This window comes from Eleutherodactylus coqui, chromosome 6 (assembly GCF_035609145.1).
Source record: "Eleutherodactylus coqui strain aEleCoq1 chromosome 6, aEleCoq1.hap1, whole genome shotgun sequence".
Classification (NCBI taxonomy): Eukaryota; Metazoa; Chordata; class Amphibia; order Anura; family Eleutherodactylidae; genus Eleutherodactylus; species Eleutherodactylus coqui.
The window spans coordinates 163,868,207-164,112,335 of NC_089842.1; the positions used below are offsets into that span (position 1 = coordinate 163,868,207).

General features: G+C 44.8%; 4 protein-coding genes across 12 annotated transcripts; 3 read left to right on the forward strand and 1 right to left on the reverse strand.

Moving 5' to 3' along the window:
* The first annotated feature begins 17,050 nt into the window (after nt 1–17,050).
* LOC136571785 (cytochrome c oxidase assembly factor 8-like) lies at nt 17,051–39,811 on the forward strand. The gene is made up of 5 exons (XM_066572414.1): nt 17,051–17,143; nt 22,939–23,154; nt 29,171–29,234; nt 30,785–30,875; nt 39,660–39,811. Exons 1-5 carry the CDS (start codon nt 17,051–17,053, stop codon nt 39,754–39,756), a joined length of 561 nt encoding a protein of 186 aa, XP_066428511.1. The 3' UTR covers nt 39,757–39,811.
* Nucleotides 39,812–71,269: 31,458 nt separating this feature from the next.
* KLC1 (kinesin light chain 1) lies at nt 71,270–168,732 on the forward strand. Of its 8 annotated transcripts, none has more exons than XM_066608122.1 (17): nt 71,270–71,448; nt 107,842–108,103; nt 111,275–111,505; nt 115,180–115,258; nt 117,293–117,518; nt 123,162–123,249; nt 124,529–124,630; nt 126,213–126,386; nt 126,467–126,566; nt 127,720–127,769; nt 132,109–132,173; nt 133,092–133,200; nt 136,195–136,365; nt 146,635–146,765; nt 154,648–154,714; nt 163,165–167,756; nt 168,250–168,732. In XM_066608122.1, exons 2-16 carry the CDS (start codon nt 107,843–107,845, stop codon nt 163,228–163,230), a joined length of 1,920 nt encoding a protein of 639 aa, XP_066464219.1. In that variant the 5' UTR covers nt 71,270–71,448; nt 107,842; the 3' UTR covers nt 163,231–167,756; nt 168,250–168,732. The 8 variants fall into 8 exon arrangements, with proteins under 8 accessions (XP_066464219.1, XP_066464222.1, XP_066464221.1 ...); XM_066608125.1 differs by having other exon boundaries at nt 136,195–136,338; XM_066608124.1 differs by having other exon boundaries at nt 136,210–136,365.
* Nucleotides 168,733–180,889: 12,157 nt separating this feature from the next.
* On the reverse strand, nt 180,890–191,209 carry XRCC3 (X-ray repair cross complementing 3). The gene is made up of 8 exons (XM_066608131.1): nt 191,090–191,209; nt 188,971–189,038; nt 187,778–187,918; nt 185,605–185,817; nt 185,372–185,526; nt 183,600–183,812; nt 183,236–183,282; nt 180,890–181,424 (listed from the first exon to the last, which is right to left on the reverse strand). The coding sequence occupies exons 2-8, from the start codon at nt 189,023–189,025 to the stop codon at nt 181,190–181,192; spliced, it is 1,059 nt and encodes a 352-aa protein (XP_066464228.1). The 5' UTR covers nt 189,026–189,038; nt 191,090–191,209; the 3' UTR covers nt 180,890–181,189.
* A 247-nt stretch (nt 191,210–191,456) lies between these two features.
* On the forward strand, nt 191,457–242,984 carry ZFYVE21 (zinc finger FYVE-type containing 21). Of its 2 annotated transcripts, XM_066608132.1 has the most exons (8): nt 191,457–191,685; nt 216,846–216,896; nt 218,047–218,215; nt 228,828–228,903; nt 231,825–231,916; nt 233,276–233,323; nt 237,579–237,721; nt 239,341–242,984. In XM_066608132.1, the coding sequence occupies exons 1-8, from the start codon at nt 191,503–191,505 to the stop codon at nt 239,374–239,376; spliced, it is 798 nt and encodes a 265-aa protein (XP_066464229.1). In that variant the 5' UTR covers nt 191,457–191,502; the 3' UTR covers nt 239,377–242,984. The 2 variants fall into 2 exon arrangements, with proteins under 2 accessions (XP_066464229.1, XP_066464230.1); XM_066608133.1 differs by lacking the exon at nt 233,276–233,323 and having other exon boundaries at nt 191,465–191,685.
* The last annotated feature ends 1,145 nt before the right edge of the window (nt 242,985–244,129 follow it).

Consider the following 244,129-nt stretch of genomic DNA (forward strand, 5'->3'; position numbering starts at 1 on the left):
GTTCCACAGGTTGATCTGGATCATATTTTCCTCCAGCAGGTTTCAGGGTATTCTGTAGCTTCCTAATTGTATAGTGTGCACGCATAAGGAAAGAAACCAATCGGACACAAGTCATCAGCCTTGAATCTCAACCAGCTCTCTCTGAGTTATAATCCTCAGAGCCCTGATTTATTGAAACACATAATACCTGCCCTTTATGGGCGTGCAACAGATCACATCAGTAACGTATACATTGTCTTATTCGCTGGGTCATATAGAATTCCCTGCTTCCCTGCCCACCTTCTCTTAAGTCCAGTGTAGTGTGGACTTTGTCCCCTCAGCATGTGATCAAGCTGAAGAAATTTCAGTGTACGTGGCAGTCTTTGTTTAAGAAGTTTCAGTGTTATTTAAGAAGTTTCTGTGTGGGGGCAAGGCTGGGGAAACATCCAAGATGAATACAAGCAATACATATAGTATTGTGATTTAACTCTTAGAGGCTGCTGTGAAACTTTGTATCAGTCTAAAGTTATGAAACACACATCTTTCACCATGCCATTGTCCAGCAATTACCATAATGAAATTATGCAGCCGTTAGCCTCTATAGAGTTAAAGTCACTACAGCTGCGTAATACACCTAGTTTATTACAAATCAATAGACATAGTACGCTAACTAATCATCATGTCTACTACAATCCCCCCTTAAAATGTCTATCCTCTAACTCTCCCCGTCAAATTTTCCCAGTTCTCTGCGCGTGAGCCTATAACTGGAGCGCGTTGAAGGTTCGATTTAGGGTCTTCAAGGGGGTGTAGGACTTGTCCACTCCTTCTGGGGATGCATCCAGCAAACTCATTGTGGGAGCGGCTTTTTCCAGCGGCAGTTTCACAGGTCTCTCTGACACGGGATAACACAGCAGACTAGAACGGAAAAGATAATCAGTGCACATACAACAGCGACTCCCATCTGAGCCAGGATCCTTTGCCACCTGCTCATCCATGGCAAGTACTGGTCCCAAAGGTTAGCTCTTTTTAGTTAGTGCGGTCAGCTTCTTAACGGCAACTGCGTGTTTACCCGCGGGTCACGTGTTGTGTGGTATGTAGGTACAGTTTCCCCTATCATCTTACAGACACCAGCCTTTTAACCTAAAATCATATCTAAGGCCATTCTATTTTGAAAAGTCATAGTCAAGGTAGGTCCTATTGGTCGACTAGTCCCTATAAGGCATCTCTAGTATTATTTATAAACCGCTGCTAATTATAATAAACATAATTAATCCAGTCAACATTTTATTTACCATAATGATCAGAAAAATGGACTTGAATCTAGCTTTAACTTGGTCTCTAATTTTTTTAACTCGTCAGGTACCCCCCTTGGCTGTCCTATGACGTCAATGTACACGTGTGGATCAAATCTACTACCAGGAGTCTCTCTTCTCGCTCTAGTATAATGTTACAATACTAGTAGTGTGCACAGGTACACACACCGTGGGACTCCCTGATCTTCACCCACACCAATGTCCCTACTGGAGATAGCCCTGAAGGTGGACAGGTCCAGGTCGCCAACACTGACCCTACACTGCCTAGTGACAAGACTGGAAGGAACCACTGTACCTATGCAGAAAACAAGAATAGACCAACATGACAGGATAACCACAGAACACAGCAGAGTTGGATCAAGATAAAGTAACTATAGGGGGTAACCTCATTATCCTCAATGCTGTCTGACAGGATGTGGAGGAGCATAAGGGCTTTACTAAGGCACACTCCCCTGTCCAATTACCCTCCAGGCGGGTCCTCCACCTCATGTCTCCACAATGCCAGTAAATGTCTCCTAAGGACTGGACCTGATTCTGCATCCATTCCCCTCCTATCATACCATAGGAGGAGCAATACCCGTTGGTGAGTTCCCCAAAAGTCTCCCTCCTCCCTGCCCGTTTGCATGGCAGGTGTAGTTTCCAGGGTAGTCAGTAATACTCTCTCCGGTGCAAAACACTTAAGTAGTTATAGAGTATTCCTTTTTCCACTTCTCACAAACAGTGTAATTGGTGGAAGTGTTAACGATGAAACTAAAGAAACACTCTTCAGCATCTACAGTGAGATTCAGAGGGACCGTCCCCAAGTGCGGTCGGGCACTACCGCACACGCAACAGTTAGACTTGTTGCTCTTGTTAGCATTGTACCTCATCAACTCCAACCAGGGATTCTGGTCAGAGTAGCCAGTCTCTACTGTCAAGGTGTCCTCAAAGGTAGAGTCGGCTATGATCATCATGTTCGTCAAGGTCTTTATTTTAGGGCGGAGGGGGTTACCGTATTTTTCGCTTTATAAGACGCATCGGATGATAAGACGCACCTGGGTTTTAGAGGAGGAAAATAGGAGAAAAATATTTTGAACTCCCCAGACCAGGCAGTGAGGGAGGTATTACAGGAGAAATAAACAGCAGTAGTACCGCCTCGGAATGAAGTATATACCACTAGGTCAACCTGTCATTCAGGATCCAGGAAAGCTGAATATAAATGTAATGGTGATCTCATTACTTGTCATCCAGCTTTCCAGGAGCCCTGTATCCCACGTTGAATAGTTATGGCAATGCATGTGGTATGCATGCTTGCATAACTCTGCAGTTGGCATTCAGGATCCTGGAAGAGCTGAGTGACAATGTAATGATTCCATTAGTTGTCACCCAACTTTCCAGGAACCCTGCATTGCATGTATCATTATGATTCTGGATAACTAGGCACAAATATATACACAATACAGACAGCTCTTTCTCCCTCTGCCCCTCCCTCTCCTATGTAGCTTGCAGATGTGAGAGTGTCTGTACATACAGCTGACTGCTGAGGCAGGGGGGAGCAGCAGCTCCCTCTCACTAATCAGCTGTTGTATGGGCGCTCTGCTTTCTTCTCCTCCCCCGCCCCCAGCAATCAGCTGTTGTGTGGCTGCTCTGCTTCCTGCTTCTCCCCCGCCCCCAGCAATCAGCTGTTGTGCGGCCACTCTGCTCCCTGCTCCTCCCCCATGGATTTTTCCATGGTTAGTGTAAGAACTATATTAAAACCAAGCAACATACTAAGTTCAGCCTTCCAATACCTGCTGTCCTTATTATTCTCAAGGAGGGTTATACAACTAATTAGAGATTTCCCGCTCTTATCTTTCTTATTTAAGGCACTTCGCGGTTTATAGGACCAGTCTGTACCTCTGCTCCATCCCACTGATCCCCAATAACGGCAGTCTTCTCCCTAGACATTATCAGTGGCGCAAACATATTGTATTCCCCGGGTATATAAGTCATATAACCAGCTGGACTGAGCTAAATCTGGTCCGCGGTGGGATTTTGCGCCTAGACACGGGACCGCAGTACAATAGTCGAAGGAATATGTGGCTATTTGAGTGTTGGACGAGTTATACCAAAAGGTAACCATACCCTCATATTCTTCCGACTAAGGATTCCAGTTGCCACCCTCCTCTCTCACTAGCCCCAACCAGAGTAATGTCCTCGGCACAACTAAGACTGGTCTCCCGGATCTGAAGCTTTCTTACAGTAGCGTGGATCCATGTAAGTCTTTCGGCTAGTTTCACAGCTGTGGCAGTAGTCAGAAGCACCTGGTAGGGACCATCAAATCGGGGCTCAAGAGGGTGCTTCCTGAGGAACCTCTTGACACACACCCAATCCCCAGGCTTCAAGATATGTGTCCCAGTGTCTGCCTCTGAGTCTGGAAGAGAACATTGTAACTACTGAAGATAGTAGCAACCTAGCCTTGGGGCTAGCCCAAACAATCTCGGATCCCCCCCGGGTTCATATCTAACACTGAATAGGGCTATTGGATGACAGTCTTTTCAAAGTAGCCCCATTTTCGGCGTCATTTTAAATATCTTACTTTTTAGCGTGCCACTAAGTCTCTCCACCTTTCCACTACTCTAATGGTGGTAGAGTGTGTAAAAAGCCTGGGATACACCCAGAGCAGACATGACATGTTACATTCACCTGCGAAGTTTTTACCTCTGTCTGCCTCTGAATCACTTCTGGTACCCCAACAAGAACTTTACTAATACTAAAATCATAAATTTTATTAATATTCGTTAAAAGAAGGGGGAAAGGGGGGGGGGGGGGGACCATACACAAACATACACAAACGAAAAGAATTCTTTATAGATATTGGTCCGTCTTTAAAGTGACTAGACCTTCATTACACTCGCTGCTCTGTTATTTTTTGAGTGTAAACGTTACTTCTTTTCTTATTTCACTACCCACATAACTCGCAAGTGCTATAGAAAGTTGATACCTGTCGCACCATGTTATGTTGGGAAGGATAATCTCAGACGTTGAAGGTGGTAGAAATCTGACTCTGTCACCAACATGTTATATTTATACGTCTTTTGTCCGATGAAATCAAGAGCATTTGCTACTATAATACCCCTAGATCGTATCAGCAAAAAGATCAGCACTTTTAATGTGCTTTCTATATCTGTACACACTGTCACATGAGCAACCTCAGATTGAATAAGAAGAGATCGATGTTTATCAGCACTTTATATTGTACTTTCTTTGTACTTTCTTATCTATACACATTGTCACATCGACGCGTTTCTATGACACTATTTTAGCGTGTCACTTCATCAGGATGGACTGGCTGCGTACATTACAAATCATATGTTTGCTTAATTAGGGTTAATACTTATAAATGACTCACTCTCTGAAAAACCCGACGACTGTACTGATAACGACAGGTCGTGGCTTTCTGCGTCGGCGACACGAGGATCACTAATGCATTATTGAAAGCAATAAATGATCCGTCATAGCTTGACGCTGACTACTCCTCTTTAAACCACGCTCATATATGGTGGCAAATAAATCCAAACTCCTCAAGATGGATATATATGTCCGCAAAAAGATCTTAGCGGACAATAGATGAAAAAGTACTGGCTCACTCTGAGTACTGCATATAACACCTCTCAAAATGAATACACAATTTCTATCATGCCAGGACCCACATTTACGGGGTTAATATAATGACGCATAACCTGCCTATGCACAATTAAACTGATAGTAGTGGACATTCATGCATCAGCTTTAATTATTGAGGTCACATTACTTCTGACCTCTCATATTGTACACCTAATTTATGCGATAAACACCCACATTTATAGGGTAAATACGCTTAGGTGATCAATTTTAGTGAGGATAGGCACTTAGTGCATCAGCTTCAGATTATTGCAGTTCATATATCCAAGAAGCTTCTGAGACTAGGCACATAATTCAGCTGATAAAAGGATCCAAATTTAGCAAATTAGTGCATAGAAGCGGATCCTGCATGGATATAGTCAGATTTGTAATTGTGCATCAAAGAGAGTTAGTAAAGCCCACATTTACGGGGCAGAGGAGTGAAGGAAGCCCACATTTACGGGGCAGAGGAGTAAAGGAGCCCACATTTACGGGGCAGAGAGTTTAGAAAACCCACATTAGTGGGACAAGAGAATAGATAAGAGCCACGTTGACTGCATTAGATAGCAGGCAGCCAGCGTGACCATAGGGAGACAGAGCTCTGCAATAATCTGAAGCTGATGCACTAAGTGCCTATCCTCACTAAAATTGATCACCTAAGCGTATTTACCCTATAAATGTGGGTGTTTATCGCATAAATTAGGTGTACAATATGAGAGGTCAGAAGTAATGTGACCTCAATAATTAAAGCTGATGCATGAATGTCCACTACTATCAGTTTAATTGTGCATAGGCAGGTTATGCGTCATTATATTAACCCCGTAAATGTGGGTCCTGGCATGATAGAAATTGTGTATTCATTTTGAGAGGTGTTATATGCAGTACTCAGAGTGAGCCAGTACTTTTTCATCTATTGTCCACTAAGATCTTTTTGCGGACATATATATCCATCTTGAGGAGTTTGGATTTATTTGCCACCATATATGAGCGTGGTTTAAAGAGGAGTAGTCAGCGTCAAGCTATGACGGATCATTTATTGCTTTCAATAAAGCATTAGTGATCCTCGTGTCGCCGACGCAGAAAGCCACGACCTGTCGTTATCAGTACAGTCGTCGGGTTTTTCAGAGAGTGAGTCATTTATAAGTATTAACCCTAATTAAGCAAACATATGATTTGTAATGTACGCAGCCAGTCCATCCTGATGAAGTGACACGCTAAAATAGTGTCATAGAAACGCGTCGATGTGACAATGTGTATAGATAAGAAAGTACAAAGAAAGTACAATATAAAGTGCTGATAAACATCGATCTCTTCTTATTCAATCTGAGGTTGCTCATGTGACAGTGTGTACAGATATAGAAAGCACATTAAAAGTGCTGATCTTTTTGCTGATACGATCTAGGGGTATTATAGTAGCAAATGCTCTTGATTTCATCGGACAAAAGACGTATAAATATAACATGTTGGTGACAGAGTCAGATTTCTACCACCTTCAACGTCTGAGATTATCCTTCCCAACATAACATGGTGCGACAGGTATCAACTTTCTATAGCACTTGCGAGTTATGTGGGTAGTGAAATAAGAAAAGAAGTAACGTTTACACTCAAAAAATAACAGAGCAGCGAGTGTAATGAAGGTCTAGTCACTTTAAAGACGGACCAATATCTATAAAGAATTCTTTTCGTTTGTGTATGTTTGTGTATGGTCCCCCCCCCCTTTCCCCCTTCTTTTAACGAATATTAATAAAATTTATGATTTTAGTATTAGTAAAGTTCTTGTCGGTGAATCATTACTACTGAGTCTTATAAGGACTTATAGGCCACTGTGACTTCTGGTACCCCATATTCACAGTTTACCTCGTTCATGAGCTTCTTTGCGGTTACCTACTTGTTTGCCTTGGTAACAGGGTAGGCCTCCAACCTGCAAAAACATCAACAACAACAAGCATATATTCATATTTCCCAACAAGTGGGAGCTGAATGTAGTCAATTTGCAACCCCTGAAATGGGTAGAGTGGTCCCAACAAGTGTGATGTGGCAAATTTACTTCTGCCCTGTCTCACCCATGGCATAGATCATGCTAAACTGGACAAATGATGCAGCAGCTACAGAGAACCCAGGAGTCGCCCATCCTCTTTCAAGCGTCGACGTCATTGCTGCTTTACTAGGTGGGTCTTTCCGTGCGTCAGCTGGGCCATCATGGCATACAGGAACTGTGGTAGGCAAGTGCTGTTGACTGTTCACCATACACGGTCCTGTTTCTGCTGCTCCCATTTTAGTCCATTTATCCTTTCCTTCCTTGCTGGCTTGTAACTGTAAAGTCTTTAGCATGTCAAAGTCCAAATTCTGTCAATGTCCAAAGTTTTTGCCATTGACTCATGCTGTCAGTATCTTTCTTCCACGGCTTAAGGGCTGCTGCCTTTTCTGTGCTGTCGGCGAGGGTGTCGTCTCTCGCTTCTCCAGTGTAGGAATCGGTGCGAACTCTCCATTGTCGGGTAGTATTAGGGCCTCCATGAGACTCTGCACCGCAGCACCATTCTTAACTGGTTGTCCTGCTAAGGTAAAAAACTGTCTGGCCTTCCATATTGGGCTGTAATCATGAGCTATGCCAAATGCATACCAGGAGTCAGTGTAAATGGTTGCCGTCTTACCTTTCGCCACTCTACACGCCTCAGTGAGGGCCTTCAGTTCCGCTTCTTGTGCTGAGACATACGGAGGCAGAGCTTCTGCTTCTAGGACATCTTGTTGTGTGACCACTGCATATCCGATGTGGAGTCATCAATCCTCACCCTGGTACGATCTGCAAAAAGCTCAACATATGCATTGTCAACAGAGGTTCCAGTAACTGTTTGCACACCTGCAGTTTCTTACTGTATCAGTACTAAATAATCATGTTGATGTTCTATTTCACATGGATCAGAATCTCGTAGCACGAAATCATTTATTTCCTTTTTATTTTATTTCATTTACTTTTTTTTTTAAACCCAATAGCTAATCTACAACACCTAGATCACCTATGATCTAGATCACCTATGCCTCCCCCCTTTTGTACCGGAATACTCAATTGAAAAAAGAGTAGTCGCGTTCAAACTAGTACAACGTTGAAAAAGGAAACCAAGAGGCACAAAAACAAGCACTTTGTATGTCAAGGTGACATTGTATGCAGCAAAATCTGAGCGAAAATTACCTTTAGATTTTTTTTTTCCCCTCTTTTTTCAGGTCACAGTTAGCATTTTTAACACAAGGGGCCGCAATACAAGCAAAATTTACAGTCACCCAGTGAAATACCATTCAGGTACGCTAACTAATCATCATGTCTACTACAAGGTTAGCTTGGACAATCTCCTGTGGATCATCGCTCTCGGAATCTGTGATTACAATAGTGGTGAACGCTCTGTTGATGACAGGTACTTCTGCCACGGGACCCCCTGAAGAGCTGCTCTGAGGTAACTGATTGACATCCTCGTTGCACTCATCTGGGTCTTCCAATATGGTGTAGCTCACTGTGGATAGTGATATAAGCTGTCACTTGTCACAGCGGGTCTCACCAGTCTCCTTCCCTGAGGGCTACACGTGACCTCGAACCAAATACCACTAGGCCCCTTCTGGACACCCCTAGGATAGGGATGGCCAATAAACATTTGGTGGCATTGTAGGTTGTCACATGTGATGCCACCATTCCCTCATTATCGGAATAAGGCTTTGGCTGTAATAAACAGAGTCCACATACTGTGTAATGATTAAGTACCTCAGTTCCCGGGAACAGTCAGGGCCTGGTCAAACTTTTAGTGTAGATAACTGGAACACTTTACAAAAGCACAACGATACACCGATGCAGGCAACACAGAGAAAGAAGGTTTGAGAGGAACTCAGGATGATGCTCACGCTACAGCACCTGATACTTGCACAGGACCACTCCTGGAAGGGGATATACTCAGGATGACAGCGGCCCGACAGTCCTTGTTATCTATCCGGGACCGCTCCTGGAATAGGGAAGAGATAGACTCTCCACAGATACACTCCAAACACAATACCTCTGCACAGTGATCAGGTTCTTCTGTTGCTGACTCTCTTTCTTTCTCTCTACTCCTCAGTGGTCCCTGGCATAGCAGGCTCCATTATTCACCACATGGAAGTTGATGGTACCCCCATGTGGCTGGCACTCTACACCAAGGCAACACCAGATCAGATCAGACACAGAACCCTACTCTCTGGTGGATCTCTGACTTTGGCTGACTCTGTGATGGACTCACTACCACACCCAAATCACTTATACTTATAGTCTCAGGCATACCACATGACATGAATTGTTACATTTGTAAACATATCCCAGCATCATGCAGACATTAACTCTTCATTTGCTGTAGCTATGCAATACACATAACAAATGACTAGACAGTTTCTGCACAGTGCATCTACACAAGACATTACATGCATGACATTTATGGAGGGGCCAGGAATATATGTTCTGGGCCACTACAGTTCCATCCTACTTAAAATAAGCTGACACTGCCGCCTCTAAAGGCTCTTTCCCATGGACGGATTTCCGCCGCGTAATTCGAGGCGGAAATCCGCTGCGTTGCCCGCAGCTATTAGATTCTATTGAACCTAATAGCTCAGGGCTCACGGTGCGGAATTCCACCGCGGAATTCCGCACCGTGAAATCACCCACGGCATGCTCTATTTGCCACAGGTATACGTGCGGACAGCTTTCATTGCAGTCAATGGAAGCCGTCCGTCACACTATCTTCCGCTGTAGCACAGCGGAAGATAGCGTGAAACTGCTTCCCCGCCTACCGCCGCATCATATGACGCGGCCGGCGCGTCATATGGCACAGCCGGCCGTGTCATGGGACGCGGTGGGCGTGTCATGTGACGTGGCTGGCGTGTCACATGACGCTGCGGTGCGTCACGCCGAAGCATCATGCGGGAGCAAGGACGCCGGATCAGCAGGTAAGTTTGGGGTGCCTGGGGGGCGCCGTGACGGGCTTCGCCGCAGGTGTACGTGCGGACGGCTTCCATTGCAGTCCGAAACTGCTTCCCCGCCTACCGCCGCATCATGTGATGTGCTGGGCGTGTCATGTGACACTCACTTCCTGAGTATCGCTTTGGTTTATGACAGCGCATATGAAATTATGACTTGCAAGTACATTTGAAGTAGTTTCTACTAGGCTGAACAGAATTCAGGACACACTAGTATAGCTATGGGGCAATTACATAACTATTTTCCCCAAAGACAAAAGAAACGAGGAAAGTGGAATGAACATCACTTCCTCTAAAAAAGAGACTAAACTACAGAATAGAGAAAGGGTAACTGGCAGGAAAAATAAAGAGACGAGTGGAATGATCATCACTTTCTCTGAAAAACTAGACTAGCCTCCAGAACAGGTGGTAGCTTAAGTCAATACCCCTGTCAGGAACTAAAAAGAAGGTAAAAGGGATGCCCTGCCTACTGTGACAGACTAGGACGGTGGACTGACACTGGCACGCAACATGGGGAACATAAACCTCCAGTCATACACATAAATCATTTACACCATTCATACATGCACATACAAGTGAGAACAGCTGTTATTAACCTTTGATTTACTTACAAATGTTAAGCGTATTTAACTCACTTTCTCCTGAACATTTCTTGAACTATAAACGTGTAATAAAATATAACTTTTCAATGTGAAAAACAAGAAATATGGCATATAACTATGTAACGGGAAATAACCTTGCAGGCCTTTTTATAAATAGGAGCTTAACGGGAAATACAGCAATCGTCTCTTATGTAAAGAGTTCTGGATTCAGCATTGGAGACAGTTCCGCAGGTTAGCTCGGACAATCTCCTGTGGATCATCGCTCTCGGAATCTGTGATCACAATAGTGGTGGACGCTCTGTTGCTGACAGGTACTAGACATTACTTTCACTATATTTGTTCTCCTATTGCACAGTATCTTAAACTAACGTTGCATAAAGATTTCAATATAAAACAGAATAAACATAGCATAAGAAATTAGCAGTATAATCAATGGACAGGAGTAGCTGTCGCTAGCGGGGTATCACAGGGTTCAGTATTCGTCCCCTTTCTGTTCAATATATTTATCAACGGCCTGATAGAGGGGCTGCACAGTAAAATATCAATATTTGCAGATGACACAAAATTATACAATATAATCAATGCAACGGAGGACAAGGTACGGCTACAAACGGACCTGGATAAACTGGGGGCTTGGGCAGAAAAATGGCAAATGAAGTTCAATGTTGATAAATGTAAGGTTATACACATGGGCAGGAGAAACGGATGTCACCAATATACACTATATACTGCTAGGGAAAAGTGATGTGGAAAAAGACCTGGGAGTACTAGTGGATTGTAAATTAAACTGGAGTAACCAATGCCTGTCAGCTGCTGCAAAAGCTAATAAAGTCTTGGGGTGCATTAAAAGAGGTATAGGGGCGAAGGATGAGAACATTATTCTACCACTATATAAGGCACTTGTCAGGCCTCACATGGAATACTGCGTACAATTCTGGCCCCAGTGCTCAGGAAAGATGTTGCAGTGCTTGAGGGGCTTCAAAGAAGGGCAACTAAACTAAAACATGGAATGAAGGGAATGGAATACCCAGAGAGGCTATCCAAATTGGGATTATTTACCCTGAGGGGACAATACAAGGATCTCTCCCACGATCTGTTCATACCCAGGACTGCGACGGTAACAAGAGGGCATCTGCTACGTCTAGAAGAAAGCAGGTTTCTTCGCCAACGCAGAAAAGGGTTCTTTACTGTAAGAGCAGTGAGACTGTGGAACTCTGCCTGAGGATGTGGTGATGGCAAAATCCATAGAGAAGTTGAAGAGGGGACTAGATGTCTTTATAGAGTGGAAGGATATTACAGTATATAAATTTTAGGTGACCAGCGGGTTGTTGATCCGGGTTTACAGACAGGTAGGAACTATTAGAGGTTGATCCAGGGATTAATCTGACTGTCATTAGAGAGTCGGGAAGGAATTTTTCCCCCAAAAGGGCTAATTGGCTTCTGCCTCTTGTTTTTTTTTTTTTTTTGCCTTCCTCTGGATCAACAAGGAAGTTAACAGGCTGAACTAGATGGACATTGTCTTCATTTGGCCTTACATACTATGTTACTATGTTAGGCTATGCAAAGGGAGAAATATATAATTTTTGGAGTCCTTAAATATTAAGGGGCTTAGCAACGGGACTATAAAATGTCTCTTACGTAAAGAGTCTGCCTTTTAGAACTTAAAACAGTTCCTTGGTGGAACCACACTTCCTGCAGGAATCAGTTCATCCAGCTCTGAGTCAGTGGAGAAACTGATCGGTATAGGGTGACTTTCCCAAGAACTGATTTCGATAAAAGAACTTTCAGAAGGGCTGGCTTGCGTGAAACTATGCACCTTCTCATCACATTCGTCCATTGAATGAGAAAATAAAAATAGGGAGAAAAGCGATAAATGGAATAGGTTTCACTATCTGGTTTTTCTTAGTGAAAAGAATACAGATGATACATTTCCTTTAAGGCTTCCCTAAGCCATCAATTTTGGTGTTGTGTTTTTTTTTTATCCCCCCCAAAAATGGATTTAAAAAATGTCAACTTTTTTTAGCAGATGCAAGAGTTTTTCACAGGTGTTTTTTGGGTGGGGACTATTTGTTTACTTATGTTTAGCATGCATTTTTTTCTGCCATTATTCATGGAGAAGTCTAAGCAAAAATATCTAAAAAACAGCCAAAAAATAGACACTGACCGAAAAAACGCAAGTGAAAAATGCGCTATTTGTATCATGCTTACTGTTTCCATGCTGACTTGTAGCTAAGCTCTCGATCCTCTGCTGCGGCTGTCACAGCCGTGGTGGGGATTTCCTCCTTCCCTGCAGTGATGTGAATCTGTTTTCACATGAAAACTCCTCGCATCCACGGGGCGTTCACATAGTGGGGAGCGCAATACCGGGCCGTGATTCACATTTTGCGCTCGCCCTGGTGAAGAAGCCCTAACCTGGTTATACCAGCATGCTCCATATCACTATATACAGTGTATGTCTAGCTTATACCAGCTGTACATGTATAATTATATACAGGAGATACCCAGGTTATCCCAGCATGCTCCATATCACTATATACAGGTGATATATATCCCCTGTATACTGTGAGGCCGACGTAACCTCGATATGTCCTGTGAAAGATTACATGCAGTACATGGTACATACCTTGTTGTACCGCATTTACTGCTCCTCTGCTCTTGTCCTCGGGTCCCGACATTGTCAATGCGGGGCTGGTCGGATATCCATCCTGACCCCCACACATTACACACACAACTCCGCTACATCCATCTTCCCCCCCACACACTGCACACACAACTCCGCTACATCCATCCTGACCCCCACACATTACACACACAGCTCTGCTACATCCATCCTGATCCCCACACATTACACACACAACTCCACTACATCCATCCTGATCCCCACACATTACACACACAGCTCTGCTACATGCATTCTGATCCCCACACATCACACACACAGCTCTGCTACATCCATTCTGATTCCCACACATCACACACACAGCTCTGCTACATCCATTCTGATCCCCATACATCACACACACAGCTCTGCTACATCCATTCTGATCCCCACACATACCACACACAGCTCCGATATATCCATCCTGACCCCCACAGCTCCACTCACCCACTCACTCACTCACTGACTCACTCCATCCAACCATCCATGCAGACCCCCACAGCTCCAACACACACACAGAACACAGCAGAGTCCTACATTTTCTGAACTGGTCATGTGATCCCTGATCCCTCCCACACAGGGGATCACATGACGTGATCAGAGATCCTGGAAGCCGTCGGCTCTGCAGGTCTGTGTGCCCCCTCATGACAGGACTGCTGTGGGAGGGTTAACTGGCGCTAGGGGGCAGTGCAGGCTCTGTGAGGGGCTTATGGCGGACTCCAATAGTAGCTCCTCTACCCGCCGCTGCCAGTTTGTTGTTGCAGGCTAGGACCACAGCTGACTGGTTGAGGTGTCACCTCCCTCACTGATAGCACCCAGGGCCGGCTGCCACTCCCGCACCCACTTTGCTACGCCACTGCTCCCAGCACTTCTCTAGTAGAGGGGAGGTTGGTGAGTCCATAGGCAACATTAGCAATAATTGTGGATCCTCTCCCTAGTAGTATTGGGCTTGATGTGGAGGCATTCCCTCAGTTGCTCCTTGGATTGGGCGTAGCCGGAGATACCTGCACAGGGGAAACATCTTGCTTCTTGAATAGCTGGGGGCGTTCTGAAGTGAGAGGTCCAGTGGCTTTTCAACAATACATGACTCCACCTCCTGGGACAATCCTGATCTTCACGCCTTTGGTGGGTGTAATCCTCCCCACTACTTTTCTGATAGCCAAAGCGGGAACTTTTTGGCAGTTAACCTTTCGTGGCAATTCTGGGGCAGGAGACCTGATTAAGAAGAAGGAAAACAAGGTGGCTGGCCGCCATTTTGGGTGTCCATGTTGGAACTCACATGGGCCTCTGTAACAAATTCCAGCAATTGTACATGGTCCAACAGCATAATTACAGCATCTCTCATGGCATAATACTTTCTGGATAATGCAGCTTGAGAGGAATTTTCTTGTAAAATAGTTGAGTTTACCTGCAAACTCAGTCCCGACTCGTCCGAGTCCTCTTGGGTACTGAATGAAGATATGGCGGAAATTTGACATGGAGATTTGAATTTTCTCCAAACACACCAGATGAAAAATTTAAACTTTGCGGTAACGCAAGTATGTAGATGCAGCACAAAGGCGTTTGATCGTGTTCATGATGCCAAAAGAAGAGGGGGCTCCTGTGGTGACCGAGACCCAAGGCACACGCTGAGGAGCTGGCGGGATAGAGATGGCACTCATCACAGTGGCTCTACCAGACTCCTTTCCAGAGGGACGCATGCAACCTTGGCCAAGGTACCACTAGGCCTCTTCCAGGCAATGCTGGGACAGCGGTTACCTGTATAGATGTGTAGTGGACTGAAGAAATTGTCACTCGCGACCCCACCGTTCCTTTACACCGTTGTTTTTCCAGCAGTAGAAATAATACAGTCTACACACGATAAAAATTGAATAGCTCAATCACTGGGAACAGACAGCGACTGGAACTTTACTTCTACAGATATACACTACCGTTCAAAAGTTTGGGGTCACATTGAAATGTCCTAATTTTTGAAGGAAAAGCACTGTACTTTTCAATGAAGATAACTTTAAACTAGTCCTAACTTTAAACAAATGCACTCTATACATTGCTAATGTGGTAAATGACTGTTCTAGCTGCAAATGCCTGTTTTTTTGTGCAAAATCTACAAAGGTGAATAGAGGCCCATTTCCAGCAACTATCACTCCAGTGTTCTAATGGTACAATGTGTTTGCTCATTGGCTCAGAAGGCTAATTGATGATTAGAAAACCCTTGTGCAATCATGTTCACACATCTGAAAACAGTCTAGCTCGTTACAGAAGCTACAAAACTGACCTTCCTGTGAGCAGATTGAGTTTCTGGAGCATCACATTTGTGGGGTCAATTAAACGCTCAAAATGGCCAGAAAAAGAGAACTTTCATCTGAAACTCGACAGTCTATTCTTGTTCTTAGAAATGAAGGCTATTCCATGCGAGAAATTGCTAAGAAATTGAAGATTTCCTACAACGGTGTGTACTACTCCCTTCAGAGGACAGCACAAACAGGCTCTAACCAGAGTAGAAAAAGAAGTGGGAGGCCGCGTTGCACAACTAAGCAAGAAGATAAGCACATTAGAGTCTCTAGTTTGAGAAACAGACGCCTCACAGGTACCCAACTGGCATCTTCATTAAATAGTACCCACAAAACACCAGTGTCAACATCTACAGTGAAGAGGCGGCAGCAGGATTTTGGGCTTCAGGGCAGAGTGGCAAAGAAAAAGCCATATCTGAGACTGGCCAATAAAAGAAAAAGATTACGATGGGCAAAAGAACACAGACATTGGACAGAGGAAGACTGGAAAAAAGTGTTGTGGACGGATGAATCCAAGTTTGAGGTGTTTGGATCACAAAGAAGAACGTTTGTGAGATGCAGAACAAATGAAAAGATGCTGGAAGAATGCCTGACGCCATCTGTTAAGCATGGTGGAGGTAATGTGATGGTCTGGGGTTGCTTTGGTGCTGGTAAGGTGGGAGATTTGTACAGGGTAAAAGGGATTCTGAATAAGGAAGGCTATCACTCCATTTTGCAACGCCATGCCATACCCAGTGGACAGCGCTTGATTGGAACCAATTTCATCCTACAACAGGACAATGACCCTAAACACACCTCCAAATTGTGCAAGAACTATTTACAGCAGAAGCAGGCAGCTGGTATTCTATGGGTAATGGAGTGGCCAGCGCAGTCACCAGATCTGAACCCCATTGAGCTGTTGTGGGAGCAGCTTGACCGTATGGTACGCCAGAAGTGCCCATCCAACCAATCCAACTTGTGGGAGATGCTTCTAGAAGCGTGGGGTGCAATTTCACAAGCTTACCTCAACAAATTAACAGCTAGAATGTCAAAGGTGTGCAATGCTGTAATTGCTGCAAAAGGAGGATTCTTTGACGAAAGCAAAGTTTGATGTAAAAACAATGTTATTTCAGATACAAATCATTATTTCTAACCTTGTCAATGTCTTGACTCTATTTTCTATTCATTTCACAACGCATTGGGGGTGAATAAGTGTGACTTTTCATGGAAAACACAAAATTGTTTGGGTGACCCCAAACTTTTGAACGGTAGTGTAAATTTCACACACCAGTGCAGGAATAACAGTTGAGCAAGGTCAGGGAGGAGAACTCAGGATGATACCGGGCCTATAGTCCTAGTTATCTACATGACACCACTCCTGGGCAGACACTCACACTCTGAGACACAGGATGATACCAGGCCTACAGGCTTCGTTAACTGTAAAGCTCCTGGACAGACACTATGGAGGGAGAAAGAACACTCCGCTGACACTCAATTGTAGGCTAAACTTTGCACGGCAGGCTCCTTTCTTCCACTCACTCAAGGTAGGGGTCCTGGGATGAAAACTTCTCAACTTCCATCTCTTCACCACATGAGGGTTTAAGGTACCCCCATGTGGCCGGAATGCTCAATCCACTCTCAACCATTGAGTGGCTTTTGCTTACACAGCCCAACATTCCCTTGGTTTTTAGTTCTCCGGAAAAGCAAGTGATTCCGGTAAGTGAGCGATTTGTCATTCAGTGCCCTCTTGGCAGCCACTTGTATACTGGACAACTATCACTTGAATTCGGGTAATAATCACCCTGTGTAAAAGTGCCTTAACTCTGTGGCAAACTACTCCACCCAGTTTATCAGACCATTCAATCCTTAACTATACATGTGTCACTTTACTCCATTATTTATTCTGTTTTTCTCTGTGTCAGACTACTCCCTCCTCAAGAATGTAACTTAGAGGCCCGTGTTGCATATGGGTGGCTTTACAAGGGACAGCTATCAGCCAAAAAAATCGCTCAAATGAGCGATTTTCTGCAATAGACCCGAAAGGGCACTGATTGAGAAATCACTCAGGAGTTGCCAGTCATTTTCAGTTCTCTGAGAACAATGTGACTAGTGAGTGACTTTTTGTGCAGATTAAAGAGGCAGTCTTTCATCTTTAAGTGACTGCCTGTTCACACTGAATCAGTGAGGGGAGGCATGCGGGCGGAAGACATCTCCGGCACATTTTGTCTCCATTCCCTCAATGATTATCACCCGTGTGTGAAAGAATGGGTGCAATAGCCATTGGGATGACTGTCAGTGCCGTGTAAAGTAAGCCTTGCTTCTTTTAATATCAGCTTTGTCCTCTGAACTGAACAATAGAAGATCTTGGTATATGCTGGACAAGGTCAATTGATCCCATTGACTTTAGTAGGATCTGTATGGCTTTGGGGATGTGATCCTGCCTTTTTCTGAATGAAATAGTGCAGCATGCTGTACTATTTCATCTGAATTTTATGTGCAGAAGCTCCGAGCAAAGCTTCTAGTGCAGATATTTGCATGGCCTAACAGGTAGCAGAGTATAGGACTAATATTTGGTTCATGAAGTTTTGACCCGGAGCTGAGCTTCACCAGCCTCTCCTCACCCACAGCATACAAAGTGGCAGGGAGAGAGCTGTCAATCTGTATGATGGGGGCGGGGAACAGCCGGCAAGGCCGCCTCTGTGCCTCTGTGACTTGGAGCTTGGCTCTGAGTCAAACTTCATAAACCTGATGACGGTATCCCTTTAAAGAAGAAGCACAATTAGTAATAACTATGGATGGTGGAAGGGGCAGTGGAAAATTTAACAGACGCTATACTAAGGAAAGGAGAAAAGAACAGTTGAGACAGAATGGAGACTAAGATTATCTTAACTTTTTCTTACCAAGAACTGTCTCGTAGCTGAAGGTGGTTGTAGCATAGCCATGCCGTGGGCCCTGACGACTTGTGCCCCGGCCCCACCATCAGACCTTAATGTGTTTGTTTCTGTTCTGTGAATACCAATGACGTTCACAAATATAACAGGTTATTTTTTTTGCCACCCTTCTATAGGTAATATATGTCTAGATTGTTATAAAAATGCTGGATATTTCTAGGGATTTTAATTTTAATGAAGACCTTACCGTTTTGAGGAATCTTGGCAGTGAGGCAGCTATTACATAATTTATAGAACACCCTCAAACCAGGTGGATTTAATATCTGGCAGCACTGCATTGGAAGAAAATACACAGAAAATTTGTATTTATTATACCTAGTTTTATTTTCCCTGTTTATTCCAGAGAATGGTACAAGAGGAATTTTAAGATCACATTTCTTATGGGACAAGTCACTTTACAGAGAGCATTGAGGAAATTAAGGAAAACTGGATGAAATAGACTAAATTGGGAAAAGAAAGAGATTTTAATTTAAAAAAATAAAAAATGTACAAAAATTCTGAAATCTGTCTGTTATTATCTTGCTAGTTTGAAGAGTATTTTTATGTAGTGGTGCAGATTGCTACATGTTTTTTGATGCACTGTATTTTCCACTAGAAAGAATGCTTTCATGGTTAAAAGAAAATTGCATAATATGCAGACAATGGTACTTGTCATAGTTTTTTCTGTTTTTTTTTTTAATTATTTTTATTAGTTCTCACTGAATCCATGAGAAACAAAATCGTCTGTGCAAGATCGGAAGTAGAAAAAGTTCAGTATGGACCCATACAGTAAGCTCCCATGGGCATAATAATGGTGGTTGCAGGGAATGCAACTGGGCGTGGAGGGAGGGGCTGCGTGGTACATAATGATCAAGCCGGCAAATACAGCAGTCTTCGCACCTCACTCATATCTAGTCTAGCTTAGCTCTGTGCTTGTGAAGCAGCTGCTCAGGTGGGAGGGGTACAAGTCGTCCCACCAACACAGGACTTCTCGATTAAGGCCTCTCTCACACAGGCGTTTTTGTACAGCGTTTAGCTCTGCTTTTTCAGCACAGCGCTAAACGCTGTACAACGCTCCTATTCATTTCAATGGGGCTGCTCACACAAGCATTGCTTTCACAGCGTTGCATGTTCTATTTTTGGCAGTTTTCAGCCCTGTATTGCCCATTGAAAAGAATGGGCAGCGGTTTCAGCGCTGCCGAAAACGCGGCACAACTTGGTAAAAAAAAAAATCTATAATCTCCTAACAGGTGATATCGCTGTCCCGGTGTCTCTCTCTCGGGACTTGTCAGCCGGTAGGGGAACATTTTCTCTGGTGACGGAGATTTGAAATCCCTGATTCCAACGAGAGATTGCTCTGATTGGCTGAACGCCGCTGATTGACAGTCCACTCAGCCAATCACAGCCAGCACTGGATGCGTCCAATCAGAGCCATTCATTCATTAAATGGTTGTGATTGGACGCATCCAGTGCTGGCTCTGATTGGCTTAGTTAGCTGTCACTCAGCGGCGTTTTGCCAATCAGAGCAATCGGCCTGTTTCACAAGGTCCTGACAGCGACTTCACCAGCTAGGTGAGTATTGATTTTTTTTTTCTTTTATCAGCAGCCTTGACTGCGCTTTCAGCTGTACTGAAAACGCAGCCATAACGCATGCCAGTGCTGCTGAAACCGGGCGGAATCTGCAGTAAACACAGCAGTGAAAAACGCTGCGTTTCTGCAAACGCCTGTGTGAGGGAGGCGTTTTGCTACGTGCACATGGACTGATAAAAAGTTGCACCCAATAAATTCGAGTGCAACTTTTTATCCATCTGTGTGCGTGTATCGGGACAGCACACGGACATCTTGTCAGTGTGCTGTCTGATGTGCGGGACACCACACGTTGACGTGTACTACTTTTCAAATGAATGGGTGCTATTTCCGTATGGGGTTCGAAAGTCAGATGGAAAACTTGTCCATCCGTGTGCATGTAGCCTACACCGGAGAAGCTTTTACACTCTGTCACCTCGCTCATGTGTAAACACTGCGCTGGTGTGCAGCACTATGCATGTAATCAAAGCAGCTATTCAGTGAGTGGCTGGCTCATTCTGGATGCTACTGTATAGAGTATACTTGCTGACAGAATACTGTAACCATGGGTAAAGTATGCGGTGGACTCTGAAATGAGTATTTGTATCTGATCTAGGCTGTGCAGGGCAGCGTATTAGAGAAACATATACTACCGTGTCAAAAACAACGAAATATAACTGTGGCATCTCCTGGGCAGGCTCTTTAACCCTTCCAAGACTGGCTATTCTGCAATCCACTCTCTTGTCGTTAGGTATAGAGCTTCTGTAGTAATAAACACAGGGATATTTCCTTAGTAACAGGGGGAGGAGCTATCTTCACAGGTTGTTTCCATGCACTCAGAGGCTGCAGGCTGGCAGATCTGCAGACACTGTGATAACTATCTCCAAAATCTCTTCCTATCCTGCTGTTACACCTTCTGTCTCTGTGTCAGCTTGCCAACTGTAAGTATCTGCTATAACAAGCTTAAACCACTTGAATAAGGAGGCCTAGCTAGCTTTACAACCTTTCCCAAAAATAAGACAGTGATTTATATTTATTTTAGTCCCAAAATATGTGCTAGGGCTTATTTTCAGGGGATGTATTATTTTGAATTGGCTGAGCGGTGGTGAGCGATGGCTGCGGCTCAACCAATTCAAAGATCCCTTCCCACCACAGCGATGGCTATGATAGGCTGAGCGGCTGAAATTCCACAATAAACTTACAGTAATGAACAGACCTCATTCACACACAGTGGACGAAATCTGCAGTGGAGTCTAGTCCTGCTCTAGAACCCTTCTACATACCGCTAGGAACTGGTGTTTGGAGCTGCCGGTGGACCTCTATATCAGTACATATCGTCATATCCTTGATTTACCTGTTATTTTGGTCCAGATTTTTTATCTTATTAAATTGGAAACAATACAATTACTAAAAACAGATAAAACTAAAATGGTAGAACTTTTATTTAACATGTGTTGTTTAATTAGAGAATATTCAGAGGGTTGTAGAGGCAAAGTTATCTACAGGAACATAATTCCAGTGGCTGGATGTAGGACACCGTTTAAGCCTAAGGGACACTTCGAGCTGCTCTGTTCTTCTATCTAGTGGAACATGTATTCGGTATCCTTGTATCTTGTCACCACCAGGCTGATGGGTGGAGATGGGCTGAGGTAAGGGAAATGCCCAGAGCTTCTTATTGGCAGCCACGTACACACCCCCACTGCTGTGCCCGGAGCTCTGTGCTAGCTGCTTATTGGCTGCTTTATACACACGTTCAGCCACCTTCAGGGAGCTGCAGAGACCAGCAGCTCGGTGAAGAGGCTTCACAGAGGGAGGATTGGAAAGGCTTCACAGAGGGAGGGAGCTCCCTCTGTGTCGCTGGGTTGTCATGGCAACAGGACGGCAGATACAGGGGAACGCAGTGAACGCTTTCCATACACTACTATGGAAAGCGCATCCCCACTGTCCACGGGTGGAGAATCATAGCGATTCCACATCAAATACCACCCAAAGCACGCTATGGCAAAACTCGATTTCCTCTACACAAGCAAAAATGTATTGCGATTTTAAGCTCGCGGAGGAGAAATCGCAGCAAGCTGCGATACTGTTTGGCTTCCATGCAGACGGCTTCCATCGATGTCAATGGAGCCGTCCGCCTCGTGACCATTCGACAATTATCATTGTGGAAAGGTCACGGGATCCACGTCATTACTTAGCAACGGCGCGGCATAATCAGTACTGCACATATGCGCCGGCCGGCTCATCCACAGCACAGATTATGATGACTTCGGATAGGGTTGCCGGCCAGGCACAGGGTCAGATTCCTCTGTGGGATCCGACTTGGCCATGTGCAGGTGGCCTAAATGTTCAGTGGTGGTATATAGGGCACAAGACCACTAGGGCCAGTAATTGGCTTCAGTGGTCATCGTCACCGTCGCAGTACTGTGAACAAAGCCCCGCAGGACATGAACCGCTGAGTATATCGTCCGTAGTAAAGGTATGAAATATTATAAAATAAAGTAAAAATTACCTTGGATGGCCTTTTAATGTTTCAGGTTGGTTTCTGTAGCCCGCAGCAAACATTGACACTGAATGTAACTCCACTATCACTGGAAAGCTGCTAGAATAGATGCTAATGTAATGCCTGGCTGGACCAAGTGGGACCTGTCTGCTTTTTGCAGTGTCACAGAAGTCCTCGCAAGAATTGTATTCAAAGTACATGTTTGGTGGAGTTGGTGAAATATTTTACACATGGCTTTTCCCTTTGTTATAACATTCCTTCCCCAGCAGGTGGCAGTGTTGCTATAGACGTTTATGAGGAACTTTACACAGTAAAATGCAATTATTTCAACAACAAATGGACTTGATCAGTCTCATTCTAGATTACCAAAGAGCCATAGGAAAAAGATCTTTACTAGTAAGGGAAACGGAAAATTCTTAACAGTTTTATAGGCAATGTAAAATCTAAACGTTTTGTACTTTTAATAAACAGTCATCTGTTGGCTTAAAATGAGTCGTATTTGTATCTCCAAATAGTTGGTTTTCTCTTTGTACGTTGTCAGCTTCTGCCCACCTGTAGACTCTAAATATGACTGGGTTGGTCCTCCTGATAGATGTTCCAATCTTCGCCCAATCAAATACTTTATCCCAGTAGATGAGTCTCCTTTGGAAAGAAAACTCAGGGAATTGCGTCAGGAAACACAAGACTGGAATCAAAAGTTTTGGGCAAAACAGAATCTGACTTTCATTAAGGTAAAAACCCTCTTTGTGAAACAGCCTATTGACCCCTTGCTGCCAAGCCACTTTTCATTGTCCCTTTTATATCCTCTCCTTCTTAGAGCAATAACGGTCTATATCTCACTTTAGTTAAATGTTTTGTTTTTTTTAACCAGTTTAAGTTGTGGCATACAACCTAAAACTGCGAGGCCTCCCAGAAGACATACCCCCAGACGCCCTGCATGACTGTGTAACTGCCATCTTCAATAAACTGATGCAGCGTCCGGAGGACAGAATAATAGAACTGGACAGGGTCCACAGGATGCTAGGGGGCAGAACACGGAACGCCAACCTGCCTAGGGATGTAATATGTCGGGTGCATTTTTATAGGCAAAAAGAGGAAATCCAACGGCTGGAATGGGAAAGAGGCCCAGTCAAATTCAATGGAGCGGAGATCACTATCTTGCCCGACGTCTCTAGGCTGACTCTCAACAGTAGGAGAATGATTCGCCCCTTGCTCGAGGCAGCGCGCAGAGCAGATGCCACATATAAATGGGGTCATCCTTTCCACCTGATCCTCCGGAAAAGAGGGCGCATCTTTACGGTTAGATCCCCGTCAGACCTGGAAGGAGCATTCAGGTTCCTGGAGGTCCCAGCGGTGCCGATACCGGATTGGACTGAACCCATGGATTTTGCCCCCACAATCCCCTGAGCAAAAGAGTCTCCCAAGAAGAGGACACCAACACCCCAACCTTGGAATGAGATTTACATAACATACACACTTAACATGGGACTCACTGACTTTGTTCTCGTTTGTTTTCACCGTTGAAAGTTCGTCAGAAAGTGCCCTCAGGCGAAAATGGACACACAAACAGCAGACTATACAGTAACAGTCCCGCACTTGACTCCCCATACAATAGATCCCTCATTGGCGGCGGCCTGGAGCTCCCAGGCAGGATTGTAAAAGAAAGGAACTTACACAAGAAAAGAAAACGGTTCCATCTCTACCAGATAGATACAGTTAACAGATTTGAGAGCCCGGAGGTGGCCTTGCTGATTCGGTGCACTTCCACGTTTTCCCCCAGTAGGGTATCAGGGGACCTGGTCTGGCCTCACGGTTTGGAGGCATCAGGCTCCCTGATTAAGTTGCAGTTGCTAACCACTAGGTTGGTTAGAGGTTAACCTTCTTGTTATTGTGTTCTCCCTAGTGTGTCGTGTGTTCCCCCAACTGACCCCCACCTCCCTGCCTCTTCCTTCTCCACCTATTCCCTCTGCATACCACGTCCTCCCTCCTTTCCCGGAGCTAATCTTCTAGTAACGACCCCAAAGGTCACAGGTAACCATGTCACCGGATCCTAATAACCTTTCGATAATTTCAATTAACGCACAGGGCCTAAATGTCCCAGAGAAAAGGTCCTCCATCCTCCATCTACTCTGGAAGAAGAGAGCACAGGTGGCCTTCATCCTGGAAACCCACTTCCGTACGAACGCCTGCCTGAGGTTCGCGGACACCAGATTCCCAAAAGCATACCACAGTACGAATGCTGAGTCCAAGTCCAAAGGGGTCTCAATCCTCCTGGCCAACTCCGTTCCATGGGAGCACGGGGAGACGCGTTACGACCCGGGAGGCAGGTACCTGTTCCTCAAAGGTAAGCTCGCCAGCACACCAATCACATTTGCCGCGATTTATTCCCCCAACTCCGACCAGGTGTCCTTTCTCGAGAGGCTCCTGGAGGACTTGGAAGAATTCAGAAAGGGCACCCTGGTGCTAGGAGGAGACGTTAATGTCCCCCTGGACCCATGGATAGATACAGCTAAGGGATCTGACAGCCTCTCCGCCTCCGTACACCGCAGGATCAAGAGAACACTCCACAGTCACCAATTGGTAGATGCATGGAGAATATTGCACCCCATGACCAAAGATTACACATTTTTCTCCCACCCACACAACACGTATTCCAGAATTGACTACTTCCTCCTCCAACATTCCACACTATCGTCCCTAGTCTCGGCAACAATAGACAACATTACCTTCTCAGACCATGCCATGATCACATTAACAGTAAAATTACCCTCCCTACACAACAGAACATGGTATTGGCGGTTCAATGAGTCCTTCCTCCAAGACCCGGTAATCGCGGACGAAATCCACAAAACGATAAAAGACTATTTCACTCATAACACAACGCCAGATGTAGATCCACTAACGATCTGGGAGGCACACAAATGCGTAATCCGCGGACAGTGCGTCAACATAGGCTCTCGCATTAAAAAGGAATGATCCGCACGCCTTAAAAAACTACTGGACCAGATCCAAGAGCTAGAGACCACCCATAAATCTACCCACGACAGCGCTAGAGGGGCAGAACTGTTCCATCTTAGGGAAAAGGTCCGCTCTTATTGCCTGGGGAGGGCCAAAGCAGGCTTAGCAAAATGCAGGCGGCATTTCTATGAGTTTGGAGATAAACCTAGTCGCACACTGGAACGAGCACTGCGGTCCATAAGAGCCAGAACATACGTCCCGCACATCAACAACTCCAAAGGCCACGTACAACACTCACCGCAACAAATAGCCGGTGCCTTTCGGGAATATTACCACTCTCTTTACAACCTATCTCCCCCACAGTCATCGCAGGCGAGAGAGCAAAAGAGAGCCACAATTCGAGAATACCTGCAGCAGGCGAACCTATGCAAATTCCCGCAGGAGGCAATAGACACGATGGAAGCACCCATCTCACCAAGCGAGCTAGCAGAAGCACTCACAACCTCCCAGCCCGGAAAAGCCCCGGGACCAGACGGGATCACTTTAACAAACTACAAGAAATGCACGGAAACTCTGGCCCCCCATTTTATCCAGGCATTTAATTCCATAACCACCGGGAACGAAATTCCCAGAGACACCCTAACAGCTAATATCTCGGTTATCCCTAAAGAGGGTAAAGACCCCTCACAGTGCCAAAGCTACCGCCCAATTTCCCTGCTAAATGCTGACCTGAAATTATTCGCCAAAATTCTTGCAAACAGGATCTCCCCCTACCTACAAACCATAATCCACATAGACCAGGTGGGCTTCGTCCCAATGAGAGAGGCAAGGGACAATACAACTAAAGCCATTAACCTAATCCATGCAGCGCGCAAACTCCTCTTGCCAATATGCCTACTGTCCACAGGCGCAGATAAAGCTTTCGACAGGGTGGAGTGGGACTTCCTGTTTGCAACTATGACACACATGGGTATGGGACCTAACATGCTGCAGTGGATCACGAGCCTATACTCTCACCCAACAGCATCAGTAAGAGTAAATGGCCAGCTCTCAGAGCCTTTCCCCATCACGAACGGTACGAGACAGGGGTGCCCTCTGTCACCCTTGATTTTCATTCTATGCCTTGAGCCATTGCTGACAAAAATCCGCGCTAACCCAAATATACACGGGATCACAGCAGGCGACATGGAACACAAGATAGCGGCCTATGCAGACGATCTCCTATTCTTTATCTCCGACCCACAAATCACTCTACCAAACTTTTGGCCGAGATCAAGCACTACTCAACACTATCTAATTTCAAAATCAACTACCATAAGTCGGCAGCGCTCAATGTTTTACTCACACAATCCCTAGTAGAAGAACTCAAGGACTTCTTCTCTTTCACATGGGCAAGGGAGCATATTAACTATCTAGGAACAAACTTAACGCCGAGAAGTGAGGACTTATACACGGCTAACTTCCCAGCGCTCCTAAACAGGGTCAGACAAGACCTCAGTCAGTGGACCAAAGGCACATTCTCTTGGTTTGGTAGAGGATCAATTATTAAAATGAATATCCTTCCCAGAGTCCTTTATCTAATCCAAGCCCTCCCCATACATGTTCCAAAGAGCTTTTTCCAACACATTCTCTCTCTTACCACCACATTTATCTGGGCAGGAAAGACATCCCGGATAGCATGTAACACGCTGACAAGGCCAAAAAAAGAGAGCGGCCTGGGGTTACCGGACTTTGTGAGATACCACCAAGCGGCTCACTTGGTACGCATAATAGACTGGCATCGGCACTCTGCACTCAAGCAGTGGATAGCCATCGAACAAGCTGCGTCACATTCACCGTTGGTGGCCCTCCCTTGGTCGGACGGCCCCAGCCTAGGAGAATTGACGCGACACCCCACCATCGGCCCCACACTGTCAATTGCTGCCAAAATATTAGAGATGATAGACTTATCCCCCAGGCCATCCCCACTGTTCCCTATCCTGGGTAACCCAGACTTCCGCCCGGGAGGGGAGAAGGGAGTATTCCGCACATGGCTCACAGAAGGTAGATATAGGGCGGAACACTTCTTACAAAATGGCCAGTGGCTTTCAGTGGACACGTTGAGAGGGCCCACCGTTCCAGCCCTCTCCCACTCTGGCAGACACTACAGCTAAGACATTTCTTACAGTCCCTACCTCAGCCAAACAGGTTCTCCCGCCCAAAAACACAATTTGAAGCAATATGCACTGAAGAGGGCCCCTCTAGACACACTCTATCCAGAATTTACAATATCCTTATTTCACAACCGGAAACCGCCCCCCCCCCCCCCCCCCCCAAGATACATTGAAAAATGGGAAGAGGAAATGGGAATCAATCTCACCACAGAGGAAACAGACAAAATATTCACTATCACACACTCTGCATCCATCTCCAGCAGAATACAAGAATCCGGCTTTAAGATCCTCTCCAGATGGTACAGGGTGCCCTCCCACCTGAATAAGATATTCCCGTCGGTCTCCCCCATGTGCTGGAGATGCGGATCGGAGCAAGGGACCATACTGCATGTCTTTTGGGACTGCCCGGTGCTGGCGGGCTATTGGTCAGAGGTCTGGCGGATCTCCTCTAAGTTTACCCAATACACCCTACCAAGGACACCTGCGTTCTTCCTCCTACATCATAGTGATATCCCGCTGGCTGCTTACAAAAAAATCGGTAGTCTGCTTCTTGGTGAACGTGGCGAGGTCATGTATAGCCAGACGCTGGAGACAGACAGCCCCGCCATCGCTGGCATTATGGCTAAACACAGTTAACTGGATTAAGGAGATGGAGGACCTCTCTGCAGCACTAAAGGGTACGCAAGAAAGGTTCCGCAAAACATGGTACCACTGGATAGACTTCCAAGACTCGGAAGAATACCGCCAGCTACTTAACCCCCAAACTAACTAAACTACCCCCCCTACCCAGCCACACCCCCCTCCGCCCTAATCCCATCAACTATACACCCAACCGCAACCCTTGTGCGCACCCTTCATGTGCCTTGTCTGTCTCATTAGACACCTTTGAACATGTTATACAGTGCATAAAGCTATGAAGTTCGGCATAGTGTACTGTGGAAAGAGCTACAGATGGAGCCAGGAAGTTAAGCAAGATTTGATTTATTATATCATACCATTTGACACGTTTTTACGTTTACATGAAAATTTTCTCTATCTAACCATCTTTCTAATACTGAGACACATTGGCAATGTGAATGAGGTTGAACCTTAAAGTTGTAACTCAGTTGTCATTGAATAACTACCTGCAATAAATAAAGAATTTATTTAAAAAAAAAAGAATCAAAGATCTATCGTCCATGAATGAGCTTCTTGTGAAATGTTTCTAGAAAGATAATTTGTCCTGCACCCGGTGTCATTAAGGTTGCATAGCTAGTTGAATAACTGTAATGGCCAAAATGGCCTAATAAATCTGTATGACCGTGTTGTAAAATGATGATCGTTCGTTGAACGATTGTCCAACCACTAACCTACTTCATTACCTTTATTTGATAAAACCTATAGAGCCCATTTAAATCATGTGGTTTGCCAAGACTTCCATAGACAGAGATGCAGTATTACTTACTGATGCACTCCTTGAGATTTGTTCACATCCTTCACAATGTCTTAGCTTAGTCTCACTAATCTGGGCATAATCTATAGCAAAGTTCATCCTACTCAAGGAGTGTGCAGACTATACTGCAGACTGTAATCTGCCAAGACTAGACTGCAGACTCTAATCCCATCCACAATTTTTAATGCATTTATGTATTTTTAGGACAAAGAAGAATTTATCATCTCAAAATTTCATGCCTTGGGTTTGGGGCAGAGAGATGAAGAAGGTGAGACTACCTGGAAGTATATAGGTTCCTTTATCCTTGTGAACAATAGAATTTAATTGATGTAACTAACAATTTTATTATTCTGCCTTAAGGCCCCTTTACACGCAACAATTATCTCTCAAAATTTGTTCAAACGGCCGAAAGTGAGTGATAATCATTACGTGTAAACGTGGGCTGTCGTGCACTATTTGTCCACTTGTTGTTAGCCAAGGCTTTTAAGCCAGCATAAAAACCATTGTTTGGCCACTGGAAAATTTTTTCAATTGACTGCAGTTCGTTCAGTTTTACAGCGTTTTAGCGATAGCTTTGTTTGCTATGCATATTAAATTACTACAGTGCCAGGAGGAGAACAATGGAATCTGCTGGCCAGATGTTTGCTCAGCTGGGCGAAGTGTTTATGTGATAACCATTACATAAACACATGCCCAGCTGAGCAAACAACTCGTGGAGGAAAATGAGAATGATTAAAGCCATTAATCTGCACACGTATTTTATTAAAAAATGTGGGCAGTTCATTCAGTCATGGGGTTGTTGAAGCGATAATCGTAGCGTGTACAAGGGCTTTTAGGGGGAGACAAAATGGATTGATTGCGAATTGGCAAGATGGATTGATTGCTTCCCATGTTTTTTTATTTTAAAGTAGTTGTCTAATTATGTAAATCCACTGAAGTCAGCCCAGTGATCAGCTATTATCACAGAGGAAGATCCAGCCAGCTATATGCTCTAATAGGGTAAATATACATGGATTATAGTAATGAGGGAACAAAGGGTGGCTTTACATTGGATGACTGTTGGGTACTTGAACATCTATCAGATGTCCCAATGATTTTCTCTCCTCTGCTTTCACATGGGAGTAAAAATCGCTCACTGAATGGAGGCAGTGCATTCTGGCAATCTCTTAAGGTTGCCCCATCCCCATTCAGAGTAAACAGGCAGTTGTTCATAGAGGATCGACTGCCTGTTTGCATGGACCAATAGTTGTTTGGTTTTTAGGTGAGCTAAAAACTAAGTGACTCCAATAAGTAGGCCATTCTCACTTACTTGCCCTGTCACCCATAATCGCTCTTTTGAGCATTTACTTCGGAGACTATCTGCCCATATAAAGCCACCCTGATAAGTGGTAATTTCTATACTCTACTATAATGTCACTAACTTAACGAGTGGGACTGCACTTATAATCGCCTTCAAAGCAAGGAGCATGAAGTATACTGAAGGCTTATATTTTTGTATTCCCTCTATGCAGTGCCACACAAGCTCGATCACTAATAGCATCACATGGTAGTTCTGCAAGCGGCAGCTCCAAAACCACTAAGTTACACCATGCAAAGTTACACTTCCTAGCATGCTGGGAGTTGTAGTTTTGCAATAGCTGTACAGCCACAGGTTGGAGATTGCTGATTCATGTAACACTGATGTGTTTGTCTCCAGCTGGATCATAAGGTCGATAAATTCTGCTCTTTATTCTCACATTGCTGTCTCATCATATTGATCAATGCATGCTATACAGGAAATGTATTGTTCTTGCCAAAAATCTTCTTTGTCCTTCACAGGACATAAAAGGACATTAGATGCAGAAGTGATGGCGGATTTTTATAAGGATTTCCTTAGCAAGAACTATGCAAAACATGCACAATATAACAGGTATTTTTATTATCCCTTAAGCCCACCATAGGTCTGCAGTACACAGATTGCAGTGTATTATGGGATGTCCATATGTTGGTTGGGTGAATGATATACACAACAATACACCAGCCAATCCTCCCTAAAGGCACCTTTACACAGTACGACTATCGGGTGCAATAGCCGTACCAGCAACAATCCTGTGCTTTACACTGGAGTGACATTCGTTCAAGGGAATGAAGGTGATGTGATCGCCTACATTCACAGTAAACAGGCCAATAATCACCCCGTGTAAAAGTGCAAATTACTCCACCCAGTTTATCAGAATATTTAATCCTCAACTATCCATGTGTCAGTTTACTCTATTCCATCACCATTATTTATTCAGTTTTTTTGTGTATAAGACCACTCCCTCTTGAAGAATGTAACTAAGACGCTGTTCACATAATTGTGCCACTTAAAGCCACCCATGTCTGCCAGAAAATGGCGACTTTCAGCAAGAGAAATCACTCAGTAGTCGCTAGTCATTTTCAGCTCTCTGACTTCTTGCATAAAGTAAAGAGGCAGTCTTTCATCTTTAAGCGACTGCCTGTTCACACTGAATCAGTAAGTGGAGGTATTCGGTCACAGAGATCTCTGAAACGTTTTACCTCCTTTTACTGAATGATTATCACCCCTGTGTGAAGTATGGGAGCAATAGCCATTGGGACGACTGTCAGTGCCATGTAAAGTAAGCCTTGCTTGTTTTAATTTCAGCTTTGTCCTACCGAACCGAACAATGGAAGATCTTGGTATATGTTGGACAAAGTCAATGGATCCTATTGACTTTAATAGGATCTGTATGCCTTCTGGAATGTCACCGTGCTTTTTTTCTGGATGAAGTAGTGCAGCATTTCATCCTGAATTTTATTCCTGACTTCTGCCAGAGGCTCTAAACAAAGCCTCTAGCGCAGATATGAGCATAGCCTAATGGGTAGCAGACTATAGGACTAATATCTTGGTTCATCATGAAGTTTGACTCGGGGCTGGGCTGCTCCAGCGTCGCCTCGCCTACAGCATGCAAAGTGACAGCTTTAGAGATGAGCGAACGTACTCGTCCGAGCTTAATACTCGTTCAAGTATTAGCATGTTCGAGATGCTCGTTACTAGAGGCGAGTACCACGCGATGTTCGAGTTACTTTCACTTTCATCTCTGAGACGTTAGCGCGCTTTTCTGGCCAATAGAAAGACAGGGAAGGCATTACAACTTCCCCCTGCGACGTTCAAGCCCTATACCACCCCCCTGCAGTGAGTGGCTGGCGAGATCAGGTGTCACCCGAGTATATAAATCGGCCCCTCCCGCGGCTCGCCACAGATGCATTCTGACAGAGATCAGGGAAAGTGCTGCTGGTGCCGGAGCTGCTATAGGGAGAGCGTTAGGAGTTATTTTAGGCTTCAAGAACCCCAACGGTCCTTCTTAGGGCCACATCTGACCGTGTGCAGTACTGCTGAGGCTGCTTTTAGCAGTGTTGCACAATTTTTTTTTTTGTATATCGGCCGTGCAGAGCATTGCGTCCGCAGTCTGCAGTCATTGTACAGAGTATAGGGCCAGTACTGGTGAGGCAGGGAAAGAGATATTCAGGCTATATAGGCAAAGGGCTTTTTCCAAAAAATTGGGGAAAATACTATATTTGGGCTGCCTGTGACCATCTTCAGTTTACTGCGTGTCTGCTGGGGGTAGTAGTCCTAATTAATACGCAGCTAAACGTTACAGCAGGCTTGCGCAAAATTGTTTCCTGGATCTGCTGTCTCTGTTACATCAGCTCTGTCATCCCACCAGAGGGAAAGAGTATACATAATATTATACGCTGCCTACAGTATCTATCTGCTGGGGGTAGTAGTCCTAATTAATACGCAGCTAAGCGTTACAGCAGGCTTGCGCAAAATTGTTTCCTGGATCTGCTGTCTCTGTTACATGATCGCCGTCATCCCGCCAGAGGGAAAGAGTATACATAATATTATACGCTGCCTAAAGTATCTATCTGCTGGGGGTAGTAGTCCTAATTAATACGCAGCTAAGCGTTACAGCAGGCTTGCGAAAAATTGTTTCCTGGATCTGCTGTCTCTGTTACACGATCGCCGTCATCCCGCCAGAGGGAAAAAGTATACATAATATTATACGCTGCCTACAGTATCTATCTGCTGGGGGTAGTAGTCCTAATTAATACGCAGCTAAGCGTTACAGCAGGCTTGCGCAAAATTGTTTCCTGGATCTGCTGTCTCTGTTACATGATCGCCGTCATCCCGCCAGAGGGAAAGAGTATACATAATATTATACGCTGCCTACAGTATCTATCTGCTGGGGGTAGTAGTCCTAATTAATACGCAGCTAAGCGTTACAGCAGGCTTGCGCAAAATTGTTTCCTGGATCTGCTGTCTCTGTTACATGATCGCCGTCATCCCGCCAGAGGGAAAGAGTATACATAATATTATACGCTGCCTACAGTATCTATCTGCTGGGGGTAGTAGTCCTAATTAATACGCAGCTAAGCGTTACAGCAGGCTTGCGCAAAATTGTTTCCTGGATCTGCTGTCTCTGTTACATGATCGCCGTCATTCCGCCAGAGGGAAAGAGTATACATAATATTATACGCTGCCTACAGTATCTATCTGCTGGGGGTAGTAGTCCTAATTAATACGCAGCTAAGCATTACAGCAGGCTTGCGCAAAATTGTTTCCTGGATCTGCTGTGCGTTCCGTAAGCGAAGTCAGCCTCCAACCACAGGCCAATAAGCGGCACGTTTAATTACAGTGTTCTGTTTCTGCACTACTGGTAATACAGCATGCTGAGGGGTAGGGGTAGGCCTAGAGGACGTGGACACAGGCGAGGACGCGGAGGCCCAATCAGGGTGTGGGCACAGGCCGAGCTCCTGATCCAGGTGTATCACAGCCGACTGCTGCGGGATTAGGAGAGAGGCACGTTTTTGGCGTCCCCACATTCATCTCACAATTAATGGGTCCACGTGGTAGACCTTTATTAGAAAATGAGCAGTGTGAGCAGGTCCTGTCGTGGATGGCAGAAAGTGCATCCAGCAATCTATCGACCACCCAGAGTTCTACGCCGTCCACTGCTGCAACTCTGAATCCTCTGGCTGCTGCTGCTCCTCCTTCCTCCCAGCCTCCTCACTCCATTACAATGACACATTCTGAGGAGCAGGCAGACTCCCAGAAACTGTTCTCGGGCCCCTGCCCAGAATGGGCAGCAATGGTTCCGAATCCTCTCCCACTGGAGGAGTTTGTCGCGACCGATGCCCAAGCTTTGGAAAGTTCCCGGGGTCCGGAGGATGAGGCTGGGGACTTCCGGCAACTGTCTCAAGAGCTTTCAGTGGGTGAGGAGGACGATGACGATGAGACACAGTTGTCTATCACTCAGGTAGTAGTAATTGGAGTAAGTATGAGGGAGGAGCGCACAGAGGATTCGGAGGAAGAGCAGCAGGACGATGAGGTGACTGACCCCACCTGGTTTGCTAGGCCTACTGAGGACAGGTCTTCAGAGGGGGAGGCAAGTGCAGCAGCAGGGCAGGTTGGAAGAGGCAGTGCGGTGGCCAGGGGTAGAGGCAGGGCCAGACCCAATAATCCACCAACTGTTTCCCAAAGCGCCCCCTCGCGCCATGCCACCCTGCAGAGGCCGAGGTGCTCAAAGGTCTGGCAGTTTTTCACTGAGAGTGCAAACGACCGACGAACAGTGGTGTGCAACCTTTGTCGCGCCAAGATCAGCCGGGGAGCCACCACCACCAGCCTCACCACCAGCAGCATGCGCAGACATATGATGGCCAAGCACCCCACAAGGTGGGACGAAGGCCATTCACCGCCTGTGGTTTGCACCACTGCCTCTCCCCCTGTGCCCCAACCTGCCACTGACATCCAACCCCCCTCTCAGGACACAGGCACTACCGTCTCCTGGCCTGCACCCACACCCTCACCTCCGCTGTGCTCGGCCCCATCCACCAATGTCTCTCAGTGCACCGTCCAGCCGTCGCTAGCGCAAGTGTTGGAGCGCAAGCGCAAGTACGCCGCCACGCACCCGCACGCCCAAGCGTTAAATGTGCACATAGCCAAATTTATCAGCCTGGAGATGCTGCCGTATAGGGTTGTGGAAACGGAGGCTTTCAGAGGTATGATGGCGGCGGCGGCGGCCCCGCGCTACTCAGTTCCCAGTCGCCACTACTTTTCCTGATGTGCCGTCCCAGCCCTGCACGACCACGTCTCCCGCAACATTGTACGCACCCTCACCAACGCGGTTACTGCCAAGGTCCACTTAACAACAGACACGTGGACAAGCACAGGCGGGCAGGGCCACTATATCTCCCTGACGGCACATTGGGTGAATTTAGTGGACGCTGGGACAGAGTCAGAGCCTGGGACCGCTCACGTCCTACCCACCCCCAGAATTGCGGGCCCCAGCTCGGTGCTGGTATCTGCGGCGGTGTATGCTTCCTCCACTAAACCACCCTCCTCCTCCTCCTCCTCCTACGCAACCTCTGTCTCGCAATCAAGATGTGTCAGCAGCAGCACGTCGCCAGCAGTCGGTGTCGCGCGGCACGGCAGCACAGCGGTGGGCAAGCGTCAGCAGGCCGTGCTGAAACTACTCAGCTTAGGAGAGAAGAGGCACACGGCCCACGAACTGCTGCAGGGTCGGACAGAGCAGACCGACCGCTGGCTTGCGCCGCTGAGCCTCCAACCGGGCATGGTCATGTGTGACAACGGCCGTAACCTGGTGGCGGCTCTGCAGCTTGGCAGCCTCACGCACGTGCCATGCCTGGCCCACGTCTTTAATTTGGTGGTTCAGCGCTTTCTGAAAAGCTACCCACGCTTGTCAGACCTGCTCGGAAAGGTGCGCCGGCTCTGCGCACATTTCCGCAAGTCCCACACGGACGCTGCCACCCTGCACAGCCTGCAACATCGGTTTCATCTGCCAGTGCACCGACTGCTGTGCGACGTGCCCACACGGTGGAACTCTACGCTCCACATGTTGGCCAGGCTCTATGAGCAGCGTAGAGCTATAGTGGAATACCAACTCCAACATGGGCGGCGCAGTGGGAGTCAGCCTCCTCAATTCTTTACAGAAGAGTGGGCCTGGTTGGCAGACATCTGCCAGGTCCTTGGAAACTTTGAGGAGTCTACCCAGATGGTGAGCGGCGATGCTGCAATCATTAGCGTCACCATTCCTCTGCTATGCCTCTTGAGAAGTTCCCTGCAAAGCATAAAGGCAGACGCTTTGCGTTCGGAAACAGAGGCGGGGGAAGACAGTATGTCGCTGGATAGTCAGAGCACCCTACTGTCTATATCTCAGCGCGTTGAGGAGGAGGAGGAGCATGAGGAGGATGAGGAGGAGGGGGAAGAGACAGCTTGGCCCACTGCTGAGGGTACCCATGCTGCTTGCCTGTCATCCTTTCAGCGTGTATGGCCTGAGGAGGAGGAGGAGGATCCTGAAAGTGATCTTCCTAGTACGGACAGCCATGTGTTGCGTACAGGTACCCTGGCACACATGGCTGACTTCATGTTAGGATGCCTTTCTCGTGACCCTCGCGTTACACGCATTCTGGCCACTACCGATTACTGGGTGTACACACTGCTCGACCCACGGTATAAGGAGAACCTTTCCACTCTCATACCCGAAGAGGAAAGGGGTTCGAGAGTGATGCTATACCACAGGACCCTGGCGGACAAACTGGTGGTAAAATTCCCATCCGACAGCGCTAGTGGCCGAAGGCGCAGTTCCGAGGGCCAGGTAGCAGGGGAGGCGCAGAGATCAGGCAGCATGTACACTACAGGCAGGGGAACACTCTCTAAGGCCTTTGACAGCTTTCTGGCTCCCCAGCAAGACTGTGTCACCGCTCCCCAGTCAAGGCTGAGTCGGCAGGAGCACTGTAAAAGGATGGTGAGGGAGTACGTAGCTGATCGCACGACCGTCCTCCGTGACGCCTCTGCCCCCTACAACTACTGGGTGTCGAAGCTGGACACGTGGCCTGAACTCGCGCTGTATGCCCTGGAGGTGCTTGCTTGTCCTGCGGCTAGCGTCTTGTCAGAGAGGGTGTTTAGTGCGGCTGGGGGAATCATCACAGATAAGCGTACCGCCTGTCAACCGACAGTGCCGACAGGCTTACACTCATCAAGATGAACAAAGCCTGGATTTCCCCAGACTTCTCTTCTCCACCAGCGGACAGCAGCGATACCTAAACAATACGTAGGCTGCACCCGCGGATGGAAGCATTGTTCTCTATCACCATCAAAAACGTGGACCTTTTAGCTTCATCAATCTGTGTATAATATTCATCCTCCTCCTCCTGCTCCTCCTCCTGAAACTTGACGTAATCACGCCGAACGGGCAATTTTTCTTAGGCCCACAAGGCTCAGTCATATAATTTTTGTAAACAATTTTTATACGTTTCAATGCTCATTAAAGCATTGAAACTTTCACCTGAACCAAGTTTTATTTTAACTGGGCTGCCTCCAGGCCTAGTTACCAATTAAGCCACATTAACCAAAGCGATTAATGGGTTTCACCTGCCCTCTTGGTTGGGCATGGGCAATTTTTCTGATGTACATTAGTACTGTTGGTACACCAATCTTTTGGGGCCCTCGCCTACAGTGTAATCCAATAAATTTTTTGCCCACCTGCATTAAAGCTGACGTTACATCAGCTGTGTTGGGCACTGCAATGGGATATATTTATGTACCGCCGGTGGGTTCCAGGGAGCCACCCATGCTGTGGGTCCACAGGGAGTTGTAACTGCATGTGTCCACTTCTAAAGAACCCCAGTCTGACTGGGGCATGCAGTGTGGGCCGAAGCCCACCTGCATTTAATCGGACGTTACCTCAGCTGTGCTGGGCACTGCAATGGGATATATTTATGTACCGCCGGTGGGTTCCAGGGAGCCACCCATGCTGTGGGTCCACAGGGAGTTGTAACTGCATGTGTCCACTTCTAAAGAACCCCAGTCTGACTGGGACATGCAGTGTGGGCCGAAGCCCACCTGCATTAAACATGACATTACCTGAGCTGTGATGGGCAATGCAATGGGATATATTTATGTACTGCCAGTGGCTTCCTGGCACCCACCCATGCTGTGGGTCCACACGGACTTCACAATAGAGAGTTGTACCTGCCTGTGTCTATGAATTAAAAACCCCGGTCAGGTTGGGGCATGCAGTGTGGGCCGAAGCCCACCTGCATTTAATCGGACGTTACCTCAGCTGTGATGGGCACTGCAATGGGATACATTAATGTACAGCCGGTGGGTTCCAGGGAGCCACCCATGCTGTGGGTGCACACGGAATTCCCATTGCGGAGTTGTACTTGCCTGTGACTATTTATAAAAAACCGCGGTCTGACTGGGGCATGCAGACACCTTGACAGAATGAATAGTGCGTGGCACATAGGTTCCCCATTGCTATGCCCACGTGTGCAGCTCCTGATTGCGGTGGCACAGGATTATATTTCTCATAGCCCACAATGCTGTACAGAAGCAATCGCCCCGCCCCTTTTAAAGAGGGTCGCTGCCTAGCCGTGCCAACCCTCTGCAGTGTGTGCCTGCGGTTCCTCCTCATGGCAGATGCACTTATAAATAGACATGAGGGTGGCGTGGCATGAGGGCAGCTGAAGGCTGGGCAGGGACAGTTTGGTGTGTGCTGTGGACACTGCGTTGTGCGGGGGGGGGTTGGGCAGCATGTAACCCAGGAGAAGTGGCAGCGGAGTGTCATGCAGGCAGTGATTGTGCTTTGTTGGAGGTAGTGTGGTGCTTATCTAAGGTATGCATTGCTAATGAGGGCTTTTCAGAAGTAAAAGTTGTTGGGAGGGGGGGGGGCACTCTTGCCGCTATTGTGGCTTAATAGTGGGACCTGGGAACTTGAGATGCAGCCCAACATGTAGCCCCTCGCCTGCCCTATCCGTTGCTGTGTCGTTCCCATCACTTTCTTGAATTGCCCAGATTTTCACAGATGGAAACCTTAGCGAGCATCGGCGATATACAAAAATGCTCGAGTCGCACATTGACTTCAATGGGGTTCGTTACTCGAAACGAACCCTCGAGCATTGCGATAATTTCGTCCCGAGTAACGAGCACCCAAGCATTTCGGTGCTCGCTCATCTCTAGACAGCTTCCTATACACAAAAAAGGAGAGAGCTGTCAATCTGCGTGATGCTGGCGGGGAGAAACCAGGCAAGACCCGCCTTTGTGACTTGGAGTTTGGCTCTGAGTCAAACTTCATAAACCTGGTGACAGAACCCCCTTAAAGAAGAAGTGCAATTAGTAATCACTTTGGAGGGTGGAGGAGGCAGTGGCAAATTTAATAGACGCTATACTAAGGAAAGGAAAAAAAAGGACACTTGAGACAGAATGGACACTAAGATTATCTTAAGATTTTCTTACCAAGAACTGTCCCGTACCTGAAGGTGGTTGTAGCATAGCCATGCCGTGGGCCCTGACGACTTTTGCCCCGGCCCCACCATCAGACCTTAATGTGTTTATTTCTGTTCTGTGAATACCAATGGCGTTCACAAATATAACAGGTTATTTTTTGCCACCCTTCTATAGGTAATATATGTCTAGATTGTTATAAAAATGCTGGATATTTCTAGGGATTTTAATTTTAATGAAGACCTTACCGTTTTGAGAAATCTTGGCAGTGAGGCAGCTATTACATAATTTATAGAACACCCTCAAACCAGGTGGATTTAATATCTGGCAGTACTGCATTGTAAGAAAATACACAGACGGTTTAGTATTTATTATACCTAGTTTTATTTTCCCTGTTTATTCCAGAGAATGGTACAAGAGGAATTTTAAGATCACATTTCTTATGGGACAAGTCACTTTACAGAGAGCATTGAAGAAGTTAAAGAAAACTGGATGGAAATAGACTAAATTGGAAAAAAAAGAGATTTTAATTTAAAAAAAAAAAAAATTTACAAAAATTCTGAAATCTGTCTGTTGTTATTATCTTGCTTGTTTGAAGAGTATTTTTATGTAGTGGTGCAGATTACTACATTACAGCACACAGGCATGTTGTCTGCAGCGGTATGATACCTCCTTGATGCACTGTATGTTCCACTAGAAAGAACGCTTTCATGGTTAAAAAAAACTTGTATAATATGCAGACAATGGTACTTTTCACAGTTTTTTTTAAATTATTTTTATTAATTCTCATTGAATCCATGAGAAACAAAATCGTCTGTGCAAGATCGGAAGTACAAAAAGTTCAGTATGGACCCATACAGTAAGCGCCCATGGGCATAATAATGGTGGTTGCAGGGAATGCAACTGGGCGTGAAGGGAGGGGCTGCTTGGTACATAATGATCAAGCCGGCAAATACAGCAGTCTTCGCACCTCACTCATATCTAGTCTAGCTTAGCTCTGTGCTTGAGAAGCAGCTGCTCAGGTGGGAGGGGTATAAGTCGTCCCACCAACACACAGGACTTCTCGATTAAAGGGGTTGTCCCGCGCCGAAACGGGTTTTTTTTTTTTTTCAACCCCCCCCCCGTTCGGCGCGAGACAACCCCGATGCAGGGACGTACAGACAGCTTACCGGAGCGCTTACCTTAATCCCCGCGCTCCGGTGACTTCTATACTTACCTGTGAAGATGGCCGCCGGGAACCTCTTGCTCCGTGGACCGCAGCTCTTCTGTGCGGTCCACTGCCGATTCCAGCCTCCTGATTGGCTGGAATCGGCACGTGACGGGGCGGAGCTACACGGAGCCGCTCTCTGGCACGAGCGGCTCCATAGAAGATTACAGAAGACCCGGACTGCGCAAGCGCGGCTAATTTGGCCATCGGAGGCCGAAAATTAGTCGGGCTCCATGGGAACGAGGACGCCAGCAACGGAGCAGGTAAGTATAAAACTTTTTATAACTTCTGTATGGCTCATAATTAATGCACAATGTATATTACAAAGTGCATTATTATGGCCATACAGAAGTGTATAGACCCACTTGCTGCCTCGGGACAACCCCTCCCTCACACAGGCGTTTTTGTACAGCATTTAGCGCTGCTTTTTCAGCGCTGCGCTAAATGCTGTACAACGCTCCCATTCATTTCAATGGGGCTGCTCACACAAGCATTGCTTTCACAGCGTTGCATGTTCTATTTTTGGCAGTTTTCAGCCCTGTGTTGCCTATTGAAAAGAATGGGCAGCGGTTTCAGCGCTGCCGAAAACGCGGCACAACTTGGTAAAAAAAAAAATCTAGACTCTGCTTACAGGTGATATCGCTGTCCCCGGTGGCTCTCTCTCGGGACTTGTCAGCTGGCAGGGGAACATTTTCTCTGGTGACGGGGATTTGAAATCCCTGATTCCAACGAGAGATTGCTCTGATTGGCTGAACGCCGCTGATTGACAGCCCACTCAGCCAATCACAGCCAGCACTGGATGCGTCCAATCAGAGCCATTCATTCATTAAATGGTTGTGATTGGACGCATCCAGTGCTGGCTCTGATTGACTTAGTTAGCTGTCACTCAGCGGCGTTTTGCCAATCAGAGCTATCGGCCTGTTTCACAAGGTCCTGACAGCGGCGCAGGGGACAGCGACTTCACCAGCTAGGTGAGTATTGATTTTTTTTTTCTTTTATCAGCAGCCTTGAGTGCGCTTTCAGCTGTACTGAAAACGCAGCCATAACGCATGCCAGTGCTGCTGAAACCGGGCGGAATCTGCAGTAAACACAGCAGTGAAAAACGCTGCGTTTCTGCAAACGCCTGTGTGAGGGAGGCCTTTTGCTACGTGCACATGGACTGATAAAAAGTTGCACCCAATAAATTCGAGTGCAACTTTTTATCCATCTGTGTGCGTGTATCGGGACAGCACACGGACATCTCGTCAGTGTGCTGTCTGATGTGCGGAACACCACACGTTGACGTGTACTACTTTTCAAATGAATGGGTGCTATTTCCGTATGGGGTTCGAAAGTCAGATGGAAAACTTCTCCATCCGTGTGCACGTAGCCTACACCGGAGAAGCTTTAACACTCTGTCACCTTGCTCATGTGTAAACACTGCGCTGGTGTGCAGCACTATGCATGTAATCAAAGCAGCTATTCAGTGAGTGGCTGGTTCATTCTGGATGCTACTGTATAGAGTATACTTGCTGACAGAATACTGTAACCATGGGCAAAGTATGCGGTGGACTCTGAAATGAGTATTTGTATCTGATCTAGGCTGTGCAGGGCAGCGTATTAGAGAAACATATACTACCGTGTCAAAAACAACGTAATATAACTGTGGCATCTCCTGGGCAGGCTCTTTAACCCTTCCAAGATTGGCTTTTCTGCAATCCACTCTCTTGTCGTTAGGTATAGAGCTTCTGTAGTAATAAACACAGGGATATTTTCTTAGTAACAGGGGGAGGAGCTATCTTCACAGGTTGTTTCCATGCACTCAGAGGCTGCAGGCTGGCAGATCTGCAGACACTGTGATAACTATCTCCAAAATCTCTTCCTATCCTGCTGTTACACCTTCTGTCTCTGTGTCAGCTTGCCAACTGTAAGTATCTGCTATAACAAGCTTAAACCACTTGAATAAGGAGGCCTAGCTAGCTTTACAACCTTTCCTGGAACCCTGAAACTGCAGGAATAAGGATTTATATTTGCATATGGACTGTGTTTTTCCAGGTAAGTGAGGACAGACTGCCTGACATCCAGTAGTTGATGTTCCCATCTACAATCATCCTTAGAATCCGGACAAATCTCATTAATATAGAGGTCTTTGAACCTTCCCAAAGTCACTCAGATCCTGATATTTGTCCATTTTCAACTTAAAGCTGACCTGCTATTGTAATGAGATAATCTAATTCACTCTACCTGTCAGTGGTTATAATTTTTAAGGCTGTTCTACACAGAATGGCTCTTTTATTCTAGACAACAAGGCCGGGAGGAGAGACACAGGTGAGGATAAGGCCCCCTCTCCACAGCAGTGATTTCGCCGGCAGTAAACCGCCAGCGAATCACGCCGGCCGACGCTTCCTATAGCATTGCTATGGAAAGCGCCGCCACCTGTCCACGAGCGGAGAATCATTGCGATTCTCCGCTCGCAGCGGGCAATTCGCAGCATGCTGCGAATTGCCCCGATTCTCCGTGGTCAGCCTATCTATTAGATAGGGCTGACTGGCAGAGATTCGGCTGCGGATACCGCATCGCCCGTGGGCAGCCAGCCTAAAGGTTTTTTTACGAATATTATGCAGTCCCAGAAGGGGCAGAAGTGGGGGCATTATTGTTTTTAAAAAAGGGGATAGGAGGCGAATTTATGACCAACGGTGCTAGAAAAGGCATTGTTACTAAAAGGGGTCCTGGGGGACATTATTACTAAACGGGTCAGGAGCAACAATGTTATTAGCAGGAGGGGCATTATTACTAAAAGGGGGCCAGGATGGGGCATTATAACTGAAAGGGGCATTATTATTACTAAATGCAGGCTAGGAGGGGTGTTATTTTACTAAATGGGGTCTGGAGGAGCATTGTTACTTAGAGGCATAAAAATATGCACCATTATTGTGTAGGGAGCAGTATAAGTGGCACTTACTGTGTGGGGCCTACAGGGAGCACAAAAAACAGATACTATTACTATATGGGGCACATGGCATTTTTACTGTTTGGGGCATCATGGATGGGGAGATTGTGCAGAGGTGACTGGAAAATTGAGGAGTTGAAGATGCCTGTGTGTCAAATTCTGCAGAGACAGGTTGTGACCAGGAGAAGTCATGATGGAGGTCTGGACCGGATGGAGTTTTCTTGGGAGAGTGAAGGACCCCAGTAAGAGGGGACATTGGCAGTGATTACTGGAGGTAACTGTACTGTAATCACGTATACAGTCTGTAGAGGGCTTGTGTACTAATACTGTGAACTGGTATCTACCGCTGTTTGGGGTAACATTGTTTTTTGTATAATTTTTTCAGTATTGCGGTATTCTGTGGCAACAGTTCATAGGTATTATTTGGCTCTCACATATTGTTATTATTGGTAATGTTAATCTTTGTAGTGCTTTTTATTCAGTAGTAGTATGGTGGTATTTCGTCACTCTACCATGGTAATATGTGGTATATCATGGTGTGCGGTATAATCTGGTTCTCTAAGGCTGGGTTCACAAGGGGCGGATTTGCTGCAGTTTGCCATTGCATATCCACAGCTTCACAAAACCGCAACATTTACAGTACAAGGCAAAGTCAATGTGTTTGGCAAAAAGCTGCTCTCACAAGATGGAATCTTTCCGCACTGCTGCAGTGCGGAAATGCTGCTGCGGCGCGGTTTTTGAAGACGCAGCATGTCAATTCTTTGGACTTTTCCACAGCGTTTTTTTATCCATGGACCTTTATGGATGCAGCAAAATCCGCACTAAAATATGCTGCAAAAAGTAAAAAGCACCGCGAAAAAAAACGCTTGCAGATTTTCAGAGCCAAAAAAGCGCCCAAAATACGCACGACAAAAATGAGCTTAAAGCAGTTTTGTCGCAGAAGTGTTTTTTTTCTGCAGCAAAACCGCAACGGAAAAACTGCGGCAAATCCACCCTGTGTGAACCCAGGCTCAGGCCTCAGTCACACGGGCGCATCGGCACCCGTACACCGTCGCCGATGCGCCCGTGAGACTGCAGGAAGGAGACAGACGTACCTGCAGACGGCCGTCTCTCTGCAGTGCCGGAGGAAAGAACACATGACCGGCAATGAAGCCGGTCACATGTTCTTTCCTCCAGCGCTGCAGAGAGACGGCCGTCTGCAGGTACGTCCGTCTGCTGGTGTCAGTCACACGGGCACATCGGCGCCGGTGTACGGGTGCCGATGCGCCCGTGTGACTGAGGCCTTATAGTGTTGTTTTTCATAATATTGATGTTTGTAATGGTCTTTATTCAGTAACATTATTGGTGGTCTGTGGTAGTAATATGTTATCATAATGTGGTGGTATTTAATTATTTGACCCTTATATACTGTTATTACTGGTAATGTTGGTCTTTTTATAGTGGGTTTTGTACTATGACAGCATGATAATAATACGGGCATGATGATTTCGGTGATATTGTGCGTATGTGTTTTTCACTTTTACATAATCAAACTAAAAATGGTTACATTTTTTTAACGCTACATATTTTTCAATTATTTTGTCCAATCAGCGCTGGGGAAAGTGATCCTCAGTCAGTTATGGGTAATATGCTAAGCACCCTTAAAAATGTATGGGTCATGCTCTCCTGCCCCATACACTGTTTCCAACCTACAGTTCACATAAGACTATTTAATGACATTTACAAAATTGTCTCCCCCTCATTTCAGCAGTTCTGCTTATGGACAGGCGACAAGGCATGAGTCACAGCAGCTAGCAGAGGCACTGAGCCAACCAGTGTCATGCATAATTTTAGCTCACTTGGGTGGTTAACCAATAACCTGAACCCTGAGAGCAGTGAATGCAGGGGGCAAGCCGGCAGGATAGCTTCTAGGTCAATGCCACTGCTGGGTTAGGTCAGGTGAACTCCAAGTCCCAGCTATACAGGCTACATGTTTTTTTTTCTGCTCCCACCCAACCTTCACCAGATCACTGTTACTATTACAACGTTGTCTCCATCAACCCAGGACGTGCCATGCTTGGTGCTATAGAAAAGCATTGGTTCATCCTGAGTTACTTGATGTATTCAAAAGTTGCTACTAAGCCTGAACATGTCACTGCACTCCGACCACTGCACTGCTCCTCTTTCCCACAAGACGGTGCCACCTGAGGCGAGTGGCTCAACTTGTCTCATGCTAGGTGCATCTCTGAAGAAGGGGCAGGAATGAATGGAATAGACCATGTTCAGGCAAGGTGGACTTGTGGTACATCGATTCCAAAACCCATCCACATTTACAGGGAAATAATATTTTGGGATATAATGCACGATTGGCAGCCCGTAGTGTGCTCTGGGGCCCATATGGTTTGTAAGTGGAGTCATGGACAGTGAAGATAATGGCTGATCATATCCAGAATAACTTATTTAAAACTTTCACTGTCTGAGATTGCTATGTTGCTGTCAGTAAACTGCTCCTAATGTGCTATTTCTTTACTACATGTTTTTTCATTGCCTGTCATGTTTGCTGTGCTGTAACTAATTAGTCATTTCCTCCTCCTGAATAATTCTGAACAGCAGGGAAGCTGCTAACCGAGGTTTGCCAGTAAATTCCCTCAACCATGTTTTGTACAAAAATATTTTAAGTAATCTTCCTCTCAGGTCCGAATTTTAAGTCTAAATTTGTCTATCAATGAGGTAGAGCATCATAGTTCTGCTTGTGGCTATGTGTTTTGTTTTCCTTAATATAATTACATCTGATTCTGCCATAGTTATCGTTTGCCATTTTACTTATGAGTTCATCTTGCTTAGAAAACCGCCTTCAAATGCCCTATTAAAGAAGATGGCCCATAATACAACTTATTACCTACTCGCAGGATACTGGCTAAGCATCTCACCAGTGGGGGTCCAACTGCTAGGACCTGAACAAGAACGGGAGTAGCAAGCGTTTCCAAATAAATGAGACCGTAGTCCCACGTGTACTAGAATTCAGTTATGTGGACTTGTGTTGAAATGAATGGAGCAGTATTGGGGAACTTCTAGACAATCCATGTCAGATTTTTTTGATGCAAATTCTGTCCTATGAATATAGCCTTACAGTAAAGCCAGATTCATACTCTGTACGGTTGGGGTTTTTTGTTTTTTCTCCCTCAAACTGGGTTTATTATTATAAAGGAAATATTTAGAATTTTCCTTTCGTTTTTTCTTATTTCCTGTGTTTAAGGTCCACTCTTGGCTCTACTTAAAAAAAAACAAGCAGTGGATCAAAAATGGCACCAAACAGAAACTATCACCTTGATGAACCAGACATATGGATCTGAAAAAACTTCTGCATGTAGCAGTTCTACAGGCTCGAAATTTCAATGTACACTCATTGTAAAAAAAAAATACATCCCCTAGCATGAGTTGTTGGAATGGAACGAAACCTTGTGTAATTGTAACCTTGATATGAGTAAGTGATTACAATATCAGAGCAACAGGATTATTCAGTACAGAAAACTAAACACTTGAAGGGAGCCTCTAGCAACCTGTTGTACCGCCTCTAGCATAGATACAAGATGTGATACAGGCAGGCATGGAGGCTCTAGCATCCTGTTGTACCGCCTCTAGCGTGGATACAAGATGTGATACAGGCAGGCATGGAGGCTCTAGTATCCTGTTGTACCACCTCTAGCGTGGATACAAGATGTAATATAGGCAGGCATGGAGGCTCTAGTATCCTGTTGTACCGCCTCTAGCTTGGATACATGATGCGATATGGGCAGGCATGGAGGATCTAGTACCCTGTTGTACCGCCTCTAGCTTGAATACAAGATGTGATACAGGCAGGCATGGAGGCTCTAGTATCCTGTTGTACCGCCTCTAGCGTGGATACAAGATGTGATACAGGCAGGCATGGAGGCTCTAGTATCCTGTTGTACCGCCTCTAGCGTGGATACAAGATGTGATACAGGCAGGCATGGAGGCTCTAGTATCCTGTTGTACCACCTCTAGCGTGGATACAAGATGTGATACAGGCAGGCATGGAGGCTCTAGTATCCTGTTGTACCGCCTCTAGCTTGGATACATGATGCGATATGGGCAGGCATGGAGGATCTAGTACCCTGTTGTACCGCCTCTAGCTTGAATACAAGATGTGATACCGATGGGCATGGAGACTCAAGTATCCTGTTGTACCGCCTCTAGCTTGGATACAAGATGTGATACGGGGGGCATGGAGGCTCTAGCACCCTGTTGTACTGCCTTTAGCTAGGATACAAGATGTGATACAGGCAGGCATGGAGGCTTTAGTACCCTGTTGTACCACCTCTAGCTTGGATGCAAGATGTGATACAGGTGGGCATGGAGGCTCTAGTACCCTTTTGTACCGCCTCTAGCTTGGATGCAAGCTGTGATACGGGCGGGCATGGAGGCTCTAGTACCCTGTTGTACCGCTTCTAGCTTGGATACATGATGTGATATGGGCAGGCATGAAGACTCTAGTACCCTGTTATACCGCCTCTAGCTTGGATACATGCTGTGATATCAGCGGGCATGGAGGATCTAGTACCCTGTTGTACCGCCTCTAGCTGGGATACAAGATGTGATACAGGTGGGCATGGAGGCTCTAGTATCCTGTTGTACTGCCTCTAGCTTTGATACAAGATGTGCTATAGGCAGGCATGGAGGCTCTAGTATCCTGTTGTACCGCCTCTAGCGTGGATACAAGATGTGATACAGGCAGGCATGGAGGCTCTAGTATCCTGTTGTACCACCTCTAGCGTGGATACAAGATGTGATACAGGCAGGCATGGAGGCTCTAGTATCCTGTTGTACCGCCTCTAGCTTGGATACATGATGCGATATGGGCAGGCATGGAGGATCTAGTACCCTGTTGTACCGCCTCTAGCTTGAATACAAGATGTGATACCGATGGGCATGGAGACTCAAGTATCCTGTTGTACCGCCTCTAGCTTGGATACAAGATGTGATACGGGGGGCATGGAGGCTCTAGCACCCTGTTGTACTGCCTTTAGCTAGGATACAAGATGTGATACAGGCAGGCATGGAGGCTTTAGTACCCTGTTGTACCACCTCTAGCTTGGATGCAAGATGTGATACAGGTGGGCATGGAGGCTCTAGTACCCTTTTGTACCGCCTCTAGCTTGGATGCAAGCTGTGATACGGGCGGGCATGGAGGCTCTAGTACCCTGTTGTACCGCTTCTAGCTTGGATACATGATGTGATATGGGCAGGCATGAAGACTCTAGTACCCTGTTATACCGCCTCTAGCTTGGATACATGCTGTGATATCAGCGGGCATGGAGGCTCTAGTACCCTGTTGTACTGCCTCTAGCTGGGATACAAGATGTGATACAGGTGGGCATGGAGGCTCTAGTATCCTGTTGTACTGCCTCTAGCTTTGATACAAGATGTGCTACAGGCAGGCATGGAGGCTCTAGTATCCTGTTGTACCGCCTCTAGTGTGGATACAAGATGTGATACAGGCAGGCATGGAGGCTCTAGTATCCTGTTGTACCGCCTCTAGCGCGGATACAAGATGTGATACAGGCAGGCATGGAGGCTCTAGTATCCTGTTGTACCGCCTCTAGCTTGGATACATGATGCGATATGGGCAGGCATGGAGGATCTAGTACCCTGTTGTACCGCCTCTAGCTTGAATACAAGATGTGATACCGATGGGCATGGAGACTCAAGTATCCTGTTGTACCGCCTCTAGCTTGGATACAAGATGTGATACGGGGGGCATGGAGGCTCTAGCACCCTGTTGTACTGCCTTTAGCTAGGATACAAGATGTGATACAGGCAGGCATGGAGGCTTTAGTACCCTGTTGTACCACCTCTAGCTTGGATGCAAGATGTGATACAGGTGGGCATGGAGGCTCTAGTACCCTTTTGTACCGCCTCTAGCTTGGATGCAAGCTGTGATACAGGCGGGCATGGAGGCTCTAGTACCCTGTTGTACCGCTTCTAGCTTGGATACATGATGTGATATGGGCAGGCATGAAGACTCTAGTACCCTGTTATACCGCCTCTAGCTTGGATACATGCTGTGATATCAGCGGGCATGGAGGCTCTAGTACCCTGTTGTACTGCCTCTAGCTGGGATACAAGATGTGATACAGGTGGGCATGGAGGCTCTAGTACCCTGTTGTACTGCCTCTAGCGTGGATACAAGATGTGATACAGGCAGGCATGGAGGCTCTAGTATCCTGTTGTACTGCCTCTAGCTTTGATACAAGATGTGCTACAGGCAGGCATGGAGGCTCTAGTATCCTGTTGTACCGCCTCTAGTGTGGATACAAGATGTGATACAGGCAGGCATGGAGGCTCTAGTATCCTATTGTACCGCCTCTAGCGCGGATACAAGATGTGATACAGGCAGGCATGGAGGCTCTAGTATCCTGTTGTACCGCCTCTAGCTTGGATACATGATGCGATATGGGCAGGCATGGAGGATCTAGTACCCTGTTGTACCGCCTTTAGCTTGAATACAAGATGTGATACCGACGGGCATGGAGACTCCAGTATCCTGTTGTACCACCTCTAGCTTGGATACAAGATGTGATACAGGGGGCATGGAGGCTCTATCACCATGTTGTACCACCTCTAGCTTGGATACAAGATGTGATACAGGTGGGCATGGAGGCTCTAGTACCCTTTTGTACCGCCTCTAGCTTGGATGCAAGCTGTGATACGGGTGGGCATGGAGGCTCTAGTACCCTGTTGTATCACCTCTAGCTTGGATACAAGATGTTATATGGGCAGGCATGGAGGCTCTAGTATCCTGTTGTACCGCTTCTAGCTTGGATACAAGATGTGATACGGCGGGCATGGAGGTTCTAGCACCCTGTTGTACTGTCTCTAGCTGGGATACAAGATGTGATACAGGCAGGTATGGAGGCTTTAGTACCCTGTTGTACCACCTCTAGCTTGGATACAAGATGTGATACAGGTGGGCATGGAGGCTCTAGTACCCTTTTGTACCGCTTCTAGCTTGGATGCAAGCTGTGATACGGGCGGGCATGGAGGTTCTAGTACTCTGTTGTATCACCTCTAGCTTGGATACAAGATGTGATATGGGCAGGCATGGAGGCTCTAGTATCCTGTCGTACCGCTTCTAGCTTGGATACATGATGTGATATGGGCAGGCATGAAGACTCTAGTACCCTGTTGTACCGCCTCTAGCTTGGATACAAGCTGTGATATCGGCGGGCATGGAGGCTCTAGTACCCTGTTGTACTTCCTCTAGCTGGGATACAAGATGTGATACGGGCGGGCATTGAGGCTCTAGTACCCTGTTGTACTGCCTCTAGCTTCGATACAAGATGCAAGATGTGATACAGGCGGGCATGGAAGCTGTAGTACTCTGTTGTATCGCCTCTAGCTTCGATACAAGATGCGATATGGGTGGGCAATTTGGCTTACAGTTTCTATATGGTATTCTTTAGCATTATGTTGAAGTTGGCATCTCAGATGTCCCATATATGTTCTATTGGCAATAAGTCTGAAAACTGGGTAGGCCACGGAAGTGTGACAATGTTGTGGAGGCATTCCTATTACATGCTTGTTGTGTGTGGCTGAGCATTATCCTTCTCGTAAGTGCCTCTTGGAAGCCCTGCCATGAGAAGCTATACACATGGCTGCAGGATGTACTGAGCTGTCATCATCTTTTGTACCACTACTAGATGTGACCGACTGTCGCATTTGATGATCTCCAGACCATCCCACCAGCAGTGGGGGAAATGTACCGCTCCACAAAAAAGGCAGGATTGAGGCGCTCAAAACTAGGTCTCCAGACATGGACATGGCCGTTGTCAGTGCCCAAACTAAACCTGCATTAGTCGCTGAAGACAACCCATTCCACTTCACAGCAGTCTATTTTCGTCATTCACAACACCACTGCATATGGAGGTGATTATGGGTGGGTGTCAAAGACAGTACACATAAGACACCATGAGACTAAATGTCTTTCAGCCAAGCAGGTAGAAATGTTTCCGACAGACTAAGGGGCCTATAATGATAATGCCACCTGTCTCTGGATGGCAGACAATGAAGCAGTTGGAGCTGCCCATGCTTACCAAATGATCTGATGATCCTCTCTACTGGTTGTCTGTCGGGGGCATCCTTAGCCCGGTCGCCTTGTGTGCCCTCACGCATCCACTGGTTTTAACAGTCTGGTCAGAATAGCCCAGGTGGTGGTCATCCAGGTTCTTGCATCCAATAATGCGACCCCTCTCAAACTCTGTTAACTGGGCGAAATATCTTCAGTTGCATCATAGTGAGATGTCTAGTGGCCAACAAGCTCTTCATAAGCAGAAAAAAGGTCCACTACACAAGTAGTCTGTGAGAGCCTTTTTACAGGCTAAGGGTGCATTCACACGAACGTATATCGGCTTGGTTTTCACGCCGAGCCGATATACGTCGTCCTCATGTGCAGGGGGGGGGGAGGATGGAAGAGCCAGGAGCAGGAGCTCAGCTCCCGCCCCCTCTCCACCCCTCTGCACTATTTGCAATGAAAGGAGGTGGGGCGGGGCTAACTTCTGAGAATTAGCCCCGTCCCGCCTCTCCCCTTTGCAAATAGTGCAGAGGGGTGGAGAGGGGGGGCAGAGAGGGGGCGGGAGCTCAGTTCCTGTTCCTGGCTCTTCCATCCTCCCCCCCCCCCACCCCCCGCACATGAGGATGACGTATATCGGCTCGGCGTGAAAACCGAGCCGATATACGTTTGTGTGAATGCAGCCTAAGGGTGGAACCACTTTCAGGGCCTCAGGTGATCATCTAATCATGCCAAAACTAGCCATTTACATATCTACTGAGATGCAACTGCATGCAGAGTTTTGCAGCAAAACAACCACTCCTTCTCGGGGCTTGATTTCTTTTGACAATGTGTGTATGAAGAGCCTGGATATCTTGTAATCAGTGCATATCTGGATGATTGCCATAATTTTCTATTTCTGTAGACTCTTGTGCTTCTATCTATCCTTTCTTTTTTACGTATTTGTCTAAGCCTTTGGATGTTATTTTTATCCCATAACTTACTTAATTCATGACTCGAGTTAAATGGTTATTGGAATGTTAGAATTGTATTTCCTTTTTTATTGTATGTGATAGCTTATTATTGATTATGTACTTTATTTTGTTATGGAAAAACCCAATGAATAATAGTCTTGTAATAATAATAATCTTTATTTGTATAGCGGCAACATATTCCGCAGCACTTACATTGACAGACAACAAATAGAAAAAAATTACAGTTACATAGTATTCAGTTGATTGATACAATAGGGGTGAGGGTCCTGCCCTAACGAGCTTACATACTACAAGTAATGGGGAGACACAGAAGGTAAAGGGCTGGAGATGTGCACGGTATGGCGAGGTGGAGAGTGAGGGATTCTATACACATAGACAATGGTGAGACATTTGGCCATGCGACGGCAGAATCGGTATGACTGCAGGAGCGGTTTATGATGGCTAGCAGGGATTGCAGTCAATAGGTCAGGGAGCATGTTATCAGGCGGCGTACAGAGGGGTTTATTTAGGGAATTCGGTATGCCTCCCTGAAGAGGTGCGTTTTTAGAGCACGCCTGAACTTCTGTGTGTCCTGGATTGCTCGGGTAGCCTTTGGTAGTGCGTTCCAGAGGACCGGTGCTGCTCTGGAGAAGTCTTGGAGGCGGGAATGAGAAGTTCGAATTAAAGTGGCGTTCAGTCTGGTTTCGTTAGCAGAGCGGAGAGCCCGGGCTGGGTGATGGATTGAGATGAGGGAGGCAATATAGGGGGCGATGCGCTGTGGAGGGCTTTGTGGATGAAGGTAGTGAGTTTAAATTGAATTCTGTATTTAACAGGCAGCCAGTGCAGTGACCGGCACAGGGCAGAGGAGTCAGAGTAGCGGCTGGACAGGAAGATGAGCCTGACTGCTGCATTTAGGAAGGATTGGAGAGGGTAGAGTCTGGTACAGGGGAGGCCGATCAGCAACGAGTTGCAATAATCGAACAGAGAGTGGATAAGGGCAACAATAAGTGTTTTTAGCGTGTCTGCGGTGAGAAAAGAGCAGATTCTTGCAATGTTCTTGAGGTGCAGCTGACATGTTCGGGCCAGAGATTGAATGTAGGGGCTAAAGGAGAGATCAGAGTCGAATATGACCCCAAGACAGCGGGCATGTTGTCCAGGAGTTATGGTGGTGCCATACACTGAGATGGAGATGTCAGGATGAGGTCGGTTAGTGGAGGGCGGAAATACCAGTAGGTCAGTTTTAGAGAGGTTTAGTTTTAGGTAGAGAGAGGACATAGTGTTAGAGACAGCGGACAGACAGTCGGTGATGTTTTGGAGGAAAGGTGTAGAGATGTCACGGGAAGAGGTGTATAGCTGAGTGTCGTCAGCTTAGAGGTGGTATTGGAGGCCAAATCTCCTGATAGTTTAAATAAATGAAATAAACCTTAACCAAACTGTTCTTTTTAGACATATGGCATGTAGATGTCACAGAAATGGGTCCGCAGTTCTTGCCCCTCCTGTATGAGCTAAACTAGAATGGACCTGGATTGTCCATGTATTGCTTGGACAGCTATTCATTTCCATGATCTCACGCATACTACATTTTCCCTTCATAGGTTGCTGCAGAACATCTGAGTGGCCAGCAGCATTTTCACCAGGGAAGCAGATCTGCAGAGATCCTCATTAGAGATGAGCGAGCATACTCGATAAGGCAAACTCCTCGAGCGAGTAGTGCCTTATTCGAGTATCTGCCTGCTCGTCTCTAAAGATTCGGCTGCCAGCGCAGGTGACAGGTGAGTTGCAGCGGTGAGCGGGGGGGAGAGAGGGAGAGAGGGTGCCTTATATTTGGGACTTCTGCAAATTTCAGGGGGTGCCTTATTTTCAGGGGGTGTCTTATTTTCGGGGAAACACGGTAGGTCATTTAAACTGAGACTAGACAATCTTAAAACTTGACAGATTTGTCATTCAATAAAGCTACTGTGATAAATCTGGTGCAATTTAAAACTGTCTAGTCTGAGTTTGCATTGTCTAATTCTTAGACAATATTAGTAAATATGCCCCTATATGTTTAAAGGAGTATTCCAACCTTTGACAGTGGCATATCTGTCTGACCATAGTGGTTGAGAAGAGGGGAGCAGGCAGGGCATATGCTCTGCTCTCTTAATCCCGTAAGCCCCATTTAGACACAACGATTATTGCTCAAAATTCACTCAAAAGCCATCGTTTGAGCAATAATCGTTGTGTCTCTCTCACGCCCGTCGTGCAGTTTTCGTTAAAGATTCGCTCACCATTCATCTTTCAGTCCGCTTAAAATCTGTCGTTCGGCTGTTTGCTTCTCGTTTGGTTAAAACCGTGATAGCGAACCTATGACACGCGTGTCAGCACTGACACGTGTAGTCATTTTCGCTGACACACGGCCGAATACAGAGAAGTATAGGGCTGCATGGCGAGGAGGTTTCAGGTGCAGTAGCCGAGAATGGAATATTGCGGTAGAGACTCTGTGCCGGAGGTCTGTAGGCCAAAACAACAGAACTCCGGCACATAACGTCTAGTTCTGGGACTTCCGGCTAGGCCACTGACCTCACTTCCGGAGCAGGGAGCAGCGGAGTGCCGTGGGGGACACATCTCTGGGGGCCCTCTGATCCAGCACCAGCATCGCCATTACCAGCCAGAAACCACCAGCATCGCCCTGCCATTACCAGCAACCAACAGCATCGTCATTGCCAGCAGCACCAGCAACCACCATTACTAAGATAAGTGGGGGAGGCTGGAAGAGGCGAGGGCCTGTGCTGAAGCCATCTTAATTTACATGAGGAACACCATCTTGCAGCATAGTGCAGATTCCATTTCACCACTATTACTGCCCTTTCCTAAAAGACAGTTACATGTGCCTTGTGGTCAGTTAGGCTAGTTAACCCCTAATTGCCTGCAGGGCTAACAGGCTATCTATAATTCTATCTTCTGTCACTGTCCTCCTGATGGAGAACCCAAAAAATAAAAAAACAAGGTTAAGTAAAGGAAGTGGTAGTATAGCAGTAGTCAACCCTTTCAAGAGACGTGGACCGAGCTGTATGGCATTTTAGAAAGAAATGGCTGATCATTTTGCGTTCTATGTACTGAAACGGTAGTAAGCAGAACATGGAATGTAAATAGACACTTTGAAACTAATCATTCCCAGCTCCTGAAAAAAAGTGAGTCTGAAAAGTGAGTCTGTCCATGGGCAGTGCGGTATCCCGCGGCGAAGCCGCTGCCCGGGAGCAGGAGCCGGCAGGATCTCTGCTGTCAGCCTATCTGAGAATCGCAATGACTCTCCGCTCGTGGACAGGGGGCCGGCCCTTTTCAATAGCAACGCTATAGAAAGCTTCAGAAAGTGTCAATTTACCGCCAGAAGAATCACGCCCGTGGACAGGGGGCCTTAATCTTGTGCCAATACGCCATATATTTCAATAATTAAAGTAGAAGGTTTACCAAAGTTAAGAAGCTAGTCTCAGATGCCTCTATAGAGGTCATTATATTGTGTCAGACTCAGGGGCGTAACTAAAGGCTCAGGGGCCCTGATGCAAAAGGTGAGCTGGGGCCCCCCCCTCTATCTGTATCTGTACCCATACCTTAACCATGCTGCACAGAGGCATAACTTGAAGCTTCTGGGCCCCAATGCAAAACCTGTTACAGGGCCCCCAACTATAATGCTTTCTTCATAGTACTGGGCTCCCTATATAGAGAAGAGAGGCCTTATGAGCCACCTAAGGCTCCTGGGCTTGGGTGCAACCGCATCCCCTGCACCCTCTATAGTTACGCCCCTGGTCAGACTACTTTCTTAAGATTTCAGTTAAAGGGGTTGTCTCGCGGCAGCAAGTGGGGTCATACACTTCTGTATGGCCATATTAATGCACTTTGTAATATACATCGTGCATTAAAGGGGTTGTCCCGCGGCAGCAAGTGGGTCTATACACTTCTGTATGGCCATATTAATGCACTTTGTAATGTACATTGTGCATTAATTATGAGCCATACAGAAGTTATAAAAAGTTTTTCACTTACCTGCTCCGTTGCTGGCGTCCTCGTCTCCATGGTGCCGACTAATTTTCGCCCTCCGATGGCCAAATTAGCCGCGCTTGCGCAGTCCTGGTCTTCTGCTCTCTTCAATGGAGCCGCTCGTGCAGAATGCAGGCTCCGTGTAGCTCCGCCCCGTCACGTGCCGATTCCAGCCAATCAGGAGGCTGGAATCGGCAATGGACCGCACAGAAGAGCTGCGGTCCACGGAGGAAGAGGAATCCGGCGGCCATCTTCACAGGTAAGTATAGAAGTCACCGGAGCGCGGGGATTAAGGTAAGCGCTCCGGTAAGCTTTCTGTACGTCCCTGCATCGGGGTTGTCTCGCGCCGAACGGGGGGGGGGGTTGAAAAAAAAAAAAACCCGTTTCGGCGCGGGACAACCCCTTTAATTATGAGCCATACAAAAGTTATTCACTTACCTGCTCCGTTGCTAGCGTCCCCGTCGCCATGGATCCGTCTAAATTCGCTGTCTTCTGGCGTTTTTAGACACGCTTGCGCAGTCCGGTCTTCTGCCTTGTGAATGGGGCCGCTCGTGCCGGAGAGCTGGTCCCGCGTCGTCATCGTAGCTCCGCCCCGTCACATGTGCCGATTCCAGCCAATCAGGAGGCTGGAATCGGCAATGGACCGCACAGAGCCCACGGTGCACCATGGGAGAAGACCCGTGGTGCATCGTGGGTGAAGATCCCGGCGGCCATCTTGGAGAAGGAAGAAAGAAGTCGTCGCAGAGCGGGGATTCGGGTAAGTAATATATATATATATTTTTTTTTTTAACCCATCCTTTGGGTTTGTCTCGCGCCGAACGGGGGGCCTATTGAAAAAAAAAAAAACGTTTCGGCGCAAGACAACCCCTTTAATGTAAATAGTTAATGCTTAAACAAAGTGAGCATGTAAATGAGGCTTTTTGGTGAATGACCTTTACTGCATGCAGTATCCTTCTGCCACTGAAACTGATTAAAATAGCCCAAAGTCTATTTCAGTCATCCTAAGATTGAATGTAGACTGTGAAGCTCGCATCCTTATCGTTAAACTACTGCTTCTATAATCTTAAATAGGACTTTCCAGAAGCTTTGATTAATGCGTTAATTAATGCACTCGGCATATCCTTCCAGCAACAGAGCACTTCCTGGAGATGGGAACAAGATATGGAATACGAAATTGTAGGATTTAATATCATCCATCTAGGTTTAAGCACTGTATTGATTGTTCATAAGACCAAGCAGCATCAGAAGACTTTTCTTCATGTAGATTTAATATTGTCACTTAAAGGGGTATTCCATTTTCAGGAGATTTTTTGTTTTCTCATAATAGAACTCCCTTTAAGGAAACCTTCATGGCCTAAAGGATGAGAATCTGTGCTGGTATGCTCACACTGGTGTGCACTACATGAATAGGTATACAGTAGCATACAGAACCTACTACTATTAAAGCTTGTGTAATAGTGCTAATTGCTTGACTGCATTCGCATGTGCCGCCAGGCAATTCTGAGGAAACCGCGTGCATTAGCGCATGTGTAGTAGCACCCTGAGAGAACTTCATATACATTATAAATTGGACCTAGATCGTCAATTATGATTGTGATTTGCTTGCTCTAGTGTTTTCCAACCAGGGCAGGAAACTTGTCATAGCAAGAACTATCATCTTTTTTAGTAGGGTGTGAAGTTATAAATGATGGGGAACATTTTTCTCAAGGATTCTTCTGCGGCAAAAGGGTTGTGAATTTTTGGGTTATATGCTGTGTTCACATTGCACTTGGTGTGGAGATTAGGAGCATATGGTGGGAAGTGCTCCTGATGTACACGGTGATTCAAAAGTTAGGGGCACCCAGAATATCTTCTGAATGGAGAGAGATAAAAGTAGGAAACTTTATAGAACACTTATATAGGTGGGATAAAGTTTTTGGCACTAGGGTGGTGCCTGTCAGCCACCTTAGTGGCAGCCATCTTGGATTTAACCCAAGAAGCTTCAATGGAAAGCATCCACATAAGAGTACAGCTGACGACACCTGAGGGGCAGAATCACAGTTCAGACCACCAGTTCCGGGATACTACTAGTTTCCATAAACTTCTGAATCCGTTTCTGGACGGTTCATGCACTCACTGGGTGTCTCCCTAAATGCTCTTAATTGGAAGCCTCAGCCACATTATGTGAACTTCTGTTACCAACCATCAGGATGATCTCAATTCTATCCTGGATTATAATAATTATTAATTGTATCAACTAACCTAAAAAGACATGGCATTAGTGGTTTCCATACCACATAATTTGGAATAACTTTATTAATATTCAACATGACATCATCCATAGATTGACAATGGTTGCATCTATCAATGTCTGATGAAATTCTACACTTAACCCCTTAACGACCAGCCCATAGTGTTTTTACATCCTCCCGAAGTGGGCTTTATTCTCTGAGGACGTAAAAACATGTGTCCTGCAGAGAATAAAGCCCCTCGGGCTGTGGACGTGACAGCTCCATGCTGTCGGTGTCCGCAGGTAGCCGACAGCATGGAGCTGTCATCCCGGGCTGTTCGGATCCCCCCAGCATTGCGACCGGCGCTGATCGCAAAAAAGTAAACAAAAGTTGAAAAAAGTTACATATTCAGCTGCCCTGATGGATCGGATCCATCGGAGCAGCTGAAATTACTCACCCGGGTCCGGCACGCTGCTCCCCGCTCTCCTGATGCTCCGGGCCCCGTAGCCGTCCTTCTGCGCATGCGCGCCAGGCGGCATTACGTCAGCCCCATGCGCAGAAGGCCCGGTGGCGCGGGAAATTTAAAATCTCCTGGCTCCCGGTTCCTGTAGGTAGCCGGAAGGCAGGAGATGTTATCCAATGGATAACGGCAATCGCGGAAAAGTAAAGAAAAGATCGGATCCATGAGGGGAGGTGAAAATACTCACCCCGCTTCCTCCATGTCCTCCGGCCGGTCTCCGGACTCCCCGCTGGCCTCTGCGATGTGCCGATGTGGCGCGCATGCGCAGAAGGCCGGCGAGCCCGGCAAATTCAAAATCTCCCTGCACCCGGCTGTCACAGTTAGCCGAGTGCAGGGAGATATGACTGGGGACCGCTGTATACGGTTTCCAGTCATATGATCATCGTTATCCATCGTATAACGGTGATCATATAAAGTCAAAAAGTAAAAAAAAAAGTTAAAAGTTTAAAAAGTTAAAGTTTCAGCTCCCCTTACGGATCATATCCGTAAGGGGAGATGAAATTACGTACCCAAGGTCCCCGGATTTGTTACTTGATGGGATGTTCATCCGCGGACCTTACCCCAGCTTCTGCGCATGCGCTCGTCAGCATGATGGCGGACGCATGCGCAAAAGTGAAATATTGCCCAAGAAATTTAAAATCTCCCTGCTGCTGGCTACCAAAGGTAGCCAAGAGCCTGGAGATGTCATGTGGAGCCGCGGTATGCGGTTACTGGTCACGTGATCGCCGTTATCCAATGCATAATGGCGATCACGTAAAAGATCTTTAAAAAGTGGAAGTTTCATCTCCCCTCACCGATGCAATCGGTGGGGGGAGATGAAACATCTTCTCGGAGGCTTCCGCATTTGAATCCAGATGCGATTATCCTCCATGGACCCTTCCGGCTGCTGCGCATGCGCCCGCCGGCAAAATGCCGGACACATTTGCAGGAGCCGGGGAGCCCAGGAAATTTCAAATCTCTTTGCTCCCAGCGACCAGCGGTCGCTGAGTGCTTGGAGCAGTGACCGGAGACCTCGCTGAGCAGTCCCCGGTCACGTGATAAAGTAGCGATCTAACATTAGGCTGGTCACGCATGACGGGAGAGGAATTATGGGTTCTGCATGCGCTTGATCAGCGGTAATCCACGGATCAATCGCATGCATTGGATTACACAATTCCCCCCAATTAGTGGGTCGGAATTACGTAATCCACTCGCAGAAACAGAACACAGCGTGCTATATTTTACCATGGATATCCGCGACCTAGAGCCCATTGTGCTCTATGACCGCGGATATACTCGCAGCCCATATGCAAACACATTGTGTACGGGCTGCGGGTACCCGGGTCATCTCTAAGCGACGGCGCGGGAAATAAAAACAAACAACGGTGTACTGCGCATGACCGCCTGTGTGAGTAGACAGTTATGCGCAGTACATTACGTGGCCGTACGCAGGGTCACAGCCGGGCTCACAGATGGGATCCGCTGCGGGCCTCCGCAAGCGGATTCCACCTACGGCCGTGTGAGCCCGGCGTTATTCAGACCGCTACCTGTAATCCGTAATTTACAAGAAGCCCCGGGAACGCTCGCCTTCCTGCAGTTCCAGGAGCACCTTGTTGAGCGCCTTCTGTGTGAGACCGCTGCGCCACAGCAAGATTACAAAGCCTCACAGAGCGCCACTTTTTACACCCCATCCCTACCGCTGAGGTTACGAAATATCCCCCAAAAAGCATGAGAGGAGGGGGGATACACGGTTTTCTTGCCCCATGTGCCCAACCCAACCAGCCTCCGTAATTACCCCTGTCTTCGGACATAAAACACAGTTCATATTATTACCTTTATCTAATATTTAGGGAATGCCAAAAAATGGGGATGGTGGGTGGGTGGGGGATAATTTTTAGGAAGTCAATTTTTTTTCCGTATAAGTGGGCAATGGGGCCTGGAATTTATTCAGTTCTGCCCTGAAATCCAACGGGTGTTCCCTCCATTATGGGCCTAGCCATGTGTCCTGTAAGTAGATTAGGGCCACAATGGGTATGTTTCTGAACACGGGTCAAACGGGGGTATCCATTTTGGGGTGAAAGTCTTCATTCCTATGTACACTGTACAAAAAAGAAAGCTTTTAAATTGACAAAATTGCCCAAAAAATGAAAATCGGAATTTTTTCCTTCAGCTTTGCTTAGATTCATTCAAATACTGTGGGGTCAAAATACGCAGTACACCCCTAGATGAATTTTTTAGGGGTCTAGTTCTCAAAATGGGGTCATTTGTGGGGGTTCTCTATCGTTTTGGCCGCTCAATGGCTCTACAAGTGGCCAATGGGCCTGGAATTTATTCCGTTGTACCCTGAAATCCAACGGGTGCTCCTTCCATTATAGGCCTAGCCATGTTTTCTTTAAGTAGATTAGGGCCACAATGGGTATGTTTCTAAACACAAGACAAACGGGGGTACCATTTTAGGGTGAACGTCTTCATTCCTATGTACACTGGACAAAAAAAACAGTTTTTAAATTGACACATTTGCCAAAAAAATGAAAATCATAATTTTTTCCTTCTGCTTGGCTTAGATTCATTCAAAAACTGTGAAGTCAAAAAAGTCATGGTACCCCTAGATAAATTCGTTAAGGGGTCTACTTTTCAAAATGGGGTCACTTGTGGGGGTTCTCCATCGTTTTGGTCACTCAATGGCTCTACAAGTGGGCAATCGGGACTAAATCTCCTTCAAGCAAAATTTCTGTTCCAAAAGCCACCGGTTGCTCCTTTCATTTTGGGCCCCATTGTGCATCCAGACATAAGATTAGGGCCACAATGGGTATGTTTCTGAGCACAGGACAAACAGGGGTACCCATTTTGGGGTGCAAGTCTTCATTCATATACGTGATGTACAAAAATACTGCTTTTAAAAACACAGAAATGCCCAAAAAATGAAAATCGTAATTTTTTTCCTTCGGCTTGGCTTAGATTCATTTAAAAACTGTGAAGTCAAAAAAGTCATCGTACCCCTAGATAAATTTGTTAAGGGGTCTACTTTTCATAATAGGGTCACTTGTGGGGGTCCTCCATCGTTTTGGTCACTCAATGGCTCTACAAGTGTGCAATAGGGCCTAAATCTCCTTCTAGCAAAATTTCTGTTCCGAAAGCCAGCGGTTGCTCCTTTCATTTTGGGCCCCATTGTGCATCCAGACATACGATTAGGGCCACAATGGGTATGTTTCTGAGCACAGGACAAACAGGGGTATCCATTTTGGGGTGCAAGTTTTCATTCGTATATGTGCTGTACAAAAAAAACTGCTTTTAAAATGACAGAATTACCAGAAAAATGAAAATCTTAATTTTTTTCCTTCGGCTTGGCTTAGATTCATTTAAAAACTGTGAAGTCAAAAAAGTCATCGTACCCCTAGATAAATTAGTTAAGGGGTCTACTTTTCAAAATGGGGTCACTTGTGGGCGTTCTCCATCGTTTTGGTCACTCAATGGCTCTACAAGTGTGCAATAGGGCCTAAATCTCCTTCAAGCAAAATTTCTGTTCCGAAAGCCACCGGTTGCTCCTTTCATTTTGGGCCCCATTGTGCATCCAGACATACGATTAGGGCCACAATGGGTATGTTTCTGAGCACAGGACAAACAGGGGTATCCATTTTGGGGTGCAAGTTTTCATTCGTATATGTGCTGTACAAAAAAAACTGCTTTTAAAATGACAGAATTACCAGAAAAATGAAAATCGTAATTTTTTTCCTTCGGCTTGGCTTAGATTCATTTAAAAACTGTGAAGTCAAAAAAGTCATCGTACCCCTAGATAAATTAGTTAAGGGGTCTACTTTTCAAAATGGGGTCACTTGTGGGCGTTCTCCATCGTTTTGGTCACTCAATGGCTCTACAAGTGTGCAATAGGGCCTAAATCTCCTTCAAGCAAAATTTCTGTTCCGAAAGCCACCGGTTCCTCCTTTCATTTTGGGTCCCATTGTGCATACAGACATAATACTAGGGCCACAATGGGTATGTTTCTGAGCACAGGACAAACAGGCTTATCCATTCTGGGGTGCAAATCCTCATTTTCATGTGTACTATAGAAAAAAGTCCTGTCTTTAAAATGACATATTTGCAAAAATATGAAATTTTAGTTTTTCTCTTCTAAATTGCATTGACTCCTAAAAAAAACCTGTGGGGTTAAAACACTCATGACACCCCTCAGTGAATACGTTAAGGGGTGTAGTTTTTAAAATGGGGTCATTTGTGGGGGTATCTATCATTTTCACTCCTATGAGCCTTTCCAATCTTGGCTTGGTGTAGGAAAACAAAGTGTTCCTCAAAATGCTGAAAAGTAATGTTACATTTGTACGTCTCCTAAATGGTAAAAAAAAAACGAAAGTTTTTCCAATGTGCGCCCAAAATAAAGTAAACGGATGGAAATATATATCTTAGCAAAAATTTCTATATTATGTTTGCACATACTGTATTTGAGATATTGAAGTTGGAAATGTGAAAAAATGACGATTTTTTCAAAATTTTCCCAATTTTGGCGCTTTTAATAAATAAACACAAATTCTATCGGTCTTTTTTTTCCGCCTAAATGAAGTACAACATGTGGCGAAAAAACAAAGTCAGAATCGCTTGAATATGCAAAACCTTTCTGGTGTTTTTCCATGCTAAATTGACACGTGTCAGATTTGCAAAATTTGGCCTGGTCATTAAGGCGCAAACAGGCTTGGTCACTAAGGGGTTAAGGGCGCATTCAGATGACCGTAGAGGCTGGAAGAGCCGGGAGCAGTGCACTGAGCTCCCGCCCCCTCTCTGCCTCCTCTCCACCACCTCTGCACTATTTACAATGAGAGGAGACGGGACAGGGCAGGGCTAAGTTCTGGGAATTCGCTCCGCCCCCGTCCCGACTCTCGTCATTGGAAATAGTGCAGGGGGGTGGAGAGGAGGCAGAGAGGGGGCGAGAGCTCAGTGCACTGCTCCCGGCTCTTCCAGCCTCCTCCCCCTGCAGAGAGAGACGCCGTATATCAGCTGGGCGTGAAAACCCACCCGATATACGGTTGTCTGAATGCACCCTTAATCTTATAACCCATTATCCCCTCTTCATTGAAGCTGCCACCAAGATGGCCGACAGGCACCACCATATTGCCAAAAAATTTTCCCCCACCCATCTACTTTGTTGTACAAAGTTTCCTACTTGTATCTCTTTTTTTGTTCAGAATATATTCCAAGTGGCCCTGACTGTCTCTATGGGCTTTTTTTTGTTCCTTATTCTATAGAAATGCTATGTCAGCTATGCTTTTCAGTTCAGAGAGATCCTGCAAAAAAAACCTAAATTGTGCAATACATGGTTTTTGGTAGGAGACCATGGGTAATGTATACAACTGTATGACATACAGTTTTATGCATCAGAGCTTTATGTTTTTGCATATATGCCAGTAGATTTCCCCTGCATATGCATTGGATAGAAAAATAAAACATGATGTAAACAGAGCCTAATGCCTCTTTCACATGGGGTGAGACTCTCACGATTCTCGTTTGCCCGTGCGAGCGAGCTGGTGATGTCATCACCAGCTCATTCGCACCCAGGCAGAGTGTTTAGACTGAACGACTATCGTTGCTAATCGTGTAGTTCTTGTGCATTAATCGTTCAGTGTTTCACATTCCTATACTTGATGTTTTTTCACCTATAGAGGGCAGCATTTCTGACATGTTTATATTGCAGTTCTATATGTATTGAAGTACAATGTCTATTCAGCAGACTCCTATGCTTTCAGATGTAAACTAGCAGCGGCAGCTGTGCCCTACTCTGTGGTTAGCTGAACTATGGAAGACAACAGCTGATATGTTGATGAGTGATTTCATAATGGTCAAATGGTTGTGGAATTTTATACTAGGTCGATGGTGATCACAGAGGCCACATACCGTAATAACATTCATTACTAGATTGGAATATTTTTTATAATTTAGGTTTACAGACATGGAAGCAGATTACAATGTATGGCGCTAAAAAGGAAAGGGGGCATTTCAAATAAAAGCACAAACTAATGAAACCAATCGGATTTCATTGGTCATTTTCACAGGTTGATATGTACAATATTGGTGATGGTATATGTCATCAATGTGCTGTCACTGTAGGTCGAGCATCTAATTGAATTGGGCTGTGTTGCAGCTCTTTTTTTTGCAGAGCCTGATGGTATCAATGTGGAGAAAAAAGCCAAGCTCAAATAAATATAGAGATTTGCTTTACTGTTTTTTACATATAGGAGAATGCACACCGGACTCTGAAAAGAGTCGGATTTTCGCCCGGTGTGCCACCTTCACAGGTGGGCACCGCGAGAGCCCGGAAGCAGGTGGGAATTAAAAACGCTACCCTGGCTCCCTGTCACCTGCCATAACAGCACCATAAGTTAGTTTATGCTGCTTTATACAGATGACAGGTTCCCTTTAAAAAGTCTGACGGCTGCAATTCTTAATATGAGATCTATGAGTGTAAAGGGTCTATGTACCCAGCAAAGCACAAATCTTGTACTGTAGCACATGGAATTTATATGGCCCATTTACATGTAACGATTATCACTTAAAATTCGTTCAAACAAATGAATTTGAGCGATATAATCGTGCACCATAAATCCAAACAAATCGCTCACTATTCATTCGCAAGTCGTTATCGTTGACTCTCAGTCAGCATAAAAACTATTGCTGGATCGCTGGCTTCTTGTTCCGTTTAAATGCCCCCTGCTCAAGCACGTCACATAGAGGGTTTAGCACTGAGCGAGAAGCCACCAAGAACCCATCGATCCAGCAGTGAAGTCTGTTTAAATGCTTTGCAGGAGCGCTAATGACCTTGGCGGTGACATCAGCGCTCGTGCAGTCATTTAGCTGACTGTCGTCCCATGTTAAAGGGCCATAAGGGTATGTCGCAGGTGGTGGTGTGACAACAGGTTCAGTATGATGGAGATGAAGGCCAGATTTTATTTTTTTTTATAAAAATAAACTTCTACTGAACTAAAACTGGTATACTATTTCTGCTCCATAGGAGGGTTCGGTACTTGAACGTTGCATAAATTTTAACTAGCATGCCATGTTAACAAAATGTCTCAACTCTTGGAACGGCAAGGCACTCTTCCATCTTTCTGGTTACTGTCTTTCTTCAAACTAGTGCTGCATACTTAATTATTATTTCTATGGAGAGGTGCTGAGAAGTTCATTAGAGGTAGTGACAAGATTTGGGAGTGTGTGCAGAGATGAATTGTGGATGGAAGAAGGCTTCATGGTGGTCTGGGCCCAGAGAGAAAAAAACGAACAACGATCAATGCCAATCAGAGAAGATGTCGCTTGTGATGACTGAAGGTAACTGCACAGTAAACCCTATCGCTGTAGAGAACTGGTATCTCACTATTATTTGGTGACTGCATTATTTAGAGATATAATAGAGCTAAATCATTGTATCTAAGCCCGCTGTGTTTATAAAAGTTATATGTATATATAAAATTATTTTTTGGGGTGACGCAGGGGCATGGATAACAGCAGTCCAATTCTGAGTTTTGCTGTGGGGCTTCATGGGCTCTATGTATGTCCCTGCTGTGCCTACTGCCATCCACAGTGTGTATGTGCTCACGATGGCGTCAGTGGACATATGTACACCCAAGAGTTCCAGATATGCCAGAACAGGATGGAAAGGTGGCCCCTGACCCAGAATGCACCTCACTTCAGCTGCTGGCCCCTAGACACAGCTGCAAGTAAGTATGCAGCAGGGATAATGGGCGAACACAGGCTCAGCATTATCTCTGCCCTCTCCTGCTCAGCCTGATCAGAAAGGTAGTGAGGAGGTCCAAGAAGTGACAAGCACCAAACATGGGTGGTATCAGAGTCATCCGTATTGTGAAGGGTCACTAAAGACAATGTTACTGTGAGGGGAAACAAAAGGCCTGGTCTAACATTTAAAAAGTTTGCCACAGGACTTAGCCCTCTTTTCTTTGTTTCAAGGTCTCCTAAAACTGCAGTGGGCTTAGTACAATTTTCACCCGCGCATCCCTCTTTTAAAAAAAAATTGCACCTTTTTGTACACCAGATGCTGGTGTAAACCATTTCATAAATGTGTCCCAGTGTGTCATAGAATGCTTTACCCTGAGGCATTAAGGTGAACATGTACATAATAGTGATCATACAAGCTCAGAAGCTATGCTCATGCAATCAACACAATGGCCTGAAAATGATTGACTGCTGGGCTCACGATGTAATGGCCAGGATCAGAGAAACCCCTGATTGCTAGCTGTTTAACCCAGTCAACAGTGACCATGGCTTCTAAGTGGTTAGACAAAGGGAGGGGATTCCCTCAGTCACCTCATTAGTGACCCTGAGACTTGATTGATTGATGGGCTTCATCTAATAAAGGTTTAAGGTCTGCCATAATTATACTCCTGTTGGCTGTGGGCTGCATTCCCACGAACGTATATCGGCTCGGTTTTCACGCCGAGCCGATATACGTTGTCCTCGTGTGCAGGGGGGGGGAGGATGGAAGAGCCAGGAGCAGGAACTGAGCTCCCGCCCCCTCTCTGCCCCTTTGAACTATTTGCAACAAAAGGGGGTGGGGCTAAGTTACGCGAATTAGCCCGCCCCCATCCCGCCTCCTTTCATTGCAAATAGTGCAGAGGGGTGGAGAGGAGGCAGAGAGGGGGCGGGAGCTCAGTTCCTGCTCCTGGCTCTTCCATCCTCCCCCCCCTGCACATGAGGAGGACGTTTATCGGCTCGGCGTGAAAACCGAGCCGATATACATTCGTGGGAATGCAGCCTTACACTGACTGGCATAATACATTACAATACAACGATTGGGACAAAAAAGTGAATAAAAAAGTAAATGTAAAGAAATGAGAAAAAAACCCACTATTCTTTCTCCATTAAAAAAAAGAGATGTTTCGTCAAATTTAAAAAACAAAACAAAAAACTCCCCTCTGCTCTTTCCCTGCTGCTTGCAATGGGAGGGGGCGGGATGGGTGGAACTTAGCTCTGCACCATCCCCTCCCATTGCAAGCAGTGGGAGCAGGCAGGAGCTTAGTGCACTGCTCCTGGTCCGCCTCCTCCCCTTGCAGAGAGGGACAGCGTACATAGGTCAGGTTTGAAAACCCGACCGACATATGCACGCCTTAATAAGCCTTAACCTATAGAATAAAGGTAACGCAATTTATGCCACATGATGATCAGTATACATATAAAGCTCAAAAACTATGGTGGAATTGATGTTTTTTACTTCCAGGTTGGATAACAGTGGGGACCAGAGAAACCTCCAATCCCCATTATTTAAGCCTTAATATGCCACGGTCAATGTGACCACAACTTGTAAAAAGCTGACAGAGGGAGGGGGTCCTTCTTTCAGCCATTGGATCCCCATGATTGCATTGCAGGGCCAGATTGGATGCTATGGAACCTGGAGGCTTAAATATGGCCTCCAATTCGGTCAGCTTCATAGGCTTTATAATACACTGCTATACTGAAGTATAGTAGTGTATTATAAAAATGAGAAAAGATGGTGATATTAAAGTCCCCTAATGGAACACAAAGTATAAAAAACAATAAAAATGTCAACACCTTTCCTCCTTTAGGACTTATGCAGACGGGGGAAGATCGGTCGGGTTTGCATGCTCCCTTCCGATACACGCTGCCCCTCTCTGCAAGGGGAGGAGGCGCAACGGGCCAGGAGCTACTGCACTGAGCTCTCGCCCCCTCTCTGCCCCTCGCCATTGTTTGCAATGAATAAAAAAAAAATAGGCAAACTTGGCTATTTTTACCATCAAGCCTTACAAAAAAGGAATAAAAAGCGATCAAAATGTTGTATGAATCAACAAATGGTACTATTAAAAAGCCCAACTCATCCCGCAAAAAAAAACAACCATCACACAGCGCCATTGGCACGAAAAGAAAATTGTTAAGGGTCTTTGAACGAGGTGATAAAAGAAATACATTTTTTTAAGTGAGAAAAATATTTTAAAAAAACACAAAATATACTTTTCCCATTAAAAATACGGATTTTTCACCTAAATATTTTTTAAGGAAAGAAAACACGTAATTGGTATTACCACAACTGCAATGACTCATGCTATAAAACGAATGCATTATTAATCCCGCAGCAAAATAGTCAAAAATCTATATTTGTGTTGCAGTAATCATACTAAACGATAGAATAAGGGTTAATGTTATTTATGCCACATGGTGAACAATGTAACTATAATGGTGGCATTGATGTATATTATTTCCACCCCCCTTCCCTAAAAACTTTAACAAGGGTTAATCAATGCGTTATAAACAAGTCCTGGCTCTCTGAGTACAGTGACATAACAGTGAGACGATCCCTGTGGTCTTTATAGGGGGCTCTTATTAAAGACATTTATCCCCTAGCTGCAGGAGAAGGAATAAATGTCTGATTGCTGGCGGGCCGACCGATGGAACCCCCAGTGATCCAAACTCATTTAATCCTTCCAAAACACCAGTTACTTATTCAGATGAGTAGAAAGTGTCAGTCTGCCCACTGTGATGCCAGGTTCCATGCCCAGAACCACTTTGGACCAGGCTGAACTATATTTAATGCGGGGCTGTGTGTAGACAGTGATAGATCAGTGGCCCAAAGCATTAAACCCTTTAAATCCCACTCCGGGATGCCCACTATACTGCCCAGTCTTGTGCCAGTATTTTTATGCTGTTTCCAGGTGTATTGCCCGCAGGGCGCCACGCTGCAATATAATCATTAAAATACGTCCTCCTCATTAAAGCCCCATCACATGAGTGTATTTGCACGCACCATATGCAGAGAATAGAACCTATAGATTTCAGTGGGCTCGTTGGCGTGTACGTATCGTTCCTACATATTTGGGTGTGCTCTATTTTCCTGCACATGTGCCACCCAAAGTCGCCATAGAAGTCAATGGGGATGTGCAAATGCGCAGAAAATATGCTAGATGTGTAATACGCTGTGTAATTGTGCAGAAGAACACATCTGGAACTCATTAAGCCGGGGGCACATGAACGGCTCGGATTCCACATGTGGCAGCCCGCAGCGGAGTCCAACCCTGTTTCTGGCTAGCGGCCGCGTGTACCTATCATTTTGTTTCTTCTACTGTGCTGCGTATGGTCCGTATGGCTCGCGTCAAACATGTGCAGTACAGATTTATTTATTTTTTTTAAAACCCTCCTTTTTCTGCGTCATCACTAGGCGATGACGCGGAATCTGCGACCTTCCCCCATTGTCAATTGTGAAAGGGCCATGGGTTGGACGACTTCCATGAACGCCGTCCGCGCAGAAACCGCTCAAAAATAGAACATGCTGCATTTTTTCCCCCCTCCTTTAGCAGAATAGTGCAATTAATTTCCGCTTGTGCAGGAAAAGTATTTGCTGCAGGACCTGGAGGCGGACCCCCACTTCAGATTCCGCAATGCAAATCCGCCCGTGTGCAGCCGGCCTAAAACTACGCAGCCATTTCAGTTGGTGCGTCTTTGTTTGTGGCGCGCAAATAAGCATGCCTTAAGGGTGCAAAAAGTGCAGTAATATACGCCGCTGTGCGTGCAAAGAAGCATGATTCATTCTGCAAATACACAGCACTCCGGCGTGCGCAAATGTACATACAGTCGTGAGAAGGGAACCAGAGGGGTTCAGATGTAAGTGCATTTCGATCATGTAAATACGCTGCATAATTACGAAACCAAAAATCGCTTACAACCGCCTATTTCGCCGCTTCTGCAGGTTTTTGTGCGTGCACAAATACAGTGCATATTGGTACACGCAAAAAAAGTACGCAGAAGCGCCCATTTATTTGCTACGCAGTGAATACGTGTATGCGTGCCGCCCATTGCAGTGCGTAATATATGCAAAATACGTCGTGACACATGTTTTTCAAGCGAATGAACACTGCGACAAAAAATACGCTCATCTGAACGAACCCATTGAAAAAAACGGATTCCGTTCACTGCGCATGACGTGTGTAATAACGCTTGTGGGAATGACTCCTGATATACGAGGAAAAGAACAGAAAGCCATTCCTTGTGACTTAGACCCCGCATGGAGTACGGGATGTTGGCTTCTAGGAGCCGCCCTGCTGTCACTTTAAGGGCTGACACATTACATCATGGCTCGCCGCGGTGCATTGTGGGCGGGGAGGAGAGAACGCCATTTTCATTGGGGAGCAGACAGAGGCGGATACCGGCTTGGCAGCTGCAGGAGGAGGATGCGCTCAGGCACCTCGGCTGTCAGCTAGGAGAGGCCTGGGCCCGGCCTGACAGAGAACGACCCCGGCAACCCCCGGATCCCTCCACCGTCACCACTGCAGAGCGCTGACACTGACCGCTGAACGGTACGATATATGCACGAGGCGGCCAGCAGGGGGCAGTGCGGAGATGGGGGCGCTGGGTGATGCGGCGGGGGGCGTCCGCTCCATGCTGCAGGGCCGGTGCAGTGGGTCAGGCCACCGGGGAGAGCAGGAGGAGGCGGGTTATGTCAGGGAGACTGCATTGTCATGGTGGAAGGGATGACCTGCTCGTGTCCTCTGGTGGGGCGCATTGTTATGGGGGCTCTCGGACTGTCACTGAAGGGGGGGTCTGGTACTGTCATAGAGGATGGCCTGATCCTGTGTAATGGGGGGAGGATGCCTTTATAGAGGGGTCTACTGGTCTCACCCTAGGTAAAGCATGGGGGCTGTACTGTTATGGAGGGTCATCTGGTTTAATGGATGGGTGCACTGTTGTGGGGGATCATCTGGTGTATTGGATGGAGAGTCCAAAGATGTGGGAATCATCTGGTGTAAGAGATGGGGGGCTGCACTGTTATGGGGGGTCATGGGGTGTAAGGGATGGAGGGAGATCAGATCCCATATAAAGAAGGGAGGTTGCGCTGTCATCACTGTGAGCGGCTCCTTTATCCCTCCCGGTCTTGGCTACCCTGTAAGGCCGCTCTCGCACTGACGCTTTTTAGCGCAGTGATTTGAGCGCCGCGCTAATTGCATTATAGCGTCCCAATTGCTTTCAATGGGACCTCCTTTTAACGCTATTTTCAAGCACTGCGTTTTTTTAATTGAGTGGCCCGAGCCGTGCAGACCGTGGGGTGCTCCGCTGTGTGGTGGGTACTGTGTATGGCTGGGGGTATAGGGGCTTGTTCACACGGGGGGATTCGCAGTGGATTTACCGTACGGACCCTCCACATTAAAAATCCACGGCATTTACAGCAGCAGCGCAGTGGATGAGGCTTTTATAATTTCATCCACAAGCTGCGGAAATAATCCGCACAAACCAATGCAGAAATTGACAGGCGGAGCGGAATTTAAATGCCCAGCGTGCCAGTTTGGGCTGCAGAATCCACTGGGGGAAATTCTGCACCAAATCCGTGTTTAAAAACTGCATCAAAATCTGCACCACATGGTTGTGGTATTTATGCCGACGTCCAGCCGCGGACATTCTGCGCCGTGTGAACCGTGCTGGAAGCTGTATGTGACGCAAGGCCTGGCTGTGCAGGGCGCAGTCTCATAGGTCACCTGCTGGGGGTACCTTGCTGTTTCATGGGTGGGGTCTCTGAGGGCTGTTGGTCAGGCTGTCGGGGGGGCGGGGTTGTGGATTATTAGAAGGTGATTATGTTCTTGATTGTGCAGGTGAAGACTGTATTGTGCCATGTCCTGGAGGCTGTGGCTGTAGGCGGCCATGTGCTGGGTACTCGGCAGCAGGCCGTGTCATTGTTGCATGCGGCACTAGAGGTGATGTCTTTGTATTGAGGGTGAGGAGCATCGATGTGCCGTCTGATGGCAACGGGTATCTCTGATGGATGACTGTATGGTCATGGGTCAGACAATAGGAGGGAAGGAAGCAGAGTGACATGGGGAGCTGTCCTAGGTTCTTCATCATGTACTGCTCATTGCTCCTGTCCTTGGTTGATGAGCCCCGCCTCTAGTATAAAGCCCCCGTATATATGGCTGGACGGCCGTGGCATGTTATGTAGTGCGGTGCTACAGCAGTGTGCAATGTCCTTGGAAGCATGGTAACAAGAAAGCCCTTTGTTCCTTAAGCTGTTCTTGGAGGCCCCCGGTGAGGATGGGCGCTGGTGTGCACACTGATGCCCACATACTAATTGGGAGTCCTGGTGATCTATTCAATGTTGTTCTATAGAGTAAACCCCATATTGTCCTCACTAATGCCTATAGCGGGTGGGAGCTGATTTTGCAGAAGTTGTATCTTGGAAGCGAATCGCTACAGAATGGCCTTATAGGAGCCCTATGTATAACTCCTTTATTGGAGGCGTGTGATATTAGGATGCGGTCAGACTTCACCTCTAAAAACTAAATGCAAATTGAAAGGTAAACTTGCTGCAGACCTGCAACAAATCCACAGCAATTCAGCAAAGTGTGAGCACTCTTATAAACTGTGATGAAGCAGAATCCAGGTATACCCGGCTCCCACCAAGGGTAGACTTAACCCCCCCCCCCCCCCCCCCCCCCCCCCTCCCAAACCAGTCTGCCTTCTAGCCTTCACAAATGTTGCAACTAAATAGCACATCTTTGTTCTGATACATCTGACACACAAACCGGCAAAATAGTAGCAAACCTCTAACCCTGGTGACTAGGGGGGAGTTATATTCCTTAGTGCTGTCTTTCTTGGTTCGGCCACTGATCCACTTCTTCATTCTTCCAACATGGCCGCAGCACACCTACCAGTACTTGTTGCACACTTTCCCAAAGGAGCACTCCTCACTCAGTGAATGGAGGTGGAGCGCGCTGGGTATCATTCTGGTCACCCTCCTCCACACACAGTAGACAGGCGGTGGTTCATAGATTAACGGCTTCTTGTTTACACGGGCCGATGCAGCGATAGACCAACAATGATTTTTGCGTCTGCATGAAAGATCTAAACAGTGATTTACACCTTACAATTACCATGCAAACTGCTTGATTTAACGAGCGGATTGCATGATAATGGTGCCGTGTAAAAGGGCCTTAAGACTTGCTGTGACCATCTTGGAAGTATGAAGAGGGACCCCAGAAAGAAGAGGATCAGCGGCTGAACGGGGAAAAGGACACAGCCTGGTAATATAACTCCCCTTCAGGCCCATTGATACATTTTGTCACCGAACTACGAAATCCCTTTAAGATCTTCTTGTGCCACATCTATAAAGGCCCATTTAGACGCAACAATTATTGCTCAAAAGACCTCTTTTGCGCAATAATCGTGGCGTGCATTTACACGGCAAGACGATCGCTCAAACGGCAGCGTTCACTTTGCATAAGTTGCTGAAAGACAACGATGAGCGAATAGTTAAAGAAAGCTGCACGATGTCCGTGCAGTTAAACCCAACGATTATTGCTTAAAATAACTTGTGACGGGTGCAGGACTACCTCTGTGTAGTGGAGAGGGTTTATAGTGTAGCAGCCATCTCTCTTCATATGCCGTACCTGGAATGATGCGAGCCGTCCTCCCTGATATATTGTGGGTTTGTTACATAGGGGCAACCACTAACGGTACATTACAGGCTGCCATCCAGACTTCCATAGCAAATCATTGATGCATATTAGTCCTGTGAAACTCCGAAAGGGGTGGGATTATAATTGACACTAAACAGGTCATTTCTGGCCAGTTTTGGAGTGTTTCTTGTGCAGAATAGCAGCAGGCTGTGTATGCTATACAGACGTACATTCCCCTTTGCTTTGCCTATAAAGTGTCACAATACTTCTGGCCTTCTGAACCACATAAGTAATATACTGTGTACATTTAGAGGAAAGCAAAATGATACATTTCTGGTGGCACGTCACTAGCGCACACTGATTTTGAGTGTCTTGATTGCCTTGTCTTCTATTATGGCTTGCACATTTTAGCAGGAGATGCGGATAGGGTTTGTGACTGTTAGAACTCCTGCCCACGGGCAGATATTTGCTGTGGGATCCGCAGCGGGGGTCCGCATCAGATAGCACCCATAGCATGCTATGAGAAATGGATTCTTCCTCCACACTTGCAGAAACCAATTTCGGCTTCCGCAAGCGGAGGAAAAATTGCAACATGCTCAATTTTTTCCGTGGATGGCTTCCATTGAAGTCAATGAAAACCGTCCTATCCGCAATAAACATTGTGGATAGGTCGCGGATTCAGTGTCTTTGCCTGGTGACAGTGCGGAAAACAAAATTTTGAAAAAAAGTCTGTACTGTGCATGTGTGACGGCGGGCCGCCAGGTCCATCTGCAGTACAGAAAAGCCTTTATAGCAGGTACACGCAGATGCCGCTGCTGGCAGAGCCGGATTCTGTTGCGGCAGTCCGTGTCTGTAGTGTGCAGGAGGCCTTACTTTAGAGGCCCAATGTCCACGAGCAGATTTTATTTCTTGAATTTTAAGGCTGGGTTCACACTTGGCGTATTCCCGTCGGAAATCTCGCGGTTTGGCCGCAGCAAAAACCGCGAGATTTCCGCCCGGAGAACCGTCGCGGTTTAAGCCGCGGCGGCTTTGAAGCGGCCCGGCCGCTTGCTTTTCCGTTGCGGCCCGCTCTCCCATAGAGGAGCGCGCGGCCGTGACATAAACAAACAAAAAAAAAGAAAGTAAATAGACACGCTGCTTCTTTTGAAACCGCGGCTGCGGCGGCCGCAGCCGCGGTTTCAACCGGACTTACCGCAGCGGATTAGCCGTCCCGTGTGGACGAGGTTTCTGAGAAACCTCGTCCACATGGCTGGCCAATCCCGAGATTAGCGGCCGCGGGCGAATCTGCTGCGGCAGAACCGCGGCAAATCCGCCCCGTGTGAACCTAGGCTAAATGATTTGCGGATGCCACGCGTGGATAATAAATCGCAGCATGCTCCATTTTACCGCGATCACGTGTGGATCTGGCTTCATTCATCTCTATGGGCGTTTAGGATCCGCAGGGCATCCACAAATACATTTGAAGGCATTTGCAGAGCTGCTGCAGATTTGAAGGTTAGAAGCAATTAGGCCCAATGTCCACGGGCGGATTTTAACTATAAAATCCACACGTGTCTCCTGTGCCGAAGATCCGCACCACTTGCTGCCTCTAAGGCCTCATGTTACACGGGGAAAAGAAGAATTAAAATCCGCAGCGGATTTTAACTCTTCTCCTGCATGCGGATCCGCAGCCCATAGGGATGCATTGACCACCCGTGGGTAAATAAATACCCGCGGATGGTCAATAAAAGTGAATTTAAAAAAACATGAAAAAAAATGGACATGCTCCATTTTCGTGCGGGTCTCCCGCGGGAACGGCTCCCGCAGGCTTCTATTGCAGCCTATGAAAGCTGTCCTGATCCGCGGGAGACCTAAAATAAGAATAAACTTACCGCAGCGGACTGTGCAGATCTTCCCTTCTCTGCGGCCGGATCTTCTTTCTTCGGCCCGGCGGATGTGCCCGGCGCATGCGCGCGGCACGCCGCCGACGTGCCGAGCACATCCGCCGGCCGAAGAAAGCTCATGTCCGCGGGGCAGGAGGGACCCGCTACGGATAGTTGTGTTCTCGGGACAGCAAGAGACTTAAAAAAAATAATAAAATGCACAGCGTCTGTCAGATCAAGGTGTAGGAACCATGACCTATTGCCTATCTGTGTTTGCGCTTGCACAAGGGAGCACAAGCGTGGGATCTCACTGCAACTTGCGCAGATGTTAATCCATTTGGCTTTTGTAGTACCCTGCAACAAATTTCACTTTTGCTCGTTTTGTCCGATGATCGTTTTGTGTATAAGTTCTTTAACCCCTTCAGATGAGATGCCTGTGATCCTCAGTGGCAGGGTGAGTCAGTTTATCACCTATTGAGTCACCTTGTGGGGATATACAGTGCTGAGAGTTTACCTCCCTGATATAGAGCGCTTAGAATGGTGTCTGTTATTTCTGTCTTGCGCTTCCCCCTCGGGAGAAGCGGCGCTGCGTCACTGATCTCTCCATTGCTGGTTTGCATCTTGTCTCTTACATTGTGCCCAAGCAGCGCTGCAGGCATTACTCCTATCGCCTCTCTCCTTACAGCCCACAGGAACCATCAGGAATATTATAAAGCCATTGCAAGGATGTGTGTGAAGAATACAACAATGATAATAAGCCGCAGTCTAACCTGCAGGAAGAAGACATTTGCGTGCGCTGAATGTTAGATTCTATTTATTGCAATACCGTGAGAAAAATACGTAAATTATTAAAAGGTCTAACTTCACGGGGAAGGCCATGTTGTACTGTTATGTCCATAAAAGCCAGGGGCGTTGTGGAAGTCCAATAGACCCTAGTTAGTGGGGTCTGAGGGGCTATGTCCATCATATGATCCGCACTCGGCTGACGTTGCGTTATCCTGTTCTTACAGTGGAATGGGGTAACGGAATGCGCTAATGCAGGTGTGAATGAAGCCTTAGCAAACATAAGCTAAACATCTGGGCAAATTGAACTAAAAGTCATGGAAGGAACATGGGGACAAACTTCTAATACGGCCCTCGTTGGGGTAAGGTGGATAAGCCTTGAAGGACGGGGTGGGTTGTGGTAGTGTAAGGTACATTGGGATGTACAGTAAGTTATGTGGATGGGAACGCTGGGGCACAGTGCTGTAATGTGCGGTGTAGCCGGGAAGGGTTAATTAGTTTTAGGGCTAGATGAATAAGAACTTGTATGCGTCCAGTGATGATGTTGCGATCGTATATTGTCCGCTGGGCGTGCGTTTACACTAAACAATAAGGCAGGGTTCCTATGGGACTTATTTTCGGCAGAAATCTGGCAATTTGGCTGCAGCGAAAAAACGTGAGATTTCCGCCGGGAAAGTGCAGCTTCAAAACCCGTGGCATTTAGCCACAGTTTTGTAGTGGCTTAGCCACATGCTTTTCCATTACAGCCGGCTCTCCCATAGAGAGGAGCGAGGCCACAACGGAAAAGAAAAGCTTCGGGATTAGTGGCCACAGGCGGATTTGCTGCAGCGAAATCCCAAACAGAATTTTAGCGGCAATTCCGCCCTGTGTGAACCCGGCCTAATTGGGTAGGTTTGATGGGTCATTCATACATAAGCTCCCCTCTAGTCACCCGCCTGTCACTGCTTTCTATCAGCAAATCGTTACAACACCTGTTTATACCAAAGGATTTGCAGCAGACGTACAATGATTGTTAGGTTTGCATGAAAGACCCAGTCAGCGACAATCTAACAATTTATCGCTGATCGTTCACTCGCTGCACCAGCGTACACCTAACAAATTCTGCAAATCTCTCGAGCTGTAGATTTATTTGCATGCTAATTGTGCCGTGTAGAAGGGCCTCTACAGGGTAAGTACAGGGTGGTCTACCAGAAAGTAGCCTGGCACTACACTCTAAGGCCACCAAAGGGATGCAAGGCTGTTTTCACATGGATGGCGAAGGCGGTATTGGGCTGTGATTCATGGCCTCACATCGCCCTCGCCTGTGTGAAATTAGCCTTAGGCACTCTCACACAAGCGGTTTTTTTAATGTTTTCCCACGTATTGCGTGCGTTTTTCGCGGCACTAAGGCTCCATGTATTTCAATGGGGCCTCACACTAGTGTTTTTGTTCAGCGTATTTATTAAAATCGCACATTTCGTATTCTATTTTTGGCGTTGTGCTTGAAATACGAGCTATATCGCCCATTGAAATGAATGGGTTGTGTTAAAAACCAATTAAATACGCAATCGTACGCGTAATACTGTGTTTTTTACATAGGTTACTATGCCACCGGGAGCGTAAATAAAAGTTGTGACCTCATCATCGGCTTGCTTATGTTGTTGCTACGCAGAAATATGCAGTAGAAACAAAGGCAAACGCGCACAAAAGCACAGAAAAAGCTGCGCAAAAAATGCAGCATTTTTACGAACTCTTGTGTGAGAGTGGCCTTATGAAATGGTCTAAAACAAAATATTTGTTTTTGTTGCCCATAGCAACCAATCACAGAGCAGCGTTCATTTTACCTCAGCAGTATAAGAAGTGAAAGCTGTGCTGTGATTGGTTGCCATGGGCAACAGATGGTTTTTAGACAGCTTTCATAAGAGTGTGGTGCGGCCTACTTTTCCATGGCCCCTCTTGTAAATTTAGGCATTGCTAGATATCATGTGGGAGGGAAGGTACATTGTGCCAAGGTAGGTTCCAGTTCACTAGTGTGTGGTAGTGATCAGTGTTATACAGTAGTAGGTAGGGTGTGGAGTGGGCTGGAGTGGAGTGGTAGGTTCCAGTGGACTAGTGTGTCGGATAGTGGTCAGTGTTATACAGTAGTATGTAGGGTGCGGTGTGGGCTGGGGAGGAGTGGTAGGTTATAGTGGACTAGTGTGTGGTAGCGATCAGTGTTATACAGTAGTATGTAGGGTGTGGAGTGGGCTGGAGTGGAGCGGTAGGTTCCAGTGGACTAGTGTGTCGGATAGTGGTCAGTGTTATACAGTAGTATGTAGGGTGCGGTGTGGGCTGGAGAGGAGCAGTAGGTTACAGTGGACTAATGTGTCGGATAGTGGTCAGTGTTATACAGTAGTATGTAGGGGGCGGTGTGGGCTGGGGAGGAGTGGTAGGTTATAGTGGACTAGTGTGTAGTAGCAATCAGTGTTATACAGTAGTATGTAGGGTGCGGTGTGGGCTGGGGAGCAGCGTAGGTCCCAGTGGACTAGTGTCGGATAGTGGTCAGTGTTATACAGTAGTACGTAGGGTGCGGTGTGGGCTGGAGAGGAGCGTAGGTCCCAGTGGACTAGTGTGTGGTAGCGATCAGTGTTATACAGTAGTATGTGGGGTGTAGTGTGGGCTGGTGAGGAGCGGTAGGTTACAGTGGACTAGTGTGTGGTAGCGATCAGTGTTATACAGTAGTATGTAGGGTGCGGTGTGGGCTGGGGAGGAGCGGTAGGTTACAGTGGACTAGTGTGTCGCATAGTGGTCAGTGTTATACAGTAATATGTATGTATGGTGTGGGCTGGAGAGGAGCTGTAGGTTCCAGTGGACTAGTGTGTCGGATAGTGGTCAGTGTTATACAGTAGTACGTAGGGTGCGGTGTGGGCTGGAGAGGAGCGTAGGTTACAGTGGACTAGTGTGTCGGATAGTGGTCAGTGTTATACAGTAATATGTATGGTGTGGGCTGGAGAGGAGCTGTAGGTTCCAGTGGACTAGTGTGTCGGATAGTGGTCAGTGTTATACAGTAGTATGTAGAGTGTGGTGTGGGCTGGAGAGGAGCGGTAGGTCCCAGTGGACTAGTGTGTGGTAGCAGTCAGTATTATACAGTAGTATGTAGGGTGCGGTGTGGGCTGGAGAGGAGCGTAGGTCCCAGTGGACTAGTGTGTCGGATAGTGGTCAGTGTTATACAGTAGTATGTAGGGTGCGGTGTGGGCTGGGGAGGAGCAGTAGGTCCCAGTGGACTAGTGTGTGGTAGCGGTCAGTGTTATACAGTAGTATGCAGGGTGCGGTAGGTTACAGTGGGTATTGATGGGGTATATAATTTTCATATGCTATACATAAAACAGTGTTGGGTACATGAGGGCACACAGGCTGGTATTACAGCAGAGGGCATGTACAGCTAATAAGCACTTTACATGACAGCATGGCAACTGCTTTTACGCTTGCAGGGTTAAATTAGAGCAGCTTCTCCTCATTGCTGAGGTTTATTAATCAGGGCATGGTCCTTATTCTGGGATGTTCTCGACACACCCTGCCAGTGAGGCATCGGCCACCCTCACCCTGCGCCTGTCTCACACAACAAAGGGAGGCATGCACTGGCTGAAATGTGTCATTTGCCGGTGTCCAAGCGAGTAGAATTGTATTCTCGTCATGCCCACGTTGTTATTCAAGCAGTGCCAAGGCTTTTAGGGCATACTGATTGGGATCTACAGTAGCTGTGCTGAAATGTCTGTTATTTTCCTAGGTTGCTGCCATGAATGGCCTATTAAATCACATTTTCTGGCTGTTTAGCATAATTGCTCAGATTAACCCTTCCTGGTGATTTGTTGTAATTAAAGCACTTGATGTTATGATTGGGGGTAGTAGGGTACAGAATACAGAAGGTTTTGGAAATGCATTATGTCTTCCTTATCACAGTACTCTGCCGGGATCTTCTCCAATTCTACTGTTTCCCCAAAAATAGGTCCTATCCCGATAGTAAGACCTCACCTGCTCCGCGGCGTCCCGATGGTTTTCGGCGGCGCTCCAGTAAGCTGCGTCCTCCTCATCTGACAGTGGAGCTTCTGCTGGTGACGGGGCTTTGAGTACCCCGTCTCCAGCAAAGCGAGCGCTGTGAGTGGTTAATTGAGTGTCGGCAGCCAATCACAGCCGGCGCTCGATGAGCCAATCACAGCCATTTATTTAAGTCAATGGAAGCCGCCTGACCCATTGTCAACTGCGGACAGGTCACCTTTTCCAAAGGAAGAGCAGGAGATTTTTAAAAAATCTGTACTGAGCATGTCTGACGGCACGGACGCTTCTGCCAGCAGGGTCTGGTTCCCCTGGTGGCTCCCGGATGTGAGATTCGACCTTCCCGTGGACATGAAGCCTAACATAGGAACTTGGACCTGGCCTGACGGGTCACTCAATATATCAAACTCAAATTTTATTATTTACACAAATCTAACGACACCAAGATCATCCACCAGAGGTCACGCAAAGGGGTCAAAGTGTGCGGCAAGAAAAAGCCTGTAGGCTTATTTATATTAGTTAGTTGCCAAGATGGCATTCATAGAGATCTCCATGCAAATTTGTTCACAAGTCATTCAAATGGGAACAACTGTGACTTTCTACCAGACCTGTTTGTTCAGTGTAGCTGCCCAGGCTATGGAAGCTGTCGTGTTTATCATTCATGTGACCGCTGTAGCCAATCACAGGCTTAATAAGCATCAGTCATGTGTGCATGATTGTGACTGCATTAGGAGCTTCTGGAATTGCAGCCGCGGTGATCAGGGCACCTGCGCTGAACCGGCGGGACTTAAAGGGACTACATCACCAAAATGTATTTTATTCATTAAAACAAGATGGACATTTTTTCCATTTGTCTAATCTGTTTTTATTTTCTGATTTGTAGAATTTTTTTTTGTTTTCTAACCTACATTTAACAGCATGTAGAGTTGTCCTTTACAGCAGCTTCATGGGCCATTCACACAGTGGACAAGAGCTGATCCATTGACTTGTATGGGAGACTCGATTCTAGACATGCTGTGAGCTGTGAATAGGTCATTTTGCAGGAAGGGAGTGTAGAGTCCCAGCTTATTCCTATTGTGAATGGTAGATCCTGTGTTACCTACATGGAGGGGTTACCTGACAGCGTAATCCTGCGGTTGATGTTAGTGGGACTACTGCTGCAAGGCTTTCTCTACAGATCCGGAAGGATCACAATATTAGGCTCTGTGGTCAGTGGGGAAAAATGCAGGGTTTTATTTTATTTTTTTTTAAAGGAACTTTCCAAGTAAATACTATTGATGACCTATCCGACCTCTGTGTATTTGGAGTGGCAGTCTCCACGCTGACCTCTGTGTAGTGGCCGGAGCTTGTAACTGCAGGCACGGCTCCCATTGATTTAAAAAAATCTGACAGATAGGCTGACCGTGGAGAATCGCGGCAATTCGCAGCATGCCACGAATAACGGGCTGCAAGCGGTGAATCGCAGTGATTCTCTGCTCGTAGACACAGGGCCGGTGCTATGGAAAGCTTCAGATAGCGTGATTCGCCGGCGATTTACCGCCTGTGAAATCATGTCCGTGGTCAGGGGGCCTAAGGTCTGTACATACGGCGGAACATTGGGTGTGCGTTTGTGGTGGACTCCCCCCTAAGGTCTGCACCCCGTTGGTTATAGTGGGAATAGACCATAGCTTGGATGTGGAATACATGTGCAGAAGGAAGGGACAGCTCACTGCTTGATGCAGACTCTGCTCATAATCTGCTTTTGGAATGCCCATTAAGAAAGTGGCTGAATTTAGGGCCAAATATAGCCGTAGTAGAAATGCCCAGCTCAGCTGCAGGTAGGTACCTGCTGGACTATTTACTTCGTACTGCTGATGTAAAATGAAAGCTGTGCTGTGATTGGTTGTTTTTTGTACTGCTGAGGTAAAATAAAAGCTGCACTGTGATTGGTTGTTGTACTGCTGAGGTAAAATAAAAGCTGCGCTGTGATTGGTATTTTTTTGTACTACTGAGTAGAGATGAGCGAGTATAGTGAGCATTGCCTTTAGCGAGTATTTCCCCCGCTCGAGACAGAAGGTTCGGGTGCAGTCGCGGGGGAGCAGTGAGTAGCGGCTGTCAGCGGGGGGGGGGGGGGGGGGAGGAGAGATCTCCCCTCCAATCCGCCCCGCTCTCCCCCGCAGCTCCCTGCCCGCCCCTGGCACCCGAACCTTCCGTCTCGAGCGGGCAGGTACTCGCTAAAGGCAATGCTCACTCGAGCAATTACCTTTAGCACGTGTACTCGCTCATCTATACTACTGAGTTAAAATGAAAGCTGCGCTGTGATTGGTGGTTGTTTCTTGGGCCACTCTCTTATGCACCGCGGGACTCCTCCAGTGCTGCGCTAGCCACGCTAGAACTCTCCCATTGATTTTAAAGGGGCTTCTCAGACCCGCACTTGAATGCTGTGATTTTCAAGCGCTGTCTCTTCCACTTTTCCACTGTTTTTGGGGTGCGTTAAAGCTGATCAAAATTGCGGTGAAATGCCGCGCTTCTGAGCGGTGTTTACTGAACACGGGAGAGTGGCCTTTATACTGCTGAGGTGTAATGGAAGCTGTACTGTGATTGGTTGTTATTTCTTATACTGCTGAGGTAAATTGGAAGCTGCGCTGTGATTGGTTGCTATGGGCAGCACAGACTTCCTTTCAGACTGCTTTCATAAGCGTAGTTCCAGTCTACTTTTCCGTGGCCCACCCTGTATGACGGGAACCAACAGAGACCCTCTGAAGTGCACACCAAAATGCTGCCTGTTCCTCTCCTGCAAGTGAATGCTTCCATTCAAGGAACGCACAATGCTGTTTTCGTCTGCCCTGGCGTAATCCCGCAGCGTAGTACATAACCATGTGGGGGCGCTCCATTATACCGATGGCATGTACCGCGGTACACGCAGCTTTCATCCTCTTGGTCTGTAATAAACCTCTAGTAGATTTGCTCGTTTTGTAACGGAGACCATCTATTATTGATTTCTGTCCAGATATGGCGTCTGTGGCTTTCTTCCCGCCCTATAGAGTAGTACATTGTGTGATGGCTGCATGCTGGAGAGACATCAGCTGTGTCTACTGGAGACCTATCCTGGCAACAAAGAAGCTGCTGGAGCGCCGAATCCCCCGAGACGCCTAATAGCTGCATTAAACGAGGGCTCGATTCTTCTTTTTTTTCTTTCTTTCTTTAACATTGCAGTAAGAAAACGTACAGCTCCTTCAAGTCAGGCGAGTGTCACACCCTTGAAAATACCTACTGACTACAATGACGCAAGGCATTCGTGAAATAGCATATGTAAGCTTACAAGATAATCGCGTCGGCAGAGATGGGAACATCTGGCGGAGATAGAAAAGATGAAAACCGTAAACCCTCCTTGCAACATTCTTGTCTTCTCATCCCCTATAATGTTCATCCGCAATCATGTCAGAACATCAATATGCAGTATTACCATGTAACCTTATATGGCAGGGGGTGTAAGGAGTCACCCAACCCTCCTCCTACAAGAACATAATCTATACCCTATAATCGCAGGGCGGGGGTGTCATTCAGCTTTCATTAACAGATGGCATATCAATCTGCATTTGTTTTTAGGCTAAGCTCCTTGCTCGTGGTACTTGTATACAGGCGGACATTCTGCTATTGTAGCTACGGCACAATATAGCGTATTGACTGGCGCTCGTTACTGCAGTTTATATGGTGGAGATAGATTTTGGGTATGTTTACATGTACTGTTACTCTCCATAGAGCCTGCAGAAGCCTTGTGTGACATACCACGCTCCGCCGGGTGCTGTACGTGGGGGATGCTCTTCCTCAGCTATAAAAGAATAAAATACTTCAGTAATATGGTATTCAATGGATATTTTTTGTTCACACGCAGTCAATAAGAAAAACCTCCCTATGAAATGTACTTGGGGGTAAAGTGAGGCCGTATGTATCTCCACGGGTGCACTATTATGGTGCCCTTGAGAACATATCCCAAATATAGCCCTGTGCTGTTCCTTAGTGTCTATAATGTTGTTAGCCGTTTAGTCATTCGCGACCCTAAGGCAGGGTTATCACAGGGCGGATTTGCCACGGTTTTTCCGTTGCGGTTTTGCGCAGAAGAACTGCTTCTGCGGCAAAACCGCTTCAAATGTTTTTGTCTTGCGGATTTTCCTGCGGAAAAATCTGCAAGCGTTTTTTTTTTGCCACGTATTTTGGTGCGGATTTTGCTGCGTCCATAGAGGTCTAGGGACAAAAAAGCGCTGCGGAAAAGATAGTGGAATGGACATGCTGCATCTTTTAAAACCGCGCCGCAGTTGCATTTCCGCACTGCGGCTGTGCGGAAAAAAATCCGCACTGTGAGAACAGCTTTTTGGCAAACTCATTTCTGCCACATTGCACTGCAAACGCAGCCGTTTTGCCGCAGTGCGGATATGCAACGGCAATCCGCAGCAAAACTGCAGCAAATCCGCACTGTGCGAACCCAGCCTAAAGGCAAGCTCCCCACCATGTTTTTCAATTTTGCACATTATGGGAAAATGTTTTTTTTTTTTCAGTTTCTGCTCCATATATACCCCACACACCCAGGACGTAACTGTACGTCCTGTGGTGTGTTAAAGGGGTTATCCAACATTTTAAAATGTATGGCTTAGCCGCAGGGTAGGCCGTCAATAGCTGATTGTTGGAGGTATTTCTGAAACGGGCAGCTTCAGGGTGGCACGTCTGGTATCTCAACAGTTATGTGCCACAGTGGACCCACTGACCCAGCAGTACAACAATGTGCAAATTTCCACAATGTGTTCATTGCATCGACTGGGTTTCAACTGCGAAAGGCCTACAAGGGTGCTTCTGATGACCCCATATCATGGCTAACAGCGCCTCACATACACCCAGTAAAGACTTCAATGGATCTTAGACACATGGCAGACAGTCGTCTGGAGTTATAACTCCCATTTCTTGCTGAACCGTAATCCTGGGTTGACACAGCACAATTGTTGCAAAATTTCCGTGTGTAAAGTCCGCACAGCAACTCTGCCCGTGGGTCCTAATCCCGGGATTAGCCAGCAAAGTGGAAGAGCTTTTGCAAAAATCGTATCCACACGCTGCGGCCAAGCCGCACGAAAACTGACATGCGGCGTGGAATTCAATTCTGCAGCATGTCAATTATTTTCTCTTTTCCACAGCGGCTTCTCTATGGGGAGAGAAAGCTGCAGCGGAATGCCGACGGCGAAACCGCTCCAAAACCCGCTGCTAAGGGCCGCAGTTTTTGAAGCTGTGTTTTTCGAGCTGAATTCTTGCAGTTTTCCGGTGCGTCCACTCCGCTGAAATTCCTTTCTGTGTGACCCCAGCCTAAAGATGACCAGGTCTGTATATAGTGCAAAAAGGACGAAGCATTATCCTATGGGTGTCCTGTTGGGGTTCAACAGGCCGGTGGTTGTGGTGTCATGCTCTTAGGAGTGTTTTCCGGGCATGGCCTAGAACTGTTGGTATTAGTGTATCTTGACATCACCGGAACTGGTATTAGTGTATCTTGAGGCCACCAGGAAACTAGGGGTTTGACAGGAGGAATGCCCCTGTCACACCCCCAGCTCCTGATAGGGTCAAGAAGCAAAGGTCCTGTAATTGGCTAAATTGCATGAGAAAGCGCCATACTCAGTGAGTGAAGAGTGCTCGGTGTGTGTAATGGGCCGCTCACCTGCTGCACTGTTACATCAGCTAAGCGGCTGTCCCCCGTCCTCCCAGGTGTCCTACTGCTTCAAGTGTCTGCGGGCCGGCGGCTGTGTCCTGCGTTATGGTGACCGTGGGTAGGGAAACTGATGGGGGAGGGAGCACCTCCATAGCCGCCGAAGGCTAAACCAGTTCAGGGCGCTGTGGGTTTCCTCATGGCCACCCCGGCTCACCAGTGTAAGGCGCATCGTGCTGCGTTGTTTTATTCTGCAGGCGGATCGGGGATTTCAGCGACAGCAATGCACGACTCCTGCGTGGGCTTGGAAGTCATGGAGGTGCAGCCCTCCATGCTTGGCAGCGGAATAACTTGTTGTGGCCGGCCGCCGGTAAGGTCTATTGTCCTGCCCTAAATAGCAGCACGCTCCTTTCTTCAAGTCGGGGACAGAGAAAAGGGGGTTGCAGCCACAGCCTCTGCCTACTCGGCTGTCAGGACCTGCAGCACTCCCACCTATTCCAGCCAATCAGGTACGGGGGGCGTGAAACCCCTTTCAATCTTGACTCCACCAGGACCTCCTGCTGGCATCAAGATACACTAATACCACCGGAACTAGGGGTTTGACAGGGCTTCCATGTAGGAACGATTGGTGCAAGATGTAAAGGTCCTGGAAGATCCTACCAGCATCGCTAAAAGCTGGGTGTGGTGTGCTGTGCATGCGGCGCCCGTTACTTACTGTTACTCGCTGCTGTTGTCTCCCAGCATCACTCAGTCGTTGTTTCCCACAGCGCTGTATGGCCTGTGTGGTGTGTTCCTCCTGGTGGTGGTCACACTTTTTTCTGCATACTGCGTGCTTTCCTGTGCGGATGCCTGTGCTTGGATTCCTGCTGTCCTCTGTATGCGCCGCCTTTAAGTGTGAGTCCCACGGCGCTCGGCCCTCCGTCCTGCAGGCCCTGCAAGGAAGAGGGTTCACGCTGTGCTCTCCCTCCTGATGGCCCCCGGCTACAGTGAATCTCGCAGCGGCGGGGAAGGAAACGGCCCAGTGGTGTCCCTGGTCAGCCCCCCCCCCCCCCCCCCCCCCCTCTAACCACTGTATGGCAAGCTGGCGAGGAAGGAGGTTGACGGCCCCGTGCTTCTGCGCTGGCTGTGTTCTACGGGGCTCTCGGTATGTGTTTCCAAGTACGCCTTTTCGGCGATTAATGCTGCACCACCACTGAAGTCGCTTAACGGCACAGTGCTGCTGGGGCTGGGCACCCCTGCAGCCGTGGCGACTGTATGAGTTTTCCATCTCTCCTTAGTGGGCTGCCAGGACCTGTTGCCTATCCAGCTGAACTACCAATCACTGACAGGGGGCGTCGCCCCCCCCCCCTTTCAATCTTGACTCCACCAGGACTTCCTGACGGAGCTTCTGCAGCGAGTATAGGTCAGGTTGAGCATGGAGATGTACACCAGCTTGTGGAATGTGTTCCCCCGATGTCTGAAAGCTGTGATCACCCAAAAAGGTGGACCAACCCCTCATTGAGTGGGTGTCCCTAATGCAGTGATCTTCAGTGTAATATAGTCCTCTTCCCTTGCTATGAGTGGTAGGGGCTAAAAATGCTTATTAGTAGCATTAATTTCCTATCTGAGTGTGGAGACATCATCAGAGTTCGGGCGTCTGGTACCGGTGTGACTGGTTATACAAGGCACGGTGTACGTCACACTCTCCATAAAGTTACTATGGTCACTCTCAGTGATTCGTCCAGTGCCTGTGGCCACATAATGCTATGTCATCTGCTTGCACTGCAGTCTGGAAGTACATGAACTCATATTTGTGTGGGCTGGCACTCCATTGACTCATATTTACCAGCCTCAAATACTCATCGCATATTTGTATCCACCCTGTTTTTAAACTTGTAGTAAACGTTTGACTTTCTGCATAAGAATGGAAACCTCACACAAATAGGCTGCAAGTTGATGTGATCAGTCTGCAGCACATACATACCCTGTTTCCCCAAAAATAAGACAGTGTCTTATATTAAGTTTTGCTCCAAGAAATTTTACTTTTTTACATGTATGGCTGGATACTTTTAAATTGACTTTTTTATTAACTGTAACTTGGGCTTATATTTCAAGCGTGCTCAAATATCCTTAATCATTCTGCATTTTCAAAAATCCTGAAAAATCATGGTAGGTCTTATTTTCAGGGAAACGGGTTATATATAGCATCCATACATACTATGTGTATATTTATAAGCTATTTTGATATCAACTACTTTTCAGTGTATAAACCAACCTGAACACAGGAAAAGCTGCATTTTGGGGGGGAAAGGCTGCTATCTGTCTCATCTGCTCAGTAGAAGAAATCCTCGAAGGATCAAGAAGCTTTGTGTCTCTCCATAGGGATGAATATTTTATGTGGTCAACCCTGCATTTGCATGTTAATAAGGGGATCAGAAACCAGCAGTCAATATTTTTATTTTTTTTGCCTGTCATATTTTTTAGCAAGTGAAGCTTTGTCCAGCTATATAAAACATGAGAAATATTATATGGCGATATATATTGAAATGAATGGCGACCATATAATACACATGGCTATACCGAATCCATCAGAACAGCAGCTTAGTGACTGTTTTGGCTTGGGTAGTCCAGAACAGATGACCCCATTGTAGGATGTTCATATGCTCTAAGATGATTTGACAGGTGTTGTATTAAGGAGAACCCCTGTCATATATTATAGCCTATTGATGTCAGAGGGAGATTATTAGGCACTTATGTGGGAACTGTTTATACTAGATGTGCATTCAGCTCAAGATCCTTTTAAAGGGATTTTCCAGGATATTTTTATTGATGACCTAGTATAGGTGGTCATGTGTAGATCAGCTAGGGAGTTTGCCGCTCAAGATCCCAGACCATCAGCTGTTCATGTGCCCGCTGTGACACGCAAAATTCAGGATACAGAGTGAACACAGATCGCTCCAACCCCTGTGTAGTGGCCAGCGCTGGTAATTGCAGGCGCAGTCCTCATTGATTTTTTTTTTAATGGGAGCTGTGCCTGCAATTACAAGCATTGGCCACTACACAGAGGTTGGCGCTGTCTGCTGTCGCTCCATATTTTGTGTGTTTTGCTGATGGCAGCTGACCCCAGCCAATCAACTATTGATGACCTATCCTGAAGGTAGGACATCGATAAAAATCGACCAGAAAACTGGGGGTATTCGCAGTTGGGGTCTGACCTCCCAGACTCTACCGATCCTGAGAAGGAAGGGCTGCAGTACTGATTTAGCACTGTGGCTCCTGCACAGCGGTGATACCCACCTGTGCAGGTAACAGCAGCTGCTTCCAGTCACTTGAACTGAGCTATGCTGTAACACGGGTGGGTGCTGCCGACTCTGCAGGGGGAGACCGAAGCAACTACAGACCCTTCATTCTGCGGATTGGCGGTAGTCTGTCCTTTGCTGTCTGAGATATGCCATCATCTTACGATATGGGAATACTCCTTTAAGCACATCAAGTCCTCCCTGTGAAGGTGACACACGTCTCCGTGGTCATAAGGATCTGTCTTGGCAGCGCAGCGTCTGCCTCTTAGAGCTGCTGTTTGCCTCCCCTGTATCCTGAGACAGAATGAAAATTCCTTTACATCAACAATTTTCACTTCCTCCTTTGTTGGGAGCGTCTTTGTGATGAAGGGGATATCCTCTGAGATGTATGTCGTATCGCCGGTCTTTAAAGTCTGGGGTAATCCGATAATGTGCGTGCAGCATGTGTGCTGGATGTGGCACTGCATCCGACCTGGAAAAAAGGAAAAAAACCTCAAAGCCATTTTTTTCCTTCAGAAAACCATTTGAAGGTCATTGAAGATGAGAACATCTTATTCCCCGGTGATGTTTTCTGTTCCAGCATCGGTTCTATTATTGATGTTTTGCCGCATACTAGTGAGATGTTGGTCTCCTGCATTATTGGGGAGTTCTTCTGTCTGTTTTCTGTCTGCCTTCCATAGAGCTTTGTGGTCAGACTCCTCTTTTCAGACATTCTCTCTATTCACAGCAGGGGAGCAGTGAGGTATTTTTGTAGCTTCCTCTGAGGCAAAAGTTGGTGATGTTGTATTTGCACATTACGGTGGCGCAATGGTTGCCGCATATTTTTTTGCCTATGTAATCCTCCATATAAAGAATGTGGACAGAACGTTGGTTCGGTAAATAGATGTTCTTGACTTGTCTTCTATTTTCTTGTCCTAGAGAATTCTACTCAGCCTTTTTAGTTGAATCCCATGGGAGCTATAACTGTGGATGTTTTATTTTATGCCCTTTAACCCCTTGAGTGGCAGGTTTCCTACCACCCTGTCGTGCCCACCAGGGCAGGTTTTTTAAAATGGTCTAATCATTGAATTTCAACTAATTTTGCAGTTGCGTCTCAAGAGCCATAACTTTTTCATTTTTCCATTGACATGGCCATATGAGGGCTTGTTTTTTGCGGGACAAGTTGTGATTTTTTAAACAGGGGGGAGGAAAAAAAGAAATGGGGAAAAAAGAAAAAAAGGGGCCATGTCATTAAGGGGTTAAATAATGTATTAACTTCCTTCTCTGGGTCATTACGACGCACACGGATACCACATGTGTGATTTGTATTTTTGATTTTTTACAAAGTAAAGGGAGACAAGTGTTTTTTATTTTTTTAATAATTTTTTTCCTTTTTTTTTTTTTAATTTTTTTAAATTTTTTTTTTTTTTTTGTCCCTTTAGGGGACTTCCACAGGGACCCATCAGGACCCCTGATCACATTCCGGGGGTCCGATGGTGACAGCCCTTTACATGCTGCATGGACAACCCTTTACATGCTGCAGTCACATAGACTGCAGCATGTAAAGGGTTAACACAGCAGAGATCGGAGGTTTTCTCTGATCTTTGCTGTAAGAGCTAGAGTACCTAGCTGTCCTCTGACAGCTAACAACCAGCTCTCCCTGCCACAGAGACCATCGGCTTGCTTCTGACAAGCCGATGGTCTCTATGGCAACCTGTAAACAAAGCAGGACATTGCCGACATGTCGGCAATATCTTCTGGTGGTTTTTCAAAGCCCTTGCACTGCTCTGTGTGGGTCTGTGCAGGCAGAGCACACTGTCACAGCTTGTGGCATTGTGCTCTGCAGCTCCCATAGTGATACATAGCCCGGAAATCTTCCGGGCGATGTCACTATGAGCAGTGGAGCTCGTCCCGGAAAATTTCCGGGCGTGCCACTCAAGGGGTTAAAGCATATCATTTGGGGGGAATCTTCAGCGTAAGCTGTTGTGTGTACATGAGGAGTAGATCTAGATCCGGACATGACTTGTATATCTAATTTTTCAAATGTTTTCTCATCTGCGTGTTCAATTTCTAAATTTCAGTTCTCCCAGAGCTAGTGAGTGGAGACTAGCTGCTATGTCTCCCATACATTGCACACACACGAAAGAGGAGATCGGTATTATTGTATCTTGACGCCACCAGAAAGTGAGAGAGAGGAGTGATGCCCCGTTGACCTCATTGGCTGCAGCTAAGGCTCCCCTGCAGGTCCTGGCAGCCCACTATGATTGTGATGTCCTGGCTGACCTCCCGAGTTCCGGCCATGATTGAAGCTCCTCAGTGCTGAATAAAGTCTGGCATGGTTTCCTGCCGTTGTGTTAGGTTGCTAATGCTGAATTTTGTGATCTGCGCTTTTCTGTAGCTGCTCATCCCCACTGGCAGGCGAGTAGACATCTGTAGTCCCGACTCCCGGCCCCTCTCCCAGCATCCCCGGCATCACTGCTTGTTTTTGTTTCCCGGCGGCTTAGCTCCCAGCGTGCCTGCGGCGACTCAAGGTGTGTGACAGAAGGCAGCAGGTGGACCCGGCAGTCCCAACAACTGAGTGCCGGTGGGGCGCGCACACCGCAGGACATCATTAGGAGCGCTGGCCGCCTGTATGGGTGGTATTGTATGTTGACACGCACCTTCCAGGACCTTGCGGAATTCTACCTATTGGGAGCTAGGGGCGTGAGAGGGGCGTTCCCCCTGTCAACCCTCTAGCTTCTGGTGGTGTCAAGTTACAATAATACCGAGGAGATCCTGCTTCTCTGTCTCTGTAGCACACCCACGAAAGCAGCATGAAGGTCATTACTTAGCAGCACTGAGCAGTGGAGATGTTAGTCCAGCATTGGGGAGACAAAAAACCACTTACTGAAGCCTTCAGTGGTGTCTCACTGCCTCTTTCTCACTCTGCAGCTGCTTTCATCTCCTCCTCCTCCTGCCTCTTTTCTCCATAGATGTATGTGAGCAGCATGTAAGCGAATGACTGAGTGACATACTTCTAAAAATAAAGTGACAAGACAGAGGAGCGCAGAGTGAATGATCAGAGCGAGGCGAGGAGAAGTGGCTCATAAGTAGTGACATTTCTCTCATTAGATGTATTCCTGTGTACACGATTCTGCGTCTTTCTAATATATAGTTTGTATCAATCTTGCACCATTTTCAAGATCTCAACTTGCTGTCAAAAAATAATTGCATTTAGGTTTATCCTGAGGCCTACGGGGATTATCTGGAATGAGAAGGGGGGAATTATGTCCATGGAATGAATTCTATGTCCACTAAATGGCACTTGATCCATTGCTGGAGCTCTGGTTTGTGCACCTGACTGTTTAGACAGTCATAGACTTCAGCGGTCATGTGCCATCTTACCGCTGAAGCTTGTGATTGGCTGAGCAGTCATGCACACATTGAATGCTGTGTGATTGCTACCAACTTCTTCTGGCCTCAGGGCAGCAGTGGCTGAGGCCGTTTAAAGACCGCAATCCGGCTTATATCTTTCTTTTACCACAGTTCATGGCCATAGAATTTATTTTTTTTCTTAAATTCTGGAAAATCTCCTTAAACCTGCCTCCCACAGCACAACCTGATACTAGAGGACACGTTAAGGACTATTTAGCTTTTAGGTGGAAGTGATGTCTAAATGTGTCCATGTGGTGGAATGCAGGAATTACATTGCGCATTATATTATACTCGCTGTTTTACCTGCAGATAATCTGTCCTCATGGGAATATCTGCTCGGCTTTAGCCTTGATCTTCTAGATTATATCATTATTGTGATTGCCAGTTTTCAGGGTTCAGTTTTTCAGGTTTTATATGCATATCAAGTTATGGATCATTTGAAAGCCAAGTCTAGTGATAAGAAGTCCTGGTGGCAGGCCTAGCCTAGTGATCCCACAATTACTGCTGGCCTACACCCTGCTATGTCATGTGCAGAATGCTATGGACATTTCTGTGTCTGGCCTTCATATGATCCTACAGAATGGACCTCACTGAAGAAGAGCCTTGCCGTAAACTTGTCTGTCAGAGGAACTGAACTCAACTGTCCGTTTTCTAGTTTTGTGCTTCCCAAGGCCCGAGTAACCTTCATATACTCAGAGGAGACCAAAGGTCACAGCAGCAAAGATTGGTAAAATTGTAGTAGCTACTATTCATTGATCACTGGGACACCTGATACTGTAGTAATGGGAGAAAGTTTAATGCTTCCTCGAATTTGTATCTAATGTAATGGCAAGGATGTTGTGTTAGATGTAAAGTCAAGCATTTCAAGCTGTATACCTGCTGACTTCATTGGCAGAATATTCTGGTGTGTGCGCGTGAAGAATAACACTATTTCTATTATATGACTCACATTCTGCATTTTTCACCTCTGCAGGCTCTATTACAAATTCTCAGTTTTCCGTAAGCTTGGAGGCGAAGACTGGCCATTATAATGTCTCCCATATACTGCACACACGGAGAAGAGGAGATTCTGCTCCCCTATCTCTTTAGAGCACACCCTCAGAAGCAGCAGCATGGAAGACATTACACAGCAGTACTGATCACTATAGCTGTGTATGTCTGTGTTGCGCTCTCTGCAGCTGCTTCCTCCTACTCTATCCATAGACTTCTATGGGTTGCATGTAATCTAAACCCTCTCCAGGCTGATTTTTATCAGGTTTTTTTTTTTTGTGAATAATCAGGGAGCTGGGGGGAGAAGTTTCTTTAAGATCTAAGGGTTTCTTCACACGACCGTGTTACAGCATATTTTGCATTCGTAATACGCTATACCAATCTACCATAGGCTTGCATGCTGCCGATCACACACATTGCGTGAAAAATGCGCTCAATAAAAATCGCAGCATGTTCTATCTTGGCGCATATTAAGTGTGCATGCATAACAATCGGTGGCCCGCAGCAAGTACACAACATCATTGTGTACTTGCTGTGTGACTCTCGCATGCACTCGCTGTCGCTACAACATCGTGAGGACAAAGCTGCGATATCTTTGTAGAGACGATATCACGCTGTGTGCACTTATCAGGCTAGCATATTAGTCAGTGGGCACTGTTGTTGTAATTAGCGTATGGATACTATTGCAGGGCTGGCACTGTCCAGTGGATAATCCTGTGTTGGCATTGTGTTAGCACTGCCACTTCACCTATTGATGGAATAGCTTCAGGCTGGCATCTCCGCCATCATTTAATTCAGCTGGTACGGTTTCCATATCATGAGGCCGCATGTGGATTTGCCCCATTGACTTAAAAGCTAAAACTACCTACGGAACCCTGAGGCTCAGCTTGGGCATTCTGCTGCAGATTAAACTGTCAGATCTAGAGATGAGCGAGCATTGCCTTTAGCGAGTATCTCCCCCGTTTGAGACTGCAGGTTCGGGTGCCGGCAGCAGGCACGTAGCTGCGGGGGAGAGCAGGGCGAAACGGAGGGGAGATATCTCCCTCTCCCCCTGTGAGAATCTATGGACAGCGCTGGCGGAGGTCCTGAGTTTCTGGGCAATGTAATGTCAGGAAATCTTGGTTCCTGAATTTATCAGGATATTACTCTGACATGATGTACAAGTGTTTTGTAGCTTGTACAGATGCTGTAGACCCTCCATGGCCATGCTATTCCCTAGTGGCAGTGACCTCTTCAGCAGGATAATGGCCCTACCATACTGTAAAAACTGTTCAGGAATTGTTTGAGGAACAGGACAAAGAGTTCAAGGTGACTACTTGCTCTGTAAACTCCCCAGATCTCAGTCTGAACGAGCATCTGTGGGGTTTAATGGAAAAACAAGTGTGATTCCTTGAGGCCTCTCCTCACAAGGTACAGGATGTAAGGGATCTGCTGCTAACATCTTGGTACCACAGGACATCTCCAGGGGGTTGTGGAGTTCATGCCTCAACGGGTCAGAGACATTTTGATAGCCTAATATTATACATGCCGCATTATGTTATGTTCTATCGGATCAATGTATTCCATCTAGATTACAGATGTGTAACCCTCTCACTACTGGAGCATTGTAAACCTCCCCACCCCACTTTTTGAGGCAATTGTCCTGTTTTGTCAGTATATAAACTAACTTTATTTGGCGGTCCCCATCAGAGCTGCAGCTATTGAATGTCTGTACAGCTGAGCAGTTTTATGCGCTGGTGACATAAAGCTGTCACTTTTTTTCATGAAGGGCAATGATTCAGTTCTCTTCTAGCCGCCCTTGACCTCCGCAGTCAGCATTGACCATGTTTAATTAGGCAATAAATCAAACCATAATAGAGAGGCAGGCCACGGCTGAGCGCTGTCCTGGCCCGTTAATGTGTAACATATTCCCCGTTCAGAGCTTCCCATTTTAGAAACTCTATACTGCTGTTTTTCGGTCGGATTCCTGCATTTAGGTAAACTATCTTTTTCTGCGTTTTCTCAGATGATGTGTGGGTGCAGTGGGTAGATGCATTGTCGCTACATCTGAGATAATGCAGCAAAAGATAGTTTTTGCATTGGACGTCTTCAAGGGAACCATTGTAAGCCGCAATGAGATCGTGTTAAGAAAATTGTAGATCAATAGATCAGTTAATTGCTTTTGCTATTGGATCGTAGATTAGAAAGATATAGCATCCTGCTAGTATAAGTAGTGAAGGGGTTAAATGTAACCATTTCCATATACCAGTGAGTGGTACTGGGTAAGACAGAAGATAAGATACTCCCTCCCTTGGATTCCCTCCTGATGAAATAACTGTTTCTTTGTATGTTGTAGTTACACCTTTAAAAGGTGTAACTTATGTTAATCATTTTGGTTTTAGCCTATCATGTATTCTTATTAGTTTTGGAGGTATATACATTTCCTGTGATGTCATTTATGATATATAAACCACATGCAACTTTAAATACATTAGAAATCATTTGATATCGCATCAGGCTGGTGTGATTTGTATTTCTCCTAAGGGCCCATGCTTCTATACGAGATCTGAGATTGTCTTCTCCTTGGTAATTCTAACAAGACGCCACCTCCTTTCCATCAGGGTCTACCTTCCAACATTGCTGTTTATTGCATGAGAAGAGGTCTATGTTTTAGGTACATTACACGGGACGATCATTGGGGGCTCATGATTATTGCTTCTGTACTTTTACAAATGCATGAAAAAAAATCACAGAAGGTGGGCATGTACTTATAAGCTGGTACAAGAGGGCAGGTATAAACACCACATCCCAAACATGAGCCAGACTGCTATATGGAGGAGTCATTACATAGGTGTAAGGTACTGATGAGCAACCACTCCTTCCTTCCTTATAGTGAGAGGGGCAGCTGCTTAGTACTATTCTTGTACACAAAGCATATAAAGGGTGTCGGGCTACATGGTATGTGTAGTGCACCAGGTAGGATTATAATCTATTAATGATGCCATGTTTTAATCCAATGCTCTTCCCTGCGCCTCATTGGTGACCCACATTGGCATCCTGGGCTCTTCCAGCATTCACAGCCGCACTACATGTTACTCATAAATACCAATAAACACGAGGTATTGGTTAATATTTTGGCCAAAATACACAAGCCGCGTCAAGGGCCCTTGTTTACGTAGGTCTCTATGCTAGCATCAATTAAAATCACAAAAAAGACAAATATAGGGCAGGATGCACTACACATACCATGCGGCCTGACACCCTGTATATGCTGATTTTTGTACAAGAATAGTACTAAGCGGCTGCTCCCCTCAATATAAGGAGGGTGTGGGAGTGACTCATCAGTACCTTGTACATGTGCTCCTCCATGGACCACTGGATCCTAAAAATAAGACAGTCTTACATTTTTTGCCCCAAAAGAGGCAGTGTCCTATTTTCGGAGGTGTCTTATAATACTCACCTAGCAGCCGGCATTCAGGTCCCTCACACTGGTCTCAGTCGCTGTTGCAGGCTGACGTGAATAGGACATGCTGTGATTTTCTCCCCTCATTTGACTTCCGCTCATGGGCATGGAGAAGCATTTTACATAGCATGTCTATAGGCAGTATTTGCTGCTGGATACGGAGGCGAACGCTTACTCCGGATCCTGAAGTGCAAATACGCCCGTGTGCTTTGGGCATAATTCTTCTTTTTACCTGTATTTAATTTTGGGAAACCTGAGTGAGAATCAATATGGCTGCTATCACTGACAAAATAAAGTTCTCTGGGAGGAAAAAAAGACTTGTTCCTAGCCCAGGACACCCTTTCATGGACCTTTTTACTTTTTGGGGAGGGGAGAAAGCTAATTCTAAACAGAGACTTGGGGGGTGATTTATTAATACTGGCATTTCTTGCACAGGTCTTCATATTTTAGGCGCATCATGCGCTGACATGGGTAATATTAATTGGCGCCTGCATCTTCATGTATTAAGTGCGTCGCAGCTCCTCCATGTGCCCACACAGAAATCTATGCCAGGTAGGAGCTGATGTAGATTCTGGGTATCATTTACACCAGGTTCTGGGGTAAACTATGTATAAATACGTTCCTCTAGAGTGGCCACGCCACATTTTTGGGAAACTCACAAATTGAGCAGGTAGGGCTTGCACTAAACTATGCACCAAAAACATAAATCTTAAGGTACTTTCACAGGATCATTCCGCTTCAGGAGGCACCACAAGATAGAGTCCAAGTCTGTTGACTGCGCTGACCAAAGACCTTAGGGCTCATTCACATGGGCATACTATGTAGTGTGTAGAACCATTGTTCTATTTTGGTGCGTATTACGTGCTGAACTTACTATTAATGTCAAGGGACCTGCGCATCTAAACAATGGGCCCTTCTGCATTCTTTGTGGTGCATGTCAATACTTCGTATTGACGAATGAAAAAACTCCCAAAAGGGCTGACATACGCAGGGGATATGTGATTTTTCAGTCGTATTACGTGACCTAAACCCACGTGAATGAGCCCTGAGAAAGCATTCGATCCAGGAAGTGACATGGAATACTGCATCAGAATTAGCTGCAGTGATGACGGACGTGCCTGCCAGAGACTTAAGCAATATGGAGCGTCTGGTTCCGGCGTCAGGGACACTTCCTATTATGATTCAGAGGAGGACGGTCATTCTAAATTGATGTTTAGGATGCATTCACACGACTCCGTTTCTGGCGAGTGTTGTGTGTTGCAAAATGCGCAAAACTCACTGAAATAGATTCCATTGACTTCAATGGATCTATTTACATGTGTGTTGTTTTTTTTTGGGGGGGGGGGGTTCCGCAGTGACTCTGTAGAGAGGCATGTGCTATTTTTCTGTGAGTCCGCACAAATCTTGCCCATTTATTTTCAATGCGTAAGAAGAGAAAAAAAATCGCATTGCACTCATATGTACATGCAGGTGAGATGCAATTTTTCTATTTTTTTTTTTATATTTATTTATTTATTTTTCCTCACAATTTGCAACAGACTGGTAGTGAGCATCATAATTTTAGAAGTGTGATGTCGGTCCGAGTTTCTCAGACTGATATCGCGCTCACTCGTATAAATGCAAAGGAGCAATCCTTCGGCGCAGCTTTCAGGTGCGTTAGAGGATTGGCAAGTGTTTCCCATTGTTTACAATGGTAAACCTCACAATGCGCTCGCGTGCACATAGGACGGCGTGTGATGTTTTACTGTCCTATTGCAAACAATGGGTAATGCGTCCCCCAGGAATGCAAAAAGATAGCACATGCCATTGCTCATGTATATGGCTACATTCAATGGAGGTTCATATTCGCGTGAGTCTCGCAACTCGCCCAACTAGCCTGAGATTCTCGGCCACGTGAAAGCTGCTATTGAGAAGCGCTGATTACAGCCTTGCAGCTAGACTCTTGTAGTCATTGAACCTAGAAGTCCAGGTGCCGGCTGCAATCTGTGCAGCTCCTCCTGCGTTTAGCTGAGGAGCAATGCTGGTGTAATAGCAACCTTAGTTTTCCTTCCCCCTTCATTAGATGAAGTAGATGTGTAGTAGGTAATCCTAAATACTGGTGCCCCCTATGTAGACCCCTTTTTGGCTTGGATACAAGACGGGCTTCCGGCTTCGGCTCTCTCCCATTCACAGACAGATGCTCAGGTTTGCTCCTGCCAAGTGAGCACTTTAATGCACACGGAAACATGGATGTCGCCTGCGTAAATCCAGTTGCAGCTTTCCTATAGAGATGATTGCTGCTCTGTCCATGGTTTTTCCATAGCAACTTAATTAACTTAGGTTTTGGAGAATGCATTATTTTTAATTGCTCTTCTTATCCTGTCGGCTGCCTCCACTTCCCCACTGCTGTCTGTCTGGCTGTCCTTTTTTGTATAGCTGTATATATGGTTACTCAATCTTCCAACTTCTGTCTTATAACCACTGGCATGGTGGGGGCTAAGGTTCGTAAGGATGGGATCCTGCTTCAGGTCCCTGTTAGAATAGGGATTCCTTTTGGACTGGAATATGTAAAGCAGGGAAAGACAAATCTGTAGACCCACATTGATGTTTGTGCCCAGTTCCAAATTCTGATTCTGGGGAGAGGTCTAAACATCAAGGTAATGCCTGATAAGTAACAGACAGGAGACTGCACTGCATGGAAGTAATTGCAGTACACAGCAGAGACATCCAGAGTGTGACAGATATCAGGTGAGAGGTGCAAGGATGGCTGAATGTTTTGGCTGGAGTGGCCCTTTTAATGTATCTATCAGTATTCTTGTTTTCTTTGGTGATGGCAATAGCAATGAGAGAATAACCATTTTCTATCTGCTGCCTATGTTGTCTGGGAAAGATAGGTGACTGTATGATCATGACTATTTGTGGTAGTCCTTCAGCTTTGCTAGATTCCTGCATGCATGAGGAGGATAAATTTGCATATATGCTTTTCAATGGTGTGAAGAACCTGGATAAAGGCCCATTTACACAACTATTATCGCTCACAATTCGTTTAAACAATGTCTTTGAGCGATAATCGTTATGTGTAAATGCTTCTATTGTTTGCTTTTCGGCTGAACGATCATTTTTAGTTCAGCGTAAAAATCATTCTTCGGGCCGGCCAGCCGATTGCAGGGACCATAGGCTGTAATTCTCCACGGGAGCACTGATAACATTGTTTTCAGCTGCTGTCCTGCAGGAGAACAATGGAGCTGTATGCAGATAACAGACCACCTGCTGTTATCTGCATACAGCGCAAGGAGGCTCATTTACACGCAAATGAAGCTAATAACCTACTAATGGGTATTAGTGCCCATTAGTAGTTTATGCAAAATGATCGCTCAAACTTTGTTCAAAAAATAGGGAGAATGAAAGTGAGTGATCATCTTTGCATGTAAATGGGGCCTAAACATGCAGGTTGTAATGGCAGGCAAACTGGTTGTCACCCATATTTACTACAAAAAGTCTAGAAATAACAAAATCCTTAAATGAGGAGGAAGATTGGAAATGTTTATAAGCAATGCTTTTGATTCTGTCTTAACATTTCTGGAGATGCGGGCTGCTGTAGTAGCATAGGGGAGACAGTGGCTCTTTATGTTTTTATAGAGGTATCCTCACAGTAGTCCGCAGCCTATGGGAAATAGAAACTTACCATTTTGTGACAAGCATAATTGAAAAAAAGCCTCTAAAGGCAAATGCCATAGTGAAATCCTAATAGTCACTACACAATAGTCCATTGCCTAATAAAAACACACCCAAATAGCATCATTACAGAAGTGTGATATCATCACAATGCATCACAGCCTAGTAATTGGCATAAATACTACTGCCAACACGATGCGACACTGCCCGTAAATAAATATCAACTGTATTGTGACATCCTAGAAGTCCACAGTATAATAATAAACTATTGCAGCCTCATCACAATAAACTACCTAGCAATGAAGACATCTGGGACACTGACATCATCTTAGTATAGAACAAGCCTATAAATATTGACAAACCTTGTGAGATCATTACAATAGTTGACGACAGGCCAATAAACGTTCTATAATGACATTGTTATAAAATTATTTGATATGTTCGGTAAATCAAAGCCAGTAGTCAACAGAGATTAACGTGATGATGTCATCCATGTGATGTCAAAGCAGTCTAAGGGCGCCTACCCACTGGCGATTTTTTTTTTTTTTTTTCCCTGCGATATTTTGCGTTTTTTCTCAAGAGCAATTAGTATAGAATGTGTTCTTGTCCATCTGGGGTTTTTTTCCGTTTCGTGGGGTTTTTTCACATAGGAACTGTCAGTTGCATATGTCTCCTTATTTTTCTCTTAATGCACCCATGATTGTCAATGGAGGGCTGCAAAAAACGCAGCGAAAATCGGCAACGCAAGTGGGTAGGCGCCCTAAAAGTGAACATCAAACTAGAACAAAGCCTACAAATGAAGGTGAACTATTGTGACATGACCACCATAAAACCTAGCCTACAAATAAACAATTTGTGACTTGCCAGTTTTAACCCAATAAGGACCTGATGAGGCTTAAATCCCGCATGATAGTAAAAATATGGTGTGGGATCAAAATTCCTGCTCAAAAATGCCTCCTATCTCATCATTACAGTTGTGATCCTCCATCGCAGCTGAAGGATTGGCAGATGTTTCCCATTGTTTTCAGTGGGAAACCTTGCATCGCACTCATGTGCACATTGCGCAATGTGCTATCCAGCCCCATTGATAACAATGGGCGAGGCATTCTGAGGGAATGCCAAAGATAAGACATTGTGACATTGAATGGGGTTCAATTTTGTGCAAGATTTTTGCATCTCTCCCGATTTTTTTTTTTTTATTTCTTCCCCCCCTCCCCACTGCTTCTATGACGCAGTAGTGTTTCTCCTCTGTGTCTTGCATGGGCAGAAGTGCTGATTACAGCCTTGCAGCTAGACTCTTGTCATTAAACTACGTCCAAGTGCCAGCTGCAATCTGTGCAGCTCCTCCTGCCTTTTGCTGAGAAGCAATGCTGGTGTAATAGCAACATTAGTTTTCCTTCCACTTCATTAGATGAAGTAGATGTGTAGTAGGTAATCCTAAATACTGGTGCCCCCTATGTAGCCCCCCTTTGGCTTGGATACAAGACGGGCTTCCGGCTTCGGCTCTCTCCCATTCACAGACAGATGCTCAGGTTTGCTCCTGCCAAGTGAGCACTTTAATGCACACGGAAACATGAATGTCGCCTGCGTAAATCCAGTTGCAGCTTTCCTATAAAGATGATTGCTGCTCTGTCCATGGTTTTTCCATAGCAACTTAATTAACTTAGGTTATGGAGAATGCATTATTTTTGATTGCTCTTCTCATCCTGTCGGCTGCCTCCACTTCCCCACTGCTGTCTATCTGGTTGTCCTTTATTTGTATAGCTGTATATATGGTTGCTCGATCCTCCAACTTCTGCCTTATAACCACTGGCATGGTGGGGGCTAAGGATGTAAGGATGGGATCCTGATTCAGGTTTTATAACCACTCCTGCCATCTCTCTTGTAGGCTACATAGCAGGTTTCAATGAGCGCTACGTAGTGATAAGGTGGAAATGTTTCTGCTATTTGACCCAGCGATCACGTGATCACCAGATGCCCCTTATAAATAAATACATTTTTTAAATATATTATTTTTTTAAATCAGCGCGTCAACCTATGACTATGCAAATTCTTTATAAACATGTCTGGGGAAAAAAATGAGAAACCCATTCTTATTCCTGTACTTTTAACAAAACTAAAAAAAAAAACAAAAAAAAAACCCCGAAGGCTTTAGTGCTGGAGGATCTGCACGTGTCGGCAGCAGTTGTGTTCAGTGCATTACAGGATTTCTATCCTGGTAATAATAACCTAGTATGACATGTTTATGTTCTGTGTAATCTGCATTGTGTATGGAGACTTCAGATGCTCGTTAGGACTTTAGCATAGCTAAGAACTCCCATTTCCTTAATAACTGCTGGTTTCCTATTGCACAATGTTACATTGTTTACACTTGCGCTATTGGTGATGTCTGATTTACAAGAATCTGATTCCTTGAGCTCGCTCTTCCCGTCTCTTGTGAGGTCTGTCAGCTTTTTTTTTTGCCATTTAGTGACTCCTTGTTGGTTTCCTTCATTATCAAAGTGTATATCGTGTCATGCAAACCCACATAAAGAACAACCGTGGCACTTGCATAATCACTTTTTTTTCTTTTTTGCTTACCTTTTTGTGCAAATTTTTTAACAGTTCAAGTTCAGCTTTTACTTTGATTTATTCAACAAAGCTGATTAACCCTTTCCAATCCACTGTCTGACGTCTGAAGACATTCTAATTTGAAGGCTGTACAGCTCTAATGTTGGAAGACGTCCGGCAGGGTATTCTTACTGTATATTACTGGCCACTCTGTTGTCGGGAGGGGGGGGGGGGGTGTCTCTCCAGCATGTCCCATACCACAGTACTGGCTCTAGCCAGCAGATGGCGCCATTGTATAATAGCAGAAAGAGAGAACTCCCTAGGAAACCCTGAATCCAAAATTGCATTGCAAAGGGTTAAAAGAACAAAAAAATCCAGATGTGCAATATTCAATATTGTTTGCCAAATTTAAAGGCATTGTCTTATCAAGACACTCCCTTTTAAAAGGCAGCTACTGAGGTGATTGCCTGAACCTCCTCCCAGCAACTTTGACAAAGAGCTATGGCTAGCCAGGCAGTTTCCTCACAGCCGCCATTGCAGGGGAATGTAGTATTTCATGACGGCCATCTGGGTTAAGGCCAGGTGAACACTTGCTGTGTATGCGAGCTGCGCTCGAGAGGTTCGGACTCAGCTCTCAACAGATGCCACACAGACACCTGTCCATATGCTGTCCAATACACGGGCGGCTCACACATTCTTACTCTTCTCACCTAGACTGTGATCTCCTTAAGGAGAAAAGTGCTCCTGACCCCTGTCCCAGGCGCCTCTCCAGCAAAGCCAGAATCCTGATGCACACTGAGGGGCAAAAACCCTGAAACAGCTGTCTGTGCATGGGCTCAGGCTCTGACTTTGCTTTCATTTCCAGGTCATTGTTACAAGGCTTGCATAAAGAGTCTAACATTAACTTTAGGGATTGCTGCCTTCCAATAGGTGGTGCTGTGGAGGTATTGTTCCATCTCCCTTATTTGCTAATTCTTATCTGTGATCCAGACAAGCATAGGACATGGGATAAGTTATTTTCACGCAGACTATCAGTCTATATGAAAGAAACGGCAGTGTGCATATCCTCTTTAAGCTATAATGGGTATATGTGCACGGATCCAAATATGCTAGTGTGTCAGAGGCTTTAAGGGTGTTTTTCCAAGGGCAAACATTCTTTCACAGGAGTGAGTAGAATTTACCATCGCGGAAATCTGCACGTCTCAAAGCAAAATTGCCAGCAGAATTCTGCCATTTGTAATTCTGCATCAAAATTGGCTCATTAGCCATACGGATTTTGGTGCAGAATTTTTGCAGGACATGCAATTTTCACTGTGCCCCACCGAAATATTCCATATGTGTGAAAGCACCTTAATGGTCATCCATATAATAGGAGAGCCTTGGGGCCCTTTTACATATAACGAGTGCCAGGCAAACTATGCCCGACACTCATCCCTGTGATGCTCACTCTGCACAGGAGCGAGCATTGCTGGATTGCTGACAGAGCAGCTAGCAGGAGGCCAGGGTAGCTGGAGAAGACTTCATTCGCTGCTCTCCCCCTCCCCTCTCCATTCACAGTAAGCTGCGGACGCTCAGTACTGAACAGCTGCTATTTACACCGAACGATGTGTCTTTCGGATTTTGAGTTTCTTAAAAGTTAACGACTGGACGATTCTCATCCAGTAGTTCACTTTCTGAATACTTTTACACGGGACGATTATTGTTCAAACCCCCCCGCGAGAGAACGATAATCGCCTTGTGTAAAAGGGCCTTTAAGGTCCTCTCACACATCAACGTGGCAAAGCAGCACAATTCCACTTTCACAGTTTTAGTGTACCCAATTATTGTGATTGGTGATGAGGTGCACTAAACAGACAAAGATAAAGCAGATCGCACTGAAAATCGCGGTACTGGAAAGCACCGACCAGCGCCGCGATCAAATGCATGTCTGCAAGGCCCTATTGATTTCAGTGGGCGCATTATAATGTTGCTTACCTTCTGCAATTATACTTGAACTACTAAAGTTGTTGGAGGGTGTAGTATAAGTTAGTTTCTAAAAATTCAAGAAGACAGACATAATTGGCAATGTCGATCTGATTAATTAAATGTGGATTAATTCTGGAAGATGGGTGCAGCAAATAAAACCACAGTACAGAAGGCAGGAATGTATTGCTATTAAAGAATCTTATGGTTGGTTCCTTCTATGGATCAGGAGATAAGACTATTCCACCCACCTTCCACCCCGTAGCTGACAGGTTGATCTGTAATCTAGAATTACAAAGTGACTGGTTGTGTTGCTGATTTGGTTGAAGAATTCAATATTCTTTACTTTCAAATGATTTTATTGAGAAAAAGATAAGCGAATTATTACATGCTGATCAGCTAGAAAATCTCCCTCACAGGGGGTGCGATTGAAGAAATTTCACAATAAAAACAAAACGATTAAACAATTAACTTCCACGCTGGGCTCCGTTTACAGGAAATCCAAAAGCCGATTTAAACACAACGATTGTCGCTCAAAAGAAATCTTTTGAGCAATAATCGTTGTGTGCATTTACACGACAAGATCGCTCAAAATTTACTGAAATGGCAGTTTGAGCGACCATTTTGAGCGTTCACACTGCATAAGCTCTTAAGTAGCTAGTTAGCTACTTAAGAGTTTATTAGTGTGTAAATAAAGACTCCCGCTGTATGCAGAAGACAGTGGGAGCGCTGTCTTTTGTATACAGATGCTGTGTTCTCGGAGCACTCAGCTGGTATCCAGCTGTGTGCTCCGAGCGGGGTATGCAGAAGACAGCTAGAGCGCTGTCTTCTGTATACAGCTGCTGTGTTCTCGGAGCGGGATACAAGCTGAAACAATACCATCAGCGTTATCCCGCTGAGAACTCAGCGCGCGGTGCTGATAAGGCTCATGGCTGATTTTTAGCTTGCTAAAAGTTAGCGATGAGCGAATAGCGCATGACGACCATGCGTTCAGACACAACGATTATCGCTCAAAAGATGGCTTTTGAACGAATTTTGAGCGATTAATTGTTGTCTAAATGGGCCATTAGAGGGATTTCTGTTGCTCCCTTTTAGTCCTTCTTTCTCCCCTTTTGAGGGGAACGTGAAACTGAGATTAGAACTAGTAAAACTATAAAAGACGGTAGGGGGAACTAAGGTCGGGACTTTGGTTTTTTACATATGTCCCATCCAACACATGCCTTCTGCTTGTTTTCTACCCCATATTGAGTACTCTAGGCAGTCCAGGTATATTCAGGGAAACACATCGTGGTTGCCAAGTTTTTAGGAATATCTCCATTTTGTCTTGTCTTATGGCCGACAGTTTTTCATATAGCATCATCCTTGAAACCCTAGCTACAATCGGTTTAATTAGAAGGGTGGGTGAGAGCCATTGAGAGGAAATGTATATTCTGGCAGCCATACACATGTACTGCTAGAGTTTATGCTGTTGATATTGAACCCCAAAGGTTTGTCGGCCAGGAGACAAGGGGATGGGGAGAGGGGGAATGGCTTACCCAGGGCTCTGGTTATGAGGTCAATCACCTGCCTCCAGAGGGACCTCCCCATCGGGCATGTCCACCAGATATAAGAGGGCTCCCCAGGGAGTTACAGCCCCTGAAACAATTAGTCTTAGATTGTGTTTTCGATGTGTTACAATCCTGATTTGTTTTGACTGAGTTGCTGGTCTTCTCATTGCAGAATGTATGACAACATGTCCACGATGGTGTTTCTGAAGGAAGATAAGTTGGAGAAACTCACCCAGGATGAGATCATTTCTAAGACCAAGCAGGTGATCCAAGGCTTGGAGGCCTTGAAAAATGAGCACAACTCAATCCTACAGAGCCTTCTGGAAACACTGAAGTGCTTGAAAAAAGATGACGAGAGCAACCTGGTGGAAGAGAAATCCAACATGATCCGCAAGTCTCTGGAGATGCTGGAGCTCGGGTTGAGTGAAGCACAGGTAATTGCATGGTGCGCGGCTCGTCGGGGAATAGGTAGATCTGTAGCAGCTGGTAGGTCACTTCAACAGTTTTACAGATTATATATACTTCATGAATGTCTTCTTTTTACATCAGACTATGCACATGTTCATCATAATGTCCTAAATGTGACAAGGTTTGAGATTTTGTTAACCCCATCTATCTGTGTGGAGGTAATTACCTTACCATATATCTATAGTTGGAACCATCTCGCAAACGCTGATAAAACTCCACTTATAACCTGAGAATTCACCTGTGAATGCCAGTTAATCTCAGTCTCCTACTCCAACATGCTAAGCTCACAGGGCAGAAGGAAGCTGACTTAGGGATGATCACGGTTGATTTTCTTGCCTAAGGCCCAATATCCACGGGTGCGTTTGATTTGCGGAAGATCTGCATACCAAGCCACCCACAGGGAAACCTAGGCGTCCGCAAATGAAATAAATCATACTGTAACATGCTCCATTTCAGTGCGGATCCCGCATGTACAGCTTCCATTAAAATCAATGTAAGCTATCCTGTCCGTGCCCGTCTGTAATTGAGTTGAGGATTCCGGGGAAAGCACAAGCTAAAAAAATAAAAATAAAAAAGGAAAGTACTGTGCCGGCCGGCGCTTCTGCATGCATCCACAGACAAGGACAGGTAACTGCAGTGTCCTCGGCCGCAGGCAGAGTCTGAATCTGCTGCAGGCTCCTGAATGCGACATCTGATCTGCCCATGGACATAAGCCCTATCAAAAGCAGTGTCGAATGAAACAGAATTTTTAACTGTCGGCCCTGTAGAGCCTTGTTTTTTTAAATTGGGATAATAAAGTCCAAGGTGGTCACCAGCTCTCCATTCCCCATTAATCCCTACAGCCAGTGGGTCGCAGCACCTTTACACTTTTCTCTGTCTCATAGTGCCAAGATGGGCCAGTGAAGTGAATGGCTTTGTGACTGCTACCTATTGAGGGCTCCAAAGGAGTTGTCTCATAAAGATGACTTTTGAAATTAAGCCAGCTGATCACTGAGCTGGCGATTGCCATGGGTCCTGCTTCTAAAGCTGTCAACCTCCTGTGCCATCTGCATATACTACCAAGTGAAGCTGTGGCCAGGGTACGCCAGAGCGAGCAGTTAATACTTAAAGTTGTCTTCCTATCTTGGCTTTTCATGGCCGAGATGGGAAAATCCAGCACTCTTCCTCTGACTAAGGTTGGGACATCGAAAACCGATATATTGATATATCGCTAATGCTTTGGCGATACTTTTCACAGATATTGTTATGTCCGATATATCGGTAACATCGATCGTTTAAGGCGATATAATATCGATTTTTGTAAAGATGGAACGTGTCTTGCGGTCCGGTGACCATACTTTCTTTCTTTACATTCTGCCCTTTCCTCTGTGTTGTACAGGATGTAGTTTTGCTCGAGGCTCTAATGAACATAAACAAGTTCTAGAAACTTTTGGAAAGTGTGAGGTGACTCTTTGTCACCAATAAGGTTTGCTCCAGGCAAAACGAATCTCAGAAACATTGGGGTCTTCGGCCCCTTTTCCACATGCGTTTGTTCATCGCATTAGACGCAGGCTCTGAACACTTGTGTCTAACGTGATCGCCATGGGCAATGCTATTTAAATGAAAGCATTTCCACATGTAGATGGAGGGCTGCGCCGAAAAAAAAGCTGGTGACATTATGTCTGATCGAAGGAGCATTGTGAAGGGAGAGCATGTGAGCAAATTAATATTTCTTGGCTCATTAGATAACTATTATTGGGGCCAATGATAAAAAACTTCTTTTCATATACCTAATATTAATGTTTCTTCTGTAATTTTTTTTCATTGGTAACTTTAACATATTTTCATGATGTTACTAATAGTTATCAGTTAATAATAAATTAAACAGTTTAAAGTTTAAAAGAAAACTATAATTTTTTTTGTTGCTTTATTAACCCTAGACCTGTTTTATTTTTATACAGCATTTAAAAGTCGATATATCGATAGTTTTCCACCGATATTTTACAATAATCGATAGTTTGCTCAGCGATAGTCGATACTATCGATATTTTTGTGTCGATGTCCCAACCTTACCTCTGACCACCTGTCTGAAAGAGCCATGCTCTGTTTTCATAGCTCTTGTTGAAGTAGATGTAAGCTATGCTTATTCCATAGCTCCTATACACTTTTGTGAGAGATACGGAAACTGCGCTTTCGGTAGGCTCCGGCCGGTAAATCTGGAACCCTTTTTTAACCTTGGCTATGAAAAGCTTAGATGGGAATACCCCTTTAAAAAGCTCATACTGTGGCTCGGGGTAAGACCTTAATATGCTGTAATGAGTCCTATTGAAAATGGTTGCCTTGTGAAAGTGTTTACTCTTCTGTTCCTCAGAGGTTGTAACCAAGGATTTTTATACAGCTGGGTTAATAATTCCTCACTTCCACATTCAAAATGAGCAGTCCTGGTCATATTGTATACCATTACACTCAAACGAGTTGGATTCCGGATGCGGGTGCCCGCACCAGAATCCGACCCTCTGCCCGGCCGGTGACCATGCGTACCTGTCTTTTCACCCTCCCTTCTGTACTGTGGATGGTCCGCACAGCTTGCCGTTGGACATGTGAATTACAGAATTTTTTATTTTTTTTAACCCATGCTTTCCCGGCATCATCATCTAGCGATTGACATTGCAGAAGGGCTGCAGGTTGGACAGCTTCCATTGATGGAAGCCATCTGCACAAAAATAGAACATGCAGTGATTTTTTTTTTTTTTTTTAAACCTTTTTTTTTTTTTTTTGCCGCAAACGGAAGATCGCAGCCGCTGTCCACTTGTGTGAGCGGACATGCGGAAGCTCTATTGGTTTGAATTGGTGCGGAGTGCTGTGGATCATCCACGCAGGAGACTATTGTGGATTCTGCAATTCAAACCCCGTGGTGTGCAGGGGGCCTTAGATAATTCACATTGTATGCCCTTTTTGAAGTGACTACAAACCAGAGCCTCACTGTAGGGAAGTCTAAGCGGATTGAGCTTTTCTCGATGCAGCAGATTGTCGTTATTTACTTTTATAGTTGGAACATCATTTTAATTGACCGCTTCTATTTAAAAAGGCAAATCAATGTGCCAAACATGGCTGTAAATGTGTTTTTGCTTCTTGTAACTGATGTTTCTTTCCCCTAGGTTATGATGGCCTTATCGAACCACTTGAATGCAGTAGAGTCTGAGAAACAGAAACTGAGAGCCCAGGTCCGACGGCTGTGCCAGGAAAATCAATGGCTGCGGGATGAATTGGCCAACACTCAGCAGAAGCTTCAGCGCAGTGAACAGTCCGTGGCCCAACTGGAGGAGGAGAAGAAGCATCTCGAGTTTATGAATCAGCTGAAAAAATATGATGACGATATTTCTCCTTCGGTTTGTAACTTTCGTGTTTTTTCTCTAACATCCCCCACCCCCTTTATTTTAGTCATAAGACTTGCTGGTTATAAATCATCCCAGAAATGTGTGCATTGATGATCATTAACCCACTTAACTCTCTACTCTGTAAGCATGCAGCACTGCTGGAGGGTAGATCATGTAACCTGTTGTACATTTATGGTGCAAGCTCTGGAGCTGAGCCTGAGCCATCCACAGTGGGTGTTAGCTGAAACTTATAGCTGACGCCCTGCTTCATTCAGATCAGAGCTAGTTGTTTAACCCCTTTTAGATGGTCAACCGCAGCAGTGGTAGGGGATGAACTCCCTCTATGACCCCAACACTCCCACCCGTTCGCGCCATAATCTAGAGTGTTAATGGGTTATCGTGGCAGCCAGGGACACAAAAATGGTCACCAAGTCAGCAGTCTGTTAGTAGCTCTGTTATACTCTGTTGCCTACTCCACTGTATATCTTGAGAGGGTCGGATGTGCTTAACAGCTGACACCTGCCCTCAGCCGACCCGATCGGAAAGGGCTCCAAATGCAGCCGTTTAACCACTCAGTACAGTCAATGTTGACCCCCAACATCTAAGCCTTTAGTGTGGGGTGAGAAGAGGCCCTTGGTTACCCCATTTGCCTCACCCTCGACCAATTAGTTGGCATAGATTCAAGCCTTACTAAGCAGTATACAGTAATGTCACTGTGGGTCTTTGCATTTGCCAGCCACTGTGCCCTTTAACCGGTCATGCTACAACCTTAGGCCCCGTGTCCACGGCTCACAGTGGAGAATCGCAGCATGCCGCGATTTTAATTCCGCGAGCTGAGAATCGCTATGATTCTCCACTCATGGACGCTGGCGCTGCGCTTTACAGAGTAATCCTATGAGAAGCTTTGCAGAGCGTGATCCGCTGGGGATTTATCGCCAGTGGACTGTCAGCCTTAGATACAGAGCTCAGATTCTCCAGAAACCATTTCAAACAATGTAATGATAGTTTGTGTAATATTTTTTTTATTTTATTTACATACAATGACATGCCAGAAGTCATGGGATAGCAGTATGTAAATTGATTATGAAGTGGACTTAACCTCAGGTGATGGCTTGGGAACGCCCACACCTGTATTAGTTGTGAGGTGCTAGCATGCTCTCAACAAGGCAACATTAGGAGTTCGAATGGGACATGATTGTGGGTGCCAGATGGGACATTCCATTTCTGAAGTTGGGCAGGCATTACCATTCCTATATCCAGTGCCACGTGTACTGGGAATATGTCATTAAAGGCATTGCCACTCACAGTAGACAGCGCAGTGGCTGCCTACGAGGGCTTAATGATCACGACCGGCGGTGTCTGACTAGAATTGTCTGTGCAAACAGAAAAGAGACTGAAAGAAATCACATCCACATTTTATGCAGGAAGCCTGACATGTATAACCCGCAGGTCAGTGCAGCGTTATTAGCTTCCATGAGATATGGAAACGGAAGACCCACCAGAGTGAATCTGTTAATACCACAGTGCCAGACACAGAGCATCACCTGGGCTCTTGAGGTGGCAAAGTAGACCCTAGAAGACCAGCAACATGTGACTGGGTCTGATCTGTCATGGTACCAATAGTTTCTGGCTGATGGTAGGGCTCGTGTGTGTGGTGCAGGCCCCATGAAGCCATGGACCCCAGTCATCAACAAGGCACTGTACAGGCTGGTGGTGGTCCCATACTGGTGTGGGCTGTGTTCTCGTGTCATTGACCGGTGCCTGTTTCTTTTCACTGTTGGGTAGCCTTTGCAGCCCTACATGGACATTCTGTAACTCGGCAATGATAGGATATTCCAGCATGATAACTCACAGTTCCATCAGACCCAAGTTGTGCCGAAATGGTTGGTTTGTGGAGCATTCTGGAGAGTGCCTAGGACCTGTGTGGCCTGTATGTTCGCCTGATATGAGCCCAATTGAGCATTTATGGGATGTGGTGGAGAGATTCATTTGCAGATGACATCATGCACCTACAAATACATGGCATTGATTTCACTCCAAGCTATAAAGGGTCCTAAGCAAAATTAGTTCCTGTCCTATGATTTTTGGCATATCGTTTTCTAGTTTGTCCCCTTTAACCTTTTGCAATCCAATTTTGGATTCGGGGTTTCCTAGGGGGCTTTCCCTTTCTGCCATTATACAATGGTGCCATCTGGTGGCTAGAGCCAGTACTGCGGTATTGGACATGCTGGAGAGGCCCCCCGACAACAGAGCGGCCAGTAAAATACAGTAAGAATACCCTGCCGGACATCTTCCGACATCGAAGCTGTACAGCCTTCAATCAGAATGTCTGACGTCAGACAGTGGATTGGAAAAATGAAGCTAGCCAAGAATGAATAACTTTCAGCACTGTACAATCTCCCAATGCATTTGGTCTCTGAGTTCACTATACTTGGTGAATCCTATTTAATTATAAACTCATTGTATATGTGGCCGGAGGATGACTGCAAATTTGACCTTCACATTGACCTTCACGCATTGTCTACTTTAGCCTATGATGCCTAATATCTGGCTGCTTAGATCAATGGCCCAAAAGCTGACTTCTGTCCAGTTTGCATTGTTATATGTTTAGCAGAATGAAAGCCATACCCTTAAGCAGCAGGCCTTGGACATTCAATATTTGGATGGTAAAAATTGGTTTAGCTCGGAAGTGAGCTGTTAACTGATAACTGTGTGTATAATTAATGACTAGAATCATCATTCTGGAAAGCCATGTGGTGAGGCTTCAAGCTGTCCTTATTTGAACACTGTGAATCATAGTTCTGTTGCTGCCATGGGGGAACAGAATGCATAACTGACTCATAAAATACACCAGTTATTCCATTTTTATCCACTAAATTAATATACACCGGTACCTATTAATAGAAGAATAGTGAAAGCTGTGTGCTGTTATCTGCTTTACACAGTGAGAAGAGAGTATAGGAGATACTATAAAGTATATGAACAACCAGGTTTATGGTGAAGATTGACTGATGGGAACCGGCCACCAGGTTCATACTGCCCGAACCACAGACAGCATGAACCTAGGATAGGTATGTTCATCGTCTCCATGTATGTGGTGGTCTGAAGTGAGGTGATCAGAATAAACATACTTTAACGTTTGTCTCGGAGCAGAGCTCCGAGTCGCAGCGTTTCAGAACACCACATACACAGGGCAATAGGCATACCTGTTCCAGGTTCATGCTGCCCATGGTTCGGGTGGCATGAACCCAGTCATAGGCTCCCTTTTAAATATTGGATATGAAATTAAGCAGAAGATCTAAATATTGCATAGGTAGGGTGGGAGGTATTTGCCTTGGCTGCATAGAAGTGGATTTGCACACGGATAAGACTACAAGTCATGGCCACATGTAGTGCACCGTAATGGCTATCAGCCTGCTGTTCACTGCTTGAGTGTTGGATAAGGGGGCTGCCTAACATACTTCCATGACACCCCAAAAATGGAATATATCCACCACTTATACCATGGACACATGGCCCTTGACACTGATAGACCAATTGAAGACTCAATATTCTTAGAATGTAAATGAAATTTTTTTTTTTCTTTTTTTTTCATTTTTCATCAGAAGTGGCCGAAGTTCATAGTAAGTCAAGAGGTTTTAGGAGTACAATAATGAAAATTGTGTTTTCTATTAATTGTATTTCAGGATGATAAAGATAGTGACTCCTCTAAGGAACCTCTGGACGACCTTTTCCCCAATGATGACGATGATCAAGGGCCAGGAAGTAAGTAGCATTGTGAAGCCACCAGAAACTTATGGTGGCTTTACATGGGTTAATTGATTGGCAAAACTATTTTGACAGCTAGTTGTCTTGTGGAAACACGGGACCTGATAAGGTACTGACCAAGAAATTGAATAGAAACGAAGCGACTAGTGAGTGACTTCTCACCCAGTCTAAATAGGTCATTTTGTCTATGATTGACTGCTGGTCCACAGTGAATGGAGGCAGGCGGTCGGAAGAGATCTCTGGCGTACTTCACCTCCATTCACTGACTGGCGCTCCTTTGTGAAAACACAGGAGTGATAGTTGTCTTATATAAAAGTTGCCATTAGAATGTATTATGATTTGTATCCTCTTATGTTGTGGAGAAACCACTGGGCTAATGCACTTAACCTCAGATGCAGCTACAATCTCTGGACCTTTATCAAAATACTAACGACCACCTGTCCGTATGTGAGTGAGTTACATGCTCCGCCCCTGATCACATGGCTGTGACTTCACAGGTCCTGTAAACATACAGCTGCTGTCTGGCTAGGTGTTCATTAGTATTCCATAAAAACCGCAGGGGTTTTGTAGGGCATGCAATACTATTAAGCACCTATAGCAGCTGTGTGCTTACAGGACCTGTGATGTCACTGTCATGTGATCAGTCACATCTGTGGGAGGAGTCCAGAGTCACATGGACTCTGCTGTATTGCTTTTGATTCCTGTTGTATGAAGAATGTACCTTATGTAGCAGAGCTGTATGTGATGTACATGTGTAGAGCTGTGTGGTGCATTTTGCCACCAGACACACTGGTACTATATAATTTCCTAATAACTTCTATTATACTATTGAAAATTGCACCCCATGATGTCTCTGCACAGGAGTAATTCTTACAAGTATGATCACAGAACTTTGATAATACACACAATTCTATTCTCCCACATGGATAATAAACAGTGATATCGCAATACAGAGATGATGCATAATGTGATGTCATGTAAAGACTCAAGTCTAGCTATTGCATACAGTAATGTCATAGTGTGGGACTAACGAACAAGGTGATGTCACACAGTACAGGGATAATAAACATAGTGATGCCATGGCAGAGGGCCACAGTGATGTCATAGTGGGCTGATTAAATTAGGGGTATTCCATTTGAGCACATTATTCCCTACACAAAGAATTGCCAGAGAAGAGTGGAAAAAAAAATGGGTTGGAGCAACCGCCAGGAGGAAGCAAGTGGGTTTCTTTGTGTGGGAAAAAAATATATATATATATATTATATGTCTTTTCCCAAAAGTGTTAAAAATACCTCTTGTCAGGTGCAGCCAACCCAAATATTGCCTCAGCCCACAAGGGGGATGATTATACTGTTTTGCTAAGTCAGTGTAAAGAAAAAAAAAAAAGTGTACAGGTGTAACGTTTTGAAGAGAAACACAAAGCATCAGGATATTATCTCAACTTCTCTGGTTTATTAAAACCAGCATGAATGGATGCATTTCGGGGCTGTGGCGCCCCTCCCTCAGTATTTGCTGGCGATGCACATCTGGATCATTGGTGGCACTGAGATGTGTGTTTTTTTTTTTTTGTTTTTTTTTTTGCACACGGTGTATTGCTAAATTTTGACAGCGGTGGCCAAGAGCATGGGCACCACTGCTGCATTTACTTTAATGCGATCTGCCAGAGATGGCAAAGTTTAAAGCGCTCGGTAATCTCGGGCTGTCCTATTGAAGTGATTGGGGCCGCCAGAGATTGCAGAGTGATTGAACTTCAGTTTCCATTAAAGTGAATGAAGCCACTGCTAACAAAATGTAGGGATCCATCAGGGAAGATCGTTGGACAGACCCCCTAACATCAGAAAGTTTTTCCTTATGTTGTGAATAGGGGCTAACTTGCCAAGATGGTAATACCCCTTTAATGCAGTAATGTCACTGCACAAGCGTAAGAAATGGAGATGTCACAGCTCAGAGAATAGTTTCACAAGCCATGAGGTATACATTTGTGTCCTCTTTTCATATTAAATTTGATTTAATGCTTTGTGATGTCTGCAGTACAACAACCTCACAGCAGTGCGGCCGCAGCTGCCCAGCAAGGGGGCTACGAGATCCCAGCAAGATTAAGGACTCTCCATAATCTGGTGATACAGTATGCATCCCAGGGCCGGTATGAAGTAGCTGTACCTCTTTGCAAGCAAGCCCTTGAAGATCTGGAGAAAACCTCTGGCCATGATCATCCAGATGTCGCCACCATGCTAAACATACTTGCTCTGGTATACAGGTAAGGGACATGCATGCTATGAATGATGGTTCATTTGAAATTCAGCTGGAAACCAAACACATCACTATATTATCACATTAACATTACAGCCCAAAACTTGCATCATCATTTATATTTGTCTGTCTGGGTTTGTTTAATTGTGGAATACTAAGTATCTTTAAAGGGATATTCCCATTTGATACTTTCATGGCATATCCACAGTGTTATGCTGTTTATGTAACTCCTATTGACGTTATTAAATAATCCAGTTCTGCCATAAAAAAATGTCCCATCCCAATTTCCGGGAGTACTGATTGCTGTAATGGGATATTCTCTCATCGCCTTAAAATTTCATAGCACCTTGAAAATCACAAGGTTATATTCAGAGGCAGATAGATATGAGATAGATAGATAGATATCTCTTTATCTATATCAACGCGTTTCGACACTATAAATATATATATATATATTTAGTTGTTCACCTCTAACGACTAGAGCACATGCTATAGTTGTTAGGCCTCCTTCACACGGCATCTCCGCAAGACAATCACAGCATCTTCTCGCAGCAATACCACAATTTTTTGCACCACATGCAAGGATTTTGGGGGGAGAGAATTGTTTATGAAGTGCTGCTGTCTAGATATTACTGTTACATGCTTTTATGGGGCCCCCTGGTGGTGGTTGGGTTCCCACTCAGAATGTCCACCTCGTGTGTCCGGTGCTGGTGTGAAGAAGCCTCTTTTAGTGCACTGATTCTTATAGCTTGACTTGTACAATAGCAGAAATTGCTTCTCAACCTGTATACATGCGGGTGCAGGAGATGGGATTCGGCTACTGAGCATGTGTGACCACCGGCAATGGACACATGAGGTAGCCATTCTGAGAGGGAATGAAAAGAACAGCAGTGGGCGCCGTAGCTAAAATGTAATAATATCTACACACTTGAGCATTTTTTTAAAAAATTATTCCAGTAAACAATGTTATATGGCTTATTTTCGTGAGATCTAAAAGAGCAAATTGATAGTTCTTCTGAGACATAACATGGCCTGTTTTATTGGTCAACTTGGTGGTACAGTGTTGGATGAAGCTCAATTTTAAGTGACACTTAGGCAGTATTTACACTGCTGATTATCTCGCAAGTTCTATGCATTGCGGGCCGCACAAAAATAATAATAATAATAATCTTTATTTGTATAGCGCCAACATATTCCGCAGCGCTTACATAGACAGGGGGAATACAGAAATACAAACATTACAGAACCACGGTTACATATAGTAATCAGTTGATGGAAACAATAGGGGTGAGGGTCCTGCTCCAACGAGCTTACATACTACAAGTAATGGGGTGATACAGAGAGTAAAGGGGCTGGAGATGTGCGCGGTATGGCGAAGTGTGAGGGATGCTATACAGATAGACAATGGTCAGACATTTAGCCGTGTGACGGCAGAAACGGTGTGACTGCAGGAGCGGTTTATGATGGCTAGCAGGGATTGCAGTCAGTAGGTCAGGGAGCATGTTATCAGGCGGAGTACAGAGAGGTTTGTTTAGGGAATGCGGTATGCCTCCCTGAAGAGGTGCGTTTTTACAGCACGCCTGAAGTTCTGCGAGTCCTGGATTGCTCGGGTAGCCTTTGGTAGTGCGTTCCAGAGGACCGGTGCTGCTCTGGAGAAGTCTTGGAGGCGGGAGTGAGAAGTTCGAATTAAAGGGGCGCTCAGTCTGGTTTCATTAGCAGAGCGGAGAGCCCGGGCTGGTTGATGGATTGAGATAAGGGAGGCGATATAGGGTGGCGCTGCACTGTGGAGGGCTTTGTGGATGAAGGTAGCGAGTTTGAATTGAATTCTGTATTTAACGGGCAGCCAGTGCAGTGACTGGCACAGGGCAGAGGCGTCCGAGTAGTGGCTGGACAGGAAGATGAGCCTGGCTGCCGCATTCAGGATGGACTGGAGAGGGTAGAGTCTGGTGCAGGGGAGGCCGATCAGCAACGAGTTGCAGTAATCAAGCCGGGAGTGGATGAGGGCGACAATAAGCGTTTTTAACGTCTCCACAGTGAGAAAAGAGCGGATTCTTGCGATGTTCTTGAGGTGCAGCTGACATGTTCGGGCCAGAGATTGGATGTAGGGGGCAAAAGAGAGATCAGAGTCAAATATGACCCCAAGGCAGCGGGCGTGTTGTCTAGGAGTTATGGTGGTGCCACACACTGAGATGGAGATGTCAGGATGAGGTCGGTTAGTGCAGGGCGGAAATACCAGTAAGTCAGTTTTAGAGAGGTTTAGTTTTAGGTAGAGAGAGGACATAGTGTTAGAGACAGCAGACAGACAGTCGGTGATGTTTTGGAGGAAAGGTGCAGAGATGTCACGGGCAGAGGTGTATAGCTGGGTGTCATCAGCATACAGGTGGTATTGGAGGCCAAAACTCCTGATGGTTTGTCCAATAGGGGCTGTGTAGATAGAGAAGAGAAGGGGGCCAAGGACCGAGCCCTGGGGGACCCCAACAGCAAGGGGAAGAGGAGGGGAGGTAGAGCCAGCAAAGGAGACACTGAAAGAGCGGTCAGATAGGTAAGAGGAGAACCAGGAGAGGGCAGTGTCCTTTAGGCCAATGGAGCGTAGCATACTGAGGAGGAGTTTGTGGTCAACAGTGTCAAATGCTGCGGAGAGGTCGAGGAGGATCAGTAGGGAGTAATCGCCCCTCGATTTGGCTGTCAGTAGGTCATTGGATACCCTAGTAAGGGCAGTTTCTGTCGAGTGTTGAGGTCGGAAGCCAGACTGTAGGGGGTCTAGGAGAGAGTTCTCTGATAAATAGCTTACAAGGCGGGAGTAAACCAGGCGTTCTAGTAGTTTGGAGATGAAGGGGAGGTTTGAGATGGGTCGGTAGTTGGCAGCATCGGTCGCGTCCAGAGTCGGTTTCTTTAGCAGTGGGGATATGATGGCGTGTTTGAAAGAAGAGGGAAAGATGCCAGAGGTCAGAGAGAGGTTGAATATAGTGGTGAGATGGGAGATGACCACTGGGGAGAAGGAACGGAGGAGGTGTGAGGGGAGAGGGTCGCTAGCGCAGGTGGTGGGGCGAGCAGAGAAGAGCAATTTGGAGACTTCTTCCTCTGTCGCTGGTCTGAGTACAGACAGTGAGCAGGAGCTAGATGCAGTGCTGACAAGACTAGGGTCAGGGCTAGTCTGGGATTGGGAAGTTATTTCCTGACGGATGTCGTCTATTTTCTTTTTGAAGTAAGCAGCCAGCTCTTCAGCACTGAGATCCGTCACTGGGGGCTGCGGTTTTGGGCTGAGAAGGGAGTGAAAAGTATCAAAGAGCCGTTTAGGGTTGTGCGATAATGAGGAGACTAGAGAGGTGAAGTAGACTTGTTTGGCATGGTGGAGGGCAAGGTTGTAGGTTCTGAGCATGAATTTGTAGTGGAGGAAGTCTGCGGCCGTTTGCGATTTCCTCCACAGCCGTTCAGCACTTCTAGAGCACCGCCGGATGAAGCGTGTTTGAGGCGTGAGCCAGGGTTGCCGTGTTCTACATCGAATGGCTCGGGTTCTGGGGGGCGCCGCCTTATCCAGGGCATATTTGAGAGCAGTGTTGTAGTGAGCGGCAGCCAGGTTGGGGCAGGAGAGGAGAGAGATGGGGGACAGAGAGGACTGTAGGGATTCAGCAAAGTCCTGGGTGTGAATGGCCTTAAGGTTCCTGTAGGTACTGTAGGTAGGTGGGTCTGGAGAGATGGTAGGGAGCGTGACAGAGAAAGAGAGGAAGTTATGATCCGGGAGAGGGGAGTAGTGAAGTTGGAAACAGAGCAGAGACGGAAGAAGACCAGATCCAGGGTGTTGCCATCCCTGTGAGTGGGAGAGGCTGTGAGTTGAGAGAGACCAAGGGAGGAGGTGAGCGAGAGAAGCTTAGAGGCAGATGGGGAGATAGGGTCATTAGTGGGGATGTTAAAATCACCTAAGATGAGGGTTGGAATTTCACAGGATAGGAAGTGGGGGAGCCAGGCAGCAAAGTGGTCCAAAAACAGGCGAGGAGCACCTGGGGGGCGGTAGATAACTGCTACTCGCATGGACAGCGGACGAAAAAGCCGTAGCATATGTACTTCAAAGGATGGAAAAGTGAGTGAGGGTACAGGGGGGATGACCTGGTAGGTGCATTTCGGGGAGAGAAGAGCACCTACTCCTCCGCCACGCCTGTCATCTGGTCTCGGGGTATGGGAGAACTGCAGGCCATTGTAGGACAGTGCAGCAGGGGAGGCCGTGTCAGATTGCTGTATCCACGTTTCTGTGAGAGCTAGCAGGTTTAAAGATTTAGCAGTAAAAAAGTCGTGGATGGTGGGGAGTTTATTACATGCTGACTGGCAGTTCCAGAGGGCACATTGAAAGGAGTCAGGGGAGGCTATGCATGGGCTAGCAGTTGGGCTTGGGGATTTTCTTAGTGAGTCAGGTAGGGGGTGATAGCTAGGAGCAGTGGAGGGTGGGCCAGGATTGGGAGAGATATCCCCAGCAGCTAGTAGCAGCAGGATAGAGGGTTAGCAGATGGCTAGGAGATTTATGAGGATGACTCTTATTTTTGTTAGCGACATGAGGGGGTTTGAGGCTAAGCAAGAAGGTAAAGAGTGCATGAGAGCTGTGCATAGGCGAGGACAGGAGAGAGGGGCTAATGTGTATAGAGTGCCCCAGAGGTGGGCACTTGAAAGAAGTTCTGAAACTGAGAGCAAGAATGAGAACAGAGGTGACAGCATTAGCGATAGCTTTGAAGTGCAAAGTATTTAGGCAGAGTTTGTGGCCTACCTGTCTCCTACCATGTCGAACTGCCATGGTCAAACTGTCTCATACTTTCTACAGCATACTTCCTACAGCATTATATTCGCGTGGCAGCCACCCGCGTGGCATGCATGCTTGTACTGATATTATAGTGAAAGTCTAAGGTATGACTTAAATCCATTCCAAAAAAAACGCGGTCTATGTTCTTAGTTGATTTTTTTTTTTTTTTTTTTTTCTCTCTTTTCTTCGTTCTTTCCCCCCACAGCGATGTTGACAGACGGAAAAATCGCAGCATGTTTTGTTTTCATGCGAGTCTCTCACGAATATAGTACATGCAACAGTGCAGTGTCCAACACATTTCCCTAAACACAGAAGTGATGTCTGTTACATGCAATGTGTGTTGCGTCCGAAGATCTCGGGTGCGACTAGCTATCATCCATGTAAATATGGCCTTAAATCAGCATTGTTCTGTCACTGGTTACCGGAGAACCACGGATGGACAAGACGTCTCACGTTGTTGACCAGCTTATACATCTCGTAAATGGATGCAGGGCGCAATCCCTTAAACTCCTGCTCAGGAGGCATTCTATATTTTAGCTGGTTCTGCAGGTCATGTGCATCTTGATAACCTTGTGAAGCTGTAGGGAGGGATTTGACATTATGTCCCACAATTTTATTTATAACTCATCCATTGCAAAATGCATCTATTAACAAAGTACATTAGTATTCATCCAATACTGCGGCCTTGGAGAACACAAGTAGGCACAGGCTTACTCTCCTTTACGGAGTCCCTAGTGACCTCGAGCGTTGCTGAGGTTGCTTAGTTGGGGGATACAACAACCGTGCAAAAAATAATTCAGATGATGGAAAAAATGAGCGCTCGCTAGTCTAGTAATTTAACCTTATCTTTAAATTGTCTTCCAGGGACCAGAACAAATACAAAGACGCTGCCAATCTGTTAAATGATGCACTAGCTATTCGGGAGAAGACCTTAGGAAAAGATCACCCAGCGGTCAGTAATGTGTTTTGATGACTTGTGTATTTGTATCCTCCCATCCCATTCTTTCTCATTTCTATTTAACGTGGTAACATGAAACATTAAACTCAACAGGAAAGGTTACTAATGATCTGACTGATTCCTGGGAGCGGCAGGTAGGGTACTACAGAAGTCTACATACACTCCTCCAATCACCTCTAATGAGCACTGCACACACAGTTCCTCCGTTAAAGCCTTGGCTTGATATTTTGCATATGTGCAAAACTTGGCGAATTCTTTTTTGCAGAAGTTTCTGTGACTCTCCTATTCCGAATGCGGTTTGCAGACATCTACGTCCTTGCTGCCGAAACGGCCATGTTCAGATGAATAGAACGGGTTTTCAGTTGCAGCAATTTCTGCAACATATCCAAGTTTAATTTTGGATGATTTCATTTGATTAAACCCTCCACTGGCTCCCCTGACATGTTTGTTTAGTAAATACTATCATTCCCTGTAGAAGACCAGTAAGGGACTAACATTTCTTAGTGGCCTATGTTGTGCTGCTGCTTTGCTATTCCTTTTAGAAATATAGAAATTGACAACTAGGTGCTACCATTTCTCTCGTGATAGGGTTAGGCTTTGCAGGGACACACCCTATCAGAAAAGCAATGGTACCATCAAGTTTCTACATTTCCAGGAGGAATAACAGAGGGAAGCAGTGCATCACAGTTCTAAAAAAAAAAGTTGGTTGAGAATTGTTAGTTCATGGGAAATGCAAGTGTTTACTAAAAGGGATGTCAGAGCAGACAAATGCTCTTAAAATAACACTAATTGGTGTTGGCATAAATCTGTCCTGCGGGCATCACGTATTGTTGATTCATAGAATAAATTTGTTTCCGTGGTTCGTAGTAATGCCAGCTTTTTTGCTGATGCCCAATAAAGGCCGTTTATAATGGGTAAGAGAAATATATGCAGCCACTGCTACACCCACTTTGTAATGGTAGATGTATTACTTAATCTCTTCTTTTTCCTTTTTGTAGTATATATCCACACTGAGGTTTATGCACCCAAATTGACTTGCCTGTTCAAATCCGCCCCCCATGATTTTTGGCCATTCAGTGCTCCTCCGTCCTGTGATAAATATGTGACAGATGCGCTTCTCTTCTGCCTTTTAATGTGAACTTCTTCCTTTATCGCATCTTGTCTGAAGTGATTTTCTTCAGTTGTCTGTGCTTGACTTGGAGAATCTTTGTACTTTGATGTGATTGTGCTGAAATTTCTGCCTGTGGATATTAAAACGTATTGCAATTTGCAGGTTGCAGCCACCCTTAATAACCTCGCTGTGCTCTATGGAAAACGGGGAAAGTACAAGGAAGCTGAACCATTATGTAAGAGGGCCTTGGAGATCCGGGAAAAGGTAAGTGACAAAATGATATACATATAGATAGGAAAGGAATGACGAAAGATTACTCATGGATGCTGTGAATGGCTTCCTAAAGGGTATCTTATGCATTTGGAAGTAATGGTTCAAGCATGTTGAAATTCAATGTGCCCGGTTCTTCCCCGGACATGTACCTTCAAGAGTTTGGTAGAAGGCCGATGTAAGCATCGGAAGTCCATGAGTTTAACTGACTTTTATTTTGTGTACATGACTTGATTTATAGCTTTTATTATAATACTGTTTCAGATGAGCAGCATGACTGCTGCTGAATGCCTCTGATTGTTCACAGTTGGGCCTTATGATACTTATTTGCATTTGGGAGCAGAAGCCGGGTTTTTGTTTTTTTTTGGCCACAAATTTTGCCAACTAGTTAAAGGAATCCTTTATTACCAGGGTTTTTTAAAGGGGTATTTGTAGCTCAGCTAATCATGGGAAAGCTCATGTGATCGTGCACTGAGCTCTGTCCTTGGCTACAGCAGACAGCAATGCCCTGTATACAGGCTGCAGCAGCCTGCAAACATTGTCACTGGGAAGACTCAGAGAAGCGGCATTGGATACAGCTGGGAAAGAAGAATATAAGCTGCTTTATTCTGTTTTTATATGGGCAGCCAGTTTTAACAAATCTAGAATAAGTTGGAAAACCCCTTTCAACTGTAATTCAATTATACAGGAAGCTATTCTGGTGCAGGGAGTGTTCATTTTTATAAATGGATTGCATTCCATTCTCCGCTTCTATATGGCATCGGGGACAGGCTGCTGTCTGTGTTGCCGGCTGCACATTTATATGCCGTAGGAAAGTATCCTGCTGGCTCCTAGGCCTCGGTATTATGTTAAATCTTGCAGCTCTACATCCCCTGCTGGTGATGAGTGTCTAGAAAACAGCAAGACACGGTCTGTCTTCGTAGATGGGAGCAGATTGCAGCCGGTCCCTGCTGCTATTTAAAGGGGTTGTACCAAGATGGACTTTATTACCCATCCGTAGGATAGCTGATAAAACGCTGTTTCAATGCTGAGATTCGCACCGATCCTTGGAACGCATGTCTTTCGTTCCCCCTCCGTGCTGTAGGATCAGTGCACTTCCCATAATGAGGAGGAGATTGAATGGTATGATGGTTGCACCGGTGCGGTGGCGCTCCATTTATTTTCAATGGGACTGCCGGAGATAGTCGAATACAAGCGCTTGGCTATTTTCGGATGCCCCTTTGAAACGAATGGAGTTGTGGTCATCACATTCAATTTGATGTCACCACAGGTAGAAGTATCCCCACAGTGATTGAAAAGACCGACACAGGCCCCTATTCTCGGGAGTATTAGTGGTGAGATGTCAAGCTGTCAAACATAACACATGTCCTATGGATAGGTGATAAATGTCTTTGTACAACCCCTTGATCAGTAGATCCTGCTATGTGTTGTACTGAGTACAACATGACTCGCCATGACTCGGTCTCCATGTGCATGCTCTAATTATCTTGGAAGGACTAGGATGCAGATCTTGACGTCCTCCAGACTCTGGAGGAGCTTCGTAAAGTAGCTTATCCTGACTGACTGCTTGTTTTAGGTGCTGGGTAAAGATCACCCAGATGTAGCAAAGCAACTGAACAACCTGGCCTTGTTGTGTCAGAACCAAGGCAAATATGAGGAGGTGGAGTATTACTACCAGAGAGCACTGGAGATCTATCAGACCAAACTGGGACCAGATGATCCAAATGTGGCAAAAACTAAGAACAATCTGGTAAGTTTAAGACGAAGCTGGCTTGTTTGCTGTGTTCTCCAGCCCGGATTGAGCGCTGAAACTCTTATTCCATGTTCCAGGCTTCTTGTTACCTGAAACAAGGCAAGTTTAAGCAGGCCGAGACTTTATACAAGGAGATTCTGACACGAGCACATGAAAGGGAGTTTGGATCCGTGGATGGTAAGGACTGTTCATAAAGTGTGTGCTCGATAATTAAAGGCAGTGCTGTAGGTGTCGGGGTGGGTTACCTCCTCCTGGGACGTGGTGTGCCTTCAGGATCAGACCCAGTTTAGCTGTTTTAGAACACGTTCATTCGTTTGACTAAAGCTTTTTTTATAGGTAATGGGCTATAACGTGTTCTTGTGGCATTTTATTTTAACCAACTTAGTCCTTTTTTTTCTAATCCTATTCATCCACCTTTTTCTGCCTTTTCTCAAGCATATAGTTTGTAAAAATAGTAATTAAAAAAAAAATTTTTTATACCTTCTAGTCAACTTGGGGTTCAGAAATAGTGTTACGATAAGTCATCTTAAACTAAAAAACCATTCAGACAGCCATATTTGTGGTCTGTGTGCTGTCCATGTATTTCATGGATTTCATACTGCCCAATTCTAGCTGATTAGGTGCTACATACAGGCGTTTATTTCCACAAACCGATTGGTCCATGCAAAACAAAATTGCAGCATGTGGACGAGACTCTGACATGCAATGTCCATTGCCCTGGAGGTCAGACGGCACATGTCTGTAAACAGTCTGTCAGTAGCGTTTAAGAATCTTGGGCGCAACTCGCATACGGCTGTGTGAATCTGGCCTAATTTTGATATATTCCATGCCTGATATTTTAAATTTTGGCTGGAGCTAAAGCTACACAAATGAGGAGGGGAGGAAGGGGTAGTGTTTTTGTGACTGTTTCTCCCCATTATAGGTGAGAGCTGCTTTTTTTTTTTTTTTTTTTTTTTTTTTTAGGCTTCATTCAGACTGTTTGAAATGCTGAATATGGTCTCCATTCCAGAGTTTCTTCTGGATCACCAAAAATGGCATTCAAATAGAACCCTGAACAGAGCTATAACCTGTCATTAGTAAAACGGAGACTAGAGATGGAAGCCTTGGTCTCCATTTCAGCAGGCTTTAATCCATTTTCATCATTTTAACTGGACCGAACAGTGTACTTGGCATTGAACTAGTCAAGATGACTGACTAGCCGCAGTTGGGATATCGGCATCGGTATTCATGAGTTATTAGAAAACTGTTTAAAAAAAGATTTTCTGTTCTTAATGCACCTTGTGGACTACTTATGCTCTCTAGTCATTACTACTTTTCATTTGATTTGTAGATGAGAATAAACCAATCTGGATGCACGCTGAAGAAAGAGAAAAATTCAAAGTAAGTTTCCCCTAAAATCATTCTACCTATATCTGAGCTCCGCAATTAATGGCTCTGACTCTTACAAAACGGCTCCCCAGCTTATACGATTTGCACCAGGGATGTTATGGCAATACTAGGAAGTGGTACTGTAGTAAGGTTGGGCCATCGACACAAAAATATCGACAGTTGATAGATTGTTTAGCGATAGTCGATACTATCGATTATTGTAAAATATCGGTGGAAAACTATCGATATTTCGATATATGAACTTTTTTAAATGCTGTATAAAAACATAACAGGCCTAGGGTTAATAAAGCAACAATCAACAACAAAAAATGTAAACTTTAAACTGTTGAATTTATTATTAACTTTTAACTATTAATAACACCATGAAAATATATTAAAGACTGGGAGTGCAGAAAAATGATTGGAGGTAAACACACTGAAACAAGGTCCTGCCGGCTACAAGGAAGCCAGAAGCTGGCCGCTGGACCTGATGGGATGTGAGCATGATCTCTGTGTGTTTGTGGGGCTGCGTGCCCTGCATTTTTTCAAGTTGCCGCTGAGGGACCAACGGTCTCCATGGCAACTTGTAAACAATGCAGGGCCTGGTAATGCGAACGCAGTGACCCGAACGCAATTGTAACTGCGTTAGATGGGTCTCCTATCTTTTCTATGGACACTGCATTCGCGTTAGACGCTGAACGCATGACATGTCGCGTCTGCTTTTCTGGATGCGACCTTCATGTGTTCAGCACAGCCCTCCATCTGCATGTGGAAATGCTTTCATTTAGAAGGCATTGCACAGAGCCATGGCGTTGGACGCAAGCGTTCAGAGCCTCGTCTAACGCGATGAACAGACGCATGTGGAGAAGGGGCCGAAGACCCCACTTTTTCTGAGAGTCGTTTTGCCTGGAGCAAACCTTATTGGTGACAGAGTCACCTCACACTTTCCAAAAGTTTCTAGAACTTGTTTATAAGTTCATTAGTGCCTCGAGCAAAACTACATCCTGTACAACACAGAGGAAAGGGCAGAATGTAAAGAAAGAAAGTATGGTCACCGGACCGCAAGACACGTTCCTTCTTTACAAAAATCAATATTATATCGCCTTAAACTATCGATGTTACCGATATATCGGACATAACAATATCCATGAAAAGTATCGCCAAAGCATTAGCAGTACATCGATATTTCGATATATTGGATTTGAATGTCCCAACCTTATACTGTGGTCAAACATATCAATGGCCATTAACACCAAGGTAAAAGCTATATCATTGGATCATATGTTTGATGAGCTCTGCTGTCCTTTTATTATTCAGTCTGGTATTGGATCTACAGCAGGTTGAGAACTGCATTAACCCATTCCCGCTGCAGGGCGTAAGTTTACGTCCTGGGAGCGGGGTACTTCCCGCAACAGGGCGTAAACTTACGTCCTGGAGATAGCGCGGGATCACATATGATCCAGCGCTATCCCGCAGCGGGAGCCGGCTGTCACTCACAGCCGGCGTCTCGCTGCAACAGCGGGGGGGCATCAGAGATGCGCCCGCCACTGTTAACCCCTTCCCTGCCGCGATCTAAGTAGATCGCGGCAGGGAAAGAGTTCACAGCGGGAGCGCGGCTCCCTCTGTGTCTCCGGCCGGAACTCGCGATGTCATCGCGAGAGCCCGGCCTGTCACCATGGCAACAGGACGCCAGACACTGGCGTCCTGTATTGCCTATGCCTGAGATCGCTGTATGAGCGATAAGGCATGGGAGAGCAGTAGCTCTGCCATGCCTTATGACAGCGATCATCAGGGCAGTGGTTAAAGTCCCTCAGAGGGACACAAATAGTGTAAAAAAAACAAAGATTTAAAAAACGAATTAAAAAAAATGTAAAAAAAAGAGTAAAAAAACCATTTTTTATGCTTTTTCTCAGATTAGCATAAAAAAAGGTAAAAAAAAAACAAAAACGCACATATTTGGTATTGTCGCGTCCGTAACGATGCGTACAATAAGTTGCACATGCTTTTGACTGTGCACGGAAAAAAAACGCTAAAAAAAAAGCTAAAAAACTGAGGCAAAATGCTCATTTTTAGCATTTTGCCTCACTAAAAACGCAATAAAAGTGATCAAAAAAGCCGTATGTACGCCAAAATGGTACCAATAAAATCTACAGCTCGTCTCGCAAAAAATAAGCCCTCACAGAGCTCTGTACATCAAAAAATAAAAAAGTTACGGGACTTTGAATGCAGCAATTTAGAATAGAAAAAAGATTTCCAAAAAATAGGGTTTTTATTGCAGAAAAGTGGGAAAACCTAAAAAAAATGTTAGAATTTTGGTATCGTTGTAACCGTACCGGTCTGCAGAAAAAATGGAAAGTCTCATTTATGCTGCATGATTAACGGTGTAAAAAAAAAAAAAAAAAATCTATGGCAGAATTGATGCGTTTTCTCTCTCTGCTATCATTAAAAAAAAAAATAAAATTTTACAATATAGTCTATGTACCCAAAATTGGCATCGATAAAAACTACAGTTCGCCACGCAAAAAACAAGCCCTCATACGGCCGCGTCGACGGAAAAATAAAAAAGTTATGGCTTTTGATAAACGGAGAAGAAAATCCGCCAAAAATTGTTGCGTCCTTAAGCCCAAAATAGGCCGTGTCATGAAGGGGTTAAAAAGCGAATTGTGGTCCATCGTGCTAAGTGCCTTTCATATCATACATTTATGTATGCTCTGTAAAATCGATGCTTAGGGAGGAAGCTCATTTTATTTTTAGTGCTATTAATACATGTTCTTTGCAGTTGAAGGGGCCAGCATTAAAGGGGTTGTCCCACGAAAGCAAGTGGGGTTCAGCACTTCTGTATGGCCATATTAATGCACTTTGTAATATACATCGTGCATTAAATATTGGCCATACAGAAGTTATACACTTACCCCTCCGGTGTTGGCGTCCCCGGAGCGGCCCCATTCAACAGAAGAGAAGACTGCGCAAGCGCATCTAATCGAGGGAGAAGAAGGCTTCGGTCGGCGCCATGGAGACGGGGACATCAACACCGGAGGGGGTAAGTGTATAACTTCTGTATGGCCAATATTTAATGCACGATGTATATTACAAAGTGCATTAATATGGCCATACAGAAGTGCTTAACCCCACTTGCTTTCGTGGGACAACCCCTTTAAGTTATACTCTAATCACAGGACAAGAACAACTTTCTGATTGGTGGGGGTTTTATTGCCAGGTCCTGCACTGATCTCCAGACCGGGGGTCCTGAAGGGTCTTTGCATGCGTGCAGTGACGGTTGATCATGCAAACTTTTATATAGGACTACCAGAGATACCTGAGCACTTAAACCCCGCTATCTTCAGCGGTCTCATTGACATGAATAAAGCGGCAGTGCACATTGACAACTGCTCCATTCATTCAGGGACCTTTTGAGATTGTTGGGGTTACCAGCTGTCGGACCTCCATTGATTAGGAAGTTATTTTCTTTTCTATGGCTGGAGGATAACTTTTAACCCTGACACAACGCTTTTTCAGGAACATTTCTGAGTAAGCGTCCATTTAGACGAGCCGCTGTCTTGTTTGAATGAGCGGATGTTGTCAGTTAGCTAATTTGCTGGGGCAGCCTGTTTATACAGGCAGATGCATCGTTGGCTTGTTCAAACGAGAAATCGTTAAATCTTTCACATTCGCTGTAGAAGTGAATGAGAACGACTGAACGAGGGCTATTTAAGCTGAACGATAAGTGAACATGCCAGCGATGATTTTAATGCCTGCATAAAAAAAATGATAGATGAAAAGCTGTTGGTTGTCCGGTCATTGGCTGCATTTAGACTGCACAATTACTGCTCACTTTTGCTCAATTGAATATCGTTCTGTGTAAAAGGGCCTATTTATTTATTTATTTATTTATTTATTTATTTATTTATTTATTTATTTATTTATTTATTTATTTATTTATTTATTTATTTATTTATTTATTTATTTATTTATTTATTTTTTTGTTGTTGGTTGCACTGAAAGTCACTCACTCCCGCCAATCTCATATGTTTTCCATTTGGACACTACTTAAAATTTCCCCTCTCTATATGCCTCCTGGTAGTGTGCTTGTAAAAAGAACGAAAGAGCTGGGAATGTTGCAACATAAAACTTATGGGATTGTTCCACTTCTAGCTGTTTAGCTCTAGGAAGCAGACAGCTGCATACATTGCATATTGGGCTGAGTTCGTACTGCAGACAGCCCTATTCTCTTCAATAGGACTCCCATCTGCAGTACCAACCTAAGCCACTATGCAATGTATAGCGCTGTCTGCTTCCTGCAGCAAAACATTTATAAATGTAGTTTATAATTTTAATCTGTTTGTGTCTCTAGGGGAAACAAAAAGATGGGACGTTTGGGGAATACGGAGGCTGGTACAAAGCATGCAAAGTTGACAGGTAAGTTTTATACCTGCTGTTATTGATGTCACGTTTAGCGGAAAGCAGGTTTCATCACCAACATAGAAAGGGGTTCTTTACTGTTAGAGCAGTTAGACTGTGGAACTCTCTGCCTGAGGACGTAGTGATGGCAAAATCCTTAGAGGAGTTTAAAAGGGGACTTGATGTCTTTCTGGAGAGGAAGGATATTATAGGCTATAAATCTAAGGTTATTTGTTAATCAGGCTATACAGGCAGGTAGGAACTATTAGGGGTTGATCCAGGGAACAGTCTGATTGCCATTAGGGAGTCGGGAAGGAATTTTTTCCCCAAAAGGGCTATTGGCTTCTGCTCTTGGGGTTTTTTGCCTTCCTCTGGATCAACAAAACAAGAGGCTAGACAGGCTGGACCAGATGGATATTGTCTTCATTCAGCCTTACGAACTATGTTACTATGTAAAGTTGGAAAGCTATATGCACACAAAGCAAAGGTCCAACCCAATAGGGCCTAAGTAATTATAAAGACATGTTTCCCCTCAGTCCACAGCAGGAGAAACCACACTGGAAAATTATAACGCTGCTACATTTAAATCATATTGCTGATTGCTGTGGAACCTGCATTCTAAAAATCTATCGCATAAGAAATGAGACAACCGCTTTAAAGTAGTTGTACCGCTATTGCAAGTTATTTCCTATCCACGGGATAGGTGATAATTTGCTGATCGGCGTGCCAATTCCAAGAACGTAACTGCCATGTCCCGCTCTCCTGTCACTGCAAGCTTCGCTTTGCCCCCCACAGTGACATCATTGTGATTAGAGCGCCAGCCAAGCATGCGCAGTCAGCACTTCATTCATATTTATTGGGGCTCTCGGAAATCGCAGAGTGCAATCTACTAAACATTTTTATTCAGCACATAAGCCATGTAACATGTATGTTCAGCCCAACAGTGACCACAACACTGAAAAATCTTGGAGCACTTTATAGACGTCAGGGCAAGTTCGAAGCAGCTGAAACACTAGAAGAAGCAGCGATGAGGTCACGGAAGCAGGTAAGTAGCAGCTGGTGTTGGCGTATGGTCATTCTGTGACTCCGTCATTTCTGTGACACATGATTAGGCCATGTTCAATTCACACAGTTGAAATTCACATAGCAAAAAATGGTTATTGCAGTGAAAACCATAGCAGAAATCTGCATGTTCAGGTCCACATATGAAAAACTCTAAAAGGAATCTCCTTCAAGGAGTGGCATGCAAGCATTTGATGTTTCTGTGCACAAAAAAACTCAAACCATATAGATTACTGCCTGGATTCCCATTCAAATGACTATTCATAATAATGGTGTCCTCTTATCTGGTAATGGAGCCTTTAGACCTCCCTTAACCCCTTAGTGACGGCTCCATAGCGGTTTTACGTCCTAGCTAAGTGGGCTTTAATCCTAGAGGACGTACAAACATGCATCCTCTCAGGATAAAAGCCCTGTTAGCTGAGGACGTGACTGCTCCATGCTGTCAGTGCCCGCAGGTAGCTGACAGCATGGAGCTGTCATCCTGGGCTGTGAGCAGTCCCCCCCCCCCCCCCCCCCTCCCACCCGGCAATGCGATCGGCGCTATGCAATGGATCGCGCCGATCGCCATAAGGTAAACAAAAAAGTTAGATTCAGCTGCCCTGATGGATCGGATTCATCAGAGCAGCTGAAAGTACCTACCCGGCTTGTCGGAGGTGTCCCGCGGTGAAAGGGTCCTCTGGGACCCGGCGCCGCTGTTCTGCGCATGCACGCCAGACATATGACGTCACGTGCATGCGCAGAAGGCCGAGAGCCCCGGCAAGTTCAAAATCTCCTGGCTCCCGGCTCCTGAAGGTAGCCGGGAACCAGAGGATGTCCCCGGGGACCGGTACAAGCTGCGTAATACACATACGGCTGTGGGAATGAGCCCTTAGGCTCCAGAGCATTGATGTACCTGCAACCCATGGCTAAAACACTGTGCAAAAATACACCAATGTCATAGCCCAGTATATGCTATTTAATTGGTACATCTGCTTTAATTTATTTAATGAATAAGAAAAGTAGAATCCTTGGTCAGATTACTATGACTTTATGGGCAAACCTTCACATCTTGAAGTGTCCCATGTTCTGTAGGTTACTTTATAAAACACTAGGAACAGGCACATTTTCAAAAATACTAAAATTAAATTTAAAGTGGAAAAGACACATTTTGAATCTTCCCTTTTTTTGCTCTTTTGTGTTGATGTAATATTTATATTCCAGTCTTGTGGTTGTATTTGCATGCATTCATCAGTTTGTTTCCCACATCATTCGTAGAGTGATGGGCCAGGAGTGATTTCCAGCCTTTATAAATGGCGTGAATATCCGACTAGATCTGCATTGGAAAGTTTGAAGATATCCATCTTCTCCTGCATTAGATGGCTCACTTGGTCTACATTCATACTAGATAGTTTCTTTAGCTTCTCCTAACACAATTCTTTAGTGGTTTCTGCAGAATTACATAAATGGTGGTAAAGGAGCTGAGCAGGTATAACGCTCCTTGATATAACTGCAGGGAGGCAAATTTAATTTTTTTGTACTTGCTCCCTGTCAGATCAATTAGTAATGTCTACTCACCTGAAGGGCATCGTGGCAGCGGAAAGTTCTATTAAAATTACTGTGTTAAAATTTAAGGTTCATTTACACGCAAAGATAATCTTTCAAAAGATTGAAAGTTTTAGCAAGCTTTTTGCATAAAGTGTTAATAGCCAGTAATGCCCATTAACACTTTATCATCTTCATTTGCATGTAAAAGGGCCTCCAGGAACTGTTTGCAGAGTGTGACTAATCACATGCCTAGCTGTAGACACAGCTGCATTGTTCTATCAGTATCTCCTTACGCAATACAATGTAATCTCCTGACTCGCATGGACAACATAGCATACGGTCTTTTGAGAGGAGATACTTTCTCTGTGGCTGAAGGATAAATTTTAAGTTCACCTTAAAATCATCGTTCAGACGAAAAGTGCACGATGGCAGCGTTTACATGTAACGATTATTGCTCATTTTCGGTCCTTTGAACGAATTTTAAGCGATAATTGTTACTTGTAAATGGGCCTTAGGTGGTTAGGTTACATAGTTGTTAATGGGTGGAGATGAGCAGATATTTACTTTCAAGAGTTACCAGTAGAATTTCTATTATATGAATGGAAAAAAAATATATATATAATACCTCAGAGTTGATACTAAACCAGTTAGCAAAAGTCTTTGTAATTGTATTCAACCTTTCAAGTGGATATGTAGTGCCAATACCCCCCACCTCTCTATTAGGCCAGAAGCACACTTACAGTATTTTGGCTAGGTTTGCGCACGCAATACGGCAGTGCAACCTGGTCTGACAGCAGGTCTTCTGATATGAACATCCAAGCATCATAGCATCGCTGTAATGTTTGGAATTCGGGTAAGGCTGAGTCACACTTTTTTTTAATATGAACACAAATGTGGAGCCAAAATAGGGCAGTGTGCTCCCAGCCTTAGACCTGCTAACAAAAAAGAGGTGACCAAAACAAGAACCAATTATATTGCCAGCCATTCATTGCAATGGCCAGCATGTAATACTTTATTTGACCTGCAGAGCGTGCTGTAGGGAAAATGTATGGCTGACTGAAGTGATCAGCAGATCACCAGTCTGCCTTCATGGTAAAAAAGGAAGTTTTCCTAATCCTACAACCCTTTTAATGCTACAGAAAATTGACTTTGCTTTGACGGATCCTGGAAAAGAACTGTGACTACTTGTGTAGCCACTTCTCACATTCTCATTAGTTCTGCCTAGAGGACCCCAGTTGTAAGCATTATGCCCGTCACATTGTTTCAGCTGCATGTATCACTCGTGTTCTTGTACATGCTATGTGGAATGTTATAATGAAAATGTCAAGGTATCCATCATGCATGCCCCCTGGGAAGAAAACAAGCTTTCCTTCCCAGGCCTTGACATTATACGTCACTTTTCTGCCTTACTTATTTAAATCTCAGGGGCTTTTCCTTTTACTTGTAACGCAAGGGTCCTGTCTCACAGGGACTAGACAATGTCCACAAGCAGCGAGTCGCTGAAGTGTTAAACGACCCAGAAAGCATCGAGAAAAGGAGGAGCCGAGAGAGCCTGGATGTGGTAAAGTACGAGAGCGGTCCTGACGGAGGGGAGGAAGTGAGTATGAGCGTAGAATGGAACGGGGTAAGTGCAGTACACAGCGTGGGCAAATGATGGCCAATAATATCGATATTCTGACCAGTCATGTGACCTGCATGCTATTATAATCTGTATTGCAATAACCAAATAATATGCAATAAACCTCCTTCCTAAAGCATTGATGTTTCCATAATCTCTCATCTGACCTCTCCTCCTTGTCCTGTGATGCTGATTGACTGTCCTGGTTTCACTCTTAGTGGTTGATACTTTAGGGTAGAAAACTCACATTTGTAGTTTACCACTTATTCTCATTACTTAGATTTAATAACCATTCACAGCTACGGTATGGCATCTCTAAAGGAAAAATGTAATTTCTATAAACTAGCATGGTAAAGCAAAAACGCACTATAACCCCCGTTGTCAAGCAGAGCTCAGCGATCAAATACATTTTTTGCTCTGGGTGAGTCTTTCACAGGGCATAGATTTTAGCCTAGTTTCTGGAATTCTGTTAACTCTGATGGGCCCTGAATGGCCACTCCACTACTGGCCGATAAGATACCATGCAATAAGAAAATAGCAAGCACAGTTTAATGTGCGCTGCAAAGACTCGGTCCTGTAAGGGTACGTTCACACGTAGCAAATTTTAGTGTTGATCCACCCGAAAATCGCAATTTATTTTTATTTTTTTCTTACACTGTGGTGCACATCCGCACCATTTGATATGGATTTTAGCGCTAATCAACAGCAGTTTTCGCCCTCTCTCAGCTAAAGGTGGTGAAGTCTGCTTTTGGATTAATGTCAAAATCCACACCAGCAGTGCGGATTGTCCATGAAAGAAAATTTGCACTAATTCTCCAATCATACCCTAAGGCCCCCTGTCCACAGGCGTTGCGAAGTCCCCCTGCGAATCTCCACCGCAGAAGCCGCCGCCTGGGAGCTGGCAGACTAATGCTGCGAATTGCCGGCCGCGAGCGGAGAATCGCAATGATTCTCTGCTCGTGGACACGGGGCGGCGCTTTCCATAGCAATGCTATGGGAAGCTTCAGAGGGCGTGATTCGCCGGCGAAATCACGTCTGTGGACAGGGGGCCTAAGGCAGTTTTTTGTTATCTTAGGAAGTTCGAATTGCTGACAGTGTACTTATCTAGTTGATGCACCTTGAGAATTAGATGAGTTGGGGGTCAGACCACTTGTAGAAAATAGGATCCCACAGTCCAGGTGGAGAATAGGATGCAGATATAAGGCCACTCAGCATTAGAATGGGTGAGCTGTATAGTGACAGTTGACTGAACATGCTCTGCTATTCCACACTTCCTCTCTGGGGACCCTTGTTTACCGGATGTCAGACCCTCACCAATGTGATTCATCAATTCATACTGTCTCTCCTCTAGAATAGTCTAGCACTTTTCTATAAAATTTTTCTTTCTAGTAGAAACCATATATCAAACCCTTTCTCTGTGCAGGATGATTAGGAAATCTGCATGCTTTTTATCTATAGAGAATTTAACTGTAAACAATCACATAGATCTCACCATACAAGAGGACATCTTTTCATTGACAACCCGTCCTTTAAGGTTCCGCCCTTGTCTGGGGGCTCATTAACAAGTATGCAGCCCTTGTGCTATTGGAATAGAGCATATGTTATACTTTATCTTCCCTGTAGAGGCAGCAGCTCAGGTCCCGCTGCAACTTCCCCTAGTAAAATCGGCTGTATACCATTGGTTCCCTCCAGAAGTCTGATCTGAGGCGATCAGTTGATTACTGCAATAGCTCTCCTATTACAGGGGTTGTCTTTGATGAGACAACCCTTGTAAAAACCTATGTTGCAGCTTTTCCTAGCAGATATAGCAACTTGCATTGTGGCAAGGGTATAGAGAAAAGTCATGTTTCATACCCGCTAGAGCAGATATTAAAGGGGCTTTTAGTACTATGTTGAAATGCATATGCATAGATGGTGATTGGGACAGGATGCATCTCTGCGTACACCTCCTGCTGATTCAGCTTCCTTATGTGGCCTGCATAGGGGGTTTCGCAGCATACATTATGGAGAGCACATCCTGCCATCTTATTCAAGAACTGCTTTAAATTTTTATTGCAAGGCGGAATCAGGATGGGTTGTTGTAAGTATTTGCAACCCATTCTTATTGCTGCGTATGTCGCAACTTCTCAATAAAGCGTACATGCTCTCTTAAAGGGACGGGTTGCTCAGAACTAGGAGTATACTGTAGTGTCATATACACCATCTATCTTGTATTTTCCTTTGCACCAAGACACTCAATCAGCATAAATTCCACTTTTTGCACAATTTCCTGTAATCGACGCCACAACCATGTGCAGCATGGGACTCCGCCTAATATTCTGCTGATTTATAAACTGTGTACTGTACTCTTCCCTTCATTTCTACTGTACTTCGCATGTTCTGTATTAAACGTGTGTTTGTCAAACGTGTGACTACGTTATAAGGAGAATCATAGGTATTTCTAGGTCTGTGTTGCGGCCCCTTCTATATGTCCAAAGTGAACTTAACCTTAATGATCCCCCACCAGTGATGCGTTATTAACTGCTGGGGCCGCACTGACAACTCTTCTGTTAGCTGGGATGAAGGTGATGTGGACTAAAAATCCCAACCATAATTTTGTGACCCTTGTATAACACCCCATCCTGTTTTATCTTTATTTTGACACCTACAACACTTTTTGGTTATATCATATCATTTTGTCTTCTGAGAAAATGTACCACATTCCATATACTTTTGTGTTACAACATTTTCTGCTTGTGATACGTTCTTGCATGACTTTGTTTTATAAGATGCATGATGTATGTTGGCTACTTTCTTCGTGCTAGAGCTCAAGGATAAGTGTAGCTTCATACATGAGTTAGTCTCTTAAACACTGCATTAATAACAGTTTCCTAGAATTAAAGGATTATTCCCATCTTCTGACGCAATGACATATCATGAGTATATGCCATTACTTTGTGATCGGTGGGCATTCGTCTTTTGGGACCCCTACTGATCCTGAGAATGTCTGCGGCACTGGTTTTACACCACAGCAGCTATGCTGGGTTTTATACTTTGCTGTAAAATAGGCATGTTGGGCTTTTACCTTGAGGCCGTAAACCTACTAATAAGCATTTTTACGGCATCACAGAAATAAACCCGGCATGGTGCAGTGGGTGTTCAGTTCTCTTATAGCATGAAACCTGCTCTAGTGGCTGGGATCTAAGAAGCCTCCGATCCCAGCCATTCAACCAGTTATATGTCGTGGTCGATAATGACCAGGGCATCTAAGTGATATCACTTAGATCATGAGGATAGCATGACAGACTAAGGCCTGGTAATGTCATTCCACGTCTGAAGCCTTTTAGATGCCATTCACTACAGTATGTAAGTGTGTTATGTACATGATCAAACAGTCACACGGGCAACTCCCTTCATGACTGATAAATGTCGAAAACAAAATTTTGCATGCCAAGAAGAAGAAAAAAAATTAAAAATCATGTTTTTGCCTTATAAATGTAGCTTTAATTACATGGGGGTTTTCTTTCCATGAAAAACGTTTTGTAACTATGCTAAGTTTTTATAAATAATTTTTTTTTTAAAAACAAGTTGTTTTGCTTCATTCACTTTCCAAAATTAATAGAAAGTGTTTAAAAAGTCTAATGTACCCCAAAATGGAACCAATAAGAACTGCAAAAAAACTAAAACTTCTAAAACGATTTTTTTTTTTGTAAAGGGAATCTGTCATCACTTTTCAGCGTATAAAACCAATAATAGCGACAGAATAGTGACATTCATCTATTTCAAAAACTTCCAATCCAATTTTGGATTCAGGGTTTCCTAAAAGGCTTCTCTTTTTGCTGTTATACAACGGTGCCATCTGCTGGCTAAAGCCAGTGTGTGCCAGAGAGGCCCCAACAGCGGAGTGGCTGGCAATAGACTGTAAGAATACCCTGTCGGACGTCTTCTGACATTGGAGCCTGTACAAGCTTCAATCAGAATGTAGGAAGATGTCACAGTGGATTGGAAAGGGTTAAAGTATACCTAAAGAAATGGTATTTATAAGTTTCCCATGCCAAATGCAAACCGAGCTGGACTGTGTCCACTGGCTGTAGCGTTTCCCATTAACCCGCCCCTCTATGATGCTGTGATGTGAATGACGTGCGAGATCTTATCCATGGAGCGATGCAAATCTCCTCACTCACCCCCCCCCCCCCAAAAAAAAAGCTAAAAAGTGTCACATATACAGAAATTAGTGCACCTGAACACTTTTTAAACCACCCCCCACCCCCCAAAAAAATTTTTAAAATGATTGTATTAAACAATAGGCTCGACTTGCAAGATGCAAGCCCTTCTACATCATTAGGGAAATCTAAAAACTATGGCTCTTGGAATGTGACAATAAAAAACTGAAAAAATAAGTTGGTCACTAAGTGCTTAATATTAAAATGAGTGTGAAATGAAAACGACCCCAGCAATGGCTTCTTTAATCCCCGACCTTCAGCTGTCCTCACCGGGAGAAGCTGCATCTGGTAGGTCGTTGCTTTTGCTGCCGTGTACAATGTCCCGGATGCTCTCCTGTTTCTGCAGACAGCAGACCTTTGTCTGCAGAGCAGTCAGAAAATCTAGGCGGTCTCCATCTACATAGGCAAATACACTGTAGCGTTTGATTGGGTGGTTTCTATTTCACATGAACATTGTAAATGTTTATAGTCGTCTCGGCATTTGGTTGGCTACATAGTAAATAAATAGCAATATAAGTACAACAACATATATTTTTATTACATGCTAGTGGTACACCGAATTCTAGCATGCCTCTGTTATTGGGCTTTTGCAAGAAGTGCCTGACAAGTCCCAGAAATATGTTGCTATTCCCTGACTCGGGCATGTACCCTTTGCATGTATCTCTGATGGCTTGCATACGTGATTCCATGAGATGTGATGGTCAGACGCTGTTATAGTACATTTCTTCCAATGCCATTAAAGCATGTTCCACCAATTCTGGTCAACATTGTCCCAGTCTTTTACAAATCTTTCTTATTGTCTTTAATACACACGGCTTGCTTTTATTTTATTCAGCCATGCTCTCATTGGGTTCATATATTTGTTGCACGTAGTTCTTTTTATGTTCACCATGTGAAATCACTTCTAACAGTCGTCTGAATATGGCTATATCCGAATCCTTGGTGATAGCAGTAATCCATCAGGTCTTCTTCCAGGAGAACCTGTTTCTGACCAAATCACTAACTCCCGGATGACACTTGGTTGTCCACTCTGGTTCAGATGTCCATATGATGCTTCATGGACCCACTGCTCTCTGTGCAGAATGCAGTGTATGAATTATAGAAATGTGACAAATCTTATGTTCCTTCATATGAAGTAGGAGAAACTTTTAGGCCCATAGCAGATGCTCTTGACTGCCTTGGGCTACATTGGACTTAAAAGTTTATGCAACCATGATTTGTTGACTTTGAGAGCAAAACTTGATTCGCTATTCCGGTTGTGCTAAATAAAACTAAGAATATCAGCTCTTTTTTTCTTAATGGATAATCAGAAAACATAAATCCTGGCTATGTAGCATGGTGGTAAAGTAATCTCTAGAGAATCTATCCCTGGTACGACTGCTGTAAGTGATTTACACCAATTTTTACATCTCTTCTACGTGTCCTCTGGTCACTTGACCTTTCCTCCCTTTGATAATAGACTAGAGTCTATCTTTAGCTTTTCCGGTAATTGGCTTGGGTACCTGGTAGTATTTGAGGACCATGTTGCTTCCTGTATGGACCTCAAAGTCAACCTTGTAAACGAGCTCTTTAAAAGCAAACTGTCATCTTGAAGAGACCACATTTGGTGAAGTCTGTGATGCCCAATCATCATTGATTTCTAGAACAAAAGGGCTCTATAGAGGGCTTATATGCACATTCTAAGCAAAGGATTCTCTTTTTCTTTAATGGCCTTGAGCTTTACAGAGACCCTTATTCTTTCAGTGGTGATCGGAGATTGCAAACCCCAATGTAATCTCATCAACTTTCAAAGTTATGGTATTCCCCCTATAAGTAAATATATTCTCGCAACTTTTCCAGATGTCTGGGCCGACGTTAAAGCTTTTATTTCTCCTCTAAAGGACCAGATCATGATGGTCTTGGCCATGGACCTAGAAATACTTTGAAAGTAGCTGTCGGAGGGTGCATTCACATATAGTCGATTTGCGTCGGATGTTTCAGATTTCGGTGCAGATCAGCAGAAGATTTCTCCCTTTCAATTCAATTGGAGGGATGAGATCTGCAGCAAATTGGCTACATGTGAACACACCCCGAAACTGTGAATTAAATCTCCAGCGTTTTTCATGGAGATGACTTTTTTTCCTTTTCTGTTTCAATTTCCTTTCCACAGGCGTAGATGCCTTGTGTGATTTCAATTCTGTCTCCTGCATGACGGACGTGCTCCATCTTCAAGCTTTAACCTCTCTCTCCAGTACTGACTGCAGTGTTCTAGCACATCTTCTGTAGGATTCCTGTTCACGCTGTCATACACATTTCCTTTGTAAATTGACATTTCCACCACCAGAGCTGATGATACTTTTTTTTTCTTAACACTGTATAGCTGTAGCTTTGTCCAAACTGTAATCTAGCAATGGAGAATTGTAACCTGATCATGAAGCCATGTGTTATTATGTATTAAGTCACTAGAAAAGCACTTCTCAGCTAGCCGCTCTATCATGGAAGGTAACTTATTATCTCGAGGTCTGTTAACGGCATGAACTGGACCTCTACACAGACAACCTGTATGCTGTAGAATTACAAAGCATGCTCTGCAAGTGCTTGAAACTGGACATGGAGACCCGTTGTGTGGTTACCATCGAATTTTTGGATTGATGGATCTCCAGCGTTGAGTTTTAACTGGATTTTAGAGCTCTTTCAGTCTTTAATGTGACTTTTATGGCAGTTGTGCTTCTACTAATCTTAAGTGTATGGTGATTTGTGTAATAAGTCTTTCTAACTTCTAATAAACTCTCTCCACCTGACCTCTGTCTGCATCTTCTTGTCTGCTTGGTTTTCTTTCCTGCTAACTTTCCCTAAGGAACCTTCAAGTTCAATTGTGGGTAGACCTTATGTGTAATGAGCAACATACACACACTAGGCAACCTGCTGCCGGGAAACCTAAGCATGATGGTTATGTAGAGTATCCCAAGCATTCGAACTCTTAATAGGACCCAAGACCTGTCCTTCTAAAGTTGGTGATCAGAAAACCATGGTCGAGTTTTTTCAAAAACTGCACCACACTTGTCTGTGGCTTGTTCGGTGATGCACTTTGGCTACATTTGAAATGAATGTGACGGAGTTGCAATATCGCACACAGACTATGAACAAGAGTGGCGCTGTTTTTGGAAGACCAGCTAACTTAAACTGATTGGCGCTCTGCTGAGATCAGATAAGGGGAAGGTCAACGGCTTGGCAGCAGGCACATACCGATTTCTCCCTTCTATTGTAGTAAATAGGTTTTAAAAAAATCTGCTAAAGTGGGTAAAGACACAAGACTGTAATAAAATATATTCATTCTTGAGCAGATAGTAACAGTGGAGGCAGCCTTAGTATCTAATCATCTTCCCGGCTTAACATTCAGCAAATAAGTCAAAACCAGACATATGGTTGTTACAGGCATATTATCTGCCCTCTTCTTGTATATGGATGTGGTACATTTTTAATCGCATTAACCTTATTTCCAAGCTAAAAGTTTTGGCTTTATGCAAAACCAGTGATCTATTAGTTATAGGAAATAACCTCCTAGAATTAGACTGTAGGCTTGTCTATCCCTACACCTGCTTGAAAAGTATGTGCTGCCGTATTATTACTCTAACGTGTCCTCAGACTCGTATAGTTGGTCTCTACACATGTTGCCGAGCTGAGCTTGTCAGTGGCGTTACATCAGTAAAGCTACAGCTAAATCTACTGCAGGGTCATTCCAGGACAAATCGCCCCCAATGGGTAACGCCGACCATGTCCGGTTCTTACATAATGTTGCACATTCGTTGGTTATATAAAAATATTAGTTTTTAGCCCCATTGGATTACGGGGTCAGGAAATACAGGGGAGTCACTTTTCTGAAGGTCATAGATAACCACAGTTTTTGATTTCATATCTCATAAACTATTTGGCATAGGAAGATGTGGATTGGTAATGCTTTGTAAGAAAAAAAATTATTACAAAATCAAGCATCTAGAAGGAGTTGTCGTTTTGCTGCAAAATTTGGCATGCAGTTACATCTCAGGCAGATATGCAAATGATGAGAGTTGTGGTGTGATTAGATGAACAATCTTGCCACCTGAGGTCCTAAAAATGGTTCCTTGGCCTATAAAAAGGCTCTCAGAGGCTCCTTGTGTGTAGTGACCTTTTCTTCCGATGTGTAGAACTTGTTGACCACTAGACGCCTCTACGATGCAACTAAAGAGAGATCGCCCAGTTAAGAGTTTGCTAGGGGGTTGCATTATTATTGGAATGTGAGAAGCTGGATGGTCCTATCGACTAATGACCCGCTAAGAGGGCTGCTCTGACCAGACTGTTAAGAGGTGTTGAGACCAGTGGTGGTCATGCACACAAAGCTCAGGATACCCTCAACAGATCACCAGCAGGAGAGGATCGTGTTCTAATCCAACAAGCACCAGCAGCTCCAACTGTTTAGTTGTCCGCCATCCAGACACGGGTGGCACCATTGTTACAGACCCCTGTATCAGTCAGAACAATTTCAGGTGCTTGGCTGAAGAACATTTTGTCTCACGGCTCCCATTATGTGTACTTCCTCTGACACAGACCCATTGTTGCCTCCGTTTGCAGTGGTATCATGAACAACTAAACTGGACTGCTACGGAGTAAAGCCAGGTTGTCTTCAGCGACAAATGCATGTTTAGTTTGGGCACTGATGACAGCCGTGTTCATGTCTGGAGACCTGGTGGTGAGCTCCTAAATCCTGCTTTTGCTATTGAGTGGCACACTGCCCCCTGCTGGTGTGATGGACTGTGGGGGGGGACACAATGACAGCGATATGTTCAGTACAGCCGCATGTGTTCCTCTCATGGCAGCTTTCAAGAGGCATTTTTCAGCAGGATAATGCTTGGTCGCACACACAAGGGTGTTACAGTAATGTCTCCAACATTGTCACACTTCCGTGGCTTGGCCAGTTGCTAGATTTATAGCCAATAGGACAAGTATGGGACCATCTGAGACGCCAGCTTTGTCTGACTGAGTTTGCACGATCTACAGGCTCGGTTACAGCAAATGTGCAGCGATATGCCACAGGATACCATACGGAACCTGTATGCCTCCATGCCTGCCTGTATCACATCTTGCATCCAAGCTAGCGGTGGCCCAACAGGGTACTAGAGGCCTTCCCAGGTCTTCGGTTTTCCGCAATAAATTATCATTTGATTCCGATAACTCCTCCTAGGGAATGGATTATTATTTGTTTTTTTTGACAATGAGTGTATTTTTCCTAACACTGTAATTCAGGTTAATTTAGAAATTTTTGTTCCAATTTTACTTTAACTTGTATTGGAATTACAGTATTCAGAAAAATATGTTCTAAATCTACTTATTGCAAAAAGAATGACACCTTGCACATCTCCTTGCATCGGAAACACCCAATAGTTTACAAGATACGAATTATCAAAACTTTTTGGTTCTAGGTGACTCTTGAAAATTTGCTACTCCTTCCCCTCCTCCGTATTTCTTGACCCCATTACCCAATGGGTCTGAAAACCTGAGATTTGTTTATGTAGGTTCTAGTAACAAACTACATTTTCTTACAAATCAGAGATGGTCGGGTGTTACTCCTTGGGTGATTTGTCCTGGACTGACTCTGCATTATCTTAAAGGGTCTGTTTCATGAAGAACGTATCACAAATATCTGTTCCTGGCAGTCTGACTTTGAGTTCCAAGCCATTCGCTTCTGTTTGGTGAGGTTTGACCACTCATAAAAAATGTATTACATGCCAACCTTTCAAATTAATGACCGATCATGTAATACCATGGCAAGACTCTCAGTCCGCCAGAATGGGAACGGCTCTAACTTTCCTGCTCTCTACTATGGGTTGTAGATTGGTTCCTGAGCGTTGGACCACCTTCTATGACATTGATATGCCCCAAGGTGATACCTTCACTAGACAGCCCTTATAACTGAATTTTTACAGTATGCGAAGTGACAAATTCAGCCCTGCTACATCTGTATCTTGAGCTTTGACACTGTCTTTGATATAGCTTGATCAGCACATGTCCACTTCTATATAACTATTGTATTTTCATGCCTTTTAACCTTCTGTTTTAGGATGGCACTGGATCTTTAAAACGCAGCGGTTCCTTTAGTAAACTCCGAGCTTCCATACGACGCAGCAGTGAGAAGCTGGTCAGGAAGCTGAAGGGGGGCAGTTCACGAGATGGTGAACCAAAGAATCCTGGGTAATTATCCAAATCTAGCTGAGCTGCCGTTTTCCTGACCTTGTAGTCTATAGCACTTAGCACAATGGTGGATGGAGAAGGAATATGCCAAGCGTGCTATGCGTATTTCTTCTACGACTGTCTATGAACAGTGCTGGTTTTATTTTTCCTCAGGGATTGCACTTAATTGTGAAAAAAAGTTAAAATATATAATAATTTTGTACATTTACAGCTGTGAAGGATCCACTCATTCTAGAAAGTGTTTCATCCGTCTTGGATGGTGCTTGCATGTAAAAAAAAAAAAAAAAAGTGTCATTAGATCATGGATTTTATATTTTTGTATTAAAAAATGACTTGATTCATAACCTTTCTTATATGTGAAGTATAATGTATTTTAATGGGGCTCAGTCACCAGGGCAGAAGTTAATGTAGATTATATGCTGGCCTAATCATCAAAAAAATGAATGTGACTTCTTCTTCCTAAAGTGATACCTTAATGGTACAGCCCACTAAGTAATAGTTACGCTACTCCTTGAAATAACGGTCTGATCAATTTGTTTGTCAGGGGGTTATTAACCCTCGTTTCTGCCATTAAATGGTCACTTCACTTTAAACAAACTTGTACGATTTGATAAAATGGCATTTTTGTGTTGAAAGATTCCTTTAAAATGCTCGCCACTAGAGGTCTCCTTTCTAATTTGCTTACAACTGCCTGTTGTCATGTGAAGTTAGTCTCTAGTAACAAACAAGGACACAAAACAGTAAGTGGGAGTGGTCTTGTCTCCTACCCATAGAAATCTATGGAGGGAGAAGGTGGAAGCTGCTGCAGAGTCGGAGAGAAGCAGTGAAACTCAAAGGTGCTGCTGCAGCTAATAGGGTTTACTGTCCCACATATACTGGAATTACATCTACACTGATCTGTACTGCTGTATACTGTCCTCCATGATGATGATATTCTTAGAGTGCAATAAAGAGATGGGAAATAAAATCTCCTGGTTGTTTCTATGATGTCTCCCATAGACACCACATGGAAAAATAGTCTTCCACCAGCTAAGGAAAAACTGCAAAGTTATGCAACCTGGTGAAAAATGAAGGATGCAAGTGATATAATGGCTAGAAAGTGGTGTTCCCCATGTATACACATGACAACTTATTCTGAAGTGTTATCAAAGTGTGGACACGCTAAAACATATGCTTGGTGAACAATTTGGCAACACAACCCCCCCCCTTACTCCTCCCAATTCCACTTTTAAGCCAGCACATATATATCAGTGTTATAGACAACATGCTTTCTTTAAAAAAAAAAAAAATTATATCTAGGGAGATTGATTTACTTATTCATTTTGGAAAGCTGTTTTGGTTACTATAGGCAAAGACTTCCTGTAAAGTAGATGTCCACCTCTGAAACACCATGTTGAATTGAAATGAGCGCTGGACATACTCGGGTCACATCTTTGAGATCCGTTGCTCTAGTTAATTAACATTATAATGCTTCATAGGATGCCTGTAATGTTGGACATACAGAAAATATCAAACTCTCTAGGATCAGTATTCTTTTTATGTAGATTTAAACTGGGCATAAAGAGATTGCCACCTTTTTTCAGCCCTAGCTGAGAGCACACTGATTACAGAGATATATCTGCTATGTAGATCTGTGTAGTAGTTTTGGAGAAACTGGCATTTTATTAGTAGCAGCCAGACGTGGAACTTAGTCCTTCATATTCGTGAGCTGCACCGCCTAGCCATACCCACCACCGCCCTCCAGCCAATGATTGGCAGCCCTCTCTGTGCACAGTAATAAGCAGAGGGCTGTTGATCAGTGGCTGGTGGGTGCAGCTCATGAATATCCAGGACTACTTTTAAGTAGTCCTCTATGCATGGGCTACTACTAATTAAAATGCAAATGTATCAAAAACGACTGCATAGATACACACAGCAGACATCACTGTAACCATCGTGACAATCATTACCTTATCCTGCCTTTAGAGAGGGGTGCAAGAAGATGGTGACAGACTCTTTAAATCTATTTTAAATCAATCTTTTTAAATACTTAATTCAAAAGACGATCCGCGAGATGGGAATAGTATTTCAATGTGTTCAAAATCACAAAACAATGCACTTATCCAGAAGATGTTTATTTTCACAATACTCCATTCTCCAGATATTACAGCTATTGATTCCTCTGTTGCTTACTGCTTATTTTCAGGGTTAACAGACCACCTCTTCTATGGAAAGAAATGGTAGAGCACAATGGTAGCTGGTGGTCAGGGCTACAGCTAGTGTGCATGTGCTCCTTAGATCTCGGCAATCCAATTTTAGATGAAGTGCAAAAGCGCAGCCTCCTTTGCTGTTCCTTTACATAAAAGCAGTGGTCAGTTTTCCTTGCAACAAGCAGTAAGCAATCGGGAAGACAAGACGAATCAAAATCTGGAGAATGGAGCACTTTGGAAATAAACTCTTATGGGAGAGTATATATTTTTATTTTTTTTTGAACACCTTGAAATAGGACTCCCAAGATGGCAATACACACTCTTAACTTTTGGATAACTCCATCTGCCCTAACAAGGCCATTACAAATACGACTCCCCATGTTGAACGCTTGTAAAACGTCTTGCTGATAGATTTACTAATAATAATCCTTATTTTATTTAGCAGTGTTTTTGTTCTTTTTGCTTTTTTTTTTAAACTTTTTGTATTGTTTGTTGGATGAAATGTAAATGAAATCCGCTTCTAATAATCCAGTGCACTGTGATTGTTTATATTTAACTACCTAATGGGTTTGTTCCTAACCAGCATTGATTTCAGCTCTTCAGCCGCATGGTCCTACTAATGCAGACTTCGTTTATGTAAAATCATTTGTCTGTTCTGCCTCTCCTCTTAGTTTGCAGCTTTGATCCTAACCAGATAATCTACAGAAATCGGTTCCTAGGCTCTGGTCTCCGGATTTTTATAGAATTTTATAATCTACTAGAGGATGTTAAAACCTGGATTGCTCCATACAGTGCTTTAATCTAAAGAAGTCCAAAACTCTGTGCTGACTAACGTCATAACCTTTCTTTATAGTACGGGCCTGTTTACACTGAACGATATCCTTAAGATTTACGCTGGATCGCAGGAATCGGAACGATAGTCATTCAGTTGCCAGCAGTGCTTAGACCAAACAATTAACAGTAATTCATTCACTTATCATTAGTCTTCAGTCTCGGCAGGCATAGAAATCAAATGCCGATCAGCCTGTGTATTCAGGCAGTCGCTAATCTGTCTGCTTCCCTTCACACATCTGTATAGATAAATAACATTCTGATTGCACCCACCACTAGAGGGAGCTTACTTAATACAAATCTATTGAGTTTACTCAATAACTGCCAAGCGCTGTACATGTACTCTGGACATAGGCTTTGAGGTTGTCTAAGAATGCTATAAAATTGCTATTTGTGCAGCCTGCCGAAACCGGTCCTATGACTCCACCCCCACCCCTCTCCGGTCTAGAGATACATTCACCTAACACTACATTGTTTGCTCTCAGCCTGAGGCTTCATTTACACGAACACACATCTTGTGAGAGTTCTGTGCGCTGTGAGACATACAAAACGTGCGCGGATATGAACTCCATTCTTTAGAATGGAATCATACATATGAGTGTATTTTTTTTAATATATATATATATATATATATATCCCATCCCCCTTACAGCGATGCTGCGAGGTAAAAAATCGCTGCATGTCCTATTTTTTCGCATTTCCCAGAACATGTCGCCCATTGTTTTGAATGGGACAGTCAAACACATCACATGCCATGCAATGTGCACACGAGCGCAATGTGATGTTTTCCATTGAAAAGAATGTGAAATACTTGCCGACCCTCCAATGTGCGCGTGAAACAAGCGCCAGAGGATCGCAAGTTCACTGCATGAGTAGTAGCCCTCGTGTTGAAGTCCTGGGTGAGATTATTAAAGAGGCTGTAAGAAAAATTATTTTGATAGGTAATATGCTATAATAAAATAAAAACAAAGCATTAACATAACCTTCTTCATATTAAATCACCTGCTGCTCCAGCACTCCTACAGTGGTGGCCCCCTCCTATCTTTACTTTGCTGAAGCCAGGCACGGGCTTCACTGTTGATGCCTGCTGATATGGCATTAGACCGCTAAGGCCAGTGCAGCGGCTACTTGGGTGTACGGCGCATCTTCACTGCAACAAAGCTTGTAGGGACCACCGGAGTGGTGGTGGTAGAGCGGCGAGGTATATAGCTGGTAATGATGGGCTATTTTACTTTTAACCCAACACTAAATGTGTATCAAAATAAAGTGGGAAAGTCTTTCAACACTGTCATCTTTCTAATTTTAAAGAATGAAGAACAAAAATTTTTATTCTGGACTGTACTAAATGAAGCAGGGGATTAGAAGCTCTGTAGCAGAGTATGACTTTAGTCAACACAGAATTTTTGATCTATTTTTCAAACCACAGAACCATAGGTAAACTTTAAGGGCGGCTTCAGACGAGCAAATCCAACTGTGTGAAGCCACCCTAAGACTTGGCAATAACCTAACTCATGCCTTGCTTTCTTGGCCGCAATTCCAAGAAAATTGAGATTGCACTGGAGTTTGGAAGTCATAAGTAACACTCAGAACACATCAGTACTGCCAATCACTAATGTGTGGTCTTGGCCTAACGGTACAAGTACCATGTTCTTAAGTATACGCAAAGGGAATTCTAGGATAAAACTTGCTTTCAGAATCCACCTTATACCTCTGCAGACGTGCCCTATACTGAGATACATTATGCCTCCTATATAAAAACTAGTGCATGCTATAGGGAAGCTGTTCCTCATAGCAACCGATCAGATAGAGAAAATATATAATTCTTTTTCATTCATAAACTACTCTGCAAAATGTCACACAATCTGATTGCTGTAGAAGAACGCTTTTCTGTTCGTTATTTTACATGATGCCCATTGGACAGAGGACATATGATCTTTATAAAGGGGTAATAGTGCAGGTAACATTTATATAGGCTGTAACACACCATCACAACATCAGATATTAAGAGTATGGAGTCGTTTCAATAATTGTGCAGCTATTGTTTTAAAAATGAAATGGTTGATAATGGTCGCAGTCTTACAATCAAAGAACCCCGCCAAAATAGTGTGCTGCCTCTCAGCCAGCCCTTAGATTCAGTCTGAAGCTTTGAGAAGCTCATTAACAAATGGGGCAATTAAATGACTGATTAATTTAAAAACTATCATAACGACTAATTTCGTCCAGCGATGCCTGATTGACGTAAACCGGTTCCCCAAAAAAGATGTAGTATCAGTACTGTTACACACACTAATGGGTATAGCGCTAAGAAGGTATTTGCCCCTCAGCCAATTTCTTGTATTTTTGTCACATTTAGAGGTTTCAGATCTTCCGACTAATTACCCTCCCCCCCCTTCCCTAAACATAATGACTCGTTGCACTACCCTCAAACATTTGTGAAAACTTGTGATGAGTCTTTCACATAGATGTTGAGGAATTTTGGCTTTCTCTTCTTTACAGAATTGTTTCAGTTCAGCCCCATTGGAAGATTGTTTTGAGCATGAACTGCCCGTTTTAGGGTCTTGACACAGAATCCCAATGGGTTGGGCCACTCCATAAATCTTGATTTCTGTTTCCTTTTGAGCCACTCAGCTATAGCCCAACTGTGCTTGAGCTTTCGGCGATCAGCTGACAGCAAACATTCTCCTTCAGGATGTTCTGATGGCAGGCAGAATTCCTGGTTCTATCAATTATGACAAATCTTCCAGGTCCTGCATAAGCAAAGCAGCCTCAGACCATCACACTATCACCACATTTGACTGTTGGTATCATATACTTATTTTGGAAAATGTTAGCTTAAGCTAAATGTAATGGGTCCCAAGTCTTCCAAAATGTTTCACCATTGAGTCCATAAAATCTTATCCCAAAAGTCTTGGTCATCGAGATGTTTTTTTAGCAAATGCAAGACAAGCCTTTTGGTTCATTTTTGGTCAGCAGTGGTTTGAAGCTTGCTCTCAGGGATGCCATTTTCTTTCTGGTGCCTTTCTTATTGTTGAATTGGTTACATTGATCTTGCAGTTCTTTAGATGCTCATCGGTTTTCATGTTTTTTTTTTTTTTGTGATGACCTGATGAGTAGTCTGTGCACTCTTTGTGCAATGTATGGAGGCTAGACTGAAGGATCACCATTGTTCTAGGTTTTTTCCATTTGTGGATAATGGCTCTCCCTGTGATTCACTGCAGTCCCAGGACTTTAGCAGTAGCTTTCTAGTCCTTTCCAGAATAGTAGAGTTCAATGACTTTGTTCTGCAATCTGTATTTGAATCTCTTTAGGGACATATATGCTGCTTTTTGAGATCACTTAGCTGACTTCACATTGCAAGACAGGTTTTATTTAAGGGATGTTTAGATACAACAGTTCTAGCAGTAATCCTATCTGGATGTGGCTAGGGAAATGTAAACCAGTTGTCAGTTGAAATTGTTTGACTTAAGGCCCTTTAACATGCAAAGATAATTTTTCAAATGACTGAAAGCTTGAACGATTTAGCTATCTATTTGCATAAAGTGTTGAAGGCCATTAACACTTTATCATCATTTGCATGTAAAAGGACCTTCAGGAGCTGTTTGCAGAGCCCAGTGTCTTTAAACACATTCTTAGCTGTGTAAACAGCTGCTGACACATTCCATTGTTCTCCTCCTGGCTGCCAGCAGATTCCATTGTTCTCCTCGCGGCTAGTGTAAACATGCCGTGGGTAGAGCATCCTGCAGTGTTTTGAAAGATGAATGTCTTTATTCAGTCTATCAGCATTGTTCAAACAAAAAGTGCACGATGCCCGCGTTTACATGTGACGATTATCGCTCATTTTCGGCTGGACGAATTTTGAGTGATTGTTACGTGTAAAAGGGCCTTTAGAGGGTAAAGGCACAATTACTGCCCATTCAAGCCTGTGCTAAAGCTCTGTCACAATTTTTAGTTTTTTGGGTTTTTTTGTTCCATTTTTGGAGCAGAAAAATGGAAATAAAACGAAAGTAAACATTTCCAGATTTTTCCCCATTGATTTCGTCGAGTTTTCAAAAAACCTGAAAGCAAAAAATGTAAAGCTTTCAATTTTTTTATTCTGTTAGCACTTTCTGTTCCTGTTAAAAAAACAGAAACCTGTCTGCAGCGCTATTCAGTTAAAAGAAAAATAAAACGAAAACTGAAAGCTTTCAATTTGCTTTCCACTTTTCTGTAAATTCATTGAAATTGATGGAAAAAAAGGAAAAGTTGATTTCCATTTTAATTGAATTTCTCTGTTCCATAAATCTGAGGCCGCAGCATCACCGTTCTAAACTCGTGGCGCCCAGGGTGTGAGTCCTGATGCCAGGAGAATGACCGGTGACCCTGTGGCCTCCGATTGGCTGCCAGGGTGCACCTAACTTTAACGGTCAACAGAGACCGGGTGAATTGCGGGGCTGAGGAGGGTAAGTACCGTTTTTTTTTGTTTTAAGCTATTTGGCAGTAAATTTTGAAAGTGAATTTTACTGGCGCCCCTTTAAAAGTATTTAGGTGATCTGAAACCTCCAAATGTGACAAATATGCAGAAATAGAAGGGGGCAAGTAGTTTACAGCACTGTAGACAAGTTGTGTTCTGATCCCCCATAAATGCCTGTTTCCAATATCAACAGTTTTTTGGATTATTTTTCTCTCCTAATAAATGCTATTAAAAGATGCAGCATTTACATGTGGATTTTGAACAACTTGATAGACCATTTATGTTGAGCCTGATGGAACAGACATGTTAGCTCAGCAGCACATAGGAAGGAGCATATGTCATGTATTATTGTGTCTAGACCTCCAGTGATTCTCATTGGTTTGTCCTTGCATGTCTACTACTCTGGTTGCAGCATGAAGCGTGCCAGTTCACTGAATGTTCTTAACACGGGCGGCAAAGCTGCTGAGGACCACATGCAAGTAAGACGCCCAGTCATGTTCTTACATCATCATGTAGTGCTAGTGTTTGTACGTGTGCATGTAGTGTGCCGCCTATGGCAGCGTGAATGTAGTTTAGAATTACCTAGATGCTATAACATGTTCATCTACCTTTGCTTGTAAACGTGGTCCATAATGTCTATATAAATAACAGTGGGTGGTCCGAAGTTCTTCCAGCACTAAAACTCAATCTGTAGGCAAAAACACTAAACGTAGACTTCATTGTGCCTATATGCTATACACGTCCACCGCTATTTACTAACCTAATAACCAACTAACCTGCTCTTACCGCACCTTGTGCTGCTTTTGTTCCTCATTGTGCAGACCGTGGGGGAGATGTATCAAAACTAGTGGAATAAGGCTGGTTCTGTCCGAAACTTTTCCACTTTTTCCTTTTCACCAATTTTGAATGCATCTCTCCAAATGTTCTTGAATAGTTATCTGTAGTATTCCCTTAAACGTAGGGCTAACACGGGCGTATGTTGACGCGTATTACATGTGCAGGTTATTCGTGGTACTAAAGGCCCATTGGATCATATTGGGCCACTTGCACCTGCATCTTTTTCATGCGCGTATTAAGCACGTGGAAAAAAACGCAGCAGGTCCTATCTTGGCGCATATTACGCTGGGTAATAAGCATCAGTATAGGCAATGAGAATTGAACCTACACAGCAAATACGCATGTCTCATGCGTATTTGATGTGTACTGCATGAAAAACGTGCTCAATACGCGCGCCACATACATCTGTGTGAGTGAGCCCATGTAGTGTAGGTATTCAACCTATTAATGGATGAGATTACCCAGATTAGTAAAGTACCGGTCTGGTTTACAAAACTCATCTATAAATATGTGAAGGTATTCGCAACCCTCATCTATGGGCTAGAGCAGACAGTGGCTGCAAAGAGCGGTTCTCGCTCCGGACAACCCAGCACCTTGCGTCACACTGCACACCCTTAATTTCCGCGGCAAAGTGTTATGCTTAATTTCCCCTGAGGTGTTGCTACAGGGTAATTGAGCTCTTGCTGCAGCGCATTTGATAAATGTTGTGGCCCTAGTGTCTTATTCTTGAAGGAGGAATTGAGACCCTATGCTTCACATATATAGAAGATTAAAGTGTACCCTAGTTGTAGAAAACTTCTGATATGTCCGAGAAGTGGAGGCACACTATATGTCGGTGTCTGAGATCGAACCCCACTTCTCATACAGTATTTTGTATGATCTAGGCAATCTTAATCATATCTGCTTGCTTTCAGTGAATGGAAGCTTTTATTTGTATTCAAAAGCTGAAAACCATCCTTAACTACTGCAGTCCCATTCACACACACACACAAAAAAGTATCTGTTACAGCACACTACTGTGCAAAAGTTTTAGGCGGGTGTGGAAAAAATGCTGCAAAGTAAGAGTGCTTTCAAAAATAGAAGGGTTAATAGTTTTTTGTTTTTTTTTCAATTAACTAAAGAGAACTAAATAAAGTCAAATCAATATTTGGTGTGAACACCCTTTACCTTCAAAACTACATCACTTTATCTAGTACACTTGCACAAAGTTAGGTGTTTTGGAAGGATTCTAGTTAGGTGCATGATTAACCAATTATACCATATAGGTGATAATTATCATTTTCATATGTAAGTTAAAACAGTCATTAACAGAAACACAGCTGCATAGGAGGCCTAAAACGGGGTGAGGAACAGCCAAACTGCTACAAAGATGAGGCTGTGGAAGACAGTTTCATGTCACAGGTCATACACCATATTTTCCACACCTGCCTAAAACATATGGCACAGTACTATATATCCATCTAAGAAGCAATTTTCTACTTCTGGATATAAACTAGAATGTTTCTATTCACTAACAGCAAGAACAGATCTTGAACAACTGAAAACAATTGCACAAGCTTTCATTAAACATAGAATAAACTTGATATAGAACTAAGCAATGCCGTAAAGAGAACCTGTCACCTGCAAGCAGCACCATAAACTAAGTTAGGCTGCCTGTCCACAGGCGTTGCAAGCCGCTGCCCGGGAGCGGGAGTCGGCAGATGGATCTCCGCTGTCAGCCTATCTGACAGGCTCACCGCGGAATATTGTGGCAATTCGCAGCATGCTGCGATTTGCTGGCCGCGAGTGGAGAATCGCTATTATTCTCCGCCCGTGGACATGGGGCTGCGCTTTCCATAGTGACGCTATAGAAAGCGTGCATTGCGTTTCCCGCGGCCGGATTATCGCAGTGGGGGACACAATGCGAAAACGCCTGTGGACAGGCAGCCTTAGGCCTCATGTCCACGGGGAAAATCGGGCCCGCTACGGATTCTACATGTAGAATCTGCAGCGGGTCCCTCCTGCCCCGCGGACATGAGCGCTGAAAATAACAATAAATGAGAATAAACTTACCTCCCATCCGCTCCGTTTCTTCTCTTCGCGGCGGCGTCATCTTCTCTCGTCGCGGCCGGATCTTCATTCTTCGGCTCGGCGGATGTGCATGATGATGTCGGTGACGTGCCCCGCGCATGCGCCGGGCCGAAGCAAAATGATCCGGCCGCGACTGAGAGAAGATGGCGCGGCGCCGAAGAGAAGAACCGGAGCGTGTAAGTAAAATATGATTTTTGTGTCCCGCGGATCCGGACGGCTTCCATAGGCTTCAATAGAAGCCCGCGGGAGCCGTGACCGCGGGAGACCCGCATGAAAATGGAGCATGGTCCAGATTTTTTCATGCTCCATTTTTTTTTAAATCACTTTTATTGACGATCCGCGGGTATTTATCTACCCGCGGGTGGTCAATGCATCCCTATGGGGTGCGGATCCGCGCGCGGGAGAAGAGTTAAAATCCGCTGTGGATTTTAATTCTTATTTTCCCCGTGGACATGAGCCCTTAGGGCTCATGTCCACGGGCAAAATATGATTTAGGATCCGCAGCGGATTACCTGCACGCGGATCCGCACCCCATAGGGATGCATTGACCACCCGCGGGTAGATAAATACCCACGGATCGTCAATAAAAGGGATTTAAAAAAAAAATGGAGCATGAAAAAATCTGGACCATGCTCCATTTTCGTGCGGGTCTCCCGCGGGGACGGCTCCCGCGGGCTTCTATTGAAGCCTATGGAAGCCGTCCGGATCCGCGGGAGACCTAAAATAGGAATTTCAAGGATTTACTCACCCGCAGCGGGCCGGGAAGCTCTTCTCTTCCTCACGGCCGCATCTCCCTTGCTTCGGCTCGGCGGATGTGCCGCCGGCGTGTGGAATTCATCCGCCGGCCGAAAAAGAAGATCCGGCCGTGAGGAAGAGCAGAGCTTCGCCGCCCGCTACGGATAGGTAAATTCTTATTTATTCTTATTTTCACCGCTCACGTCCGCGGGGCAGGAGGGACCCGCTGCAGATTCTACATGTAGAATCCGTAGCGGGCCCGATTTTCCCCGTGGACATGAGGCCTTAGGCTGGATTCACACGAACGTATATCGGCTCGGTTTTCACTCCGAGCCATTATACGTCGTCCTCATCTGCGGGGGGGGGGGGGGGGGAGGATGGAAGAGCCAGGAGCAGGAACTGAGCTCCCGCCCCTTCTCTGCCTCCTCTCCGCCCCTCTGCACTATTTGCAATGAAAGGAGGTGGGGCAAAGTTCTGAGAATTAGCCCCGCCCCTGACCCGCCTCTCCCCAATGCAAATAGTGCAGAGGGGTGGAGAGGAGGCAGAGAGGGGGCAGGAGCTCAGTTCCTGCTCCTGGCTCTTCCATCCTCTCCCCCCTGCAGACGAGGACGACGTATATCGGCTCGGTGTGAAAACCGAGCCGATATACGTTCGTGTGAATGCACCCTTAGGGTGCTATCCTGGAAGGCTGACGGGGATCTGTGAAATGTAATTTTTTTTATTTTTTTTTTTTTTATTGCTTTCTTACTCTCTAGTTCTTGCACTCTCCACCGGTGAAGTCCACATGCAGTCTGAAAATCTGACTCTTTTTAGACCACCATGTGCGTGCACACAGATAGACTTTAAAGATTCTTTTAAAGAATTTATGACACTATATACCCACCGGAAGAGAACATTTGAAATTAAGATGCTTTAATTAGGTGTTAATATAACACATCTACTCTTAAGTGACTAGATTTACAAGGATCCTAAAATTGGATTGTTAGGGCTCCCACACACTTGCGATTGCGTTTCTTGTTAACGCGATTGTCAATTAGACTTACTAATGTTAAAAACGCAATGCAACAAAATGCAACAAACGCAGTTGTGTGCGTTGCGTTTTTTTTACAATAGAAAGTCCCATTGACAATCGCGTTAACAAAAAACACAATCGCAAGTGAGTGGGAGCCCTTATAAGGGTGTTTTCACACTACAACTTTTAAGTCCAGCGCCAGTTCTATCCAGGGGCAGAACTCCGAGACGGCTCCAGAGGGGAGTATGTGAGAAATAGAAACAGTGCAACAGCAATCGACAGGTTATAAATTGTATTGTAACTCTGCTCCCATAACTTAAATAGAGCTGAGCTATTTAATTGTCTAATTATATTTATATTCCTATATAAATCCCTTAAATGCTCCATAATAAGTCTGATATGCAATAGGGGGGGAAGGGACTTATTCGTATAGCGGAATTTATTTGATTACTTGATTTACCCACCTTAGAAGGATGAAAGGTTGAGCCAATCTTGAGCTGGCTACCTGACCCATGCAGGAATTGAACCTGCAACCTTCAGGTCGTGAGTGAGAGCTTAGGACTGCATACGGCTGCCTTAACGCTCTGAGCCACACTTTACAATCTGTTCAGTAGAAAATGTATGTATATAGAGCATTGCACATGTTACAGAAATGTGTGTATCTCAGGGCATAAGATATATCTAGGTTGTTACTTGTGGGGTCCCATCTGATGCTATTCATGAACTCATTCTATTAAAAAGGCTCTGTTCACACTGGCATTATGGCTTCTGTACTAAAGGATCGTTTTAAGACAGATTATTATGGATCACTTTGACTTACAATTGGGTTTCTGAATTTCAAGTTATTCCTTATCCACAGGAGCGCTGTGACCCTTGCGGAGCTCGAGAATGAGGGAATACTGCTCCCGCAGTAGGGAGGAGACTTTCAGGGAGACTGCTGAGATACCTGAGCAGCACCATTGAAATGAATAAAGCTCGGACCGTGTATGTTTGGGCAGCACTCCATTCAGAGAGATGTCACTGCAGAGGGGAGGGGAGACAGGAAAATGGGGTGCAGGTGTCCTGTGGATTTGGGGATAACTAGTTGTTCTAGTACAGCCTCTTTGAGGTAGCACAGAGGACTACTCAATTCTGTCGATTAGGGCAGCAGAAACCTTAGTGTGCAGGCTCATGTGAACAGATCCTAATCTGTACAAGATGGTGATGGGAAATTAAAGGGGTTTTCCTAAGTGGATAACCTAAATGGAGGCGGATCATGTTCCAAAAAAATATATATACAATGTGTCCCCGATAATAAGCCCTACCCTGATTTCAGAGGTGGGGTTGAGATATTAGCCCTCCACCAAAAGTAAGCCCCAGCCACACTACATGGGGGGGGGGGGGGGACTCAGCAGGCGGCGTTCAGGTTCCTCACTCTGGGCTGTTGCACTCTGGCAGCCTTCCGTGTAGTCTTCGGCGCTGAGAGAGCATTCTCTTCATGGTAACGGGGCTTGAATACCCTGCCTCCAGCAAGAGATTGCTGTGATGGGCTGAGCCACGGCACTCGTGATCCAATCAGAGCCGGCGCTTGATCAACCAATCACAGCCATTCAGTGAATGACATCATTGAATGGCTGTGATTGGTTCATCGAGCGCTGGCTCTGGTCAGCTGCGCTTGTGATCCAATCAAAGCAATCTCTTGCTGGAGGTGGGGTAGTCAAGCCCTGTTACCAGGAAGAGAATGCTCTCTCAGCGCCGAGGACTACATAGAAGACTGCTACAACCCAGCGTGAGGGACCCGGATGCCGCCTGTGAGGTGAATACTAAGACACCCCCTGAAAATAAGACACTGCTTCTTTTGGGACAAAAAATATATCTTATTTTCAGGGGGGGGGGGGGGGGGGGGGAGAATATATATATATAATATATATATATAATGCGCTTTCCTTTCCTGCCATTCCCATCTAGTGTTTTTCCCCTTTGGCTGCAGCCCTCAAGTGTGGGTTGATCCACATGATGGCTGCAGCATATAATGGGCCAAATTTGCATGCCATCGGTAACATCCTGCACATAGGCATGGACCTCTACATTAGAGGCCAATGTGACCTGTTTACAGGATGTCCCTGGGGCTAGAAGCTTTGGGGACATCATAGGTCACGTAAGATGACACCGGAGTGCCAATTGGGCTCTCCAGCACATTATAAAAATGGGCTCTTCTAAAAAATATTTTGGGACTCGACTGGCTTTAAATTTAAGAGAAAAAATACCTAAATCGGAAAACCCCTTTAAAATCTTTTTAAGGTTGTCTTTTTCTACCTTTCCCTGCTGCTTGTGGTACTACATGCCCTGCCAAATGGTTTCTATTATGGAGAATAACAGCTGTGGGTGTGAGGGCGTTGTTTAAAACAGCATTTTCCATGTTGCGCTTGAGTCATCGTGTTCTGCATAGATGTTAGATTTTGTTTTCTAGAAAAAGTGGTTGAATAGAATTGAAGTGGCAGCTGATACAGGTGTTAGTACATGGGTTGTTACACAGCTTTTGTCGATTTCCACAAGATAAAGCTAGAGCATGCATACGGTTGGGTACACATACTGTGGATTTCAGTCGTGCAGTACAAATGGTAAAAACTGCCTGTTACCCAGGAACACTTGTAAGGTAAAGGGGATATTGCAGGTTTTCATTTTGGAACAATCACCTAACATGCAGTTTTCTTTTTCCTGCTGAATGTGAACGGGGTTTAGAAAAATGGATGTAAGTATTTGGAAAACATGACTGTGTTAATACAGAAACCTCACAACTGCAGTCCATAGGTTGTCTGGTATTGCAGCTCAGCCTCATTAACTGAAATGGAGCTAAGCTGCAATAGCAGTCAGTCTATGGACAAGAGTAGCACTGATCTTGGAAGAAAGCAGGCATGGTTTTCCTCTCCTATTAGCTCTTTTAATGCACTTTTTAGTGAAATCTACACTATCCTATCAAAAGTAATTGGGCAGCTGAGAAAGAATCAAAAGTAGTATTTATTTCCATATGTTAATACTTAGTAGGGCTCCTGTGGCCCTAATGACATTGGATACCCTCCCTGGTATACTTTCTACTAATGTTTGATGCACTTCAGCTGCTATTTCTCTCTATTCATCCATCAAACATCTGGGAGTTCTCTCAAAGCAGATGCATCAGCCCATCTACAATGGTGCGAGGAGTATTGTTATTGGACAGGTAATGAAAGAACGTTTTATGAAGTGATGAATCTACTCCATCTTCAAATCAGATGGGTGTGGAGGACTCCTGGGGAACGTCTTTTGCCTGAATGCTGTGCCAACAGTTACGGTAAGTACAGCAGAGGTTCCCTTACAGTCTGGAGATGTTTTAAATCTCGGTCCTTTGATTGTAGTGGCAAAAACCATAAACACGGAGGTGTACAATCATGTGCTGCCAACAATGTGACGATACTCTGGGAATGGTCGGCCATACTTCCAACAAGACAACGTGCCTTGTCACAAATCCAACTCTGTTTTACCTTTGAGGATACGGATGTTCCAAGATTGAACTGGCTGCACAGAGTACAGATCTTGAACCCCAATGAACATGTTCAGGACAAACTGGAATGTCTAGTCAGCAAATACGAACAGCGTTTATCTTCTTTGAGGGAACTTGCCAGATGTTTGTAGGATGAATGGAGGGAAGTACCAGATGAAATGTATCGGACATTAGTAGAAAGAGTGCCATGGACGATATCTGATGTCATTTAGGGACAAAGGAGACCCCACTAAGTATTAACATATGCAATAAATTCTTGCCTAGGTATTCAATTACGTTTGGTAGCATAGTGTATATGGATTCTATGTTAAAAGTTGGCACTAAATCCTCATTGTGTGAACCCAGCTTAAATAGGGAAAGTTGGATAACAACCCATGTAGAAGCTGTAATGCGGTCATGGTTGGTTGTCCATTTTCGAAGTTCTGAGTAAGAATTTTATTTTCTCAAGGGCTTTCTTTTAGCTAAGGGGAGGATGCTCCATTACACAACTGTTCACATCTTCGCTGTAGCTCCCTCTTATTGTTAGTCATTACACAACCGATAACTTGAGTGCCTAACTTGCCCCATTGCCTTACAACGGGGTCCATCATTTTGATGAGTATAACCATTGCTGAATGCTAATCCAACGGAATTTGTGATGGAGGCTCCAGCGCAAATGTGAACATGGCCTATTATGAGGGGTTTGCTGAGCTGTACACATACTGGTATAACATTGATAATATATCTATGTCTTCCCCCTTCCTTGCTTCTGTTCACAGGAACGAAATAATTGTCTGACAGAAGCCCGCGGTTTGAGTGCTAGTCACACTGACCTGGCTCATTGAGCTGCGCACAGGGACTAGCTACCACGAAGAACGCACTGAGACTAAGCTCCCCCTCCCTCCTGCTCTGTACAAGAAGCTTATTGGTGTCTGATAATGGATTGACGTTTATACTTTTTCTAAAAAACAAAGACCAAAAAAAATAGATTTTTAAATTAGTATAATTTTAGTTTTTCCATTTTTTTTTTTCTTTTAAAAGCGGAACTTTTTTATTTATAGGTGTGTATGATGTATATAATTTGCTGCTTGCACTGTTGTCTGTAGAAATATAATATATAAAATGCAGAAAATGCATAACTGGGTCACTGTTACAGCAGCCAAACAATAGGCAGAAAACCTGTTGGCTTTTGGTCGTGTTCATGATGATGATGGGGGTGGGGGGGATCTACGTTACAATAAAGACCACTGTTGGGGCGGGGAATGAGTAATTTTTATTGTAAATAAATGTTTACATTGCCTGGACAGGGACTTCGCACGTCTTTACTTGATGAACCATGGAGCCCTGTCGGTATGTGGTATAAACGCTGACCTCTTCCATTGATGCCATGGTGTAATACGAGCGAGATGATCCGCCTGGGATAATCAAGAACACACATTAAACATGAGGCAGACACAAAATGAAGCTACCTCCCATACCAACCAATTAGAGCGCTGCCTTCATTTTCAAACCTCCTCTGGAAAAAAAAAAAGATGATAAATGCAATCTGGTTGCTATGGGCAACGGCTCCACATTGCGTCTATACTGGTGTACATGCAGCACTTGTATGACATGGAAAGTTCATCCCTAAACGGAAATGGTTTTTCTTGTAAATTATTTACAGAAAATACTGAAATAAATGATCATCCTACGCCATTTTTGTAAGCTTTATATTGTATGTAATGGAATAAACCGGCCTACGTTAAAATACACAACCATAGAAGGCGGGTTCATACACCACAAATTGCCCACATTTTGCAAAATGGTTGGAGTTTATTAATAATTGTGTTAAAAAGCTTTCATGTTTTGGGACTTGGAATATGTGTGTTTTACAGATTTTCATTTTTCTACCCCAAACACCTCAGTCTCCTTTTCTAAAGTAGGGATCATTCGCGCTCCAGACGTGCGGCGTGAACCCAAGTCTAAGATTTTCTGCTGCTTGGACACTCGTGCTTAGTTAATACGGCAGTTGAGGAAGGACTGTATAAACAATAGTGAACTGTTATATATTACATATACTATAAGGACTTCTCCGTACTACTAGGTTATGCTAGTAAAGTTGTGTTTGTACTCACATCTCTATGGGTAAGCTGCTTCTGCAGGGCCATCATGTTGCTAGATCAGTATCTGCATGGATTGTAAGCATGCCATATGGCTGAAGAGAGCTTGTAGAGAAAACCTTTGGTAATTAGTTACAGCTCTCATATAATAGGAGATTCTGGAAAATTTCGATGGATTCTTCAGTCCTGCACACGTTTCTGCTCCCCTTCAATGACTTACCTGATACTCTGTGCATTAGTATGCATCGTGGCCTTAAAGAGTTGCTGCACTTCCATCCTAGAGCGCTCGTGCTCCGTTGCCCTTTTCGGCTCCTCCTCGGCAGCTGAAGACTGCCCCATGTAGCTCTATATGGGGCTGTCTTTAGCTCCTGGAAAGAGTTGAAAACATCCGATGGAGCATGAGCGCTTCGGATGAAAGTGCAGCAACTCTTATAGGCGCTATATCTGCTCTGACTGGCCAGTGCTGCTCACATGGTAAAAAAACGGCCAATGAAAGCAGTGTGTTAAAGATGCATACTAATGCACAGTGTGCATCAGATAGTCATAGAAGCCGTGTGGCTATTGTTTGTCCAGGACCGGAGGGTCACTTTAAGGGCTCCTTCACATGAGCATTTGCTTTTTTTTATTTTTTATTTTGCATACACCTCAGCTTGGATATAAGATGTGATACAGGCGGGCATGGAGGCTCTAGTACCCTGTTGTACCACCTCTAACTTGGATACAAGATGTGATATGGGCAGGCATGGAGGCTCTAGTACCTTGTTGTACCACCTCTAACTTGGATACAAGATGTGATATGGGCAGGCATGGAGGCTCTAGTACACTGTTGTACCGCCTCTAGCTTGGATACAAGATGTCATACGGGCAGGCATGAAGGCTCTAGTACCTTGTTGTACCGCCTCTAGCTTGGATACAAGATGTGATATGGGTGGGCATGCAGGCTCTAGTACCCTGTTGTACCACTTCTAGCTTGGCTACAAAATGTGATTGGTGGGGAAAGCAAGTCGACTCTAGTACCGTTTTACTGCCTTTAGCTTAAATACAAGCTGTGATACGGGCGGGCATGGAGGCTCTAGTACCCTGTTCTATTGCCTCTAGCTTGGTGATACTGGATGGAAAATGCCTCTTGTGTTGCCTCTTATGGCAGGGCTTCCATGTGGCTGTAGGATGTCCAGAACATATCGCTGAGCTGTCATTGTCCCTTGTAACACTACTAGGGGTGACTGACTGTTGTATGTGATCGCCCCCAGACCATCACACCAGCAGGGGGCAGTGTGCCGCTCCACAGCATAGGCAGGATTGAGGCGCTCACCCCTAGGTCTTCTCCTTCCTTGTGGATTCACTTATGTTTTTGGCTTAAAAAAATTGCAGTAGTGATTTCCAAAAAAAACGGGAAACCACACATCCAGGCCCGAGCGCTGGGCTATTGACCTGAACTAACATCATAGGTTTCTGTGATGCTATTAGAGTCCTCATGTTGCGATTTCATGTCCATTCATTTCTGTTTAAACGGCATGTTTTTTTTGACAAAAGTGCCTAGCTGAATTTTTCCTAAAAGTTACTGTATTAAAGCAGCAGTAAAACTTTTTCTTGAGTTGTAAATTAATGGGGTAGGGTTAGGTGACGGGTCTACTTTAAGTCTATGCTGCAGACGTTGAATACGAATACAGTATGCTCGTGTGTCGAACTTGTTAAGGGCGTTGTATGAAATTATAAAAATCAAGTCTGCTCCTCAAATAAATGGGACTGATCTGCATCCCAAACAGCCCATGGACATGAGGGAAGCTGTCAACTGCAAAGGGATGCAATGTTGCGTTAAAGAAAGGTTGCTATATACCTGTTGATCTTCCCTGACAGGAGAGCACCGAGGGGCATAATGACAGTCAAACTAAGCTTACATCTGCCATTTGATTACACTTAAGCCCCTTTTTACACGGCACAATTATTGTGCAAATCCCTTGTTAGATTCAGTGGTTTGCACGATGATTGTGTGGTGTGAACGCATGCAGTGAAAGAACAATCTGCGATCAACCGCTGATCAGATCTTTCATGCAGGCCTAAAAATCATCAGTCTTCCGTTGCATCCTTCCGTATAAACAGGCCGTCCTTCATCTGTGAATGACTGCCTGTTCACTGTGAATGGAGGTGAGCAGGCTGGAAGAAGCCCCGGCCTGTGCCACTTCCATTCACTGAACGATGATCCTCTTGTGTAAAAGCACGAGAGCGATCATCGCTGGGATGTCGTCCCTTATGAAAGAGGCTTTAGTCTACAATTTATTTTTCCTTTTCATATTTGCATTAGTTGTGTACAAAGTGAAATAAAAGCTAGGGATAATGGTCTGCGTCTTCCAAGAGTCGTGTCCTTTTAGTCAGTATCTGAGTTTAAGCTAGGCTAACTTATTGACATGTTGCTATAAATCTATATGCCCTTCTAGATAGATCTACCATAATATACATCATTAACTTTCCCTCTGGCTCAAAGTCCATGATTTTCTCTGTGGAGTAGAAATGCAACTTTTTTGGCACTTGCCATGGGCTGCACTACTTTAAATCCTAGGCATTGTCCTCACAACTTTAGGTAAAAGTATGAGTAAACCAGATGTCTATCCCACGTAATATGTACTAAAAAAAAAAAGCGATCTATAGCCTGTTGTGATAGTGTGTGACTATTGTCTATGGTCACATTTCTTACCTGAATTGGGGGGTATTTTATAAGCAAAGGTGAACTGCAGCCAGAGTGGTTGACAGCAGGAGTTAAGGGGGTATTCTGGGACTTTTACCATTGATGACCTATCCTCAGGCTAGGTCATCATTAATTTATATTGAAGAGGTGGGGTGTATAATGCACAGGATCCTTGCCATCAGCTGCTGCCAGTGTATCGGGGCCTGGATGTCGCCATCGGTGGTCTGGGCTGGAAGTGTAATACACGGCTTCAGTCCTATTGAAATTAATTTATAGCAATGCCTCCTATTACACTTCTGGCTCTTCATTGCAGTCTGAGCAGTAATTGTAATCTGAGGCATCGCTCCCATTGATTTAAATAGGACTAAAGCTGTCTACTACATTTCCTATTCTGACCATCTATGATGGGGTCCGGTCCTGCTAAGCCAGAAGATCAGCTGATCGGCTGGGATAGGTAATCAATGGTAAAAGTCCTAGAATACCCTTTTTTAATGGTGAATGTTTCTATGATGGCTCAGCCCTGCTCCCTGTTAAGGCCATCTAACATATGACAATATATATTACCATAGTCTGTCTTGAGTAGAACTAGGCTAATACCAGTATCCAGGAGGGTTGAAGTCTGAACTGTCCCCTGACTCTTCCTGTGTCGTTGAGCTGTAGACATGTCTAAGTTTGGGTGCAATGCTCCTTTAAACACAGGAAAGCTTGTTTAAACTGCATTGAAATTACATGTGAGTTATTATACGGCTCCTTTTCATTTTGACGTGTTAAATAAGAACTGTTTTGGCTCCTGATATGTCTTTTAGCAAATTCTTGTATTCTCCTGGGGAATAATTTTGCAGTCTGTTGTTCATCCTGGAAAATGTATGAATTTGTGAACTGGCCCTTTACCTTGTCAATAAGGTGTACCCTACACAATCATGCACATGACAACAGTGGCAGACGGCAGGGACACACTATTGCGCATGGTGACATGCAGTTGCCTATTTAGTTGAACCTTTTCAGGAAGAACAATCGCATTATATGACAAGGAATACAAGTTTTTTTTTTTAAAGGCGCAACTTGCATCAAACAGCCCACAGACACCCTTTATGTGCCGCGCCAGACACTGCGCATTACATTTCTCGTATGACAATAGGACATGAAACTAGTTTTAAAACTTACCATTGATCCGGGTGAAAAATCGCTTGTGAAAGAACCCATTGACATGCTGGTTACATTTTCCGTCTGAGTTCTGTCTTCTTTGGACACAAACAGAACTCGTGTATGAATATTGGCCGTGTGCGAACGAGGTCTACTTGTATTTCTTTTAATTGTCCTACCAGCCATTTTCTGCATATTTGTTTGGCGCTGTCTCTTCTCTGATGCAGACTGTTACAAGAAATGGTAATGGATGGTCTGATTGTAACACGACTACGTAGTACCTGGGGTACTATACCTATGAATGTCATTCGTATTTTGAATGTGAGGTTGTATCATTGTCATCTACGCTGTTAATGCCAGGATGATACTTACCGAACAAATGCATTACTATCTAATAAAGATGACTAGATTGCCTCTCCGGAGCTGGCTTTCTTTGGTGGTTTTACATTATACACATGTGTCCAACTGTGCCCATGGGTTTTATGTAGAGATGAGCGAGCATACTCGCTAAGGCAAACTACTCGAGCGAGTAGTGCCTTATTCGAGTACCTGCCCGCTCTTCTCTAAAGATTCGGGTGCCGGCGGGGGAGAGCGGGGAGGAGCGGTGGGTAGATCACCGCCGCAACTCACCTGTCACCCGCACCGGCAGCTGAATCTTTAGAGAGGAGCGGGCAGGTACTCGAATAAGGCACTACTCGCTCGAGTAGTTTGCCTTATCGAGTATGCTCGCTCATCTCTAGTTATATGTAGTCATGGCTCAATGATTAGCTTAAGGGCTTCTCATACCACTGATATGTGATTATTGGGGGTCTGACTGTTACTACTGACACCCACTGAAATTAAATGGCTGTAGAGCTGTGAAAAGTGACAGGAGCTGACCAAATTCTAGTTATTTGCAATGAAAGAAAAGTCTGGCACAAGGTGCAACCTTCCAAGTAAGGATGAATGGAGGACCAAATCTTTATTGAATAGTCATAAATGGAATTTGGCTCACAATTCCCGCTCATTGTTATAAGCCTTGTTTAAAAAGGCTGATGTCGACTTACAGGAATGCTGCCTTCCACTAGGTGGCGCTGCAAAAGTATTGTTCCATCTTCTCATTTGCATAAACAGAATAAAACGACTTCGCCTCAAAATGCAAGCTGGCTTCAGGATAGTATGGGCTCATGAGGGTCTAGCTAATCTTAGAGGCTATTTCCCCCGAAATATATTTTGTTTGCTTTTTATTTTTTTTTTACTTTTGATTTTTATTTATTTTAATTCAGCATTGTATCCATAAATGTTTAGCGAATACATTACAATATCATTTTATGTTTGTTTTATTCTGCTTATGCCTTTTCAGTAAAGATTTGATCCTTCATACGTTGACTAAAACGTCTTTAGTTAGAAGGTTACGCCATGTCCGGTCTTTTTCTTCTTTCATCTGCACATCTCAGGCCCTCCACCCATGAGGCGTACATCCGCCTGGCACCACCTCCACACTGAGGATTAACTCAATCTTATAGCATTCACCCTCAGGCACCACCGTAGAGTTGCTCCACCCATCCTCTGCTTTTGACACTAGTCATTCAAGTGATTGGCAGGGGTCACATGAAGCAACCCTGAAGAGTTCTGTATTCCCCCTTCATCTCTCCAGTTCCAGGTTTACTTACAAGATATAAAACTACTTGTCAAAATTGAAAAACTCTACGTTTATGGGCTCAAAGTAGCTGACATGCTGAATCCGGGGCTGTAAGTTTTATACGTACTTTCCCTGCTGACAGCTCTCCAACCTGAATGCATGCTGCGGACTACATGGCGTGCTATGTAGTCATCTCATTCTATACCTGCACCTGTGTAAGCTGCCAGAAGCATTGAGTGGCAGGTTTGACAGCTGACACTGAAGGAACAGTGGGGAAGGTAAGTATAAAAACCTACCTTCCAAGACTTGGTGTATCAGCTACTTTAGGCTCATGAGGTTAGCAGGCTCATAGAAGCTGCCAGCTTCCCTTACAGAGAATTACTTTCTCAGCAAATAGAGGTTATTCTCTGTACAAGTTAGTATATTTTACAATATCTTTTCTGCATCCATTTCCCATGGCTCTCGGGAGCTTTGCCTGCTCTTAAGTGGGAACTTACAGATTTCATACATGGGATATGCCTCTGTCCTGGTTGTGTGATTGGATACACAGGTATGATAATGGTACTAGAACAGGCGCGATCAGTCACATGACCAGGCGAGATTGTCTACTGCAGCAAAACAATGAACATTCCTATTAGCAGAAATCTTGAAAACAATGAGAAATTGATTCAGAAAGTATATTGGAATTGTTTTTAAATTTACTATTATTTGAAGGTTAGGGGAGGTGGAGCTAATTCTTGGAACTTAGCCCCACCCTGTGCCACCCCCTCTCATTGCAAATAGTGCAGAGGGGCGAAGAGGGAGTGGGAGCTCAGAGCACTGCTCCCGCCTCTTCCAGCTTCCTCCTCCTGCAGAGAGGGACGCCGTATATCCGCCACTGTCAATATCTGGCTGATATACGGTCGTCTGAATAAGCCCTAAAATAGTGAGGGTCCAGTGAGGCTGTATAGATATCTGTCAATATCGGAGATTACAAAAGGTGAATACAATATTATTGAGGCTGTTTGCTGTATGCCTGTAGTCTAATGGACGTGATGTACCCATGGATGAACAAACATAGCCTTCAGGGCATGATTCTTACTAAAAAGACTCTATATTAAAGCTATATAGTGAAAGTACAACCAGTATACACTATTCTAAACGTAATTAGACACCTGAGCAAGAAACAAAAGTATTTATTCACATAGGTTAATAATAATGGGGTTCCTTCAGCCCTAATGACATTGGCTACTCTCCGTGGTATACTTTCTACTAATGTCTGATACACTTCAGCTGGGATTTCCCTCCACTCATCCTGTAAACAAACGGTACATTCTCTCTAAAGACAATGGACACTGCTCTTGTTTCTTGACTCGATGTTCCAGTTCCTCTCAAAGATGGTCAGTGGGGTTGAGGTTGGTACTCTGTGTAGGTCAGTTCAATCGTGGAACATCTATACCCTCAAACCAATATAAAACAGTGTTGGATTTGTGACAACATGCATTTTCTTGTTGGAAGTATTACTGTCCATTTCCAGAGTATAATTACAGTGTCACATAGTAACATAGTATGTAAGGCCGAATGAAGACATTGTCCATCTAGTCCAGCCTGTCTATCCTACTGTGTTGATCCAGAGGAAGGCAAAAAACCCCAAGGCCAGAAGCCAATTAGCCCTTTTGGGGGAAAAATTCCTTCCCGACTCCCTAATGGCAATCAGACTGTTCCCTGGATCAACCCCTAATAGTTCCTACCTGCCTGTATACCAGGATTGACCCTTAACCTAATATTTATATCCTGTAATATACTTCTTCTCCAGAAAGACATCAAGTCCCCTTTTAAACTCCTCTATCGATTTTGCCATCACCACTTCCTCCGGTAGAGAGTTCCACAGTCTAACTGCTCTTACAGTAAAGAACCCCTTTCTATGTTGGTGATGAAACCTACTTTCCTCTAATCGTAGCGGATGTCCTCTTGTTACCTTTGTGGTCCTGGGTGTAAACAGATCACGGGAGAGATCCATGTGTTGTCCCCTCATGTACTTCTACATGGTTATTTGGTCGCCTCTTAACCTTCTTTTTTCTAGAGTAAATAGTCCCAATTTGGATAGCCTCTCTGGGTATTCCAGTCCCGTCATTCCATGTATTAGTTTAGTTGCCCTTCTTTGAACCCCTTCAAGCACTGTGACATCTTTCCTGAGCACCAGTGACCAGAATTGTACGCAGTACTCCATGTGAGGCCTGACAAGTGCCTTATATAGTGGAAGGATAATGTTCTCATCCTTCGCCCCTATACCTCTTTTAATGCACCCCAAGACTTTATTTGCCTTTGCAGCAGCTGACTGGCATTGGTTACTCCAGTTTAGTCTATTATCCACTAATACCCCCAGATCCTTTTCCATATCACTTTTCCCTAGTGGTACCCCATTAAGTGAATATTTGTGACATCCGTTTCTCCTGCCCATGTGCATAGTCTTACATTTTTCAACATTGAACTTCATTTGCCATTTTCCTGCCCAAGCCTCCATCTTATCCAGGTCCGTTTGTAGCCGCACATTGTCTTCCGTTGCATTAATTATATTGTATATTTTTGTGTCATCTGCAAATATTGATATTTTGCTGTGCAGCCCCTCTATCAGGTCATTAATAAATATGTTGAACAGAGTGGGGCCTAATACTGAACCCTGTGGCACCCCGCTAGCGACTGTGGTCCAATCAGAGTACGAACCATTTATTACCACCCTCTGCTTTCTATCGTTGAGCCAATTTTTTACCCACTTACACACGTTTTGGCCCAGTCCGAGCTGCCTCATTTTGTATATTAGCCTATTATGTGGCTATTATTATGTCAGCAACACATGGCCTAGAATGTCAGGCTACTCCTCCATGATCATGGGCCTTGCCATGTAAAACATCCCCAGACCATAACCGCCTCAGCCGTACATTACTGTTAGCACAATACAGTCAGCCAAGAGGTGTTCTCTAGGCATCCTCCGTATCCAGGTACGTCCATCTAATTTGCTCATAAGACCTAATCAATTCTACGGATAGCGGTGTCCAAATGCACTTGGTAATGTGTATTCAACTCGCTCATCTGAAGTAGCCTGATTTCATGTCAGCTGTGAATGATCCTGGGAGACTCGCAGGGAAGGGATATCCACAAAGCAACCAAGTGCATGTCTAGCACTGACAGGACCCATAAAATCAAGCTTAATTATCACATGATTTAAAGGCTCTTGCTGGCAACATCATAAGCGCTTATTTACACGAGTGAGCGCGATATCGGGCCGTGAAACTGCACAATATTGCACTTCCCAATGTGCGTTCTTCACGGCGATGCAAAGCGTTTTTGATTCAAAATTATATTGCATCACTTCTGTCAAATGGCGAGCCTCACACATGTTGGGGTTGCAAGGGTTTCCCCCTTACTTTAATAGCAAACTACATCGAACTCGCATGCACATCACGCAGCGTGCAAGTGCCATACGATGGCTTTTAGGGTCCCATTGAAAACAACGGGTGAGGCGGTCCAAACGTCCGGCCAAAGATGAGACGTGCTGTGGGGTTTTTTTTTTTTTTTTTTAACCCCTCTCAGCAAAGCGCTCATGTGAATGAATGCATTCACTGGCACAAGATTATCTTTTGTGAATAAGCCCTTACACATTTTGTCCTATCCACTTTTAAAGCTATCGCTCAAATTGAGTCACAAGAGCCTTTTAATGTGATAAAGTTTGATTTTTATGGATTGAATCAATGCTGGGCAATTAATTTGTCAATTGAGTGTTACATAGTATTTAATTTTCAATCAGTAATTATAAGCTGCAGCAGTTTGCACATCTCCCTATAGCAATGGGCTGCAGCTGTTGTAATACTACACTGCCCAGCATGCCCGGATCACATCAATGCTGGGAGCTGTAGTTTAAACACGAGTTAGAGACTACTGCTGTACAGTATAGAACACATATCCTAAGGACGGCTTCACATGTGTACGCGCATTTGCGCACACCTGAGTGCTGAGTTGATGCCTACTGCAAGGCATATTCATTTGTGTGCGGTAAACAAGCACACCGACTGAAATTACTAATTAGTTTTTTGTTTTATTTTTAAATAGTAATTTTTATTAGTTTTTACATAGAGAAACATAGACACAACATTGCTTATACAGAGATTTTCTAAGTGGTTCTTACACAATGATAAGTACTTTATCGTTCTTGGCATATATTCGGTATTTTTATCAGAGACATGTGTTTTGCTTTTTTAAGTCCTGATAGTTGTGTTCTAGTGAGTCAAATATAGAATATAGAGAAGGAAGTATAAACAAATTCAAAACAATTTTTAACTCAAATTGCTGCCAATATTTCCAATTTTGATTAAACTTAGCAAGACAGTTATTATTTTTTGCGTAAATTTTCTCATAACAGTAATGGTCTGCAGTAGCATCTAAAAGATCTTTGATAGAGGGGGGGAATGTCACTCTCCATCTTTTTGCTATAGTATTTTTTGCTGATAGAAGGAAGTGACATATCCACCTCCTCTTTTTCGTCGGGATTATATCACAGTCTATAAGAAGGAGAGCAAGCTGAGGTATACGGGGTAGGCGTATCCCTGAGATAGCCTGGATGGAATTAAAGACCTCTTCCCAGAAATTTCCAATCAGGGGACACTCCCAAAACAGGTGGAATAGTGAGCCCTCACGGCCACAGTTTCTCCAGCATTTGTTGTCAAAATTAGGGAAGAATCTACTTAGTTTTGCGGGAGTGTAATACCACCTGGATAGCACCTTATAGTGGGTTTGTAGAATGTTAGCAGATAGGGTGGCTTTATTAGCCCATTCGAATGCTTTCGTCCATTGTAGGGTGGTTATTTTCTTTTTTAGGTCAAACTCCCAATTTAGTAGGTGTATTCTCTTTGGATTGTTTTTGTTACCTGAAGTGAGGTTATAAAAAACTCTAGTGTGGGAATCATGTGAATTTATACATATAAAACGTAGTTGTTCTAATTCCCTTGGGGGAGAGAAGTTAGTTAGGTTGGAGTTATTTAACAGGGAGTAGATTTTTATGTAAGAGAAGGCTTCAGAGTCAAGCAACTTAAATTTGTTTTGTATTTCTCGAAATGAGAGAAGCCTTCCTTTGTCAGTTAGATCAGACAGTCTCTTTATCCCAGAGTTGCTCCATCTTTTTAGGCTGAGATCTCGTATAAAATAATTGAGAATCTCCAAAGGGAGATCTATTGGCGGACCTCTCGGGCCCGGTTTGAGTTTGTGCGTTAATTGACTCCAGCATTGAAGAGTAACCTGCATTAGGGGGGTTGCATCTTGAAATTGTTGAAGAGAAAAGATTTCTCGGTTTAATGCTCCTATGATTGAGGCATTGATTAAGGACCCCAAAGATCTGTTTTTGTTTATACATTTTTCCATATGGCACCAGGAGGGGAGTTGCTGAACTCTCAGCCAATTGCTGCATTGGCTTAGTATAGTGGCATTGTAATAAGCCTGGAGGTTAGGGACCCCCAGGCCTCCTTGTTTCCTATGTTGGTACAAGATAGAAGCTGCTAATCTGGGTTTTTTGTTGTTCCATATGAAGTTTAACAGTTGTTTTTGGAATTTAAAAATTGTGGGTTGGGGGATCGGGAAAGATAGCATGCGAAAGAACAAAATCTTTGGAAGGACCAACATTTTATAAATGGCTATTCTTCCAAACCAGGATAGCTCTCTTTTGCTTAGTTCTTCCAGTTCACTTCCAAGGGAAATCAGTAGTGGATCCAGGTTTGAGGGAATTGTTTCCGAATTGTTGCTACATAGCTTGATGCCTAGGTATGGCACATTTGACTTCCATTGGAAAGGGAATTCTTTTTGGATGAGAGTTTTTAGTTTAGAGTCTATGTTGAACCCCAGTATTAATGATTTGTCAGTGTTTAGTTTGTATAGAGAAGCTGTGCTAAATTGGGAAATGCAGTCGTGCACGTTTCTCAAAGAGTTTAGAGGATCAGTTAACGAGATGAGAACATCATCAGCAAAAAGGCCGATTTTATACTGTCTCATTCCCACCGGGAATCCTCTTATTCCTGGAGACATCCTAATCATCTCAGCCAGTGGTTCTATTAACATGACAAACAATAATGGGGATAAAGGGCAACCCTGTCGGGTGCCATTAGTGATGTAGAAGGATGAGGAAAGCGCTCCGTCGGCTAGAACTCTGGCCGAGGGTCTCGTATATAAAGCCTGGACTGCGCGGAGGAAATTGTCCCCCACCCCTAATTAGTTCTTTTTTCAGCACAATTAAACTGGGCTCACAGGAATGGATTTGAATTGTGGGAGAGAGATCTCACCTGAGGGATGTTCTACTACTTTTTGGTGGTGTTTCCCCATTTGCACATGATAAGCTGTGCATGTGCGCTCGTGTCCCTCCTCCTCCCATTGCTGGCTGCGGACAATGGCTGTGGACAAGGGGCAGGGCGTGGGTGAAGCTAAGCTCTCGCCCCTCGCCTTGTCCACAGCCAGTAATGGGAGGAGGCAGGAAGCTTAGCTCCGGCCCCATCCTTTTCCATTGCAATCCTCCGGAAGAGAGAGGAGGTGAGCCAGCGACGGCATGGCGGCCTCAGAGTATATGCCCCGGGGCCCATGCCGTCTGAACGGGCGCACAAACATTTGATTTGTGCACCCGTTCACCAGTTTTAACTCTCACATCGTAGCGTACATTGGCCGGCCGTGATGTAGTAGTCTTTATAATCAATCTGCTGTAATGAAAACCATCTTTAAATACATTGACTTCCTGGTGATCATCAAAACAAAAGAAGTGTCCACAGCACAACCACATACCAACAATGGGGAAGCAAAAGAAATGCGCGCTCACTTGTAGGATTCAGTAGTAAGCAAAAGACCACGGCACTCACTCTACCCCACCAGAGTAAAATACTAGGGGGGAGGCAAATTAGAGAAAAATAGTATTTTTAAATAGAGGAGAATCTTAGTTCTCTGTAGCGAAAAAAATCTAGTTAGATAGATGCAGAGCCACCAACAGGGCTATGGACAGAAGCCCCTTGGGGAAACATGTATAGCAGAAAAGGTGGCAGCATATAGTGATGCACAAAAAAAACTCCTTGTCTAAAGGAACATGCTTTATTGTTTCATAGTTTAAAAATAGGCAACGTTTCGACCTGTAAAGGTCTTTTTCAAGCCAAAAAACAGATGAAACAAGGTATGGAGTCCATGTTCCGCAGGTCGAAACGTTGCCTATTTTTAAACTATGAAACAATAAAGCATGTTCCTTTAGACAAGGAGTTTTTTTTGTGCATCACTATATGCTGCCACCTTTTCTGCTATACTCACTTGTAGGATTCACAGTTTGAAATCCACAGCAATGTAGCAGAAAAAAGGATCATTGAGCAGCATATAGGAATCCACAGTGTTTTCTGGTGACCATGTGCTTGGCTACTGTGTATAAAAGCATTCTATCAGAGGAGATAGAACTGCAAGTAGAAGAGAGGTCAATCTGAACCAATGAGGAGTCAGGGGGTATGTCTCAGACTACCTCAAACTCCCTGTAGACAGACTAGTCACAAATCGCAGCTCTGCCCTAACGGAGATGAGTGAAAAAGCAGCAAGATCTGAAGAGAATAAATACCAGGTAAGAATCACTTATAGCTACCGACTTGTATACCATTTTTGAGCTCAAAGCTGGACAGTTTCCTTAAAGATAGGATTATATTTGGATATAAATATTTTATAGTAACCTAAATGTAATGTCCCAGAGTAGGAGATGTGGATCACTGTGGCTGTTGTGTTATGACTTCCACCCGGTACATCACAGTGAAAATGTTGGGGACGAATGGTACGGGCTGGCTGCCGTTCCCTGGTATGATGTAATGGTGCGGTGTAGTGGTCTCCTTGAGGAAGAGAGTCCAAGGAATCAGACACTTTAACTTAAAAGTTATGTTTATTCAACTTTCAAGCAGTGCGAAGGGTCAGCATCCTGTTACATTCCAGTCAATAATGCCCATTCTGAAGGTTGGTTGCTCTTTAGTGCTCTTGCCTTATTGCCTGCCCCTGTACGGCTGATCTGGTTATTTACCAGGGCCTCGGGATACTTTCAGTCAGCACTGTGCCCCTTTTATTCTCTCAATTATCCTAGGCAGGGAATAACTGGTCCAGACCTGAGGTGGTACACCCCTTAAGCCAGCTGTCTGTTACTGGTGGCCACACCAACTCCCTCGCTTTTCAACTTTTTGGAATATAGTCTCGATTTATATAACTTCGGCTCCTCCCTTCAGCTTGATGCTGATTGGCTGGAGGAATAAGCCACGTCATTGGGCTGTTCTATTCCCTCTAAACTAAACTCTATTGTCTAAAAACCCCCCAACTTCAAACCTAGACATTAATATAAGTAACACAAAATTAAAACCAGCATGGATGCTGTTCCCTAGTGTGATGTAGTAATGGTGTCATGAACAGAAAGCTCCTCCGTGCCTTAGCTGGAGACAGCTGAGCTATATATGGTTTGCTAGAGATTATCCTGCTAATTGAAGAAAGGATTTATGCCTTACTTAGATTGTTCAAGCTAAGGACTCTTCAGCTGCACTTGGTACGCGGGAGATTGACTGGTCATCTGCAGAGAAGATTTGTGCCTCTGTGTCTTTTAAGAGTGGAATTACAGCGAAGTACACTCTTTCGCAAAAAAAAAAAATAAAGGATATTTATCAAACCGCTAAAAGGAGTTGTCATTTTATAATAAAACTCGGCATGCAGTTCCATCTCAGGCAGATATACAAACGATGAGAGTTGTGGTGTGATTAGATGAACGGTCTTGCCACCTGAGGCCCTAAAAGTGGTTCCACCCTTGGCCTATATAAAGGCTCTTAGAGGCTACTTGTGTGTAGTGACCTCTTCTTTTCGCTTGTGTAGAGCTTGTTGACCCCTCTATGACGCATCGAAAAGATTTTGCCCTGTTAACTGAGTTTGAGAGGGGCAAATTATTGGAATTCGAGAAGCTGAATGGTCGTATTGACAAATTGCCTGCCATCTGAGGTGTTGGGACCAGTGGATGTGTGAGGGCACACACACAAGGCGACTGGGCTCAGGATGCTATCAACAGACCACCAGAAAGGATCATCCGACAAGCACAAACAGCTCTGTTTTATTGTTTACCATCCAGAGACCGGTAGCACCATCATTACAGGCTGCTGTGTCAGTTGGCACCATTTTCAGGCGCTTGGTGGAAGGAAATTTGGTCTTCAAGTCCATTACATGTACTGCCTATGATACTATCTATTGCCTCCATTTGCAGTGGTGTCGTGAACGATTAAACTTTGCTGCTTACTGAGAGGAACTGGCTTGTCTTCAGAGATGAAACCAGGTTTAGCTTGAGCACTGACAGCCATGTTCATGTCTGAAGACCTAGGGGTGAGCACCTCAATCCTGCCTTTGTTGTAGAGTGACACACTGCCCCCACTGCTGGTGTGATGGTCTGGGAGGGTCATCACATACGATAGTCAGTCACCTCTAGTAGTGGTACGAAGGACAATGACAGCTCAGCTATATGTTCTGGACATCCTGCAGCCACATGTGTTCCTCTCATGGCGGCTTCCAAGAGGCATCTTCCAACAGGATAATGCTCGGCTGCACACAGCAAGGGGTCACAGGAATACCTCCACAACATTGTCACCCTTCCATGGCTGCTCGGTCAACATATTTATCATCAATAAACCATCCAAGCTAGAGGCGGTACAACAGGGTACTAGAGCTTCCATGCCCGCCTGTATCACATCTTACATTCAAGTTATAGGAGATCAACAGGGTACTAGAGCCTTCATGCCCGCCTATTTACTAAAGCCTCCATACCTACCTGTATCACATCTTACATCCAAGCTACAGTTGGTACAACAGGGTACTAAAGCCTCCATGCCTGCCCATATCACATCTTGTATCCAAGCTAGTGACAGGCCAACAGGGTACTAGAGCCTCCATGCCTGCCTGTATCACATCTTGTATCCAAGCTAGAGGCTGTACAACAGGGTTCCAGAGCCTCCATGCCCGCCTGTATCACATCTTGTACACAAGCTAGAGGCGGTACAATAGGGTTCTAGAGCCTCCATGCCTGCCCGAATCACATCTTACATCCAAGCTAGAGGCGGTACAACAGTGTACTAGAGCAGTGTTCCCCAACTCCAGTCCTCAGGGACCGCCAACAGGTCATGTTTTCAAGATTTCCTCAGTGTTGCACATGTGATGTAATTATTGTTGGTGCCTCAGACATTGCCACAGGTGTTCTTACCATAGGATATCCTGAAAACATGACCTGTTAGTGGTCCCTGAGGACTGGAGTTGGGGACCCCTGTACTAGAGTCTCCATGCCCACCGGTATCACATCTTACATCCAATCTAGAGGCGGTACAACAGGGTACTAGAGCCTCCATGTCTGCCCATATCACATCTTGAATCCAATCTAGAGGCGGTACAACAGGGCACTAGAGCCTCCATGTCTGCCCATATCACATCTTACATCCAATCTAGAGGCGGTACAACAGGGTACTAGAGCCTCCATGTCTGCCCATATCACATCTTGAATCCAATCTAGAGGCGGTACAACAAAGTACTAGAGCCTCCATGTCTGCCCATATCACATCTTGAATCCAATCTAGAGGCGGTACAACAGGGTACTAGAGCCTCCATGTCTGCCCATATCACATCTTGAATCCAATCTAGAAGCGGTACAACAGGGTACTAGAGCCTCCATGCCTCCTGTATCACATCTTGAATCCAAACTAGAGGCGATACAACAGGGTACTAGAGCCTCCCTTCATTTGTTCAGTTTTCCACAATAAATTCTCTTTTTGCTCTGATATTGTAATCACTTACTTATATCAATGTTACAATCACACAGAAAGTTTTATGAAATTCCACCAACTCCTTCTTGGAGAGGGATTGTTTTTGACAATGAGTGCATATACATATACATAAATTATAGAAACTTAAATGATGGGTTTTTTTCTAATTTAACCCAAAACAAAGACGGACAAATATTTAACTAAATATTCATTACAAAACACAAGTTGCGACAATGATGAACATATACAAGTCCTGAAATATTACATGTTCTCTCTGATATTCCTGTCATTCAATAACAACAGTAGCAATATAATATAATAAAGCATTCATGGCCAAAAAATGCAGCCATCACAATAACGGATGCTGGTCCATATGTTATACACGGCTGCAGATGGAACCACGTTACTTTGACGGTTTCTTTCACCTATTGGGCAGCAGATATTATTTACGCATTTACTAAGTCATTGTGCAAATGGTTCCTGTGACGCCCCAATTCCCTTCACTCCTTCAAGGTCTACTGTGTAGTAACAAGTCGAGCGAGGAATATGAGGTGCAAAAATCACTTCCATAATCCGTAAAATACCGCCTGCATGTGGTGGTGGCGCCATCATCGGTGTCCGCGAGACCATAAGCCTCATCAGGAGCTGGTTGGACCAGGAGATTCCCAGGGCTGGCTGGACTTTTTTATCCTGTAGCCTGTATTATACAAAAAGGAAATACTTTCAGTTTGCATTATAACGCAATGACGAATTCCAATGATATGCCATCTGTGCCAAGGGCACGGGCGCATTGGTCAGACCCCCACTGATCACAGAAGGAATGAAGCTGAGCTAAAATACCAGACAGCCCATTGACAAGAGCGCTAATGTGTCCGGGAAAACCTTTTAGCTCTACTAGATCGCTGTACTCGCTGTACGGGTTATGTAAGGCGTTGGGCCTATAAATAGACTTCAACTACGGAAATATCTTAACCCCTTCACACCCCAGGATGTCTATGTATGTCCTGGGTACGCGGGGTTTGTATGGAGCTGACTCAAGAGCAGAGCCTACTTCATACATGGCCAGGTGACACCTGGCTGCAACAGCCATGACCAGCAGTCATGCCAATCGTGGCTGTTAACCCTTTAAATGCCACTGGAATTCTGACAGTGGCACTTAAACCCCAGATCGGTAGTTGAGGGACCCCAATGCTCCCCCAGTGATGAGATCATGGGGTGCCATGCAACTTCCGTATTGCTGTATATGGTATATGTGATTAAATTATTAAGTTCCCTTAGGTAGACTAGAAAAAAAAAGTAAAAATAAATGAAAAAAGTTCTATTATTGTAAATAAAGAATATTCAAAGTTAAAAAAGACAATAATAAAGAAAAAAAGAAAAAACACAAACATTTGGTATCACCGCAGCGGTAAAAGTATGACCAATCTAAGTAACACTTTAGTTATCCCACATGGTGAACATTGTCAGGGGAAAAAAAAGAACAACTTTTTGGTCACCCAGTTTTAAAGAAAAAAATGTATAAAAGGTGATCAAAAAGTCACATGCACTCCAAAATAGTACCAGTATAAACTAGTGGATGTCCTGCAAAAAACAAGGCCTCAACACAGCTATATGGATGAAATAATAAAAAAGGTTATGGGGATTAGAAGAGGGTGGCAGAAGGCTCCTCTTTTTTTCAAGTAGTACAGCAAAAAAAAGTAAATGAACACATTTGGCATCATTGTAATCGTACGGACCCGCAGAATAAAGTTATCATGTTATCAGTTCCTGCTCCTGGCTCTTCCATCCTCCCCCCCCCCCCCTGCAGACAAGGATGAAACTGAGCCGATATACGGTCGTCTAAATAAGCCTTAAAGGGGTTGTCCCGCGGCAGCAAGTGGGGTTATACATTTCTGTATGGCCATATTAATGCACTTTGTAATATACATCGTGCATTAAATATGAGCCATACAGAAGTTATACACTTAACCCCTCCGGTGCTGGCATCCCCGTCTCCATGGCGCTGACTAACGCTGCCTTCTCCTTCCATTAGACGCGCTTGCGCTGTGCGGTCTTCTGTTCTGTTGAATGGGGCTGCTCCGGTGTGCTCGCGCCGGAGAGCTGGTCTGCGCATGCGCAGAAGACATGTGCGGAGCGAGCATGCCGGAGCGGCCCCATTCAACAGAACAGAAGACTGCACAGCGCAAGTGCGTCTAATGGAAGGAGAAGGCAGCGTTAGTCGGTGCCATGGAGACGGGGACGCCAGCACCGGAGGAGGTAAGTGTATAACTTCTGTATGGCACATATTTAATGCACAATGTATATTACAAAGTGCATTAATATGGCCATACAGAAGTGTATAACTCCACTTGCTGCCGCGGGACAACCCCTTTAAGGATGTGAAATAGTTAAATACATTTTGCCCTATGCACAACTGATGTGAATGGATGGAGTTTGCTACTTGGAAACCTACGGACAGTTCTAAGCAACGGCTGAGCTACAGCTCTGTAAAACTTGTGGAAGTCTTACCCCAAGTGATTGAGCACAGAGTCGGTGTCCTTCATGGTGTCCGTGACCTAATGAGTAGGAAAACAGTGTTACATTGTATGGCATGAGGCTGCTTGACGCACCCACAACGGGGGCACATTCTAGCTCCCGTATTATAGCACACCTAGACCTGCAGATCTACTGGACTGTACCTATATAGGGGTTGGACCACCTCCAATCACTACCAATGGTCTAACAGTCTGTATATTCTTTATGAGGTTATAAGGATCAGTAAAGGCGCAGTTGGTCTGCTTGTTGCATCCAGAACACAAACGGTTACATCATGGTACATGATGCCTGTCTGACATTATTAGATCCATAGAGAACTATATTATAGGGTTAATACCTGATTGATGCAGAATACAGGGGCTGTGAAGCTGGTGCTTAGATGGTGAAGCTTGGCCCCAAGTGACTGCAGATGTTTTGCTTTCAGGGCGGCGTCCTTGCCAGTAAATTCACAGCGAAACAAAGCAGCAATAGAATCAATGATAATCAGGCGAATCTGACCACGGCGAAGGAGGATAGGAAGCTTCTTAGTGATGCAGTCGGTGAGCATGTCCTACAACAAGAGCAATTACTGAGGTAAAGATAAGAACTGAGAAAAGACGTTGGGAGGACAACAGTCCCACAACTTGGATCCTCTTGTGCCCAGGCAGTGATTCCTGCTGTTGTCCAGCTATTGTAGAAGCGGCGCACTAGAGGCGGCTTCTCACCAGCACTGGACAAGCTCTGGATGCAAGCAAGAATGCTTTCTTTCACTTTTACGGGGTGTTTTGGGACATTTTTAAACTTTTTTTTCTATTTCTGACCAACAGGCTATCAATAGATGACTAGCAGGAAACTGCCACTTAGATTCCTGCCAATCAGCTGATTCCCACCGCCGCTGTCACTGCAGTAAGTGCAGGAAGAAGAAAGCGCTGGTCATAGTGTAGAAGTCTAGGTTGGTACTGCAAGCACCGCTCCCACTAAATGAATTAGAAGCTGTGCTTGCATTACCAACCCAGGCTGCTGCACTATAGTCAGCATTTTTTGCTTCCTGTGCTGACCATAGTGAGAGCGGCCCCAGGAATCAGCTGATCGGCAAGGATCTGAGTGATGGGTTCCCACCAATCTTCTATTGATGTCCTGTTGGCCATCAATGTTGAAAAATAAAAAAAGTCGTGGAAGACTCTGTTAATGTAAGCAGAGATATTCGAAATAGTAAGAAAGTTGCAGAACTATTTCTTATATATTAAAGGGGCTCTCTAGATTACCCAAATTCAATGGTGCCAGGACCTTTACTTCCGGCCCGGTTCCGATGCCAGGTCATGTGGTATACAGCTTCCTTCCCCTCCTGGATCGGTGCTGGTGCTGCAGGGGGCTAGCTGACTTGCACATTTCACTAACTAAGCCAGTCCCCTTTTGTGCCACAGCTGATGCAACGACAAGAAAGGGGCTTGTTTGTTAATTGAAATGAGTAAGTCAGCCCCCTGCAGTGACAGCACTGATCTGGGAAGGGTGAGGAAACCGTATACCATGTGACCTGGTGTCAGAACAGGGCCAAAAGTGGAGGTGCTGGCACCGTTGAAACCAGACTGGATTCAGAAAAGTATGTTTCTCCATACAATCCCTTTAAAGCAGTTGTCAGAGTCTGAACTGTTAATAACCTATCCTCAGGATAGGTCATCAATAGTTGATCAACGAGGGTCTTCCACTCAGGACCCCTGGCAATCAGCTATTATCTGACCTACTGCCAGTCTGTACAGAGCCAGAAGCTGACAGCTCGGTACACATTGCAGCTCCCTAGATTGGTAATACAGGCACAGCGCCAACTGAATCCAATAAATACCAACTTGTGCCTCTGCAATGTGTACTGAGGCTCCGCACAGACTGGGAGTTGGCTGAATAACAGCTGATCTCCGGGGAACCTGTGCAGCACAGCCCCACCGATCAACTACTGATGACCTGTCTTGAGGATAGATCATCATCAGTTCAGATCCAGACAACCCCTTTAAGCTTGCGTTATACCATATGATGAGGATGCTAGACCAGTGGTAAAAAAATAAAATCAAATTAAAAAATCAGCAAAAGTCCAAAATGTGAAGTGAATAAAATGCAGTGACAACCTACAGCACTTACTATATCAGCTGCGTGCTCAATATAAATACTGTCTCCAAAGCGGATGCTACGAATTATGTCCGTTGGGACGTCCGATCTCAGTTTGTGCTGAGATTTAATCAACTGCTGCAATCGCTTGCTTGGAAAGGCGTCTTCAGTGCAGATGTACACAGCCCCTATGAGATACACACGTGTTATACAGTGGATTATCCCTGAACAGGTTTATATATACGCGAGATATATTATATATTTACCTGCTCCAAGCCCGCCATATTCTGCAGCATACTGAACAGACAGACACAGCTGCAAAGCTATCTGGGTTTTCCCTGCAGAGCTTTCTCCGGCGAGTTCTGTAATGCCCACCATAGGGATGCCACCTTGAAGGAAGTTATTCAGGATGCTGCAACCGAGACTCAGCTTCTGGTGCTGGGAAGGGAAACTGTTCTTGTCCCTGTATAACTGCAATGCTGGGAAATAGAAGTAGTCATATGTGATCAATGCATAACGTGCTGAACACAAGTATTACTTATGGTAAATGTCCATTTCAAGCTATTTTAAGGATCTGCAATGGTAAATCTGGCTATTTATGACACTGCACACACCCCTGTACCACTGCAAGAGTAGGCAGAACTGCCAAGGAAAGGGGGGTAACAACCCCAGTGGGAGCTCTAATGGCAGCCATATTGATTTAGGAACATAGGCAATAAATGGCTGAAATGTTAACATCTTGACAGAAGAGTCCAGGACTATATTGATGAGAAAATGCACTCTAGAGCGAACCCGACCTGATTGACAAGGCAGCATGAACACCAAAGGGAGAATCCCAGGGCATTAGCTTTGCTGCCAGTACTTCTTTAACTCGTTAATGACACAGTCTTTTTTTTTCTTCCATTTTTGGCTTTTCCTCCCCATTTTCAAAGCGCCGGAACTCTTATTTTTCTATCAATGTAGCTGTCTGAGGGCTTGTTTTTTGTGAGATGACTTGTATTTTACAATGTTACCATTTAATGTATTGGAAAACTTTTAAAAAGTGGAGTGAAAAAAGAAAACCCAACTGTGCCAACTTTGGAAATGGGGTCTTGTTTGTACGGCGTACACACTGCAGCACAAATTACACAATAACTTAATTCTGTGGCTCAGTACAATTATAGAAATACTAATTTTTTTAATTTTCTTTTTTCCTGTACAACTTTAAAAAAATGAAATCTTAAAGAAAAATTCTTTTCTGTCACTATCTTCTGACTGTCATAACTTTTTTATTTGTACATCGATATAGTTTTGTCGCTCACCTTTTGCAGGACCTCCTGTGGTTTCGATTGGTACACATATGACCTTTTACTAAACCAAAAAGCGCAATTCTGGCATTGTGTTTTTTTTTTTTTTTGCCCGACAATGTTCAGTCTGCAGGATAAATTCATTACTTTGATAGATCAGACTCTTACAGGCGCTGTGATACAAAATATGTTTTTTTTCTAAATTATAAAAGGGGGAAGAAGATTTCTTTTAACTTTTATTTGTACTCCAGTATTTAGTCCCCTAAAGGCACTTGAACTTGTGACTATTTGATCAATTAGAACATATAGCGTAATGGTATTTCTGCTGGCAATGTATTAAGACATGCCGAAAGCACGTCTTAATAGACAGCAATACATGGCAACCCTGGGTGCTTTCAGAAGGCCCCCAGTTGCCATCGCACCTAAACAGCACTTCAAAATCTCATCGTGGTGGGGTGGAGGACTATTCGGGACTGCCGATTGGGCCATTTAAATGCTGCTGTCCAATTTGACAGTGGCATTTAAAGGGTTAACAGCTGCAATCTGTCAGAGCAGCATGTAGTGTCTGAAGACTACCAATGCATATTTATACACAGTGTGCATCAGGTAGTCAGCGAAGTCGGGCAGCCATCTTTGTTTGTCCAGGACCGGTTGTTTCAAAGTAGAATACCAACCCCTTACTAATGAAGCAGAGCTAAAACATGTTATATATTACACCTTTCCTAGATTCAACTTTAAAGGGGTTGTTCACTTCTAAACTACTGATCACTAATCCTCAGAATAGGTCATCAATTGTTGATCGTTGGGGTCTACCGCTCAGAACCCCCAGCGATAAGCGGTTTGCAAGGCCGTTCCCAGTCTGTGGATCCGGAAGCTGGCAGCTTCATTCACGCTGCAGCGACACAGGTTGATACTGCAGTCACTATTCTCATTTAATTCAATGGAAACAGTGACTGCAATCCCAATCCAGGCAACTGCCAAGTGTACAGAGCTGTCAGCTTCCGACCTGCCATACAGCTTATTGCTGAGGGTTCTGAGTGGCGGACAGTTGCTGCTCAACATTTGATGACCTTTCCTGAGGATTGGTCATTAATAGTTAAGAAATGGACAACCCCTTTAAGAAGTCTTCGTTATAATACTGTAGAAAATTTACCTGTAATCGCTTTTTTACCCATTTGTAAAGCAACAGCCGCTGCTTTCTGTAAGTGATGGACATCAGGAATGGACAGATGAGTGATCCTCTGCAGATCCACAACAGAGTAAGTTAAAATGTCTCCAGCAGATTGTATATTTGCTGTAAGGAACGAGGACATTTCAGTAGAATTGCAAATCTATTAAATTACAAATATAAGAAGACGGGAGCCTCAGCAGAGATATATGTCTTCACCCAGGCCCCACTATGTAGATCACAAATAGAGACGTTCACTATTCCCTATGCCATGTGATGGTACAGTACGGTATTATTACTAGTATTAGCGATTAGAGATGAGCGAGTATACTCGCTAAGGCACATTACTCGAGCGAGTAGTGCCTTAGCCGAGTACCTGCCCGCTTGTCTCTAAAGATTCGGCTGCCGGCGCGGGTGACAGGTGAGTTGTGGCGGGGAGCAGGAGGGAGCGGGGGGGAGAGAGGGATCTCCCCTCCGTTCCTCCCCGCTATTCCACGCCCGCCGCCGGCAGCTGAATCGTTAGAGACGAGCGGGCAAATACTCAACTTAGGCACTACTCGCTCGAGTAGTTAGCCTTAGCGAGTATACTTGCTCATCTCTATTAGCGATCTTCACTAACATATCGGTGCATAAGTAAGCAAGGCTTGACATTCCAGAACCTGTGTAGTATTTGTAATGGCGCCATATTAGTTGTCAGCCAACCTTCCAAAAATTCTTTTCATCAAAACTAAGAAGCTGCTGATCCCACTAAAAATAAGGGTTCTCTCACGTAAGCGTATTTTGCTGCACGCTGTGTACGTAACTGTTGCATGGGAACACAAAGTAGGCAATGACATGCATACTTGCTGCGTGCTGAGAATCCCCATACACTATCTTGGCATGTATGCACACGTAATATCCTCTGAGATAGCGCATGACGCCCTTTTTTTTATTTTTTTTTGCGCTCATATTTCACGCACTGTCTGTGAGGCACTATTGACAGTCAATGAGATTACTACTGTGTATTACACCTGAAAAGACTGTGTGTGTAATATGCAGCAGCATACGCTCCCGTGAGAGCGCGCTCAGGCTGAACGTCGTCTCTTCACTGGTTAGTTTCTATGTTTCTGGATGAATGTGGAACTAGTTCTGCCTTCATAGTACATTGATATAAAACATACATAAAATAGAATGTTTACCCTTATTGAGGGCCACGGTGACTTGCGGATCCAAATCCAAGTGCTCCCAGTCCATGTCTTTATGAAACCTATTGGAGAGACGTGAAAGGTAAGTGTAACAATAATGAGATCCCTCATATATAACAGTCCCCGCCAAGTTGGGCTCCATGCAAAGCTCCAAATGACAATGCATAACAGACTTCTCCTCTAGAAGTCATGCTTATAGGAGCAAGCAGCACCATAATGCAGAGAAGACCATTTATTGTTCTAGTTCTTTTGGTTTCCGTATGGTGAATAAGTCTATACAGTCTATTCTAAGTGTAGAAAATAAATAAATTCCACTATGTTTGGTACGTCTTGCTTCTACGGCGCAGAAACTGCAACAAAAGTGACATGATAACTTTATTCTATGGGTCAGTACAATTACTACGATACCAAACTTGTATAGGTTTTTTTTTGCTGTACTACTTGTATTTTTTTTAAGATTTTTTTTTTTGAATTATTTTCTGTGTCCATCTTCTGCGCACAATAACTTATTTATTTTTCTGTCGACATAGTTATAAGAGGGCTCATTTTGTGCAGTATGTCCTGTCGCTTCTGTTGGTACCATTTTCGCATAGAATTGACTTTTTGATCACTTTTTATTACATTTTTTCTCAGAGATAGGGTAACCAAAAAAGTGCATTTCGGTTGTTTTTTTTTTGGACCACGTTCACCGTGTGGGGTAAATAATACATTAATTTGATGGATCGGACTTTTACAGACGCAGCGATACCAAACACGTATTTTTGGTTTATTATTTTGATTTTTTTTATTGCAAATATGGCAAAAGGGTTTTTTAAAAACTTTTATTCCTTCTTTTTTTAATAATTACTAAAACTTTATTGATCTTATTTTTACACTTTCTTTTAGTCCTCCTGAGGGACCACAACTAGCGATGCTTTGATCGCTCCTGCAGTATGACGTATGACGTAAAAACACTATAGGGCCATCACTAAGGGGTTAAAAAATGATGATAAAGGCTCATTCACACAACCGTATGTGTAACACAATGCGAGTTACGCAGTGCTTTACTGGCCTGTGTGAGCCGTCTAGTGCCGCGTATGGCAGCGAGTCCACTGCGCAGGATTGTGTATCTCAGGCATGACTTTTAATTCCCCGCTTGGTCTCATAAGGGGGATTGAAGACCGCTGATGTGACACCATCGCAGGAGTGAGTGCAGAGGTGCATATCATCCCTCCATTCACTAGGACTTGCAGACCACTGAATATATATATATATATATATATATATATATGGCTGTCGGCACTTTAAGAGGACACTTTCTGAGCGTCCAGGCCCACTAGATACAGCTAACGCTTACAGACACTGTGATAGACATGATGATTATTTATAAAATGTCTATCGTTTAATATAACCCAAATGTATTTTGCTATTGTAATGACTTTTAGCTCAGGAGTTTAAAGGACACACACACAATCTAATCATAGTATTTGCTAGACAATGGATGTCTGATCTAATGTTAGTTAAGTACATAGAAGTTACACAAGTTGCACAACCAGCTTCTAAGAGTTAAGGGCCATAGTGTCGTGTATATCCTTATATCCTGTGTTTAATACTGAGTGTTTGTCTAGCCCCCTTCCACTCCTCATCCTGAAGCTAGGTAAACAATGAGTCATCACTACACGGAGATGACTTCAGCTAGAGGACGAAGTCCATACCACCTCAACACTTGGAGGGGGTGGGCAGAGAGGTGGGGGATTCTGTATGATCCGACAAATGAGAATCCTATATGTTACTGATGTAACCTGTTGCACGCCCATTGTGTGTCTGTACAATAAAAGGCCCTGTCTGGCTGTTTCTGGACGGAGAGCCATTTTGGATATGAGGCTGATAGCTTGTGTCTAATTTGCTCCACGATGACGTGTGCACACGATACAATTAGGGAAGCGACAAAATACCCCAAAAGCCTGCTGGAGAAACCGTAATCCAGCACAACACATAATAACACATGCAGAACTGAGTATCCAATCAGATTACAGCTTTCTTTTCTCAGTCCAGGTTAGAAAATGAAAGACGTGATCTGATTGGCTGCTGATCTGCACTTCTGTCTCCTCCACTTCCTAAATGCAGCACTTACCAACCATAAGCAGCTGCCGGTGTAAACGGCGGGCTTCACCCACCAGCCAATCGCGGTACAGGCAAACAGATCTTTTCTCTCCAATTACAGCGCGCACAGTTATCACGTGGTCAGCCACTCCCCACGAACTGTACTTTTACATTGGGCCCGGTTTTTGTCAACAAATGTCACGTGACTCCGTCTCTTGTATCCAATTGGTCTCTAAAATGTCAACTGAGCTCGTATGATTGGTTATTCACGTTAACTATGTAAATACCAGTAAGCAGATAGACTAAGCAGATGAATAAGCAGGGTTTGGTCCTCCATGGAAAGTATGGTAAAGAGTTAATGTCTTGCAAAGGGTGTTTCTACCAATCAGAGCTCACGTATGCGTCTCTGTTCCTCTCTGATTGGTCGCACGGTATGTGTCAGTAATGGGAGAGCTGGGAGCTGATTGGCTGGCAGGGGTTCGCTGGTGGAAGGGAGTAAAGATGTCCACCGACCGAGATGGGAAGAAGCTGGTCCGGTCCCCCAGCGGGCTCCGCATGCTGCCCGAGAACCGCGCGCTCGCAAGTCCCTTCTGCCTGGAAGAGCCGCAGTGGATCCCGGATAAAGAGGTCAGTGCAGCCGCTGCCGTGCGCGGGGAGTAGCGGAGGGGGCAGAGGCCACGGGAGTTGGGCACTTACTCCCCGCCTGCACCGCGGGCTGCTGTGCTTCAGCCGAAAGAAGTTCCTTCAAGACTTGTCATGTCTGACGCTGCAGGACTACAAGTCCCAGCATGCCCCGGTCAGTAGTTGGTGTGCCCTGCTGGGACGTGTAGTCCTACCACCATATGTGCTATGCTATAGCCCCAGCATATATAACCATGTGACTGTATACTCGCATGTATATGATGGCATTTGCAGGTTCTCGATCTCCCAGACATTGGCGCGGGCGCCATTACTGCGTTCCCCCAGGTTCCTGTAGCCGTGTGTACATGTTTGCACTTGTGATTGTGTATCATGGCCAGGGTCGCTCTTGGGTTAAACATTACAAGTCCACATTATGGACAGTTCTCACCGCTGCGGCTCCGTGGGGTGGCCTTTTTTTCCACTCTGTGTGCCATCTGCAAAAAAGAAATCCTGAAACGAGCGCAATGTGGCGGAGGCCGTCCGCTGTGATTCGTGAGCTCACTACACTTCCTTGCACCAGGGGCCGCGCGGGGTTAATAAGGAGTATTTATAAACAGTACATTGTATCCTGTGTTGTGTTCCGGGATGCCCTTCTCTGCAACAACTTTTTGCTTTGTTGTTTTAGGGCTCCTTCACACCCGCGATCGGGATTTTTATTTATTTTTTTTTATTTTTTTCTACTCCACATCGCAAATGGGAATGAAGCCACTGAAAATCATTGGTTTCATAATTCTGCGTTTTCACTCCCTCTGGCATCACTTTTTCTGAAGTGTGAAGGCAGCCTTACTGCTCTATGTTAGCGCTCCCAGAGATGTAAGTCGGGTGATCAGTAATGGCCATTACAACATTCTACTCCGTCTGCCCATTCGGGCGAGGCGCCTGTGATGCAGGGATGGTACAAGTCTGCACACCCGGCTACAATGTATATTTGTGTCCTGTTAACTCTTTCCAATCCAATTTATATCCTGGTTTTCCTAGGGGACTTACTCTTTTTCTGCAGTTATACAACAGCGCTATCTGCTGGCTAAAGCTAGTACTGCATGAGGTGACACGTTGGATAGACTCCAACAGCAGAGAGGCTGGCAATATACAGTAAGAGAACCCCGACGGATGTCTTCCAACATCGGAGCCTTACAGCCTTAAATCATAATGTCTTTAAATGTCAGACAGTGGATTGGAAAGGGTTAAACAATCTGACAGAGATGGATCATTTCAGACTTCAATGTGCCCGTTACCTGTACCGTGCCAGTGAGGAGCAAACTGAAAGCTTTTTAGGGTGAAAAAAAAAGCCTAAAATAAATGTGGTGTTATAAATCAGACCCCAAAAACTAATACTTCGTTGATGTACCCTTTGACTTTATGACAGCATGCAGTGTTTTTGGGTCCGTGTCCATCAGCTTGGCACAGCTTGACTTGGCAATCTTTGCCCGCTCTTCCTTGCAAAAGTGCTCCAAATCTGTCAGATTGCCATCTCATGTGTGGCGCCCTCTTCAGATCAACCCACAGATCTTCAGTGGCCTTCAGGTCTGGCTGAGCCGTTCCAAAACTCTGTTCTCCTTTTGGTGAAGCCATTCTCTGATTTGGCGGTCTGCTTTGGGTTGTTGTCTTGCAGAAAGGTGAAATTCCTCTTCATCTTTGTAGCTGAGGCCTGAAGGTTTTGTGCCAAGATGGACTGATATATGGAACTGTTTATAATTCCCTCCAACTTGACTACATTCTCATTTCCAGCAACAACAAAAATGGCCCCAAAGCATAATGCCGCCCCACCATCATCACTGGTGGTCTTCTGGTGATGTGCAGTACCAAACATCAAACCAAAAAGTTCCCCCTTGGTCCCATCAGACCATAACATGTTCTCCCACATACTTTTGGCAGACTTGATGGAGGTTTTGAGAAAATGTAGCCGAGCTTGGATGGGTTTTTTTGTTTGTTTGTTAGCAAAGCCTTCTGTCTTGAACAGCCAATATGAAGAATACGGGAGATGGTTGTCACATGCCCCACACAACCAGCACTAGCCAGAAACTCCTGCAGCTCCTTTACTGTTTTCCTCTAGTGTTTTTATCAGTTTTGAGCGACGTCCAGTGCTAATGTCACTGCTGTGCTAAATGTAATCCATGTCTTGATGCCCGTATTCACTGTGTTCCATGGTATATGTAATGCCTTGGGAAGTTTTCGGCCCCCTTCTCCTGACTGATCAGATCTTTGATGTGCTGTAAGCTCTTCACGGACCAACTAACAAAATATCAGCAAAATCCTCCTAGAAGAGCTGAACGTTTTATGGGGTAAATCAGAATCCCTGTAAATAATGGCAGCCATGTACTGACTACTATATAACATCAGTTTAAATGTGATTGGCTAATTCAGAGCACAACCACATCCCCAAATATAAGAGGGTGTGAACACTTGTGCAACCACATTATTTTAGTTTTCCACCCTAAAAGAATTGTACAGATAACGGGTCACACTGACCGTGGAAATACATCTGAAGTGAATTATTTTTCTAACATGACAAACTACTGGTATTTTAACCCTTTCCAATCCAATTTGTATCCTGGTTTTCCTAGGGGATTACTCTTTTTCTGCTGTTATACAACGGCGCTATCTGCTGGCTAAAGCCAGTACTGCATGAGGTGACACAATGGATAGGCTCCAACAGCAGAGAGGCTGCAATATACAGTAAGAGAACCCCGCTGGATGTCTTCCAACATCGAAGCTGTACAGCCTTAAATCATAATGTCTTCAGACGTCAGACAGTGGATTGGAAAGGGTTAATTCAACTTGTTTTTATTGAAAAGTCTTCCTTTTAACAATTGCACAAAACTTTCCTTTGCATACAAGTTACATGAGGATAACCCTATGTTCAAGGCAGCTGTAATAGAGGTTATGTTCCGGGGGATTCATGACATCTGCCCGTCAAACAGTCCTGTGTGCAGTGTTTACATGTCTTCACAGCAGTAGTTAGTGCCTTACTAACGAGGTGTGGAGGAGACGGAATGCAGCGCTGGGCATGCAAGTGAGCTAACACTCCGTTCACTTTCAGTGGGGCTGTGGAGATAGCCAAGCGCTCAGGTATTTGTCTGCCCCATTGAAATGAATGGAGTGCTGTCCGCACATGCTCAGCCAGTGCTACATTCGGTGTGATGTCACTAGGGTGGGTGGGTGGGTGGGGTGAAGCGACCAGGCAGAGAGGGGCATTGGACGCCATTTCTTGAGAGAGGTAGGGTTCTCAGCGGTGAGACCCTCACCAATCAGCAAATTATCCCCTATTTTGGTGCAAAATATTGGCACAAAGGAAGCCATCCAGTAGGTGGTATAAGGTTGGTTAAAAGTGTTTAACCCAGTAAGAACCAAGCGCCATGAATTTACGGCACTGGGCTATAAGCCTGGCTGATTAGTTAAAAAGAAAGGGGAAAAAAATTAAAGCTCCTGCAGTCTAGCAGGAGCAGGTCAGGTCCTTGGGTGTTAGTCACAGCTGAGAACCCGGAGGAGGATGCAGAAGCAGTTTTTAACCACTTTTGCCTTCTTTCTTGAGGGCTACATAGCGCTCAATAAACACTGGAGCGAATAGAGAAAGTGCCATTTCCGCTATTTGACCCAGTGATCACAAGACTGCCAGGTGCTCCCCACCACGGCAGAGCTGCGGGGTCCTAGCAGACCCTGATCAGCTCTGTTAGTGACTACTGTTACTATAGGGGGATATTTTCCCTGTAACTGAGGCTCGTATGGATATTCCAGTTACAGTGGAAACGGGTGAAACGCAGCAAAAATAATTTTGGTAGTTGAAAAATAAAATGGGTACCGTAAAATCCCTAAAAAATGTCTGGTCCAAAACACCGTGGTACTTACAAGCAGCGTTTTTCTGAGCGTTTGCCTGCGTTTTTGCTGCAAATTTTGTGCAATAACAATGTTGGCGAAGTAAGCTGAAGTCCCCCCCTCTTTTTCTCCTCCCGCTGGCATAGTAATCGATGTTAAAAATCCTGTACACAGCGTTTTTATTGGCGCTTTTTAACGCATCCCATTCATTTCAATGATCGATGCAGGGCAATGAAAATGTGCTGCAACACTGGAAGTAGAAGAGGTGCGTTTTTAAGGCACGTCTGAAATCTCGTGCATCGGGAATTGTCCGGATGCCTTGGGGTGCAGCATTCCAGAGGATGGGTGCTGCTCTGGTGAAGTCCTGTAGGCGAGCATGAGAGGTTCGTATTACAGGGGTGTTTAGTCTGAGTGTGTTAGCCGATCGGAGTGAGCGGGCTGGGTGATGTACTGACAGTAGGGAGGCGATGTATGGTGGCGCAGCGCCATGCAGAGCTTTGTAAGTGAGGTAGAGGAGTTTAAATTTAGTTCTGCAGTGGATGGGCAGCCAATGCAGCGACTGGCATAATGCAGAGGCGTCTGAATAATGACTGGATAGAAAAAGGAGTCTAGCTGCTGCATTTAGGATGGATTGGATTGGAGTGAGTCTAGTACGGGGGAGGCCGATGAGTAGCGAGTTGCAGTAGTCAAGCCGGGAGTGGATGAGCGCAACCACGAGCGTCTTTAGCGTGTCCGTGGTTAGGAACAGACGTATTTTAGCAATATTTCTGAGGTGCATGTGGCATGTTTGGACCAGAGATTGGATATGGGGGGCAAAGGAGAGGTCAGAGTCCAGTGTGACCCCAGGGCATCGGGCATGCCGTCGGGGGGTTATGATGGTGCCAGACACTGGAATGGAGATGTTGAGGGGAGGTCGGTTAGAAGGTGGAAAGACAAGGAGGTCAGTTTTAGAGAGGTTTAGTTTGAGAAAAAGGGAGGACATAGTGTTAGAGACAGCGGACAGACAGTCGGTGATATTTTGGAGGAATGGTCCAGAGATCTCACGAGAGGAGGTGTATACTTGGGTGTCGTCAGCATAGAGATGGTATTGGAGGCCGAATCTGTGGATGGTTTGTCCAATTGGGGCTGTGTAGATAGAGAAAAGAAGGGGACCAAGGACCGAGCCCTGGAGTACCCCGATAGCGAGAGGAAGTGGAGCAGAGATAGAACCAGCAAAGGAAACACTGAACGAGCGGTCAGAGAGGTAGGAAGAGAACCAGGAGAGAGCAGTATCCTTTAGACCAATAGAGTGGAGCATAGTGAGAAGGAGATTATGGTCGACAGTGTCAAATGCAGCAGACAGGTCAAGGAGGATTAGTAGAGAGTAATCACCTCTCGACTTTGCAGTCATCAGGTCATTTGTTACTTTTGTAAGGGCAGAAATATGTTTTTTTTTTTTTTTTTTTCTCTGACCGGCAATCCACCCCTTGTGTCTGATACTGAACGTTCGCTCCATCATCTCCTTTATGACCCTTCACTGAGTTATATTACATTTAATTCCTTGTTTTGATAGCGGGTGGAGGACAGCGCTTACATCACAGGATTCGTGGAGCAGCTTTATTGCTTGCTTTTTGTGCTGAGTTTCCTGGCATTGATGCCACCTGGTTATACATTATATGACTGGTTGTACCTTCTTTGACCTATTACAAATTTACACAGACGGGTCGGATTCCGCATGCGGGAGCCCGCAGGGGTATCTGGCCCTGTCTCTGGCCAGCGGACGCGCAACCTATCCGCAATGTGCACTGCGGATGGACCGAGGGTCAACTGGCTTCCATTGACTTCAATGAAAGCTGTTATGCAGAATCCACACAAAAATAAAACATGCTGCGATTTTATATCCATTCGCAGAAATCGCATTTGCTGTCTGCTCATGTGTGCAGAATACCACAGATCGTCAGTACGGTGATGTTCGTGGATTCCACAATTCGAACCTGGTCGTGTGCAGCCGGCCTTAAAACAGAAAATTCCTCTTCTACCCAGCCTCCCAAAGCCTTATTCAGGCCTATCAGCACACAGCCTATTGGGGGCCATGTGCTGTCCATGTTAATCCATGGACAGCATACGGCCCCATTTTAAGGCTATGTACGTGGACTTTATACTTCACATGGACTGGTGGTTCTCAACTAAAAACTCCTAGTATGTCCTATCCCTATCTCACGGACGAGAAATGGAACATGACAAAGCATTTCAGTGTAGTAGATTCTGTGTATATTGGATAACAAGGAAATCAAAGTGGTTAATAGTTTTGTACTCCTTGGGTCCCTCATCAATCATAGTGACAGCTTGCAGATTAGCAGTGGGGTATATGATCATGGGCATGGACCCAATATGGAAGTGCAAGGATGGTTAACCACAGCCATTGTCTTCCCGATTGTAACACATGGCTGTGAGACATGGCATTGAGGATAGTACACAGAAGGAAAATTGTGGCTTTCGAGCTCTCGTGTTTCAGAAAACCTCTCTATGAATCCCCTGGACAGCTAGGGTCACCAACAAAGCTGTTCTGGACCGTATCCACCTTGAGGTGTCGATGGAAGGCAAAATCTCAAGACAGAGACTGATTTACTTGGGACACGTCATGAGGGCGCATTCGATGGAAAAAGAGAAGCTACTTGGAATTGTCTGTGATAAAAGGACACGTTGGCTGGACACCATCAGGAAGGACACGGGAATGGACTTCGGGCAATTAAAAGCAGCCGTAGAGAAGCATGGAGAGGACTGGCCTATAGAGTATCCAAGAGTCGGACACCACCGAACGGATAGAACTGGAATTGGATAGTACACACTGGTGGCGAGGGCAACTTGCGCTTATGGCTAGTGAGTGCCTAGCTTTACCTTGAGGCTGAGATCTACATTGCTTTTTCCTTCAGTAATTTTTGGACTTGTGCATCTGACCACATTACAAGTTGTATGAAACAGTAATACTGCGCCTATACAAGTGCACAAGACCTTATTGTACCTCCTTATGTCTCAAATTATATCCAGAGGTACAGAATACTGTATATGGCTCCATAGGGATAGAGGATATCTCCAGACATGCGTCACCTAGTGGAGGTTGACCAGCAGCACACGCAATATGCTTGACCTCGAACTAGAAGCCCATATGTATTCTGCGCCCAGAGCCTTATAACTAGGACTACCAAGCGGTGCTTTTCTGAGGCCCCCCAGAAAGTATTATCCAGTGTGTAATATTGGCTTAGAAGTCGTGCTGTTGGGACGGAGCTGGGGGCTGGTGTAGATTTTGCAAAAAGTTGTACTCCAGTTTTGCGAGTCTATGAGGGAATGTAGACGTCAAGAATTAAAGAGTTTGTTTTGGCAGCCCCAACACTTGAAGGATCCTAAGAGGGATGACCCCTAAATGTTTAGATGTTGGAGCTCATGAGGCATTACACAGTGTGTTTTACATATGAGCAAGTCATTTAGCCACATTCAATGTTTTGCATGTAGCCAATTCATCCTAATGCAGCGATTCGCAGGTTGGGTTAAAAGTTTGTGAATTGGCCCTCTAGAGTTAAAGGCGTTGTCCCACAAAAATATTGTTAAACTCCACTCCTAATCATTAACCGCTTTTGTATTAAACCTTTTATTTTGAGACCTTTTTATTTTGTTCATTTTCATTTTTCCATCCCCGCCCTCCAAGAGCTATAAATGTACGGAAAAACACTTACAAAGTCCGGTAAAATGGGAGAAGATCAATTGCGCTGTTCTTCCTTTTTTTTTTTTTTTTTTTTTTTTTTTTTACGGCGTTTATGGGGCAATAGAAATTACTTGATAGTTTTATTCTGTGGGTCAGTTCGTTTGTGGAAATACCAAAAAAAACCCTTTAAAATGAAATTGTGTTTTGTGATTATATTTTACTTTTCCATTGACAGGGCTGTGTGAGGGCTTGTTTTTTATGGGGTGAGCAGTAGTTTCTATTGATACTATTATGAGGTACATGCAAATATTTTTTCCTTCAATTTTTTTGTAGTGTCTGTGAACAAAAAACCCACAATTTTGGCATTGCGTATCTTAAAAAAAGAGGACATACCAAACGTTTTCTTGTGCAAAGCGGTTAAGAAATTTTTAACCAGATTGTTCAAGGTTAATGTTAGAATAGTGCCACTTTCTGCCTCTGTTATGCCCACCTTATAATTGCTCCAAGGTGGTCACACATGCTCAGTCTTGCTTCTCTCTCTGCCCTCTGGGTATGTGAAAGTCTCTATAGTGTGATGAGCTGCTGCTTCTGAAGTTGCTGTGTCTTCTCTGTCAGAAGAGAGTGAGAGGGTCCCTACAAAAAAAAGACTGAGTAGGTGTGACTACCTTGAAATATTTACTGAGGTGGACTGGACACAGGCTCTTCAATAGAAACAGCAGGTGGCGCTATTCTAACATTAGTCCTGGGCTATCTGGGGATAGAAACCTTTTAAATTGATGTAAATACAAAAAAGTTTTAAATTATGGGCTGAATTTACATATAAACAATATTTTTTTGTGGGACACCCCTTTAATGTGCTCTTGGTTCTGTAGGGAGGTATAGGCAGACTTTAGTAGACTATAGTGATATATGGCAGAACACCCGTTCGCCCAGAATGTCAGTGGGCAGCTTATAAGTGTGTGGTAGGTTGTGTATTTTCACAAGTTGGGCCTGGATCTGGGCTTATGGTGGTTTTTGTGTGCGCTATATAGCTCATATTTGCTAAGGGCAAGTGTATGTGATGTATATTTGCTAAATGTATGTGATGTATTTTGCTCTTCCACCTGCTGCTTCTGTCTTACAAGTCGTGTATTTTCCCAATAGTCTCCCTGACAGCACCAGAGATTATATTCCCCTGATAGGAAAGGAAGTACACCGAGAGGTTTAAAGGTTCCCACCTGCCTTCCTACCCTCCTCAGTATTCGTCCTGTCAATGGAAGGACTCCCGAGGGGAGAGACAGAGAGAAAGAGGAGGCCTTCCCTGGAGCGTTACCTTCGGTCCGCTGTTCACTAAAGTAGCCCTCCCAGGCCGTCTTCCTTCTCGCAGCGCATGGCGCTAAGTGTGGGGCCCGTCATTCACCCTGTTCTCTGGTCCTGCCAGCCGGGTCTGCACTTCCCGCTCGTCGATGGCCGGCGGAGTTTGCTGTTACCCCGCCGGTGGCGGATGCAGGAAGTCCGGGGCGGCAAATTCAAATAAAAGAGCTGAGAGAACACCAGAAAGTGATGCTGAACTCGGAAACGTGTGTGTTGCACTAAAGAGAGCATTCGGCACTCCCTATCTAACATGAGCGCTCCAGGACCTGAGAACCCTATACAGGCTGGTACCTCCGGTGTTGTAAGTAGCAGTGCGGCACCTTCACAGAGTCATGGTTTACTGCACAGGGATTTACTGCCTTATGATGTTTGCTTAACAGGCGGATAACCTTGCAGCAGCATCTATTAAGAAGAAACAAAAAAAAAAGTTTTTTTTTTGTTATGACTGAAAACGTGGTCCGGGGATGCAGCTTCTAAGGCAAAGTTGTGTTCATTGCCTTTCCATGGGCAGTTTCTTTTTGGGCCTCATGTGGACAGAATTCTGGAAAAAGCCTCGGATAAAATAGGAGGGTTTCCGAAAGAGAAAAAGTAAAGAAGGTTTTTTTTTTTTAGAAATTTTTTTCCTCCTCAACCCCTCTCGGACAAATTTTTGGGGGGCATAAACAAGGACGCCATTGCAGTGGAGGCAAGACTACTGGTCTTTGCGGGAAGATGGTCTGTTTTAGGCAACAATGCCTGGATTGCGGAGATCCTAAGAGTGGGTTACCAACTAGAATGGGCATCTCGGGGCTTGGTTATTGAAAAGTCTCTCCTCCTAAAGAAAGGGTTTTCCCGTAGAGTGGTAGATACCCTGTTGGCTAGTAGGAAACAGACGACTAATAGGATTTATTTCAATGTATGGGGAAAATTCTCCTCCTGATGTGAAGCTAGACAGCTTATAGCCTCCTCTCCAGATACATGTACAATACTGGAATTTTTCAGGAGGGATTAGATTTAGGGCGATCACCCAACTCTCATAAGGTGCAGGTCGCAGTGCTTAGTGTTTTTCCAGATGCCAGACTATCAGAGGTCAGCTGGGTTACGAGATTTTTTAGATCAGCCTGCCGCTTAAAACCTAAAATACCCTGTTCAGTTCCTCCTTGGGATCTGAACTTTGTATTATCGGTAATGTCAGGTCCTTCATTTGAGCCTATAGTGGACATTCCTATTAAATTCCTGACCTGGAAGTCTGAGTTCTTGGTAGCCATCACCACAGCACGGAGAGTGGGCGAGTTGCAGGCTCTATCTATCCAATCTTCTTTTTTTTTTTTTTAGGGACACTGGTGAAAATAGTATTCCGGTTAGAGCCCTTGTTTTTTCCCAAGGTAGTTTCCTTTTTTCCAGATCTCAAGAGATAATAATTCCATCTTTCTGTAACAACCCAAAAAATAGGAAGGAACACGAATATCCCATGGATGTGAGAAGGGCAATATTACAGTATATTTCCTCCACGGATGAGTGGAAAAAGGACAAAAATTTGTTTCTGCAGTTTCAAGGAAACGGGGGCAAAAAAGCTGCTAAGAGCTCGATTGGCAGGTGGATCCAGTCAGCCATCACGGAAGCTTATAGGGTGTTAACCCCTTAACGACCAGCCCATAGTGTTTTTACGTCCTCCCGAAGTGGGCTTTATTCTCTGAGGACGTAAAAACATGCTTCCTGCAGAGACTAATGCCCCTCGGGCTCTGGACGTGACAGCTCCATGCTGTCGGTGTCCGCAGGTTGCTGACAGCATGGAGCTGTCATCCCGGGCTGTTCGGACACCCCCCCAGCATTGCGATCGGCGCTATGCAATGGATAGCGCCGATCGCAAAAAAAGTAAATAAAAGTACACAAAAGTTAAAGATTCAGCTGCTCTGATGGATCGGCACGCTGCTCCCCGCTCTCCTGCCGCTCCGGGGCCCGAAGCCGGTCTTCTGCGCATGCGCGCCAGGCGGCGGTACGTCAGCCGCATGCGCAGAAGGCCCGGCGGCGCGGGAGATTTAAAATCTCCTGGCTCCCGGCTCCTGTAGGTAGCCGGGAGGCAGGAGATGTCAGCGGGGACTGCGGTGAGCGGTGCCCGGTACCACGATCGCCGTTATCCAATGGTTAGCGGCGATCGCGAAAAAGTTAAAAAAAAAGTTTAAAAAAAGCCAGTTTCACCTCCCCTCCCCTCATGGATCGGATCCATGAGGGAAGGTGAAAATACTCAACCCCAGTCCTCAGCGGTGTCCCGATGTCCCGGGACCCGAATCCCCGTCTGCGCATGCACGCCCGATGATTGACATCGGGCGCGTGCACAGACGGGCTCGAGCCCCGGGAAATTTAAGATCCCTCTGCTCCTGGCTGCCATGTGTAGCTAGGAGCAGAGAGATTATACCGGGGACATGATCACTGTCATCCAATGGATGACAGTGATCATGTAAAGTGAAAAAAAAGTTTAAAAAAAAAAAAGGGAAAAAGAGTTTTTAAAAGTTTAAAAAGCGTACGTTTCATCTCCCCTCATGGATCATATCTGTGAGGGAGGATGAAAGTACGTACCTAAGGCCCCCAGATTTATCCGCGGACCTTACCACAGCTTCTGCACACGCGCCCGTCGCCAAAATGGCGGGCGCATGCGCAAAAGCTGTGGATTGCCAGGATAATTTAAATTCTCCCTGCTCCTGGCTACAAAACGTAGCCAAGAGCATGGAGATTTCACGGGGGTCCGCGGTGAGCCGTTCCTGGTCACGTGTTCGCCATTATCCAATAATGGCGATCACGTAAAAGTAAAAAAAAAAAAAATTGAAGTTTCATCTCCCCTCACTGATGCGATCGGTGAGAGGAGATGAAACTTTTTACCGGAGGCCTGCGTATTTGAACCCCGACGCGATCTTCCTCCGTGGACCTTCCCGAATTCTGCACATGCGATTGCCGGCAAAAAGCCGGACACATGCGCAGGAGTCAGGGAGCCCAGGAAACTTAAAATCTCCTTGCTCCCAGCGACCAACGGTCACAGAGAGCCTGGAGCAGTGACGGGTGGCCTCGTTGAGCGGTCCCCGGTCACGTGATAAAAAGGTAGCGATCTACCTTAGGCCGGTCTCACATGACTGGATAGGAATTACGGATTCTGCATGCATCTGATCTGCGGTAATACGCAGATCAATCGCATTGGATTACACAATTCCGCTCACATTAGTGGGTTGGAATTATGTAATCCACTCGCAGAAAAGAGAACGCAGCAGGTTCTATTTTACCGCGGATATCGGCAACATAGAGCCTATTGTGCTCCATGGTCGTGGATATACCCGCTGCCCATACGCAACTACATTATATACGGGCTGCGGGTACCCGTGTCATCGCTAAGCGATGGTGCGGGAAATACAAACAAAGGTGTACTGCGCATGACCGCCTGTGTGAGTAGGCAGTTATGCGCAGTACATTACGCAGCCGTACGCAGGGTCACAGCCGGGCTCACAGATGGGATCCGCTGTGGGCCTCCGCAAGCGGATTCCGCCTGCACCCGCGTGAGCCCGACGTTATTCAGACCGCTACCTGTAATACGCAATTTACAAGAAGCCCCGGGAACGCTCGCCTTCCTGCAGTTCCAGGAGCACCTTGTTGAGCGCCTTCTGTGTGAGACCGCCGCACCTCATCAAGCTTACGGAGACTCGCAGTGCGCCACTTTTTACACCCCATACCCGCTACTGAGGTCACGAAATACCCCCAAAAAGCATGAGAGGAGGGGGGGGGGGGGATACCCGGTTTTATTGCCCCATGGGCCCATTCCAACCAGCCTCCGTAATTACCCCTGTCTTCGGAAATACTACACAGTTCACATTTTTACTTTTATCTAAGATTTGCGAACGCCAAAAAGGGCACGGAGGGGGGGGGGGATTTTTAGGGAGTCAATCTTTATTCTGTACAAATAAGCAATGGGGCCTGGAATTTATTCAGTTGTGCCCTAAAATCCAACAGGTGTTCCGTCCTTTATAGGCCTTGCCATGCGTCCTGTAAGTAGATTAGGGCCACAATGGGTATGTTTCTGAACTCGGGACAAACGGGGGTATCCATTTTGGGGTGAAGGTCTTCATTTCTATGTGCACTGTACAAAAAAACTGTTTTTAAATTGAAAAAATTGCCAAAAAAATTGAAAATCGTAACTTTTTCCTTCTGCTTTGCTTAAATTCATTCAAATACTGTGGGGTCAAAATACGCAGTACACCCCTAGATGAATTTGTTAAGGGGTCTAGTTTTCAAAATGGGGTCATTTGAGGGGGTTCTTTATAGTTTTGGCCGCTCAATGGCTCTATAAGTGGGCAATGGGGCCTGAAATTTATTCAGCGGTACCCTGAAATCCAACGGGTATTCCTTTCATTGTAGGCCTAGCCATGGGTCCTGTAAGTCTATTAGGGCCACAATGGGTATGTTTCTGAACACGGGACAAACAGGGGTATCCATTTTGGGGTGAAAGCCTTCATTTATATGTGTGCTGTACAAGAAAAACTGTTTTTAAATTGACACAATAGCCCAAAAAATGAAAATCCTATTTTTTTCCTTTTGCTTTGCTTGAATTTATTCAAAAACTGTGGGGTCAAAATATGCAGTACATCCCTAGATAAATTCGTTAAGGGGTCTAGTTTTCAAAATGGGGTCATTTGTGGGGGTTCTATATGGTTTTGGGCGCTCAAGAACTCTACAAGTGGGCAATGGGGCCTAAAAGGACTTCAAGCAAAATCTATGTTCTGAAAGCCACCGATTACTCCTTTTATTTTGGGCCCCGTTGTGCATGCGGACATAAGATTAGGGCCACAATGGGTATATTTCTGAACACGGGACAAACAGGGGTATCCATTTTTGGGTGCAAGTCTTCCTTCATATGTGTGCTGTACAAAAAAAGCTGTTTTTAAAATGACAGAATTGCCGAAAAAACGAAAATCACAATTTTTTCCTTTTGCTGGGTGTGAATTCATTCAAAAACTGTGGGGTCAAAATATGCAGTACACCCCTAGATAAATTCCTTAAGGGGTCTAGTTTTCAAAATGGGGTCATTTGTGGGGGTTTTCTATGGTTTTGGGTGCTCAAGAACTCTACATGTGTGCTATGGGGCCTAAAAGGACTTCAAGCAAAATTTCTGTTTTGAAAGACACTGACTACTCCTTTCATTTTGGGCCCCGTTGTGGACTCAGATATAACAATAGGGCCACAATGGGTACATTTCCCCCAGTCGTCTCCACGACAGCACCAATTGAGATTGCCTCCTCCTGATAGGACAGGAACAAACTGAGAGGTTAAAAGCTCCCCCCCTTCCCCACTTTCCTCAGTGTCTTCCTGTCCTGCCAGGAGGCAGGATCTCTGAGAGGAGCTGGTGGAGAAGCCAGCCAGGATTACTTACAGGCGGATCGGAAGGCAGTGGCTCACCCTGTCCTCCCTTCCCAGCCAGACGACTCCCGGGACGCCACATGGGGTGGTAACCCCTGGGCCAGGTTCCTCCCGCGGCGGCCCATGGGGGGTACAAAGCGGGAGCCTCAGTCCCCCTCGTCCTCCCTGCAGAAGTTACAGCGCGGCGTTCCAGGAAGCCCTCCGACGGCGGGGGGCGGGGCGCCGCGTCACGTGTCCAGCGCGATGACGTCATCGCATCTGCATCAGGAGCGGAGGGGGCGGGGCTTAGCGCAGGAGCGCGAAATTTTTAAAAAAAATAAATAAATAAATAGGAACCTGAGAGAAGCCAGAGCAAACCAGCACTACAGGTCGCAGGGTGTCTGCAGCACCGGTATAGTAATGAGTGCTCCAGCCCCAGAGACAGCTGAAACCTCAGCCTCAGCGGCCGTAAGTAGCCAGTGCGGCAAAAAATACAATGCAATTATCCAGTGTATTGTGTATGGAAAATTGCATATGTACCCGCAAAAAATACAATGCAAATATCCAGTGTATTGTGTATGGAAAATTGCATATGTACCCGCAAAAAATACAATGCAAATATCCAGTGTATTGTGTATGGAAAATTGCATATGTACCCGCAAAAATACAATGCAAATATCCAGTGTATTGTGTATGGAAAATTGCATATTTACCCACAAAAAATACAATGCAAATATCCAGTGTATTGTGTATGGAAAATTGCATATGTACCCGCAAAAATACAATGCAAATATCCAGTGTATTGTGTATGGAAAATTGCATATGTACCCGCAAAAATACAATGCAAATATCCAGTGTATTGTGTATGGAAAATTGCATATGTACCCGCAAAAAATACAATGCAAATATCCAGTGTATTGTGTATGGAAAATTGCATATGTACCCGCAAAAATACAATGCAAATATCCAGTGTATTGTGTATGGAAAATTGCATATTTACCCACAAAAAATGCTTTATTTGTCAGGGGGATATAAAAAGACATCACCCCCAGAACAAAACTCAGAAAATGCGCGGATTGCGGGATAAAACTGCCAGCTACGTACCAGAGGCCTCTATGCAAGGCATGCGTAGCTAGGCTAGTTAAAGAGGAATCAGGAGGACGTTAGGAAGCTGGTGAAAGAAGAGGTAGATCAGCCCTAACGTCACAGCTGGCGCCGCCAGCGAAACGCCAGAAAAGGGCGTATGTTCCTGACGAGCCTTCCGACTCAGAGAGTTCCATCGGTCGGAGCAAGAGGAACAGGCGGCCGAGGAGTCCTCAGATTAGGAGGACTACAAAAAATACTTATTCCATCAGGACGACTTAATGGAATTGATTAAGTCAGTCAGGGCTACACTAAAAATGGAAGAGCCCAGAGAACCACGTACCCTACAAGATGAGATATTTGGGGGACTAGGGGAGAGGCGCAAGCATACCTTCCCTGTCCACAAGAATATCACCAAAATAATCCAAAAAGAGTGGAGGACGCCGCACAGTTAAAAGATCCCATGGATCGCAAAGCTGAGGGCCTTCTAAAGAAATCATGGGAGGCAGCGGCAAACATACTTAGGCCAGGGATCGCAGCCACTTGTGTGGCGCGAACTCTGAGGGTACGGCTAGAACAGCTACACCTAACCAATAAGACGCCGAGGGAACAGATCCTAGATTCCCTTCCGATCCTGCGTATGGCAACAAATTTCCTAGCGGACGCCGCGGCCGAAACTGTCAAACTCTCGGCGACAGCTACAGCCCGGTCTAACTCAGCCAGAAGAGTGTTATGGCTGAAATCGTGGTCAAAAATAAGCTATGCACCCCAAAAACCCCGGAAGAAAAGCCACAGAGAGGGAAGACCTTCTTCCGGGCCCCAAGGCAACAGCCAGAGACCTACCGAGGCAGGGGCAAGACAGGCCGCTGGAGTTACCCCAAGGGGGGCAGAGGAAGGAATATCCTCTTTTACCCCCACCAGGGGGAGCCAAATCAGAGACCCTGACGCCATCCCCGTAGGGGCAAGGCTGGAGGGCTTTGTGGATCAAGGGGCCACGATTTCCGAAGGCCCATGGATCCCAAAGATCTTACAGCAGGAATACCGGATAGAACTGGTGTCCCTCCCCAGAAGAAAATTCATTATCACGGGAGGCTCCAAACAGTTACACCTACTAAGGCAAACCGTTGGGGACCTGCAACAACTAAATGCAATATCCCCCGTACCGCAAAACGAGGAGACCCAGGGCCATTATTCCAGGCTCTTCCTAGCAAGGAAACCCTGTGGGAAACAGCGGATGATAGTGAACCTGAAACCTCTGAACACCTGCATCAGATACAGGATATTCAAGATGGAGTCCATCTCCTCAACGATAAAGTTGATTCCCAAAGGAGCCTACAGGGCATCCATCGATTTAAAGGATGCTTATTTCCACGTACCGATCCACGAGGGGTCCCGGAAATACCTAAGGCTCGCAGTGGATATGGGCAAAGGAATAGAGCACCATCGATTCAGATGCCTGCCCTTCGGGATCTCCTCAACACCCAGAATCTTCACCAAAATTATGGCGGAGGTAGCCGCCTACCTGAGGAAGAAGTCGGTCCAAATAATAGCAGAGTCCAGAGAACTCCTAACGAAAACACCTGAGGATAGTGCTAGAACTTCTCCAATCCTTGGGACGGATCATAAACTGGGAAAAATCCAGCCTAGATCCCGACAAACAGAAAACGTTTCTGGGTATAACGCTCGACTCAGAATCGCAATGCTCCTGCCTAACCGAGGAGAGAATACAAAAAATCCGACTGCTAGTCAAAACCTTTTTACGGAAACAATTATGCACAATTCGGGAAGCCAGGTCTCTCCTGGGAAGCTTGATTTCAGGCATTCCAGGAGTGGCATGGGCCCAGGCTCACACCAGAGCCCTGCAAGCCTCAGTCCTATCCACGTGGGACAAAAAGCGGTCCTCTCTAGGGACAAGAATGTACATTCCAAGCGCGGCGAAAACATGCCTGCGTTGGTGGGCATCCCCAGAGAACCTGCGGAGAGGGGTTCATTGGCTACAAAACCCAGCCACTCGCATCACAACGGATGCAAGTGCCTGGGGATGGGGAGCGCACGTGGGGAACCAGTTCTTTCAGGGCCCATGACCTCAAAGAACAAAAGAACAGTCCTCAAATCACAGGGAACTACAGGCCGTATGGCAGATCCTACAGCAGTTAGGGAACTCGCTACGGGACCAGCATATAAAGATATTGTCAGACAATATCACCGCGGTCGCCCATATACGACACTAAGGGGGCACAAGATCTCCCGCTCTGCAAAACATTGCACAGAAAAATTTCCACTGGGCAGAGGGCCGGATCCTCTCGATCACGGCAACCCATTTGAAGGGGACGCTAAACCAAAAGCGGCCTTTCTCAGCAGGAGGCAAATAGACCCAGGAGAATGGTCTCTCTCCCTGAAAGCATTCAGAATCCTGATCAATCAGTGGGGGACCCCACAATTGGACCTGTTCGCAACCAGGGAAAAATGCCAAAGTAAGCAATTTCTTCTCCCTCCGGCCAGGAGATCGTCCGACAGCAGTAGACGCCCTAGGCCAAGACTGGGGAGAAGGGCTGGTGTACGCCTTCCCCCCTATACCGTTAATCCCCAGAGTCTTACAATATTTCAGAACCCAGGTATGCACACTAATCCTGGTGACCCCCTTCTGGGCCAAAAGAAGCTGGTTCGGTCTTGTAGCAACTGAGCGTCCAGGACCCAGTCATCTTCCCTACCTGGACAGGTCTTCTATCGCAGGGCCCACTGAGCCATCTGAGCCTAGACAGGCTCCACTTAACAGCATGGCTCTTGAGGAATCCTCACCAAAAGAGAAGGGATTCTCAGAGAGAGGAGTAGAAACGTTAATGTCCAGCAGAAAAAAGACTACCCACCTTATCTACCAGAAAGTTGGAGAAGGGTCTCCTCATGGAGACAGGGAAGGGATCGCGGGGATTCTATCCCGGACATCCCTCTAATCTTAGAGTTCTTGCAGAGGGGCCTAGAGACGGGCCTCTCTCCAAGCACCCTGAAGTTCCAGGTCACAGCCCTTAGCGCCATATGTGACACAAAGTTCTCAGACAACAGATGGGTCAACAGGTTCCTAGCAGCAGCAACTAGATTACGGCGTGGGCCCATAAATCTTTTTCCAGACTGGAACCTTAACTGGGCCCTAGGGGCCATGACAACGGTACCATTTTCTTAGTAGCCATCACCTCCGCAAGACGGGCTAGCGAGCTGTAGGCCCTGTCCATTCGCCACCCGTTCCTAAAAATCTCGGCCACCGAATTAGTACTTAAAACGGACCCGGCGTTTATGCCAAAAGTAGGATCACATTTTCATAGGTCCCAGGACATAATAATCCCCTCAAATTTTAGTAAACCTAAAAACGAGGAAGAAAAAACCCTCAACTGCCTGGACGTTAGGAGAGCAGTCCTAGGCTACATAGAGGCGACAAGCCACTGGAAGCGGGACGACAACTTGTTCATCCAGTTCAGTGGCCCAAATAAAGGGAGCAAAGCAGCAAAAAGCTCCATAGCCAGGTGGATCCACCTGGCCATCAGAGTCCTATAAGGCCCTCGGGAAGGAAATCCCTTTAGCTCTTAAAGCCCATTCTACAAGGGCAGTAGCATCCTCATGGGCCGAACATAGCTCAGCTTCGGTCGACCAGATATGCAAAGCCGCAGCCTGGAAGAAACCCCACATGTTTGTTAAACACTATAGGGTAAAAGTGCAGCAGGACGAGGACATGGCCTTCGGCCGCAAAGTCCTCTCGGCAGCAATCCCACCCTAGGGAAACTTTAGTTGGTACGTCTCAATTGGTGCTGTCGTGGAGACGACTGGGGGAAAAAATGGATTATACCTACCTGATAATCAGGTTTCCAGTAGTCTCCACGACAGCACCCGTACCTTCCCTCCCTAAATTGATAGAAAAGAAACTATATAATATAAAGAAATATATATATATATATATATATATATATATATATATATATATATATATATATATATATAATATTATTTTAAAAAAATAAAAAAATTAAAAATTTAAGTTGAGCTCCTACCCCGGCAATTCGTTAGAATCCACTGAGGAAAGTGGGGAAGGGGGGGAGCTTTTAACCTCTCAGTTTGTTCCTGTCCTATCAGGAGGAGGCAATCTCAATTGGTGCTGTCGTGGAGACTACTGGAAACCTGATTATCAGGTAGGTATAATCCATTTTTTCTGAACACGGGAGAAATAGGGGTATCCATTTTGGGGTGTAAATCCTGATTTTCATGTAAACTATAGGAAAAAAATATGTCTTTAAAATGACAGATTTGCAAAAATATGAAATTTTACTTTTTCTCCTCTAAATTGAATTAATTCCTGAAAAAAAACTGTGGGGTCAAAATACTCATGACACCCCTCAGTGAATACACTAAGGGGTGTAGTTTTTAAAATGAGGTCATTTGGGGGGGTATCTATTATTCTGACACTCATGAGCCTTTCCAATCTTGGCTTGGTATAGGAAAACAAAGTGTTCCTCAAAATGCTAAAAAGTAATGTTAAATTTGTACGTCTCCTAAATGGTTAAAAAAAAACGAAAGTTTTTCCAATGTGCGCCCAAAATAAAGTAAACGGGTGGAAATATAAATCTTAGCAAAAATTTCTATATTATGTTTGCACATATTTAAGATATTGCAGTTGGAAATGTGAAAAAATGACGATTTTTTTCAAAATTTTCTTAATTTTGGCGCTTTTAATAAACACAATTTCTATCGGTCTATTTTTTCCGCCTAAATGAAGCACAACATGTGGCGAAAAAACAATGTCAGAATCGCTTGGATATGCAAAACCTTTCTGGTGTTTTTCCATGTTAAAGTGACACATGTCAGATTTGCAAAATTTGGCCTGGTCATTAAGGCGCAAACAGGCTTGGTCACTAAGGGGTTAAATAAACCAGTTCCAAGAAACCTCAAGGCTCATTCCACAAGAGCAATGGCATCTTCTTGGGCAGAGCATGCTTCCGCTTCCTTGGACCAAATATGCAGGGCCGCAGTGTAGAGAAATCACCACACGTTTATCAGACATTATAGATTGGATGTTCGGGCAAACGAGGACTTGGCCTTTGGACGTGAAGTCCTGGCTCCAGTAGTCCGTCCCGCCCTAAAATTGTGTTTCTCTGGTATTTCTCAGCTGGTGCTGTCATGGAGACGATTGGGGAAGGTAGATTAGCCTTACCGGTAATCCCGTTTTCAGGAAGTCTCAACCACATAACCCCCCTTCCCTCGAAGAATTTCTTTGGATTTTTCTTTACTGCAGGTGGAAAAGTTACCATAGGGTACCATACGTGCACGACACTCAGTGCATGGCGATGGGCTATCTTGGCATGTGTGCACACCTAATATGCACCAAAGGCAAAAAAGTTGTCAGCAGCACAATGAGTACCATATGGTTTGAACAGGTATCCTGCACGCCCACTGGGTTTGGGATCCAAGCCAAGCCGCTCTTTAGTACAAATGTTGATGAAGTAGTGGAAACAGCAGATCAAGGTGCAAAGCAATGAAGTTTCTTTATTTCTTTCCTCCCAGACAGAAAAACACGACGTTTCGACTACAAGAGTCTTTGTCAAGTATGCTCAAGTATATACTTGACAAAGACTCTTGTAGTCGAAACGTCATGTTTTTCTGTCTGGGAGGAAAGAAATAAAGAAACTTCATTGCTTTGCACCTTGATCTGCTGTTTCCACTACTTCATCAACATTCACCTAATATGCACCAACATAGAACATGCTGTGATTTTTCTTACATGTGTAGCTTGCGAAATTCCTGTAAACGGCAACATGGCCGGCTATGGGATATTGGTATATCGTATCATGCACGCAAAACCCGCACACATAGTATGCTATGATACACACGTGTGAGACGGCCCGTTTTAAAAGGGGGAAAAAAACACATTTATGCAACACGTTTTACGTTATTTGGACCTGGAGGGCGTGAGTGCCAGACAGATTTAATTTTTTTTCTTTCCTTTTTCCTTGATCATTTTCCCAAAAATTGCAGACTCTTAAGAAAACCATAAAGGGGTTTTCTAGGCATTTAGGCTGCCTTCACACCAGTGTATTTGTGCACGCAAGACGCAGTGAATAGAACCCATATGCTAGGAGATGCACAAAACTGTATAATTTGTGCAGAAAAAAAGACATCTGGAGCTAATTAGCCATTTCAGTGGTTCATTGTTTTTTGGTGCGTCCAAAAAAAGTACCGTAAAACATGTTGATATGCGCACAGAAAACCATTGTTTTTTCCCACAAAAATGCCGCTTATGGCCACCTGCAGACTGCCGGGTCGGATCCCGCTGTGAGAATTCTCGCAGCGGGATGCAGTCCCTTGCCCCTGCAGAGGCCTGCAGCTCACCTGCTCCCGGTGTCCTCCATCTCTGTTATGCGCTAACTGCCGCCCAACCGGCGCTTGCGCAGAGCGGAGCCGGCCCGGCAGTGCTGACATTTCTGTTCGGGCCTCTGCGAGACACACACAGAAATAGAACATGCCGCAATTTGTTTTCCGCGTGTGATTTTACACAGAGAAATCGCGGTTGTGTGCAATGGATTGCGTTTTTCAATGCAATCCTACGCAGGCAGGTACAGGCGGAAATTCTGCGGGAAATCCCGCTGCAGAATTTCCTCCCGTGTGCAGGGGGCCAATGTGCGCGTAAATACGCATATGCCCATGTAAAGCCGACCTTACTACTGATGACCTATCTTGAGGAGGTTAGGTAAACAATAGTTGATCGGCAGGGGTCCACCGCTCCGGATCCTTGTTGATCCTTTGGCCCACTGCACAAGAACACAACTTTGCCAGGACACACTTTTTCTACTGTCCGTAAAAAAGAAAAAAAAATGCCTTCCGTGTACAGACTGCCTAGGAATTTGGACAATTGGCAATCCTTCTAGAGGGAGTGGGATTATTCTTCTCCTTTTAATTGTGGCCCTTTAAGGAGCTCGCTACTAATCTCCGTTATCTGTCCTTTTTTATTAATGGTGCTGGTTTGTAGCCTGTAATCCTCCTGGCCCGGCGCCAGTCGCAGGGCTTTTCCCTTGTACGGGTCAGTAGGTTGAGTTCACATCCGGTAGGGATAGAGCTTAGCCAGCTGTTATCTCCTCCGGTCTTGCTGTAGTTTGCAGTTCTGTATGCAGCGGGTTGTGATGTTTTTGTTTTTAATTTGGGCGAAGAACAAAAAGAGTCAGGAATGCGCAGACCATCACTTGTAAAGATCGTCGCTGAAAACTACTAGTATTTAAATTATAAATGGTGCAGAGGGGAAATAAAAAAAAAATAAATTATATATACTGGTTTCAATGGCTAGATGATTTTACTGGTAAGGGCTTCTTTATAGGGACGATTTAAAAATTTTTTTTTTTTTTTTTGCGCAAAATCGCTCACATGTACCGCAGAGTGTCGAGCCCATTGAATGCGTTCCCTCACATTTGCGTTTTTGCACGTGAAAATATACATAACATACTCCATTTTTGCGTACACCTAAGGCACCATAGGAGTTTGAGGGTGCGTAAATGTGAACACCGTCCGCATGAAATCCTGCACTGAATGGTGCAATTTTTTGGGTGTTAATTGGTCACTCCAGAGGACTAATTGGGCTTCTCAGCCTGTTCAATTACATCACAGGTGAACGGGCCCAGAAGCGCAGAAAAGTACAGTGGAATGCACACGATGGGCGCCAGGAGCGCTGCCTTCGTAGTGCAATTACGTCATGCTATCACGAGCGTCTCTACGCATACGCTGATCTGCAGGAGCCCTAATACTGCTTTCCTGTTGGTAAAATGAGCCATCCTTTGCCCACTGCAATTGAATGGGGGTTTCAACCGCATATCATGATCACAGTGTGGCAGTTCAGTCTTACTCGGCTAGTTATATCTATTACGAGAAGCCTCATCCGCAATGTTGTTGCTTCATCGTCTTTCCCCTCCGCTGGATATTAACCATGATGCTTTGATTGCACTTGTGTTGTAATTCAGGTTAGGGCTACACGGTAATCTTGGCAGTGACACAGGTTGTGTTCCCAAAGATCTCAGTATAATGCTGTGAGCTCCTAATGTCATACAAGTCAATGCGGGTCACATTGAGACTTACAAGTTACCAGTCTCCCTTATTTGCATATTACCCAGAGGAGCATGAATGGCCTTATGAGTCTCCTCACTCACTCAATTTCTAGGTGCTCTCTCTAAGGCTGGGTTCACACAGGGCGGATTCCCGTCAGAAATATCGCAGTTTGGCCGCAGTAAAAACCGCAAGATTTCCGCCGGGAGAACCGCCGCGGTTTAACCCGCGGCGGCTTTGAAGCAGCCCGGCCACTCGCTCTTTCGCTGCGGCCGGCGCTCCCATAGAGGAGAGTGCGGCCGCAGCGGAATGAAAAAAAGAATGGACATGCTGCATATTCTGAAGCTGCGGCGGCCGCGGCTGCGGTTTCAGCTGGACTTGCCGCAGCGGATTGGCTGTCCCGTGTGGACGAGATTTCTGAGAAATCTCGTCCACATGGCTGGCTAATCCCGAGATTAGCGGCTGCGGCGAAATTCCGCGCGGCAAAAACGCGGCAAACCCGCCCTGTGTGAACCCAGCCTAAGGAGAAAAGATAGCATTCCTGAAAAGTTACCGTAACGCTCGGATTGCAAAAAATCCAGCAAGGTTGAATTTTTTTTGCATTCTGGGTATCCTTGGCAATTTGTGAATTGCAGCCAAAGCCACTGACGCTAAGGACTCCCGTCCACAGGCCGATCAGATTCCACATGTGGGAGCCCGTAGCTGAATCCAACCCGGCCCACGGCCAGAGACACTGCGGTTCTTCTACTTACCCGTCCGAGTCTTCCTTTTCAATTGCGGACATGCCACAGGTCAGATGGCTTTCATTGAATTCAATAGAAGCTGTCCGTGCGGTATCTGTCCTGAAGTGGAGCATGCTGCGATTTTTTTTTTAATTTTTTTATTTATTTATTTATTTTTTAACTTCAAATCCACCTGCTTTATTTCATTTGCGGATGCCCATATTAGGCCTCCTTCCCACGAGCGTGACGGGGTCCGCCGCGTAATATTACGCAGTGAAGCCCGTCACGGCGCCCCCCAGAGCCCCTATACTTACCTGCGGGAGATAGCGTGAAATCGCTTCCCCGCCGCGTCACCGCCCGTCACCGCCCACCACCGCCGCGTCACCGGCTGTGTCACGTGCACGGCCGGCCGTGTCACGTGACGCGGCCGGCCGCGTCATTTGGCGTCATATGACGCGCGGCGGTGGGCGGGAAAGCGTTTTTTCACGCTATCTCCCGCTGGTTACAGTGGGACATAGCGTGAACGGACGGCTTCCATTGACTGCAATGGAAGCCGTCAGTGCGTACAGCCCGTCCTCACCCGCAGAAAATAGAGCATGCTGCGGGTGAGGACGGGAGAAATCGCGGTGCGTAATTCCGCGCTGGAATTACGCATCGTGAGCATTGTGCTATTAGGTTCAATAGAACCTAATAGCTGCGGGCAACGCAGCGGATTTTCGCCGCGAATTACGCGGCGGAAATCCGTTCGTGGGAAGGAGGCCTTACTCTGTCTCTGACAAGTATTTAACCCTTTCAGTAGTGGAAGATGTAGACCCGTTCATGAGTTTTCGGTTACATCTTTTTCATATAGTGTTTCAGTATTTTTTGCTGTGAGGGCAATAATTATATAACAACATGACAAATATGTCGCAAGTCCTAAATGATCAGGAACTCGTATTTGTTGTGTAATAGTGTAGTTCTGTTTTGCTTAAGATGGTGTTCTTGTGAAACTAGTCTGTTTCTTAATATTAATAGTCCTTTTCCATCTCTTCCAGTGTCCCCGATGCATGCATTGTGAAGCTAAATTCGACTTCATAACCAGGAAGGTAAGAGCCCCCATGGATGTAGTGGGCAGCTGTCACAACATGGGAGAAGTTATGCCCCATTCCAATACACAAGGGGGGGCAAGAGCGGCATTTCAAACACTGGTCTTAATAATCTTTCTACAGATGCACGATGCGCTTGAAATATGTATAGGTGCATCACGGTTCCGCCATGCGATCTGGCATATACATAAATGTGTCGGTCCGAGATGGCTATGCCCCATGGAAAAAGTAGGGGTTGGTGGTGCAGAATGCAAAAAGGTGCAAATTTTTCTGCAAATCCCCACTGGTGTAAAATCTTTTATGAATGTCCTTCTTTGTATTTCACTTCCTCACTGCTTGTAAGATCTCTGCTTGCTGTGAGAGAGATCATTGTTTACATCCAGAGGCTGAAAACCTGACCTCTTGGCTTCTAACAGGTGAATGGAGACCTATGTATATGTTTTGCATATACATTAAATACCCTCAGCCTTACTTCTATCCCATCACCCATGTTAGCACAACATGGACAGGAGTTTTGCTGCAGAACACTTAGGACGGTTTCACACTGTCTAGAATCTCGCACGAATATGAACCCGATTGTTTTGAATGAGATCAGACGCATGAGCGTTTTTGGTTTTTTTTCCCCGCACCACAATGCAATGTGGGGAAAAAATTGCGGCATGTCTCATCCTTGGGTGTGCCTTCCCATCGCATATTCTTTTCAATGCATCGCACCACATATTAGGTGCATGCCAGTGCGATGCGAAGTTTTCCACTGAAAACAATGGACAACACTCCGCAGTCCTCCGCCGCTTCCAGACGCTACTTCCCAAAGTGATACAAGACTTTTTGATACAAAAACACCTCGCATTTGATGGGAAAACACACGTTGGCAAGGGCAATATCGCCCCAGTTTCACGGCCCGACCTCACACTCGCCCATGTTAAATTGGCCTAATAGTGGTACTGTGGGTGGTAGGATGGTAAGCCTTGTGCTTTTGACAAATGGAGCTTTTTCTCATAGAAAAATATTTTTGCTAAATCTATCCTAACAGGAACAAAATATTTCAGGTGAGATATTGGAATTACCAGAAATACAGGAAAGTAAAACGGTTTTGTCATGTAAGGGATGGTTCGTTATTTCTTCATTGTGTTCCTTCTTTCCGCTCTAGCATCACTGCCGGAGGTGCGGGAAATGCTTCTGTGATAAATGCTGCAGTAAGAAAGTGCCTCTACCACGTATGTGTTTTGTGGACCCCGTGCGGCAGTGCGGCGAATGTTCTGTCATTTCACAGAAAGAGATGGAATTCTACGATCGACAGGTGAAAGTGCTGATGAACGGTAAGCAGGACGGGTCTGTTCTCAGGAAGGAGAGGGAATAAAAGGATTTGGTTATTGCTTGCCCTATAATGCCTCAGCTCCATGGCAGTTGTATGCACCACAATTCTGAAATCGTGTTGATCAGTGAGATATTGTATGCCTGAGCTGTGAACACTGGGGTGCATGGAATGACCATCACACCCGAGATCCACATCCATTGCAAAGTGCCATACATGCAGTACAGAAAATATTGGCGTGGATTCCCTGTATGCGAGATCCCGCAGTGGAGTCCGACCCTATGCCCAGCCAGTGACCCCCGCGTAGTTGTCTGCATCTGTATTGCGGATGTGCAGCCGGCGCAATGCAAATCCGCCCGTGTGCAGGCAACCTCGAAGGAAACCTGTTACAAGATTCATGCTGTGCGAACCACAGGCAGCATGAGCCTGGAACCGATATGTACATTGCTCCCATGTATGCTTAAAGGCCCATTTACACACAGATATCTTTAAAAAAATTGAAAGATCAGCGATCGTTTTGCATAAAGTACTAATAGGCATTGATTGCTATTAGTACTTTATTAGCTCCATTTGCATGCAAACTAGCTTCTGGGAGCTGTTACAGAACTCAGCAGGAGGTCTGAGCTCTGTAATTAGCTGAATTGTTTAGCCGAGGACTTCCCGTGGAGAATTCAGCACCATGGACAGCAGGCACAGCCTATGGTCCTGCTTATCAACTGTTCTGCTGGCCAGGGTGAGAACTGAGAACAGCTGTAACAATGTTATCAACTGTAATCAGCTCTCCTTGGGCAGAGCACAGACTGCTGTCCTGCTTATCAGCTGTTCTGCTGAACAAGTGTTTTTAAGCAGAACTGAAAAACGTTGTCTGGCCGAGCAGTGACAGGTGGGCACATTTAGACACAAAGAGTATCGCTCAAAAGATGGCTTTTGAGCGATAATCATTGTGTCTAAATGGGCCTTAAAGCTGAGTTTACACAGCCAATATTCTCGCCTTAGTTTTGCACATTGCAGGACGTGCAAAACTTCCACGAATATAGACCCCATTGTTTGCAATGGGTCCAGTTACATGGGCGATTAAAAAAAAAAAATACTAAGTGATGAGATAGCTAGGCCGCTATACCTAATATTTCTAGACACTATCAAGACCGGAGTAGTACCATTGGATTGGCGCATTGCCAACGTGGTTCCAATTTACAAAAAAGGGAGCAAAAGTGAGCCTGGTAACTACAGGCCAGTAAGTCTCACTTCAGTAACGGGAAAAATTTTCGAGGGGATTCTGAGAGACGCCATCGATGAGTACCTCAAGGAGATTAAGGGAATAACTCCTCACCAGCATGGATTCATGAAGGGTCGCTCATGTCAGACAAATCTGATCAGTTTCTACGATGAAGTAAGCTCTAGGCTGGACCTGGGAGAGTCTATTGATCTCGTATATCTGGACTTCTCTAAAGCCTTTGACACCGTGCCACATAATAGGCTAATATACAAAATGAGGCAGCTCGGACTGGGCGAAAACGTGTGTAAGTGGGTAAAAAATTGGCTCAATGATAGAAAGCAGAGGGTGGTAATAAATGGTTCGTACTCTGATTGGACCACAGTCGCTAGTGGGGTGCCACAGGGTTCAGTTTTGGGCCCCACTCTGTTCAACATATTTATCAATGACCTGATAGAGGGGCTGCACAGCAAAATATCAATATTTGCAGATGACACAAAATTATACAATATAATTAATGCAACGGAGGACAATGTGCGGCTACAAATGGACCGAGATAAGCTGGGGGCTTGGGCAGGAAAAGGGCAAATGAAGTTCAATGTTGAAAAATGTAAGACTATGCACATGGGCAGGAGAAACGGATGTCACCAATATTCACTTAATGGGGTACCACTGGGGAAAAGTGATATGGAAAAGGATCTGGGGGTATTAGTGGATAATAGACTAAACTGGAGTAACCAATGCCAGTCAGCTGCTGCAAAGGCAAATAAAGTCTTGGGGTGCATTAAAAGAGGTATAGGGGCGAAGGATGAGAACATTATTCTACCACTATATAAGGCACTTGTCAGGCCCCACATGGAATACTGCTCACAATTCTGGTCACCGGTGCTCAGGAAAGATGTCACAGTGCTTGAAGGGATTCAAAGAAGGACAACTAAACTAATACATGGAACGACGGGACTGGAATACCCTGAGAGGCTATCCAAATTGGGATTATTCACCCTGGAAAAAAAGATTGAGGCGACCAAATAACCATGTATAAGTACATGAGGGGACAATACAAGGATCTCTCCCAAGATCTGTTTACACCCAGGACCACGACGGTAACAAGAGGACATCCGCTACGATTAGAGGAAAGTAGGTTTCATCACCAACATAGAAGGGGATTCTTTACTGTAAGAGCAGTTAGACTGTGGAACTCTCTACCGGAGGAAGTGGTGATGGCAAAATCCATAGAGGAGTTTAAAAGGGGACTTGATGTCTTTCTGGAGAAGAAGGACATTATAGGATATAAATCTAAGATTATTTGTCAATCCGGGTTTATAGGCAGGTAGGAACTATTAGGGGTTGATCCAGGGAACAGTCTGATTGCCATTAGGGAGTCGGGAAGGAATTTTTTTCCCCCAAAAGGGCTAATTGGCTTCTGGCCTTGGGGTTTTTTGCCTTCCTCTTCATCAACACAGGAGGATAGACAGGCTGGACTAGATGGACATTGTCTTCATTCAGCCTTACATACTATGTTACTATGTTACAAATTCTCTCGCAGCACTGCTGTACGATGGAATAGCCGTGTCATGTCCTATTTTCATGCAAGTCTTGCACTAGAGTAGTACAAGAATAGCAATGAGCGGTGTGCGATGTGAGTCAAGTGCAACTCTCTATTGGCCATGTAAATACGGACTTATTCTGAAGTGCTGCGGCGTTTCTGAATAAATATACTTTGAAGTTTGATTGGGAATGAAGCTTTGAGTCATAGGGGTCGTGCTACGCTGGGCTCTACCCGCCGGCACTCCATAGAGTGCGAGCTCTCCCCTTTTACTCACAAGTTGCTGTACATGATGCGGGTGGGGAGCGGCCAGCACGGACCACCACTGTGACTCAGAGCTCCATACCCAGTCAAATTTCAAAGCATGTTTACAAAATGGCATGGTGCCAGCTGTCTGCCTGGGGTTCGGGGCATGCTGCAGGGTTTTAAAGTAGCGCTGATAATTCTTCAGTAAAGCAACAGATGAGATCTCAGCACAAAGTTATTACCTAATGTGATTTACAGATGGGGCATAAATAGAAAAGTAAAAAATAATCCCAGAGTGCTCCTTTTCTTCATGCCCTTTTAGTTGAGATTTTGCTCCAGTTGTACTCCCGTTCCCTGCAGAAATGATTTGAGGACAGATATCAGTTTTTGTTTTTAACCCTTTCCAATCCAATTTGTATCCTGGTTTTCCTAGTGGTCTTACTCTTTTTATACCATTATACAATGGCGCGATATGCTGGCTAAAGCCAGTATTGCATGAGGTGTCACGTTGGATAGGCTCAGACAGCAGAGAGGCTGGCAATATACAGTAAGAGAACCACTACGGGTGTCTTCTAACATCGGAGCTGCACAACCTTAAATCATAATGTCTTCACAGGTCAGACAGTGGATGGAAAGGGTCAAATGAAAAAATACATATGGGAGATTCAGCAACCTAAAAGTGGCATATTAAAGTCACAAATTTTGTGCAAAACATTACAATATTTTTTAAAATGCCAATTTCTAAGGATGTGGGTGTGACTAATCCCAGGCCAAGTGATTTATCCCTTTCCATTTGACTGTCTGACTTCTTCCTACATTCTGATTGAAGCTTATACAGCTCCAATGTCAGAAGACGTCCGACAGGGTATTCTTACCGTCTATTGCCAGCCACTCGGCTGTCGGAGCCTCTCTAGCGCACACAAACTGGCTTTAGCCAGTAGATGGCACTATTGTATAACAGCAAAAAGAGCCTTTTAAGAAACCCTGAATCCAAAATTGGATTGAAAAGGGTTAATTATAATTCGGGCATTATTTACGCTAAAACTCCCACCTATAATCTATTCTGCCGCAGTCACATTAGGTTGCAGACATTCTTTCGTAAGAAATGTTACAACGCACTGCTGATCCGCAAAACATTAATATCAGCCAGCTCCCGTGCCGAGCCGGCTAGTTCCTATAATCCTGATCTAATCTTGTCCCTAAGATGCCCCCTGCTGGGAAACCTCCTAGACCACGTGAGGGATGCCGCAGATGACCTACTCGGACTCCTCTGCTACTGATGTCCATCTTGCACAGCAGCTGGTATCTGCTTCAGCTCCTGGCATGAACATAGCATCCAACGCCTTCCTGCACAAATCAAACTTGAGCATTCAGTGGCCACAGGGCCGGTTTCCTTCCTACAAGTGCCAAGATGTCCCTAAAAAGCTATGGAGTCTCCCCTTACCACCTGTATGGTACTATGTAATGTACCATATATGTACCAAACACATTTGTACTGTGTACACGCTGCAGCAAAAATGACAACTTTATTCTATGAGTCAGTAGAATTGCTATGATACCAAATGTATGCAGTTGTTTGTCTTGTTGTTTTTCTTTTGCTGTACTACTTTAAAAAAAATTAATTTTATCTTTTTCCCAAAGACATCTTATTTTCTGCCAACAGCCATAATTTTTTTTTTTCCGTTGACATAGTTCTGTGAGGGCTCATTTTTTTAAAGGACGTCCTAGCATTGCTATTGGTAACATTTTAAAGTATATATGACATTTTGATTGCTTTTTCTTGGAGACTGGGTGACCAAAAAAGGGCAGTTCTGTTTTTTTTTTTTTGTTTTTTTTTCTGACAATGTTCATTGTGCGAAGTGAATAATGCATTACTTTGATAGATTTGAAAAGACAGTGATACAAAATATATATGATTCTTATATTTAGACTCTTGTATTATAAATATGGCAAAGGGTGGGGGGGGGAGTTTAAACTTTTATTACCTTTTTTAATACCTTTTTAAACAGATTTTTGCACTTTTTTAATTTAATTTTTTTTTAGTCTTCATAAGGGACAAGAACTTGGGATGGTTTGATCGCTCATGCGGTATGATGTAATACCACAGTATTGCATTGTATTGCGATCTGACATGCAGTCTATCAGGCCTTGCCACAGGCATGGTTTGGATAAAAATGCAACAAAACTTGTGAATGCAGCCTTAGGGTATGTTCACACAAATGATATTCTCTGATTTTCGGACTGAAGTGAAGGGGTCCCATTCACAGGGGCTTCTTTTTACTTGGATGAACTATCCGGGTAAAATAAACTGCTGCATGTTTTATTGTCCGCTTCCCAAACAAGATAAGGACCTGTAATGTGCAGTGGTCCCGCACATCAGACAACGCGTCTGTGTGCTGTCCCATGCAAGTTGTGCCTGGAGATATCGGATGCCACTCCAAAAATTTGTCCTTGTGCCTGTAGCCTTGTGCTACATTCATAGATGCCATTGTTATAGTTGTGTGCTGTAGATGCATCAAGGTTTTTACATCTAGCACCGCAGTTCCAGGAACGTTTCCTGTGACCTGTTTTATTTATTTTTTTATTTTTTTCCTCCTACCCTTTTTTCACTATAGCATCAGTTAATGTAAGTGCGGCTCTTAAAAAAAAAAAAAGTTTGGAAAGTGTATGATATCTAGAACTATTTTTACTTTCTAAAGTATATACACATTATGACTTATACTTAAAGCAGAATAACTGTATGAGTTGTTACACACCTGTAAGAGTCGTCTTATCCCCTTAACGACCAGCCCATAGTGTTTTTACGTCCTCCCGAAGTGGGCTCTATTCTCTGAGGACGTAAAAACATGCTTCCTGCAGAGAATAGTGCCCCTCGGGCTGTGGACGTGACAGCTCCATGCTGTCGGTGTCCGCAGGTAGCTGACAGCATGGAGCTGTCATCCCGGGCTGTTCGGAGCCCCCCCCGGCATTGCGATCGGCGCTATGCAATGGATAGCGCCGATCGCAAAAAAAGTAAATAAAAGTACATAAAAGTTAAAGATTCAGCTGCTCCGATGGATCGGATCCATCGGAGCAGCTGAAATTACTCACCGAGGTCTGGCACGCTGCTCCCCGCTCTCCTGCCGCTCCGGGGCCCGAAGCCGGTCTTCTGCGCACGCGCGCCAGGCGGCATTACGTCAGCCGCATGCGCAGAAGGCCCGGCGGCGCGGGAGATTTAAAATCTCCTGGCTCCCGGCTCCTGTAGGTAGCCGGGAGGCAGGAGATGTCAGCGGGGACTGCGGTGAGCGGTCCCCGGTACCGCGATCGCCGTTATCCAATGGTTAGCGGCGATCGCGAAAAAGTTAAAAAAAAGTTTTAAAGTCAGTTTCACCTCCCCTCATGGATCGGATCCATGAGGTGAGGTGAAAATACTCACCCCCAGTCCTCAGCGGTGTCCCGATGTCCCGGGACCCGAATCCCCGTCTGCGCATGCGCGCCCGATGATTGACATCGGGCGCGTGAACAGACGGGCTCGAGCCCCGGGAAATTTAAAATCCCTCTGCTTCTGGCTGCCATGTGTAGCTAGGAGCAGAGAGATTATACCGGGGACATGATCACTGTCATCCAATGGATGACAGTGATCATGTAAAGTGAGAAAAAAGTGTAAAAAAGTAAAAAAAAAAAAAGTAAAAAAAAGTTTTTAAAAGTTTAAAAAGCGTACGTTTCATCTCCCCTCATGGATCATATCCGTGAGGGAGGATGAAAGTACGTACCTAAGGCCCCCAGATTTATCCGCGGACCTTACCACAGCTTCTGCACACGCGCCCGTCGCCAAAATGGCGGGCGCATGCGCAAAAGCTGTGGATTGCCAGGATAATTTAAATTCTCCCTGCTCCTGGCTACAAAACGTAGCCAAGAGCATGGAGATTTAATGGGGGTCTGCGGTGAGCGGTTCCTGGTCACGTGTTCGCCATTATCCAATAATGCCAATCACGTAAAAGTTAAAAAAAAAATTTGAAGTTTCATCTCCCCTCACTGATGCGATCGGTGAGAGGAGATGAAACTTTTTACCGGAGGCCTGCGTATTTGAATCCCGACGCGATCTTCCTCCGTGGACCTTCCAGGATTCTGCACATGCGATTGCCGGCAAAAAGCCGGACACATGCGCAGGAGTCAGGGAGCCCAGGAAATTTAAAATCTCCTTGCTCCCAGCGACCAACGGTCACCGAGAGCCTGGAGCAGTGACAGGTGGCCTCATTGATCGGTCCCCGATCATGTGATAAAAAGGTAGCGATCTACCTTAGGTCGGTCTCACATGACCGGATAGGAATGACGGATTCCGCATGCGTCTGATCCGTGGTAATACGCAGATCAATCGCATTGGATTACACAATTCCGCTCACATTAGCAGGTCGGAATTGCGTAATCCACTCGCAGAAAAGAGAACGCAGCAGGTTCTATTTTACTGCGGATATCGGCAACATAGAGCCCATTGTGCTCCATGGTCGCGGATATACCCGCAGTCCATACGCAACTACATTGTATACGGGCTGCGGGTACCCGCGTCATCGCTAAGCGATGGTGCGGGAAATACAAACAAAGGTGTACTGTGCATGACCGCCTGTGTGAGTACGCAGTTATGCGCAGTACATTACGCAGCCGTACGCAGGGTCACAGCCGGGCTCACAGATGGGATCCGCTGTGGGCCTCCGCAAGCGGATTCCGCCTGCACCCGCGTGAGCCCGGCGTTATTCAGACCGCTACCTGTGATACGTATTTTACAAGAAGCCCCGGGAACGCTCGCTTTCCTGCAGTTCCAGGAGCACCTTGTTGAGCGCCTTCTGTGTGAGACCGCCGCACCTCATCAAGCTTACGGAGACTCACGGAACGCCACTTTTTACACCCCATACTCGCCACTGAGGTCAAGAAATACCCCCAAAAAGCATGAGAGGAGGGGGGGGGGATACCCGGTTTTATTGCCCCATGGGCCCATTCCAACCAGCCTCCGTAATTACCCCTGTCTTCGGAAATACTACACAGTTCACATTTTTACTTTTATCTAAGATTTGCGAACGCCAAAAAGGGCGCGGAGGGGGAGGGGGGGAATTTTTAGGGAGTCAATCTTTATTCTGTACAAATAAGCAATGGGGCCTGGAATTTATTCAGTTGTGCCCTAAAATCCAACAGGTGTTCCGTCCTTTATAGGCCTTGCCATGCGTCCTGTAAGTAGATTAGGGCCACAATGGGTATGTTTCTGAACTCGGGACAAACGGGGGTATCCATTTTGGGGTGAACGTCTTCATTCCTATGTACCCTGTACAAAAAAACTGTTTTTAAATTGAAAAAATTGCCAAAAAAATTGAAAATCGTAACTTTTTCCTTCTGCTTTGCTTAGATTCATTCAAATACTGTGGGGTCAAAATACGCAGTACACCCCTAGATGAATTCGTTAAGGGGTCTAGTTTTCAAAATGGGGTCATTTGAGGGGGTTCTTTATAGTTTTGGCCGCTCAATGGCTCTATAAGTGGGCAATGGGGCCTGAAATTTATTCAGTGGTACCCTGAAATCCAACGGGTGTTCCTTTCATTGTAGGCCTAGCCATGGGTCCTGTAAGTCTATTAGGGCCACAATGGGTATGTTTCTGAACACGGGACAAACAGGGGGATCCATTTTGGGGTGAAAGCCTTCATTTATATGTGTGCTGTACAAAAAAAACTGTTTTTAAATTGACACAATAGCCCAAAAAATGAAAATCCTATTTTTTTCCTTTTGCTTTGCTTAAATTTATTCAAAAACTGTGGGGTCAAAATATGCAGTACATCCCTAGATAAATTCGTTAAGGGGTCTAGTTTTCAAAATGGGGTCATTTGTGGGGGTTCTATATGGTTTTGGGCGCTCAAGAACTCTACAAGTGGGCAATGGGGCCTAAAAGGACTTCAAGCAAAATCTATGTTCTGAAAGCCACCAATTACTCCTTTTATTTTGGGCCCCGTTGTGCATGCGGACATAAGATTAGGGCCACAATGGGTATATTTCTGAAAACAGCACAAACAGGGGTATCCATTTTGGGGTGTAAGTCTTCCTTCATATGTGTGCTGTACAAAAAAAGCTGTTTTTAAAATGACAGAATTGCCAAAAAAACAAAAATCCAAATTTTTTCCTTTTGCTTTGCTTGAATTTATTCAAAAACTATGGGGTCAAAATGCGCAGTACACCCCTAGATAAATTCGTTAAGGAGTCTAGTTTTCAAAATGGGGTCATTTGTGGGGGTTCTCTATGGTTTTGGGCGCTCAAGAACTCTACAAGTGGGCAATGGGGCCTAAAAGGACTTCAAGCAAAATTTGTGTTCCGAAAGCCACCGGTTGCTCCTTTCATTTTGGGCTCCGTTGTGTATCCAGACATAAGATTAGGGCCACAATGGGTATGTCTCTGAACACGGGACAAACAGGGGTATCCATTTTTGGGTGCAAGTCTTCCTTCATATGTGTGCTGTACAAAAAAAGCTGTTTTTAAAATGACAGAATTGCCGAAAAAACGAAAATCACAATTTTTTCCTTTTGCTTGGTTTGAATTCATTCAAAAACTGTGGGGTCAAAATATGCAGTACACCCCTAGATAAATTCCTTAAGGGGTCTAGTTTTCAAAATGGGGTCATTTGTGGGGGTTTTCTATGGTTTTGGGCGCTCAAGAACTCTACATGTGTGCTATGGGGCCTAAAAGGACTTCAAGCAAAATTTCTGTTTTGAAAGACACTGACTACTCCTTTCATTTTGGGCCCTGTTGTGGACTCAGATATAACAATAGGGCCACAATGGGTATATTTCTGAACACGAGAGAAATAGGGGTATCCATTTTGGGGTGTAAATCCTGATTTTCATGTAAACTATAGGAAAAAAATATGTCTTTAAAATGACAGATTTGCAAAAATATGAAATTTTACTTTTTCTCCTCTAAATTGAATTAATTCCTGAAAAAAAACTGTTGGGTCAAAATACTCATGACACCCCTCAGTAAATACATTAAGGGGTGTAGTTTTTAAAATGAGGTCATTTGGGGGGGTATCTATTATTCTGACACTCATGAGCCTTTCCAATCTCGGCTTGGTATAGGAAAACAAAGTGTTCCTCAAAATGCTAAAAAGTAATGTTAAATTTGTACGTCTCCTAAATAGTTAAAAAAACGAAAGTTTTTCCAATGTGCGCCCAAAATAAAGTAAACGGGTGGAAATATAAATCTTAGCAAAAATTTCTATATTATGTTTGCACATATTTAAGATATTGCAGTTGGAAATGTGAAAAAATGACGATTTTTTCAAAATTTTCCCAATTTTGGCGCTTTTAATAAATAAACACAATTTCTATCGGTCTATTTTTTCCGCCTAAATGAAGCACAACATGTGGCGAAAAAACAATGTCAGAATCGCTTGGATATGCAAAACCTTTCTGGTGTTTTTCCATGTTAAAGTGACACATGTCAGATTTGCAAAATTTGGCCTGGTCATTAAGGCGCAAACAGGCTTGGTCACTAAGGGGTTATACATTTAGATGCAAGTAGTAAAATATTGTTCTATTCTTGTTTTCGTGTCTGGAAAAAAAAACAGTATCTTGTTTTCTTTCCTCCTTTCGTTGTCAGGAGCCACATTTTATATTACCCAGGGATCCTCGGAAAAGCCTGAAACAGTTGTGTGCCGTCTGTCCAACAACCACAGGTAATGCCTGGCCTTTCAAACACACCGGGAACCTAAAGGTGACTAGGATTCCTATCTTGGCTGAATGCAGCTGGTTGAATTAAACCAGAAGGGACACAAAACCTAGAAATGATGAAAGAAGACCAGTATTTGTCAGTCTGTGAGGATACTAGAGATTAGGATGTGTCCTGCTTGGTCTCCATTGCACACATTGCGTAACCCAAAAGCTAGACTTAAGGGGGTTGGCCAGTTTGTAATCAATAACGGTTATCTATATGTATAAAATTGAATGTATGCGTGTCTGTCTGTCTGTCTGTCTGTTTGCCCCTTAATGCGCTACTACACCATTCATCCGATCGCCATGAAACTTTGGGAAGTTGTTGAGTACACTCCTGGGAAGATTATAGGCATAGTACAAATATCCTATAATAAATGGCGCGCGTGCGAGCGTCGTCGACAGTTACGCCCCCCACGTAGATCGTTCGATTTCCATCACTGCCACTAATTCTCTCACTTCCCGATGTTGTAGAAACATGAAATTTGGCACAAGCATTGATTATGTCATAAATAGGAAAAGCTAATGGGTCCCAACTCGATTATTCAATTCTAAGCGCCAAAGATTTAGCGTCCAAATTTTACGTACGGAATCTAATTTTCTCGCTTCCCAATGTCATAGAAACGGGAAATTTGGCACGAGCATTGATTGTCATAAATAGGAAAAGTTAATAGGTCCCAACTCGATTATTCAATTTTAAGCGCCAAAGAATTAGCGTCCAAATTTTACGTACAGAATGTAATTTTCTCACATAGAAACATTAAATTTTTGCACGGGCATTGAATGTCATAAATAGGAAAAGCTAATGGGTCCCAACTCCATTATTTAATTCTATGCGCAAAAGAATTAGCGTCCAAATTTTACGTACGGAATCTAATTCTCTCACTTCCTGATATATATAAATGAATGTATGTCTGTCTGTCCTTTATGCATTACTACACCATTCATCCAATCGCCATGAGACTTTGGGAAGTTGTTGAGTACACTCCTGGGAAGGTTACTGTCATAGTACAACTATCCTGCGAGCATCGTCGACAGTTATGCCCCCCCAGACAAAGATCGTTTGATTTCCATCTCAAGCACGAAAGCAAAAGGCATTACAAGCAAGCGTGTTCAACTACAAAATGATGCATCCGCCGAACGTTTCGCAAGACAATTGCTGCATATTGAGAATGCTGAGGTAAAATGAAAGCTGTGCTGTGATTGGTTGCTATTTCTTATACTGCTGAGGTAACATGAAAGCTGCGCTGTGATTGGTGGCTACTTCTTATACTACTGAGGTTGCATGAAAGCTGTGCTGCGATTCGTTGTTATATATTATACCACTGAGGTAACATGAAAGCTGCGCTGTGATTGGTTGCTATATATAATACCGCAGAGGTAACAAGAAAGCTGCGCCGTGATTGGTTGCTATTTTTTATATTGCTGAGGCAGAATAAAAGTTGCGCTGTGATTGGTTGTTATTTCTCTTACTGCTGAGGTAACATGAAAGCTGCGCTGTGATTGGTTGTTATATTTTATACTGCTAAGGTAACATGAAAGCTGCGCTGTGATTGGTTGTTATATATTATACCACTGAGGTAACATGAAAGCTGCGCTGTGATTGGTTGTTATCTAGATATATAAAAACGAATGAATGTATGTCTGTCTTCGCAGCAACGCGCGACGGGTAAGCTAGTAGGTCATAAAATAGTTATCAGACTTACTAACGACAAGTCTAAGCAATTTTTTATTTTTTTTTTTTAACTTTTTTTTTCCAACTTGTTATCCAAAATATCTATTGGTGTATTTAAATAAGAGCGACAGCAGTAGTAAAGCATCGGTGACTTTGTGAACGTGGTGTCTTTAGTGTCCCTAGTGGTGCATCCATGTACAGTGGGCCCAGAAAGTATTCAGAACCTTTGACTTTTTTACATTTTGGTATGTTGTGGCCTTGGGAAAATTTCAATAAAGCATGTCAAGTTTTCCCCCTCATTCTGCACTCAATACTCCATAATGGCAGCAAGAAAGCAGAATGTTGGCTTTTTTAAAAATTCACAAAGTTTTCTAGCATTTTGTATTGATGCACATATTCAGAACCTTTGCTAAGAAGCTTGAAATATTGATCATATTTGAGATGTTTCCACACCTTAAATGCAGTCCACCTGTTGTAAATTGAGTTGATTGGACATAATTTTAACTGGCATACCCCTGCCTATCAAGACTGGGCAGAAGGTTCCCCTTCCAACAAAACAACCACCATAACAGACGGCCAAACACAACACGGGGGCGGCCCAACCAAGAGCCCTCAGTTGAACCAAATCGAACATCTCTGGAGACCTAAAAATGGCTGTCCACAGACGGCCCCCGTCCAATCTGACAGAGCTTAAGAGGATCTGCAGAGAAGAATGGCAGAAAATGTCCAAATCCAGGTGTGTAAACCTTGTGGCATCATAACCAGGAAGACTGGAGGCTGTAACCGCTGCCAAAGATGCCCCAACTAAGCAAAATGTTAGAAGTATCAGTTCTTGATTTTATTTATTTATTTTTTTTATTTTATTTTATTTTTTTTAATTTGCAAACCTTCTGCTTTCACTTTGTCATTATGGGGTATTGAATGCAGGATGATGGGGGGGCGGGGAGAGCTCATGCAAATTAAAAAAAAAACAAAAAAAAACTATTCAAGACCACAACATAATAAAATGTGGGAAAAAAGAAAAATGAAGGAGTCTGAAGACTTTCCGGAGCCGCTGTACATCTTGGATGCACTTCTTTATTCCTGCATATGTAAGGACAGTTTGTACACAGCAGCATCACTAATGATCATCTGGATACTGTGTCATTTATCTCTTAACTTTCCCTATAAAGTAGGAGGCGGTGGGAAGTGACTTTTCTCTTTATGTTGTAGGTATCTGTTTCTGGATGGGGAAAACCATTATGAAATTGAAGTTGCTCGAATTTCCACAGTTCAGATACTCACAGAGGGCTTCACACCTGGAGGTAACCATTTTATTCTAGACTTCCTTCATTTGTGTATGGCAGGTTTATATGTATATTTTCTAATAATGTATAGATACAAGGATTATTTTAAAGCAGGAGTAAAGTGGTTTTACCGGAGTAACAAGTTATCCCCTATCTACTTTGGCTAGGGGATAACTCGTTCTCGTAAAAGCCATTTTAATGAATTTATAGTCCTATTATTCTAAATCAATGTACATACGGAGTTTCCCTGAAAGTAAGCCCTGCCAAGGTTTTCAAGAGGCTCGAAAAATAAGGCCTCCCCCGAAAATAATCCCTAGCTAAAGGTACATAAAAAAAAAATCAATACTCACATGGCCCGCGGCGTCTGAGCCCCTCGGGATAGTCCCTGGCGCTGAAGCAAGCTGCCGTGTCCTCTGCACTGAGATATCCCCTTCTTTCTGGGGACGGAGATTTAAATACCCCACCTCCAGCAAAGCGAGTGCTGTGATTAAATCGAGTGCCAGCCAATCAGAGCCGGAGCTTGATCATTCACAGCCATTCAGTGAATGACATCACTGAATGGCTGTGATTGATTCATCGAGTGCCGGAGATGGGATTTTTAAATCCCCGTTACCAGAAAGAAGGGGATATCTCCACATGGAGGACACTACAGACTGCTGCATCACTGTCTGAGACCAGTAGCGCGAGGCACCGGGATGCCGCGGACCAGGTGAGTATAAGCTCCCCCTTGAAAATAATATACTGTGCCTCTTTTGGGGCAAAAATGAATATAGGACAGTGTCTTATTTTGGGGGAAACACGCTACTAAATAGAATTTTGCTTAAAAAGTGTTAGTGCAGTGATGTCCAGCTAAAAAAACTTTCCTAGTCATAAGGACCATAGACTTGTAGATATATCGATAGGATGTGCAGCCAAATCCCTTAGACCAAAACTAATAAGTACGAGTAAGGTACTAACAGGTTAGTACTTTTTTTTTTTTTTTTTTTTTTTTTTTACATCGGAGGCTGCTTATAGGATAACTGTCAGCCTACCAAATCCTCTCTATTACGGTAGAACATCAATTAAAGCTATGTGATGATGACCCGATTGTTTACATAGGCCTTCCTACAATGTTTTATTAGTATAGTGATCCATTGTTATTACATGAGTGCAACTGATTGCTATCATCCATCAGTCTCTGTCTTCAATCATCATAGAACTCTGCATTCGTTCAGGTCAACGCCTGTTCCACTGTCGGCCATCTTGCTCGCCGTCTCATGACAATAATAACCTGCACTTCGATATTTAATCACTTGCTGTTTTTAGTGATAATGTTCCACTTGCTCACTCTGTTAATAACTTTCTTTTTCACTGTTCACGCTGCTTTGATGTGAAAAGATATTCATACGTACACCAGCCTGCTGGAGAGTCAGTGCGTGATTGAAGGTCAGCAGAGGTGACGTGTAGCCGTCGTGTCCGCATGTTATGTCAGACTTTTTTCTGATTGGTTGTTGTCATCCCTAATCAATTTATGCCTTCTTCCCACCCTTTAGATTTCATTGTTTGCTCTTAGGACTCTTATCCAGCGGTCTATAACATCTAGCTTTTCAGAGCAGTGGAAGCCATTGATTGCATACTACTGTGTTTATGAATGGCAATCATCGTCCTTGAGTAGCCCAGTGCCTGTTGATGTCCAATTTCCATAGATATTGATTGTATTCTCAAATGTACATCCTGACTTGGTATATTCTTACCAGTATTTATACTCCAATATATTAAGGCCCTTTTACACGCAACCATTATTGCTCAAAATTAGTTCAAACACTCGAAAGTGAGTGATAATCATTACATGTAAATGCGTGCAGTTGTGCACTGTTTGTTCAATTGTCATTTAGCGCCGTTTTTTAGCCCGCATAGAAACCATTGTTTGACCACTCAAAAAACATTCCATTTGAATGTAATTTGTCCAGTCTTTTGAGCGGCTTGCTGACTTGAACGTACTCATTGTGTTTGCCTTGCATACATGAGTACATAGTTTACTCTGTCAGGAGGAGATAATGGAATCATGCTGGACAGATAATTCCTCGCATAAACACACGCACTCCTGAGCAAACAACTTGTACTGAGTTTACTTTAGCTAATGAGGACATGGAGATGATTAAAACCCATTATCTGTACGTGTAATTTTATGCAAAAATGTTGTTCGTTCAGTCGTTCGGCTGTTTTAGTGATAATCGTGTGTAAAAGGGCCTTAAGTCATCTAATTGGTTCTGATTATAATCTTAAAATTGGCCATTGACCAACACATTAGCCCCCCTAAACCAACTAGTGTTCCCTATTGGGATGCTGGCTATTAAAAGGACATGAACTCACAGAGCTGTTATTCAAAGCTCCTGGACCCCAATGCAGAATCCGTAACCGGGTCCGCACCTACCATTTGCCATTTATAATACTGATATCTTCTGTGGCAGATGGGCCTTTGAACCCCCTCAGGCACCAGGGCCCATGTCTGACTGCCACCTCTGTACCTCATAGCTACACGTTTGTGCATGCAGAAAGATTTGCAACAGTGGGAATGATATTCTGCGTGGAAGATTATTCCCAGTTTTGTAGGTATTTTATATTGGCCGTCTATCATTTGCTTGTGTTTAGTCAAATTCTTGGCAATTTTTGATCAAATTTCAAATATTTAACGTTGTCCTGACCCCAATTGTAGGAATGTTGCGTTCATTAATGATTGTGACCTCTTTGGCTGCCTTTATTTCTGTACTTGACATAAATTTGCTTGCTTTTTGTAAAGCTCCTTGCGTTATAAAGCGTCAGAGGGGATCACATACTCCCATTGTTAGAAGAAGGTACAATTTGTGCTGCATTATAATGGATGAGTCAGCTGCGGAGCGTGAGAGCACAGCGCAGGGAACCTATAGTATACTTAATGCTCCTTTTACTTGTTTTTAGTTTAGCTGTTTTATCTGAGTAGCAGACAAAAAAGGAAATCAGTTCTGTTTAAATGGAATCTGTCACCATCATCTCGCCTTTAATGGTGAGTTCACTGGACGGAAGGGGATGAAAACTCACTCGCTTCTAATGCCAGCTCTTTTCCTAATGAGATCATTTACTTCCGCAATTAAGTTATAAAGTTATGCCGTGCTGTATGCAAATAGTCACACTGATTGATGTGCTGTGGAGCTCCCCCCTCCCCATTTATCTTAGAAGAGAGAATTTCCTGTATAGAGACCCTTTTACATGCAAAGATAATCTTTCAAATGTTTGAAAGATTTAGCGATCTATTTGCATAAAGTATTAATGTCCATTAACAGGTTATCATCTTCATTTGCATGTAAGTGGACCCTTTACAAATTGTTTGCAGAGCCCAGTGTGTGTTTAAACACACTCCTAGCTGTGTAAACAGCTGCTGACACACTCCATTGTTCTCCTCTTGGCTGACAGCAGATTGCATTGTTCTCCTGGCTAGTGTAAACATGCAGCAGGGAGAACATCCTGCAGTCTATTGAAAGATGACTGAAATACATTCAAATGGAATGTATTTGCTAAGCCGTTCAGCTACTTAAGTGAACCAAAATCCATCGTTCAAACGAAAAGTGCACGATGCCCGAGTTTACGTGTAACAGATCTCGCTCATTTTCGACCATTTGGACGAATTTTAAGCGATAATTGTTGTGTGTAAAAGGGCCCTAACTGGGATGCAAAAGATGTCTGTCAAGCTCAGCAAGTCATGAATCTCAGGCAAAGGACTCTTCTCAGTTGCATAAAGTACAGAATTACTTCTGGAACCTAATTGTGAGGGTATATGTGTTCATTAGGAAAACAAAGGGCATTAGAAGTGATTAATATTTGCATCCCCTAATGGTCAGTGAATTCAGTTTTAGAGGGAAGATGATGGGGACAGCATTCCTTTTTAATTTCCCACTGTTTCCACTTTTCCCCTCCCTCCTTTGTAGTCATTGGGTGATGGAACTGAACGGAAAGATTTGGTTCCATTTTTGATGTCCGTTCGACAGATCCTTTCTTAAATGGGTATGCGTAAAAATTTTAAAAAGGCCGTAAAAATATTAAAAAAAGATTTATTAAAATGGATGTCGATGGAGATCTATTTCCCAGATCTGCTAAGGGAAACTATATAGTTTTCCTTTGAATTCTGTTTTGCTGTCTGTGCCATTTAAAAACAAACAAACAAAGAGGGTATGTTTAAAAAAACAGAACTCAAAATGCTAATGTGAACGAGCCCTTCTATAAGTTGGCGACACTTGTACCAGAGTGCGGCTGATATGACACAGCAGGCACCGTCTATTGCAGCAGTATTCACATGTTCTAGGGTAGTGATGTTTGTCACTTTCTTGGTCTGAACATCAACTTATTTTAAAGCAACTTGCATAAGGCAGTTACTATTACACTAGTGTGACCCTAATTTGTAAGAATAGCAGTAGGACTGACCGACAACCCCATTAAGCACTGATGTTCCATCCCAAAGAATTGCAGCATATTCGCTTCTCCAGCACTGGGAGTATCCGCAATCCCGTTTCCCTTATTGCATGCAGTTTTTATTTTTTAGAAATGTGCGTCTCCAATCAGACTATTGGATTAAAGATTCTATTCTGTAATACGTGTGCTCTGTCAACTCCTTGGACGATGTGAAGACGTTGAGGAAGCTGCATCATTTCTATCCCTGTAGAAGCAAAAATCCCAAACTTTCAAATTGGTTTGATTGATTTCAGTGGAAAAACTGCTTCCAGTTTTCAGATTTACGAATAAGAAGTGTTCTAAGTTAAGGGTCTATAAAGTGAAAGGGTTAAATGATGACTCCGGATCAGTGAGCTGATCATCTGATTGATTGAATTGTCCTTGAATGCAATATTTTGCAACAGTGTTGTGGAATATGCTGTTCCTGAATTCTGCACCAACATTTACATGTTAAGGGCTCTCTGCGGGGGTACCGGCTGGGAGCAGTGCTCTGAGCTCCCGCCCCCTCTCCGCCCCTTGCCACTATTTGCAATGGGAGGGAGTGGAACCTGGCTCTGCCCCGCCTATTGCAAACAGTGGCGAGGGGTGGGAGCTCAGTGCACTGCTCCCGGAACATCCAGCCTCCTCCCCCTGCAGAAAGGGACAACGTCTATCGTCTGGGCATGAAAACCCGGCCAATATATGCATGTCTGAATAAGCCCTAGCAGTGTGGATTTTGGGGCTGAACTAGCTGCACGAGGACCTACTCTACAGCACTGTTGCAGAATATTCCGTCCTGTGTGAAAGGACGCTGCTGCAGATTTCTGCTTCACAGCCCACAATATATACATTCAGATTTTGGTGCGTCTTGCAGATATATACTGCATGTGTTAAAAGATCCCTTATTTCTGACTGCACTACAAATGCTCCAAGTTATGTCTAGGTTGGAGTGAGCTGAAAATGTGGCTTAACCCTGCGTGCGGGCTGAAGAGAGATGCACCAGTTGTGTAAATTGAGTGTTCTTCTCTATGGGTGTAAGAATGGCACTGCCCTAGAGTCATCATGGAGCCTCATTTTCACAGTCATGTAAAGTGACAGCCTTGGGTAATACTTGTAACCTTCTCCCCATTTGTGAATCAACACACATAAAAACGCTGCACATCTGTGTGAACAAAGCCTTGGCCTCCGTCTGGTTGTAGAAATCAACTTTTTTTTTTTCTTTATTTGTATTAACTATTAGGGGGGAACAGTCGGGCGACCGGGATGCTGATTCAGTATAAACCTCAGTGCTCCGACGAACTATTACAGATGAAGTTTACAACAAGCGAAGACTTTAACAGCAACAAAAAGATGTCTGCATCTTGGCTGGCCGCAATGCACAAGGTACTCAGGATGGGGTCACGGTCTAGATGACTAAATTGTGCAACTATGTGATCCAAATAAGTTGCTGTACTCGTTCATGTCCGTTCCTTCTTGGCAGCACACGGACACTGCTGTAATAACGGTGATCGTTGACAGAGTGCTAGCCTCTCGTCTGACTGAATTGGATATGTGGAATTGGAACCTAAACCTTAACCCATTATTGACTGCCAAAATGGCAATCGCTCATGGGGCCTTTTTCCAATGCATGTGGCCGTTTACAGTATATATACCCTAAAAAGATGGCGTTAAAATTGCAAAACCTTAAATGTCTGTCTATGGAAAAATAAAGTTATAGCTCTTAGAATGTAACAATGGGAAAGAACAGTATGAAAATCAGTCGGTAGTTATTTAGGCCCTAAAGGCCTATTTAGACACGATTATCGCTCAAAAGCCATCGTGCAGTATTCGTTTATCGCTGACTTTAAAACTGTCCTGCTTATCAAGACCGCACGCTGAGTTACCCACGGGATAGCACTGATGGCATTTTTTTAGCAGCTATCCCGCTGAAGAACAATGGAGCTGAATGCAGATAACAGACCTCCAGCTGTTATCTGCATTCAACGAAAGGCTTCATTTGCACACTAATAAACTCTTAACTAGCTACGTAGTAGTTTATGCAACATGATCGCTCAAAGCTGTCACTCAGACTGTCATGTGAGCGATCATCTTTGCGTCTAAATGGGCCTTAAGGGGTTAAAGGCGTTGTACAAGATTAGAAAACCACCACCCCTCTCGACCAAGGTATTGGCGCTTACCTATACTGAGGTGAATGAGCTGTAATACAAAAGACATGACGTGGGAGCAGCCGCAGCGCACCAAAGCGGTACAGGTAGACTTGTGGCAATAAGCTCTCTGGGCATAGTTACAGTTGTACTTTGTATTACATCCATAATTTTTACTAACTTATTACACACTGCATAAGCATTTGATTTTTTTTTTTGAAGTGTGTTAAAAATAAATTTAGTGTTTCCTATTGTGGGTCATATTGTGGACTAAAATCGCCCAATAAAGTCTATGGGATTGCGTAAAGACGCGGTTGCATGCATTTTCACTGCATTTTTACGCTTACCCCAAGAGGCAGTGAGTAAAGAAAAGTAGTGCCATCAATTGGGCCTGCTTGTTTTTATTTTTTTGCATGTGTGAAAAATGCAGTGAAGACGAATGCACTGCGTTTTAAAAAAAAAGTGCCAAGAATGCACTAAATATAGAGACACAATGTAAACCGGGCAGTTTTCAGGCACCAGTATTGCATACGTCCATGTGACTATGCCCTTATTCAGATGGCTGTATTTCCAGTCAGTACGTAGATCCATTATAGGTTCTTCATATGGGCGACCTTCCACGCGGACCAATGGTTCATGTGAAAAAGAAATCTCTACATGTCCTATTCTGGTCCGTATCATGGATAATAGAGCATGCAGCATCTAATGGGAGGTCCTCTGAGATTTCTCGGGCACAACTTGTATAAGGCCGTGCACCTGCGACCTCAGGCTTCCCTGCCATCCTAGGGGGAAGCACAGATATTAAATGCAGTAGCGCTGCGAGAGACTCCTCTGTGACCCAGTGCTCTTGTCTTGCAGGCTGCCAAGCTCCTGTATGAAGCTCGGGACCAGTGATTGAAGAGGGAAGGATGCGCAGTGCAGAGTTTTATTTGTAATTGTCATTTCTTGATGCAATATACTTGCTCCTCTTTCCATACACTATGTGAGACAAAGTCCTAATTTAAAGACGTCTTGCAGCGAGAGTTCCTCACCTTTATCGTGCAATATGTATACATATTAATGCTTCAGAATAGACATTCACAGCAAGGCTGGAGATTAACCTTCACTACTTAGCCATGTTTTTCAGCAGCCTTCATTCTGTCAGCCATTATGAGCCTCAGCTGGACGCTCCTCAAACGTCTTGAGTCACCGTTCGTGGAAGGATGAAGACTTTCTACACTAGATCTCAGGTTCTTTTTTTCCCCTCTCTCCTACAAAAGCACTAATCATCTGGGCAATATAATGGATGTGGATTATTCTGAAGGGATGGTTGGAGCAGTGCCAGTCTCCCGTGCCCAGGGTGTACCTGATGACTGTACTTGTGAGGAGCCCCACTAGAGGGCAGCACTGGCTGCAGCAATGTATGATTGTTTTACTTCAGCTGATGTTCCTTACACACAGAAGGGGGCAGCCATTTTTTTTTATTTGCTTACCTATGAGCCAGTGAATCTAGTGTCATTCCCATTAGGCCACTCTCACACTTGTGTTCACAAAATGCTGCATCTGAAACCACTGCGTTTGCACGTTACAGCGTTCACGGCAGCCCATCATTGTAATGGGTGGTGTGTTAAGCGCAAAAATAGAGCAGGCAGTATGCGGAAATCATAGCGTTAGAGCGCCGGTCTGTGAAGCCAATGGGAGTATTGTAGAGAGTAAAAAGCGGGCTGTGTGAGAGCAGCCTTAGGCAGACAGTCGTCTTCAAGTGCAGGGTTTATCAAAAAGGAGCAGATTTGGGGATTTACTTAAACTACAAAAGACAGGTACACAATTCACACATTGCTGCAAAGAGGAAGGTTCAAAGTTTTTGGTTTTTTTTCCTTTTGACATACCAGAAGTTTCATTTTCTACAACAGCGCAGCTTCTTGTTTGTAGTTTAAAGGTGAATAGCAACACTTCAGTGTGCTGTGTGAATCCATTGCTCCAGTGCAATGTGAATTCCAACGTCATATGGAAGAAAATTGACCGTAGTGGTAGGTCATAAAAATCGTTGAACGTTCCACTTTTTAATGATTGTGCACTCGTTTAGAATTTAAATCCCCAAATCTGCTCCTTTTTAGATAACTTTTCACTATCCCTTTAATAATGAAGGGGGGGGGGAATAAATCCCCCTCCCATAAGTTGCATCCTTCTAGGTTTTTAAAATTAGTCAGTGTGGGCGACATTCACTCCTGGTTGCTATTGATCTGCCACCCGGGTTGTAGTTCATCCTTTCCCACAATGCTAAATTGCCGTTGGAATCTGGGCAAGAGTTGGTGACTGTCACATTGCTTCTCTTTCATATGTAGTGATTTATTCCAGCAGCAGCCATGCCGATCATGTATTGATGGCCAGTCAGAAGGTTGAGTGGCCAGTTATTACTTTTATACTTAGGCCCCCTGTCCACGGCAGTGATTTCGCCGGCCGACGCTTCCCCCTAGCATTGCTAGGGAAAGCATCGGCATCTGTCCACAAGCGAAAAATCATTGCGATTCTCCGCTCACGGCGGGCAATTTGCCCCAATTCTTCGCGGTCAGCCAGATAGCCTTACCTGCCAATTTTCGTCTTCCGTGTTTGCTGCTTTTTTTTGCTGTGTTTTTGAATTACAACAAAGACCACATGCATTTTTTTTAACTGCCATGGTTATCTGTGGTTCAAAAATGTATCAAAAAGTCAAGTCTGAACACAACCTTAATCATCTACAATCAGTGATTGCCGCTAAAGGGAATGTGAGTCACAAATCCGCCTTCAGTATTATCAGCAGCTCAGGCTACTGCTTTAGGCTGGGCTCACACAACCGTACGGTAATACGCTGCGAACTGCAGATTGCTGTGATTTGTAATATTTTCGTCTGTGCGTAAACAGCGTATTTTACGCACGCTGTCATGCACTTTTTTTTTTTCTCAAAGCAACATGCCTAAAAACCAGCGTACATATGCAGTGTAATTGCGTATGCACTGCTTTCCAAACACACCCATGGAAAAGCATAGGGCTGTACATGCATAATGCGTGGTAAAATAGAACATTCTGTGGTTTTGTGCACCAAATATACGCAAATGTGACTAGAACAATGAAAACTCAAAGTACTTCCTCAGAAGCTATTCGCTGTGTAGTATGCGGTCATACATTCTGTACGTAATACGTAAATTCGAATGCATTTGTGAGAGTCTGGCCTTACACTGCATCTCTGCTTCAGATTACTAAAATTGTTTTTAGTTCCGCAAAGGAGGGCAGCTCAGGGAAGCATAGATCTATATTACTCCCCAAATGCACACCATTCGCAACCTGATTGGTTGTTTGGATTTACTCATTCCCGGTGATTAGTTATTTGGGTTGCCTGATTCATGGTGATTGGTTGTATAGGTTGGCTAGTGTATAAGTGGGGAGTAAGAGGCTTAATATGCCTTAAGGATAAGTTAAGAAGCGCTTTTTTTTTTTTTTTTTTTTTTTAAAGGGGAAGTGCTCAGTCCACCCTGGGGTCCAGTAAATTTTGCAGATTAGTAAGCACTGTTAGGCCAGTTGTACAAGAGTCCCAGCCTGACCGTGGGTTTACTGAGCAGACCTCACTGTATCTGATTCCAATGATGCTGTGACTTTGGGTCGGACACTTGTCTGTATTATGGGCTCATATATGCACTTGTAATAAGCTAATGAGACTGGCCTTATACTAGGGCCCTAGGATGTTCATCATTGCTGCTTCATGGTGAAAGGGATTCTGGCACCAGGTTCATGACATTTGACTCAGCTGAACTCATGAGTCATGGAGGTGGCCATGCCAGCTTCTCACCGCCCGCATCAGACTGACAGCTTTACCTATATACAATAGGGAGCTGTCAGTCTGCTTGCTGCCGGTGGGAGAGGGCAGCCCGGCCCACCTATGTGACTCGGAGCTCCACTTAGTCAAACTTCATGAACTTGGTGAGAAAATCTCTTTTAATGGCTGCCCCCACCTGTTGTAAAGGCTGCATACACTCAAGCATTCCTGTGAATCTGACCTGTACAGCAGATTAGTGATAGTACACTATGTAATATGCATTTATTTAACTCCAGGGTTATAACAATATTAGATGATGTCCAGGAATTCTGTCTTACCGTAAAGACAAATGCTGAATCCTTTTATATATACTAGAATTCCAGGATGACCACTTCTCACATTAGTCCCGTACCTTGTAATACACAGATCTTCTTATCTCAGTTTATATAATAATTCTTTGTACTTGTGTATTATACGTTTTTACATTAATACACAGCTATGGACCAAGCCTCTTCAGAACGGTAATTATGCTTTGTGCAATGATTATTCACGGTCTATATGTACTCGCCACTACAGAACGGCCCAAGTGACCACAATACATGGCTGTATATTAAAGTAAAACCGCTTGTGGTTCTGTAGGGACTGTGAATGATGCCTTTGTAATACCTAACAGGGATGGTCGACAGCTTTTGTACAGTCTGTGTTTACCTAATAAAAAGCACAACAGACATTATACTGCTTCTGATGGATTGTTTTACACGACTTTATTAGGGGAAGACAACTCGGCACGGCCAGGTTACTTATCACTTCCCATCATAGATGGAAAACTAGAGTACAGAATTGATTAGCTTTATATTTTCACTTAAGATGCTGTCACTTACCTGTAGATGTAGCAGAGTTCTATCATCCATCCTTTTAGGCACTATTTAAATATCCATTGAGGGACAACATCTTTGGATCCCCAGCAATAACTCAGTTATCCTCTGAAGGAGTGATAACTAGTGACTATAGTAGGGTCCAGAGCTCCCCATTTCATCTTGCTGTGCAGCCACAGGGGAGTCTGAATTTTGGGAAATCAGTCATGCATGCTGCTGCTCAAAATCTGTTTTATTTGGCCCTATATATGTAAAGGCCCATTTACACCAGCTGATGATCGCTTTAAAAAAACCCTAAAATCGGCAATCGTTTTAGAGATCATCAGTGCGTCTAAACGAGCGCCCATCATGCATTTTTCGGCTCAGTCTAACCTAAAAATCGTGGTTCAGCCTCATCAGCAGTTCTCCAAGGGGAGTGCTGATAGCATTGCTTTCCCCTGGCGAACAAAGGATCTGTGTTCAGGGAAGGCTTCATTTGCACACTTAATTGGTACTTAAGTAGCTACTTAATAGTTTATGCAAAATGATCGCTCAAAGCTCTCACTCAAACTGTTTGAGTGATCATCTGCTGGTGTAAATGGGCCTTTAAATTTAGAGGCAGGATCTATGCAAGACCACAGTGACTAGTTTAAAGAGTAACTGCACTTTTTTTAAAACTTGACATGTCAAAAGTTTTGATTTAGTAGGAGTCCTGCTGCTGAGACTCTTCTTCTTTCTCTCTTCAGCTGTCTATCGGCTCCTCGCGGCAGCTGCAAGACTGACCTATAGATTCATAGACTTCTACCGTGAGGAGCCGACTGGCGGCAAAGAGCTGAAGGAGTGCAGGAGAGTAACGAAGCCCCTTCTTTTCAATGATCAGCAGGACCCCACTGACCAAAACTTGACAGGACAAAAGTTTTTAGGAAGTTGCTACTCTTTAAAAAGAATGAAGGACTCAGGACTCCATTCTAGTGATTGGAAAAGTTGGTATGGCTTCCTGATGTGTATGCAGTTAAAAGTGATC

Coding starts and splice junctions, on each gene's coding strand:
- LOC136571785 (XM_066572414.1), top strand. CDS start 17,051: ATGCTCAATCCACTCTCAACCATTGAGTGGCTTTTGCTTACACAGCCC. Junction 17,144..22,938: donor CGGAAAAGCAAGTGATTCCG/GTAAGTGAGCGA, acceptor ATCTCCAAATAG/TTGGTTTTCTCTTTGTACGT. Junction 29,235..30,784: donor GGGGCAGAGAGATGAAGAAG/GTGAGACTACCT, acceptor TGTCCTTCACAG/GACATAAAAGGACATTAGAT.
- KLC1 (XM_066608123.1), top strand. CDS start 107,843: ATGTATGACAACATGTCCACGATGGTGTTTCTGAAGGAAGATAAGTTG. Junction 117,519..123,161: donor ATACTTGCTCTGGTATACAG/GTAAGGGACATG, acceptor ATTGTCTTCCAG/GGACCAGAACAAATACAAAG. Junction 146,766..154,647: donor GGTGAACCAAAGAATCCTGG/GTAATTATCCAA, acceptor CTCTGGTTGCAG/CATGAAGCGTGCCAGTTCAC.
- XRCC3 (XM_066608131.1), bottom strand. CDS start 189,025: ATGGACTGGGAGCACTTGGATTTGGATCCGCAAGTCACCGTGGCCCTC. Junction 187,919..188,970: donor CACCGTGGCCCTCAATAAGG/GTAAACATTCTA, acceptor CGTTCCTTACAG/CAAATATACAATCTGCTGGA. Junction 185,818..187,777: donor GGGTAAAAAAGCGATTACAG/GTAAATTTTCTA, acceptor TCTATTTCCCAG/CATTGCAGTTATACAGGGAC.
- ZFYVE21 (XM_066608132.1), top strand. CDS start 191,503: ATGGGAGAGCTGGGAGCTGATTGGCTGGCAGGGGTTCGCTGGTGGAAG. Junction 216,897..218,046: donor TCGACTTCATAACCAGGAAG/GTAAGAGCCCCC, acceptor TTTCCGCTCTAG/CATCACTGCCGGAGGTGCGG. Junction 228,904..231,824: donor CGTCTGTCCAACAACCACAG/GTAATGCCTGGC, acceptor TTTATGTTGTAG/GTATCTGTTTCTGGATGGGG.